The sequence below is a fragment of the Scyliorhinus canicula genome, chromosome 1 (assembly GCF_902713615.1).
Source record: "Scyliorhinus canicula chromosome 1, sScyCan1.1, whole genome shotgun sequence".
In the NCBI taxonomy this organism is placed as follows: domain Eukaryota; kingdom Metazoa; phylum Chordata; class Chondrichthyes; order Carcharhiniformes; family Scyliorhinidae; genus Scyliorhinus; species Scyliorhinus canicula.
In genome coordinates this window covers 207,175,536-207,405,548 of record NC_052146.1, presented here as the reverse complement: position 1 = coordinate 207,405,548, position 230,013 = coordinate 207,175,536, and the positions used below count along the sequence as shown (strand labels likewise).

Sequence of the window (230,013 nt, the reverse complement as noted above, 5' to 3'; positions counted from 1 at the left end):
AGCGAATGGTACTTGGCACTTATCAGTCTGGATTTTGTTTGTGCCATGCAGCACGCAGGCATGGGCTTCTTCGTTATCTGAGGGACTGTGAATGATTTACAAACAGCCCCATTTTGGACCTACTGATGGAGGCAAGGCTATTGATGAAGAAGGTTAGCCCTGGGACGCTTCCCAGAGGGACTCTTGCAGAGATATCCTGAGGTCTCCAGTAACCACAGCCATCTTCCTTTGTCACATTTGGCACCAGTGAGGGAATCTGCTTTTTGTGTGGAGGATTCTCAGGATTGCATTATATAGAGCAAACGTCTGCTGTGTTGCTGCAAACGGAAGAGTCTGGGTGGCATGGTGAACTGTGATAATCATACTTGTTGACCAAAATAATTAGCAATAGACAAAATGCTGCTTACCCATTAATTTGTGAGCATTACTAGAGTCCTTTTGTACTTTCATAAAGCAGGTCAGCATTATGGATTATTTTTCTAAGAGTGTGTTGAGAATTGTAGTAAAAATGCTCAAATACAAATGAGGATTGTAAAATTCCTCCTTGCACTCAATTTTTCAATGAAATGATAGATATGAGAAAGTTGATCCCATGGAGTGCTTCTGCAGACATCACACACTATTTTCAGTTGGTTCTGTTGTCTTTAATAATATGGATACAATTGATTGAACGTAGCTGCTTTATTCACAATGTGGTGTAATCCTCTGTTCTCCTGGAGAGACTTGCGTCACTGTTCCACACTTCAGGGTAACACACAGCAGAGGGCAGCACTGACATTCAACTGCCTGCTTAACACTGTGAGTAATATTTTCAATAAAGGCAGTTGGAATACCTTAGTTTTGCTGCATTGTGGTATTCAGATCCTTAAGTAAGATAATGGAAAAGTAAATCAGAAATGTTAACATTTAAATTGTGACATTTATTCTATTGTAGTGAGGAAAATCCTAAATTGTCCACGTTTTAATATCCTATCCTTCAGAAGCCAAGACTATATTTGTCTCTCAGAAATGCCCCCAAAAAGCATTGCACATAGAATGATTTATGGATTGGATTTTGGAACGCAGTGATTATTGTTTTGTAAACAAACACAACAGCCATTTTTGCATTCAGCAAGGTCATACAAACAAACATTAAGCGAACAACCAGTTACTCTGTATTATTGGGACTTCGTCAGGGGAAGAGAGATGGGAATAACTTTTAAAAATTCATTTATGGGATTTGGCTTCGCTGAATAGGCCAGCATTTATTGCCCATCCCTAGTTGTCCCTGAGAAACTGGTACTGAGCCCGCTTCTTGAATGATTGCAGTCCCCCAAGGTATAGGTGCACCCACCGTGCTGTTAGGAAAAAAACTCCAGGATCTTGACCCAGCGACAGTGAAGGAACAGCGATATATTTCCAAGTCTGGACAGTGAGTGTCTTGGAGGCGAACTTCCGGGTGGTGGTGTTCCCATGCATCTGTTGCCTTTTTCCTTCTAGGTATTAGTTTTTGTCAGTTTGAAAGGTGCTGCCTAAGGAACCTTGGTGAGTTTTTGCGTTGCATCTTGTAGATGGTGCACACTGCTGCTATTGTGCCTCGCTGGTGGAAGGGAGGGATGCCCTCTCTCTCTCTCAAAACATGCCCTGCACTGGCTTGTCCTTTTCCAGTGGTCTGTGCTGGTTATTGGGCACCTTTCTACTGATGTGGGGCTACTGTTGAGGCCTGAGTACCGTGGTGGGTGGGTGTTGGCTTAAGAGCTGGTGGTTTTGGAGGCTATTTGGTGCCTTTTAGCATATTACTGATTTTCGTGACTATTTTTAGCAAGTTGCTGATTCTTTTGTATTCTTGAGTTGTCAGTAGACTTAAAATATTTGAGAGGGGAATCTTTCTCTGCACTCCTGCTGCTTCTGGCTGTAACCCTGCTTCCTGACCTGGTGTGTTATTCTGTATACTGGCTGTCTTTTCAGACTTTGCAGCCTGACTACGGCAAGGAAGAATGGTGCTATGACCAGCTGGATGGAGGGGTTGTTGCTTGCAGGACAGAGAAAGGAGGGAGCTTGCCTGCCTGCAGTTGCCATGCCTGGCACTTGTACCTGTTACTGGCTGCCTTTCTGCTTATTGGCTGGGAGTGGAGCATGGGGCAGGTTTTGGTTGGCCTGCTGCCGGGCTGAAAGTGGAGGAGAACAGGCTCACTTTTGCAGCTTTAGACTGGATGGTGACCGGATGCCGAACTGTGAGAGCAGCAGGGCAGTGGCCCAATTGACTATGTAACAATAATAATCTTTATTATTGTGTACTACTTGTACTGATGTTGGTTTTGTTTTATTGTTTGGGGGATTGTATCGTTATTATTGTGTTTCTGTTGTGAATGTTTTGGTGCCTAACAGCTGGGTGCTCACCAGTTGTCACCCTCCAGCTTCTGTGCACTGGGGGTTGAGGAGTCCTCCTCAGTGCTAGTGATGGGGAGCAGTGTTCTCTTTGTCTCTCACCCGTGCATTGCCTGTCCTTTTCCCATGGACTGTGCTGCTTTTGGTGCTTCTTCACCGACGTGGGGATGTTGCTGGAGCCGGGGGAATGGTGAGGGTGGCGGTGGGGAGGAACGTGCGCTGGCTTGAGTGCTGCCGGCTTTGCCTTTTACTTAATTGTTTGGAGGGTTTCTTGTGGTTGCTCTGTATTCTGTCTTGTTTCTTTTTTATAAAGGGAGTTCTCTCTCTCTCTTCTGCCATCCCCCTATCGGTGTGGCCTTTTCTGGTGGTCTGTGCTTTTATTGTGGGTGCCTTTCCATCGATGTGAGGCTAGTGTTGCAAAGGGGAGGGGGGAAGAGGTGGCCGTATGCTGGCTTTGCAGCTGGTGGTTTGTTTACAGCAACTGTTGAACTGTGCCTCCTCTTGGGAAGGGTGTTTTTTTCTCTCTCACACCGTGCCCTGGCGTGTCCTTTTCCGGTGGTCTGTGCTGCTCATTTGGCCGCCTTCCCGCAGACGTGGGGCTACTGGTGGGACCGGGGTGGTGGTGGGAGGAGGGGGGGGGGGGGGTCAATTGTTGTGCGTGGTGCTGGGTGAGTGCTAGCTTGAGAGGTGGTTATGTTTCTTTGGTTTTCTTGTAAATTCATTTGGCATATTACTGATTTTCGGGACAGTTTTTAGCATGTTGCTGATTCTTTTGTATTCTTGAGTTGTCAATAAACGTATTTGTAGGAGGGGAATCGGATGCTATACAAGTTTCGCCCCTGTATAGGGTCTTGGCACTGCCTTCCAGATTTTGCTTCCACTTCTGACAGTGCAGCACACCTTCAGTAACTCACTGAAGTCCATGCTGCAAAAATGAAACTACTTTCCCTCGATGGTCAGGCCAATTAAAATATGAAGACTAAAGTTACCAAAGTTTAAAGACAGATTGCATTGAGATCTCAACAGTGTAAGGCTAGATCTAATTTAAATGTCAAGAGGTGATTCTGCTCCCAAAGAAGAGTGGTCTGCTGCTGTCTCATGTGGCCAATGCAGACATGCTGAATTCCTTCAGAGAGCTGGATCAGTTTGCGACTGGTAGCAAATATCACCTCTGAAACGGTGTATGTATTGCACAGAGCATAGGGCAGACTGATCTCCTTGATGAGTTTCACCTGCCTAGATGTGTCAGGGAAGAATTTCCCAGATTATATTCTCCCAAATTCACCTGGGGTTTTATATCTTTTGCCTCCTCATGGTTTCGGGCAAGGAGTGTAATTGGTATACACAAATTATTGCAATTGTGTGGGACAGGCTAGGTAGACCAGCGGTCTTAACCGTATAATGGTATATTATTCTGCTCTGATTCATTATTGAGTTATCCCCATTGGAGAAAAATGTTCCTCACCCATGAATCCTTGGCGAAATTCTATTTATTTAGGTTAAAAAAATATAACATAATAGAAGTCTATTTGATTCATTTGAAAAAGATTTTGCCAATAATACATGGGAAGACATATTTGAGTAATATTCAGCATTATTTCAATTCCTTTCATCAACATATTTGTCAATAGCAGGTTTTCCTTACAGTCACAAAGTTTTTGAAGTAAGGGATACTGTCAAAGCTGATGGAGCTGGGATCAAAGAATCCATTAGTGAGGAAACATCATTGTCCAGAGCAACTGATCCAGAGAAACTGATTCTTCATTGATCTTAGGGGCAGCACGGTAGCCTTGTGGACAGCACAATCGCTTCACAGCTCCAGGGTCCCAGGTTCGATTCCGGCTTGGGTCACTGTCTGTGCGGAGTCTGCACATCCTCCCCGTGTGTGCGTGGGTTTCCTCCGGGTGCTCCGGTTTCCTCCCACAGTCCAAAGATGTGCGGGTTAGGTGGATTGGCCAGGCTAAATTGCCCTTAGTATCCAAAATTGCCCTTAGTGTTGGGTGGGGTTACTGGGTAATGGGGATAGGGTGGAGGTGTTGACCTTGGGTAGGGTGCTCTTTCCAAGAGCCGGTGCAGACTCGATGGGCCGAATGGCCTCCTTCTGCACTGTAAATTCTATGTAAAAAAAACATCACGGAGGCAAGTTCACAGCTTGCTGCTTCATAGACACGAAGACCCATATCTGTTTCTCAGTCCTCTTCAGTAAAGGTACCTCAAAGCTCAGAATATTCTGCACCATAAAACAAGAAGATATGTCAGAGTACGGTTTGTGTCAATTTGAACTATATGGGCCCGCTTTTAACTCATTCAACACCCATCCACTCGCACAGTTAAAATTGGGCCCATGGACTCTGTGGGGAGGCGATGGAGAGGAAATGGACTTAGGCAGAAATAGAAGAGATTTTGTTTGCTAGTCTAAATAAAGCACAGCTGAAGGTACAAAAGATGTATGCAATTATCTCTTTTTTTCTTGCATTTTGCTTGTTTTCTTCTCTTTTCTATGTACCAGCAGATGACGAGGTAAGGAAATTGCCAGGTCTGAATGAATAAGTGCGATATTTAGCAGTTGCAAAGGTTATTCTAGATCAAACTTCATATTTGCCTGATTTCCATAGATTTAGTTTAGAACCAACTTAATTCTCGGCAAAGTGAATCTAGCTGGTCTTTTTTGCTTGTTTACTCAGTCAATGGGCAGAAGTTCCCTTGCATTCTCCATCAAAGCCACAGCAGTGCCGAGCTGGTAAATACAGAAAATCCCCATCAGTGTCTTTCTGGTCTAATTTTCTCCAGATGCTGGAACGACTTACTCATATTTATATGAAGCCGTAATTATGCTGCATTTTCCTTCAGCACTGTCCCAGCAAATGTTTGTAGAGAACGTGAGCACAAAACAAAATTTAAAAGGACACTACGTGCATATTGATCAACCCCAGGGCCATCTATTTGCATCTCACCTGGTTTCCATACCAATTTCTCTGCAGAAGTTGGGGCTTTGTGTGAGGATACCTGGCTTTCTCTAACCCCTACATTATGCCAGCATTGAGCTCCCAGATGTTGAATGGAAACTCTGTTAAGAGCCAAGTGAAATGATGCCAATTGACGTGATCGGGACAATTCGACACAACAATGCCAACGACGATGGGAAGGTGGAAAGCTGAATGTGAGCAGTGATTCCGCGGGAGAGGGAAGTCCATACGGTCTGGCTCTCAAATAAATTTCTGTCGTCTTGCTCAACTACATTCTAAGTGCACCATCTAAATCAAACAATGAGAAAGAGGTCAGCCTGTGATCAGGGAGCCAATGTAGCAATATTCAACATGTTCCCATGATGATAGCTTGCGTGTATTGCATTAGGAATAAAGAGACAGGAGAAGGCCACACAGAGCCTTGAGTCTGTTCTGCAATTGGTAAAGAGTGTGGCCAAGTTTCATCTTCTGTCCATCTGCCAAACATGGTACCTAACCCTTAATACCCTTGCTTAACACAACTCCAATGCCAGTTTTAAATGTTTCAATTGATCCCCAGCCTCAACAGTATTTTTTGGAGGGAGTTCCAAATTTACCATTGTCCATTAGGTGAAGAAGTCCTTTTTAACATCATCCCCAAATGGCCTAAATACTAATTTTAAGTTTATGAACCCTCATTCTGGCTGTGGGTAAATACACAAGTATAAGAATGAGGAGGAGGAATAGGCCAGGCAGACTTGCAAGATTGTTCTTTCAATAATATCATGACTGATCTGTATTCTCACTCCATCCACCCACCTTGGCTTTTACATCTTGGTCTAGCAAATAAATCTCTTGATCTCAGATTTAAAATGATTACTTGAGTTATCGTCTACTGCTTTTTCCACCCTTCGCCCAACCTTGTATTGAAGAAGCATTTTCTAACTTCCTTCTTGAATGGTCTGGCTCTGATTTTAAGATCCCCTCATCCTAGACTGCATTCTTTACTAGAAAATGTCTCAAATGTGGGAAAGTAGATACTCATTATTCCAAATGTTTAATTTACACTCTTGGATAGCCCATGGGCTGTGGCTCACAGTAAGTCGAAGGCTGCATTCTTTATTTCACCTGTTTCTATCCCTTCTTTTCTGATCTCTCTCGTTTCCCTTCTTTGTTTCTTTTTCTTTACCATCCAGTGTGCCTTCATCAACTTTCCTCTTTTCTCTGTGAGGGTGAGAGGTGGCTGGGGATAGGTTAAAGAAAACAGGACTTTGTGATGGGGTGGGAATGGGGTGGCGGAGGGGGTGCAGGGTGGTCAGGGATGTCACATTATGGAGCTGATTGGCTGATGTGCAAACTGGTATGTTGAGGATGGGTAGGGAGACACTTCATGTGCCAAGGCTGCAAGTGGAAAGAGAGCAAGTGAAAGATGAGGACTGGGTGTAAAAGCAATGTATTTGGTTAGAGGTGGTATGAGGGGAGATAAAGTTCACAGGGCAAGAAGGAACTGATGCTTGATGGAAGGTGGGAAAGGGAACATTTAAAAAAAAAAAATTTAGATTAGCCAATTATTTTTTCCAATTAAGGGGCAATTTAGCGTGGCCAATCCACCTACTCTGCACATTTTTGGGTTGTGGGGGCGAAACCCACGCAGACACGGGGAGAATGTGCAAACTCCACACGGACAGTGACCCAGAGCCGGGATCAAACCTGGGACCTCAGCGCCGTGAGGCGGTTGTGCTAACCACTAGGCCACCATGCTGCCCGGGAAAGGGAACATTAGATTTACCATGCAGTTGCAGATTTGAGGCAGGTCCAGTATATACTCTTCTATAGTTTAAATGGGGTAAACACTTAGAAAAATTCCACTTGTAATTCAAGAACTGATTCATTGCCTTCATTTGTGCAGTGGCTTTTGAACAAAGTAGTATGATGACCGGAATTTTCTAAATGCACCACATCATTGGATTTTATGAAATATTGTGAGAGAACCTTCAAGGAATCTTTAAAATGCTGCTGTGGCCCAATGGAAACTAGGCCCAGGAAAAGTCAGGACACCTGGAAAAATGGTGGATTGAACGGTGGGAGAAAGGGCTCTTGACACGACCATCAATTCACTCGAGACAAGAGTAGAGGTAAACCGTGGCTTTAATCAACTTAGAAGAGTGCCTGTCGCGACTGAACCAATACTGAGAACCGTCTACAGGTCGACTGCTCTTTATACCTCCCTTCAAGGGGAAGATTCATGGGCGGAGCCCATACATGCTCCAACATGTTCCCCTCTGGATAATGACATACAATGGCCCACAGGAGAAGCCCACAAGGGCAACAGCATAGCACAGATACAAATACAAGGGCAACAGCACAGATACAAATACACTGGTGGATTATGGTATAATACATTCACCACAGCTCTGGAAGGCAACATTAGTGCTCAGGGCTGGACAGGGAAATTGCCAGGCCCATCAGATGTGTGAAGGGTCAGGCAGAGGCAGCAAGGGTCAGGAAAGCAATGGATCAGGCTGAGAGAGAGAGTAGGCCTGAGAATGTAAGAGAAATTCACAGGCTGCAGTAATAGATGGATAATCGAGAAAAGAGGAATAGGGGACTATCAAAGGTTGAAAGCGTAAAACAAAAGACTGGATGGAATTTTTAAAATGTTAGTAAGGTGAAAAAGATTTAATCAAAAAACATCACGCTTATCTGAAAGGCAAAATGTGAACAAAGATTTCAAGGACTAATCCACAGCACCACCTAGTGCGAACACTGTGGAACTACAGTGTGACATGTTGAGAAAATATTCACATCTTTGACGGGCATTTCCTATTACATATACTTACATTGGGATTTTCAATGTTAATTGTTGACATACAATATTTGACTCAAAATCATAACACCAGGAAGCAAGTTTTGTGGATAGGAAGAATGGGTCACAGAATTAGAATTCGGGAATCGCAGAATTGTTACAGCCCAGAAGCAGGCCATTCAAACTGTTGTGTCTAAGCTGGCCCTCCGAATGAGCAGCGCGCCTAGTGCCATTCCTCTGTCTACTCCCGTAACCCTGCACATTCTTCCTTTTCAGACAACAATACAATTGCCCCTCGAATGTCTCAATTAATAATAATCTTTGTCACAAGTAGGCTTACATTAACACTGCAATGAAGTTACTATGAAAAGCCCCTAGTCGCCACATTCTGGTGCTTGTTCGGGTACACAGAGGGAGAATTCAGAATGTCAAAATTACCTAATAGCACGTCTTTCGGGATTTGTGGGAGGAAACCAGAGCACCCGGAGGAAACCCACGCAGACACAGAGAGAATGTGCAAACTCTGCACAGTGACCCAAGCTGGGAATCGAACCTGTGCTGTGAAGCAACATGCTAATTGAGCCTGCCTCCACCGCACTCTCAGGCATTCCCGATTATAACCATAAGGTCAGACGTAGGATTTTTTTTTTACATGTAATGGATAGATAGTGCAATTTTTGTTGAAGAAGCCAACCTCTCCCAGCAGGTTAATGACAAAATTGGGGTAGATTAAAATAAACTAAAGCAGGGCAGTTAGGACACTGATCTGAAATACCAGTTTCAGGCCTGGGCACCAAGTTGAATATCAAGCAGAGAAAAGTCCAAAAAGCAAAATAAGAATAGTGAAAGATATATCTTGAAGGTCATTCCAAAACATGGCTTTGAAAATAGAAACCAAAATTAAACCAAAAATAGAGATGGCTCTTCAGGCAGCAAAAACTCCAAATTTACTTATAAAACACCACTGTTAAAATGACATAAGAAAAAAATCAGCGAAATGCCCAAATCTATTATATAGTGCCTTCCACAACGGTTGAACAATAAGGGCTTCAGGCACATGGGAGCATCACCACTTTAAAATTCTCCTCTTAAGTTACGCACCGTCCTGACTTGGAACTATTTCGCCTTTCATTCACTGTCGCTGGGTCAAAATCCCAGACTGCACTGTGGAAGCACCTTCATCACGTGGACTGCAACGGTCCAAGAATGCAGCTCACCACCACCTTCTCAAATGGAATTAGGGATGGGCAATACACGTTGTCCTCGCCTGCGACACCCACATCCTGTGAACAACTGGAACAAAATTAGCCATCGAGCAAACGAAAGAGCAGCAAGAAAGGAAGCCAATTGACACATTATTTCAACTAAAAGGAAACTTGCATCTTCATGAAAGAGAAGCTGCAAATTATGCACAAGCTCAGTGACTATTTGACATATGCACAGTAGCTTGTGGTTGAGGAGTTAGTTAATCCATGGAGGCTTGTTTCCAAAATAATAAAGAAACCTGGGTGTTGAACTGTAGCTCAAACTCATTAGGACAAACCTCTATATTCTTATGGGATAAATTAGCTGCTCAAATCCCTGGCGGTGTAGTTTCTGCTGCACGTTTTCTTCAGCCCAGATTCCAAATGAGATTGAAGCTGTTACTAGCTTTAATATCTGACACGGGACCTACGGGGTGGTGGGAATGCTTGTCTTCCCCATGCTCTTTGCGGTGTACAAGCTCCCTCGCTAAGGGCGGGGTATCTCAATTAACCAATGTACAAAAGGTCGGCCAATAAGGCACCAGCCAGAGAGGAACCCTGTAGGGATCCACCGGGCAGTGTCCATATCGTTTGTGTAAATAAAACTTTGTTTCTTATTTTACTCTTATTTTACTCGATGAAGAATCCTTGTGTCCTTATTAAAATCGGAATCAAACCCGGGTCCCCGGCGTTGTGAGACAATAGTGCCAAGCACTGTGCCATCGTGTTAGCTGAAACTTTTAATGCCAGATTTTTATTCAATCAAATTGCGCCATTTGCCATGGTGGGATTTGAACCCAGCCCCCTCAAAGATTGTCCTGTTGCTTTGGATTGTTAAGCTAGTGACATGACTGAATTTTATTTTCTTCATTTTACAGGATATGGGTTTTGCTGCCTCTGGCAGCACTCATTCCCCATCCTTTATTTCCCCTTCAGAAGGTGGTGGTGAGCTGCCTTCTTGAACTGCTGCAGTCCACAAGATGTAGGTACACCACAGTGCAGTTAGGGAGGGAATTCCAGAATTTTGACCTAGCGACAGTGAAGGAACAACAGTATATTTCCAAGTCAAGATGATGAGTGACAGGGGATGCACCGTGGCGCACTGCTGCCTCATGGCGCCAAGGGCCCGGGTTCGATCCCGGCTCCGGGTCACTGTCCATGTGGAGTTTGCACATTCTCCCCGTGTCTGCGTGGGTCTCACCCCCCACAAATCCAAAGATGTGCAGGGTAAGTGGATTGGCCACGCTAAATTGCCCCTTAATTGGGAAAAAAAGAATTGGGTACTCTAAATTAATCAAAAAAAAGGATGATGAGTGACTTGAAGAGGAGCCTCCAGGTGGTGGTGTTCCCAGGTATCTGTTGCTCATCCTTCTAGTTGGTAGCAGTTATGGGTAAGAACTAACAAACCCATTTATTTCCATTGCTTTAAGAAAACAGCATTTTCTCATAACTTTTTTAAATTTGCACTTCAGAATGCTTGAATGATTTAAGATGTTTTGATGAGGGAATACCAGATCCACATGATCGAACAGCTCTTAGATATAAGAGAATGATTGCACCGTTGTTGTGGGATTTCAAGTGATGAATTGTACCCACATAAGGTTCAATGATTCAGATTTTCACACACACAAAAAATTTAGATGGAAATTTCTTACCTCTTGGGTGTCTGAATGGAAAGCTCAGTTTGGCTCATCTCCCTTTTCAGTAAGAGCCTCAGAGGCTGTCGAGGATCCATGGCAGCAGCGATGGACTAAAATCTTTGGTGTCCTCTCACTGCCATGCCAGTGGAAAGAATTCTAAATACAATAGTCAGTATTGTCTTATTTATATCAATCCAAATCAGGCTCAGCGTGCAAAATTGAGCTTGCATAGCCTATGGTCAATCAGACATGCTTGGTCATCTCAACAACATTAGCATGCTCAGTCAGGATTCCGAGCTGGTGTATCAGTTCCCGCATAGCCTGCAAACAACTTGGTCATGCAATATTGCATCCATAACATTCACTTGGTCAACCAGGAGTCTGAACTGGTGAATTGTGTCTTGGCCAGAGCCACAATTCATCAAAGGACAGCAGTGGAACTGATCTTCCCTTCAAATGGCTTCAGTGCCACTCCCCTTCAAATGGCTTCAGTGCCTCTTCCCTTCAAATGGCTTCAGCGCCCACCCCCACCCTTCTTTTGTTTTTGTTGTTGTTTCCACTTCTGTAAAATAAATCGCTAAAACTCTGCACAAATTCATCTGCAATCACCCACAGTTTGATACTCAACTTAAGCACAAGTCAATAGAAGTGAACATGAGGGAATTAGAGAGAAGAAACTAATTGCAGGGAGCTAGGACAAATTGGACAGCTCGTTCCATAAACCTGCACATACCCAAATGGCCAAATTATCTTTCTAGATGGAACAAAGAGAATGGATGTTCATTTTGGACATACTTATTATGTTTATAGTTATTCAGGGATTTTATTTTTTAATAATGAAGGTTTAGTAATGCTATCTTTCTTGTTCTGCTTGGTTGATTCTTACACAAATGACCTAACACAGAAAATTAAATAAGCACATTATTAGTCTTCAATATTGTTTGAAAGTGTAATCTTCATGTTTATTACCTGAGGTTGTTTCTTTGGTCATTTATGCAACTTATATTTCCCTCAGGGCATTATTTCCCACAATATGGGCAATGGATAGCTCATCAGCCAGTAATGGTGCTAATGGACGTACTTTAATATATTGAGCGATTCAGCAGACTGAAGTTAATGTCCACTCTTGGGCCTGTTTAGCATTGCCGCGAAACATCCCACTATCCACCAGCACTTTGCCATTTTTGTTGGCCTCGGGGAGTTTCTCCACACCAAGGTTGCACTGAGAGAGATTTCCTACTGGCGAACCAGCAGGCCCAATGTACCCCCCCTCTCAGGCCCCCCCTAGCTTTCCTGAGCCGGTCCCTCACCCCCCCCAGCCTTTGGGACGCCCCGGGAACACCCAATACCTCCCCTCCATTTCGTAAGGCCCCCCCTCCGGCCTGACCCCTGGCACTGCCACCCAGGCACCCTGGCAGGCTGCTGTGCCATGATGCCCAGTTCCAAGGGAGGACCAGCGCACCACCCCGCCCTTTCCCTGACCACATGGGGATCTTGACCCCCCCCCCCCAGGTGCTGTTACTCCTGCTCTACATTTGTATGCACCAGTACTAAACAGCACCTGGCGAGGTCTACCAGGCATGGCCGGTGACCCCTGAGTGCTGGGTGAATCCAGCGTCTGGGTACTTAGCTCATTAAAATATTCAGATCTGGACCTCACCCAGCAAGGAAGGGATCAGATCACGTTGGACAGAGCGAGTCAGCAGACTCGCGATCGGACCGGCACCGAGTCCGATTTGGAGCTCGGGCGCGGTTCACCTGTTGCACCCGGATCCATGGCAGGCATAACGGGGGTGCTGAATTGCACCTTTGTTTAAAGGCAAAAAGTTTAACATTCCTATTTATACTCGAGTATTTATCGAAAGCCTAATTTTTCTTTAGAGTACAGAATTGGGTCTATTTTCAAATATTCAATAAACAGTTTTCTTACCTTAAATGTTTCCTTTGTCTGCTCAGGTTTGGCTCTGTGCGCCTCAGCTGTATATTTGCAATCGTATTTGGGATAGCTCTGCAATGGTTATTCCTTCAGATATTTCTATTCCCCTCCCACTCCCAGCTAATCTGGCCCTATCCTTAATCTACCATAATTAACATCCGTCAATGATCAGATCTCCCTGACCCATTGTAGTCAGCGTACACTGCCCCATGAGCAATTTCAATCACTCAGACTTGTCGAGTGAGGTACGAGTGGTTTTATTTTGTTCACTGTTGGACAGATTGTTGTGACAGTTTGTGTTATTTTAACTACTGTTCCTTGTTTTGTGCTCTGTACCCTTTATTCTAAATTCTTATTAATTAAAACATTTCCTTTGTTGCTTTACAGCCAGTATTGCTAATTATTCGCCTACATGGCACCACCAATTTATACAGTTACTTTCCACAGTCCAATTTGCAAGCTTAAGCGATTGGTCCATTCCACGTTGGTCACCCTTTATTGTCAGTCTCATGTTTTATGTTGCAGTGTTTCATTGTGTTCTTGTCTTCTTCCTGTTCTGATGACTGATCAGTTTGGGTACTCCCCAGTCATGCTGTATTAGCTTCATGCATCCAGAGCAAAGCAAGCACGTGTCTAATCGCGAGGTCTCTTCCAGTCAAGAACACAAACAATGGTATTTGGGTTGAGGCAGAAGATCCTCCCACTCACAATACCAATAGACCTCAAAGCTTCAACAGCAGAACGGATAACCCACAAACTCACAATAAATGAGGACCATAGCTTTCTGCAATGCTAGATTAGCAAGTAAGTATGATTCAGAACCAGTATTTCAATTTAGTTGATTAGTCACCTTTAACTATGCTCCCTCTCACCCTTTAAATTAACTTTCATATGAGATGGATAATCTCAGCACAACATCAGGAAGGGGAATTCTCAGAATGCTTGTTCCTTTAAGCCAAATTGTAATGTTTTCTTCAAGAATAGACGGATATTAACACTGGGAATGGGATCATTCTCCCTCTTTTTTTGCATCTAATATCATCATTGAGCCTCCTGGGTTATCTGTTTGGAAGAACTGTAAGGACAGGGTACTTCAAGAATGGGTAAGGTTTTAAAAAAAATAAACTTAGAATACCCAATTCTTTTTTTTCCCCAGTTAAGGGGCAATTTAGCGTGGCCAAACCGCCTACCCTGCACATCTTTGGGTTGTGGGGGTGAGACCCACGCAAAAATGGGGAGAATGTGTAAACTCCACATGGACAGTGACCCGGGGTCAGGATCGAACCCAGGTCCTCGGCGCCGTGAGGCAGCAGTGCTATCTCTGCCACAGTGCCGTTGGGGAGGTAAGGTTTTTCTAACTGGTCTCTCAAAATGGATATTCACTGCCTCGGTGGCCTAAATAGGAACGCCAGAAAAGAAATGATATTGTAAATGTAGCTCAGAGGACATTAACCTGCACAACCTCCACAATGAGGTTAAAAAGCTTGAGCAAGAATTTCCAAGAATTACCAAGAGCTGAGGAAATACTCAGAGGAAGGTAAAAAAGTTATGGACCGCATTGAGATTGGGCCAAAATTTGCTGACAAAATAATGGCTGGTTCAAGGGGGCTTGCCATTATTAACGTGCAAATGATCCACATGGCAAGGAAGAGGTATCCTGTGAATTATGAATCATGCAACTTGCTGGATAATTTGTGCCAGCCTGCCATCTGGTATGTGAAAACAACAACTGGCCATAAATCTTCCTGTGAGAATCAAGGAATTGCTGCATTTGAAAAGTGAGTGCTGATTAAACTCACTTAGAAGATTAAGGATGGTATAGTGCAAATACATTTTTAATCATGGGATTTCCTGCATGCCACCCAATCTCTCCAGCCCAGAAAAGAGAAACTGAAACTGTTGAATCTCATTCGAACAGGTAGCAAATTGTTGTTGGAGAGTTTAACTTATTTTTTCTGATCTTCCCTTCTTAATACAATATTTCTTTCCCTCGGTTTATTTCTCTTTCTGTATCTGAATTATGTATACTTTATAGTGATTCCATCTGCATTGTTCCATTGTTTCTCTCTCAATCCTCAAACATCACGGCCGGGATTCTCTGCCGGCGGGATTCTCCGTTATGTCAGCGCCCAGGGGTTTCCCAACAGCGTGGGGCTGCCCCACAATGGGAAACTCCATTGACTCGCTGGCGTAACGGAGAATCCCGCCGGCTGGTCGGGCCAGAAATGTGGCGCGGCGGGGCGGAGAATCCTGGCCAATGAGTTAAAGAGATGGACTACTGGTCCCCTCATTCACCAATGTTCCAGAAATCTGGTTAAATGGCTTGCATTTCCAACAATTTGTAAGGCACAGAATTTTGAGCTGAAGGGTGACGGAATCCCACAGTGCCTGAATCCAGCAAGTTCTGGGCCATTGTCCCATCAGGAGCCTACTGCCCATTCTGGTGCATAACTGTGCATGGCATCTCTTCTTGTTTCTCTTCTGTTTTTGTTGCCTTCTCATTCTTTACATATATCAAGTGAGAGCATGTGGATCCCACCCAGATGATGTAGCTCAATTTGATTTCTCCTCATATAACTAACTTGGGCCTTGGGTAACTACATGCAAGTCAACCCCGTTAAAGAGGGCTTGGGATACGTTTTTCAGAGTGTTACCCCTGCCTGTATTGTCTGCTGTTTGTATTTAGTGTAGATTTTCTCACAGTTAGTTATTCTTTATCTTCATTTTGCTTTCCCTGTCTTTTATCACAGAATAATAGAATTTACAGTGCAGAAGGAGGCCATTTGGCCCATCGAGTCTGCACCGGCCCTTGGAAAGAGCACCCTACCCAAACCCACACCCCACCCCATCCCCGTAACCCCACCTAACCCAATCTTTTTGGACACTAAGGGCAATTTAGCACAACCAATCTACCTAACCTGCACATCTTTGGACTGTGGGAGAAAACCGGAGCACCCGGAGGAAACCCACACAGACAAGGGGAGAACGTGCAGACTCCGCACAGACAGTGACCCAAGCCGGGAATCGAAACTGGGACCCTGGCGCTGTGAAGCAACTGTGCTAACCACTATGCTACCGTGCTGCCCTTTTAGAAGGTAAACAACTAAAAACATGCTTACCAAGAAAGAACTAGGTCAGCAATATAATAATTTCCCAAACAGGAGGCCATCATATTATTATCATTAACAACAAATATTAATCAATAACTTTAATGCACTGACATTGAACTAGTCTCATTTCTATATTCATCAACTGGCTATTGATTTGAAATTGGATTTTAAAAGACAACCACCAATATGTGGAGTCTGAAGCAAAATTGAAGTCTTCACTACTAGCTGCCAGCACAGTAATATCCTTACACATTTACACGAGTGTTAAATCATGACTTAACCAGAGATTTCTAAAATAATCTTTCAAGATGTTGGAAATTGGTATTTGCTGATATATGATAATTCTTTGGCAAGGAGCTCAAAGGATCTCGACGACATGTCAGATAATCTTTAAAAGAATTGGAAAATGTTCAATCACTGGATTTAATAACTAGTTTAGATCACATGGGGAGATTTCCATTGTGTGCTAAGTATAGCAAAATAGTAGACATGTCCTTTTTTAATGAGATTTCTGGTTTTGTTACATGTGATTTACAAAGGAACTCTTCTCCCCATGGGATCAAAGAGATTAAACTGTCTCAATGTGCGTCATAAATTTTCCAGAAAGTTTTCAGGGCAATAATCTAAACTGCACATAGCTTAAGGTTTGTAACTTTTAATCATTTTGCCTAACTACAAAACGTCAACCACTTCACAAACTGACAGGAGGCAGAAGGAATTCTGCATTACATGCTATAATAACATTTATCTCAACAGTTTTGTGACTTTTGTTTAGTCATTTCATTAACTACACAGTCTATCTATTTTCAGTGCATAGCTCTAAATGCATGAAGCAACAAGACACTTTACAAAACACAAAGGGTAATAACAAACAAAATACAATTTCTTTATAAAAACTACATATCTTTCATAAATATTCAGGCCTATGTACACAACTACTTTCCCCTATGAGTGCAATCTTTCCCCTGGGTATAATCACCATTACACCATTAGCAGCATCTAAGACTTGTGGATAGAATGTCTAACCACTGCCAATATGTTTTGATTCAGTATCAAGTTTTCTCAGTTTGAGCTAACCGTATACTCATTGCAGAAATGATTCATTTAGTGAAAGCTTTATCCTTAATTTACATCATGCTCACAGTTTTGTTTCTAGAACATAAAATGTGGCACTACTGTAGACTTGCAGATATAACCTAGTATCAACTGTGTCCCAATACTGAGCATGCTTTGCCAGGGCACTACTGCCATGTGAAGATCATTTTATCAGAAGGTCTCACAGTTAATATCATGCATAATTGTACGAGTACATCACCTCAGTGCAAGGATGATTACAGTTACATACACCACACTTCTTGACGTTAAGTTAGAATGGTTCTGTGAAATGAACATAAGACAAAATTTTTTTTTACTATGCATTTTACCATCACGACACCCTTAGGAACATGGCAGTAGCTTTGTGTAATGACACAGTTCACAAGGACAATACTGTACATCCTGCATTTTTTTTAAAAAACAGCTTTTGTCGCATTCCTACTTTACCAAGCAAACTTTGATAATGAAAAATAAAACGGAAAACAAGTTATCAATGTCACGAGTGAGCTAAACCCACCAATCCAACCCGATACACATCCTTTGGAAAGAGATTTAACTATAAATAAATAATTACAATTACTCTGGTTGAAAATATGACAAGCTACACAGGGCAACTTTTACACTGGGTCTGTCGTGTGCATGTGTGCAAACCTATTCAGTAAATACCACAAAAAAATCAAATTGTACGCTGCTTTCTGAAGAGTGCCAGGGAGTAGAGCACTTTCCTGCAGGGCTTAGCCACTTCCCAACATCTTTGTTGCACGTTGGTTAGCTTCATCAATCCTGGTTTTATTGGATTCGGCCTAAAATTGAAAAAGCAAATGCACACGATAATTTAACAAAGGAAAGGCAAATGAACTGCACAACACCCAGGGACAAAATACTGATATAAAGAATAATTAAGCTGCAAGCCAGTGACACAAAATACTATTAGGATACATAAGGACATAAGAAATTGGAGTTGGATTGGGCCATTTGGCCATTCAAGTCTGCTCCACCATTCAATAAGATTATAACTGACTAATCGTCTATTCAACTCCACCTTCCCACATTATCAACATATCCCTTAATTCCTTCAGTAAAATGCTTCTTAACCCCTGTCTTGAACATAATGACTGAGCATCCGCAGCTCTCCGGGGTAGAGGATTCCAAAGATTCACAATTTCAAGGGAGACCCAGCCGCCCCCCGCCTCCCTTCCTGCCCCCCCTTCCTGCCCCTGTCCCCCCCCCCCCCCCCCCCACACCCCCTCCCACCCCCACACCCCCAGTGACTGATTCCCCAGTCAGGAGAAGCAGCCATTCAGAATCTCCCCGACACTCACTATTTGTGCCCTTCCAGAATGCACTCTTCCGAGTCAGCAGAGCATGTTCATAAAAGCAAACAATTCAATTTACTCAATCTTTCCCATTGAGCCAATGCCACAGAGTATATGAAGATCAAGTCTGCACCTAAACAAATGCTTTATGCAAACACCTGATTCCCAAGTAAGTGCTGGATAGGAAATGTTCAGTTAACAGGATATAAGTGCTGCTAATGCTGATGTAAAGGTAAATCACAGAGGCACAGCAGACTGGGGCAGCCTTGTGTAGCTTAACTGAGCAGTGGCACATAGCATCTGTCCCTTTGCAATGTGTGCAGATGTTTCACTGTTCCATGCTGCAGGCCAAAAGGCAGTGAAACATCTGCACACACACGGTTGCCAATCCTCCAGGAAAATAGAGATTATTCTTCTGGACGCTGACATGAGCAATGCTGGAGAGAGTAGTTATAGGAGCATTAACAAATGGGAAGGTTCATTTATCATTCGACTAATAATCATTTGATAGCATAAAGCTTGAATATTGCTGAAAAAAGAGACATGTTGCCAAAAACTTTCACCTTGCACCCATCAGGACAAATGCAAAAATGCCAAATTTCAAATGACCATATCAATTTACACTACAGGAGAAAAGGCTGACAAAAGATTGGTTGGCAAGATTTTAAAAATTATTTTATGGGATGTGGGCATCGCTGGTTCGGCCAGCATTTATTGCCTGATTCTGATAAGTTGATTCTGATTGGCTGAGACATCGCCATGGAGAAAGCAAAGGGAAACTATAGGTTCCTCAACCTCCTGGCGAATTCAGACAAAGGCGTGAGGCTTGTATATATTCCTTTTTGTTTGCATAGATTGGGTCTTTATGTCTGAATGTATGTTGCCTTTAGCAAACGTAAATAAGTCACGTTTGCTTTACTGATTATCTTAAATTGGTTGTGTAGCTATTAGCACATCTAGAATTGATCAGCAAGTTCTGCCCAATTAAATGGGCTCATGGGGAGCATGTAGTTCCCCAATGCTTTCTCCATGACAATCCCTCAGCCAATCAGAATTAACTTGCCAACCAATCAGCAGTCTTTTCTCCTGAAGTGTAAATTGATATGATCGTTTGAAATTTGGCATTCTTGCATTTGTCCTGATGAATGCAAGATGAAAAAGTTCAGCAACATGTCTCTTGTTTCAGCAATACTGGAGATGAAAGGGAATATAGGCTGTTTGACTGGGTAAGGGCAACTTGGTCATGTAATGAAATGTCCAGGAATATATCCAACTGGACTTGACAACCTGACTTGCACAGACCCACAAGTGTGGTTTAGTCGCCCCAGTAATGTGGGGTTATTTAAGTCCTGGAGCCATGTTAATCCATTATACTAGATCAAGACACCATAGAGTAGAGAGACTACCTCCTCCAGGCAGCCGGAACGTAGGAGCAGAAACATTAACAATGATAGGAAGTTTTTCATGTGTTTGCTTGAGTTTCATTTCGCTATTCCACATGGATGAGTCTGATCAAAACAACCCATCATTGCACAGGAAACTGCCCATGGTTTAACCATTGAGTACTGTGTTCCCTTTCCCTTCAGAGATCAGTCTAAGTGTTGCCTGTTCATCAAGGATTAGTAGAAAAAATAACAAAAGTCTAGAGAAGGGGTTTACTGCGTCCTTTTCAAATAACAGGTCAGTGCAGATTTCCTGTTCTGTGCCAGCATTAAACTTTTCATGAAAGTTATCAATGGAGAGTGTTTAACTTCTCTGTTCGTCCAATGCCTATGTATTCATAAATCTTGCTTATGTAAGTATAGATGTTGAATCAGGAGGTCTAGTTATCTAGTTCTGTCAGAATTGCTATTGATGAAGAGCAAATGATGGAAATAGCACCTTTATCCCCAAGGTGGGGCACAAGTCAACTAAGTGGAAATAAAGTCCCATAGCGAGCGTATTTAGCCGCATGTTGCCCAGTGCTCGCAACTCGGAGAAACATATGGCTATACAACGCCACTCACATTAAATAAGGGACCTCAGTGGGGAATGAGCCCCTACACCAAGGGGCTCCGCTCGCCGGAACTCCTCAGTCTGGTGAGAGACCTGGGCCGGGATTCTCCCCTACCCGGCGGGGCGCGGGGGTCCCGGCAGGACGGAGTGGCGTGAACCTTTAGGGGCTAGGCCCGCGCTGGAGTGGCCACGCAAATGGCCTTTGGCTCCCTGCCAACCGGGGCCGAAAGGCCTTCGCCGGTTGGCGGAAGTCTGCGCATGCGGCGGTGCGTCAGCTGACGTCATACTGGCGTATGCGCAGCGGAGGGGGTTCTCTTCCGCCCCCGCCATGGTGAAGACCATGGTGGGGCGGAAGAAAAAGAGTGCCCCCCCGGCGCAGGCCCGCCCGCCGATCGGTGGGCCCTGATCGCGGGCCAGGCAACCGTGGGGGCACCCCCCGTTGTCAGATCGTCCCATGCCCCCCCCCCCAAGGACCCCAGAGCCCGCCCGCGCCGCCAATCCCGCCGGCACCAGAGGTGTTTTGATTCCCGCCGGCGGGATTGGCCCATCGCGGGCGGAAGAATCGCCGCGGGGGCCCACCGACCGGCGCGGGGGACCCGCTGGCCGGCACGGCGCAATTCCCACCCCTGCCAATTCCCGGGTGGCGGAGAATTCGGGCCACGGCGGGGGCGGAATTGACGCCGGCGCCGGGCAATTCTCCGACCCCCCCCCCCCCCCCCGCGGCCCCAATGCACCCTGGCATCGGCCCTGCCAGCTCGCAGTGCCACCTGGGCACCTTAGCAGTGCCAGGCTGACATCCAGGTGACACTGCCAAGGTGCCAGGCTGGTAGTGCCTGGGTGGCGCCAGCAGTGGCAGGATACAACACTGCAGCCAAGGGCATGCACCTAGGGGCCTACAATCCCTTGGGAGAAACCCACGAATGCCACTTGTGGGGACCAGTGCTGAATGGCACTTGCCTGATGACTCAGAGCCAAAGGGGATAGATCCCGATGCCTCGGATACCTCAGAGAACTCCATATTAGAGTGAAACTAGCTGTCTCCCTCGAATATGCAGATTTGCTAAAATGTGATCCCGCTGACAATGGTCGGGATTTACATTGCAACGTCACACGAGACTGCGTTGGATCTCGCAAAGCTTTGAGAGCTGGGTAGATCCCGGGCGTGGGTCCCCCGGCTTTTATCGGCCAAGCTGTGCCGGGGCAAACAGTTTTTCAGGTACAGTGTGGCCATTGGATTGCGTCCATGGTGTCATGTGTCATGATATTCCTATCTTCATTGGAGTTAGGTTATTGAAAACTGCAAATCCAGTAACTTTTATACTCTAAATACAAGAAGAGTGACCTGTTACACAATGTAGGTAGATTCCCACAGCTGAATTTCATACAAGGCACATTTTACTATGTATTGTAAATGCAAAGAAGTTCAAAACATTTTTCCTCATGTTTGGCTCCATTTTTCTTGTGAAAATTTCTTGTCCCCACAGACCTCGCTTTGAAACTTGGAGAAGGTGACAGGTTAGGGTTCTTCCTGTTTGTAGGACTTGGCAATTAACCAACAGGGATTTAAAATGAGCCAATACCCTGTCTTCTCAGCACTACCTGCCTCCAACATTGTAACATTGGGCACCATTTACTGGCTCGGTATAGAACTAATAACATGTGCCTATGGTGACTGACAACGTGACCTCAAACAGGCCCACTGAGAGGGAGGTTTATCCTGTGTATGCTGCCTCTTATTGTATTTACAGAGTTGATGTGGGACATCACACCTAAACGTTACTTACTTTTTTTAAAGAAAATATTTTATTGAAGCATTTGTAATTTTCACAGTTGACAGTTTAACACTTTAACATTCCTTAAACAACCGCGTGGGCCGACACACGCAAAAAAACTAAAAACAACATCCCCTACTATACCCACCCTATTTCATAATTATCCGTGTACTAAGTTCCCTGTCTTTGACTTACACTGCATTTACCTCCCCCCTCTCTTTCCCCCCCCGCCCTTACTGCTGATGTTCAATTTTTCTTGAAGAAGTCGGTGAACGGTTGCCACCTCCGGGCGAATCCCTGAATTGATCCTCTCAATGCGATCTTAACCTTTTCCAGGCTGAGAAACCCTGTCATGTCGCTGTCCCACGCTCCTGACATTGGGGGTTCCGAGTCTCTCCATCCCAGCAAAATCCGTCTCCAGGCCACCAGGGTTAAGGCCAGAACATAGGCCTCCCTCCCCTCCTTGGCCCCCGGATCTTCCGATACCCCAAATATTACCAACCCTGGACTCGGAGTTACCCTTCCTTCCAGGACCTCTGACATAACATCTGCAAATCCCTGCCAGAATCCCCTCAACTTCGGACACGCCCAGAACATATGTACATGATTCGCTGGGCTTCCCCCACAGCGTCTGCACTTATCCTCCACTTCCTCAAAGAACCTGCTCATCCGGGCTACCATCATGTGGGCCCTATCAACTACCTTGAACTGGATTAGGCTAAGTCTGGCACAAGACGTGGGTGAATTAACTCTCTTCAAAGCCTTTTCCCACAGTTCAATTTCCAACTCTCCTCCCAGCCCCTCTTCCTACTTCCTCTTCACCTCCCCAATAGGGACTCCTTCCCATTCCATCAACTCCTTATATATCTCCGAGACCCTCCCCAATCCCCATTTTTGACATCACCTTACCCTGCAGTCCCCTCAGGGGGAGGCGAGGAAAGCTTGGAACCTGCCTCTGGACCACACTGGCACCCCTGCCAATCTCATGTGCTGTCTCCATTGTCCCCACACCCTCAGGGCTGCCACTACCACTGGGCTTGTGGAGTACCGAGCCGGCGAGAACAGCAGGGGCGCCGTCAATAATGCCTCTAAACTCGTACCCTTACAGGATGCCGCCTCTACTCACTCCCAAACTGACCCCTTGCCCACTACCCACTTCCTGACCATCGATATGTTGGCCGCCCAGTAATAATTAATAAAACTCGGGAGGGCCAAGCCCCCCTCTCCGCGGCCTCGTTCCAGGAGTGCCTGCTTCACCCATGGGGTTTTACCAGCCCACACAAAACCCGAGATCGCTGCATTCATTTTCCTAAAAAAGGCCTTCGGGGAAAAAAATCGGGAAACATTGAAAAAAACTCAGCAATCTCGGGAGGACCGTCATCTTCACTGTCTGAACCCGCCCCGCCAGTGTCAGCGGGACTGCGGAAATCCCTTTTCATCTGATCGACCGCTTTACCCAGATTTAACTTGTGGAGCTGTCCCCAATCCTTAGCCTGGATGCCCAGATACCTAAAGCTCCTCCCCACCACCTTCAAAGGTAACTTTCTCGCTCTTTCCCATATTTAACTTGTAGCCTGAAAACCGCCCAGATTCTTCCAGTATCTCCATAATTCCAGCCATCCCCCCCCAAAAAGGTCTGTGATATAAAGCAGTAAATCATCTGCGTAGTGCTCCACCCCCCCCCCCCCCCCCCCAACCTCTCACTATCCCCTGCCAAACATTCGATGATCTAATGGCCATTGCCAAGTGCTCTATGGCCAGGGTAAACAGTAGTGGGAAGAGCTGGCACCACTGTCTTGTCCCCCTACAGAGACTAAAATATTCTGACCGAACCCGGTTGGTTCTTACATTCGCCACCGGAGCCTGGTATAGCAAGCGGACCCAATCCACAAATCCCTGCCCAAACCTGAACCTGCCTAAAATATCCCATAGGTACTTCCACTCCACCCGGTCAAAGGCCTTTTCTGCATCCATAGCTACTACCATCTCAACCTCGCGCCCCTCCGCTGGCATCATTATAACATTCAGGAGCCATCTAATCTTGGACGTCAGGTGCCTGCCCTTCACAAATCCCGTCTGGTCCTTCCCGATTAGCTCCGGGACACAATCGTCTATACGTGTGGCCAAGATCTTTGCCAGCAATTTAGCATCTATGTTCAAAAGGGAAATCGGCCTGTACGATCTACAGCTCTCCAGGTCTTTGTCCCACTTCATGTTGAGAGAGATTGATGCTTGCGATAGCGTTGGGGGAGCACTCCCAGCTCCTTAGACTCATTAAAGGCCTTAACCAGGAGCGGCCTCAGTAACTCAGAAAACATTTTGTAAAATTCCACTGGGTATCCATCAGGTCCCGGGGCCTTACCCGATTGCATCGCCCCCAATCCGTCTATCACCTCCCCGAGCCCAATTGGGCCCCCCAGGCATTCCAACAGCTCCTCATCTACCTTCGGGAACTCTAGCCTCTCCAAAAATTGTTTCGTACCCTCCTCCCGGGCTGGTGGTTTCGAATCATAGAGTCGACTATAGAATTCGCGAAACACATTATTTACCGCCCCGGGTCCACCACCACCTTCCCCCTCATATCGTTTCCATTCCCAATTTCTCTCGATGCCTCCTGTTTCCTCAGTATTTTTTGTTTTTTTTTCTTTTTTTTTCCTTTTTTTTTTCTTTTTTATAAATTTAGAGTACCCAATTCATTTTTTCCAATTAAGGGGCAATTCAGCATGGCCAATCCACCTAGCTGGCACATTTTGGGTTGTGGGGGCGAAACCCACGCAAACACGGGTAGAACGTGCAAACTCCACACGGACAGTGACCCAGAGCCGGGATCGAACCTGGGACCTCGGCGCCGTGAGGCCACAGTGCTAACCTACTGCGCCACCGCGCTGCCCTGTTTCCTCAGTTGATGTGCGAACACCCTACTGCCTTTCTCCCCATATTCGTATATTGCCCCTTTCACCCTCCTCAACTGCCCTTCTGCCTTACCTGTGGACAGGAGCCCAAATTCCATTTGGAGTCTCTGATGCTCCTTCAGGAGCTTCTCATCCGGAGACTCTGCATATCTCCTGCCCACCTGTAAGATTTCCCCAACCAGCCTGTCCAACTCCGCTCGTTCAGTCTTCTCCCTGTAGGCCCGAATCAAAATAAATTCCCCTCTGATAACCGCCTTCAATGCTTCCCAAACCACCCCTGCCACGGTCTCTCCCATGTCATTGCTCTTTATGTAGCCCCCGAATTGCGTCTCTCACCTGCTCATAAATCTAATCCTCCGCTAACAGCCCTACATCTAACCTCCACTGTGGACATTGGGTCTTTCCTGTGCTTACCCGTAGGACTATCCAGTGTGGAGCGTGGTCCGACACCACGATTGCTGCACACTCAGTGTCCTCCACCCCTGCTAACAGCATTTTGTCAAGTACGAAGAAGTCTATCCTGGAATATACCTTGTGGACATTAGAGTAGAATGAATACTCCATGCTCCTTGGCCTCCCAAATCTCCACGGTCCCACCCCCACCCCCCCCATGCGCTCCATAAACCCCCGCAGTTCTTTCCTGACCTGGAACTCGACCGGTCTAGTCTCGGATCCAACCCATATTAAAATCCCCCCCTCCTTAATCAGCCGGTGTGAGTCCAAGTCCGGAATCTGCCCAGCACCCTCCTGACAAACGCAACATCATCCCAGTTTGGGGAGTATATACTGACCAACACCACTGCCACTCCCTCCAGCTTCCCACTAAACATAACAAATCTACCCCCTGGGTTTGCCTCTATCTTTCCCACCTCGAATGCCACCTTTTTATTAACCAGGATTGCCACCCTCCTTGTTTTAAAGTCCGATCCCGAATGGAACACCTGTCCGATCCATCCCTTCTTCAGTCTAACTTTGTCTCCCAGCTTCAAGTGCGTCTCTTCCAACATGGCCATGTCCGCCTCCAGCTGTCTCAAGTGTGCGAACACACGGGCCTTTTTGACCGGCCCATTCTGTCCACGAACATTCCACGTAACCAGGCCTGGTCGGGGGGGGACGACAACGACCCTACCCCCCCCCCCCCCCCCCCCCCCCCCCCCTCTCCTCTGTCGATCAGCCATGACCTTTCTAAACGTTGCTTACAATAGGATGGTATGAGTTTTCAAATTTGAAATCTAATACAGGACAAGATGTATCAGAAAACGTTTTCATGAATAAGTCAAAGTACATTACAAACGTAACAACACCAATAGTTCAGAAATAGTCATTTCAGGTTACAAAGAATTCAATATTCACCCCAAAGAACTTTTATAAATTGATATACTAATAATCTTACCTTCTCCATAATCCTGTCAATCTGGCGGTTCTGTGTATCAATCTCATTGCCCATATCAAGGGCCATGTGGCGAAGGTTGCCAATAATACCACCAACTTGCTCTAAATTGTCATCCATCTCATTTTCTCGGGCATCATTGGTTACCCTACATCAGAAGAGAATTTCTTTAAAATACACTATTTTGTTCATATGTTTTAGGTTGGGCTATTCATCAATTCCAATTCTCTTCCCGCACCTAGTGGTCACTAAGCCAGACTTTGTCTGTTTTCATAGCTACTAATTCCTGGAACAGTTTACTAGTCTGTCATCAGGGGCCTATAGCTTGAAAGGCACCATCCCACATCTGCATGGTTGACCAGGAGTCTCTCCCGCTCTTGCTTCCCTCCATTGATGTGTTTGGAAGGATTTGCAGGTTGGCATACTCAACCCTTTTGATCACGTTATGAACACGTCTCCTGGGCTACCAAGCCCTGGGGTGGGACTCAAACCCGGAGCTTCTGGTTCAGAAGGAGGGACACTACGCATTGCATGACAAGATCACCTCACAGGTTGGACTATACAGCAGAGGAATTGTATCAAAAAGCTTACATCCTCTTTTAAAATTGGTTAGAGGCATCCGATATCTGCCTATTCGGCAAATTTTTAATGGCTTCTATTGAGGGCAGCATGGTGGTGATAGGTCAGCACTGCTGTCTCACGGCGTCGAGGGCCCGGGTTTGATCCCGGCCCCGGGTCACTGTCCGTGTGGAGTTTGCACATTCTCCCCTTGTCTGCGTGGGTCTCACCCCCAAAACACAAAGATGTGCAGGTTAGGTGGATTGACCGCACTAAGGTGCCTCTTAAAAAAAAACAATGGTTTCTATTTAATCAAACTAAATGACATTAAACTGCATGCAGCCTTTGTTTAGGCATTTTCAAGTGGTGTTTTGGGATCTGTTGCCTTCTTCATCATGGGTCTGATTGTAGTTCTGCTCGAGCTACTGACCAATCAAATTGGCTGGCAGCTCTTGAGGACAGGACTTCCGCCCACCGAAGGGCGCAAGACTCACTCTTCCCTTGTTCAGTCACCCCTGCCATGTTTATCTCAGCCAGATGGCCTTTTTTTAAATTACCAATTAAATTATCTAATGGGGGGAGGGATTGAGCAATGCACCACCCCCACCACACCACCCCCCCACAACTGCAAAATCTACCCCATGTACCACGTTCAAGATATAAAACAAGAGAATATGTTTAAAAGATCAAAATCGTAAAATAGCAGAAATATCCAGGTTTACCTGCTGTACTGATATGATTTTCCCCTTGCAGCTTTCATTGTAATCAGCCTGTACCTCTGTTAAATCTACAACATGTTAACCAACCTGGCTGTGATTTTCTCACTCTGCAGTGGCAGGTTTCCTGTGGCAGCCGCAGCAAGCCATTCAAATCTCCATTGACTTTGATGGGACCGGAGGATCCTAGCAGAAGGAGGGGCCAGAAAATACCACCCACTGTTTCTCCCTGCGTATTTTAAAAGCACTGTTATACAACTTCTAAACTGCAGTGAGAGATGTACATTATTAGATTTTGGTGATTATGTTTTATGTGTAGTTAAAGAAAATTGCTGCATGTGAGAGAGAGAGACCAGGGTTAATTGAGCAGCAGGAAGGTTACTAGAGATATGTTGCCTATGAGGCCTAAGAAATGAAAGGTTCAAGGTGGATATTCGTAAGGCGAGGGTATGGTGAGTTTGAGTTATAAATAAATAGGTTGGATCTGAAATTTGCATTGTGAGATAAGTGGGAAAATTGGCTTTTCAGCTGCTGAATTTCAAAAGGCAGTTCAGAGGTGACAAGAGACATTTGCATCTTCCAGAGGTCCCATGAGTAAACAGAGGAAGATACATTAAATTTTATTAACCCGACAGTAGAGGTAAATATAAAAAGATTTTTATATTTGGAGAGGTTGAGTTCAAAGTGTTGTTTAAGGGCAATGAAACCTGAGATGAAGGAGGGAAAAGATATGAAGGGAAAGTAGAGTTACGATGGAGAAAAGTCCTGAAGAGCAGCTCCCATGTGTGGATTGCTGGGAAGCTGTGAAATGTTTGAATCAGAGGCAGTCACTCAGAATTAAGCCAGGAGAGTCTTTGTTTTAGGAAGCAGAATGTTTTTGATCCTCCTTTTGGGATTCCACATCAGAGTGGACGTGTCGGAGAAGTCGTGAGATGTACCTTTATCAAAGTGAAAATTCCATGACTTGGTTAACATTCGTTGGATTTTTAAGGTTAAAATCTTTAAACGGTTTTTGTCATGAAGGTAGTTGAATGGTGTGCTTTTGACAAAGCATGTGTTTTACGTTTTCTTTCTGTAAGACTGGTTTAATTGTGTTACATTTACTTTGAGTGATTAAGTTTTTTTTTGTTTTAACACATCTTTTGATTTCTAAAATTCTAAAGGTGTTCCTGGAGTTCTGTGATTTTGAGGTCAGTATCTATTCCTCCTAGTTTTCACAAAAACAAAAAAGTTGATGATCAACAAGACACACTTCACTCTGGGGTCTGATTTGCTCAGTAATAGTATCAGCTATGGTCATAGTAGACTACTGGTACTGTTTTTCATATCTTTTATATGTAAGCCCAAACTGTTTTAGTGGCTATGATATCTAATTGCATTGTATTGCTTTGCTAGCGTTGTGAAAATTGCATGTATAATTTCAAGGTCTGCAACAGCACATGTCAGTAAAAAGCATCTGATAGTGTGGAAATGCGACAAGGAGATAACAGATATATCTCAACAGTGACAATGAGATTGTTTTTCTCTTGCCCCTGCTCTTCCTGATAGTTATTAATTACTGAGACCTTGGTGTATCGGAAACAATTTCTAAATCTGCAGAGGATACAAAACTAGGGGGCATATTTAACTCTGATGAGGATAGTGCAGAACTACAAAATGACAAGGACACGTTGATGGAATTGGGAGTCAAGTAACAGATGAAATTTAACGCAGTAAAGTGTGAAGTGATTTCTTTTGGTCGGAAGATTGCAGAGAGACAATATAAAATAAAGGGTATAATTCTTTTTTTTTTAAATTTAGATTACCCAATTATTTTTTCTATTAAGGGGCAATTTAGCGTGGCCAATCCACCTACTCTGCACATTTTTGGGTTGTGGGGGCGAAACCCACGCAGACACGGGGAGAATGTGCAAACTCCACACGGACAGTGACCCAGAGCCGGGATCGAACCTGGGACCTCAGCGCCGTGAGGCGGTTGTGCTAACCACTAGGCCACCGTGCTGCCCGATAAAGGGTATAATTCTAAAGGGGTGCAGGAGCAGAGGGACCTGGGTATATATATGCATAAATAATTGGAGGTGGCAGGTTGAGAGAGGGATTAATAAAGCATATGGCATCCTGGGTTTTATCAATAGTGGCATACAGTATAAACCAGAAGGTTATGTGAAATCTTTAAAAGTCACTGGTTTGACGTTTAGTCCTCTGCACCACACGTTAGGCTTTAGAGAGCGTGCAAAAAAGATTCATGAGTGCTCTTCCAGGGATGAGGAACTTCAGTTGTGTAGATAAGACCATTAAACATATGAGCAGAATTAGGTCACTCGGTCCATCGAGTCTGCTCTGGCATTCAATCATAGCTGATATTTTTCTCATCCCCATTCTCCTGCCTTCTCCCCATAACCCCTGATTGATCAAAAACCTATCTATCTCTGTCTTAAAGACACGCAGTGATTTGGCCTCCACAGCCTTCTGCGGCAAAGTGTTCCACAGATTCACCACCATTTGGCTGAAGAAATTCCTCCTGATCTCTGTTTTAAAGGATTGTCCCTTTAGTCTGAGATTGTGTCCTCTGCTTCTAGTTTTTCCTACAAGTGGAAACATCCTCTCCATGTCCACTCTGTCCAGGCCACGGCATATCCTGTAAGTTTCAATAGGTTCCCCCCTCATCCTTCTAAACTCCAACGAGTACAGACCCAGAGTCCTCAAACATTCCTCATATGACAAACTCCTCATTTCAGGGATCATGATTGTGAACCTCTGGACCCTTTCCAAGGCCAGCACATCCTTCCTTATACGGGGCCCAAAACTGCTCACAATACTCAAATTGGGGTCTGACCAGAGCCTTATATGGCCTCAGAAGTATACCTTGATCTGGTAGTATCGCCCTCTCGACATGAATGCTAACATTGCATTTACCTTCCTAACTGCCGACTGAACCTGCACATAAACCTTAAGAGAATCATGAACAAGGATTCCCAAGTTCCTTTGTGCTTCTGATTTCCGAAGCATCTTCCCATTTAGAAAATCGTCTATGCCTCCATTTCTCCTTCCAAAGTGCACAACCTCACACTTTTCCATATTATATTCCATCTGCCGCTTCTTTGCCCACTAGCCTGTCCAAGTCCTTCTGCAGCCCGCCTACTTCCTCAATACTACCTGCCCCTCTACAGAACTTTGTATCATCTGCAAACTTAGCAACAGTGCCTTCAGTTCCTTCCTCCAGATCATTAATGTATGTTGTGAAAAGCTGTGTCCCAGCACCGACCCCTGAGGTACACCACTTGTCACTGGCTGCCATACTGAAAATAACCCCTTTTTCCCCACACTCTGCCTTCTGCCAGTCAACCAATCCTCTATCCATGCCAGGATCTTACCCTTAACACCATGGGCTCTTAACTTATTTAACAGTCTCCTATGCGGCACCTTGTCAAAGGCCTTCTGGAAATCTAAATAAATCACGTCCACTGGTTCTCCTTTGTCTAACTTCCTTGTTGCTTCCTCAAAGATTTGTCAGACAAGACCTCCCCTTGACGAAGCCGTGCTGATTCAGTCCTATTTTATCATGCATTTCCAAGTACTCCGCAATCTCATCTTTAATAATGGACTCTAAAATCTTACCAATGACTGAAGTCAGGCTAACCGGTCTATAATTTCCCGTCTTCTTCCTCCCTCCCTTCTTAAACAGTGGTGTTACATTAGCCCACTTTCCAGTCCTCTGGGACCCTTCCTGCCTCCAGTAATTCCTGAAAGATCATCACTAATGCCTCCACAATCTCCTGAGCTCTTTTCGAACCCTGGGGTGTAGCCTATCCGGTCCAGGTGACTTATCCACCTTCAGCCCTTTCAGTTTCCCCAGAACCTTCTCCTTAATAATGGTCACTGCACTCACCTCTGCCCCTGGTTCTCCTGGAGCTCTGGCATCCCACTAATGTCCTCCACCGTGAAGACTAATACAAAATAATTATTCAGTTCATCTGCCATTTCTTTGTTTCCTATTATTACTTCTCCAGCCACATTTTCCAATGGTCCAATGTCTATTTTTGCCTCTCTCTTACCCTTCATATATTGAAAAAAACTCTTCCTATCTTCCTTTATATTACTAGCTAGCTTGCACTCACACTTCATCTTCTCCCCCCTTATTGCCTTTTTAGTTGTCCTCTGCTTGCTTTTAAAGGCTTCCCACTAATCCTCGCCACTTTTTATTCTTTTCTTTAGCCTTTATGCTGTCCTTGACATCCCTCGTCAGCCATGGTGCCTCGTCCTTCCCTTAGCATGTTTCCTCCTCCTTGGATGAATTTCTGTTGTGCCTCCCGAATAACCCCCCAAAACCCCTGCCATTGCTGTTCCACTGTCTTCCCTGCTAGGCTCCTTTTCCAATCAACTCTGGCCAGCTCCTCATTCATATCTTTGTAGTTACCTGCATACTGAAGTCCCCCATGATTATTGTAATATTGCCTTTTTTTACATGCCTTTTCTAACTCCTGATTTATTTTCTGTCCCACATCCTGACTACTGCTACATAACCCCCACCAGGGCCTTTTTACCTTTGCGATTCCTCAACTCTACCCACAGAGATTCTATGTCTTCTTATCCTATATCGCTCCTTGCTATCGATTTAACTTCATTCCTTACTAACAATGCAACCCGCCCCCTTTGCCCATCTGCCTGTCCTTTTGATAGGACGCATATCCTTGTACATTTAGATCCCAGCCCTGATCCCCTTACACCCACTTCTCTGTGATGCCCACAACATCGTACCGGCCAATTTAAATGTGCGCAACCTTGTTCCGTACACTGCACGCATTTAGGTACAACACCCTCAATCCTGCATTGACCTCCTCCCTTTTCACACTTTTTCACCTTTTTTGCTCTGCCCGAGGGTGATGTTGTTCTTTTATTTTGGTTCTCTATTTCCCCTTCAGTTATTACACCTTCGAAGCTCTTTTTCTGGTTCCCACCCCCTGCCATACTAGTTTAGATCCTCCCGAGTGAATCTAGCAAACCTCCCAGCCAGGATATCAGTGCCCCTCCAGTTTAGATGCAACCCGCCCTTCTTGTACAGGCTCCACCTGCCCCGGAAGAGATCCCAATGGTCCAAAAATCTGAAACCCTCCCTCCTACACCACCAGTTTAGCCACGTATTTAGCTGCATTATCCCCCCATTTCTAGCCTCAGTGGCACGTGGCACAGGGAGTAATCCTGAGATTACAACCCTAGACGTCCTGCTGTTTAGCTTACTGCCGAACTCCCTGAACTTTTTCTGCAGGACCTCATCACTCTTCCTGCCTGTGTCGTTAAGTACCTACGTGTACTACGACCTCTGGCTGTTCACCCTCCCCCTTCAGGATGTCCTGTGTTCATTCAGAGACATCTTGACTCTGGCACGAGGAAGGCAATATACCATCCTGGAGTCTCTTTCACATCCACAGAAGTGCCTACCTTTGCCCCTTATTATCGAGTCCCCTGTAACTATCGCTCTCCTGCACTTTGCCCTCCCCTGCTGAGCAACAGAGCCAGTTGTGGTGCCACTGTTCTGGTTGCTGTTGTTTTCCCCTTGCGGTATTGTATGAAGCAAATAATGGCATGATGGGAAAAGTAGTCAAGTTTTCTTGGTACAAGTGAATTTAAACTAATGTCATATAACCTAAGGCACAGAAACAGAGACAGCCTGTCTATGGGAACCGGGTGACTCTGAGAGTCTAGATAAGGCTTGGAGCTAGAAGTAGTCTTAATACATAACAAGCTGAACAACTATCTCTTCCTGTTCCTAAACAACTTCTTCCCTTACTTAAAACAAAGACAAGATAATAATATAAAACTCAAGTCCCCTGGCGGTCAGCAAGGTGCCGCCATTGTAACGATTATTACTTATGTTTTACTTTTGACCAAATTCCTGACCAAGCTGTATTCATGTTATCTTGATCCTATAATGTATAAGAATCGCCTTCTTTTTCTGTACTAGCGCAGACTTGGGACGGACTCCGCAGTTTGTAATTGACTGCCTTCCGACTTTCCAAGTTTCTGCCAATTTCTGCTAGCAGTTCTAATTAGTGAATAAAGTTCAGTTTTGCTTACCTAATGAATGCTGTTTGAATTTCTCTATTACAGTCAAGATGCGGGGAAAATATAGAATACAACACCCTGATACGCTATCCCCCTCAACAGTATCCAAAACAATATACCTGTTAGAGAGGGGGACAGCCACAGGGGATTCCTGCGCTGACTGCCTGCCCTTTCTAGTGGTCACCCATCTGTCGGCTTGCACCTTGGGTGTGACCACGTCTCTATAACTCCTATCTACGATGTTTTCTGAAACCTGCTCCAACCGAACCACGCGGTCTGTGAGGAGCTGCCATTGGTTACACTTGCTACAGATGCAGTCGACCAGAACGCTGAAAACGTCACAGATCTGCCACATCTCACAGTTGGAGCACTACACCCTGCTGAGTGACATTTAAGCACTAGTTAATTAATTTAAAATAAAAGCTTGAATTATTGTTAGATTGAGTTACAACGAACTATATGGCCCTGATGCTAGATTTTTTACCGTAAAATTAAATGCTAAATACTAATCCCTGCCCTCAAATTTAGTTACTCCTCGACCTAGTTTATTGATAAGTTTTGATAGATCAGAAATAGTTCTTAGAAGAGAAAGTTGAGACCTTCAAAATTATGAGGTCTCTGGATAGAGTAGATCTGGAGAAACTATTCCTATTGGTGGGAGAATTGAGAACCAGAGAGTGCAGATTTGTGGCATTTTTGAAAAATTCATTTTTATGGGATGTTGAGTTCGTTGGCTAGGCCAGCATTTGTTGCTCATCCCGAGATGCTCTTGAGAAGGGGATGGTGAGCTGCCTTCTTGAACCACTGCAGTCCATGTATTGTAGGTACACCCACTGTTAGGGAGGGTGTTTCAGGATTTTGTCCCAGCAACAGTGAAGGAACGGCAATATATTTCCAAGTCAAGATGGGTTAGTGACTTGAAGGGGAGCTTCCAGGTGGTGGTGTTCCCATGTATCTGCTGCCCTTGTCCTTCTAGATGATTTGGAAGGTGCTGCCTAAGGAGCCTTGGTGAGTTTCTGCAGTGCATCTTGTAGATGGTACACACTGCTGCTACCGTACATCGGTGGTGGAGGGAGTGAATGTTTGTGGAAGGGGTGCCAATCAAGTGGGTTGCTTTGTCTTGGAGTCAGTCGAGCTACTTAAGTGTTGCACTTATCCAGGTAAGCAGGGACGATTCCATCACACTTTTGGTTTGTGTCTTGTGGGTGGTGGACAGGCTTTCTGGAGTCAGAGGGCGAGTTACTCTAACCTGATCATGTAGACACAGTATTTATATGGCTAGTCCTGTTCAGTTTGTGGTCAATGGTAACCACCCAGGATGTTGATAGTGGGGGATTCAGTGATGGTAATGCCATTGAATGTCATGGAGCGATGGTTTGATTTTCTCTTGTTGGAGATGGTCATTGCCTGGCACTTGTGTGGCACAAATATTACTTGACAAAAGAATTATAGAGACACAAACAGAAAGATTTTCATGTAGCGAGTGGTTAGAATATGGAATGCGCTTCCTGCGAGTGTGGTGGCAGCAGGCTGAATTGAGGCATTCAAGAGGGAATTGGCTTGGTATCTGAATAGGAAGAATATGAAGGGCCGTTGGAATAGGCAGGGGAGAGATATTAGGTGAACTGCTCCTTTGAAGAACCAGTACAAACATGGTGGGCTGAATGGCTTCCTTCTGTGTTGTAACGTTTTTATGATTCTATGATTTAATGCAGCCTGTCATAGTGGGAAACATGGCGGCCAGGCCCAGTTAATCACAGGAGAGTCCGCATGTCAGTCTTCCCAGCAGGAAAGATTCCCATGATTAAGTTGAAGGCAGGAATGGGCCCTTGGGGGGGGGGGGGGGGGGGGGGGGGGGGGGGGAGAATTCTCCCTCGCATGGAGGGATTTCAATCAAACCTATTATTGAGTCAATTGACAGCAATTATCCCTGAGCCCACTGGAATTTAGTAGCAGCTGAGGGATTACATGCGAGTGTCATGGCCTTGAAGGTTGCCCAACAAACCCCATCAGGTTTGCTTGCAGCCAATAAGGGGGAGTCCCGATTTGAAGGCACTTAGTATCAGATCAAAATACCCAGTATTGGGAAGGTGGGTTGCCACTGAAAGCCACCTCTCATCTCTCCTGCCCTTGCCTCTGATTCCCTATCCCCACATCACCCTTCTCCATCCTCATTCACTGGGGTACAGGGATCCATAAGATGGAATGGCAGAAGTAGGCCATTTAGCTCATTGAATCTGCTCCGCCATTCAATTAGATCATGCCTGATCTGATAATCTTCAATTTCCCAGTTTTAAACCCTTGATTCCCTTACTGATTAAAAACCTGTCTATCTCTACCTTAAACATCCTTTTTTTAAAAAAAAAGTATTTTTATTGGTTTTGCATTTATAATAACATTGTTAGGAGCATCACCCAGTAATAAAGCAATATTTACAGAGTGGGTATAGGAGGCAAAAATAAAAGAAAAAATTAGGAATATAAACAAGTATGTATACAAAGGTAACAAGTGTATAGATGCGGGGCCATCACTTTGGGCCCCTGTGATCAGTTACCACAACTGTGCCATGTTAACTGGATACATGTTGCCTTCTAGTATTAAAAATACCAGGGGATAGTTTGTTGTTACCTGGGAGTACCTTGTTGCCTTTGTTGTGATCGCAACCATGAGCGTCCTTGCCCTTCCTTGGCTCCTCTGCCTTGCCCGTCCCCACGTCACCGTTGCCTAAAACATACTTAATGACCCAGCCTCCACAGCCCTCTGCAGTAAAGAATTTCACAGATTCACTGCCCTCTGAGAGAAGAAATTTCTCCTCGTCTCTGTCTTAAATGGGCGACCTCTTACTCTGAGATTATGTTGTCTGGCCCTAGATTCTCCCACAAGGTGAAGCAACCTTTCATCATCTACCCTGTCAGGCCACCTGAGAATCCTATATGTCTCAATAGGGTCGCCTCTCATTCTTCTAAACTCCAATGAGTAAAGTCCCAACCTACACAACCTCTCCTCTTAAGAAAATCCCTCCATACTTTTCTCCAGACTGTCAGTATATCCCAATATGCTCTCTGGTGATTGTGGAGCAATACCAGCAGCAGGTATTGATCCTGGTGGGCTGGCAGCTCTCGGTGGGCAGGATTCCTGCCCATGGTGTCCTGAATCCCAGGGAAGGCAGATGCTGGCTAGTTAAGTGCCTTGAAAAGCATTTAATCTGGTCGAACCACGCCCTCAGAATTAATGAGAGTCTCTCACTGGTTCTCCAATCATGCAGTGGACTGGACACAGGTAAATTATATTAAATTCCACCCACTGAGTTCTAAACTTTCTGATCACTGTGGAGAACTGTGAGCCCTTCCTATTGGCAAAATGTCACAGCCCCCTTTCATGGGTAAGTTTGCCCATTCATGACTTAGAGCTGTAGAAAAGTCTAATTAATAGCACATCATTCGACTTGCGGATTTTGGGTTTATATGGCTCATCTCACCTGCGAATAAATCCTCCACTGATAGCCATCTGCTCACGTTCATCCATCACGCGAGCAGGCTGACTGGCTACGACCCCATCTTGGTTATTTCCCCAGGCCTTCTTGTAAGCATCACTTGACTTGAGTCTGCACAGGTAGAACAGATCATCGTAAGGTAGATAGAAACTATGGCGCAAAGCAGGATATCTTACATTCACATTTCTAACTGCATCAGGCAGGTGGATATTTTAGGAAATTGATACCGATATATCATATTGTTCTGGGAAAATGTGGCCAAGTCTGCGCCAAACACATATTACATTTTTCAGTGCACAACAGTTCACATAGGAATGATTATTTCCAATATTATTCCATTGGATTTAATTAAACTTTGGACCGTTACACAGAACAAGACGTAAAACACTAACATTAGCAGACAGAAAAAAAAGACTGCCAAGTTAAGCATGGACATCACATGACAGAAATCAGACTGTCGCCTTTTGAGAATAATTTAAGATGATATAACTACGAAAATGTAACTCTGTCCTCTTTATCATTTTACAATAACGCTGGTATTTGATATCATGAACCAGGTGGCTAATAGTATCAAAATTGCTTGTCAAAGCTGTAAGATCAGAGACATGATTCTCCAGTCCCTCCATGGTTGCCACGTGGGATGTGGCAGGGCCCGCCAGACGTCCATCAACCTGCGGAGGGGCTCGGAAATCCACGTCATGATGCTGCTTGTTTATTATTTTGGACCCAATCTACCAATATTGTGTGGAAACTTTTTGAAATACTGGCTGCATTTCAGAATAATATATCGGTACTTGTCATACATTAGCCACATATCGATGCCTGATGTACACACCCTTATCAACGAACGTACAAACTGAAGACACACGTACAATAGAACAAATGCAACAGCAAAAGAAAAAGCAATCAGTGGAATATCAGGATTCAGAAGGGAAAGCACTGAATCAACCCTTGCACCTTGTTCATGCTTAGACCCTGGGCATGAAAAGGGAATACGAAGTGCATTCAGGCAGACCCGCCACCCTACTGGTTCATTTGCATAAGAAGCACCAACAGTGAGGGTACTAATGATTGGCTAAGCACACAATTAGAATGGATCTCTGATGGCCAAACAACAGTGGAAAGTTGTAAACCCAGAACCAAAGAAATTAGTCCGCAGCAAGCTGAAAAAGAAAATCATGATTCGCAAAGCTAGTGTGCATTTCATATGGATAGAAAGACCCATTCTCATGCGTGCAGCTACAGTAAGATATAAATCATGGCATTGCTGCAGTATCAGGTCTCTGAGATGTGCAGCATGTACTGTGTTAATCATGTCAGAAAGTAATTCCCTTTATTAAAGCCAACCTAACTCTTAGCCATCCAGCCCAACAGATTCTGGTAGAAAAGTTGACTATTTGTTTTTGAACACTCATGGGTTTGACCGGGCACACAAAACTGCTAGTAGGGCATCAGTTGCCTTCTATATGTACCCTCCACCCGTTATTCAGTTCCATTCATTTCATTGGGCAGGGGGATACAGGGGTGGTATTATGGACAGCAGATGAAATTCCAGTGGCTTTGCCGCCAATTTGTTCCCTGTGACTCACTCAATGGCATAGACATGTGGGTTCAAGAACATGATGCTGCCAGACAGTCACTCCCTAGTCGCTGTATGTTAATTTAAGATCTAGGAAAGGCTGTCAAGGCAAGGGGTAAAAGAAATGCTGACAACAGAGAGAAAATAATCAGCAGTCACATGGAGCAATTCCCTTGGCCCCGAAAGCATGAGTTAAAGAGCTGCTATTGGGTTTCCATGGAGCTTAAAAAAAATAGACCCCACTTTTAATTTGACAAGACAATACAGTATATTCATCATGTAATATAGTAGGCCCATTCTAAGGCTGTACTCATATTGATGCTGCAATGCATGTATGAGTGATGCAACCCCATAACAGGTAGGCACTTTCAAAAAGTGTTCACCACGGCACCATTTGATGCACTGTGAGTTTTGCTCAAAACCTCCAACTTTTGTTCTGAAACCTTCATGGATAGGGACAACTGGTTACAGTCCAACCCTATTCACCAAGGAAGTGATCAACACCTCAAATCTGTTGTCATGCACCAGGTGGTTGAGGACAGGGCACAAGACTTAATTAGTGAACGAATGTTATAATGGGAAACCAGTGGGGATAGCATTTCAGAAGAATGGACCAAAGGGCCTTCACCATTACATCCAATTCGAATAGATCCTGTGCAATTCTGTCAAAGTAGAATATAAATCAATTTGTGAATGCTGTCTTTGGATCTAAAATATGCACTTTGTGGTGAAGTTTGGTTTGGCATGAACATCGGGCAAATCTCACCCAACATTTCAGATTATCATAGATTATCGTAGAATTTACAGTGCAGAAGAAGGCCATTCGGCCCATCGAGTCTGCACCGGCTATTGGAAAGAGCACCCTACCCAAGGTCAACACCGCCACCCTATCCCCAGAACCTAGTAACCCCACCCAACACTAAGGGTGATTTTGGCAATTTATCATGGCCAATCCACCTAACCTGCACATCTTTGGACTGTGGGAGGAAACCGGAGCACCCAGAGGAAACCCACGCACACACGGGGAGGATGTGCAGACTCCACACAGACAGTGACCCAAGCCGGAATCGAACCTGGGACCCTGGAGCTGTGAAGCAATTGTGCTATCCACAATGCTACCGTGCTGCAGGTTGATGACCTTTCACCAGAATGAGAAAAAGTCGGAGCTGCAACAAGTTGAAGATTGAATACAAGTATGGAGGCTGATAAATGGTCAAACATACACTCCACAGATGCTGTCAGACCCTTTTAAAAAAATTTTAGAGTACCCAATTCATTTTTTCAAATTAAGGGGTAATTTAGCGTGGCCAATCCACCTACCCGGCACATCTTTGGGTTGTGGGGGCGAAACCCACGCAAACACGGGGAGAATGTGCAAACTCCACACGGACAGTGACCCAGAGCCGGGATCGAACCTGGGACCTCGGCGCTGTGAGGCAACAGGGCTAACCCACTACGCCACCGTGCTGCCCCGTGTCAAACCCTCTTGAGTATTTCTGACATTTTCTTTGTTTATTTTGGAATCCAGCATCTGCAGTATTTTGATTTTCTATTGACACTTGAGCTGCCGCCACTTCTCTTCGAGGGATTCCCACCTTGAAGAAGTTCTGCTCTCGGACAGGACTTTAATTTTTCTCGTTTACCTTTTACACCTTCATTGCATTCCATTTCCTGTCTCATATTTCCATGCAGTCCTGTTTTCCATCCTATTCCCGTTTTCTCCTCCCTCCCTCACTTTCCCTTTTTCCATACTTGTTTTAAGCCCGTCGTATCTCCAACTTTTCCCAGTTCTGATTAATGGTCGTCAACCTGAAAGGTCAACTGCATCACTCCCTCCACAGCTGCTGCCTGATTGCTGAATATTTCCAGATGTTGGACTGCAACCAGTTATCCCTGCCCATGAAGGTTTCAGAATAAAAGTTGCAGGTTTTTGCTCAAAAATTGAAATGTTTTGTTCAAAAAAACTACTGGTGTTAGTACAAGTGCTTTGAAAATGAGGTCCATTTTTCACCAGCACTGAAACAATGTTAAAGGGAATGGAGCCCCTGTTATACCTCCATTGTCATCACCAAGCAGAACTGGGACTGAAATGGTGCATTTTAGGTAAATTAAATTATCTGATACCATTAATTTTTGACTAAAGCGGAGGATAACTGCAACACCCGCAAACAAGGCCAAGACTCAAATATGCCTTTCTCTTATACTTCCAGGATAAACTTGTGGAAGTGGAGCCCCTCATAACCCCTGCTAACCCTCCAACATAATGGAATCGAGATCCCCTGGGTTAAGAGTTTCTAAATCTATCCACAGAAGGGAAAATGCTGGAAAATCTCAGCAAGTCTGACAGCATCTGTAGGGAGAGAAAAGAGCTAACGTTTCGAGTCCGATGACTCTTTGTCATAGCTTTGACAAAGAGTCACGGACCCGAAACGTTAGCTCGTTTCTCTCCCTACAGATGCTGCCAGACTTGCTGAGATTTTCCAGCATTTTCCCTTTCGTTTCAGATTCCAGCATCCGCAGTAATTTGCTTTTATCCACAGAAGGGACCTGGCACAGCTATGCGGAAAGATCGGACAGGCTGGGGTTGTTCACCTTGGAACAGAGGAGGCTGATGGGAGATTTGATTGAGATGTACAAAGTTGTGAGGGGCCTGGATAGAGTGGATGGGGAGGGGCCTATTTACTTTAACAGAGGGGTTAGTGACTAAGGGGTATAGATTTAAAGTGATTGGTAGAAAGATTAGAGGGAAGATGAAGAATAAAATGCTCACCCAGAGGGCTGTAGGGGTCTGAAACTCACTGTCTGAAAGAATGGTAGAGGCAGAAACACTCAACCTAAACTAATTTGTAAGATGTCTGAATATGAACCTCAAGAGCCATAACCTGCAGGCGACAAAGCAAATGCTGAAAGTGGGATTAACCGGCGTGGCTCGTTTCTTGGCCGTAGTAGACATGCTGGGGTGAGTGGCCTCATTCTGTGCCATAAACGTTCTAGAACTCTACGGTTAGACCAAGTAGACTTCCTTGACACTGGGAACAAGTGGGACCACACCGGAGTCAGCATTAGGAGAGGGGCCTGAACTCCCAAAGATCAAGTGGGGAGAAGAAAAAGCAATTTTAATCCTGGAAAACTTCAAAACAAAAAAAAACAGCTAACGTTTTCTCGCTGTTATTGCTTAAATTTCAGGATTCATTGTTTGGAAGTTACAAACTGTCCATATTTATCCACAGTTTACTGCACATGCTCAGATCCTGTATCATCATCTGTTGTTAAGTTGGTTTGCTGAAATAATAGATTATTACATCATGTACAAGAACACACTCAGGTATAAAACAAATGAGCCCAAATATACATGCTTGGGTAACAAGGTTATCCATTCACAAAATGAAGCTGAATAGAGACTACAAAAGACTAATTTATGTCCACATTGCTGGGTTTGAAATCATGTTTGGACTGTCATATTATACCCATGCATTCAAAAAAACATTATCCCCCCAAGCAATAAATATGTTTAATAGCAATAGTGAATCTGGTGGTGTTACATATTAAAATAGATCACAACATGCTGAAAATCCATTATTGCACAGTTCATTCTTTGCTACTTAGCAGAACATGTTGACATCACAAACTATTACCCACATCACTTGACACATAAAATAGGCCATTCTTGGACAGCTCCATCGACTGATAACAAGCTGAGTGTGTTCTGGTAATACTCTATTATTTATGTTTTAACATCTCCAGATTATAGTTTGATAATCTGTATAATGAGCATGCTAGGGCATTGCTTACAAAGGTGACACCGAGAGTGAAGGGATTCTATTGCAGCATGCCTGATTTTACTATGCATTAGATCGACTAGGTAGTCTACACTATGAAATGGATGCCTTTAAACTATTAGAATTTCTCTGCATGCCAATCGCTCATCCTGCCACTAATGCCAAGCGCGGATGAGCTGTGCAAGGCTTAATTTGAGCCTTGGATGCCCAGATGCTTAGGCAGGCAGGCAGGCAGACAGACACCACCTACTTGTTACATGGACAGGCACAAAGACCACAGAATTTTCCTAGATCTGTCAAATTCTTTTCTGCTTCTTTCATGTCCTTATTGATTTGGTCCATTCCTTCCTCGATGCGTTCCAGTTGTTCTGATTAAACACAAGATTTTTTTTGTTTTGTTTATACATCCCACACAATGAAGCAGATGAGAAAGAAAGGACAACAACAAAAAAAAAAGAACGACAATTCAAAAAGGAACACTTTGGACATTCACTTTGACAGCTGGACACCACACATTAGAGCCAGTGCCTAGTACCTACTTGTTACAAGGACATATGAAAAGGCCACAGCATTTCCCTAAATCTTTTAAAGTTTTCTCAGCTTCCTTCATGTCCTGGTTGATATGGTTCATGCCATCTTCCACACGATCAAGTTGTTCTGGTCAGGATAAAGGGATGATAGTAGTGGAATGAATTTTGGTTTGCATTGACCATGAATAATGACCATGTAATCTAAGTTATGAAGGTAGAGAAAGGTTCACTAATTTGATACATTGCTACTGTCGTATGCACAGTGACTGCTGGACCAAAATATTTCTTGTTGATAGACCTAGAAAGGAAAATAATTAGCTAATCTTTTAGCATTATGATAGCATTGAACAGTTGACGGTAATGTTCTAAAACCCAAACGTACTGCAGAGGAGGAAGAAAAATTCAAATCTTCACAATAGTTCACCTTTGATGAAAAACTATTGTTTCCCTCCACATCCTCTCTTCTTTTGCCAGTCATTAACCATGGATCCGTTGGTAACACTTTTGCCTCTGCATCAGATGTTTGTAGGGTACAATTCCCATTCTGGGGTCTTGAGCATAATACCTAAGCTGACACTCAGTACTGAGGGAGTGCTGCATTGCCAGAAGTGCCATCTTTAGGATAAGAAGTGAAATGAAGGCCCCATCTGCTCTCTTTGGTGGATGTGAAAGATCCCAGGTCGTATTTGGAGATAAGCGCAGATAGGAGTTAATAATTTTTATCCCTGAACCAAAAAATTAGATTATCTGGCCAATATCTCATTGCTGCCTGTCTGACCTTGCTATGTGCAAATTGGTCCTCAGGTTCCTGAATTATAACAGTGATCATATTTTAAAATTGTATTGAAAGATATAAGATTCTGATGGGGCTTGACCGGATAGATACTGAGAGGATATTTCCTCTTGTGGGGTAATGTCAATCTAGCGGCACAGTTTAAAGTTAAGGGGTATCCCATTTAAGATAGAGATAAGGAGACATTTTCTCTCTCAGGGGTCATGGTGTTTGGTATTCTCTTCCCCAGAGAGCAGTGGAGGCCGGGCCATTGAGTATATTCAAGGCAGTTATATGGATTTTTGATTGTGAAGGGAGTCAAGAGTTTTTGAGGGACAAGAAAATAAGTGGTGATAATGTCGCAATCAGATCAGCCATGATATTACTGAATGGTGGGGCAAGCTTGATGGGGTGAATGGCGTGCTCCTGCATTTATTTATTGTGATCTTATTGGCTATAAAATGCCTTGGGGCAACCTGAAGTTTCTTATAAAAATGCAAATCTTTCTTATGTTAAAACAGAAATGCCATTAAGTAGTGATTTTCAAACTTAATTTTGAAGGGGCTCCACTGCAAATGTGACCTCTGCAAAATTGACCTCTGCTGGCTTCTAAAATACAGAGTCAGATATTCAAAAGAAAACTGTGTTCTCATGACACTTTATTGTACAATAATTGAAATCATGTGCTCATAAGTCAATCAGAAATACTCCAATAAGTTTTGGACTCCATGAGATCGTTCACAAGCTTCTTACAGTTTGAAACTGTCATGTTTCTTTGTTGCTTCACACCAGCACTGACTGACGCCACCTTCAAAAGGTGGAGGCAGGACGGGGGGGGCACTGACAGTTAGGGACCTATACACGGACGACAGGATCGCAACACTGGACGAACTGACAGAGAAATTTCAGCTAGCTGGGGGGAACGAGCTACGGTACCTGCAGCTCAAAAACTTCCTACGAAAGGAGACAAGGACGTACCCACAACCGCCACGACAGACACTACTGGAAGACCTACTGGACGCAAGTATCCTAGAGAAAGGGAACTGTAGCGACATGTATGACCGACTGGTAGAAAGGGACGACACCGTACTGGACGCAACAAGAAGGAAATGGGAGGACGACCTAGGGATGGAGATAGGGTGGGGACTCTGGAGCGAAGCACTGCATAGGGTCAACTCCACCTCCACGTGCGCAAGGCTCAGCCTGACACAACTAAAAGTGGCACATAGAGCCCACTTAACGAGAAACCGTATGAGTAGGTTCTTCCCGGAGGTGGAGGACAGATGTGAACGGTGCCAAAGAGGCCCAGCCAGCCACGCCCACATGTTCTGGTCTTGCCCCAGACTTGTGGATTACTGGACAGCCTTCTTCGAGGCTACGTCCAAAGTGGTGGGGGTGAGGGTGGAGCCATGCCCGATAGTGGCGGTCTTCGGGGTTTCAGACCAGCCAGATCTATTCCTGGGGAGGAGGGCAGACGCCCTTGCCTTTGCCTCCCTGATCGCCCGCCGTAGAATTCTGTTTGGCTGGCGGTCAGCAGCACCGCCCAGAGCTGCAGACTGGCTGTCCGACCTCTCGGAATCTCTCCAAATGGAGAAAATCAAATTCGCCATCCGAGGGTCGGACGACGGCTTCCATAGAATGTGGGAGCCATTCATGCAATTGTTCCGGGACCTGTTTGTGGCCAACGTACAAGAGGAAGAATAGTCGGGTGGCCAAGAATCAGGGGAAAATGGATGGGAATCGGGGGAAGGTAGCCGGGGGGGGGGGGGGGGGGGGGGGGGTTACGGGTTTGTTATGGGGGTTTGATGGCAAGCTAAGGCCCAAAACCAAACTATAAATAAATGCCTATAAACATGTGCCTCAGCCATACTGGGGAATGTAAAATATGTATGCCGGCTAAAGGGGGCGGCTACAATTGTTGTTATGAAGATGCTTACCTGTAAATATACATGTTAAATTTTTGTGTTTTCTTTTTTTCTCTCTAATAATTTTTAATATATAAAATATGAAAACTCAATAAAAAACATTTATAAAAAAATGTTTCTTTGTTGCCAGAAAGAGAAAAGGTACAGAGGCTCCCGCACTCTGGATTCTTGTAAAGCACGATGAATGCTTTGTTAAGGGTGTTGATCATAAAATCAAGATGGTGATCTATCCACAGCCTGCTCAAATACTCTGCTAACGTCACTATACATTTCTGACACAGAATCAGTAGGAATATATTCCCAGATACATAACACCACAACACTCCTCCCTCTTTATTTCATGAGTGCATTATGATCCCAGACCAGACCCCAACAGCAGCCAGGATACAGGACCAAATAATATTTACTTTATATCTAAGACTGTGCTAAAATAATTATTCCCTCTAGGAGTGATTGCATGAAGAATAGGGCTTTGGTATTTCTAAAACAAAATTTTATTATGAATACAGTATTAACGTTTTAACTTCACACCCAAAAAGAACTTACAATTAGGCCTTAAACACTATTACTTAATTTCCCATTAAACAAGAAAGCTCCAGCTTTCAATCTATCTTACTGTGGGAGAATTGTCAGGGTCAGGAAGATCACAATTCAACTCCTTTCTCCAATGATTCTCCAAAGTTTCTCCAAAAGCTCTCTCTCTAAAGCTTTACAAAATGTCTCTTTGCCTTCCTTGGCTCCATCCAGCAATGACTTCATCTCTACAAGTCAAAAAAACAAATTACCTCCCCAGGGATTTTTCTGGTCAAACCACAGTCCATTAACCCAGACTGAAAAACATATTTCTGTGTCAATTTCACCCTCTGGCTGCTAAAGACACGCAAGCCCTGCAAAACAGAATTATTTTTAAACAAACATGACCGTTGCAGTCAAACACACCCTTAAATTGCCCAATACTTAGAATCCAATATTCCGAAAGTCTTTCAATCGTCACAAGTGCAATGATAACGATTAACATTTACACAACCGACCCCTTGATATATATATATATATATATACACACACAATTCAATAAGACAGTCTCTGTGATGGATATCTGGTCCATTTTGGTAGAATTCGACGTTCTAGAACCCAGCTACTTGGGACCTCGGAAGTGTCATCATTCCTTTCTGTGGATGGTAATTCACGAGTAGTCATTTCAGTATCTGTCAATATAAGCATTGAAACATGCTCAGAAACAGAATCTGAACTCATCACAATCTCAGGTCTCTGTTCCAAAGTATAGCTCTCTAGAGTTTCTAAAGGTAGAACCTCTTGAAAAGTTTCTGCAAACTCACTTTGTGCAGCAAGTAACTGATCAGCATGGCATCGCCAAACTCTTTCATCATCGGTGTATGTTTTGGACCTGTCTTTGCTAGGATCATAGCTGGTGCCCATTTCTAATTGGTGGTGTAACTCCCAGCTAGCACTCGCTCTCTCTGGTTGAATACTCGCTTTTTAGAGATTTTCTCCCACCTGGCAATTTGTGTGAGTTGTTGTTCTTTGACAATCTCTGAAATATCAGGTGGAGTTAAATCAAACTGTGATCATAGTTTTCTCTTCAACAATAATATTGCTGGTGAACTTTCCATGATGGTATGTGCAGTGTTCCGATAAAATATTAGAAATTTGTTTACTCTTCTTGATAATGTCCCCTGGTCCTTCAATGCTTTGATAGAATGCTTTAATGATTGCACAAAACGTTCAGCTAATCCATTTGTTGCTGGATGATATGGAGCTGAATTGATGTGGTGTATACCGATCCTTTTCAAGTTCGCAAACTCCTTTGAAGAAAACTGCACACCGTTATCACTGACAATCCGCTCCCATGTTCCAAAACTTGTGAATATTTAATTTAGTTTCTCAATGATATGCTCAGTTGTCATTTGCTTCATTAACACGACTACTGGCCATTTTGAGTGAGTATGAGGGTACAATGACGGCCATGAAGGTAATGGTGGAACCTCCCTACACTGAAAATGATGCTGAAAACTTATCTTTGTGGATGAGTGTAATTAATTTCTGTGCTAGTAAGAGGGCATGAAGCAAATGCTATTGAGTGTTCCTTTCCTGAAGGCATAATGTGCAAGACGACTGCACCAACTCCATAGGATGAGGCATCGCAAGCTAATTGCAACTTCATTTTTGGATTATAATGGACTAACTCTGACTTCAGTAAAGCTTCTTTCACTTAATTGTGTGCATTTTCACATTCCTCTGACCAGTGCCATGCCTGTTTGACATTGGCAATGTGTGTGCTTCAAACATGTTGCTAAATTTGGTGCAAATGTACCATAATAATTGATCAACCCTGAAAGCGACCTCCATTGTGTCCCATTTTGAGTGCTACTAAGGTTTCTGACATTTTCTTCACTTCTTTGTGTAAACCATCTTTGTCGATGATATGTCCAAGTAATTTATGGATGACTTGAAACGGCCACTCTTTTCCTTCTTAGCTCTCAGGCTGTGGCACTGTAATTGCTTCAGGGTAGCTTCCAAATTCTCCAAGCGTTCTTGGTCACTTCAACAGTGATGCGTATGTCATCTAAATAACATTGCACTCCATTCCACCCACTTAGAATTTGATTCATGGATCTTTGAAAAAGAACAGGCACAGATGTTATTCCAAAAGGAAATCTTCCGTAACTAAGCTGACCTTTGTGTGTCACAATGGTGAGTAGTGGCAGAGAGTCGACAGCCACATTCATCTGCAGATATGCCTGCAAAAGATCCATTTTACTGAATTTCAGTCCTCCCGAAATTCCAGCAAACAAGTCTTCAATTAGCATAATGATCTCTGCACAAAACTGGGTTAATAGTAGTTTTATAAACTCCACAAATTTTCTGAGCCATCCCAATTTAATACAGGAATGATCGGTGTTACCGAATCACTTGTAGCAATAGGTTTGATTCCTCCTGTCCTTGTAAATCTTTCTAGTTCTTCTTCAACGTTAGGCCTGATGGTGTATGGTAAGGTTCTCACGTTGAGACATTTGGGTGTGCTGTCTGGCTTGATTTCTGGGTGCAGCTCAACTCCAGTCATAGAGTCTACTGAATCTTCGAACACCTTCTCGTACTTCTTCAGAAGTTGTTGTAAGTTGCTCTTTGAATCCAATAATTGATGGATTGTTTCCCAGTTAAGCATAATCTTAGCCAACCATGCTCTGCCAAATAGAGCAGGACATTTTCCACGGAAAACGTAAAAAGGTAACTTCGCCGCCTGCCCATTTGCTTCTACTTTCATCAGAATGCATCTTTTTAATGGTACGACTTCTTCAGTATGTTTCGTTAGGATCACATTTGACGGTTTTAACGGCAGATGCTTCAGCTTTTGATGATAAATTGTTTCAGCTCTTAGCAATACTGCTGTGCCTGTATCCACCTCCATTATAATTTCATAATCTTCACATTTTGGATATGCCCAAAAACATTGTTGATCCCCCTACATTAACAAAACACCTAGTTATGGGTCTTCCTGTAGCTCGGTTTTGCTGTCTTTTGAGTGATCTTGAGCTTCATCCACTAATTTGTGGACACAACTAGATTGTATTGTTCTTCTTGCACCTTCTTGGAGTAGAAGACCCAACACACTTTGGCAATGTAGCCCTTCTTACCACAGTTCTTGCATGTATTTGATTTACTCCAGCATTCCCCGGCTGAGTGTCCAACTTTGTATAATGCGGACACAATTGCACCTTTGCAGCCCTGTTCCTTGAGGTATCCATTTTGTGGATCTTTGCTCCAGCCCTGATCTGCAAAGATTCTCCCTTTGCAAGCTCCATAGATGTAGCAACCTCCACAGCAGCTTTTAGAGTTAAATCACTTACAATAAGCAGCTTCTTCTGAATTGCTTCACTCCGTAACCCACAAACCAGCCTGTCTCGAAGAGTCTCATCAAGTGTTGTCCCAAATTCACAATTTCTAGCTAATATTATTAAAGACACTATAAACTGTAAAATACTTTCACCTTCTTCCTGACTATGGCGGTGGAACCAAAACCTTTCTGCAATCAATAACGGTTTAGGAGAAAAATGTCCCTCTAAGATTTTCATAAATTCACTGAAGGACTTGCCTCTTGCTTTTGCTGGGTGAACAAGTTTCTGTAACAGCATAAATGTTTTACGGCCAACTGAGCTGAGAAATGTTGCGACCTTTGGCCCTCAGTTATCTGATTAGCTATTAAAAACAATTGAAATCTTTCTTCATATAAATTCCATGTATCATTACCCTCATAAAACATGTCCATGTTCTTCCTGCAATATTTGGATCTGGCTCTGAGGGTTTACCCTTCCAATTGTGTTGGTAAGCGTGGGTCAAACAATATCCTGAACAAGCAAGTAGGAAACCTTTCCACAATTTTTGCCTGAGTGTTTTGACTTTCCTCCCGAGTAATGGGTATCAGAATTCAAGTTCTCTATTCTACGCAGGCAGTGTAGCTTAGCCACATGCACGGTCCCTGCAGCCCAGACCCCACTCACTTCAATGCAAGCAAGCCTTTCCTGACGGTTGGTCTTCTTACTCACAATTGCACTGGAAAATTTGTTTAAACTTTCTGCAGCGGTGGCAGTACTTTGCACGACGTCTGTATATGTGCGGGTCCAATTCAGAAAATCTTCCGTTGCTCCCAATGCCATCCCGTAATTAATCAAAGATCTTCTTTCCAGTGATTTTGCTGCCTCAATCCTCATCGCCAGTTTTCTTTCCTGTTATATTTCTTTATTGCCACAAAGAGAAAATAAATAGAGGTGCCTTCACTCTGGATTCTTGTAAAAAATAATGAAGGATTCCTTTAGAGTGTTGTTCATATAATCAAGATGGCGATCTGTCCAAATCTGATGTCACCACACATCATGTGATGCAGAACCATCAAGAATGTATTCCCAGATACATAACAGAAACCTATGATATAAGGTGATAAAACTTTACAGAGAAGTGCCACAATTTGCAAGTTATGACCAAATTAAAGACACAGGGCAAGATTTTCCAGCCCCTTCCGTGGCATGTTTTGTGGAGGTGGCGCAATTGGCTGCTGATGGGATCTTCCGGTCCCAGAGATATTTCCGTCATTTCGCTGGCTTGCCTGTCCCGCAGCCAGGGAACCGGGATTGGGGAGGTGAGGGGGGGGGGGGGTTCTCCTTCAACGGGACTGGAAGATCCCACTGGTAGTCTTTCAAATTAATAGTTTTCTTTTCAGTTGTCAAAAAAAGTCCCTCACAATACTATTCGCATGAAAAGTGAAAATAAAACAGAGATCCAAATAGCCAAATTGATCTGCAGTCAGCTCTGCATCTGATACCTCTCAATGAGTCCATTCTAACTGAGGAACCCAAAATGCAAATTAATCAAACTTAGGAGTGTTTAAAAGATTTTCAAAAGAACCTCTCTATGACTAACAACTTTAACCATCTGCAGTTCCTCAAAGCACAAGAAAGTATAATGATAAAGAACACATTGGCTACATTGATTGACCAGCCAGTGAGTGTCTTGAGTCTTTAGCTTAATGAGTCTTAACTGTGCAGGCAATCACCTGATACATGTACTTAAATGTCGTTACAGTCTGTGAGAGCTATGTGCAGAATAAGGAGATTAAATCTACTGATCCCGAGCACTATAAACCCATAAGCATCTCTTGCTTTCAAAGAAGGAAAGGACAGAGCAGAGGTTTAAATGGTGGTTGGATGGGAGCAAGATTAATCTTACAATAATAATAATCAGAACTTTACAAAACTTTTCCAAAGAGCATTATGCTATGTTTCAAACCAAATGTGTAAGCTGTAAAATGAGTCCCAGTAAATAAAAATGCATTGTACACCTACAAGATTCAAAACACAATCTAAAGGTTATTCAACATGTTTAATTTTATCATCAAACTACAGTAATGACAACTGCACCTCAACATGTGCAGTCAGTAATTTCTATCCCACGTTTGCAGTGTGGTGTCCCATGAAACTACGTATAATCAATTGTCTCTCTCCAATGGAGACTCTTAAAATGAGAGCTGTCTATGGTCCTTTGTGGACTATGGCTAATTACTGCCTTATTAATTTTTGCTGTAATTATAAAGAACATTTCAGGCTCACGCTGCGCAACTTTTACTCCCTTAACTGACAAAAATGTGATTGTCTTTGAGACTCGGATATAGAACTTCATGTGATGCTCTGTTACTCTATTCCATGAGTGGTATTTAACATTCCAGATATTATTATTGCTGCTACAACACTAACCTTAGAAATAATGGTGCATAAAACTTTCTGATTAAATCATCATGAGCAGGAAGTTTGCTGTTTGTCTTCCAGGAATGACCACCTTGTTCTGCACTTGTCTCTGACTTGTTGCATTACTAACCCCCTTTGGTGCTGGGGCGGCACAATGGTTAGTACTGCTGCCTCACAGCCTCAGGGATCCAGGCTCGATTCAGGCCTTGGGTGACTATGTGGAGTTTGTACTTTCTCCCCGTGTCTACGTGGGTTTCCTCCAGGTGAACGCTCCAGTTTACTCCCACAGTCCAAAGATATGCAGGTTAGATGGATTGACCATGATAAAATTGCCTCTTGGTGTTCGAAGGTTAGGTGGGGCTACGGGGATAGGGCAGAGGAGTGGGCCTGTGAAGGGTGCTCTTTCGGAAGGTCGGTGTAGATTGATGGGCCAAATGGCCTCCATCTGCACTGTAGGGATTCTAAGATATTCTATAATCTCTCCTCCTTTCCACCCAATCACATTTCTTCCCCTTTGCCTTTTCTTTCAAACACGCCATTTCCCTTGTTTAAAACCTGTTACACAAAAACAGCCCACATTTATGCCACACTTTTCATGACCACTGGATGTTGCAAAGCACTTTACAGCCAATGAAGTTCTTTTTTGAAGTGTAGTGCAGGAAATACAGCAGCCCATTTTCACACAGCACGCTCCCACAGACAGCAATGTGATAATGACCGGGCAACCTGTTTTTCTAATGCAGATTTCATAGAATTTACAGTGCGGAAGGAGGCCATTCGGCCCATCGTGTCTACACTTGTCTCTGAAAGAGCACCCTATCTAAGCCCACACCTCCACCCTATCCCTGTAACCCAGCAACCCCACCTAACTTTTTGGACACTACACACCAATTTAGCATGGCCAATCCTCCGAACCCGCACATCTTTGGACTGTGGGAGGAAACCGTACTACCGGAGGAAACCCACGCAGACAAGTGGAGGACGTGCAGACTCCACACAAACAGTGACCCAAGCCGGGAATCGAACAGTGCTAACCACTGTGCTGCCACGCCATGGGATAAATAATAACCAAGTCATCAGGGATAATGTCCCTGCTCTTTACAAGAGTGTCATGGGATGTTTTACACCCACAGTAGTCTCGCAGGCAGATGGGGGTCCTCAGTTTAATGTCTAATCTGAAAGTCGGCATCAAAGAGTTTAATTAACTGTGAGTCACTTTGGGATGTCCTGAGGACAAAAAGGTGTTCAGTAAAATTCGAATTGATTTATTTTCTGTTCATCTCTCTCTCTCTCTCTCTCTTTTCTTTACTGAAATGTAAATTACAATGGAAAACATGTATTTACAAGAAAAGTATGGCTCAATGTCATATCAAATTGACTTGTTAAAAAGAAAAATCAGCTCTGCTTTCAGCATTCCTAAAAAACACTTGATGCATGTTTTGTGATTAAGTATCTCCTTTGAATTCATCTCATGTCAGGAACAACTCCATGAAAATGTTTAACAGCTGTAGATTGGAGTTACTGTCTTAAATTATTCCTAGTTTGCATACTGCATGATAATTAATCTGGCACATTTTGCCTTACTGCCACAAGGCTTGCTCACTGGGTGTCAATGACACCATTGGGTTTAGAGTCCTATTTACATTGCTGATGGCGAGGTGTTGCAGCTTCATATGCACATTTGACACATGGTTTCATTGCTATGGGTGCACACACCATTACAGCCACTCGTGGATTTTCACCTGGTAACTTACAATTCACAAGTCAGCATGAGCCAAAGGCAGGAACAGCTATGAGGAGTCTGCTTTGGAGGTCAAACTCTACTCAGTTGGACATAGCTACCCTACCCCTGGGACTGTCAAGGAGAAGCATGTTCGTGGAGTCGCAGCAGGAATTGTACTGACAGGCCTTCCAAGGGTGCCTCCAGAATGTGGCAACAAGGCACATGAAGTACATCTTCAACATGCAAATGACTTGTTCAATCAGACATCTGCTGTTGGGATGCTTGGTTGGGTTTCAGATGGGTGTTATGGGCCAAGTGTGTATGATGGTAGCACAGAGGTTAGCACAGTTGCTTCACCAGGGTCCCGATTCCCGGCTCGGGTGACTGTCTGTGCGGAATCTGCATGTTCTCCCCGTGCCTGCGTGGGTTTCCTCCAGGTGCTCCGGTTTCCTCCCACCATCCAAATATGTGCAGGTTAGATGAACTGGCCATGATAAATTGCCCTTACTGTCCAAAACGGTTGGGTGGGATTACTGGGTACCGGGGATAGGGAGGATGTATGGGCTTAAGTGGGGTGCTCTTTCCAAGAGCTGGTGCAGACTCGATGGGCCGAATGGCCTCCTTCTGCACTGTAAATTCTATGGTTCTATGATCCGAATGCTCACAGCTATGCATGCAGGCCCCAAGGCATCAAGGATCTTGGATTTTTCCAGGTTGAAATCATCAAGGCCGCTTCCCAGAAATCTTGTACACATCTGCATAACGATCTTTATGTGGTTGCCTACCAACTTCATTAAAACAAAATCACATATGGAATGTGGGTGTCACTGGCTACCTCGCATTTATTGCCCATTCATAATTCCCCCTTGAGAGGTGGCGGTGAGCTACCACCTTGAACCACAGCAGTCCCTCAGGTACACCCACAGTGCTGTTAGGGAGGGGATCACAGGATTTTGGTCCAGTGACAGTGAAAGAATGGTGATGTACTTCCAAGTCGGGATGGTGAGTGGCCTGGGGGGGAACCTCCAGGCGGTGGTGTTTCCAGGTATCCGCTGCCCTTGTCCTTCTAGTGGTCATGGATTTGGAAGGTGTTGCCGAAGGAGCCTCAGTGAGTTTACGCAGTGCACTTTGCAGATGATACACACTGCTGCTACTGTGCATTGGTGATGGAGGGATTGAATGTTTGTGCCAATAGCAGGCTGCTTCTTCCTGAGTGGTGTCGAGCTTCTTCAGTGTTGGTGGAGTTGCACTCATCCAGGCAAGTGAAGATTATTTCCTTACACTCCTGACTTGTGCTTTGTAGATGGTGGACAGGTTTTGGGGAGACAGGAGGTGAGTTACTTGTCACACGATTCCTAGCCTCTGACCTGCCTACATCGATGGAGTGGAGGCTCTTGGGGTTGACAAATACTCCTGAGTGATGTGGGGCTGCTTGGATTGTGTGCAATCGACGATGCCCTGCAGCAGTGAGAAACCATCCAGATTTAACTGCACCCTAAACTCACATGCTCCTCCAGGTTAGAATTCCTACCACGTCTTTCATTAATTAGAATAGAAAATCTTGAAAAATCTGTGTAATGTTTTGAGAGGTTCTTCAGATTCTGTTAATATTTGCAGTGGATCCCCCACGTAATTAAGTTTGAAACCCAGTGCTGTAACCACCAATCATAAAGCAACCTGGGGTATGGTATTTCTTCCCTATTTAAAATTTCTTATTTATCTTGTTCAATAAAAAGTAAATACACATGTTATTGGAGGAGCTCAAAAGTGAAAAAACAATGTTGAATTGATAGTTTAGTAGCTGTTACCATCGCTGTAACTTGTTACAACTATAACTGCGAGATAGTGGGTTTGTGACATAGTAGGAGTTTCACACATCTAGTATTATCCAATTCGACTGTCTCCTGCTTGAACGAAAGTCACTTGAAACCCAAGCCTTCAGAAAAGAAATTGAGGTCTTTGAAGATTTCCTCTTTTTAACATGGCAGATTTAAAAAAGCATTCTAGGATACAGGATACAGAATACCCAGCGCAGGTCTCAGAGGGAAAAATAAGATTCATTTCGGACAAATATGCTCTGAGACACCAGTAATAACACTTTGGTTCCTGCTGCACCTGAAATTTTAAACGGACGTTTCCACCTTTTCAGTTGCACAGTCCCTTGCTGTTTTGCGAGGGGTGCAATAAATATTGATGAGAGAGGTGGTCTCTTGGTAACGATAGCTCAGGGGTGTACAAAGAAGGTTGAAAGAGGGTTAGGGACGTCTGTTGCGAGATAGAAGCAAGCATTTGCAGATGACTTCTTCCGTGATCAAGACATTTAGAATTGAGGCACCCATGGTAGAATGGAAGGTTGAGTAGGTGCCTATGAACACGGCTAAGAAAGTTTTGTTTTGATATTCTTTTATGATATGTGGGTGTCACTGACTGGGCCAGCATTTGTTGCCCATTTCTAATTGCCCCTTGAGGAGGTGAGTGTCGAGTCACTTCTCAAACGATTGTAGTCCATCTAGTGTGGGCACATCCACAGTGCTGTCGGGAAGGGAGCTTGATCCCTCAATAGGGAAGGGACGACAGTATTGTTCCAAACCATGATGGTGTGGCTCAGGGGAATGTTCGGGTGGTGCTGTTACCATGCATCTGCTGTCCTTATCCTTCTAGGCAGTAGAGGTTGTAGGTTTGGAATGTGCTGTCGAAGGAGCCTTGCTGAGTTGCTGTTGTGCATCTTATATTTGGTATGCACTGCAGCAACTGTTCGTTTGTGGTGGAGGAAGTGGTGTGGATAGGGTATCGATCAAGCGGGCTGCTTTGTCCTGGATAGGAGTTGAGTGTTGACGGAGCTGCACTCATCCAGGCAAGCATTTATATAAGGAGGTTATATGAAAAGAACAATTTAGTCAGGACATGTGAATAGTGAATTCAGTAAAGACAGCAGGGAGAGTTGAGATGGGTATCGCTACCAATAGCTGTAAGCAGGAAAGGCACTTTGATTTCCCCATTTAAAATGCAATCGAGATCTCATTGGACAGTTTAAATTCATGAGGTGCCTGCACCAGCTTTTAGGTGATTGACATCCCCTCTAACCATGAATGTTAACAATCAGATTAAAGTCTAAAATGGCATGGAGCAGCACGGTGGCGCAGTGGTTAGCATTGCTGCCTCACGGCGCCGAGGTCCCAGGTTTGATCCGGCCCTTTGCAAATTCTCCCCGTGTTTGCGTGGGTTTCACCCTCACAACTCAAAAGATCTGCAGGGTAGATGGATTGGCCATGCTAAATTGCCCCTTAATTGGAAAAAATGAATTGGGTACTCTAAAACTTTAAATTAAATTAAATAGAATGGCACAAAGGGATCAGGTAAGTATATAGCTTTTTTAATGCCCTTTTTTTAGGTAAAGTTACCATCCATTCTTTATTCTTCTGTTAATGCCCCCTCCTTCTGGATCTGTCTGTTGATGGAAGCAGTTTGCTTCTATTTACAAAAATAAATTATGGCAGATTCCGGAAATCTGAATTAAGAACAGAATATGCTGGAAATGCTCAGCATGTCTGCCATCTGTTGTGCAAAAGGTTCATGAATTGAGTTCAAAATTGACCTGAAACGTTAACTGTTTCTCTCTCCACAGATGCTGTTGGACCTGCTGAGATTTTCCAGCATTTTCTGTTTTTATCTCATGCTTCTATCTATCCTGCCCCATCTTTCTATAATGTGAAACACTCCTATGGTCTGCAATGTGTTAATCAAAACTCTGTTCAAGTCTTTTCCTGATATATTTGTGTTTCCTCATACTAGCAAATGTGAGGGTACCTTCTCTCAAGCCTCACTATCTTTCCTTTGGTCTGGGGCTCAGTAGTTTGGCATTTCCGGAAAATGACCTGGGACTGACTGATTTGAAGTGTCTCCCTCCACAGAAGTCGATTTTTAATGTTCCCATCATTAGGGTGGTTAGCACTGCTACCTCACTAGCACAGCACTAGGGATCCGGGTTCGATTCCGGCCTTAGGTGGCTGTCTGTGTGGAGTTTTCACGTTCTCCCCATGTCTGTAAGGGTTTCCCAGTGTCCAAAGGTTAGATAGGAAGTTACAGGGATAGGGCAGAGAATTGGGCCCAGGTGCTGACCCGATGAACTGCATGACCTCATTCTGCACAGTGTGATTCTATGATTCTATGATTAGAGATCTCCTTAAAAATTGACACTCACCACCTTTCGGACACATTTGGCGGGATTGTGGTTGAAATTTCTCAGATGTTCATATTGTGTTTTTCCTGTAGGTTATCTGCCAAAGTTATTTTGGACGATTTGAAGTCGTCCCTCAGTGTCAATAAATCAGCAATAAAGCATAATAATTTGTACTGTACAAAATACTCAATTGTAAAATCCACGGACACTTTGGGCCGGATTTTAACTTACTCAAAACCCTTTTACCCAAGCCGAGTTAAAATCCAGCCCTTTATTCCACAGGTTAGAATTCACAGGAATAACTTTGATTCCATGTGATTGCGCAAAACAATTCTGAATCAGCAGTCCGCTCGTAACCCCTTCTGCTTATATCTCTATCATTTGAAAACAATGTTTTACAGAGAATCAAAACATAACATTTCAAAGCACCCATTGCAGGATCTAACATCACAAATCGAAACACTTCAAACTTACCTCCTTGTTCATCCAACATGACCAAAGTTCTGATGCCAGCATCCTTACTCTATTCTCCAAATCATTGGGACAAGGTGGAGGAAAGAGCAGAAAGAGAAAAATCAGTCAGTCAACAAAGATGTTTCTGAATGCCAAACGATCAAGAGGAAATCAAGGTTAAAAAACAGAGAGTTTGGTTTAAATGCCAAAATCAATGACATTATTGTTATTGTATTGCTATTTAAGTAGTTTTGAGTCATCTTGTAGATTCTGAAAGGAATTTGTGATGCATCGCTCAATTATAAATTTATAGTTGTCTCAGCAAACTTGATGTAGAATGACGAATGACAAAATGGAACAGTTGACTTAGCCATGACAGTGACTGATAAAATACATCATAAAATCCACAAAACAAATAAGTAATCTTATAAGATGGCATTGATTCTGAAAGATATACCAAGGAAAACCAACCATTTGTAACTCACACCGTGCAGCACCAATGTATCTTTATAATCACAAATATTCTTGTTAGTTACACACTGGTGTCATATTGCTATAAGATGGTACATGGAAGATGGTAACAGGGTTCCTTCTTGTCCCAAAACCTTCATTCTGCAAATGTGCCACAAGCCTCCCCCCCCCCCCCCCCCCACTACAGACACAGTCACCAACTTTTTAAAAAAAGAGCATTTCAAGGCAGCCATTTAATTATTTGTCTAATTTTACACAGCACCTGATTTATTTGTTTACTTTGGAGCCAGAGTACAGAAAACCGTAGGGAAATGCACAATATATTGGCCCTGGCACTGGCAGAATGAAGCTGGAGCGTGAGGCACCAGTAATGATCATAAGAAATAGGATCAAGCATAGGCCTTTTTGTTCATTGAGCCTGTGCCACCATTTGATAAGATCATGGCTGGTTTGAATGTGATCTTAACTCCACATTCCTTCCTGACAAACCCCCATAAGGCTTGACTCCCCTGTCAGTCAAAAATCTGTCTAGCTCAGTCTCAAAAATATTCAGTGATCCAGCCTCCAGTGTTCTCTGTGGAAGAGAACTCCAAAGACTGACAACACTTCAATCATTTGTTTTAAATGGGTGACCCTTTATTTTTAAACTGTGCTCCCTAGTTCTAGATTGCTTCAGGAGAGGAAACATTTTCCCAGCATCTACAGTGTTTAAGCCCACTCAGAATCTTCCAAGTTTCAATAAGACCATCTCTGATTCTTCTAAACTCCAATAAGCATAGGCCAATCTGTTCAACCTTTCCCTATAAGACAACACCTTCAGCCTAAGAATCAGCCAAGTGAACCTTCTCTGAACTGCTTCTAATGGAAGTATAACCTTCCTAACTGAGGTCAAAAATGTACACAGTACTCTGAATGCGGTCTCATCAATTCCCTGTACAGTTGCAGCATGACTTCTCTACATTCATATTCCACCCCCCTTGAAATAAAAAACATCCGATATGCCTTACTGTACTTGCATGCTAACCTTTTGTGATTCATGTACAAGGACACTCAGATCCCTCGCTACTGCAGCATTCCACAGTTGCTCTACACTTAAATAATATTCTGCTTTTCTATTCTTCCGATCAAAGTGGACAACCTCACCTTTTCCCACATTATACTTCATCTGCCATTTTTCTGTCCATTTACTTAGTCTACCTACATCTCTGTGCGGAATCTTTGTATCCTCCTCACAACTTGCTTCCTGACATATTTCTGTGTCACCTGCAAAGTTGGCTACAATGCAGTCTGTCCCTTCTTCCAAATCATTATTATAGGTGGTAAATAGCTGAGGCCCCAGAACTGATCGCTGTGTCTCTCCACTAGTTTTTATTTTATTGGTTCATGGGACGTGGGCATCGCAGGCTGTGCGAACATTTATAGCCCATCCCTTATTGCCCTTGAGAGGCAGTTAAGAGTCAACCATGTTGCTGTGGGTCTGTGGTCACTTATAGGCCAGATGAGGTAAGGATGGCAAATTTCCTTCCCTAAAAGGACATTAGTGAACCAGATGGAGTTTTATGACAATCAACAATGGTTTCATGGTCATCATTACACTTTTAATTCCAGATTTTATTGAATTCAAATTTCACCATTTGCAGTGGTGGGATTTGAACCTGGGACCCCAGAGTACTCTTGGTCTCCAGATCACTAGTCCAATGACAATGCCACTATGAAACCACCTCCCTACTGTTTGCCAATCTCAACTGTTTGTTTCCTGTTAGTTAGCCAATCCTCTATCCATGCTAATATGTCACCCCCCCAACGCCATGAGCTCTTGTGCAGTAAAGTTTTACATGGCACCTTATCAAAGGTCTTTTGGAAATCCAAATACACTACATCTACTGCTTCCACTTCATCTTCTCTAGTAAATTTGTCAAACATGATTTCCCTTTCAGAAAATCCTGTTGACTTTGCCTGACTATATTATGTTTTTCTAAAATACCTTACTTTTACTTCCTTAATAATGGATTAGAGCATTTTCCAAGCAGAAGATATTAGACTAACTGGCCCAGAATTTCCTGATTTCGGTCTCTATCCTTTCTTGGTGGTTTTCCAATCAGCGAGGATCTTTCCACAATCCAGATAATTTTGGAAGATTACAACCATCACGTCCACTATCTCAGAAGCCTAGGATCCCAGGATACAGGCTATTAAGCCCAAGGGACCTGTCAGCCTTTAGTTCCATTAGTTTCCTCTTTCTTTTTCTCCAGTGATCATGATTGTTTTATGAAAATGAAATGAAATGAAATGAAAATCGCTTATTGTCACGAGTATCCTTCAATGAAGTTACTGTGAAAAGCCCCTAGTCGCCACATTCCGGCGCCTGTCCGGGGAGGCTGGTACGGGAATCGAACCATGCTGCTGGCCTGCTTGGTCTGCTTTATAAGCCAGCGATTTAGCCTTGTGAGCTAAACCAGCCCCTAAGTTCCTAATTCACGTTTGTCTCTTGATTGCACCTATTTGTGGGATGCTTTCTTGGCCTGCTACTGTTAAGACAGATACAAAATATCTGCTCAAAGTCTCAGTCATTTACTTGTTTCCCTTGATTAATTCCCCAGTCTCACCTTCCAAGGGATCAATCCTTATTTTAGCTAATCTCTTCCTTTTCATATTCTTGTGGGATTTGTCTGTTTTTACATTTATTGCTGCTTTTCTCTAGTACTCCAATTTCTCCCTCTTTTTCTTTTTTATTCCTTTACTAGCTTCTGAAATTTTCCCAATCTTCTGTGCTACCACTAACCATTGCAGCATTGCACATCTTGACTTTCAATTTCTTTAACTTCCTTAGTTAGCCTCGGACGGTGCATCTTTCTGTTGTGTCTTTCTTTCTCAATGCAATATATCTTTGTTGAGATTTTTGAACTATCTCCTTAAATGTCTGCCACTGCTTCTCTACTATCTTACCATTTCGTCTTTTCTGCCATTCCACTTTAGTCAACTCTGTCTTCACGCCCTTTTAATTACCTTCATTTAAGTTTAATACATTAGTTTCAGGCCCAAATTTCTCATCTTCAAACAAAATGTGAGATTTTACCATGTTATGATCACTCTTACCAAGTGCATTTTTACAATGAGATTGTTAATTAATCCTGTCTCATTGCACATTGCAAGAAAATAATCTGTTCCCTGTTTGGTTCCTGAGAAACTGTCTGGAATACACTATTAACTCAACCTCCAAACTAATTGACAATCTGCTTTGTTCAATCTGTATGCAAATTAAAATCTTCTGTGATTATTGCAGTACTTTCTTACAAGCCCCCATTATTTCTTGATTTGTACTCTGTCCGACAGTGTAGCTACTCTCGGAGGGCATATAATCCACTCCCACCAATGACTTCTTTCATTGGCTATGTTTTTTATCAGATTTCCACTTTCCTTTGCCGAAATACTTCCTGATTTGGGCAGCAAGGTAGCACAAGTGGTTAGCACTATGGTGTCACTGTGCCAGGGTCCCAGGTTCGATTCTCCGCTGAGTCACTGTCTGTGCGGAGTCTGCACGTTCCCCCCGTGTCTGCGAGGGTTTCCTCCGGGTGCTCCGGTTTCCTCCCACAGTCCAAGGACGTGCAGGTTAGGTGGATTAGCCACGATAAATTGACCTAAGTGACCAAAAAGGTTATGAGAGATTATTGGGTTATGGGGATAGGATGGAAGTAAGGGCTTAAGTGGGTCGGTGCAGACTCGATGGGCCGAATGGCCTCCTTCTGCACTGTATATTCTATGTTCTAATAGTTTCCAGTGGCCAATTCCTGACAGAATGTTCCCTCAAATTCCCTTAAAGTGTTTGTGCGATCATCTTTTGTGCTCTATCATGAAAACATTATTATTTTATCTTTACTTCCACATCAGATGATTTAAAATGCCAATTAATCCCTTGCGACTGTCTGTAAGGACACAAGTGTCTCTCCCCTAGCATTACCCCTGGGAATTTACAAGTGTGCCTGCAACAAAAGCTGGCAAAATTGGACTTTCTCATGTATTTATGAAATTTGATTTCTGCTGTAGTGTTTAAAATGTGCTGTAATGGAGAGGAATGCTACAGAAAATAATTCATAAACTCCCATCTCATACAGTACAATTTAAAATGTATGTATATTAGCTGTTAACACCTCATGAAGCAACTCAGCATCAAACAATGTTACCAAACAAATGGAGCCTTTTCAGCTCATCCTGACCTGTACTGACTCCTTGAAAGAACAATTCAATTAGTCCCATTTCTCTTACGCTATCTCCATAGCTCTGGAATCTTTCCCCCGTTAAGTATTTATCCAAATTCTCCTTTGAAAGCATATTGAACCTGCCAATTCAGGCAGTGTTTGGAATTTTACAACTGCTCACGTCGACAGGTGCTTCCAGTCTCGCTGATGCCGCACCCCGCTGCGGGTTTCCCAGTGACGGGGGTCGGGTGGGTGGGGGGAGGGGTTGATAATGATGGGACTGGAAGATCCCGCCATCGGTCAATGGCGGGCCGGCTCCAACCCTTAGAAACAAGCGGCAAAAGGCGCAGGAAATCCCGCCCACTGCATTTCAGACCTTAATAACTGGCTGTGTGAAAACAATTCTCCTTGTTTCACTTCTGGGTCTTTTGACAATTACTTAAAATTTGTGTCCTCTGATTATCAGCCTTTCTGCAAATGAAAACAGTTTCTCCTTCCTGAGTCTATTGAATCCCTTCGTGATTTTGAACACTTTTTTCTTAATGGCAATTAGTATTTTCAAACCCTAAATGTCATTAATTTGCCTCTTTTTTGGGACCACTGGTGAACTATATGGTTTCAAACATCGAGGGCCGAAGGGCCCGTACTGCGCTGTAATGTTCTATGTTCTATGTAAACATTTAATAAAAATAAGATTTGAGAGCACCGAAGGCTTTGACACTGGTTGCTGGCAAAAATGAAAATAAAAATGCTCCTGAATAGATTGAAATCAACAGCAGAGAATCAAATGTCGCATTAAGATGAACATGTGTTCAGTGTTCTAAAATCTTATGGGGCAATTTTCCATGGTTACCTTAGGCTCTGTAAGCCTCCATGATGCCCAAGATGAGTCTTGACCTGAGGCAGCTCAGCCCGGGTTCAATACAAAACAGCCTTGAGTTGAAGCTCAAGTTTGGAATGGCTGCCTCTTAAACTGCCTCCGAGTACTCATTAAGGAGATGCACAATATTTTGGTGGCTAACAGTTGACGTAATACCCTCTCCTAACAGCATCCAGCTGACTGCAAGTAAGCAAGTTGTTGCTGAGCATTTTGACTGCTACTGAAAGGTACAACATCTCTAAGTGGCCACTGCAAGTTTGAAGAGGATTTTGAAACACATCAGGAAACTTCCTGGAAGTCTTTGTCAAGACGTCACCAGCATTCTATCATTTTAAAATTCTCTGAAGTCATCAAGTAAAGAAAGTGTAAGGACTGCTATACTCCACTTTATTGAACATTTTATAGCAGTAACTAGGAAAAAGGGAGTTCTTGGTCATTTTTTTTTTTTTTTTTTAAATAATTTTTATTGAAATTTTTCGATACAAACATTTACCCCTATTACATTTTAAATTATAACACCACAAATCCCCCCTGGAAAAACCTCCCCACGCCCTCCCCCGCGCGCACCCCCCCACCCTCCCTCCCCCCCCCTCCGCGCTATCAGTCTAGCAACCAAACCGTTTTTCCCTTTCTGCCGATGGCCTCGGGCAGTCCTTGCCCGCGACCCCCCGCTAACGTGCTCCCTTCGTTGCTATCGCCCCCCCCCCTCCCCTCCCCCCCCCCCCCCCTTTCTCCCCGGGTTGCTGCTGTTTCGGCCTCCGGTTCCTATCTCTGATCCAAAAAGTCAAGGAAGGGCTGCCACCGCCGGAAGAACCCCTGTACCGACCCTCTCAGGGCGAATTTGATTCTTTCCAGTTGGATGAAGCTTGCCATGTCGTTTAACCAGGTGTTAACGCTTGGTGGCCTTGTGTCCCTCCACTGAATCAAGATCCTTCTCCGAGCTACCAAGGACGCAAAGGCCAATATTCCGGCCTCCCTTGCCTCCTGTACTCCTGGCTCCACCCCAACCCCAAAAATCGCTAGCCCCCACCCTGGTTTGACCCTGGTTCCCACCACTCTCGATACCGTCCCCGCCACTCCCTCCCAGAACTCTTCCAGTGCCGGACACATCCAAAACATATGTACATGGTTCGCAGGGCTTCCCGAACACCTAACACACCTGTCCTCCCCCCCGAAGAACCGACTCATCCTAGTCCCCGTCATATGGGCTCTGTGCAGCACCTTAAATTGGATGAGGCCCAACCTTGCGCACGACGACGACGAATTGACCCTCTCTAGGGCATCCGCCCATGTCCCATCTTCTATCTGCTCTCCCAGCTCCGCTTCCCACTTGTCTTTCAGCTCCTCTATCGGTACCTCCTCCACCTCCTGCATTATTTTGTAGATGTCCGAGACCTTCCCTTCTCCGACCCAGGCCCCTGACAGCACCCTATCACTCGCCCCTCCATCGGGAAGCAAGGGGAATCCTTCCACCTGTCGTCTGGCAAATGCCTTCACCTGCAGGTATCTAAACGTGTTCCCCGGGGGGAGCTCAAATTTCTCCACCAGCTCTCCCAGGCTCGCAAACCTCCCCTCTATGAACATGTCCCTCAGTTGCCTGATGCCCGCCCTGTTCCAGCTCTGGAATCCCCCGCCAGTGTTCCCCGGGACAAATCTGTGGTTCCCTCTCAGTGGCGCCGCCATCAGACCCCCCACTTCCCCCCTGTGTCGCCTCCACTGCCCCCAGATTTTAAGGGTGGCCGCCACTACCGGACTCGTGGTATACCTTGTGGGGGGGAGCGGCCATGGTGCCGTTACTAGCGCCCCCAGGCTTGTATTGCCGCAGGACGCCCTCTCCATACGTTTCCAAGCTGCCCCCTCCCCCTCCATCACCCACTTGCGCACCATCGATGCGTTCGCCGCCCAGTAGTATCCGGAAAGATTGGGTAGCGCCAATCCTCCACTGTCCCTACTCCGTTCCAAGAAAATCCTTCTCACTCTAGGGGTGCCATGCGCCCACACATAGCCCATAATGCTGCTAGTTACCTTCTTGAAGAAGGCCCTGGGGAGGAAGATGGGCAAGCACTGGAACAGAAACAAGAACCTCGGGAGGACCGTCATTTTGACTGACTGCACCCTCCCTGCTAGCGACAGCGGTACCATGTCCCACCTCTTGAACTCCTCCTCCATCTGCTCCACCAGCCTTGAAAAGTTCAGCTTGTGGAGGGTCCCCCAGTTCCTTGCCACCTGCACCCCCAAGTACCTGAAGCTCTTTACTGCTCTCCTAAAGGGGAGCCGCCCAATTCCCTCCCCCTGATCTCCCGGGTGTATCACAAAGACCTCACTTTTACCCACATTTAATTTATATCCCGAAAAGTCCCCAAACTCCGCTAGTATTTCCATTACCTCCGGCATTCCCCCTTCCGGATCCGCCACATACAACAACAAATCATCCGCATAGAGTGATACCCGATGCTCCTCCCCTCCCCTTGTCAGTCCTCTCCAACCCCCTGAACCCCTCAGTGCCATCGCCAACGGTTCGATCGCTAATGCAAATAGTAAGGGGGATAGGGGGCATCCCTGCCTGGTACCTCGATGGAGCCCAAAATACTCCGACCTCCTCCCGTTTGTAACCACACTCGCCATCGGGGCCGAATACAGCAGCTTCACCCACTTGATAAATCCCTCCCCAAACCCAAACCGTTCCAGCGTCTCCCACAGGTATTCCCACTCCACCCTATCGAATGCCTTCTCCGCATCCAGTGCTACCACTATCTCAGCCTCCCCCTCCACTGCTGGCATCATAATTACATTCAACAGCCTCCGGACATTTGTATTAAGTTGTCGTCCCTTTACGAAACCCGTCTGGTCCTCATGGATTACCCCTGGCACACAATCCTCTATTCTGGTTGCCAGGACCTTTGCCAACAGTTTGGCATCTACATTCAAGAGGGAGATAGGCCTATAGGACCCGCACTGTACAGGGTCTTTGTCCCGCTTCAGGATCAAGGAGATCAGGGCCTGTGACATTGTCGGGGGCAGAGCCCCCCCCTCTCGCGCCTCATTGAAGGCTCGCACCAGCACTGGACCCACCAAGTCCACATACTTCTTATAAAATTCCACCGGGAACCCATCCGGCCCCGGCGCCTTCCCCGCCTGCATCTGGCCTATCCCTTTAACTAGTTCCGGCAGCTCTATCGGCGCCCCCAGCCCCTCCACCCGTTCCTCCTGGACCTTTGGGAACCTCAATCTATCGAGGAAGTTCTCCATTCCCCCCCTCCTCCTGGGCGGCTCAGACCGGTACAATTCCCTGTAGAAATCCCTGAAGACCCCATTCACCTCTTGCCCCTTCTGCACTACGTTCCCTCCCTTCTCTCTCACTCCCCCAATCTCTCTGGCTGCATCTCGCTTGCGCAGCTGGTGTGCTAGCATCCTGCTCGCCTTTTCCCCGTACTCATAGACCGCACCCTGTGCCCTTCTCCATTGCGTCTCCGCCTTCCTAGTGGTCAGTAGGTCAAACTGGGCCTGTAAACTGCGCCGCTCCCTCAACAGCCCCTCCTCTGGTGTCTCCGCATATCTCCTGTCCACTTCTATAAGTTCCCCCACCAGTCTCTCCCTCTCCTGCCTCTCCTTCCTTTCTCTGTGTGCCCTTATGGAGATCAGCTCTCCTCTGATCACTGCTTTCAGGGCCTCCCATACTACCCCCACCTTCACCTCACCCGTGTCGTTCGTGCCCAGATATCTCTCAATGCCCTTCCGGACCCTTCCGCACACCTCATCGTCCGCCAGCAGCCCCACATCCAGGCGCCACAGCGGGCGCTGGTCCCGTGCTTCCCCCAGTTCTACCTCTACCCAGTGTGGTGCATGGTCCGAAATCGCAATGGCCGAGTACTCCGTGTCCTGCACTCTCGAAATCAGCCCCCTGCTCAGTACAAAAAAGTCTATTCTGGAGTACACCCTGTGGACGTGGGAGAAAAAAGAATACTCCCTCGCCCTTGGCCTGCCAAATCTCCAAGGGTCTACCCCCCCCATCTGCTCCATGAACCCCCTTAGCACCTCCGCCGCTGCCGGCCTCCTATTCGTCCTGGAACTCGATCTGTCCAGCCCAGGGTCGAGCACTGTGTTGAAGTCCCCCCCCATGATCAGGCCTCCTGCCTCCAGACCCGGAATGAGGCCCAACAGGCGCCTCATAAAACCCGCGTCATCCCAATTCGGGGCATATACATTTACCAGCACCACATTCTCTCCCTGCAGCCTACCCTTCACCATCACGTACCTACCCTCCTTATCTGCTACCACCTGCGCCGCCACGAACGACACCCTCTTTCCCACCAAAATCGCCACCCCCCGGTTCTTTGCGTCCAAGCCTGAGTGGAACACCTGTCCCACCCACCCCCTTCTCAGGCGCACCTGGTCTACTACTCTCAAGTGAGTCTCCTGCAACATTGCCACATCCGCCTGCAGTCCCTTTAGGTGTGAAAAAACCCTTGATCTCTTGACCGGTCCGTTCAGCCCCCTCACATTCCAAGTAATCAACCGGGTCGCGGAGCGACCCGTCCCTTTCCCCTGTCTGTCAGGGGCCATGTTCTGTCCCCTGTTCGCCCCGGGTCGACCCTCCCCTTCTGACCCGTTCCCCATGGCGATGGCCCCCCCCCCCCCTCTCTCCTCCCGTTCTTCCCTTCCCGTCCTCAGCCTTTCCAGCAGCAACCCGGTATCCCCCCCTAACCCCCCTTCCCCCCCTGGCTAGGACCCCTCCTAGCCGCAGTGTATCCACCATCGTACTCCCGAGAGTCAGCTGGTTTTCGCTGACCCGGCTGCCCCTGCCACACTCCGACTCCTCCCGATGTGGGGGGGGAGGGGCCTCCCCCCCCCCCCCCCCCCCCCCCCCCCCTTGCCATCCCTCTCTGACTCCGCTTCAGCGCGGGAAAAGCCGCCATTGCTGGCCACACCCCACTCTTCTCTCCTCCCCCTTCCTCCGTCCCGCGCGCGGGAAACAGGGGAGAGCCCGCGCTTTCGCCCGGCCACACCCTACCCCACCATCTTCAATTCCACCCCCGTCCCCATCCACACCGATAACAAAGCCCCCTTAAAACGAGAGGAAGAAAAAAGAGAAAACGAAAACACGCATAACCCACTTGCTCCCCCCCCGTCCCGCCTCCCCAACTTAACAATATAACAATATAAATAACAAATCGCAAATAAATACATAAATACATAACTATGCCTGCATAACTAAATAACTAAATAACTACCCAATAATAACGTACTTAACCAACAGTAACCATAACCCTTAAAGAACAGATCAAAAAACAGTAAAAAAGCCCCCCCTACAACAACAATAATTAAGGGAAGTTGGCAACGGGAAGAGACACACAAAAAGGAACAAAAAAAACCCCCATAACACAAGTTCCAAAGAAACCAAACGATCCATCAACTTTAACCAAGTTCCGACCTGGCCTAAGAAAGACATGGGCCACTTGATCAGTCAAGGGTACTCGGGCGGCCTCGACCGCCGGCGTTCCCAAGTTCTAGTTCAGGTCCAGCTTTTCCTCCCGAACAAAAGTCCATGCCTCCTCTGGGGTCTCAAAGTAATGGTGCTGGTCCTTGTAGGTGACCCACAAGCGCGCTGGCTGCAGCATTCCAAACTTGATCCTTTTTGCGTGCAGCACCGCCTTCGTTCGGTTAAACCGGGCCCGCCGCTTTGCCACCTCCGCACTCCAGTCCTGATATATCCGCACCGTCGAATTCTCCCATTTGCTGCTTTTCTCCCTCTTGGCCCACCTCAGCACTTTCTCCCGATCGCAGAAACGCTGGAACCGCACCAGCACCGCCCTCGGGGGCTCGTTTGCCCTAGGCCGCCTAGCCATGACCCGATATGCTTCTTCCAGCTCCAGGGGCGATGGACCGGCCCCCTCTCCCATCAGGGAGCTCAACATCTCCGCTACATATTTCGGGAGATCAGGCCCCTCCAGGCCTTCTGCTAGGCCCAGGATCCTCAAGTTCTTCCGCCTCATTCGCGTGTCCAGCTCCTCAAAGCGGCTCTGCCATTTCAGGTGGAGTGCCTCGTGCACCTCCACCTTTCCCACGAGGACCGTGGCTTCCTCCTCCCTCACCGCCATCTCCTGCTGCAGCTCTCTTATCGACGCCTCTTGGGTCGCCTGGGCCCCCATCAGCCTTGTGGTCGTCGCGTTCATGGACTCTAAGAGTTCCACTTTCAGCTCCGTAAAACACCGGAGGAGAGCGGCCTGCTGCTCCTCCGCCCATTTTCTCCAATCTTCTAGTGCGCCACCGGCCGCCATTTTGGTCCTCTTCCCCCGCTTTTTTTGGGGAGCTGCTGCCGCCTTTTTTGTCGCCCCTCTCCGAGTACCGACCATAAAGTTGGTCTCACTCTCCTCAGGGAGCCTTCCCCCACCGGGATTTGTCTTTACAGTACCGTCGGGGCCCTCCAATCGGCCCTTAAACACCTTTGTCGCAGGAGCTGCCAAATGTGCGACTTAGCTGGTCATAGCCGCAACCGGAAGTCCCCGAGTTCTTGGTCATGAGCATCTCGCAAGGGGTCTGCCTTGGTTAGGATGAAGAATGCAGGGACATGAGATCAGGCAGAAGAGCACCAGCTGCAGCAGGGGACAGGGACAAGAGGGTGAGGTGGACTTCTTTCTCACCACAAGGACAGGACATCCCTCCTCCAGCAGAACCTCCATTGCTTATCCAAGAACCTGTGCACTCCCTCCCTCCGTTCCCGAGACCTGCTACCCTCAGAACTCAGAACCTGCCGCCTCTTGCAATTCTGTCTGGCAGAGCTCTAACAATTGCTCTAGGTGTCCTTCCTGCATCCCATTCAATGTTTTAAATAATAAGGGTGACATCTCTTCAAAAGGAGACAATACAGACAGTGCCTTTTACAAGGTACAGAAAATATTTACCAGGATACAGAAACCGAAACAATAGTTTGACAATTTGTTCCTCATAGCTCTTTGATTTGAACCCAGCTGGTTTAGAAATATAATCCAGTATTCTATTTGTTATCTTTATTGCCACCTCAAGCTGTTTAAACATAGTGAGCAATATGTCAACTAACACCACCAAATCCTTTTCGATATATCCCTTGGCAAGTCCGAGCCCACCCAGGGAATGCAGGCGACTCCTGTGATCCCCTCTAGCCTTCCATTTGCCCATTGCAAATTTATTTGGCACTCATTGTCAAGCTCATTGTCTGATGTTAACTTCCTGTAGACAAACCCACGCCCTCAACGATCCACCTCCCAACTTGTGACTTTGATCACTTTTGCACAGAGATTGTGACTCTCCTCCCCTCCCCCTCCCCCCCCCCCCTCCCCCCCCCCCCCCCCCCCCCCTCCCCCCCCCCCCCTTCCACTCCCATTCACATCATTGTCAGAGCCGATTAAAATGCTAGTGTGGTGTGAAATCGTCAATAAGTGACAGGAATATTGATTTTCAGAGTGACAGCTGGTCTGCTCGCATGCAAACAGATGAGGCTCCTGAGAATCTGTGGAGGTGGTTCACACCCTTCAAGCAATTGTGTCACTCTTAATCAGTTTCCTTGAAGAAACATTCTGGTGAACAAATAGTCATTGCCTATCTCTTTTGCGTTTGGAAAAGATAACAAATCCTGTGCAATCCAAAAACCAAATACCTTCAAAGAAAATCTATAAAGAATTTTGTTCCCAACAGCAGGTTTTGCGTTTAATTTTAATTTGCTTCTTACTCTTGACTTGTGCAGTAATTCAATGCATTTATACAATTATCACAGTATTCCTGTTTATTTTCATGATCGTTCTTATTGGAAAATTCAATATTGAGATTATCTGTGTGATCCTAACATCAAGGGGAAATGGGTTGCCAGCTATGGAGTAGGAATTCCAGGGTCTTCAGTACTTGGAAGTGCTGTTGCTCCAGGCAGGAAACTAGGCCAGAATCTGGATATGCTGGGCTCTGGTGGGCACTGCCAGTGAGGGCCATATAAAGGGGAAGAACCTGACTGAACTGGGAATTCCTGCTTCTTCAGGCTCAGGAAGGTTCCAGCGTTACATAGAACATAGAATTTAGAACATAGAATTTACAGTGCAGAAGGAGGCCATTCGGCCCATGGAGTCTGCACCGGCTCTTGGAAAGAGCACCCTACCCCCTACCCAAGGTCAACACCTCCACCCTATCCCCATAACTCAGTAACCCCACCCAACACTAAGGGCAATTTTGGACACTAAGGGCAATTTATCATGGCCAATCCACCTAACCTGCACATCTTTGGATTGTGGGAGGAAACCGGAGCACCTGGAGGAAACCCACGCGCACACGGGGAGGATGTGCAGACTCCGCACAGACAGTGACCCAAGCCGGAATCGAACCTGGGACCCTGGAGCTGTGAAGCAATTGTGCTATCCACAATGCTACCGTGCTGCCCTGTTACGTTGTACGTTGGCACACTGAGTAAGAACAGGCTCACCAGCCTCCTGAATGATGGAGTTGGACCAATGAGAACTTTTCCTTAATATATGTATTAGAAGAGCTCAAGTCATGCGAGCTATCTGGCCTGAAGGACAATGCAGGCACCTAGCATGTGCCCCAAGTGGCATTGGTCCATGCATAGCAGTAGGAGGGCACCAGTGAGTCCTCTCTCAGTATACTTAGTGCTCATAAATCCCACCCCCCCCACCCCCCGCCCCCCAAACCCCTATGGCTTCACCCCTCTCTATCTCTATAATCTCCTCCAGCCCCTCAACCCTCTTTAGATACCTGAGCTCCTCTCCTGCATGGACCCAATCATAATCACTCCACCACTGGAAGTTGCACCTTCAGTTGCCTGGGCCTCAAGCTCTGGAATCCCCTCCCTCCACCTTGCTTTCCTCCTATGTAAATATAAATTATTGTATGTGCTGGGATTGTAGATAGAATAGATAGAACAGTACAGCACAGAACAGGCCCTTTGGCCCTCGATGTTGTGCCGAGCAATGATCACTCTACTCAAACCCACGTATCCACCCTATACCCGTAACCCAACAACCCCCCCTTACTTTTTAGGACACTACGGGCAATTTTAGCATGGCCAATCCACCTAACCCGCACATCTTTGGACTGTGGGAGGAAACCGGAGCACCCGGAGGAAACCCACGCACACACGGGGAGGACGTGCAGACTCCACACAGACAGTGACCCAGCCGGGAATCGAACCTGGGACCCTGGAGCTGTGAAGCATTTATGCTAACCACCATGCTACCGTGCTGCCCGTCTGTAGTTTTTGAAAGTTCAGGCCTATGGGGACCAGCAGGAAACAGGAAATGTTTAAAAGGATATAAGCACCAACTACATAACTGATGAATGCTGCTTAAATTATGAGTGTTACAGCCCTGAAAAAAGTATTAATTTATCTATTGCTTCCCCCGTTCCCTTTATTTAAAGAGCTTGAAGGAAAGTTTCTCTACAGGCATACACTCCGATTGAACTAATTTTCTGATACTTACTACAATCAGACTGTGTGGAGTTTGCACGTTCTCCATGTGTTCGCATGGGTTACCTCTGGGTGCTCAGTTTCCTCCCACAGTCCAAATATGTGCAGGTAGGTGGATTGACCATGCTAAATTGCCCCTTAATGTCCAGGTTAGGTTTTGGAATTACAGGGATAGGTACTTGTAAATGGGCAGAGTGCTCATTCGAAGGGTTGGTGCAGAATGGCCTCCTTCTGCACTCTAGGGATTCTATGAAAAAGAGGGCCTTGCTTTATTGCCCCGTACCAGGAAGAATCCATGAGTCCAAAGTGAAACAGGGGGACCCGATTTTGGAAGATTGGTGTATATAATTCAGCCCTAGACCAGAGTTAGTGTTTCCCAATTTGTCAGAGTGAAATTTGGTCAGATAATATTATGGGCGGCACATTGGCACAGTGGTTCGCACTGCTGCCTCACAGTTTCAGGGTCCCAGGTTCAATTCCGGCCTCAGGTGACTGTCTGTGTGGAGTTTGCACGTTCTCCCTGTGTCAGCGTGGGGTCCTCCGGGTGCTCCGGTTTCCTCCCACAGTCCAAAGATGTGCAGGTTAGGTGGATTAGCCATGCCCAATCACCCTTTCGTATCCAAAAGGTTTGGTAGGGTTAATACCAACAATCCGCTATCGAGTGCCCCAGCAACCCATAATTCACCCATACCCACCATCACAGTTTCCGAAGTCAGATCGGCCTTCCTGAAAGTGAACCCACGGAAGGCGATGGGCCCGGACGGGATCCCTGGTCGTGCACTCAGAGCCTGCGCGGACCAGCTGGCAGAGGTTTTCACAGACATCTTTAACCTATCCCTACTCCACTCCGAGGTCCCCACCTGCTTCAAGAAGACCACCATCATACCGGTACCAAGGAAGAACCAGGCGACGTGCCTCAATGACTACCGCCCGGTGGCCCTGACGTCAGTTGTAATGAAGGCTGATCATGAAGCGCATCACCTCCATACTCCCGGAACGCCTTGACCCACTTCAATTCGCATACCGTCGCAACCGGTCCACATCAGACGCCATTTCCCTGGCCCTACACTCATCCCTAGAGCATCTCGAAAACAAGGACTCCTACATCAGACTCCTATTTATTGACTACAGCTCCGCCTTCAACACCATAATCCCAGCCAAGCTCATATCAAAGCTCCAAAACCTAGGACTTGGCTCTCCACTCTGCAACTGGATCCTTGACTTTCTGACCAACAGACCACAGTCAGTAAGAATGAACACCAACACCTCCTCCACAATAGTCCTCAATACCGGTGCCCCGCAAGGCTGCATACTTAGCCCCCTACTCTACTCCCTGTACACACACGACTGCATGGCAAAACTTGGTTCCAACTCCATCTACAAGTTTGCTGATGATATGACCATAGTGGGCCGGATCTCGAATAACGACGAGTCCGAATACAGGAGGGAGATAGAGAACCTAGTGGAGTGGTGCAGCGACAACAATCTCTCCCTTAATGCCAGCAAAACTAAAGAGCTGGACATCGACTTCAGGAAGCAAAGTACTGTACACACCCCTGTCAGCATCAACGGAGCCGAGGTAGAGATGGTGAGCAGCTTCATATTCCTTGGGGTGCACATCACCAAAAATCTATCCTGGTCCACTCATGTCGACGCTATCACCAAGAAAGCACAACAGCGCCTTTACTTCCTCAGGAAACTAAGGAAATTCGGCATGTCCACATTAACCCTTACCAACTTTTACAGATGCACTATAGAGAGCATCCTATCAGGCTGCATCACAGCCTGGTATGGCAACTGCTCGGCCCAGGACCGCAAGGAACTTCAGAGAGTCGTGAATACCACCCAGTTCATCACACGAACCTGCCTCCCATCCATTGATTCCATCTACACCTCCCGCTGCCGGGGGAAAGCAGGCAGCATAATCAAGGATCCCTCCCACCCGGCTTACTCACTTTTCCAACTTCTTCCATCGGGCAGGAGATTCAGAAGTCTGAGAACACGGACGAACAGACTCAAAAACAGCTTCTTCCCCACTGTCACCAGACTCCTAAATGACCCTCTTATGGACTGACCTCATTAACACTACACCCATGTCTGCTTCATCCGATGCCAATGCTTATGTAGTACATTGTATATATTGTGTTGCCCTATTATGTATTCTCTTGTATTTTCTTGAATTCTGTTTAATTCCCTTTTCTTCCCATGTACTGAATGATCTGTTGAGCTGCTTGCAGAAAAATACTTTTCACTGTACCTCGGTACACGTGACAATAAACAAATCCAATCCAATAGATTAGGTGGAGGCATTGGCTTAAGTAGGGTGCTCTTTTCTTGGGCCGGTGCAGACTCGATGGGCCGAATGGCCTCCTTCTGCACTGTTGGTATTCTATGACAGACAATCCAGTCAGAAAATTCTCCCCAGTACATGAAGTTTAAATGGTAGCTAAAGTATATTTTGGAGCACTAAGGCATTCCTGATTTGCTCCTTGGAGGCATGAAGAAAATACATGAGAAGCTACTCTTTAAAGATCAAAACTCTTCCCACGATTTATTTTAACAACTGGATTTCTCTTTGACAATTGTAAATTAAACAAGTGACAAAGGGATTACAGACAAGGGGCGGGATTCTCCCCTACCCGGCGTGACGGAGGGTCCCGGAGTAGGGGAGTGGTACCAACCACTCAGGGGTCGGGCCTCCCCAAAGGTGGGGAATTCTCCCCACCTTTGGGGGCCAGCCCCGCGCCGGAGCGATTGGCACCAGAAGACTGGCGCAAAAAACTGGCGCCCCCGGCAGCGGGGCTGGCCGAAAGGCTTTCGCCGGTCCGCGCATGCGCCGGCAGTGACGTCAGCCGCTGACGTCACTGCCGGCGCATGCGCGATGTGGGGTTCTCTTCCGCTTCAGCCATGGTGGAAGCCCCCCGCGCCCCCCCCTCCCCCCCAGGACCCCGGGGCCCGCTCGTGCCGCTGATCCCGCCCCCCCCCCCCCCAGGACCCCGGGGCCCGCTCGCGCCGCTGATCCCGCCATTCCAGAGGTGGTTCAAACCTCGGCGGCGGGAGAGGCCTCCCAGCGGCGGGACTTCGGCCCATCCGGGCCGGAGATTCACCGCAGGGGCCTCTCCAATCGGAGTGGCGAGATTCCCGCCACCACCACTTCCCGGGTGGCGGAGAATCTCTGCCACGGCGGGTGCGGGATTTTCGGCGGCCCCAGGCGATTCTCCGACCCTGCTGGGGGTCAGAGAATTTCGCCCAAGTTCAGAATTCCGTATAAAAGGTAGTTGGAAATCTCTGAGACTGCTGCTAGTCTGACTGACATTTGCTTGGCGTGCGAACATCTGATGAGGTTTGCAATCACAATATCAAGCATCCAACTCTCTAAATTAGACATTTTAATATCTGTGTGCGAGGATGTATTCACATTAGCAGCAGTCCCCACTTCCTCATGTACACTATCATTTTTAAATCAACTTTCTGCCAGAGTTGGCACAAAGGCGATCAAGGATGTGAATGTGGAACCATTAGCTTCAATTAAGCTCTATCCAAGCAGAAGTCATTGCATGGCTAGAAGCTAATTGTCCTGTCTTGGCTCGAGCTCTGCGCAGACCTGGACTCAGCTCACCAACCCTCCAGGATTGCACTGGGGTCTCTAGGAATTAAGGATTAATCACCAGGGTATTGCTGGGAGCAATCCTGGAAAAAATCATTGGGGCGACCAAATAAATTGTGTTTTTGTTAAAACATCGCTGAATATTTTATTCAGGAAATATAAAAATATCAGACATGGAAGAAAAGGTTGAGTAGCAGTCAGGAATCGTACAACTCTGGCAATGACCCGTCTGGTTGCTTTTGTATTTTCTGGGAATGTGTAGCAAACTCCGAGCCGTTGTTTATTCTCATTAAAACTGCGGCTCTTGCGAGGTTAAGCCTCATCCAGTTTAAGGTGGTGCACAAGATCCACATGACGGTTGCGAGGATGGACCGGTTCTTTGCAGAGGTGAAAGATAGGTGTGGATGGTGTGCGGGGTGGGTGGGTGTGGGGGGGAGGGGGGGGGCACAAATCACGTCCATCTGTTCTAGGCGTGTACAGGATTGAGGGAGTTTGGAAGGGGTTCTCAGATGTCATGTCCGAGATTCTGGGCTAGGGGTGGCCCTGAGTCCAGGGGTGGTGATATTTGGCGTGTTAGAAGATCCGGGAGTCCAGGTGGGGAGAGAGGCCGATGTATTGGCCTTTGCCTCCCTGATAGCGGAGACGGATCTTCAGAGATCATAGAATTTACAGAGCAGAAGGAGGCCATTTGGCCCATCGAGTCTGCACCAGCTCTTGAAAAGAGCCCCCTACTTAAGCCCATGCCTCCACCCTATCCCCGTAACCCAGTAACCCCACCTCACCCTTTTGGACACTAAGGGGAATTTAACATGGCCAGTCCACCTAACCTGCACATCTTTGGACTTTGGGAGGAAACCAGAGCACCTCGAGGATACCCACGCAGACACGGGGAGAATGTGAAAACTCTACACAGTGACCCAAGCCGGGAATCGAAACTGGGACCCTGGAGCTGTGCAGCAACTGTGCTACCGGGCTGCCCTTTGTTGTGCTTGCAAAGGCAGAGGTATGGGTAAGCGACCTGGCAGGATTCCTGCATTTGGAGAAGGTCAGGTTCGCCTTATGGGGGGGGGGGGGGGGAAATAAGGGAATTAAGAGGGCAGGGTGAGTTGGCGGGTTTGCGTCCGGGGATGTTGTGGGGGGTGTTCCATGTTCCTGATGATGTTTGGTCTACTGGGGCGAAATTCTCCGACCCCACGCAGGGTCGGAGAATCGGCCGGTGACGGCGTTATTCCCGCTCCCGCCGGGTTTTTAATTCTCCGAGCGGCCAAAAACCAGTGTTGTTCAAATCCTGCCGGCAGCCTCTGAAAACAGCTGGCGCCGGCGGGATGTCATTGATTTTTAACAGACAGACATTCTCCGTGCCGGATGGGCCGAATTCCCGCCGACGTGGCCACGGGTCACGTCGGCGAAAAACAGAGTAGCTTTAAAATGGCGTCAACCATTGATGATGGTTGATGCCGTTCAGTGACCTAGGGCGAGTGCGGGGGTGGCGGCGTTGGAGAGGGGTGGATTGGGGGGGGGGGGGGTTGCGGCGTTGAGGGGGGGGTTGCGGCGTTGAGGGGGGGTTGCGGCGTTGGGGGGGTACCGGCGTTGAGAGAGAGGGGACGGGTATCGGCGTTGAGAGAGAGAGGGGGGGCGGCGTTGGAGGGGGTTAGGGGTGGTGGGGAGGGGGGTAGGGGTGGTGGGGAGGGGGGTAGGGGCGTTGGAGGGGGGGTATGGGTGGTGAGGGGGGTAGGGGCGTTGGAGGGGGTAGGGGTGGTGAGGGGGGTAGGGGCGTTGGAGGGGGGTAGGGGTGGTAAGGGGGTAGGGGTGGTGAGGGGGTAGGGGCGCTGGAGGGGGTAGAGGCGTTGGAGGGGGGTTGGGGTAGGGGCAGCGGCGTGCAGGGGGGGGCGACGGTGCGTTGGCCCCGGGCATCCGTCGCCCCCCTGCACACCGCTGCCCCCTACCCCAACCCCCCCCACCACCCCTACCCCCCTCCAACGCCCCTACCCCCCTCCAACGCCCCTACCCCCCTCCCCACCACCCCTACCCCCCTCCCCACCACCCCTACCCCCCTCCCCACCACTCCTACCCCCCTCCCCACCACCCCAACCCACTCCAACGCTGCCCCCCCCTGTCTCTCAACTCCGGTACCCGTCCCCTCTCTCTCAACGCCGGTACCCACCCCCCCCCCCTCAACGCCGTTACCCACACCCCCTCTCTCAATGCTGGTACCCCCCCCCCACCCTCTCTCAACGCCGGTACCCCCCCCCCCCCCTCTCTCAACGCCGGTACCCACCACCCCCCTCTCTCTCTCAACGCCGGTACCCACCCCCCCCTCTCTCTCAACGCCGGTACCCCACCCCCCCTCTCTCTCAACGCCGGTACCCCCCCCTCTCTCAACGCCGGTACCCACCCCCCCCTCTCTCTCACCGCCGGTACCCACCCCCCCCTCTCTCAACGCCGGCACCCACCCCCCTCTCTCTCTCAACGCCGGTACCCAACCCCCTAACAACGCCGGTACCCACCCCCCCCTCTCTCAACGCCGGTACCCCCCCCCCCCTCTCTCAACGCCGGTACCCACCCCCCCCCTAACAACGCCGGTACCCCCCCCCCCCCTCTCTCAACGCCGGTACCCCCCCCCCCCTCTCTCAACGCCGGTACCCACCCCCCCCCTCTCTCAACGGCGGTACCCACCACCCCCCCTCTCCTCCCAACGCCGGTACCCGTCCCCTCTTTCTCTCTCTCAACGCGCCACTTCCGCAGCGGGTGAAACTGACGCGTATCGCGTCAGTCCGCTGCTGGCCCTTTTGGGAACGGAGATTAACGGCTTAAAAGAAGGCCCCAACGCCGGAGTCATCCACACCGCTTTTGCCCGCCGGAAATGGGCGTCACGCAGGTCTTCAGAGAATTTCGCCCCTGATATGCAAAATGCTTTTAATAAAAATATTTTTTACAAAAACTGCAGTTCTGTTTCCTTGGGGCAAGTTTTTGGGGTGGCAATTCTCACCACCCCCCTCCCCCCCTCACCCCTCCACACCCAGGTGGCAGGACAGCTGACCCAGCCAGTTCTGCAGCCAGGGCCCTTTCCCAGTGGTGGGCTGCAATGCGGATTAGTTGCCCGGCCCCTCGGAGTGAGCAGCTGATTTGCCTAATTAGGGGCAGCACGGTAGCATTGTGGATAGCACAATCGCTTCACAGCTCCAGGGTCCCAGGTTCGATTCTGGCTTGAGTCACTGTCTGTGTGGAGTCTGCACATCCTCCCCGTGTGTGCGTGGGTTTCCTCCGGGTGCTCCGGTTTCCTCCCACAGTCACAAAGATGTGCAGGTTAGGTGGATTGGCCATGATAAATTGCCCTTAGTGTTGGGTGGGGTTACTGGGTTATGGGGATAGGGTGGAGGTGTTGACCTTGGGTAGGGTGCTCTTTCCAAGAGCCGGTGCAGACTCTATGGGCCGAATGGCCTCCTTCTGCACTGTAAATTCTATGTAAAGGCCACTGACATCATTGCCGAGAGTGGGGTAGGCCCCCCCCCCCCCCCTCCAGCCTCGCCATGTGGGGAAGCCGCCTGCTTATTGGAGATATGGCGGGGTGGTGAAATGGGCATCGGAGCCAGAGGTCCATCCGCAATGAGGGAAAGCAGCCCCATTGGCCCGAATAATCAGCAAAGCCACCTGCCTCCTGAGGTATTCCCCCTCCCGCCCTCACATCCTTTAACAAAAACCCTCACTCTGAGCTCCCAGGTTCTCCTCCCTGCCTCAGCGGCACCCACTTTTCCCAGTGGCGCTGCCCACTCTTCAGAGATACCAGCCCTCTGATCAGGCTGATCGAATCCGTGGACAGCTCCCCATCATTAATTGGACATTGGGCCCATCGGTGGCCAATTAGAAGGCCCAGCTGCTGGTAAACGCAGGCTCTGGATCCACTTTTCATCTGTATGTTGGGGCCCTGAAGCTGGGGGTAAAATTCAGGTCTCTGCGTACGGTTAAGTTACAAGTCCCTCACCCCTCTTTCTCCAAATACCATGTAGGATTAGATCCATGAGAAGGATTTGAACTGAAACAAGCATTATTCCAGCCAGAAAACTGTGTTCACTCCCGGTAATGCTTTTTTTCTTATTTAGTTCTGGCAGAATTTAATCTGGCTGCTCAAATCCCTTCACAAGGTACTTAATGTAATTCCCGTAGCTATATCTAATCGAGAGATAGGGGCCGCGATTCTCCGAGGCCGCGCCGGTTGGGAGAATCGCTGGCCATGCCATTTTATTGCGCGACGACGGTCCGATGCCGTCCTGCCATTCTTGCAACCAGCGAGAGCGGCCCCGTCTAGTTCTGCGCCGTGCCAGCTGGAGAATTGCCCGAGACACCCACAACGGCGATTCTCCGGTACCCCTGCCATTCTCCGACCTGGCGCTGTTTGCTGCCGGCGGGAACTGTGCAGAAACGCTGGGGGGATGGCCTGTGGGGGGGGGGGGGGGGGGGTGTTTCCTACACTGGGGGGAGCCTCCGATGAGGTCTGGCCCATGATCGGGACCCACCAATCGGCGGGCTGACCTCTTTGAAGGAGGACCTCCTTTCCTCCGCTGCCCCGCAAGATCCATCTGCCACCTTCTTGTGGGGCGGCCTCGGGGAGGACGGCAACCGCGCATGCGCGGGTGACTTCATTTACGCGGCGCCACTTTGGCATCAAGGCCCAGCACGCGTAAAATACGCGACGCCGCTCCTAGCCCCCAGGGGCAGGAGAATAGGGAGCTGGGAGCGGGCTCCGACGCTGGAGTGAAACACTCCGGTTTTCACTCCGGCGTCGGGACTTTGTCTCCATTTCGGAGAATTGCGCCCAGGAGGTTCATCAAGGTTTGCTTCCATTTTCTTTGGTGGCTGTTTGTAATCAAGCAACAGAAGCACAGAAATCTGCATGTTAATATTAAATGCAGGGGAGATCTTGCAGTAAAACGTTTGGAGCCATTAGGTACAAGCAGAGGCTCTTTTCAGAAACGGGAGAAATGAACTTTCTCTTGAGAAAAGCAAGCCTGTTTCTTTATTGTGGAGCTGAGGAAAGAGAGCGATTCTTCGGCCTCATTGTGCCCTTGCTCGAGCAAAGCGAGATCGGTAAATAGAGGGAGAGGTAAAAAAACGAGAACCTCGCCAGGCGCCAAACAGTTTGTGATGCAACCGACCCACTCCCGTAGGTGAAATCGGGATCTCGCAATAGCGTGGCAAGAAACCAATTATCACCACTACCACTTAAGCCCTATTTCCATACAATTAATGGGAGCCACCCTTATCCAGCGGCCTCCCGTGATTCATCAGCCTCCCCAGTAAGTGCTCACGCTGGCGACGATTATAATAATCTTAATTGTCAAAAGTAGGCTTACATTAACACTGAAATGAAGTTACTGTGACAATCCCGTAGTTGCCACACTCTGCACCTTTTCTGGGGACATGAAGGGAGAATTCAGAATATCCAATTCACCTAACAGCACGTCTTATGGGGAAACCCACGCAGACACAGGGAGCACGTGCAAACTCCGCACAGCCAGTGACCCAAGCTGGGAATGGAACCTGGGACCCTGGAGCTGTGAAATACCAGTGCTAACCACTGTGTTACCGTGCCACCCTCCTTTTTAAAAATTAGTACTCCTTTTTAAAAACGGGAACCTGGCGGAAGGGCTTCTATGGGGAGCTGAGGAAGTGAGTAGCCATCTTCGCTCACAGGCAAAGAGCCCGGCTTTCCACCCTAGTGCCCGGTGGGGACCCTCCGCAGGTGTTGCCACATGGGAGGGTGGAGGGAGGCGCTCGGGGGCAACTGCATGCGGTACCCATGTCAACCCCTGAATCGTGTGTATCAGTTCCGGGGGAAACCCTTGCCTATCTGCCCCACCGACCAACCATAACCTCCACGACTGCCAAGGTCTCTGGCCATGGGGCTGAGGCTATTGCTAATAGGGAATTGGACATCATGCTTAATTGAGCACTTCACACAACACCACCATATTCTCGTGAGTGGGTGGGCCATGTAGCATGTGGGAGTCATTGCCTCGCATCCCAATCAGACCGTGATAAGACCATAAGACAATAAGACATAGGAGCAGATATCTTTCTCATCCCCATTGTCCTGCCATCTCCCCATAACCCCTGATCCCCTTATTAATCAAGAACCTATCTATCGCTGTCTTAAAGACACTCAGTGATTTGGCCTCCACAGCCTTGTGCAGCAAAGAGTCCCGCAGATTCACCACCCTCTGGCTGAAGAAATTCCACTGCGGGAGGCAACACCACACACGCAGCAGCCATCATCCGAACACCCAGGGGTTGGGACATAGCTCCGGGGACATGTCCACGGCCGGAAGGTGGGTGAGTGCCATGGGGAGAGAACCAGCGCCCGTCCAGGTGACATTATGAGCAGATGTCGGGGGTACAGGGTCTGGGGTCTAGTGAGGGCGAGCTGCTGCGGCCAGGAGTGCGTGGGCAGGGCATTTTGGGTCGGGGGTGGGATCAATGAGGGAATGGAGGGTCCCAGGGTGGGAGCCACCGCTGTTTGTCAGTCTAACACCTTCTCCCAATGCCTTACAGATATTGAACACTATGGCAGGGATTTTGGACCCAGAACTTGCCCAAGTGGTGCTGCTGCTAGGCCGGGCAGCCAGACGCCGGAGGCAGCGGCAGCAGCAGCAGTATCTGCAGATGCTCGAGGCAGTGGCCCATAGGCCAGACCCCGCTGCACACCCGAGGACCCGGCCTCCCATCAGGCCAGGGAGGGACCCAGCGGGGGAGTCCTGCGACAGCCCAGGTGGACAGGCGGCGCTGGTCATTTGAACAGATGACAGACAGCGCGTGCTGCAATGGACTCCACCTCAACCAGGAGACGCTGTGGCATCTGTGCCACATCCTCACGGACTTGGCACCACATGGAGGAGGAGGACATCCGCTCCCGATGGCTGCCAAGGTCACTGCAGATCTGAAGCTTTACGCCTTGGGGTCAGTCCAGGGCTCGAACGGCATCCTGTGTGGCATCTCATAGGCCACAGCTCACACGTCCATCCGACAGGACATGGATGCCTATTTGCCCGGGCGGAAAATTACATCAGCTTTGACAGGAACCAAGCCCAGCAAGATGCTCAGGCAGAAGGTTTCTTCGCCATCGCCGGGACGTCCCAGGTCCAGGGGGTAGTAAATGGCCCTGCGCTGATCTGGGAGTGACCTACGTTAACAGAAATGAGTTCCACTCCCTGAACATACAATACATGTGCGACCCCACCAGATGACGATAATGCACGTGTGTGCATACTTCTCGGGGAGCATCCACGGCAGCTGCATCCTGAGGCAGTCGGTCATCCCAAGCCTCCTGGAGGACCACCCCAGGATGAGCAGCTGGCTTTTCGAGGCTAAGGGGTACCCGCTGAGGACATGGCTAATGATGCCAGTATGGAGGACGGAGACTGAAGCGGAGACCCGGTACAACAAGGTCCTTACAGCCACCTGGGCTGTCATTGAGCGGAGCATTGGACTCGTCAATGCATGGTTCTCTCCCACCACCTATTATATCATAGCAGTGGTGGGATGACACCTTTAATTGGGCATGAAATGCACACCCGAGGGTCTCATGGGCGGGTGGCTCACTGGACAACTTTACCCATAAAATCCAGCTTTGAGGGAGCAACAGGCTCAAGGTAAGACAGAGAGAGTGCTACTGTTGAGATTCTCTCTCTCTCTGACATTTAAAAAATTAAAAACAATAAGTGGAATCAGCAGCCTGGTCACCGTTATGAAACCAGGTTAAAGTCCAACAGGTTTGTTTCAAACACGAGCTTTCGGAGCGCAGCTCCTTCCTCGGGTGAATCAGATGCGCTCCGAAAGCTCGCGTTTGAAACAAACCTGTTGGACTTTAACCTGGTGTTGTTAGACTTCTTACTGTGTTCACCCCAGTCCAATGCCGGCATCTCCACATCATGGCTACCATTATGAAAGGGTGTGTGGAGGAGAAGGGGGTGAGGGGGCGGGGGGAAAGCCCACTTTGTAAAGTCTGTCCCCGTGGCTTGAGCCAGGCAAACAGTTAGTGTCTCTAAACATATCTGCAGCATTGGTCCCCTGCGTTTACTGCCAGGAGGTTGCCTGCAGGTAGGCCATTCAGCCCCTTGAGCCTGCTCCCCATTCAATAAAATCATTCTCTTTTCTACAGCTAGTGTTATGCCCTTCCCCATGCTAACTCATCTGAGACAAACACAACTCGTAACCAAAAAGCCATTTATAATCCCTACAGTGAAGAAGAAGGCCATTCATCCGATCGGGTCTGCACCGAACCTTCGAATGAGCACTCTACCCATGTCCACTACCCTGTCCGCCCCACCCTACCCTTGTAACCCCACCTCACCTGCACATCTCTGGACACGAGGGAGCAATTTAGCCTGGCCAATCCACCTAACCTACATATCTTTGGACTGTGGGAGGAATCGGGAACATTCGGAGGAAACCCACGCAGACACAGGGAGAAAGTGCACACATACATAACTCAAGGTCGTAATCGAACCCAGGTCCCTGGCGCTGTGAGGCAGCAGTGCTAACCACTGTGCCACCATGCCGCACCATGTATTAAAACTCTCAAACAGCACTATGTATGTACCTACACCACATGGACTGCGACAGTCTCTGGGAGGCAGCTCACCAACACCTTTTCAAGGGCAATTAGGGATGGGCAGCAAACGTTGAGCTTGACCACAACCCATAAAATAATTTTTAAATAGTTATAAAGGAGAATATTTTAATGAGGACATGGGGAGTCCACATCGAGTAAAATAAAAAGTTTTAATTTCCAGCACATTATATACATTGCCCGGTAGCTCCCCACCGAGTTCCTTTCTGGTCGGCGCCTTACTGGCCGACCTTTTATATACAGAGGTCAACAGTGATCCCTCACCCCTGGGGGGGGCTCCTTATCCGTAAGGGACACGGGGAAGATAATAATTCCAGTCTGGTGCGAACTATTGCATTCCTTTCCCCCTCCCTTACCAAAGTCCAAAGAACCCCCCCCTCAACGCCCAATTGAGGCGGAGAAGGAGGAGCAGGCGGAGGATGTCGGATTCTTTTTAGCCCCAGTAATTCAACGTGGAGCTGATGCGCCGGATCGTTTGGCGTACACCATTCTGGTGATCGTTGTCTGCGGCAGGAACGTCATGGCGGACGATTGGTAGGAGGCGGCTGATCGGCATCCGAGACCGCAGAGGTCTGCGTCTCCATTTCAGGGTCGGAAGATACGTGAGGCATGTCGATGTTGAGAGAGAAACTGGAGGCGTTACAGCAGGCTGGTTCAGCCAGCGGATCCAGAACAGCTTTCCTTCAAGTAGCCTCACAAGGGAGTAACCTCTGTGAGCAATCTGATCCAAATGCCGTTGCATCAGTTCCCCCTGGTCCCAAACTTGGTAAGAGACTTATCCCGATGAACGACAACCCAGAGGGCCATCACGAGCAGCATTGTGAAGTTACCAACGAACACTGTGTCGTCAGCTGCGGAAGTGTCAAAGAAGTCAACATCGAACTGGGCATCGCCCTTGAAAATCATGGTTACGGCGCACCTTTGTGCCAATGTGCGGGATAATCAAACTCCGTCGTGTACGAAGCCTACGACCCATTTACATCTCAGCGAGGTGCCACCCCACATACTGTGTGTGGCCTGGTCCTGTGTGAGAATAGAAATCTTGTCAGCCTGGCGTCCATCAAGCCTGAGGTCTGTTTCTTGAGACCCTGGTTAACCGTTTGCGCAGCCCTCTCTGCCAAGCCATTCAATGCCAAATGGAATGGAGCAGTGCAGACATGGCAAATTCAATTGCTTTTCATAAAAGCGGCAGACTCTTCACTCGTGAAAGAGGTGCCATCATCTGTCACGAGCACATCAGGGATTCGGTGGGTGGAAAAAGAAATGCACAATCGCTTGATGGTCGCCCGGGAGGTGATCGTCGCCATCCTGTGAACCTTCAGCCACTTTGAGTGGGTATCCACAAGGGGGATTTACGGAATCCGTCTGTAGGGGAAGATGGCTCAACACATCAGCATGCGCAATCTGGGTTCCTGGGCAGTGCTCGAATGAGTATTCATAAGCAGCCAATAATATTTTTTTTTACAAATGTAGACTACTAAATTAATTTTTTCCACTTAAGGGGCAATTTGGCATGGCCAATCCACCAACCCTGCACATCTTTGGGTTGTGGGGGCGAAACCCACACAAACACGGGGAGAATATGCAAACTCCACACGGACAATGACCCAGAGCTGGGATCGAACGGGGGACGTCGGTGCCGCGAGGCAACAGTGCTAGCCACTGCGCCACTGTGCTGCCACAAAGCAGCCAATAATAAGGCCCAGCACTGAGTCCTCACAGATGCAATTGGCAGGATCGCCTTGTTTTCACGGACGAGAAACAGCAGCAGCTTGTGATCCATGATGATAAAGAAATGGTGGCCATAGAGGTACTGATGAAATCACTTTGCACCAAGTATGACCGCCAAGTCTTCTTTTTCTATTTAGGCATAGTCTCTCTCAGCCACAGCCAGTGTCTGTGAGGCAAAGACAATTGGATGTTCACGGCCATTGCTCATGCCCCAAGCATCGTATGTGACGTACAATGGTTTTGAAGGATGGAAATGTGGTAACACCAACAAGAGGATAACTGCCGTTTCACCTTCTTAAATGCCTCCACTCCCAAAGCTGATGCTTATTGAAGAATGAGTGAAGGGGATCAGACTGGTTGTCAGATTTGGAATAAATCGGCCATAATAATTTACTAGCCCAAGAAAAGAGTGAAGGCTGGTGACATCTCACCGAGCTGGGGCCATCATGATGACTCTCTTTCACGGTGACCAAATGTCGGCCTTCCCGATCCACCCGATACCCCACCCGATACCCCAAATATACCACTTCCTTTGCATGAAACAAGCACGTCGTGTTTCGCAGGCAGACTCCATACTCTGAAAAACACCTTCTTGAGGTTCTGCAAATGTTCTTGGCCAATGGTCCCTGCGAACAGCACGTCACCTCAGTAAACTGTAACGTGCGGAAATCCACGCAGGATGTTCTCCATACGCATGCCAAGGATACTCCGAACGGGAGCCGGGAGCCAGGTGTACCCCTTGTGCATATTGATTGTGACGTACTTCCATGATGATTTATCGAGCTCCAGTTGTAGATAAGCGTTGCAATTTCGTGAATGTACGGCCACCCATCCAATGTTGCGTACAGAGCCTCAATGCGTGGTAAAGGATAATCGTCCAACCTCAAAGCCATGTTCACCATCAATTTATAGTCTCCGCAGAGGTGGGCTATCTTAACTGGCTTCACTGCAGGGACAACTGACCCCGCCCAATCGGCAAAGGGCACAGGCCTGATGATGCCCAAAGTTCAGTCTCGACATTCTCCACTAAAGCATAGGAAACCAGATGGACACAAAAATATCAGGGTTGGGCTTCCAGGTACAGCTTGATCTTGGCCACGGTCCCTTTAATGGTGCACAAGCCAGCTGGAAAACCTCGGTGCTTGCTCAGTATCGCACACAGACCACCAGATTCCACTTGAAAGATATGTTGCCAATCCAACTACAGATGGTGTAGCCATTCAAGTCCCAACAGTCTAGGGCCACTTCCTTGAACAACAATGAGGGGAAGGCGAACTGATTGGCCCCCATAAACTACTAGAGCAAGAGCGGACCCCACAATATTCAGTCGCTCCCCTGTATAAGTGGCCAAAAGAGATGCCGTGTCAGCCAAGGTCAAAGTCTGCAAACCTTGTTTTATATGACCACGGGTGCTCTGTGCCACCACAGAAATGGCAGATCCCATATCCAATCCAGACATTAGATGTCTCGGCAGCCGACTCTTTGCCCAGAGGCCAGAGCCAGTCCAGGTCGTGAGGATACCACATGAGGTGCCCCACAATGTTCCCCTCCATCCTTTGTATCTCTTGGACACCACGTTCCACACTTTCCTGGGTCAAGGAGATCTGCAGTGCTTGCTGAAAGGTCAGGGAGATTTCGTACAAAGGCTTTTTCTGTTTTTTCATGTTATTTATTCCGCAGACCAAACAATTGCAGAGCATATCAGATAAAGTAGTTCCATACTCTCAAAACTCAGCTATCTTCCATAGCCGTGATACAAACTCGGTGACGGACTCTCCGGGGGACCTCTCCACCGCATAAAGCCAATTATCTTTGAACGATTACTGACAGGGTCGGGTTAAATTTTTGCCCCACAAATGCCATGAGTTGGTTGAATGATTGCGTATCTGATGCCACCGGACACGTGAGACTCCAGATCACCCTGAACATGCGCGCTCTGCAGTCGTCAACAGTATGACCATCTGGCACTTGTCGACCATGATGTTGTTAGCCCAGAAGAAGCAATGCATCCTCTCTGTGTATGGTTCCAGTCTTCAATACCGGTGTCAAATGCAGGCATGGCGAATCAAGAAAACCTGGATCCAGGAAATCAGGGAGGTGGCTCAGCCTAGTAGGTCACAGCGTCAACAGCAAGCCAGTTTACTCCTCATCGCCAGTTTAATAAGGACACTGAGTCCACACCGAGGAAAATAAAGAAGCAAAAGTTTTATTTAGAACATGATTATATACATTGCTGGGTAAATATCTACCAGGTTCCTGTTCTGGTGCCTTACTGGCTGACCTTTTTTACAGAGGATACTAGAGAGCCCCTAGTGCGAGAGCTCGTACTCCTCAAGGACCACGGGTAATGTCATCATTCCCACCCTGTGGGCCCATGCGCCCTATTACACTACAAATGGCGGACCTCCTGAAAATGAAGATGCATCTCTGGGAGCACTCCAAGGCTGGAACATGGATCCCCTCCAGGACACTGGAAGGTCTGCCAGTAGATGCTGCCCCTAACCATTGCTGTGGTGTTCTGGGCTCCAAGGCTGCCATGGGCATCTATCCTGAACTCCGGAGACAGCCCTAGGTGTTGTTCAGATGAATCCCGGCATCTGCACGCAATGGTATTCTAGACGTGATTTCCACTGGCATGTTTCCCACTGGCACCGAGGAGATTCGAGCATGGGTGGTCAGACCTTCATTTGCATGCCATTAGCGGGATGCAAATCTGTTTCACGCCAGCCTCCAGCTGATTTTCCAATCCGTCATGGCGGGCACCAGCGGATGATCCTGCTGTAAATTGACACGGCCATGAAAACAATTTCTGGGAGTCCTGCCAAATATCTCCCCTGCTCCTGCATGCCATTAAACCCACAGTTGGGGCTTGGGAGAATTCTGCCCTGTGTTTTAACTTTGGCTGCTCTCTGTAAAAGAAGTGAATTTGTGCGTGTGCAAAGGCTTTTAGCAAGTATTGCTCTTAAAGGGACATTTATCAAATTTTTCACAGGAGCATTTTTTTGGTTGCAGCCATTGACTTTTAAGTTTTGTGAGCTCTCTAGGTGCCTGCTTTGGCTTCATTACATTTATTTTTCTGGATTGTTAAGATGGATAGTGGGTCCAATTAATTGAAATATGGCCATTTTTCACAATCGCTCTTTATTTCTGTTTTACCAGGTGTAAGAGGAAGATCCACATCCATGTCTGCAGGTAAACCTGGAATAAAATCTTCACTTCACCAGTAAGGCAATGATGGAAATCTGCCATCTGCCGAAAACGGCCTCTCCTGCAGGAATGGCAATGCCAGTTTGACTCAATGCAAGCTGGCACTGGGTAAAGGAACCCACGCCAATCTGCACTGCACTGAGGCATCAAGTAGATCACTGACATGCTGTTCTTATGGGAAATACCCTTCACTTTCCCCATGGAAAAACCAGCAACCGAACATGCTGACACTACTTTGCAGAATCCCCCAAAGCCCACGTATTAAATTAACGTAAGAAATTGTGGAGACAGTGATGTAGTGGCTATGTCATTGGACTAATGCTCTGGGGACACAGGTTCAAATCCCACCACATCAGCTGATGTAATTTATATTCAAATAATAGAACTAGAATTATAAAGCTCGTCTCAGTAGTGGTGGCCATAACAACCGTGATTGATTTGTTGTAAAAACCCATCTGGTTCACTAATGTCCTTTCTGGGGAAGGAAATCCGCTGTCCTTACCCAGCCTGGTCTATGTCTGACTCCAGACCCCACAGCAATGTGACTGAACCTTAACTGTCCTCTGAAGTGGTCGAGCAAGCCATTCAGTTCATGAAAGAACACTGAAAATAAACATTTTCCACCAGTCGACAAATCATAGCTGATTTGACTGACTTCAGTCCATTTTATGGCTTTCTACTCAGTACCCTTGACAATCAAACTAATGTCTAACTCGGTCTTTAATGTAATCAAAGCCTCAGCTGCCTGGTGGGGGATGGAGGGGGGTAGAGAATTCCTCCTCATTCCCAACTTAAACTTTTACTCTGAAACTGTTTCCTTCTAGACTTCCCCACGAGGGGAAGCATCCTCTCAGCATCTACCCTGTCAAACCCAATCAGCACAATGGCTAGCTTTGCTGCCTCACAGCGTCAGAGACCCAAATTCAATTCTGGCCTCGGGTTACTGTCTGTGTGGAGTTTTCACATTCTCCCCCTGTCTGTGTGGGTTTCCACCGGGTGCTCTGGTTTCCTCCCACAGTCCAAAGATGTACAGGTTAGGTGGGGATACGGGAATACGGTGGGGGAATGAGTCTGGATGGGGGAGGCTCCTTGAGAGCATCAGTGCAGAATCGATGGGCTGAATGGTATCCTCTCTACTGCAGGAATTCTATGATTCTAAGATTATCACTCATTCATTTAAACTCCAATGGGTATAATCCGAAGTTGCTCAACCTTTCCTCCTAAGACAAGCCCTTCATCTCAGGAATCTAATGATGGCCACCTGGGCCTCCAAACAATGCCATGCCCTTCATGGTGCTCTATTCCACCCATGTGCAATGATTAGTAGCATAGGATAATGGAGGTGAACATTCGCCCCTTGGGCAGCTTTACCTGCACTTTCATTTTGCGACCGTTTTATGAAGGTGCGGGTGATCTTTATCTTCCAAACCTTTCCATCCTTCAATTGTAAAGTTGCTGTCACTTGCTATGGGCAATAGGTTCTCTGGCACTTAAGTTGGCAGATGTTTGTATAATGCAAGGCAGATATACTGGCACAGTCCTTGAAGAATGTTATCACAATGTCAGGCCACAGTTAGCAGGTCTATTTTCAGAGTTTCCTCAAAGCTAGTGATGAACTTAACTGAAGTGATTCAGTATCACTGCTGACTTGTGCCTGCTGGCCTTCCATCACAAGTAAAATCAGGAGACAGCAATGATCATTAAACTCTGTAAGGTCAGCTCGCATTGCACATCACTGCTAATGGTAAGCATGTAAGATGCTTCCCTAACAACTAGTTTGCTGCATTCTAAGAATATGTACTCTTTGCATAAAGCAAGGGAATTAATTGTCCAAAACTATATATACTCTGGGATTATTCAGATAGGAACAGCTGGCTTATTATTGTCCTGATGAATTTAATTACTTGAGACTGCCTGCAACTCTAAAAATGTGCAATCTTATCTTAACTACCTAAAACAAACTGCTGTGCAATTCAAGGTTTACTTTTAAAATGATAAACATGAATGTTTTTCTTTAAAGATACCTATGCATCATCATAGACAGATTATAGTTTCAATGGGGTTGAGTTCATTTTCATATTACATGTTTTCATATTAATGTCACCCAGAGTGATTCTAGCAAGCTCAGTTGCATGGTAGCCATCAATACTCCCACAATATGCACTGAGTTTTGGAACTGAACCAGTTTTTATGTCAATTCTACTTGGCTGTCTCCTTCAATAAGGAGCAACAGCAGCTCTGTGGAGTGTCTAGCCTTTCTATACTTGGACGTCTGCATCCTTGTTTTTGAGACCATTCGGCAATGGAGCATTTGGTACCTTGTAAAAGGTTGGCCAAAATTATTTCAGCACACCACGAGTCCCAGTGATGGAAACACGGCAGCGGTTTTACCAGTGGTGGCTGTAAAGAGGCTATTGCTAGGACCCTCTGGCCCATTAACGATGGCAGCCAGCCTCTCCAAGCTGCTTGTTCAAACAGTGCTCAGCTGCCAAAAGTTGCAAAGGTGAAACAGTTTGTGTATCCATATTGAGGTGCCCTCAAAGGGCTGGCATCAAAAAAAGTTAACGTGGCAGCCAAGGTCTGATGATTTGATGCCATGAACCATCCATTGGTGTTGTCAGGACTGTGGGTCATGGATCCCCTGGAATGGCTGAAAGAGTGCCTGCCCAAAGCCCCTCCTCCCCAGGGAAGCTAGTGATCTCACCAAGAAGCGGGGGTGAGAATCCTGATGCATGTCAAATCCAGTCAAATGGATGTGGGCTGCTATAGTGGCTATCAATAGGCCAATAGCTGGTCACCCTCCTCCAGTCATGGACAATCAATCAACTGTCATTTCTATTGATTTCCTGGCAGCGGGAGCACGTCTAGCTGCCCTCCTGCCTCCCAGTCCATTTCCTAAAGGCTGCTAAGGTCCTGGTCTATCCATCCAAGCTTTATTCAGGACACCTTTCTGGTGTAACGTATTTGCCATGTTTGCTCAACTATCGTCTTGACCGCATGTTGCAAAGTTCAAGGATAGAGAAGAAAACAGAGAGAAAATGGCATCCCCAATATTTGAAAAGCAACGCTGACTTTCAACCATAGGTAACAGAAGTGTGCTTCATCGCGAGACAGTTCTCTGCCAAGCAGGAAATTCCTTCCCATTTCCTCACCCTGAATTCCTTAAGAAATACATCCATGCCGAGCAAGGAGCTGTCCATGGTCCTGAACAGTTCCACATCTCCCAGATGAAGGGAACTCCATGAAAGCAGGAGAAATTGTGGGTGAAAAGAAAGGGGAATTTTGATTTCCTTTATAAATTGTGCTAGTTTTATCGATTGTTTTTTTGTTAGAAAAGAGTAAAGAAGGATATGGGGCAAAGGTAGGTGGGTGGAGTTAAGATACAGATCAGCCATGATCTCACTTGTAAATTATGTTAATCATTGTTAAGATACACAGGACAAGGGCATTGTGTAATTACCCACTTGGAACACTTATAAAAAGGGACAGTGCCCTTCAAGAGACTGTGACCCCTCTTTAATTTGTTTACTTTATTGATCATTTGTTCATTTAAAAAGAGCATAAAGAGGGTGTTGGGACACTGGGTTAGTGGGAGGGGAGATGGAATGCAAATAAACTTATTGTCAAGAAAAGTATTAGTGTCTAGTTTCATACTTCCAATTTACTGAGGGTCAACTTAATGCCACAGGGATCAGCACAGTGACTTGTATGAAGGGGCTGACTGTATTGTAAGCAATTTTTCTGATTATAAAAAAATAGGTAGGAAAGCAAGGTATGAGGAGGAGACAAAGAGTCCGCAAAGTGATATAAATAGGTTAAGTGACAAAAGAAAATTATAAAGAGAGACTGCTGGGTCACTGTGTTAGTAGTTAGGAGGTAAGCATATGTAAATGTGTTTTACTTGGTTATAGATTGATTATAAAAAGAATCCCCCTTCTCTTTGATTTTCAAAGAATAACCATCGTAAAAGGATTGCATCTAGTTTCATATTTCACCATCTGGATTGAGATCCACTAAGTACCAGAAACATCGAGACGGGCTGAACCTTCTCTTCTTCTGCTCCTAATATCTACTGTGAACGAGTACTGTAGTGTTAATCAAAAGAAGATGAAGTAGGGCAGCATGGTGGCGCAGTGGTTAGCCCTTCAGCCTCACGGCGCTGAGGTCCCAGGTTTGATCCCGGCTCTGGGTCACTGTCCATGTGGAGTTTTCACATTCTCCCCGTGTTTGCATGGGTTTCGCCCCCACAACCCAAATATGTGCAGGGTAGATGGATTGGCCACGCTAAATTGCCCCTTAATTGGAAAATATTAATTGGGTAATCTAAATTTTAAAATAATAGGTGAAAAAAAAGGTAGAATTTACAAGATTAGTCTCAGTCCTTTAGCATTGAGTTTGATTAGAGCCTAACAAGTGATGCTTACTGCCAGAGTCTCCTGATCAAAAGTATAACTCGACTAGAACTAGGGGGACACAGTTTAAAAAGAGGGGGGTCTCCCATTTAAGACTGAGATGAGGCAAATGTCTTTCTCAGAGGGTGGTGAATCTTTGGAGCCCTCTTCCCCAGAGGGCAGTGCAGGCAGGGTCTATGTAAATTTTTACGGCAGAGGTAGATGAAGGATCGGCGGAATGTGAAGCTGAGGCCACAATCCGGTCAGCTTATTAATGGCAGAGCAGGCATCAGGGGCCAAGTAGACTACTCCTGCTCCCGATTTGTGTGTTCCTCTCAAAATGATTTGTAAGGGCTTCGAATGGAAAATCAAAGAGAAGGGGGATTCTTTTTATAATCAATCTATAACCAAGTAAAACACATTTAAATGCTTCACATAAAATTAAAGAATATAGTTCACGTCTCAACATAAAGTCCTTACCTCTTCAACCAGCTGGAGCATCCGACGGGTACTTTCCAATGACTATAAACAGAAAGGAAGATAGAAAATACATGAAAGTAAAGCAAAAGCAAAAACTAAACAGCTTAACCATTTTTGTGAAGTACATAAAGAATCATAGACTAGAATGACAATAATACAGAATAAAAATGGTCATTTGGCCCATGGTGTCTGTGCTAACCTGTTAAAAGAGCTTTGCAATTAGTGCCACTCCTCTGTCCCTTTTTCCATAGCCTTGCAAATTTTTCCCTCCAGTATTTATCCCAGTTCCACCTGAAAGTTATTATTGAATTCCACTACATTTCCAAGTTTTGAGGCGGCAGTAGCATACTAGTTGTTTTACTAGACTAGTAATCATAGTATAGAATTACTACGGTGCAGAAAGGAATCATAGAATCACTACAGTGCAAGAGGAGGCCATTTGGCCCATCGAGTCTGCACTGACCCTCTGAAAGGATAGCCTACCTAGGGTCAGGCCTCCACCCTATCCCCTTAACACAGTAACCTCACCTAACCTTTTGGACACTAAGGCTCAATTGATCATGGCCGATTCACCTAACCTGCACATCTTTGGACTGTGGGAGGAAAACGGAGCACCATGAGGAAACCAAAGCAGACATATGGAAAAAGTGCAAACTCCACACAGGCAGTCAGTCACCTGAGGCCAGAATTGAACCTAGGTCCCTGGAGCTGTGAGGCAGCAGTGCTAACCGCTGTGCCACCATGCCATCAGCAATTCGAGTAGTCTGGAATCGTGGGTTCAAACCTCATCAGAGCAGTTGGGGAATTTTAATTGACTTAATGGACTAATTTTGGAATGTAAAAAAAAATCTGGGCGGGGATTCTCCCCTACCGGTGGGGTAGGGGGGTCCCGGCGTAGCGGAGTGGCGCCAACCATTCCGGCGTAAGGCCTCCCCAAAGGTGCGGAATTCTCTGCACCTTTAGGGGTTAGGCCTGCGCCGGAGTGGTTTCCACTACGCCGACTGGCGCCAAAACCAGCGCCAACGGCCTTTGCCGCCCGCCGGCCAGCGTTGGGTCTGGGCAAAAGGCCTTCGCCGGTCCGGCATGCACCGGTGCATCAGCAGCCGCTGCCGTCACCACCGGTGCATGCGCGGTGGGGGGGGTCTCTTCTGCCTCCGCCATGGTGGAGGTTGTGGCGGCGGCGGAAGAAAAAGAGTGCCCCCACGGTGCTGGCCCGCCCGCCGATCGGTGGGCCCTGATCGCGGGCCAGGCCACCGTGGGGGCACCACCGGGGTCCGATCGCCCCGCACCCCCCCCCCCCCCCCCCCAGGACCCTGGGGGCCCGCTCACGCCGCCAATCCTGCCGGCACAGAGGTGGTTTAAACCACATCGGCGGGATTGGCCGGAGAATTGCCGCAGGGGGCACGCCAATCGGCGCGGGGGGGGCGTGATTCCCGCTCCCGCCGATTCCCGGGTGTTGGAGAATTCTGGCCACGGCGGGGGCGGGATTTACGTTGGCCCCGGGCGATTCCCTGACCATGCGGGGGGCCGGAGAATTTCGCCCCTAGTGTCAGTAATGGTCACGAAGGTCAATTAGGCCGCCATGTTTTTTTTAAAAAGCCCTTCTGGTTCACTAATGTTTCTTAGGGAAAGAAATTCTGCTGTCCTTACCTAGTCTGGTCCTTACTTGACTACAGACCCACAGCACTGTGGTTGACTCTTAAGTGCGCATAGAATGGGCCTAGCAAGCCACTCAGTTGCGTCAAAACCATTGTTAAACACCTTGATGGGGAGTGTTAGCTTTGATTCATTGACATTTTAATGAGGTTATTGTTTCTATGACGTGTTTTCTTTTAAGTCTGTCTGTTTATTTGGACAAGAGTGAGAGGTATGAAATTAGGAAAATCTTCTGTTATTGAAATGATGAATGCCACTGCTTGATTGACACTTGTTTGTAGGACCAGCAGTTAGCTTTCCTAAGGAGATTTTGAATGGGTGTTTTTTTTTCTTGAGCATCTCAAAGAAATGCCGCTGTTATTATATGGTTCATTGGGACCGCACGGTGATGCAGGGGTTAGCACTGCTGCCTCACGGCGCCGAGGTCCCAGGTTCGATCCTGGCCCCGGGTCACTGTCTGTGTGGAGTTTGCACATTCTCCCCGTGTCAGCCTGGGTTTCACCCCCACAACCCAAAGATGTGGAGGGTAGGTGGATTAGCCACGCTAAATTGCCCCTTAATTGGAAAACAAATTTGTGTACTCTAAATTTATATTTAAAAAATTATATGGTTCATTGATTCTGTAAATGGTACATATTGGATGGGTGGGCATAAAGGATGCAGGGGAGCATGGAAAGGGCATAGAGATGTGAGGGAGTATAGAGGGTGGGTGGGAGCATGAAGGGGACATAGGGAAATGAAGGAGCATAGAGGGTGGGTGGTGGGATGGAGAGGGTGTAGGGACATGCAAGAGTATAGAGGGAGGGTGGGAGCATGGAAAGGGCGGACGAATATGAGGGGGTATCAAGGGTGGGTGGGAGCATGGAAAGGGTGGAGGGATATGAGGGGGTATCGAGGGTGGTGGGAGCATGTTGAGGGGATAGGGATATGAGGGGGTATCGAGGGTGGGTGGGAGCATGGAAAGGGTGGAGGGATATGAGAGGGTATCGAGGGTGGGTGGGAGCATGGAAAGGGCGGAGGGATATGAGGGGGTATCGAGGGTGGGTGGGTGGGAGCATGGAAAGGGCGGACGAATATGAGGGGGTATCAAGGGTGGGTGGGAGTATGGAAAGGCGGACGAATATGAGGGGGTATCAAGGGTGGGTGGGAGCATGTTGAGGGGATAGGGATATGAGGGGATATCGAGGGTGGGTGGGAGCATGGAAAGGGCGGAGGGATATGAGGGGGTATCGAGGGTGGGTGGGAGCATGGAAAGGGTGGAGGGATATGAGGGGGTATCGAGGGTGGGTGGGAGCATGGAAAGGGTGGAGGGATATGAGGGGATATCGAGGGTGGGTGGGCGCATGGAAAGGGCAGAGGGATATGAGGGGGTATCAAGGGTGGGTGGGAGCATGTTGAGGGGATAGGGATATGAGGGGGTATCGCGGGTGAGTGGAAAGGGCGGAGGGATATGGGGGGATATCAAGGGTGGTGGGAGCATGAAAAGGGCGGAGGGATATGAGGGGATATCGAAGGTGGGTGGGAGCGTGGAAAGGGCGGAGGGATATGAGGGTGTATCGAGGGTGGGTGGGAGCATGAGGCAGTGTGAGGATTAGAGGGCCCAATAATGTTTAATTCAACTTGGCTGGAGTCCCAGAGAATGGAGGCGGGCCTTCTAACCGCATGTATGCTAATTGTACTTAGCTCCAACTCCTCAGTTCCTTCTGCCACTGCTTACTTTTTGGCATCATTGTATCACTGAAGCAGCACCACTGCAGTGAACCAATAGGAAATCGGGGGTGGGGGGGGGGGGGGATGGGATTACAAGGTGATGGGCTTCAGTGCTCTTGCACAATCTGACTCACCTCATCAGCCACCTGGTCAGCACGCTGCTGCATATTCTCCAGCTCATTGCGCATATCTGCGTCATCGGCCATTATGGATTAGTGCCAATAGAATCTGTGACCCCAGAAAATAACAGCACCAAATAAGTCTGGAAGAAAAAGAAAGATGGGCGAATTAAAGTGAAGTATTTCAGCACAAAGATAAAACATTTTTCTTTCCTGTGCTTTTCTCTGGAGAAAAATATGATTATTTATTGTTCAAATTAAATCTGTTTTACTGATACTACAGTGAGGCAATTCTGATTAAAGGTCATTAACTCTGATTTCTCCCTCCACAGACGCTGCCAGCCCTGCTGAGTATTTCCAGCACTTTCTGTTTTTATTACAGATTTCCAGCATCTACAATATTTTGCTTTTGATCAACAACCTGCCAAAGGACTCACATTACAGTGCATTCTCGCATTGGCTGACTTACCACATCAAAAAACCGAGCGTCCCTATTCAATGATGGGACCTCGCTGAACTGAGCAACAGCCAAACGCAAAGGTTTGGTTTGAGGCCCAGGTGTCAAAATAAAACCTTGTGCTGCAAAAGTTTTTCAAATCATGATAATGTGTTTCTGAGTCATAGATTTATATCATGCGAAACAAAAAAGAAAATGATGCATAACATCGGTTACGGGCAGCATAGATCATCAGTTTTGAAAAGAGCTGTTTACCTATTCAGTCTTTGTGAATGCTATAACCCATGTCATGCTACATGTATAATCATCAGCTTTATTTCCTTTCTCTGATAAGCTACACCTCCTCTATTTAATCAGAATGCTTTAGAAAGTAGCAACACAAACCGAAAATGTTGTAAAATAAAATGATAACGAGTAGTCGGCAGTGAATTTAAAACTTTAATTCAATTGACTGATCTTCGTAAACCATGCATCTTCATTCTCAGAGTCTAATTTATATTAATTTTAATGAAAGGATCTTGCTCTAATAAGGTCTGGCAGGAAATCAGTGTGGAGTGTCTCAGTTATCTGTTATCAGCTTGAACACAGCTGGCTTGTTTCAAGACTGACTGAGATTGTTTTTAACCCAGCCCTGACTCTGCTGCTACATTGCATTAGTCGAACAATCATAAAACAGTACAACACAGAAAGCAGAAAGAGGCCATTCTGCCCATCAAGTCTGTGCCGGCTATTTCGTGAAGTAATCCAGCTAGTCCATATTCCCCCTGTTCGTTCCACATATCTCCCCGCCCTTTTCACCTCCAGGAAAGTTCCTCTTATAAAACTCCCTTTTGGAATCCGCTATTGACTCAGTATCCACCACGCTCATCAGGCAGTGTATTCCAAATCCAAAACCTAGTTTGAAAAAAAGAATTTCCTCATGTAGCAACTGGTTCTTTTGCCACACATCTTAATCCTTTTCCTCTAGTTGTCGATACTTGGACGTGTCTCTTTATTTTTAACATCTCTTAGCCTGTTCTGGAGAGATGACACGCAAAAACTATTTCCGGGCTGGGTCCTGCAACAGGTGTCAATTTCAAGGGACCAATGCTTATTTTACATTACCACCAGGGACGCCTCGATAACGCCTTAACCGGTATTGCATTGGGCATGTTTCCACCATTTATGGAGGTTTGTAGTGGATGTAATGTATTTGGATTCTCAGAAAGCGTTTGATAAAGCACCAAACTACAGGTAATTACACAACTTTAGGACTCTTGAAATGAGGGGTGACATAAGCTTTGTTTGAGGATCAGTAAATGGAAGAGAACACAGCGTGTCGAAACAAAAAGGTAGGTTTTAGGTTGTGACTCGTGGGGTATCATAAGGATCAGTACTTTGGCCTCAGCTACTTACAATCTAGACCATTGACATTGGCCACTATTTTACGGCATTGCTCACGGCTGTGGGAATGGGAAATTTGGAGAGACAGCCATAAGCGTTTTGACTTTTGGTGGCAGTGGATGGGGCCGGAAAATCCCAGCTTTGGATGAAGACGCCAAGTGTACTGCAGTCAAGTTTGCTGATGACACAAAGCTAGGTGGGAAGGTAAACTGTGAGGATGACGCAGAGAGGTTGAAAATTAATATAGGCCGGTCAAGTGAGTGGGCAATGAATATATTGTGGGAAATTGTGAGGTGATACAGTTTGCAAAGGAAAAATAGAAAAGCAGTTTATTTTTTAAATAGTGAGAGACAGAGAATTGTTCGCAGTTGGAGGGACCTGGGTGTTCTTGTGCTCAAATCACAGAAAGTTAACATTCCGGTACAGCAAGTAACCAGGAAAGCAAATGGTATGTCAGTCATAATTACAAAGGGATTGAAGTGTAAGAGTGAGGAAATTTCCACACCCAGGTGGCAGGACAGCTGACCCAGGCAGTTCTGCAGTCAAGGCCCTTTCCCAGTGGTGGGCTGCAATGCGGATTAGCTGCCCGTCCCCTTAGTTACAGGGGTTTGAGAATCCAGGGGGGGGGCGGTGCGAATCCCGCACAGTCACCCCAACGCCGGCTGCCGTATTCTCCGGCGCCAGTTTTCAGACGGGGGCGGGGTTCATGCCACGCAGGTCGGGGCCGTTGCCAGCGGCCCCCCGGCAATTCTCCGGGCCTCGATGGGCCGAGCGGCCACCCGTTTCTGGCCAGTCCTTCCGGCGTGGATTAGACATGGTCCCACACGGAGGGACCTGGCAGGTAAGTCGGCTGGTGCAGTCCCCGGGGGGGGGGAGGGGGGGGGCACGGGGGGATCCAACCCCGGAGGGGCCCCCACAGTGTCCTGGCCCACGATTGGGGCCCACCGATCTGCGGGCGGGCCTGTGCTATGGGGGCACTACTTCCTTCCACGCCGGCCCCTGTAAGGCTTCGCCATGGCCGTCGCGGAGAAGACAACCCCCTGCGTATGCGGCAGAATACGCCGGCCAGTCTATGCATGCCCGGCCCTTCAGCGCAAGCGCTAACTCGCGCAGTCTCTTCGGCGCCAGCTGCCACGGCGCCAACCACTCCAGCGTCTACCTAGCCCCCGGATGTTCGGAGAATTCACCACTTTCGGGGGCTGTTGATGCCAGAGTGGTTCACGCCGGTTTTCCCGCCAGCGTGGGGACTTAGTCCCGCAAGAGGAGAATTCCGCCCATGATCTCATTGAAACAATGTTCATAAGGGGCTTGACAGGGTAAATGCTGAGAGGCTGGTTCCCCTGGCTGAGGAATATAAAATGCTGGGTCACAGTCTCAAAATAAGGGGTTGGCCAATTACGACTGAGATGAGGAGAAATTTCTTCACTTGATGAATAATGGATCTTTTGAATTCTCTACCCTGGAGAGCTGTAAATGCTCAGTTGAGTACATTCAGGACTAGATTGATAGACTATTGAGCACTAATGGGATGGGCCGGTAGCATCAAATGGCAAATTTGAGGCGGTAGATCAGCTGTGATTTTATTGAACGCAGAGGAGGCTCGAAAAGCCAAATGGCCTACTCCTGCTCTAAAAGAACGTCTGCTCTTATGATTGCTGCGACTATTATAACAATAAACCTTGAATCTGTTCTTCCACCAACAGAGGCTTCCCACTGAATGTGCACAGCTGGAATATGATCCCTACAGTTTGGATATAGAATGACAAAATACCGTTTTACTTTTATAAACAGTAACAAAACTCACACCAGCTGCATTCATTACATACAGTTGTTACTTGTAGATTAGCTTAATGTTTTAATTCATTGGCGTGATACTATAATTTTGCAACCCAGCAATTATTTAATACTGAGCAGAACTGCAGGGGTGGCAATAGAATTTGTAACACTTCCAAGAAAGAGAGTCACAGTAAGTCAAACCAGTCTTAGCCCCCAGTTCTGAGCTAGCAACTGTGCAAATTTTACATGGAGAAGCCATGGTTACACCATCCTGTTCCCTTGTCCCCATTAGCAGAAGAAAGCTAAAGGTTTCAAATTATTGCTGTGGTGCCCTTACCATTCCTATTAGTCTTTAACATGGATGCTGTTGCCACATATGCTCCTATGCTTGGTTTATTTAGTCATTCTCGGGATGTGGGCACTGGGCATTGCTGGTAATACCAGCATTATTGCCCATTTAAAAAAATAAATTTAGAGTACCCAATTATTTTTGTCCAACGGACAGTGAGCTGGGACCGGGATTGAACCCGGGTCCTCAACGCTGTAGGCAGCAGTGCTAACCACTGCGTCACCATGCCGTCCAATTATTGCCCATTTCTAATAGCCTTTGTCATAACTGAACACCTTGCTATGCTTCTTCAGAAAGCAGTAAAGTGTCAATCACATTACCGTAGGACTGGAGTCACATGTAGACCAGGGTGGGACAAGCGCAGCAGCTTTCCTTCACTCAAGTGAATCAGTTGTATTTTTGATGACCACCTGACAGCCAAATTGACACCTGGGGCTGGATTCTCCGCCCCGCCGCGCCACATTTCTGCCCCGATCCTCCGGCGGGATTCTCCATTACTCCATTAATGGGGTTTCCCATTGACTGGCTGGCAGCCCCACGCTGTTGGGAAACCCCTGGGGCACCGGCAAAATGGAGAATCAAGCCGGCGGAGAATCCCGCCCCATTTATATTCCCACGTTCTACATAAAATTCTAAAATTGGTTTGATTTTATACTCGCATTACTAGTCCAGGCCTCTAGAATACCAGCCCAGTAACGTAGCCAGTATGTTAACCTACCCTTAGGGAGAGGCAAACGACAGAATGAGATGAGATAATAAAGGAAAGTCATCATAGCCCCTGACGACCATAGAGCTGACTAGCGTCGCTGGCAAGGCTAGCATTTGTTGCCCATCCCCAATTTCCCTTAAACCGAATGGCTTGTGAGGCTATTTCAAAGTCAACCACATTGCTGTGGGTTTGGAGTCACATGTAGGCTAGACCAGGACTTTCCCTAAAGGGTATTAATGAATCAGATGGGTTTTTAACAATAATCGATCATAGTTTAAGCATCAGCCTTCATATTACAGAGGCAGAATTTTCCCAAAATTGCAGAGTGCTGGATCAGTTGAAAACAGCTGGGTAAAACTCATTGGCTTCACAGCTGGCTTTTGTGGCTAGATCCTCTGAAACTTCAAAGTGCTGGCGAGGATTACACAGTCAGCTGGAGGTGGGCGAGGGGCCTTGAGGGAGAGGAGCCTGAGGGATGTGGGAGGAGCCTACGCCCACCGGCAAAGGGCGCTCTGATTTCAAAGTAAAATAAAATAACACCTCCCCACACACAAATCGGGAGCCCGGGCAGACAAGGGAACACTCCCCCCCCCCCACCTCGAACACAGAGGCCGACCTCCTCCCATCAACATTCCATCGTCGCGTCATCCCATACACCATACAGGAATCAGGGTGACCCACAGACCCCCCCTCCAGCATCTTTGATGGCATCAGGGCACCCGCCCAATTCTCAATTACTGCACCCCCACCAAATATAATGGGGGCGCGCCCCCCCTCCAATGGGGTTTTCTAGAGGCCCCACCCTCTGGCCCTGGTCCCGCCCACTGTCTCTGCCAACCTGGTACTGCCCCTGGCAAGTTTCACCGCTGCCAATTCTTTTTAAACCAGCAGTGATTTCAGCCGGCGTGATGTCATGCCAGAGGGTGGAGCATTCAACGCTCACGGAAGCAATGGTGTTAAACTGTATAATAATATTTAAATATAGTCAATTTCATGTTAATCAGATTCATGCCCTTCTGGACGTCAGCCGATTACGTCACCAACAAAGCTGAGGGGGTGGTGGTGAGGGCAGGGAAGATCTCAAACAGATCTCGCCATTGAAAATCCCGTTTTGGCTCTCTCACAAGAATTAGCGAACAATAACAGGATTTGCGCCTGAGGCGAACGGGCCCTGAGAATCACGCTCCGAATTTTTATTAATTCAATTCAAATTCCACCAACTGTTATCATAAGTTTTGAACCCATGTCCGAGCTCATTAGGATCTGGATTACTAGTCCAATGACAATACCATTTTGTCACCTATGACAACAGCAAGCATGTAAAAGAGGTCGTGATTAGAGAGGAGGATAGCTGAAGGAGAGAGGAGCAATCAATAGGAGGTTGGACCAACAAAGTCAGGACGGAACTGAAGACAGAGTGACATGGTTTCATAGATATCCAGACAATGGCAGGTTTAACATAGTGGAAACATGATAAAGTAGCACCAGCGAACCAAGGGATGATGAATTAACGTTTAGGGAAAGGAGGCTTGTGGGACATGAGGAGAAACCCTAGTTAATTTTGGAGAAATGGGTGACCATGGTGACCATCAAACCCCAAAAAGCTGCAGAGGAAGATGAAGTAACATGAATGGAGATTCAATCAAAAAAGCCTAATTAGAAAGAATATAATTTTTAAAATTCCTTTACAAATGGAACTTTCTTCATTCTTTAAAGTTTTATTTAAAGACAAAATCTCTAAAGACAGAGAGGGGACAGAGTGATTCTATACCCTATTAGACTATTTTCCCTGAGGTGTTTTTTTTTCCAAGAAAATAAATAAATTAAACTTTATTTCTCCCACTAATAGCATAATTGCTGTTATTGGGCAAAAGAAGTTTCAAGATGTTAAGACAATTCATTCTCCAAGAGCTGTAATAAAATGTAACAAATGTGAAAATCCAATGACCATGTTCATTATAGGTTGAACATGCTGGGATAAACACAAGATAAAATGTCCTTAAATCAAAATTTCCTTGAGGAGATGTTTCCCCCACCCTTTCCAACGCTTGTTTCTGACAAGGTAAATGACAGAATGAGGTAGATTTTGTTGGAAATAAAACCTTGTTTTAACGATGCGCGTTGTGCTTAATGCACAAACCTGCCAGCAATTTCAGAGGATTAAGAGATATTCTGTAAATGGCGAATCTCCAGAACCTTGGATGTTGATTTACTAAATAGTGGGGTCTTTCAGAAATAGCTCACTAAATGTGCCAGAAATGGGACTCTGTTTTTTGTCCCATTAAATCGTGCCTGTCATATCATCCTTAGCCTCCCTGATACTCCTAGGAACATGCTGCAGCAGGTTAGGGCTCATAATTAACAGCACAGTAGAAGAACATAGAACATATAGTGTAGAAGGAGGCCATTCGGCCCATCGAGTCTCCACCGACCCACTTAAGCCCTCACTTCCACCCTATCCCTATACTCTTTTTAGTAACTTGATAATGCATTCAAATTATTCCTCCAGCTCTGAAATAAAACAATTTAATTTGTTACTTTCTGAGAAGTAGGCAATTTTTGTTAAGAGATTTAATTTTTAAAATGTCAAACAGTGTACTTTTAATTTTTGTCTCACTTTTCTGCCTGTGTTTTCTCTTTCTTTTTTTAAATTTTAGAGTACCAATTCATTTTTTCCAATTAAGGGACAATTTAAGCGAGGCAAATCCACCGACTCTGCACATCTTTGAGTTATGGGGGCGAAACAAGCAAACACAGGGAGAAAAAGATAAAGATGCATGGCATTAAGGGTAAAGTAGTAGCATGGATAGAGGATTGGTTAATTAATAAAAAGCAAAGAGTAGGGATTCATGGGTGTTTCTCTGGTTGGCAATCAGTAACTAGTGGTGCCCCTCAGGGATCAGTGTTCGGCCCACAATTGTTCACCATTTGCATAGATGATTTGGAGTTGGTGACCAAGTGCAATGTATCCAAGTTTGCAGATGACACTGAGATGAGTGGTAAAGCAAATAGTGAGAGGATACTGGAAATCTGCAGAAGGATTTGGATAGTTTAAGTGAATGGGCTAAGGTCTGGCCGATGGAACACAATGTTGACAAATGTGAGGTTATCCATTTTGGTAGGAATAACAGCAAAAGGAATTATTATTTAATTGCTAAAATAATAAGACATGCTGCTGTGCATAGGGACCTGGGTGTCCTAGTGCGTGAGTCGCAAAAAGTTGGTTTGCAGATGCAATAGGTGATAAAGAAGGCAAATGGAGTTTTGTCCTTTATTGCTAGACGGATGGAGTTTAAGACTAGGGAGGTTATGCTGCAACTGTATACGGTGTTAGTGAGGCCACACCTGGAGTATTGTGTTCAGTTTTGGTCTCTGCACGCTGGAGGGTGTGCAGAGGAGATTCACTAGGTTAATCCCAGTGTTGCGAGGGTTGGATTACGAGGAGAGGTTGAGTAGACTGGGATTGTACTCGTTGGAATTGAGAAGGATGCGGGGATCCTATAGAAACATATAAAATTATGAAGGGAATAGATAGGGTAGATGCGGGGAGGTTTTTTCCACTGGCGGGTGAAAGCAGAACTAGGGCATAGCTTCAAAATAAGGGAAGTAGATTTAGGGCGGAGCTTAGGAACAACTTCGTCACCCAAATGGTTGTGATTCTATGGAATTCCTGCCCAGTGAAGCAGTTGAGGCTCCTTCGTTAAATGTTTTCAAGATAAAGATAGATAGTTTTTTGAAGAATAAAGGAAAAAAGAGTTGTGGTGTTTGGGCGGGAAAGTGGAGCTGCATCCACAAAAGATCAGCCATGATCTCATTGAATGGCAGAGCAGGCTCAAAGGATCAGATGGCCTACTCCTGCTCCTAGTTCTTACCTTCTTATGTTATGTGCAAACTCCACATGGACAGAGCCGGGATTGAACCTGGGACCTCGTTGCCATGAGGCAGCAATGCTAACCACTGTGCCACCGTACTGCCTGTGTTTTCTTTCTTAATTCAATCTTTATTTGTCTGTTTAGTTCTCTTTTGGTACTGTACCTGATTTGTCTCTAATTCCCCCTCACTCTCAATCCTCAAATTTCATTGGTTTAGGAGATCCATGTTGGTCTCGCTTTTCACAGAATTCCCAGCTATCCCATTTCCCTCACCTTGCCATATCAGCTCACACTTCCAACCAGTTAGGGTGTAGGTTATATTCAGGCTGAAGGATACAGGAAAAAGACTAATTAACACAATACATTCAATTGGTTCCCCAATTCACTGAGGCCTGGTCCGATGCTTTGTATGCCAATAACTTTAGGTGGTACAGTGGTTAGCACTGCTGCCTCACAATGCCAGGGACCCGGGTTCAATTCCGGCCTTGGATGACTGTCTGTATGGAGTTTGCATATTCACCTCGTGTCTGTGCGGCTTCCTCTGAGTGCTCCAGTTTCCTCCCACAGTCCAAAGATGTGCAGGCTAGGTGGATTGGCCATGCTACATTGCCCCTTAGTGTCCAAAGATTAGGTAGGGTCATTGAGTTACGGGGATAGTTGGGGGAGCGGGCCTAGGTAGGGCGCTCTTTCAGACAGTTGGTGCAGACTTGATGGGCTGAATGGCCTCCTTCTGCACTGTAAGGATTCTATGATTCTATGAACTTACATGACAAGCGTATTCAGTGTAATAATTTTTCACATTGGGGGATTTTATTAAGGGCATCTCATTGGAGTTATGTCAAATTCTTCTGAGACTGTCAGACAAAGTCACCAGGCTAGAATGATTTTTTAATTTATTCTTTCATGGGATGTGGACATAGTTGGCAAGATCAGCATTTGCTGCCCATCCCTCATTGCCCTTGAACAGAGTGGCTTGTTAGGCCATTTCAGAAGGCAGTTAAGAGTCGACCACATTATTGCAGATCTGGGGTCACATGTAGGCCAGACCGGGCAAGGATGGCATGAGTGAGCAAGATGGGTTTTTAAAGCAATCCATGATAGTTTCATGCTCTCCAGTACAGAGACTAGCTTTCAATCCCAGATTTTATTAATTGAATTTTAAATTCCACCAGCTGCCGTGGTGGGATTTGAATCCGTGTCGCCAGACCATTAGCCTGGGCCTCTGGATTACTCATCCACCAATATTACCTGCGCACCATCTTCCTCCTCCCACCCCAGCACGCCGCCCCTGCACTTATGGCAGGTTATGGATGTACAAAGGCTGCAATGAGCCCCAAATTTGGAAAAGACATCCCAAGACCTTAAGTCCCATACCTGAAAGCCATTGGACCCAGCATTGTGTTGGCCAATATTTCAAGTGTCCCTGGCAGCTGATTAAAATTGTCATTAGGTCCTAACACATGGGGCATGATTCAGCGATCTCGTCATGCCTGACTTGGTGTTGGGACGAGGCCGTTGAATCTTGTGAGAGGCCTCTCTCAAGATTCGTGACACTTGAAACATCTCTCGAGATTCAACAGCATGTCATGAGATGTCGCGATCTGCATATTTAAATGACGTGTATGGCTCATTTAAGTATACGTCCGCCAGATTCAACCGGGGCCACGGTCTCAATGGCCATGCTTGAGAGACCTCACCAGGGCGCCGTCCACACGAGCATGAACCAGTCATAAAGGCATCTGGGGAGGTGCTACAGGCCATTGCGACTCCCAGGTGGTTGGGGACAGGGTAGGGTCACACACACACACACAATTTTCAGTGCAGAAGGAGGCCATTCGGCCCATGGAGTCTGCACCGGCTCTTGGAACGAGCACCCTACCCAAGCCCACACCTCCACCCTATCCCCATACCCCAGTAACTCCACCCAACACTAAGGGCAATTTTGGACACTAAGGGCAATTTATCATGGCCAATCCACCTAACCTGCACATCTTTGGACTGTGGGAAGAAACCGGAGCACCCGGAGGAAACCCACGCACACACGGGGAGGATGTGCAGACTCCGCACAGACAGCGACCCAAGCCGGAATCGAACCTGTGACCCTGGAGCTGTGAAGCATTTGTGCTATCCACAATGCTACCGTGCTGCCCATGTCGCATCCTGGCAGTGCCACTTGGGCAACAGGGAAATGTCAGCCAGGGTGCCTGGGTAGCACTGCCATGCTTTCAGGGGCACTGCCAGTGTGCCAGTCACTAGGTGCCATGTTGGCACTGCCAAGGATTGTGGGGGGCCTTACTAGGTAGAGGGAGGTTGATGGGGTGCTCCCGGGGGCCTCACCAAGACATTGGGGTGGTGGGGGTCAAAATGGGGGGGCCTGAAAGGGGGGGAAAGACTGGGGAAGCCTTCCAAAATGGTGCCCTAATCTGCAAAAGCCCTCCAAGTGTGGCCTCGGTGGAGAAGATTTTCCCGAGACCAAAACAAATGGCAAGGTGCCATTGAATAGCGAGGTAGTGCCGAGAAACACCCCTCTAAATGCGCCATAACTCCACCTTAACTCAAGTCTGCTGAATCGTGCCATGGAAATGAAAGGCATGATGCCTGTTTTGGATTTCCTTGCTGATCGTCGAAGTTGCAAAGGAGCTTAGCTTGCTCCACTGAGAAATCCTAAGTGGTGGCAAAGCAACCCCAGTAAGGGCACAGAAAAGGAGACAATAGTCACGACGTTGGAACCAGGAGTAGCAATGCAGGAATGCTTTCTGACTGTATAGTATGCAGATCATTTCCCAGTTTTTGCTCCGCAGAACCCCTATCCAAATCCATCCCACTCACCTGCCAGGATTTAAAAAAAAATTGATTTACGTGATAGGGGGTTGCTGGCTACGCCAGAATATATTGCCTATCTCTAGTTGTCCTTCAGAAGATGGTGCTGAATTGTCTTCTTGAACCACTGCACTCCTTCAGGTGTAGGTACACCCACTGTGCTGTTAGGGAAGGAGTTTCAAGATGTTGCCTTAGTGACAGTGAAGGGACAGCGATATATTTCGAAGTCAGGGTGGTGAGTGATTTGGAGAGGAACCTCTAGGGATGCCTTCAGTGGTGGGGCTCCCAGGTATCTGCTGCTCTTGTCCTTCTAGATGGTAGTGGCCGTGGTTTTGGAAGGTGTTGTCTGAGGAACCTTGGTGAGTTACTGCAGTGCATCTTGTAGATGGTACACACAGCTGCCACTGTTCTCGGTGGAAGAGGGTTTGAATGTTTGTGGAAGGGGGAGCAATCAATCGGGCTGCTTTGTCCTGGATGGTGTCGAGCTTCTTGAGTATTGTTGGAGCTGCACCCATCCAGGCAAGTGGAGAATATGCCATTGCACTCCGGACTTGTGCCTTGTAGATGGTAGACAGGCTTTTGTGGGGGGGTCAGGAGGTTGTCTTGTTATGCACTTGGCATAGCATAAGCTGCTTCCTTGATGTTCACTCTGACAAAGGAAGGTTCAGATGTGGAGATAACTTCAACACGTTTATTAAACTATTTACAATTCTCCTACTCGGATTCACCTCTACTGTTAATTCTTCTATAGCTACTCAGACTGACGAACCAGTCTGCTACAATCCACATGGTGGGTGTGATGTTGAATCACCCCTGTGTCTGTACTCACTGAGTGTCTCCACTGGAAAGAGGATCATCATGTGTGCTGTGTCCTTTATATATGGGTTGGTGTAATGTCCCCCCTGTGGTAGTGTCGCCTCTGTGTGTATCGTGAATGCCCATTGGTCGTGTCCTATCTTACTGACCTATTAGTTGAGTGTCTGCGTGTCATGTCTCTGGTGCTCCCTCTAGTGTCTAGCTAGCCTACATGTATTTACATTAACCCTTTGTGTATCTACAGTGATGCATATCACCACATCCCCCTTTTTTCGTGTTACATATTTTCTGTACACTTAAAGAAAATTGAACAACAAAACAGGTAGATAAGCGATGCTCTGTACAAGTTATGATAACAGTCATTAAACAATAAGTCTAACTCATATGTATGAGTCCAAAACCCATCAATTATTCATGGTCGAATGTCTTTCTTGTTGGGTTGGTGAGTTGGTGATTTTGATGGTGGCATGTCCTTGTGAACGCCATCAGTGTCCCTATGCATAAGGAACCAAGAAGTGGTCAAATCACTTTGTTGTCTGATTTGGAATCTTTTTTTCTTCCGATGCCTGTGAGAGCGATGTTGGATGGCATCTGTCCTGAAAGCCAGGTGGCCTGTTGGTAGTGCAGCACACGTGAATTGGGAAGATGCATCCTCCTGCCATGGTATGTCAGTGTACTGAGCTGAGCAGTAACAGTCCAGTTCAGTTTCTGATCAATGGTAACCCCCCACTATGTAGATTCTGGGGGATTCAGTGATGGTAATGCCATTGAATGTCAAAGGGTGGTGATTAGATCCTCTCTCGTAGGAGATGGTCATTGTCTGGCACTTGTTTGGCGCGAACGTAAGGTGTCACTTGTCAGCCCAAGCCTGGATATTGTCCAGGTCTTGCTGCATTTGGACATGGATTGCTTCATTATCTGAGGAGATGCAAATATATCTCAGGGCTGCTGTTAGAGGGGAGGTTTGGCAGCTCCGTACCATTGCCAATTCTTACCTTCAGCCATTTAAGTAAAGTATAAAGTGTGCCACATTTTTGGTGAGATGGCAAGCCACACAGCTGCCGGGTGAGGTAGAGAATCCCACTTCAGCTTTGTACAGCCATTTAAGGAATTAAACCTTATTCAAGGCTGCAATTGCTTCCATATGATTTGTGGGTTGTCCTGTTACCTGTTTACGTAATCACAATCTGTGATCCTCTGCACACAGCATTCTCTGGTTATCTGAAATACATTAACACCTATCATCCAGTTTAATCTTTTTTCTGTTGCTCTGAAGTTATAATCTACAATTTGAACCATTGAAATTCTCTCTTTTCATATGTGCAGACCACTGTGACATAATGACAATTCAATTTTGATCTAAGGGATAAGAACAGAGGAGTGTAAGAAATGGGAGCAGGAAATGGCCATTTGGCCCCTCGTGCCTGCCCTGCCATTCAATAAGATCATGGACGATCTTTAGCTGCACCTTCAACATCCCTCCCTATCACAATAACCCTCCAATTCACTTTGTGTCCAGGAGCCTACCGATGCCCGGCTTGAATACACAGAAGGATTGAGCATCTGCACCTCTCTGACATAACGAATGCCTAAGGTTCACAAAACCTCTGAGTGAAGTGATTCTCCTCCTTCTCCCAGTCCTAAATGATGTGGACACCTCATCCTGAGAATGTGACCTCTTGTTTTAGACTCTCTAGCCAGGGGAAATAGCCCCTTAGCATAAACCCTGTTAAACTCTAACAAATTGAGTGTTTCAGTAATATTACCTCTTATTCTCCCAAACTCCAGAGAATTAGTAAAGGACTAAACGACCAATGACGACTCATGTACAATTTTCCAAAAAGGAGTAAATTAGTAACAGTTGAAACAAATAATAGGTATCAAGGTAGGAGCAATATTTTTTATACAAAATTCAAGCAGATATATCACTGTAGCTAAATGATTAGTTTGATCTATATAACAGCCTCACAACATTATACTGTAGCTTCATTCTCAATCTGTTTTTGAAGAAAATAACATTCTGCAGGTCCTGCTGTGATATTACATGAATAATACATCTGACTGTGTAGTTGCACTGTCACAACTCTGCCAATGTAAACCAGGAAGTCACTGATCTGACTTGTGACTGCACTAAATCCAAGTAGTGTGAGCTCACCCCAGAAAGCCACTTCTCACTACTCGGCCTTCACACCAGTTACAGCATAGCTCCAATCTGATGCAACAGCAAATTTAGATACTCCACTAGATTGTCCAGAAACCTTCTGTACTGCACAATGAATCTCTTTTTTAAGAGCAGGAGAGAGCTCCTGCTCTCTAACTGTTCCACACGTCCAGCACTCAACTCGAACGTTTGAGCCCATGTGCAGAGCTGCCTTGTTTCTGGGAAAATAAAACAAGAGTTGGCAGCACAAGATGACTCAGTTGGTTGAACATCTGATGCTGCAGATGCCAGTATGAGACTGGTGCTTTCAGTAAAATGATGGTCTCAGTTGGATAGACTGCTCTGATTTTGTTAATGCTTCAGCATTTCCCAAAGAATGTGACAATGAATGCAGATTGAAATTTACAGGGAGTTAGGATGAATGGGATAGATTTATAACATAATAGGCATGATGGAAGTAAGATGATGAGGTGGTTACTTCTGCAAACAGTCTTGGTTGTTTCTGCAAACAGTCATTGATTCCTTCGAAGGACCATCAAAATCTACAGTTGCAAAGTTGGCCTGGCATACTTGTCATGCAATGCGACTGTTCGGCCATTGACTATGACCAACAGGCTTCTGCTACTACACGTTGCAGAACAATTTTCACTCAGAATGGCAGTAAGGGAGGTGCGGGGTGGGGTTTGTGCCACCCCCATCGAGAGCAGCCATAAGACCATAAGACATAGGAGCGGAAGTAAGGCCATTCGACCCATCGAGTCCACTCCACCATTCAATCATGGTTGATTTCAACTCCATTTACCCGCTCTCTCCCCATAGCCCTTAATTCCTCGAGAAATCAAGAATTTATCAATTTCTGTCTTAAAGACACTCAATGTCCCGGCCTCCACCGCCCTCTGTGGCAATGAATTCCACAGACCTACCACTCTCTGGCTGAAGAAATTTCTCCTCATCTCTGTTCTAAAGTGACTCCCTTTTATTCTAAGGCTGTGCCCCCGCGTCCTAGTCTCCCCTGCCAATGGAAACAACTTCCCTACGTCCATCCTATCCAAGCCCTTCATTATCTTGTAAGTTTCTATTAGATCTCCCCTCAACCTCCTAAACTCCAATGAATATAATCCCACGATCCTCAGACGTTCATCGTATGTTAGGCCTACCATTCCTGGGATCATCCATGTGAATCTCCGCTGGACCCGCTCCAGTGCCAGTATGTCCTTCCTGAGGTGTGGGGCCCAAAATTGCTCACAGTATTCTAAATGGGGCCTAACTAGTGTTTTATAAAGCCTCAGAAGTACATCCCTGCTTTTATATTCCAAGCCTCTTGAGATAAATGACAACATTACATTTGCTTTCTTAATTACGGACTCAACCTGCAAGTTTACCTTGAGAGAATCCTGGACTAGGACTCCCAAGTCCCTTTGCACTTTAGCATTATGAATTTTGTCACCGTTTAGAAAATAGTCCATGCCTCTATTCTTTTTTCCAAAGTGCAAGACCTCGCACTTGCCCACGTTGAATTTCATCAGCCACTTCTTGGACCATTCTCCTAAACTGTCTAAATCTTTCTGCAGCCTCCCCACCTCCTCAATACTACCTGCCCCTCCACCTGTCTTTGTATCATCGGCAAACTTGGCCAGAATGCCCCCAGTCCCGTCATCTAGATCGTTAATATATAAAGAGAACAGCTGTGGCCCCAACACTGAACCCTGCGGGACACCACTTGTCACCGGTTGCCATTCCGAAAAAGAACCTTTTATCCCAACTCTCTGCCTTCTGTCTGACAGCCAATCGTCAATCCATGTTAGTACCTTGCCTCGAATACCATGGGCCCTTATTTTACTCAGCAGTCTCCCGTGAGGCACCTTGTCAAAGGCCTTTTGGAAGTCAAGATAGATAACATCCATTGGCTCTCCTTGGTCTAACCTATTTGTTATCTCTTCAAAGAACTCTAACAGGTTTGTCAGGCACGACCTCCCCTTACTAAATCCATGCTGACTTGTCCTAATCCGACCCTGCACTTCCAAGAATTTAGAAATCTCATCCTTAACGATGGATTCTAGAATTTTGCCAACAACCGAGGTTAGGCTAATTGGCCTATAATTTTCCATCTTTTTTCTTGTTCCCTTCTTGAACAGGGGGGTTACAACAGCGATTTTCCAATCCTCTGGGACTTTCCCTGATTCCAGTGACTTTTGAAAGATCATAACTAACGCCTCCACTATTTCTTCAGCTATCTCCTTTAGAACTCTAGGATGTAGCCCATCTGGGCCCGGAGATTTATCAATTTTCAGACCTTTTAGTTTCTCTAGCACCTTCTCCTTTGTGATGGCAACCATATTCAACTCTGCCCCCTGACTTTCCTGAATTGTTGGGATATTACTCATGTCTTCTACTGTGAAGACTGACGCAAAGTACTTATTAAGTTCCTCAGCTATTTCCTTGTCTCCCATCACTAGATTACCAGCGTCATTTTGGAGCAGCCCAATGTCTACTTTTGCCTCCCGTTTGTTTTTAATGTATTTAAAGAAACTTTTACTATCATTCCTAATGTTACTGGCTAGCCTACCTTCATATTTGATCCTCTCCTTCCTTATTTCTCTCTTTGTTATGCTCTGTTTGTTTTTGTAGCCTTCCCAATCTTCTGACTTCCCACTACTCTTTGCCACATTATAGGCTCTCTCTTTTGCCTTGATGCATTCCCTGACTTCCTTTGTCAGCCATGGCTGCCTAATCCTCCCTCTGATAACCTTTCTTTTCTTTGGGATGAACCTCTGCACTGTGTCCTCAATTACTCCCAGAAACTCCTGCCATTGCTGTTCTACTGTCTTTCCCACTAGGCTCTGCTTCCAGTCGATTTTCGTCAGTTCCTCCCTCATGCGCCTGTAATTACCTTTATTTAACTGTAAAACCTTTACATCTGATTCTACCTTCCTTCTTTCAAATTGCAGACTGAATTCTACCATATTATGATCACTGCTTCCTAAGTGTTCCCTTACTTTAAGATCTTTTATCAATTCTGGCTCATTACATAACACTAAGTCCAGAATAGCCTGTTCCCTCGTGGGCTCCATCACAAGCTGTTCCAAAAAGCCATCCTGTAAACATTCAATGAATTCCCTTTCTTTGGGTCCACTGGCAACATTATTTACCCAGTCCACCTGCATATTGAAGTCCCCCATGATCACTGTGACCTTGCCTTTCTGACATGCCCTTTCTATTTCGTGGTGCATTTTGTGCCCCTGGTCCTGACCACTGTCAGAAGGCCTGTACATAACTCCCATTATGGTTTTTTTGCCTTTGTGGTTCCTCAACTCTACCCACACAGACTCCACATCGTCTGACCCTATGTCGTTTAGTGCTATTGATTTAATTTCATTTCTAATTAACAAGGCAACCCCGCCCCCTCTACCCACCTCTCTGTCTTTTCGATAGGTTGTAAATCCCTGGATGTTTAACTGCCAGTCCTGAACCCCCTGCAACCATGTCTCTGTGATGCCTACCACATCATACCTGCCAGTCACAATCTGGGCCACAAGCTCATCTACCTTGTTCCGTACACTGCGGGCATTTAAATATAGCACCTTTAATTCCCTATTGACTGTCCCTTTTTGTTTTCTTAGTGTGGTGGACCTTGGTTTACTGAGCCTTTCCATACACTGTGTCATATTTTGTGAGCCAGTGGAAGACACAATCCATTTTGGTGAAGGGTCCTCGTTGGAAGGCGGCCACAGCAAGATGCCAGAGCAAATCGCACTTCCCAATAAATAGCTCATCGACATATAGGTGGGATTTCCAGTTTCAACCTGTGACAGGCATCCCACCCATACTGCTGGCGGGACTGGACAATCCCACCCACAGAGATGGAAAATTGTGTTGTGGGGTGGTCTGCTGAAGATCCTTGAAAAGTGAAGGGGTAGATACATCAAAAGTGAAAGGAAGCAGCATTTTAGAGCAGTGGACAAAATGGTTTTAGCAGCCACAGCATCAAAAATGTTTAATGCGGAAGTATCTGAAGCTCAAACCCATTTTTTGCCTTCAGTAAAAATGTGAACTAAACCTGCACTCAGCTTTCCTTGACTGCAACTGAGAAACCCTTTAATGAGCATGGAAAATGGTTGGGTTTTGCTTTGGCCCACACACGTATTACAAAGGTTTATGTGTTTCAGGACTGTGCCTTTAATTCAGGATAAAATGAAGGGGCTCATGTGGCCTGTTCTGAAGTCTGCCTGACAATAGACCTGGGTGACATAATTGTTAAAGATTAAAGGGAGGCCGGGGTTGTTTGCTGGTAAGAACATTTTCACACTGGGAGACAATGGCAGCAGCATTTGTGTTTACAGTAGTTTGACTGCTGGATCTCCAAAGTTTCAGGAAGGTGTTGGGAATGTCAAGCTGTGAACAGTTATGCTTCAACTGCTAATTTACTTACAAAATAAAAGAGAGTTTGGGTCTCAATGATAACTAATCAGCATTTCTACATGGGTACAAGGCCCATGTGATTCATGTTGCCATGAATATGGGCTTTGAGAGGGGAAGGATTTCTAAGGTACACAGAAAGCTCACAGAAACAGGCAATTTGCCAGTATCCAGGAGAGAGAGCAGCTGGAGGCCACAAGCCTCTATTGTTCACCGTGCAGGAATGTGGTGGGAACTCACACTCAGATTGAAAAGACCAAATTTGTGACGGTTTGAAATGAGGCTGGAAGGTTCATCTAGTTTGTGCTGGAGGGAGGATCTCCAGGAAAATCCCTCACCATGAAAGATAGTTCTGGGGGTTATAGGTAACCAGGTTGAATCACTTTGGACTGGCTCTCTGAGAATTGAATGTCTTTTTAATAAGGACATGAGGAGTCCACACAGAGAAAAGTATATATACACTTCCCGGTTCTTAGTCGGTGCCTTACTGGACGACCCTATACACACTGGGTAATTGAGATACTCTGCCCCTAGTGGGGGAGTAAAATATATCTGTGATGTGGCTTTTCTTTTACGTTAAAGTAAAAAGGGAAAGTTCTGTCGAAAGCATAAATTGCCTCCAAAAATAGCATTTAGTCAATAGTGCTTTGAGTCAGTTTGTTACAGTAAAAATTTTAAAACATGAAATCTTGTCATGTCAATCTTCCAGCTATCGATTTGAAGTTTTAATTTCTTTTGTTAAAGTTTGTCAGTCCCGACCGGGATTGTAACACATGCTTGATGGTTGGGAATCATCCAGGGAGATGTTAACATGGGCTTTGAGACCATGCATTTATGAAAAACCCATCTGTTTCCAGCCTTGTCAATTGGCTTTTTGGAAACCAAGAGAATCAAGGGATATTGGGATAGGGCAGGAAAGTTGAGTTGAGGTAGAAGATCAGCTAAGATCTCATTGAATGGCAGAGCAGGCTCAAAAGGCTATATGGTCTACTCCTGCTTCTATTTCTTATGTTATAAAGATTCACACAAAAGTTGAGGGGTTAGTAAGTCGAACTATTTTTTTTAATCTTGCACCATTTTTAAGCAAGAAAACAGTGGAAGATTCTCCCAAAGGAACTCAAAAGCATTAACAGGTCTTTGACAGATGCGATGTCTCATAGCCTAAAAAGAAGCTATAATGTCGGCCAAGGCAGTGCCTTGCGATATAGACATCAATAGAAGGTTGACATCAATTACCCAGAACCCAAAATCAGCCTGCTCCAAATGAGACCGAGCAGGGGCCAGTTTTTACGTTAAGTGCATTTGGGCTTTGAATGTGGCGTTTTGTTGGCTTTGAATGTGATGTTATGTTTACAGATATGCTGAACTTTAGTTGTTGACGTTATCAGCTGGAAAATGCCTCTTAATAATTACTTTCACTCCTGTGTTGTCAGCTCTAAACAACACGCTATTCGCCCCCACTTATTTGTGTGCAATCTGTCATTTAAGTTAGCACTGAGCATTCTTAATTGATAGCTCACGTGGATCACTGTGTCACTATTCATATCATTGTGCCAGTCTGTGTAAAGATCTGATAAACCATCCTGATGACAATGCCTTTTTAAAACATTACAGTTCATTGAAAAGTCTGGAACTTGTAGGCATCTACATAAGTGGGACTGAAGGAGAAAGGCCCCAGAAGTCACAAATAAAGACTGAATAAAGCAGTTTGTAACCGCTACTGTTAAGTAGCGCCCAATGTTACATTTTACAAGTCAATTTAATGATTATAACAATCTCTTAAAAGAATTGATATATTTTGAAAGCATAACAGCTCTGGCAATAGAAAATAGGTCCCGTAGTGCAAGTAAAAATCTGCAATACTTCAGAGACTGCTCTGCAGTCACTTAACATGTCAACTGCTGTAATTTGTGTGTTCGGCTCCTCTTGCAGTAACTATTAGACTCTGCTGTGATCAGTACAATGCTTTAATCTCCATTTTTGTGAAAGTCAAACAGTAAAGTTCAGCCATGTAAATTTCACGTCTATTGAGGATAAGTGCTTAGAATAAGAGTGCTTGTGAAGCGTTGCCGAATGTATTATTCATATTTCTGTCTTTAAATTTTATATCTGCCCATTTCTGGCTGTGGTACTAAATTAAAAGCTTTTGCTACTTAGCCTACAATGTAACATGTTAATGGGCACCCTATAGTTTATTGGGTTAGAATTTCTGTAGGGCTGGGGGTTGGCGGGGGGAAGGGGTTGTGATTTTGTTCTCTATCACCCAACTTAATTTCAGCAGAAGGCTGACGAAGCCCTGGAGAGAAAATAAAAAGCACCTTTGAAGAATTCCCAGCGTATTAAAAAAATTAAAGACTTGCATTTATACAGCACATTTCAAGGCATCCGAAAGCACTTTGCCGTGTTTTAATGCTGTCATAATGAAGGAAACACAAGCAGCCAATGAAGAACAGGGAACAGGGCTTACAACAAAACACACTGTGCCCACACACAGGACCACGATCAATGTGTGTGGGGGGGGGGGGGGGGGGCGGCTGATGTTTGTGGATACCAATCAGAGCCTGAATTGGTGAGCCAGCCAGTCAGGACTCAGAAGCAAGCTGTTGTCAACGAAGCAGGGGCAACTTGACCCTCAAGCCAGGGCTGAGGAGGGCTGGGCAGGCCACAGCCAGGCAGCCAACAGCGAGGTTGTCGAGGTGAGGTGAGAGGCATCGCCGGGGCCAGGCAAATTGGTGAAAAAAGCCACGAGGGAATGAGGGAGGGAGGTGATGAGCAAGAAAATCTTAGAAATCTGTCCATCTTCATATTCTCTTGTTTAAATTCTGTCTTTCAAAATGGACCATTGCTGGTCTGATATAATGACTGCACTGGTCACATGCTGATAGTTCTAATCACCATCGCTCTCAAGATTGGCCTTCAGAAAGTCTCTTCAGAGCAAAGAATGGAATCCTGCAGACAAAGCCACTGATATTGGAATTGGACTCACTGGACACTCCACTCATGCGAATTTGCAATAATAACTTCTTTAGTTTTGTGAGACGAAGTTAGGAAGTTAACTTTTGAGACTGAATGAGATTCTGTGAAATGTAGCTCCCACAAGCAGCAATGTGATCACGGCCAGGTCATTTGTTTATGTGACGTTGATTGAGGGATAAATGTTGGCCAGGCCATTGGGGAATAATTTCCCCTGCTCTTCTTTCAAATAGAATCAAGAACAAGGAGGTTCTACTGAAATTATATAAGACTCTAATTAAACCTCAGATGGAATATTGAGTACAGCTCTGACACTACATCATAAGAAGAATATGAACACATTGCAGAGAATGGACAAGAGGTTTGCAAGAATGACCAGGGATGAGAAACTTCAGTTATGAGGAAAGACTGGAGAGGTTGGGACTGTTCCCCTTTGAGAGAAGAAGGCTAAGAGGAGATTTGATAGAGATGTCCAAAATCATGAGGGGGCTGGACAGTGTAGATGTCAAACTGTACCCGCTCGTAAAAGAGAACAAGAGAGCCCAGATTTAAAGTGATTTTCAAAAGAAGCAAATGTGATGTGAGAAAAACTTTTTCACTCAATGAGTGGTTCAAGTCTGGAATGCACTATTTGGAAGTATGGTGGAGGCAGGTTCAATTGAGGCATTCAGGAGGGCATTAGATGATTATTTGAATAGAAACAATATGCAGGGGTACGGAGAAAGGCAGGAGAACGTCACTAAATTGTGATGCTCATTTGGGGAGCCGGTCCAGTCAAAATGGGCTGAATGGCCTCCTTCTATGCCGTAGCAATCATGTGATTGTTTACATCAGTTGAGAAGGCCGACAGGGCCAGCAACCCATTTGAATGGTAGCACCCCCAACATTGCAACGCTGATTCAGTATTAGGCTGAGCATCAGTCCAGATTGTTGCACTGAAGTAATGGAATTGAACAAAACAAGTAGACAAGATTGCTGGTAACTGAGCCACCACTGGCACACAAGTGAAACACTGAGGCAAAAAGCTTGGTTCAGGAGATATCTTTGCCAAAGCCCTTCTTCCAGACCTTGGCTCTGATAATCTACAGCTAGTCTTGCATACTCCTGCTGTGATACTGGCAGGAGTCCACCATTATAAATAGAAAATAGACTGAGAACCAGATATATACCTGTTTGTATGCGTCTTGACAGCTAAGGTGCACTGAAATAATGCTGATTAAATTAGTGGTGTTACCTAGTTATACTCAACTGTGTGATTGACACTCCAAATTTCCTTCTGAATTATGTTGGGGTGTAATTTGGCAAGATATTACTTTACATAAAGATAGTCCTATAGAATTCCACCCTCCCAGAACGAAAGAAATTCCTAGGACAGGATTCTATGGTCTCTCAGCCACAGGCTTCTTGGCAGCGGGAGGCGGCTCATTGTTCACTGGCCATGTGAATTTCTGTTCTCCTGGTCGTCAATGGGAATTCTCATTAAAACCGCCCCATGCCGCCGGGAAACACGCAGGTGGAGGTGAGCTGCTGGCAGGACCAGAGAATACCACCGCCAGCAACGGCCAGAAAATTCCAGTCCAGAGGCCTTCACAGAAGCATAAATCAGACATTAATGGATGCTGAACCAAAGAAACAGATAGTAGGAGAGGTTGCCAAAAGATTGGTCAAAGAAGTACATTTTAGGAAGGGTCCTAAAGGGAGCGAGATTGAGAGAGGGAAGGGCTAGTAAGTGTGAATTCTAAATGACTGAAGGGGTAGCTGACAATGCTGGGCAAAGAGAGATCAAGGTAGCATGTGCTGGATGCACAAGAGGCCTTCTGTCAGGCCGAACGAGACTAGAACATCCTATTTGTCACCAATGCAGCAACTCAGCCTGTTCTCTATTCTAATGTACAATCCCTCTGCCAATTCCGAGTCAATGATATGTTCTTTCTAATGCTTTGAGTTGGAAAATTGGGAAGCCTGTAGCAATATCAGCATCTGTCAGACTTATTTTTGCTTGACATTTAACCTTCATTTTGGGAATTCCTAACCGTGTTTGAGCCACAGACTTTGGAATTGTTTCCTGTTCTCTGCTTCTAGCTTACTGAGAGCAGTTCAACAGCTTTGACTAACCATTTCCTTTCAGCTTGCGTAGGTTTCTGACATGGTGTCATGCTTGGAGATTTGCATGGCACATGTTTTAGCCTGAAGTTATCTGTGGTTTTATTACACGGAAAGCCAATCAATCATTCAGCTGAGTGGGAAACCGGGTAAATTAGAATTAAATCAGATGCAGAAAGAGAGACAAACAGAGGGAAAGAAAGACTAAATTAAGAGAGAGATAATAATGAAGCAGAAAGGAACAGCAAGGACAAAATATAAACATTTTTCAAAAATTAGTTTGAAAAATCTCGAAGAGCAATTTAGTAGCTGAAGGAACGAGGCTACATGGTTTTAATTGTATCCTTTTTCTGAGCCAGAGAGAGTGAATGGCCTTGATCAGGGGTTATGGAGAAACCAGGGGATGAGAAACCTTTCAGCCATGATTGAATGGCGGCGCAGACTCGAAGGGCAGAATGGCCTAATTCTGCTCCTACGTCTTATGGTCTTGCTGGAAAATAAATCTCAGTCATTTAAAGGGTCCTTGCACCATTAAATACCAGCCCAACTTTCTGCAATTTCAGCAGTGTGAATACAGAAATATTTGTGACGCTTACAGGGAGGGTGAGAATAGAATGCTATTTTCACAAAACTAAAGGAGTAACAATGCAAATTGTCTGGTAATTTATAGGAATTCATTGGGTATTTCTACCCCACTGCATGTTTCCAGACCGTTTGGGTATTTATAATGGCATGTACCATTAACCTCACCATTGATTTACCAGCAAACTCCAGGCCAATATATTATGAGAGATTCTAACCTGGACAACTTGCCTTTTAGATCCCACATGTTGAAGTTTAAAGTCTGCTATTTGAATGCTTTATGAAATGTAGTATTCTATCTGAGACAGAACTCTAATTATATAATGCAGAAGTGCCGTTGACAAATAGTGATTATCCCTTTGCATCTTTCCTGTTTTTGCTCTCAGCTGACAGTATTATTGGGAGATATCTTGGGGGCAGTGCTACGGAGTTAAATTAATATAAACATTCAAAATGACAGGATCATTGAAGCATCCTAAGTTAATGGTTTATCTCCACAGATGTCAATTCGGCTTCCTTACATCCTTAGGCACAGCAACTCCTCTGAACTCATTCTTTCAGTGATATAATCAGTACTCACCATTCAGGATAAAAAACAAAAAGACAAAGAAGGTGCGATGTCAAAGTGAATTATAATTCTTCGTAATAATTGGACTTTTAAAAAGGGGCAACTGACGTTGACACTCGGTGTGAAACAGAAAGCACCAAGACAATGGGAGGTGGATATTCCCAAAGGAAAGATTTGTATGGTTATGGGGAAAGAGCTGGGAAATGGGACAAATTGGACAACCCAAAGAGCTGGCAGAGGCTCAATGGGCCAAATAGTCTGATTCTGTGCAGGCTGATTCTGAGAATCCCTAGGGAGAATCGCACAAACAATTTTGAAAAGTACTGTGGGCGGAACCTTTTAGAACTGCGCCACCTTTGCCCATGTGAACACAGGATCAAAATATACAGGGCAAAATCATTATTTAAGTGGACTAACTGCATTTGGAAAGTGAAGATAATTGTGTGACAAAGCACAAGGAAAGGATTTCTGTGCTGAGTGATTCGATGGTAATCTGCCAGTCTTGCAATGAGGCAAAATATTGGTTGTTTTCTGCAGTGCATCCTGCAGCAAGTACACACTATAGCCACAGTAAATCAGTGGATGAGTTGCCAGTCAAACAGAGGGATTTGGCCTGGGTGATATTGAGTTTAGAATCATAGAATCCCTACAGTGCAGAAGAAGGCCATTCGGCTCATTGAGTCTGCACCGACCCTTTGAATGAGCACTCTAGCCTTGCCCACTCCCCCTATCCCCGAAACCCCATAACCTAACCTGCACATCCCGAGACACTAATTTATCATGGCCAATCTACCATACACATACATCTTTGGACTGTGGGAGGAAATGAAGCACATGGAGGAAACTCACGCAGACACAGTGAGAAGTTACAAACTCCACACAGACAGTTACCCAAGGCCAGAATTGAACCCAGGTCCCGAGCGCTGTGAGGCAGCAGTGTTAACTATTATATTATATTGCTACTCCTGGTAGCATGTTATATTACTGGGTTTAAGTAGTATATGTCATTACTAACTGTAGATGATGTTGAAGGACACTCGAGTCTTCAAAGTAAACAGAAAGAATTTATTAAGTAACAATAAATGTATTTATTGTTGACAAATGAGTTTGACACTCCAATGAACTAACTCTAGCAATAAAGTAAGGATAACTAACTGTACAAATTGTATCTAAGCTATACGTGGTCACTAGACTGAGATCCTCTCTACTGCACTGCAGTTCTCTGGTAACTCCTCCTGGAAAGAGAGTTGAAAGAGAGCTAGAGCTTCTGGGAACTCAGTTATATAGTGGAACTAGTAATGCCCTCTAGTGGTAGTGTTACAACTAAGTGTTGCGATTAACCCTTTAGTTACATTTCTGTCTACATATCATGACATCCTTTTTTTTACATTCCTTGCTTGGGAACAAGGAAAAATGGATAACAAGATTAAAAGTAAGAACATGATATGTATGACTTATATAAACATGACATTTAAGAAACAAAATGTTCATAAGTTCAGTCTTTTATGTTGCCTTCTTGTTCTCGATGATCTTCTTAGAAGTTGTGGTGGAGACATCGATGTTTTAATAGTTGTGTGTGTTTCATGACTAGTCGGTTATTAGTCATTGTTTCTTTGTCTGGCCTAGACGTTTTCTTGTGCTTGTGGTATTGATTCTGCATGTGTTGCTTCTTTGTCTTGGAGCCAGTATGAATTCGTGAAAATCACTGGCATGACATTTGTTATGTGTGAACAATATCCATGATATGTTTGTACTCTTGCCATTGTTTTGGACTGTTCTGTAACATTGTCCTGTAGTTGTAGAGTTGTACCACGTTGCACAGGTTGTTGTTTCGTTATTGTTGTTTCTGTTGTCATTGTTATTGTGCTCAATGACTGTTCCTTGCAGATAATTTGAGTCATTCTCAAACATTTCAGTATCAGTGTCCTTTGTGAGGCGGCATTGTCCCCTACCCGGCGTGACGGAGGGTGCTGGAGTAGGGGAGTGGCACCAACCACTCAGGGGTCGCGCCTCCCCAAAGGTGGGGAATTCTCCCCACCTTTGGGGGCCAGCCCCGCGCCGAAACGGTTTACACCAGAAGACTGGCGCAAACACCTGGCGCCCCCGGCCGCAGGGCTGGCCGAAAGGCTTTCGGCGGTCGGCGCATGTGCCGGCAGTGACATCAGCGGCAGCTGGCCGCTGACGTCACTGTCGGCGCATGCGCGATGTGGTGTTCCCTTCCGCCTCCGCCATGGTGGAGGCCGTGGCGGTCGCGGAGGAACATAGTGGACCCAGGGCATTGGCCTGGCCCCTGATCGGGGAGCCCCGATCGTGGGCCAGGCCACCGTGGGGGCACCCCCCGGGGTCCGATCGCCCCCCCCGCCCCCCCCCAGGACCCCGGGGGCCTGCTCGCGCCACTGTGCCCGCCGTTCCAGAGGTGGTTTAAACCTCGGTGGCGGGAGAGGCCTCCCAGCGGCGGGACCTCGGCCCATCCGGGCCGGAGAATAGCCGCAGGGGCCTCTCCGATCGGCGGGGTGAGACTCCTGCCCCCGCCACTTCCCGGGTGGCGGAGAATCTCTGCCACGGCGGGGGCGGGATTTTAGGTGCCCCCAAGCGATTCTCCGACCCTGCTGGGAGTCGGAGAATTTCGCCCGTGGTATCTGATGTTTCATTGAGTTTTATGGTTTGAAGTTTGTGTGAATGATCGGATGTTGCACTGATCTTGCTGACAACAGTTATTTCTGGTAGATTTGATTCATTTTTGATTCCTTGGTGCTCCTCTTCTGGAGTCAATTCTAGTTGATTTGCTTCATCTTTGTTCTCCTAGTGCTCCTCTTCTGGAGTCAACGTCGTCAAGCTTTCAGTTTCTTGGTGGTTGTCAAGAGCAGATGAGGTTTTAATTAATGCGGTCTCAGTGGATGTTGTCTCACTGGACTCATGAGTAGTTTTACTTTGATTGTTAAGTGCTTCTGTATAGTCAAACTGAGATCTGTCAGTCTCGCTGTGATCTTTTCATCTTGTATGCGAATTGTGATTTCTTCGTCACTTGTCTCACATACGGTGGGTAGACTTTTATTGCTTTCTTGTTGTTCATTAAATGAGCTGGGTAGAGTTTCATAGGGCGCGATTCTCCACTGCCCACGACGGGTCAGAGAATAGCGGGAGGGCCTTCCCGACAATTTTCACGGCCTCCCGCTATTCTCCCCCCCTCCGACCGCCCCCCCGACCCGAATCGCTGCTCGCCGTTTTTTACGGCGAACAGCGATTCTCCGCAGGCCGATGGGCCGAATACCGCGGAGTTTACGGCCGCGATCACACCTGCTTTCAGCGTTCGTGAAAATGGCCGCAAAGTGCCTGTCCCGGACAACCATGGCACCGATTGGCACGGCCGCACCACGGCCATGCCAAGGGTGGCATGGGCCTGCGATCGGTGGGCACTGATCGCGGGTCCGATACCCACGCACTATTTGTTCTTCCGCCGCCCCGCAGGATCAGTCCGCGGGGCAGCTGAGGGGCATGACGGTCCACGCATGCGCAGGTTTGACGCGTCTGCGTGATGACGTCATCCACGCATGTGCGGGTTGGAGCCGTCCAACCCACGCACGTGCGGCTGACGTCATCGTGCGCGTCAGCCGCTGTGACTCTTGGTGGGCGGAGTTAGTGACATTCGCTAACTCCGCGTCGCTGTGATTCCCCCGGCCCCGCTGCTAGCCCCGCCCGGGGGGGGGGGAGAATCAGGTCCCGGGAGGGGGCGCGGAGGCTGCCATGAAACACGGCCAGTTTCACGGCAGCCTTTACGACTCGCCGCATTTGTGGAGAATCGCGCCGATAGTCTTCTAGTTGCTCAGATAAGGTGGACAGACCTTCATAGTCTTCTTCATGCATGGTTGTCGCTCTGGAGTCATTACTTGCTTCCATTCTGGCGTTTGTCAACGATCTCTCTGTGGAGGCTTCTATCGCTTTCTGTGTGGAGTCTTTCATTGCTCTCTGTGTGGAGTCGTGCAGTGTTCTCTCTGTGGAGTCGATCAGTGCTCTCTCAACGGAGTCGGTCAGTACTCTCTGTGTGACGTTTTCGTCTTGGCTATTTGACAGGTTGCTGTCATCCAATCTATCAACGTACTGCCATTGCATCATGGCATTGGATTCATCTACCATGAGTAGAGTCGTATTGAGCTATTCCGTGTTGCTGATGCTATGATCATCATATCCGAATATCTCAGCCATGTCTGAGTAGTATTCTTCAATAAACAAATCATCTTCTTTGGTTTCGGATTTGTTATTGAGCTCTTCACTTTAATTAACAAATCATCTTCAGTTTTGGATTTGTTAATGTGCTCTTCAGTTTTTATGCTGCAAATTGCTTGTTCCGTGGTTCTGTGAAAGTTATGTTCAACTGTTTGTTGAAGTTCAAGCATTGTTCTGCCTTTCGAGGTAAATAATTTGTGTTTTGTAGCTTTAAAACTCTTATTTTTAACTTTCGGGCAGTTTCCCTTTAAATGGGTGTGTTCTGAGTCTTCTGCCATCATGACGCTCATGATGTAAAGTGTAGGAATCGATTGCACATGCCCAAATCGATTTTCAGCCAGAGAGCGCTCTTTTTTCAACTACACATGCGCAGAATGGTATTTTGCTGGTTTGCATCTTTTTAGGACGTGTGCATGTGCGTACTGCTCTGAGTGCGCGTGCGCAAGATGGCTGCCGCTCAGAACGTCCACCTTCTCCACTTTCAACACTGCCTCTGCCTCATGGTGAGTATTCGCGCCATTTTCATGATTTTATATTCTAGCTAATAATTCTTTGATTGTTCATGAGCAAGGCATTTTTGTATAGCGATTTCTAATGTTATATCCTGTTCACTCAGTAATTTTTTTCTGAGGTGCGCATCATTTATGCCTTAAACAATTTGGTCACGAATCTTAGAATAATGCAGCATTAAAAAGTTGCAGGATTGTGCTCGCAGCTGAAGGTCTGTTGCAAAGCTGTTGAAAGATTCCTCTTTCCCTTGCAATCTCTTTGCAAAGATGTAGCACTCAAATATTTCATTTGACTGTCTTTTACAGTGGTTATCACATTTTTTAACGATTGTTTCATACTTTGTCTCGTCTTGACCTTCAGTGTAGTTGAAAGAGTTGTACATTTCTATTGCGTTTGGACCAGCCATGGTCAGTAAAAGAGCTATTTTTCGAGCATCTGTCACGTTCATTAAGTCAGGTGCTTCTAAATGCAGTTGAAATTGTTATCTAAACAACCGCCAGTTAACATTAAGGTTATCAGTGATCCTGAGATGACGAGAAGCTTTTGTTCTGTTCTGACCATCGTGCCGGGAATCATCAGGTTTTGTTCTGAAGGCGATGCTTCTGTTGCCGAATGGCTGTCTATTCTTCTCTCTGTACTCACTAAATTAAACTAGGTAGATTCACTAGTCACTCCTGTACCATGTTATATTATATTGCTACTCCTGGTAACATGTTATATTACTGGGTTTAAGTAATGTATGTCGTTACTAACTGTAGATGATGTTGAAGAACACTCGAGTCTTCAAAGTAAACTGAAAGAATTTATTAAGTAACGATAAAACTAATAAAACTAATAAAACTACTGAACTAACTCTAGCAATAAAGTAAGGATAACTAACTGTACAAACTGTATCTATGCTGCACGTGGTGTCTAAGCTGAGATAATCTCTTCTATTACACTGCTGTTCTCTGGTAACTCCTGCTAGAAAGAGAGCTGGAGCTTATGGGAACTCAGTTATATAGTGGATCTAGTAATGCCTCTAGTGGTAGTGTTAGAGCTAAGTGTTGTGATTAACCCTTTAGTTACCTGCCTGTCTACATATCATTACACTAACCACTGTGCCACCATGCCACCCCCTTCTTGACTGGTGTTGTTGATCGCCTCCACTCCAACCTCCAATATTGTGGTGGCACGGTAACACAGTAGCTAGCACTGTTGTTTCACCGCGCCAGGGACCTGGGTTCGATTCCGAGCTTGGGTCACTGTCTGTGCGGAGTCTGCAAATTCTCCATGTGTCTGTGTGGGTTTCCTCCGGGTTCTCTGGTTTTCCTCCCACAAGTCCCGAAAGACATGCTTGTTAGGTGAATTGGATATTCTGAATCCTCCCTCAGTGTACCCGAACAGGCACCAGAGTGTGGCGACCAGGGGATTTTCACAGTAACCTCATTGCAGTGTAAATGTAAGCCTACTTGTGACAATAATAAAGATTATTATTATTATCATCAACCTTGGATCCCACAGGAGCTAGCAGATGGTGGAGTGGCTTTGTCGAGTCTGAGGTAAGCCACTTGCATGTGATCTGCTCCAGGCATGGATATTAAAGAATGGATAATCAATATGTTTCTCTGAAATTCCTCTCCCTGCTATTTTAGTAGAAACACACCATCTTATTTAAAAAGCTTGACACCACTGAAATAGCAGAAAGAAGAATTTCAAATTGCTATTTGAAGGATTTGTATGTGATAATCCCATAGCATAATTTCAGGGCTATTACATTGAATCAGGAGTTTATTACGTGCTACTGCTGAAACGTATGTTATTTGTCCCTTATACCACAATACGATGTATTGAACATTTATCATCTGATCTGGTGCTACGCTAGCTTAGCTACGTTGCCATTGGTAACCGCATCTATGCTAAATTAACCCCATGATAAAAACAGTCCCAAGATTCCTGACTCGACTGGCAGTAATCATGGTGTTTCTCAATATATAGTTCTCCCCCCTCCACCCCCAACCCATCAGAGAAATATCACCTAATAATGCCCGCTCTTTTGTGTGACTACATTGCCATGTCACTTCAGCACCGTAATGGCTGAGGAATGTACAATTTAAAATTGCCACTAAGACACATCAATTTAAACCCGTCACTAAGAGTGAGGAAAGCAGTTTGAAAGAAATGTCTTTGTTCAACGAGTTGAGGAAGCATGTGGTGATAGCTTGGCCGCGGGCAATTGTTGAGAAAGTATGTTGCATCCCTCATGAGATTGCAGAATAAATACTTGCAGCGGATTTACACACAGAGCCATAGTGGGTCAGCAGAGAAATGAGATTAGGGTTTAATCCTCCGGCACAGAGTCAAGCATAGCCACGACGGGCTGAATGGCCTCCTCTCTATCGTAACATACAATAGCACTGTGTTAGGATTCGAACAACCACTGACACAGCACGGCTGAATAAAAGGCACTTCTTGTGTTAATAAATTATGAATCTCCAACATAGCTGCTGAAAATTGTGTCAATTAAGCCATGACCAAAACAATGAGATATATTATTGTCAAAAACAGGCCGCATGGTTGCTCAGTAGTTAGCATTGCTGCCTACGGCGCTGAGGACCCGGGTTCGAATCCCGGCCCTGGGTCTGTCTGTGTAGAGTTTGCACGTTCTCCCCGTGCCTGCGTGGGTTTCACCCCCACAACCCAAAAGATGTGCAGGATAGGTGGATTGGCCACGCTAAATTGCCCCTTAATTGGAAAAAAATAATTGGGTACTCTAAATTTATAAGAAAAAAAAATATTATTGTCAGAAATTTCAGACATGGGGAAAATAGCCAAAATATTTATTTTAAAACAATAGGCTGAAAAATTGCTATCAGTTCAATTAATATTCAAGCTTCTGGTAAATACGAATTTAGTGTTATACATTATTATGTTTTAAAAATTTAATAAGCCACTCATGTAGAAGGCACAAAATCTCCTGACGTTGTATTCCCGACTTTAAAATCTCGACCTTAAATGTCAGGAAAGAACTCGGACGATTGAGAAGAGCTTGTGATTTTAAAATAACGTGGGAAGGAATTCTAGGACAGTGGAGAGGAAGAATGTAAAGTACCTCCTCGCTGACAAAGTGGAGGGTAGGAATAGCCTAATGCCTCGCTGTGCTCAGTCATCCCAACTCATTATAATTAGTTTCTGCTCTGGATGAGAGTTAGCTCAGGGAATCCTCGCCTCTCTCCAAATCACATTTCAGTCATCAGATTTAATTTAAACCTTTGCAGTTCTATGCTGTTGGCCCAGTCAAGCCGCTCTATATGAAAGATTAAAGAGATCCACAAAAGAGGATTTACTTTTCGTGCGACTATAGAAAGCCAAACCTGTTCTATTTATTTCTAGCTAGTCAACTAATCCCAATCTATTGTGGTCCTCAAGAGATTTCATGCCGAGGAACAATACCAAAAATGTCACCATCTGCAAAAAAAAAACACAACAGCACTCAACCCTATTCAGTTAGCGCCAGTATTTGCACGTTCTGTCTTCATTAAAATGTTATTTTTCCACAAGCATGGTGCATTCAACAAAGTAATGACTGCCGTTATTAACCTAGCATTTCAGCAAAAGATTAGTGCTCTGACTCAACATGTCACATGGGCATCATTTTAAAAAGAAGTGCAATCAAATTTCTCACAACCCCACAAAATTTACAATCTTTTACACAAAATGTAAGGGCATTTTGTCTTTTATTTCACTGTCAAACTGGAATTTCAAATTCTTTTCAGTGGTCATATTCATAATTTACGTGCAGCAATTTGAGATAGCAAAATGCATGCAAGCAAACTGTGAGAACACTGGTAATCAAGGCAATACATAAATTATTCTGAAGGTGGAAATCACTACAATATACTGAAAATATCACCAGCACTGTCAAATCCTTTGAGGCCTTTCAAGGCATTCTTCCTGACATGTAGCTTTGTTGTAAAAATATGTTTCCATTCCTTTGTTTCCATTCCTGAGTGGGGTGAGGACAGGAAGGAAGGGGGGAGGGAGGGACAGGGGAAGGGGAGAGAGGAGACCAGTATGAGGGAAAGGAGAGAGTAGAGAAAGGGGAGGGACAAGGCGAACGGGAAAGGAAAGGGAATGGGAGAGGATAAGAGTTGGCGGGAAGAGGAGAGGGAAGAGGGGGAAAGGAGAGGGGAGGGAAGGGGGTGAGAGGAGTGGTAGAGGAGAGGAATGGCAAGGGAAGGGGGTTGACAGGAGATGAGGTGTTGAGGGAGAGGGGAGATGAGGGAAGGGACTAGAGAGAAGGGTGAGGGAGTGGAGAGGAAGAAGAGGGAGGAGGGGATCAGAGCGGATGAGGATGGGTAGAGAGGTATGGGATAAAATGATAACAGAAGATGGACGATGTGATGCGGAAGTTAGAAGGATAGAGGCAGCTGGGTAATTATGTTAGGATGAAGGATGTGTTAACAAGAAAACCTAAGCCTATAACAAGGAAACAACTCATAAGATGCCACATTTGATCCAGTTTCCCTTCTACCTCCGAAACCGGGACAATAACTAAAGGTCTGTGGAAGAAAATCAGGACCTTTAAAATATGGATATTAAGACCTGGCTGAAAACTCCAGATACAGACCATAAGATAAATGAAGAGATATTTGAAATAGAAAGAGCGAGCAGAACTCTAAAAAGTGACATTCAGAAAGGGAAATATTAGTATAACAGCCGTTAAATCAGATCAGATATAGAGATTGGTTTGAGAAGGCAGCAGAAAGAGGGATCAACCTCGGCGGACTTGGATGATGAACATTACAGCGGTTGCAGATAAATTATGGTGGATGTGAGAGGATGCTGCAGGACAGACAAGCCTGGCACATCATGCAAGCAGGGTATTGCTAAACAATTGCCATTTGATTGCGTAATTGATGACTCCTTTCATCACTTTATTGATGATCGAGAGTTGACTGACAGGGCAGTACTTGGTTGAATTAGATTTATCTCGTTTTTTGTGTACAGGACATACCTGGACAATTTTACATTGTCGGGTAGATGCCAGTGTTGTAGCTGTACTGGAACAGCTAGGCTAGAGGCGCAGCAAGTTCTGGAGCACAAGTCTTCAGTACTATTGCCGGAATATAGTCTGGGCTTTTGCAGCATCCAGTGCCTTCAGCCGTTTCTTGGTGTCACATGGAATGAATCAATTTGGTTGAAGACTGACATCTGTGATGCTGGGGACCTCCGGAGGACGCTAAGATGGATTGACTTTGCACTTCTGGGGATATTTGTGGAGCTTCCTCCCCCAGTGAGTCGTTTCATTGTCCACCGGCATTCATGGCCGGATGTGGCAGGGCTTCAAAGTTTAGGTCTGATCCGTTGGTTGTGGGATCGCTGGGCTCTATCTATCAATTGCTGCTTATGGTGTTTGGTATGCAGGTAGTCCTGTGTTGTAGCTTCATCATGTTGGCATTTCATTTTTACGTAAGCCTGGTGCTGCCCCTGCCCTCCTGCCCTCTCTATTGAACCAGGATTGATCCCCTGGCTTGGTGGTAGTGGATCATGAAGTTACTGATGTGGTTGAGTACAATTCTGCTGCTGATGGCCCACAGCACGGATGCCCAGTTTTGAGTTGCTGTATTTGTTTGAAATTTATCCCATTTAACATAGTGGTCATGTCAAGATGGAGGGTTTCTGCGATGTGAAGACAGGACTTTGTTTCCACAAGGACTGTGTGGTGGTTACTCCTACCAATACTATCATGGACAGATGCATCTGCGGCAGGCAGGTTGGTGAAGATGAGGTCAAGTCTATTTTTCCAACGATCCCTCATCACGTGCCGTAGTCCCAGTCTGCCAGCAATGTCCTTTAGAACTCAACCAGCTCAGTCTGTGGTGGTGGTACGGAGTCAGTCAGTACATTCTGCACCATTGCCATCCTCCAAGTGATGTCGGGCAGCATGGTGGCACAGTTGCCTCACAGTTCCAGGGACCCTGGTTCAATTCCGGCCTCAGGTGACTATCTGTGTGGAGATGGCATTTCTCTCCGTGTCTGCGTGGGTTTCCTCCGGGTGCTCCGGTTTCTTCCCACAGTCCAAAGTTGTACAGATTAGGTGGACTGGCCATGATAAATTGTCCTTAGTGTCCAAAAGAATAGGTGGTGTTCCTGGGTTATGGGGATAGGGCGGAGGCGTGAGCTTAAGTAGGGTGCCCTTTCCAAGGGCTGGTGCAGACGTGATGGGTTGAATGGCCTTCTGCACTGTAAATTGTACGAAGTCTATGACTATGTTCAACATGGAGAAGTACTGATTGTTCAGCTGAGGGGTGATAGTATGTGGTAATCAGCAAGTGGTTTCTTTGCCGGTGTTTGACTTGATTCCATGAGGCTTCATGGTGATCGGAGTCAATTTTGAGGACTCGCAGGGGAACTCCCTCCTGATTGTATACCACTGTGCTGGTGGGACAGGACATGTAGATGGTGATGGTTGGTGCCTGGGACATTGTCTCGAAGGTATGATTCTTTAAGTATGACCATGTCAGGCTGTTGCTTGGCTAGTCAGTGAGACAGCTCTTCCAAATCTGACACAAGCCTTCCTATATTCGTACAGTGGACTTAATAATAATCTTTATTAGTGTCACAGGTAGGCTTACATTAACACTGAAATGAGGTTACTGTGAAAATCCCTAGTCGCCACACTCTGGCGCCTGGTCGGGTACACAGAGGGAGAATTCAGAATGTCAAATTCACCTCACAAGCATGTCTTTTCAGAACTTGTGGGAGGAAACCGGAGCACTCAGAGGAAACCCACGCGGACCTGGGAGAATGTGCAGATTCCGCATAGACAGTGACCCAAACCGGGAACCGAACCGGGTCGCTGACGCTGTGAAGCAACAATGCTAACCACTATGCTACCGAGCCACCCACTTGGCGGGGTTGGTTTTGTCATTGTCGTTTCCGGTGCCCAGGTCGATGCCAGGTGGCCTGCCCAGTTTCATTCTCTTTTGTAGACTTCATAGTGGTTGGATACAATGAATGGCTCACTAGGTAATTTCAGAGGGCATTTAAGAGTCAATCACACTGCTGTGAATTTGTCATCACATGTATGCCAGACATGGTAAGGGTGGCAGGTTTCCTTCATTAGTGTGTTAGTGAACCAGATGGGCATTGAATCGAGTCATTAGACTTTTAATTTCAGATTTGTTTCTTCCTGAATTTAAACTTGCACATGCAGGAGATGGTAAAATCATGGGATTCAAACCTGGATCCCCAGAGTATTAGCTTGGGTCTCTGAATTACTACCTCAGCAACAATATCACTATGCCACAGTCTCCCCTTACATGTACATATTGTCACTCTTCTATGGGCCTCTTGTAAACACATGGGTACTATTGCACATCATCTTTAGAGTTAAAACCTCCCATCTCTGCTCTGTAGACAAAGACCATCCATAACAGAGTAGAATCCTCAAACATTTGGCTTCCAATATCGCATGAGGATGAAGTCCCAGAAGCTTTAAGCAGGAAGATCACTGAGGACTTGCTGGAGATGGTGAAGTGGAGTCATGATAACCTTTTCATCCCATTCTGTCTTTCAGCAAAGCCAATACTCAATCCCTCCACTGGGGATCATTGAGTGCAATAAATGCTGCTCAGAACGACCCCACTGTTGACCCTTCTTCCTCAACTCGTGTCTCTTGCGTATGCCACCGAGTTAGCCGAACCACACAAATAATTCTGGTTCACCCCAATCTCTCACTCTTATAAAATTAAATTGGTTAGAATTACATTCATTGGCGTTTAGAAGAGTGAGAGGGGATCTCATAGAAACTTACAAAATTCTAACAGGATTACACAGGGTAGATTCAGAAAGAATGTTCCCGATGGTGGGGTGTCCAGAACTAGGGGTCATAGTTTGAGGATAAGGGGTTAACCTTTTAGGGCTGAGGTGAGGAGAAATATCTTCACCCAGAGAGTGGTGAATCTGTGGATTTCACTACCACAAAAAGTATTTGCTGCCAAAACATTGTGTAATTTCCAGAATGAATTAGATATAGCTCCTGGGGCTAAATGGATAAAGGGATGTGGGGGGGAAGGTGGGATCAGGGTATTGAACTTGATGATCAGCCATGATCATAATGAATGGTGGAGCAGGGTCAAAGGGCCGAATGGCCTCCTCCTGCTTCTATTTTCTATGTTTCTATGTTTATCTCGTACAATTAAGCCCCCAGCTCAGAAATATTACTCAAAAGAGATTGAGGGAGTCAACCTCTGCAGAGTACACTGGTTGTCACACTCAGCACACGTGAACATTGTTTGCACGCATGCACTGAACAACCTGTAAACACCTGGACCTTTGGGAACACTACTTGTCACGGTGTTGTCTGTTGCCTGTGGGAAAGGTGATGCAATTGGTTGCTTGAGCAAACAGGGCATTGGCTGCTTGTTTTATACTTCTGTGTACAGCTGATTCACTTTCTGTTGTTAATGCTTTCAGTGGAAGCCTGAAATGATCTAGAAGCACAAACGTGAAGGATATCACTAGTGAAGTGTTCAACTTATAATAAATAGTGACATTTCTCAACTTGATGAGTAAGAAATATTTTAAAATGACATTTTAATGAGCAGCAAATGTCAGTGAAAAAGCTGAACACAGTTGCCTTCATTCCAAAACATTTTTAAAATTAACTGACATATTTGTTTGGTCTGCAATAAAACCTTAAAAATGTCTTGTTTCACAATGTTGTTCCTTTTGCATAGGTTAATTGTTAATGGATGAATACTTCGTTTGGGTGTAGTGAAATTGTACAAATGGTATGTGTATGTAAAAATGTTGGCAGTACATTAACACCAAGCCCAGGAATTCAGTCTCTGTTGACATTGAAAATCTTCCTTTACACATTTTTGCAGCAGGATTATACGTTTTGCACAGCTTTATTAGACAAAATGTTATCACACTTTAGTTACAATCCTAAGGATGTATCAGCCCTCCCCACTCTGACTGCTGATGTCAATTCACTCAGTTCATAAACTTTAAGTCAGTGACACCTCACATATGGGTTGTAATACAGAACAAGTTCACTGTTTCCTTGAAATGACTGATGGGGAATTTGACAATATGTTCAAATTTCTTGCTTTGTTTGGGGAAGGCACAGTGGCACAGTGAACATAGAACATAGAACATTACAGCGCAGTACAGGCCCTTCGGCCCTCGATGTTGCACCGACCTGTGAAACCCCTCTAAAGCCCATCTACACTATTCCCTTATCGTCCATATGTCTATCCAATGACGATTTGAATGCCCTTAGTGTTGGCGAGTCCACTACTGTTGCAGGCAGGGCATTCCACGCCCCTACTACTCTCTGAGTAAAGAACCTACCTCTGACATCTGTCCTATATCTATCTCCCCTCAATTTAAAGCTATGTCTCCTCGTGCTGGACATCACCATCCGAGGAAAAAGGCTCTCACTGTCCACCCTATCTTATCCTCTGATCATCTTGTATGCCTCAATTAAGTCACCTCTTAACCTTCTTCTCTCTAATGAAAACAGCCTTAAGACCCTCAGCCTTTCCTCATAAGATCTTCCCTCCATACCAGGCAACATCCTGTTAAATCTCCTCTGCACCCTTTCCAATGCTTCCACATCCTTTCTATAATGCGGCGACCAGAACTGCACGCAATACTCCAAAGGCGGCCGCACCAGAGTTTTGTACAACTGCAACATGACCTCATGGCTCCGAAACTCAATCCCTCTACCAATAAAAGCTAACATCCCGTACGCCTTCTTAACAACCCTCTCAACCTGGGTGGCAACTTTCAGGGATGTATGTACATGGACACCAAGATCTCTCTGCTCATCCACACTACCAAGAATCTTACCATTAGCCCAGTACTCTGTCTTCCTGTTATTCCTTCCAAAATGAATCACCTCACACTTTTCTGCATTAAACTCCATTTGCCACCTGTCAGCCCAGCTCTGCAGCTTATCTAAGTCCCTATGTAACTTGTAACATCCTTCCGCACTGTCCGCAACTCCACCAACTTTAGTGTCATCTGCAAATTTACTCACCCATCCTTCTACGCCCTCCTCCAGGTTATTTATAAAAATGACAAACAGCAGTGGCCCCAAAACAGATCCTTGTGGTACACCACTAGTAACTGGACTCCAGTCTGAACATTTCCCATCAACCACCACCTCTCTATCTTCTTCCAGCTAGCCAATTTCTGATCCAAACTGCTAAATCACCCTGAATCCCATGCCTCCGTATTTTCTGCAATAGCCGACGGTGGGGAACCTTATCAAACGCTTTACTAAAATCCATATACACCACATCACCTGCTTTACCCTCATCCACCTGTTTGGTCACCTTCTCAAAGAACTCAATATGGTTTATGAGGCACGACCTACCCTTCACAAAACCATGTTGACTATCTCTAATCAAATTATTCCTTTCCAGATGATTATACATCCTATCTCTTATAAACCTTTCCAATACTTTGCCCACAACAGAATTAAGGCTCACTGGTCTATAGTTACCGGGGTTTTCTCTACTCCCCTTCTTGAACAAGGGGACAACATTTGCTATCCTCCAGTCTTCTGGCACTATTCCTGTAGACAAAGATGACTTAAAGATCAAAGCCAAAGGCTCAGCAATCTCCTCCCTAGCTTCCCAGAGAATCCTAGGATAAGTCCCATCCGGCCCAGGGGACTTACCTATTTTCAAACTTTCCAGAATCGCTAACACCTCCTCCTTATGAACCTCAAGCCCTTCTAGTCTAGTATTCTCCTCGACAACATTTTCTTTCTCTTGTGTGAATACTGACGAAAAATGTTCATTTAGCACCTCTCCTATCTCCTCGGACTCCATGCACAACTTCTCACTACTGTACTTGACTGGCCCTACTCTTACCCTAGTCATTCTTTTATTCCTGACATATCTATAGAAAGCTTTAGCGTTATCCTTGATCCTACCTGCCAAAGACTTCTCATGTCCCCTGCTGGCTCTTCTTAGCTCTCTCTTTAGATCCTTCCTAGCTAACTTGTAATTCTCGAGCGCCCTAACTGAACCTTCACGTCTCATCTTTGCATAAGCCTCCTTCTTCCTCTTGACAAGTGTTTCAACTGCTTTAGTTCCCTCGCTCGACCACTTCCTCCCTGCCTGACAGGTACATACTTATCAAGGCCACGCAGTAGCTGCTCCTTGAACATGCTCCACATTTCCATTGTGCCCATCCCCTGCAGTTTTCCATCCGATGCATCCTAAGTCTTGCCTCATCGCATCATAATTGCCTTTCCCACAGATTTCACTCTTGCCCTGCGGTATATACCTATCCCTTTCCATCACTAAAGTAAACGTAATCGAATTGTGGTCACTATCACCAAAATGCTCACCTACCTTCAAATCTAACACCTGTCCTGGTTCATTACCCAGTACCAAATCCAATACGGCCTCGCCTCTTGTTGGCCTAGCTACATACCGTGTCAGGAAATCCTGCTGCACACAATGGACAAAAATGGACCCATCTAAAGTGCTCGAACTATAGTGTTTCTAGTCAATATTTGGAAAGTTAAAGTCCCCCATAACAACTACCCTGTTATTTTCGCTCCTATCCAGAATCATCTTTGCAATCCTTTCCTCTACATCTCTGGAACTTTGCGGAGGCCTATAGAAAACCCCTAACAGGGTGACCTCTCCTTTCCTGTTTCTAACCTCAGCCCATATTACCTCAGTAGATGAGTCCTCATCAAACGTCCTTTCTGCCACCGAAATACTGTCCTTGACTAACAATGCCACCCCTCCCCCTCTTTTACCACCTTCCCTGAGCTTACTGAAATATCGAAACCCTGGCATCTGCAACAACCATTCCTGTCCCTGCTCTATCCATGTCTCCGAAATTGTTAGCACTGCTGGTTAGCACTGCTGTCTCACAGCGCTATGGACCTGGGTTCAATTCCGGCCTTGGGTGACTGTGTGGATGTTGCAATTTCTCCCCGTGACTGTGTGGGTTTCCTCCAGGTGCTCCGATTTCCTCCCACAGTCCAATGAAGTGAAGGTTAGATGGATCGGCCATGATAAATTGTCCCTTGGTATCCAAAGATGTTGTTAGATGTGGGTACGAGGATAGGGCCGGGCAGTGGGCCTAGGTAGGGTGCTCTTTCAGAGTGTCGGTGCAAACTCAATGGACATAATGGCCTCCTCTGCACTGGAGGAATTCTACAGTTCTAAAAGAACTAATACAAACTCCAAGAAGGACCCAGGAAGAGCAGTGCACTTTTGAACCCATTATTGGCCATCTCCAGCAAGGATCATTGTCTTCCATGAGTCCATGGATGGCTGTCGAGATCAGTTTGGGAGCTTCAGACTTTATGGCACATAAGACATTTGTTGCCATGTGTGATTCTGCACGTGTGTTATCGGTTCAGGTCATGGCATATTCTTTAAGCTATTCTCATTTTTCCTCTTAATTTTGTCGTTGTTACATCTCAAAATACTGGGATCCCATCAGCAGACTCTGCCACCATCTCCTCCAGTCCAAGGTGATGGTCTGCCAGGTGTTAATGTCAATGTTTCATTTCTTCCTGCTTCAACACGTTCTTGAAGAGCCTTTTCTGTCCTCCTCTGGTGTGCCTGTCCTGACGGAGCTGGGAGAAGAGGACCTGCTTTTGGAGCTGGTATCGGACATCCAAACTATGTGACCAACCCATCAAAGCTGATGGCGGATGATCAGAGCCTCAGTACTTGTGGTGCCTTCTTGTGAGAGGACATTGATGTTGGTTCGTCTGTTCTCCCATGTAATATGCAAGATCTTCCACAGGCTGTATTGATGGTATGATTGCAATGCCTTGAGGTGCCTCCTATACATTGCTCATGTTTGAGCTCTGTACAGTGACGAAGGGATCACAACCACATGATAAACCATAAGTTTAGTTTCAGTTTTGATGTCACGATCTTCAAACACTCACTTCCTCAGGTGGCCAAAGGCTGCACCAGCAGATTTCAGGTGTTGCTGGATTCCTTTGTCAATGTCGGCCTTCTGTGAAAGATAATGTCCAAGCTACTGGAGGTGTTCCACATTTTCCAGGCACCCATCATCAATCCCAATCAATGGGGCTGGGCGTGTGCATTTGGATATTGTTGATGGAGACTTTGCTCTTCTGAATGTTGAGTGTAAGTCCCATCCTCTTTATACCTCTGTAAATACGTTGACGATTCTCTGGGGAATAATTTCTGGAGCATCTACTGCAGCATCATCAACATATTGGAGCTCAATGACTGAGGTCGGGGTGGTCTTTGATTGTCCAACCTTTCCTCATAAGACAACCTTCTCATTCCAGGTATTAGTCTGGTAAACCTTCTCTGAACAGCTAAGGAGACCAATACTGTGCACAGTACTCCAGATGTGGTCTCTCCAATGCTCTGTATAACTGAAGCATAACCTCCCTACTTTAGTATTCAATTCCCCTCACAATAAACAATAACATTCTATTAGTTTTCCTAATTACTTGCTGAACCTGTACGCAAACCTTTTATGATTCAGGCACTTGGTCACCCAAACCCTCTGCATCTCACAGCTCTGTGTGGGTTTCACCCCCACAACCCAAAGATGTGCTGGTTAGAGGGATTGGCCACGCTAAATTGCTCCTTAATTGGAAAAAATTAATTGCGTACTGTAAATTTTTAAAAAAAAGAAGATAGGCAGTGAGAAAGAAGCAGCTCTTACTGCACTGCTAGAAGGAGTTGTTTTAGAAGGCTAAAGAGGGAACATCTCTCTCAGTCTTGCTGGAAGAAAAGCCACATAATGGAGTGATGGTTAAGAAAACATGCTGGAAATCTAAAGTTCAGCTAGTGAAGAAAACTAGAGAAATTAAGAGAAGTTTCCAAGAAGTCTAGAGTTAACGGAACTGAAGAAACTGGGAACCAGGATGATTACTGTTCGATAAAGTCACAGAGAGTCGAAAGATCTTGAGAGACCAGAAAGATATCTACAGTAGTGCTAAAGTTTGTGAGAAATTACTACAATTTGGGAGATATTACTTGAAATAATTGTGGCAATTGGTTGCTGGACCTCAGAGTTTGTGTAAAAGCGTTCAAGACAAAGGAAACCTGAAAGGTTTAAAATCTGAAAGTGAAACCTTGATGGAAAAAGAGGAGGGAAAGCATAATTTAAATAAAGATTTGAGAGTGTAACTTTTGAAAGTGAAATTTGAAATCACTCGTGTGGAAGCTGGAGTTCAGTGAGACAAGGTGGCTCACGGTATAAGAATCATCTGGGGGTTTTTTTTAAAAAGAGAAATCTGCAGATATTCACTTGGATTCAGAGAGGAGTGTGTCTTACCACAGTCATCTTGTGTGCTTAAAAGGGACTTTGTGTATTAATGAATCCATTGTAGTTTAGAATGTATTTTGTAATCCATGTTAGTCTTAAAATGTTAAGCTAGCGGGAGTAAAGGAGTTTGAATAATAATCCAACATTATGGGCTCGATCCAATAGCCACACTGCGCCTGAAAAGCAGCTCGCCGCAGTGCAACGTGGCCAATAAGAGCCAGGAGACCCCAATCCCAAGACCTACCTGGTTTGCAATGCCTCGCGAAATCCAACACAATCTTGTGAGGCGTTGCGTTGTAAATTAGAGCAAGACAGCTAGTCTCACTGTAATGTACAGATTCCCGAGGCCCTTGAGGTGTTGGGATTCATCCCCTTTGCCTTGGAGAACTTGGATGAGCGCCATTCGGAACCAAATGGAGGCCAGATGGAACGGCACTCGTGGGTGTGTCCGAAGGGATAGGAGGCCCCCAGCTGCATGCCCTTTGGGCAGTGTAGTACCCTGGCACTGCTGGTGCCATCTAGGCACCCTGTCAGTGCCAGCCTGGCACTGTGGCAGTGCCATATTGGTGCCAGCCTGGCACTGCCAAGGTGCCCAGGTGGCACTGGCATGGGCATTGCCAGGTTGGCATTACCACAGTGCCAAGCTGGAATTTTTTGCACGTGTGCAATTGGACAAGGGTGCTCTCCCATACTGCATTTGGGTTGGGGGGTATCTGGGAGCCGCTTCAGGGATCTCGGAGATTGGGGGAGTTCCGGCGTGCTGAGCTCCTGTGTACAAAATGGGGCTATATGCAACCTCGGACGTGCGTTCCCCGCTGACGCCCCTTATACAGTGTGAGTCACATTCTATAGCCATGTGTTTATCACCGCTACAAGCTACGAGACTTTGCACCCAATTAGTTGAATCACACACTATGGGCACGATTCTCCGCCCCCCACGCCAGGTCGGAGAATAACGGGAGGGTCTCCCGACATTTTTCATGCCTTCCCGCTATTCTCCCCCCCATGCCCGACCCACGCCACAAATCGCCGCTCGCTGTTTTTTACGGCGAGTGCCGATTCTCCGAGGCTGATGGGCCGAGCAGCCGGGCCTTCACGCCCGTTTCAACACTGCTGCAAACACACCTGCTCGCTGCTGTCGTGAAACGGGTGCCAGATGCACATTTGGGGCATCTGGGGGCCCGATTGGCACGGCAGTACCACGGCCGTGGCAAGGGGGGCATAGGCCCGCGATCGGTGCCCACCGATCGTGGGCCGTGCGTCCATAACGGACGCACTCTTTTCCCTCTGCCGCCCCACAAGATCAAGCCGCCACGCAAGGCCCCCGAACAGTGTCAGCACACATGAGCGATGCCGTCGGGGAGTTAGCCCATCGGTGACGTCCTGAGGCCGCCACAACAGCGTGGGTCGTACTCTTCGAGTATGCCATTTTGAGGGGTGGAGCATCGCAAAAACGGGCCCCCCCCCCCCCCCCCCCCCCCCGATTCCAGCATAAAAGTAGATTCTACAGGCGATCGCCGAACGCGATTTCGGCATCGACGATCGGAGAATTCCATCCATGGTTTTTGAGCCGCGCTTCCATTCTTGGATCCTCCCATCCAGTTCTAATGTCAACTGGAATCGTAAAAACTTACTTAACCTATCTATGTCCCTTTGTATCCTCCTTATGTCATCTTCACAACTCACTTTCCTACCTTTCTTAGTGCCATCAGCAAACTTAGCAATCATACATTCAGTTCCCTCATCCAAGTCAGCTTTATAAATTATAAAGAGCTGAGGCTCCAGTAGTGATCCCTGTGCACACCATTCATTACGTATTGCCAACCAGAAAATTACCCATTTATGTCAATGGTCAGTTTTCTGTTGGCTAGCCATTCCTCTATCCATGCCAATATGTTACACCCAGACCATGAGCTTTTATTTTCCGCAATAACCTTTGATATGACACCTTATCAAATACCTTCTAGAAATCTATGTACAGTACATCTACTGATTCCCTTTTATCCACATCACTTGTTACTTCAAAGAACTCCAACAAATTGGTTCAACATTATTTCCCTTTCACAAAACAATTTTGGTTCTGCCTGATTACCCTGAATGTTTCCAAGTTCCCTACTGTAACATCTTTCGTAATAACTTCTAAAAAAATTTCTAAGACAGATGTTAAACTAAGCAGCTTACAGTTTCTTGTTTTTGTCTCCCTCTCTTTTTAAATAAAGGAGTTACGTTGACGATTTTTCAATCTAAATGGAATCTTACCCAAATCTAGGGAATTTTGGAAAATTAAGACCAATGAATCAACTATCTCACTAGCCACTTCTTTTAAGGCTCTCGGTTGAAGTCCACCCGACCCGGGGATTTGTCAGCCCGCAGCTCCAACAATTTGTACAGTACCACTTCCCTGATAGATGTACTTTTCCTGAGTTCCTCCCTCCCTTCCACCTCCTGATTTACTTCTATTTCTGGCAGGTTGCTTGTGTCCTCTGTAGTGAAGACCGATGCAAAATATCTGTTTAATTCATCTGCCATCTCCTTATTTCCCATTATTAATTCCCCAGACTCACTTTCTATAGAAGCAAATGTCAAGTATCAAGAAGTCATTGCACTCAACTGATAACCAGGAAGACCATATCGAGTGTGGTCACCTTATAGGCCAAAATTGTCTATCCTCATTTGCAGGCAAATGCTTGCAAATGTCATCTACAGATGAATCAGCTCGATGGCGCTGGGTATGAGGAACTGGCCATTGGTCCCGTTAGCAGTAAGGTGTGTCCCATCTTGTGTCACCCTCCCTTTCTGCATTCATCTCAGCAACACACAACGCTCGCAGTGACTCTATTGGCCACCCTTCACTTTGGGTGCTCTGATTCTGCAGCCTCAGACTGCCCACTGTCACTAATTGGGTGGACACCCAGAGTGGGATTCTTAATTAGCCCTCCTCTGGGAACATTGCATCCAATTTCCTGCCACATGCATGCCCTGCAAAATCAGCCCAAAATTCAGTTCATGACACGAACGGGAAAATTCAGCCTTGCTAACAGGATTGTGAGATTGAGCAGCTCCGAAGCCCGATTTCATCAGCCACTAAGATGAAAACAGACATTTCCGTTTCTTTTGATAAAAGAGATAAAAGATGAACATGCGACAACCCACAGCACTAAGATTGTTTGAAAGTACTTCAGCGAAAATAATTCTGCATTGAATCACACCAGGTTTATGGTGGAATATTATCCAAAAGCGTCAAGCCATGCTTCTAGTGGGCATCTCTGTATGCATCCCCCGCTACGTATTTATAAATTCATGGGCAGAGCACCAAGCAGTCCAGTTAAATCTTAGATAATCTACATTGCCGTATGTCAAAAATTATGTTAGGTTCAATTGACTTATTGCCATTAACTTAATGAATAATTTCACTGCAGGTAATGCCATACCGTAACATTAATTCAATGAGTAATATCAGAGTGCATAATGATACAAAGTACCGTTAATTAAATGAATAATATCACTGTGCATAATGATAGACAGTCCCATTAATTCAATGAATAATATCATAGGAACAAGAGGAGACCAATTAGCCTTCCGTTTTTGCTCCGCCATTCAATGACATTGTGGATGATCTATGACCCGACTCCAAATATTTGCCTTTAAATATATTTGTCACATCCCTTAATGCCTTTGGTTAACAAAAATCTATCAATCACAGATTTAAAATTAACAATTGATCTGGCATTAATCGCCATTTGCGGAAGGGAGTTCCAAACTTCTACCAGCCTTTGTGTCTAGGATGTTTCACTCCAGAAAGGTCTTGCTCTCATTTTTAGGCTGTCTCCTCGCCCTCGACTCCCCAACCCAAGGAAATAGTTTCTCTCTAATATGTGTTCCCAAGATCTAACCAAGGTGAGGAGCCTTGGAGAACTCGGGCCAGCGAGGGGGGGTGGGGGTGGGGGTGGGGGGGGGGGGGGGGTGGGGGTGGGGGGGGGGTGGGGGGGGTGGGGGGGGGGAGGGGTGGGGGTGGGGGGGGGGAGGGGGGTGGGGGGGGAGGGGGGTGGGGGGGGAGGTGGGGGGGTGGGGTGGGGGGGTGGGGGGGGGGGGGCGAATGGCCGTTTGATAGTGTAGTGTTTCTCGGCACTCCAAGCGCCAGGAAACACCCGGCTAGTCGGGCACGCCATGGGACTCTGTTCCCATTCACGTAGTTTGCGTCCATTATCTGTAAGGCATGATTCTGTGAGTATGACTATGTCAGGCTGTTTCTTAACTTGTCTGTGAGACAGCTCTCCCAATTTTAGCACAAGCACCCAGATGTTCATAAAGAGACCTTTGCAGGGTCAACAGGGCTGGTTTTGCAGTGAACCAGATGGGTTTTTATGACAATCGACAATAGTTTCATCGTCATCATTAGACATTTAATTCCAGGTTTCAAAGGAGTTAAATTCCACCATTTGCCTTGGTGGGATTCAAACCCAGGTCCCAGGGGACTATCCTCACCACCTTGCCAAAGAGTAACTTTAATAATACTCAAAATAAAACTGACACTGGGTTGGTTTGGGCTGTCACTGGCTTAGAAAATATGTTTTCAGTTAAAATTAAATTGGGTAAGTGGATGATGGTGTCGAGATATCAAAAAATCCAAGTTTAATTAAGGCCAAAAATAATGGTAAAACAATTGCTAATAAGAAATGACAAAGGAAGCAATGGAGATAGATGCATGTAAGCCCTTGATTATATTGTGCCAGTCGATTAGAGCATGGCTGACCTGAACTTTGACTCCATTAATGTGATGTGAGAAAAAACTTTCTCACACAAGTGGTTGTGGTCTGGAATGCACGGCACACATGATTGAGATGTGTAAAATTCTGAGGGGTATAGATGGAGTAGACAGGAAGAAACCTTTCCCCTTGGTGGAGGGATCAATGACCAGGGGGCACAGATTTCAGGTAAGGGGCAGAGGGTTAGAGGGGATGTGAGGACAAACGTTTCTACCCAGAGGGTGGTGGGAGTCTGGAACTCACTGCCTGAAAGGGTGGTGGAGGCAGAGACCCTCATAACATTTAAGAAGTACTTAAATGTGCACTTGTGATGCTAAGGCATACAAGGCTATGGGCCAATTGCTGGAAAGTGGGATATGAATACTTAGGTGTTTTTTTTGACCAGCGGTGACACGATGGGCCGAAAGGCCTTTTCTATGCTGTAAACCTCTATGATTCTATAATTCTATGAAATAGGACACTGAGTCACTGACTTGAAGAGATGCCTTTGCAGGCAGCATCACTATAAATGGAGAAAGAAAAACAGAGCATGACCTTGTCCCCATTATTGGGCTGAAAGGACCTGACTGAACTGATAAGCTCATAAATACAAGCAAAAGAAGAGAAACTGGGGACTTAAGTAACTTTAACGGTGACAAGAAATGCACCATTATTTCAATGTATTGGTCAGAGAATACCCAGATCAACAATGAAATGTCTGTAGATACAGATTTTTAATATTGTATAGAACCCAGTGTCAAGACTTTGCAGTGAGTTTGATGAAGTTCTGTTTACAAAAGTTCCTTATTGAGATCCATGGCTTTTAATACTAAGCCAAGTGATTCTGCGGCAATTCAGAAGAGTGTATAGATTGAGAAAGAAAAATGCCTGTTTCCTTCTGCCCAGGTGTCATTATCTTGAGTGATATTGCACTCTTTGCTCCTGCAAGCAATTTGACTATTTTCAGAGTGCCAGAGTGGTCCATTGATTATGGTTTACAATCACCATTGGCGGAGAATCTTCAGCATGTTAAGCATGGCGACCCTGGCGACCTACTGTTTCTCGGACCTGGACTACCTGACTATGAAGTGCTGCCTGTACTACCTTCCACAGGAGTTCACTTCAGCCATTATCACAGTGGTCTACATCCCATCCCAGGCGGAAATGAAGAACGCGCTTGACGAATTGTCCACAGCTGTAAATAACATTGAAACAGAACACTAGGAGGCCTTGTTTATCATCGCTCGGGACTTCAACCAGGCCAATCTCAAGAGTGTCCTGCCAAACTTTCACCAACACATCTCCTGTCCCACCAGGGGCGTCAATAATCTCGACAACTGCTACACAAAAATCACAATATGAATACTTAGGTGCCTATCGATCCATTCCCAGACCGCACTTCGGAAAATCGGATCATAAGATTGTGTTCCTTCTTCCGGCATACAAGTGGAAACCTAAGCAGGAGAATCTGGTTTAGAAGGTTGTGCAATGCTGGTCCGAGGCAACAGAAGAACTTCTACGTGACTGCTTGGAGTCAGTAGACTGGTCCATATTTAAGAACTCAGCGACCAACCTAAATGAGTATGCCATCAACTTCACAGACCTTGTCAGCAAATGTGTAGAAGAATGCGTGCCAAAGAAAGTAGTACGTAAGTTCCCCAACTGGAAACCATGGCTTAATCGGGGGATTGACTCCCTACTGAAGGCCAGGTCTGAGGCGTTTAAGTCAGGTGACTCTGACCTATACAATAAATCCAGATACTGCCTCTGAAAAGTCATCAGGGATGCCAAGAGAAAATATCAGACCAAGCTAGAGTCACAGACTAACGTCACAGATTCTCAGCAGTTGTGGCAAGGCTTAAACAACATAACGGGCTACAAAGTGAAGCCGAGTAGAATCTCTGGCAGAAGAGCAACCCTCCCCGATGGACTCAATGCATTCTATGCTCGGTTCGAGCAGGAAACCATCAAACCACTGTCAACTGCCCCAGCAGCACCGGACACATCCATGCTCACCGTCACAGCTTCAAAAGCCAGATCGGCCTTCTTGAATGTGAACCCTCAGAAAGCGAAGGGTCCTGACGGGGTCCCTGATCGTGCACTCAGATCCTGTGCGGACCAGCTGGCAGATGTGTTTGCGGACATCTTCAACCTCTCCCTACTCCATTCTGAGGTCCAGGATCACCATCACACCTGTGCCAAAGAAGAACCAAGCAACGTGCCTCAACAACTATCGTCCGGGGACCTTGACATCGATCGAAATGAAGTGCTTCGAGAAGTTAGTCATGAGGCCCATCAACTCCGTACTCACAGAATGCATAGATCCACTGCAATTCGCATACCGCTACAACTGGTCCATAGCAGACGCCATCTCCCTGGCTCTACACTCATCCCTAGAGCATCCCGACAACAAGAACTCGTACATGACATTCCTATTTATTGACTACAGCTCCGCCTTCATCACCATAAGCCCCTCGCGCCCGGCTTATTCACTCTTCGAACTTCTTCCATCGGGCAGGAGGTACAAAAATCTGAGAACATGCACTAACTGATACAAAAACAAGGGCTGGATTCTCCAATCCCCCACCGGGTCGGAGAATCGGCGGGGGCCAGCGTGAATCCCGCCCCCACTGTCTCCCGAAGTCTCCGGCACCAGAGATTCGGCGGGGGCCCCAGCGATTCTCCGGCCCGCGATGAGTCGAAGTCCCGCTGCTGCAAAGCCGGTCCCGCCAGCGTGAATCAAACCACCTCCCTTACCGGCGGGACTGGCGGTGCGGGCGGGCTCCGGGGTCCTGGAGGGGGCGCGGGGCGATCTGGCCCCAGGGGGTGCCCCCACGGTGGCCTGGTCCGCGATCGGGGCCCACCGATCCGCGGAAGGGCCTGTGCTGTGACGGCACTCTTTTCCTTCCGCGTCGGCCATAGATTACGCGATGGCCGATGCGGAAGTGACCCCTCCCCTGCGCATGCGTAGGGATGACGTCAGCAGCCGCAGACGCTCCGGCGCATGCGGGAACTTCTGTTGGCCGGTGAAGTCCCTTTGGCCCTAGCTGGCGTGGCGCCAAAGGCCTTCCACTCCAGCCGTCGGGACGGGAACCACTCCGGCGCGGGCCTAGCCCCTCAAGGTGAGGGCTTGGCCCCTAAAGGTGCGGAGAAATCTGCACCTTTAGGGCGGCCCAATGCCGGAGTGGTTCACGCCACTACATCCTGCTGGGACCCCACGCCCCGCCGGGTAGGGGAGAATCCAGCCCCAGCTTCTTCCCAGCTGTTACCAGACTCCTAAACGACCCTCTTATGGACTGATCTGATCTCTTCACACATCTTCTCTACTGAGTGGTACTACACTCCTGTATGCTTCACCCGGCCTGTGTCTATGGGCGAGATTCTCCGCAAATGCGGAGAGTCGTAAAGGCTGCCGTGAAACCGGCCGTGTTTCACAGCAGCCTTCACGCCCGTTCCCGGGACCCGATTCTCCCCCCCATCGGGGCTAGGAGCGGGAACCCGGGAATCACGGCGTCGCGGCCTTAACGACCGTCGTTAATGCCACGCGCCAAGATGACGCGCGGCCGGCTCCAACCCGCGCATGCACGGGTGACGTCATCACGCCATTGATGGAACCCAAGCATGCGCGGTTCCGGATTTCTCCACCGCCGCCCGACAAGATGTGGCGGCTTGATCTTGCCGGGCGGCGGAGGGGAAATAGTGTGTCCCTTTTGGACGCAGGCCCGACGATCGGTGGGCACCGATCGCGGGCCTGTCCCCTCCCGACCACAACGGTGGTGCTCCCGCCCCAAACGGGCCTCTGGATGCCCCAAACGGGCATCCAGCGCCCGTTTGTACGACAGCAGCGAGCAGGTATGTTTGCTGCCGTGAAAAAACTGGCGTAAAGGCCCGGCTGCTCGGCCCATCGGCCGCGGAGAATCGGCGCTCACCGTAAAAAAAGGCGAGCGTCGATTCGTGACGTGGGTCGGGCGAGGGGGGGGCGGGAGAATAGCGGGAGGGCGTGAAAAATGTCGGGAAGCCCTCCCACTATTCTCCCAACCGGCGTGGGGGGTGGAGAATCGCGCCCTATGTATTTACATTGTGTATTTTATGTTTGCCCTATGTATTTTCTTTTCATGTAGGAATGATCTGCCTGAACTGCACGCTGAACAATACGTTTCACTGTACCTCAGTATACGTGACAATAAACAAATCCAATCCAATCCAAAGTAAGAAGTAGCTCAATAACTGGATGCAGCTAGCATTTCTACTGAACATAATCCCCAAGTTAACAATTAAAAGGAGATGTCCAAGTCTGCAAATCACTAAATGCTGGTGCACCAACCAGAGGTACAGATGGAACGTTGGCCTTATCGTAAGGCGTTCCTGATGCAAGATCAATCACTACTGAAGCGAGATTGTAGTCCAATTGAAGGCTTTAATGATCAAGTAGTTACCCCAGCAGCTACAGAATGACTGCTGTGGGTGAAACACAGACTCTTATGCTCCGCCTGCTGGGCGGAACCAGCAGGCAGGTTCTACCACTCATACTACAGTATAAGGTACATCCCACCTAGGTACCGCAATACCCCTAATACCCCTAATATAGCCTACCACAGTTCCAAAGTGATAAAGTTACGCTATAGCTATCCATGACTTTGTTTGGACCCTATCTGGAATACTGCATTTTGTTTTGGGCACTGAACCTAAAGAAGGATGTGTTGATCTTAAAATACGAAAAACACAGATTCAGCAGAATCAGTAGGTAAGTTTATGAGCAGGGGTTCACAGAATCACAGAATTGTTACAGTGCAGAGGAGTCCATTCAGCCCATCATATCTGCATCTGCTCTCCAAACGTGCATCATGGCTCAGTGCCATTCCTCTGCCTTTTCCCCATACCCCTGCACATTGTTTTGATTCAGATAATAATCCAATGCCCTCTTGAATGCCTCGGTTGAACCTGCCTCCGCCACACTCCCTGGCCATGCATTCCAGACCCAAACCGCTCGTTATGTGAAAAGGTTTTTTCTCGTGCAAATCACTTTAAATCTGTGCCCTCTCATTCTCAATTCTTTTACAAGCGGGAATGGTTCCTCCCTTGTGATTTTGCACGTCTCTATCAAATCTCCTCTTAGTCTTTTTCTGCCCAAGGGGAACAGTCCCAACCTCTCCAATCTATCTTCATAACTGAAGTTTCTCATCCCTGAAAGCATTCTTGTAAACCTTTTCTGCATTGTCTCCAATGCATTCACATTCTTCCTATAGTGTGCCGACCAGATCTATATGCAATACTCTAGCTGAGGTCTAACTAGTGTCCTGATAAGTTCAGAATGACCTCCTTGTTCTTGTACTCCATGCCATTATCAATAAAGCCAAGAATACTTTATGCTTTAGTAACTGCTCTCTCCAGCTGTCCTGCTCCATTTTTATTCTTCTTCAGAGTCATATGAAGTTGAAATATTAACTCTGTTTCTCGCTCCACAGTTTCTGCCAGACCTGCTGAGGTTTCCCAGCATTTTTCTGTTTTTATTTCAGATTTCCAGCATCTGCAGCATTTTGCTTTTATGTATATATCTGGCTTGTCTCTATTTATATACATTACCCCTTTTCAGTGAGTGATCTGAATGGATATTAGCAAATTTGTAAGAACCTATTCTTGTTCAGCCGAAGGACAAACTGACAGGGATATTTTGGAATACCTCAGTCACACACATGCCAAAATATTGAAGGAAACCAATCAATCAATAGTTTTTTGTGAATTAATGACTCTTACTATTTTCTCCTTGGGCTATAGTAATACATAATAATTTCATAGCATATGCAGTCCGCTGACTTTTGTGAGATTTTAATTCTTTTATATCAAGCACAGATTTTACCGCACCTTTTTTTTTGGGGGGGGGGTCATGTGATGTGATTGCGGGAGCGGTTCTGTTTTCACTGGCTCTGGCTTTGCTCATCTCTTAATTTTTTTTTAATCGTTCATGGAACATGGGCATCGCTGACTGGGCCAGAATTTATTGTTCATCCCTAATTTCCCTTGAGGGATCAGTTAAGAGTCAACCACATTTCTGTGGGTCTGGAGTCACATGTAGGGCAGACCAAATAAGAATGGCAGATTTCCTTCCCTAAAGGACATTAGTGAACCAGATGGGTTTTTACGACACATGACAATAGTTTTACAGTCATCATTAGATTTTTAATTCCAGATTTTTTATTGACGTCAAAATTCACCATCTGCAGTGGCGGGTTGTGAACCCAGCTCCCCAGAGCATTACCCTGGGTTTCTGGGTTCAGTGACAATACCACTATGTCAGCACCTCCCCTGAGGCGGTGGCATACGGACAAACAAGGATCCTAGCATTTCTGCTCTTTCTTGCAAGAACATTGACCAAATACTTCTCGAGACATGGGACAAGCCATGGACCCCAAAGGAAAACAGACTCAAACCACAGAATTCCTACAGTGCAGAATGAGGCCATTTGGCACATCGGGTCTGCACTGACCCTCTAAAGGAGCACCCTATCTAGACCCACTCCCCTGCCCTATCCCTGGAACCCCACCTAACCTGGATGCGATGGGGCAATTTAGTATGGCAAATCCACCTAACCAGCACATCTCTGGACTGCAGGAGGAGACTGGAGCATCCGAAGGAAATTCACACAGACACAGAGAAAGTGCAAACTCCACACAGTCACCCAAGGCCAGAATTGAACCCGGGTCCCTGGCGCTGAGAGGCAGCTGTGCTAACCACTGTGCCACCATGCTGCTCTGAATGACCCTGGAGAGTTCTCGTCGATCCTGGACATGTTGCCGACGCTCATCTCTTCATTATTTTTTGGTTCTATAATGGAAATTAATCCTGTTCCGAGCCTGGTTGGGATTAGATTACATTTTGGGGACGCATGTAACTTCCCCTTAGAGTGGAGGTTTTCACAGAATTTCTTTGGTTGCTTGAACTGCTGGGTATGACGTATCCAGTCTTGGCTTCTGCATGGGTGCAGTGGGTCTGACTTCCAAGAGAGATAGCTGGACTGGGTTGCTGATCCGGAGCCAAGGGATTTGTGTGTGGTGTGCAATCGATCTGGCTGCGCACTGTCCTGACATGCCTTGATTTTCTCACTTTGCCCTATTTCTCCCTTGGTCTCTGGTGGGGTCACGCGAATATTCGGTTTTACCCAGTAATTGTACCGAGCCACGTGTTCTGTCATTCTCCTCTTTCATTTTGTGCCCGCGATTGTTAAGCCTTTTTCTTATCTGCTGTCCTTATGTATGGTAGTATTTTATAATTTTGTTACGTAAGTTTCTAAAATACAAAATTGCAATAAATATACTTTTGGAAAAATCATCCTTGCATGTGAGCATCCCAAATGATGTACTGCTGATAAACAGTAGCTCCAGCACTGGCAGCTCAACTGTTCCAAATATGAAGTTTTACGGTTGTTATGGTTTGGGACTGTCTCTTTATTTTGAGATTAAATGTAGGAATGAAGGATCTGCCTGAATCCTTTCCAACACCAAGCTTGGGTCTCTTGTTGCTAAAGGTTAAAGGGGGTCCCAGGTTGTCTTACTGGGGTGGAAGGTGATAGATTTTTGCACGTGTAAACAATGACCAGGTTAGCTAATCTGATGCGGCACGGTGGCACAGTGGTTAGCACTGCTGCCTCACCGTTCCAGGGACCCGGGTTCAATTCCGGTCTTGGGTAACTGTGTGGATGTGGAGTTTGCACTTTATACCCACGTCTGCGTGAGTTTCCTCTGGGTGCTCCGGTTTCCTCTCGCAGTCCAGATGTGCAGGTCAGGTGGATTGGCCATGATTAATTGCCCCTTAGTTTCCAAAAGGTTAGGTGGGGTTACTGGGTTAAGGGGATGGGAAGGGCCCTGACCGTAGATAGGGTACCCTTTCAGAGGGTTGGTGCAGACCCGATGGGCCGAATGGCATCCTTCTGCACTGTCGTGATTCGATTCTATTCTATGATAGATAGACTGACAGGTCAAAATGCTGGAACTCCCTCCCTGACAACACTGTGGGCGTACCTACACTTCAGGGACTGGAACAGTTCAAGAAGGAAACTGACCATCACCCTCTGAACGAAAACTGGAGATGGGCACTGGCTTAATCAAAGATGCCCACATCCTGTAAATGGATTTTTGAAAAGCTACCACATCACAGAGAGGTATTAGGGATGTCAAGTTTTTGACTTGTCTATTTAATTCGAAGATAGAATGGAGTTGGGTTCTAGAATGTAGCTAATCAGCAGTTCCACCTGGATACAAGGCTCACGTGATTCACATTGGCATGGAGATGGGCTTTGAAAGGGGAAAGGTCCATAGCAAGCTATTTTAGTATCAGGCTACAGGGGCAGTACGGTAGCATGGTAGCATAGTGGTTAGCACAATTGCTTCACAGCTCCAGGGTCCCAGGTTCGATTCCCGGCTTGAGTCACGGTCTGTGCGGAGTCTGCACATTCTCCCCGTGTCTGCGTGGGTTTCCTCTGATGTGCAAGTTAGGTGGATTGGCCGTGATAAATTGCCCTTAGTCTCCAAAATGATTAGGTTGGGCTACTGGATTGCGGGGATAGGGTGGCGGTGTAGGCTTGGGTAGGGTGCTCTTTCCAAGGGACAGTGCAGACTCGATGGGCCGAATGGCCTCTTTCTGCACTGTAAATTCTATGATGCAGGGTTTATCATAAGATATCCCTGATTGCTTCACAGCGCCAGGTACCCGGGTTCAATTCCCAGCTTGGGTCACTGTCGATACGGAGTCTGCACATTCTCCCCATGTCTGCGTGGGTTTTCTCCGGATGCTCTGGTTTCCTCCCACAAGACCCAAAAGACATTCTTGTTAGTGAATTGGATATCCTGAATTCCCCCTCATTGTACCTGAGCAGGCATCGGGAGTGTGGAAACTAGGAGATTTTCACAGTAACTTCATTGCAGTGTTAATGTAAGCCTACTTGCGACAATAATGATTATTATCACATAGAAGGATCACAGAGAAGTCAGTCTGCAAGAATCAGAGGGAGGGAGAGAAAGAGAACGTCTGTTCATTTGCCCAGCTTTGGCTGGACAGAGGGATCTCGAATTCATGGGCCACCATGAATGTCAGTTTGGGGGGCAGAAGTTATTTGGCTGGAAAAGGAAAAACGAGCTGGGAAGATTTGGACTGGTTCCTGGAGAATGAAGTGTCCGCTTAAGGGGCAGAGTATAACCATGGCAGGAGGAGTTTAGATCATTATAAAAGTTAAAGGGTCGAATTTTGTCTGTAGTTCGGAGTGTAAAGTTACCTCCTGAAATAGTGTTTAGTCGCTGTTGCTTTTGGTTTGTTTGTTACAGTCTTCAACCTTAAAATCTTGGCACGTGATAATTTCAGTCAGTCACTGGAAGTTCAAATTTTCTATGTAAAAATTATCAATCTTTGCGGGGATTGTAACACTGCTTAATTAATCAGGCCATCGCTTCTCAGCATTTTGGCTCAGATGAGCGTGAGGTCAGGTGTAATGCCTGGATCTGGTATGTCTCTCTTGTGGGGACCATGAATTGGATTCAATTTGAATTGGTTTTTGGAGCAGGCAAGGAGTTGGATTAGGGATTGTCCCTGTCTACACTCTGAGCTCTGGCTTTGTAATTCTGCTAAAATAATAAAAGTAAAAAAATTAAAAATAATTAGCCAGGCCTCCCACTGACAGCATCAGGCAGACACAACATGTAAAGCCAAATGCAAAAATTAATCTTCCATTTTGAAGTACTAAAATTATCAAAGCTCTGGCAGATATTACAAACACCCACCTCTGTCTGTCTGTTCTTCTGCACCTTTAATTCAATACTTGTTGGTTAATTTAATAAAACTGACTACAAGTTCCTACTTAGAAAAAAAACAAGACAATTGAATTCTGATACAAAATGATTTGCAAGACAAGGATTGTTCTACCATAAGAAAGCAACACTTGCATTGATGTTGTCTTTGTATCCTCAAGACTCTCCAGACGCACTTTCTAGCTAATGAACTGCTTTTGAAGTGTAGTCACTAATGTAGTCTGTTAGCACAAACTAAGCTCCCATAATCAGCAATTTAATGCCCAGAGTGCTTGTCACGTGCTTAGGACGCCAGAGTCCTAACTGTCAAAGCAAATCTTCGCCCAGCCCAAGGAAGGCTCCCAAACAAGAGGAGGACAAAGGAAGTATTTCAAAGACACCCTGAAGGCCTACCTCAAGAAATACAACCTAGGCGTCAATGCCCTGGAGATCCTTGTTCAGAAGAGACCTACTTGGAGGAACCTACTGATTGAAGGGACACAAGTCTTCAAGAACACCTGGCTGCAAGAGGAGATCTGAAAAAGGAACCAGAAAAAGGAATACCAGCGATCTCAAGTCCATTGACCAATCCCACCTCCTGGAAACACCTGCCAAGTGTGCGGTCGGAGATGCGGCGCGAGGATTGGGCCAATCAGCCACGCAAGGACCCACAGAACCCATAACCTGTGACTCAGTTTCTTAGTTGGACAATCATAATCATTAGCAAGTGATTGCCAAAGAAAACGAAGAAGAATCTGTAAGCTGGATGCTCACGTCCCTTCCGCCGCAAGAACGCCACGGGAGAGCTGCGTAGAATGAAGAACTCCATTGACCTCGGACGGGATTATCCGATCGCCGAGAAAACATGGCCGGAGAACCCCACCCTGTACCTTTGTAATGTTGACTGAGTAATAAGTATCGGACAGGAAATTGGGTAAACATCCCCTGCCCTTCAAACTAGCGTCATGCAATCTCTTACACCCACCTGAAAGGACAGAGCGTCTCAGTTTAAGGATGTCCCTCCCCCCAACGCTCCCACAGCAGAATATCAGCCAAAGGTTTTTGTGCTCAAATCTCTGGAGTGGGGCTAGAACCTAAAACCTTCTGACTCAGAAGCAAAGGCAAAATGAGTCACAGCTGACACCTAAATTTACTTCTGATTTAGATTTGTGCCCAGTGCACTGGCCTAGGATTCACACTCAGGATTCTCCTAATGTAAAACCCAAGCTTAAGCCACAAAGACATTTCTGAGCTGAGAATCAGACATGAATTTAACTGCTTGACCTTGAAATAAGAAGAGCCACTCCAGACCATTGCCAGACCATATCCTTGTTTGAAACGCAATTATTTTTTTCCAAAGCTGTCTGCCTTCAGCATGCCCTAGAAAGATTTACATGAATATGCAACATTCATTGGTGCGCACGCTTCTCTTAGTCTACAGTGCTCTCGCATTGACCCCATTTCTAGTTTTAGAATAATTCAGCTGCAGGAGATTCCTGAGGATTAAGCACAGCAAAGGTACTTTGTAAAGCCGAGTGTTTGTGTAGGTGGGTAGCTATTGTCAACGGTTAACAGTGCTCTAACAAGCTATGAAATTAGGAATTGTACGCATTAAAAGAAAAGGCGTTTTATCTCTGATGTATTCATGGCAATTAGATGAAAATAAAATTTAGGTTTTAATCAAATCTACTGTTGTTTTTGAAGTCGATTCCAACAGGCTTGGCGATTGCCAAGGCCAATATCAGTGATTGGCTCAGCAGGGAACTTGGACAAAATGTTGGATTTTATCAGGTGAAAGGAAGCTCACATGATTATAAATCCTGAAGCAGACACGGTCCAAACAGGTATTGGATATTATGTGCTCTTTTGCTTTTTGAATATTTGGCTTTACCCAGTCGATTTCCTTTGGCATTGTTCACATGTTTTTAAAGCTGAGATTTAAGGGGCGGGATTCCCTCACCCCGGGGATGGAACGGAGAATCGGCGGCACCGGCGCGAATCGCGCCACGCCGTCCCGGCGCCGGTCCGCCGATTCTCCGGAGAGTGGAGAGCCGGCGCAATTCGCGCCGGCGTGGCGCCGGTCGGGTGCCGCTCTATGGCCCCCCACCCCCGGCAATTCTCGGTCTGGGATGGGCCGAGCAGCCACGCTAAAAAAGCCGAGTACCGCCGGCGCCGGCCACATCTGCTCTTAGCCGGCGGGACTTGGCGTGGATGTATCTGGGGAAGGCCTGGTGGGGGTGGGGGGGGGGGGTCCGACCTCGGGGGGGCCTCTGCAGTAGCTTGGTCCGCGATCGGCAGGCCGGCCTCTCGAGCTGGGGGCCTCTTTTGTTCCGTGCCGGCCCCTGTAGCCGTACGTCATGTTGTGTCGGGGCCGGCGCGGAGAAGGAGACACCGCGCATGTGCGACAATCGCGCCGGTCCCACTGTGCATGCGCGCGTTTGGGGCCGGAGCCACTATGCATGTGCAGACCCCGCGGCGCCCATCTGACGCCGAGATCAGCAACTGGAGCAGCGCTCCAGTGCCGTGCTGGCCCCCTGTAGGGGTCAGAATTTCTGCTACTGAGGCCATGTTGACACCGTCGCGAAACGCAACGGCGTTTATGACGGCGTCAACACTTAGCCTCAGGATCAGAGAATCCCGCCCAAGGTACTCATATCACATGATACTTTCGGCTATTTGCTTCATTCCTCAATCTCTTCAGATCCCAATGGGTCTTGTTGAACCTGAGCAAATAACTCACCCTTGGCCTTGAGGCATGATAGAAAAATAAGTCTAACTTAATACATTAAAATAACAGCAATTTAAAAAATATCTGTGGATTTTTTTCGCAAGTTTCTAATTAGAATGGATAGCTGCAATTACTGCACCCTTTGAGAATTTCAGGGTGCTTCATGTGTCTCAGGGGCCCATGTGCATGTTCCAGCTGCTCCAGCTTGAAGTTGAAGCTTCTGAGCTTGATGCGTGGCTAGATTTGCTACAGTGTAAAGGGTGGCTGAATGTTTCCTGGATCACTGTGGGAGGAGCGGGAGGATGTGGTCACTCTCCCACAGCCAGACAGGATTCAGGATAGTAGGAAGCCACATGAAAGAGGTGTGGCACTCTCAAATCAATATTAAGCTATAAATACCAGTGACAGTGATGACACCTGGAAGGAGTCCAGTCCCCATCCCGAGCCTGGGTTAACATTCAGGGGAGCAGGTAGGCAGTTCTGCTGCTTCTGATATTGTCCCCTAAATTCCAGCATAAGGGCAGAATGGAAAGGTGCAGAACATTCTGCCAGATGAAGTGTTAGAGCCAGAAATTATGGTCGATTTCAGAGCCAACAAGATTGGGAATATGGCGATTGAGGTCCTGGAGTTTAAGGAACTAGAGTGGAGTTAAATTAACAGGACCTCAAAAAGTAGTCATCTCTGGATTTCCCTTAGGGTTACACCCAAGTGAGAGTAGAAATAGGAAGATATGGCCGGTCAATACATGGCTAAAGACTTGGCTGGGATTTTCCATGCAACCCACCGTGTGTTTGTGGCAATGGAGGCACAGTCCCACTGCTGGTGACAGAGTTTCCTATTGAATACACCCCTCAATGCTGAGAAACACCTGGTGGGGATGCTCTGTTGGTGGGACCAGAAGATTCCACTGGTGTAAATGGTCGGAAAATTCTGGCCAATATGTAGGATGGAGGGATTCAGATTCCTGGGACAGTGGGACTGGTTCAAGGTGGACAGATTGCACCTGACCAGAATGGGGTCCAATATCCTTGCAGCCAGGTTAACCAGTGCTGTGAGGGATGGTTAGAATTAGAATGAGCCGGAAGTTGTGCAGCAAGATGTGGTATTAAAAGGGTATTAAAAAGTAGAAAAAAGGTGACCAGGCCAATGCAAGAACTATAGAGTAGTTTTTTTTATGTTTCCAATTAAGGGGCAATTTAGCTTGGCCAATCCACCTACCCTGGACATCTTTTTGGATTGTGGGGGTGAAACCCACGCAGACACGGGAGAATGTACAAACTCCACACAGACAGTGACCCAGGGCCAGGATCGAACCCGGGTCCTGGGCACCATGAGACAGCAGTGCTAACCACTGCGCCATTATGCTGCCCTGACTATAGAGTAGTGATAATGAGAGATTTTAATTCCCCCATTATTGAATGGGGCAGTGACTGCTGAAGGGAAGAGGAGGGAATATCTGAATTGTGTTCTGGGGAATTTTCTTGCTGAACAGGTTTCCTGCTCATTGAGAAAGAAGACATTGAAGGATCCAATCCCCAGGCTTGAAGTGAGTCAAATGGTAAATGCCATAGGAGGGGAGCATCTCAGGAATAGCGATCATAGTATCAGATAGTATCAGAAGAACAAGGAGCTTTCTAGAATAAAGATTCTTAACTGTCAGAAGCCTAATATCAGAGAATTGATGAGTGATTAGTCCTGGATAAACTGGAGTCAAAAAATGATCAGCACAAATATAACGGAGTAGTGGGTGGAAATAGGCGGTCTTATTGCTGACTCACAAACATGATCAGAAGCTGGTCTCAAGATCGAATAGGCAACAAGACCGCAAACAGACTGGTTCAGCCTCAGACCTTCACTATGGGAGGGCTGGAGTTGATGACCAGGGAACAGAGCTTGTCGTGGGGACTGAATGCAGTGGCCTTGCTCTTTTGCTGAGCCTGCACTGGAGGATGATGTAGGCAGGCTGCTGAAATGGGTTGACTCCTGGTCGATGAAATTGACCACAAATGTGAGGTGATACAAATTGGTAGGCAGCATGGAGAGAGACCATGCATGATGCAATTTTAAAGGGGATGCAGGAATAGAGAAATCTGGAGGTATTATTGTACAAATCTTTGATGGTGGTAGGACAGGCTAACAAATCATTTGCTGAAGTATATGGGATCCAGAGTTTTATCAATAGAGTTATACAATAACAGGACGGTGTGCTGAACCTGAATAAAATGCCAGTTTAGCCCCAGCTGGAGCATTGCATATAAACCTTGCAACCATACTTTAGGAAGGACATGAAGGTTTTGGAAAGGGCTCAGAAGAGATTTACTCAAAAGGCTCCAAAGAGGAGGAATTACAGGTACCTGGATAGACTGGAGAAACTGGGACTGTTCTCCTTTGAGACAAGAAGGCTGAGAGGAGATTTGATTGTCGTGTTTAAAATCATTAAGGGTTTAGATAGGGTAAATAAGGAGACTTTTTGTCCAGTGGCTAAAGGGTCACTGAGCAAAGGGCACAGATTGAAGGTGATTGGTTGAAGAACCAGGCGATTCATGTGGGAACTTGCTTTCATGCTACCAATGGTTAGGATTTGGATTGCACTGCCTGGATTAGATGACGGATACAGATTCAACAGTGTACCCTCGAAGTGGAATTGGATATATACTTGAAGAAGAATTTATTTTAAAACAGGACTGTGGGAAAACAGTAGGAGAGGGGAACCAACTGGATTGCCCTTCGAAAGCATCAGTGCAGACTTGATGGGCTGAATGGCTTACTTCTGTGCAGTAATATGCTATTATTCTTTGACACAGCTTTAGATCTCCTGTCCTGATATTGCTTTACTCTTTGATTAATACTTCTGCCATGCTGGGCGGGATTCTCCGTTGCCCGGCGCCGATATCGTAATCGGCAATCGGGCGGAGAATCCCTGTTTATGACCGAATTGGGAGCGGCGCCTGTTTTCGGATGCCCCGCCCCCTCCAAAACAGCACCATTGAGGAGTACACCGCATGCCATTGGGACTGCCTCAGGATGTTACCTGAAAGCCCTCGCCTGGTGCTCTGCCCCCGACGGGCCGAGTTCCCAACGGCACGGGACACGTGTCCTCTCAGTTTATGTGAACCCGACATGGCTGCTGCGGGCTGTGTCCAGCGCCGCCACAGTTGGGGCGGGGGAGGGGGGGTTCGGCGAGGGCTGGGGGACTGGTGGGGAGTGGCCCGGGGGGGGGCAAGGGGGTGTTCAGGGCGGCACTATCTGACAGGTCGGGCTGGGAACGACCGTTGATGTTCGTCGCCATGCGCATGCGTAGCCACGGCAATTCTCCAGGCATTTATATCGGGAAGGCTGTGTGTTTTACGTGGCGCGGTTGCCAGCCCCTCACCGGTTGGAGGATCGGTGCTGGGGCCTCGCCAATTTTTTCCGGCGTAAAACTAGACACTTCCTCCGGACATAGACTCAAAATCGGAGAATCCAACCCTGGATGTTTGAAAGGTGCTCTATAAAAATGCAGTTTGTGTTGTTGTAGCTACATAGGAGATCATTATGTGCCCATAATATAGTCAGGGATTCATGAGTGTGGATAGGTATTGCATTTCTGCAGGATTAACAGCTTGGTTTTTAAATGCGCATTTCTGATTTTAAAGGTTAAATTAAAGCATGCTTACGGTACATGTAATTGTTTTTCCAGAGCTTTGGGACTAGCAGGCGGCAGCTGTGTGTTTATGAGCATCGATGTCCCAGTTATTTTACATAATAGGAAACAACACGCTGAAAAGTAACAACTTTGGGAAAAAGGGGAAATAAAAGAAACTCCAAAAGGAATGTTGCAAAAATGAACATTTCAATAAGTCCCTGTCAGCTCTCTTCACGATGTCCCTTCACCATTGGGCAGTTTTAATCGCAGGGTTTTATGAAAAGTAAATGAAATTCACAACCAGTGATGCCTTTGAGGTTGGTGTTGTCTTACCTGCAATGGTTGACTTTTGCCAACAAATAACACTCGTAAACATCCCAGTACCATCTGGTGCCAGTAATCAAATTCTGCACCGTGTCAAGACAAAGCTATTTAACATGACTGAAGCACTGAAGAAACAGGACCGCCACCAGGCAAGGGCTGATATTCCAGAGCTCAGGAATAGAGGACAGAGTAACAACTCCTCCTCAAAATTTACCCAATTCAGAGATTATTCGGCATGCTGGTGCAATTACAACAACAACTCCGGGCTGGGTCACTGTCTGTGCGGAGTCTGCACGTCCTCCCTGTGTGTGCGTGGGTTTCCTCCGGGTGCTCCGGTTTCCTCCCACAGTCCAAAGATGTGCGGGTTAGGTGGATTGGCCATGCTAAATTGCCCGTAGTGTAAGGTTAATGGGGGGATTGTTGGGATACGGGTTACGTGGGTTTAAGTGGGGTGATCATTGCTCGGCACAACATCGAGGGCCGAAGGGCCTGTTCTGTGCTGTACTGTTCTATGAACTTGCATTTATATGACACCCATAACATTGTAAAACATCGGCAGACACTTCACAGTCGTGTGCACCAGACAAAACCTGACCTATATCACGGATACATTAGGACAGTTGGCTTCATCAAAATGGTAGGTTTTAACAACTGTCTTAGAGGAGGAGAGAGAGTTAGACGGGTGGAAATGTTAAGAGATGAAATTCCAGAGCTTAAGTTTCAGGCAGCTGAAGACTGGATTCTCCGCAGCCCCGCGCTGAAATCGCGTTTGGCGTGGGGGGGACAGGGGAGAATCCAATTTCACGCCAAAATCAGGCCCGGCATTAGTCGGGCGATTCTCCGGGATCCAAGAATCGGCGTGGTCGCAGAGCACTCCGTGCAACTGGGGGGCCATTGCCAGAGACCCGCCCAGCGATCTTCCGCTCCCGACCAGCCAAGTTCCTGACAGCGTGGTTCTAACCACCTATTGCCGTTCGGGAAGCTCACGGCTCAGTCCGCGGGCGCCCTGGTGGGGGGCAGGGTGATTGGACACGGGGGGGGTGGGGGCCTTATGGGCGGCCGGGGGACAGATCGGGCCGGTCGGATCTTCGGGTGCGCGGCCGATCGGGGGGGGGGGCCTACATTTTTTAGCTGCCTTCGCAGTCCGAATCCGCCATGGTGCTCGGAGCGGCAACTGGTGACCACCGGCGTGCGCATACGCAGACTCTAAACAGGAAGTGCGGGGGCCCGTATCCGCAGCTAAAGCTGCGTGAATCACGCTGGGTCCCTGCTGGCTCCCCTGCAGGTGGGTGAGCGGCTTATCTTTTTTATAGGAATCTCCGGAGTGAAACACCAGCGTTTTTATGCCGGCTTGGGGACATAGTCCCATTTTGGGAGAATCCAGCTCATGGATGTCAATGTTGGAGCAAAGAAAATCGGGATGCTCAAATGGCCGGAATTTGATTAACATTACCCTTCCAAACCATATCCTGAGAAAGCATAGCAATGTTGTCTGCATGGGAATATTTTAGTGAGCTCCATATGACCTTCCCTGGAGATCTGGCCAAAGTCCCATTTTTTGTTTCTCACAGGATTCACGTATTCAGTAGGTTTACTTCTAGCTTTTGTAATCCTTAAGCTTTCCTTTATCAATAAATGAGGTTAAAAAACCTATTGCAGGCTGAAGAATCATTCTTCCCCAGCCCATATTTCACGTTCTACCTTTTACTTTTAGTCACTTGGTAGGACAGAACTTGAATATTGCTGAAAAGAGGGACATGTTGCACTCATAGGGACAGTCACAAAAATGCCAAATTTCAAACACTCACAACAATTTATATTACAGGAGAAAAGGGTGCTGATTGATTGGCATTTAGGACTTTGATTGACCTGCAGCAGCTACAGTTAGGTGTGACTATGTGATTGGGCAGCACCTGCTGAACAATCCTGAGTGTGCTAACAGCTGCACTAATAACCAATTTAAGATAATCAGTTAAGCTCATAATGTGACTCACTTGCTGGAGGTGACATGCATTCATACACTAGAACTCACCCCCTGCAAACAAAAGGAACATGTTCAAGCCTTACACCTTTTCTTTCATTTACCTGTAAGCACGGGGAGCCTACAATTCCCCTTGCAGAAAATAAGCAATATTTTACTTTTATCTCTGCTCTCACTGTGATATAGAAGTGAAACTCACGCATTCGACCAGATAGCTCGTTGATTGCCGAAAGGGACACAATGGGCCAAATGGCTTTTTTTAGTGCCATAAATCTTTCTATGTTTCTAAAGAAGCAATCAATGTCAGCTTGGATTCTCCGGAGACCAAATGCTGCCGACATGGAGAATGGTGATAAATCTTTCTTACAACCCACCCTGTACGAAGCCCCAACACGTATTGTCCTTTGGCCAGGAGCCTTGCACACACATGCCACCAGCTACAATCCCCCCCATAAATCCTGTGTCCAAGTGTCTCACTATGTCCTTTCTGTGTCCCCAAGTATAAAGCGGGGCATAATTGCCGGGAGCACCAGAAGATGGGAGGGGGCATCCCAGATATTTGCCTCAGCACCCCCTCTGAGGAAATGGCCCTGTAATTTGCATGTGACCGAGGAGAGGACAGCTCAGCATGTGACAAACAAGTGAGAGCCCAATGCAACGCAAATGTCCTGACAGCAAGTGAGTAACAGCTCTCTCGCAGACCAGTCCTTCACAAGATCTCACTCCATGTTGTCTTGCAGGATTATCATCAGATGAGGCAGGGCCATCCGGGGTCGCTGTCCACCATCCAGACCCCAAGAACACCCTGGAGCATCACTCCGGGGAAGACATTGATATCTCACCACTGCACCATCCACCATTGCAGTGACTATCACCTCGGTGGGTAATGTTAACAATCAGGCTCCGGGGTCACTCTCTGGTGAGCGCCACACACATGCTGCAGCACATCCGATGGAGGCAGGGACTCCGAGGGGGCAGATGGTCAGAGGGCTGCTGATCCCAGGAAACAGCTGTCATCAAGACAGATGTAGCGCTCTAATTCTGCATCAGTGATGGGATCATCTTTTCCGGAGCACTACTGCCTCACATTGCCAGGGATCTGGGATCAATTCCAGCCTTGGGTGACAATCTGTGTAGAGTTTTCACTTTCTCCCTTTATCTCCGTGGGTTTCCTCCGGGTGCTCAGGTTTCCTCCCATAAGCCAAAGATGTGTTGGTTAGGTGGATTGGCCATGCTAAATTGCCCCTTAGTATCCAGGAATGTACAAGTTAAGTTACAGGGATAGGGTGGGGGATTGGGCCCAGATAGAGTGCTCTTTCAGAGGGTCGGTACAGACCTGATGAGCCGAATGATCTTCTTCTGGACTGAAGGGATTCTCTGAACCAGTAGCCCTCAGAGCATTTTGTATGGTTTTGTGGGCAGACAACAGTTGCAACAGCCAGGAGCCAGTAAATTGCAGCTGGAGGGTGGGTTTAAATGAATTTATGCAGCAATGGAGGTCTCAACCAGGGCACCCTGATCCCAAGGGGGACACGGGGGACACTGAGAGTCCCCGCACCTGCTGCAAAGGCATTCCCCCTATTCCCTGAGGTTGAGGCTTACACCCACCCAGCAAGCCCAAAACATTTCAATGGTTTGCTTACCTCATTGTTCCCCCTCAATGGCCATGGCACCTGCGCCCGGCTGAGCCTGAGCCATCCCGGCTGCGATGGTGGAGCATACCCAGCATGGGGCGCGGGAGATGGCCGGGGGGGGGGGGGGGGGGGGGGGGGGGGGGGGGGCAATCGGACTTCTGGTTTTGCATGGTGCAGTCGGTAGCTCGCTGCCACCACCAGCAGGGAATCGTAGCATCGCGGTGGGTCTGGCACTTGGCCCAATCCCGTTTTTCAGGCAATGCCACCTGACCGGGAATCCCCCTACACGACGCCTGGAAATGGACAATCCACCCATCATCCCTCTCACTTCACTAAACTACTGGTGCAGCTGTATTTGTGAGGCGAGTGCAGCTATAACAGATTATAAATAGTCTTTGGGTTATTACTGCAAAACCCCACATCTTACGTGTCTTCTGCATTAACAGATGTAAACTGAAAAAAAAAAGATGGAAACTGGGCGTTGTTAGATATGCCAGCAGGAATTAGACATTTTAAATGATAAAACGATCGCACTTTGAATGCAATCTGATTCCAAAGCAGAGACATTGGGGCCTAAGTTTACTGATACATGGGTGACAGGCTGGGAGATGGAAGGGGAGTGGTGCTAAAATTGTGGGGTGCCACATCGGGACTGACCCACAGTTGTGCCTTTTATCCAACAGCGGGACTGGGTAAAGAGCAGCTGCCTGTTGCCAGGGAGCAGGCAGTTGATAAGCAAATTATAGGGGCTGCCATAATTTTGCTCAGGACAGCACGATCCCGATTCACCGCTGGGAAGACTGGTAAGCTAAATGGAGATGGCCTGTGGCAGGCCCAGTGGAGAGAAGCCACGGAACGAAGAGCAACCTTCTGAACTCCCGAAGGGGTTCCCCTGGCCCCGGCTTGTGGCACCCTGCATCTTTCCTGCTCATGCTCATGAGCTCTCCTGAATACCTCAGCAGCAACCACCTCTCCCAGTGTCGTTACTGAGGTTCCAGCCATTATCAGGAGCCTTCTCCCCACCTTTAGTCAGATAGCAGGAATGGTGGCGACCAAATGGGAGAAGTCAAATTGCAAGTTAAGCTCAGGACCCGCTTGCAACACAGATTCAGGTCACTGAATGACAACAGCAACACAAAATGAAACTAATGTGCATGGAACTTCTCAGTCAAACAAATTTAATAGAACTCATCCATTCAAAAGATTATTGTTGCTATTAATCTTTGTGAAATCCCCTGATGGGATTAATCAACTGTTTGAACCTCAGAACTAGCACATACTTGAATTAGTTTTCAGGGCGATGGTGGCAGAGTGATAATGTTACTAGACTAGTAATGTGAAGGCCCTTACTAATGCCTACAGAATCCCTGCAGTGCAGAAGGAGGCTATTCAGCCCATCGAGTCTGCACCCTACTGCAGACTGAAAGGGCACCATACCCAGGCCCACTCCCCGCCCTATCCCCATAACCCCACCTGACCTCAACAACCTTGGACACTAAGTGGAAATTTTATTACGGCCAATCCACGTAACCTGCACATCTTTGGACTGCGGGACTTCTGGTGACAGCCATGAAGTGAGTGGTCGCACATTTGGTGGCTCACACTCAAGGCAGATTTCTTTGGTCTTTCCTCTGCCTGAAGGGCAAAGTATTTGAGGGCAAACATTACAGGAGTGCCTGGGGAAGGTAATACTTCTCTGGTGTGGCTGGTGCATGGATCAGCGAAGCGCCACGAGAAAGAAAGTGCTGTTGGATCTGGAGGGTTTTCGTGGTGCGCCACAGCGAAAGATGGCGGAGGTAAAGGGGCTGAATTGCCTGCCCAGTAGTCGACAGAGCAGTTGGTGGAGTTCCTGAATGATAAGTTTCAGCAGCTGAGGAAAGAGGCCCTGGAAGACCTAGCCAAAGTGGTGGAACCATTGAGATCTGGTATAAAGCAGGTTGAGCAGACGCTGGAGTCCCAGAGCCTGGCGGTCGAGGAAGTGGAGGAGGCAGTGGGGGAACACGAGGAGCAGTTGGCCTCGTTGGTGGCTAGGATGGGTTTGATGCGAGAGAGTGAGAAAAAGCTGAGGGAGAAGGTGGCAGACTTGGAGAATTGCTCCAGAAGGATTGTCAGGATGCCTGAAGATATTGAAGGAGTGGAGACCGCGGTGTATGTGGCAAGGATGCTGGAGAAATGGATGGGGGAGGGGGCCTTTGATCAGCCCCTGAAGGGTCCAGTGGAGGTTCACAAGAATGATACCTGGAATGAAGAGCTTGTCGTGTGAGGAATGGCTGAGGACTTTGAAATGAAATCGATAATTTATCTGTCGCTGTGTTTCTTGCACAATTGCTTCTGCAGTATTTTTTTTGTATCTCTGTGTATGCTTCCATGACACTTCTCACCATGCCATTTCTGGCTCTCTTTACGAAGGGACACTGTTTATCTGGCTGTGGAGTCTCGAGATAATCAGTCAGCCATTCTGACTGAGATTGAGGTAAAATATCTTCACTCACGGGGTGGTGAATCTTTGGACTTCTCTGCCCCAGAGAGCTGTGTATGCTCAGTCTCTGAGCATATTCAAACCTGAGATTGAGAGATTTTCTTTTGGCTATAAGTCAACCAAAGGATATGGAGATTGGACAGGAAAGCAGAGTTGAGATCAAAAATCAGCCATTGTAAAGTAGTTTAAAAGGACCATGAGGCACAATCCTGTTCCTATTTCTTAAATTTTTAGGATTTCTTTTCTGTCTGCTCTCTGCTTAATTTTACTAACTTTGAGTATCCTCAGACCATAAGACATAGGAGTAGAATTAGGCCACTCAGCCAATCGAGTCTGCTCCGTTATTCAATCATGGCTGATATTTTTCTCATCCCCATTCTCCTGCCTTCTCCCCATAACCCCTGATCCCCTTATTAATCAAGAACCTATCTATCTCTGTCTTAAAGACACTCAGTGATTTGGCCTCCACAGCCTTCTTCAGCAAAGAGTTCAACATATTCACCACTCTTTTGCTGAAGAAATACCTCCTCATCGCCATTTTAAAGGATCATCCCTTTAGTCTGAGGTTGTGCCCTCTGCGTCTAGTTTTTCCTACAAATTGAAACATCCTCTCCACGTCCACTGTATCCAGGCCTCGCAGTATACTGTAAGTTTCAATAAGATGCCTTGTTATCCTTCCAAACTCCGAGTACAGACCCAAAGTCCTCAACCATTCCTCATCCGACAAGCTCTTCATTCCAGGGATCATTCTTGTGAACCTCCACTGGACCCTTGCCAAAGCCAGCACAGCCTTCCTTAAATACAGGGCCCAGAACTGCTCATAATACTACAAATGGGTATGACCAGAGCCTTATACAGCCTTAGATTACACCCCTGCTCTTGTATATTAGCCCTCTTGACATGAATGCTAACATTGCATTTGCCTTCTTAACTGCTGACTGACCCTGCACGTTAACCTTAAGAGAATCTTGAACAAGGACTCCTAAGTCCCTTGTGCTTCTGATTTCCTAAACATTTCCACATTTAGAAAATAGTCCATGCCTCCATTCCTCCTTCCAAAGTACATGACCTCACAGTTTTCCACATTGTACACTGTTCTACACTGCCTATCCATCCATTTATCTCTAGCTCTCCTTCTGTCTGAACATCATTCTTTCTCTCTTTCCATGCACAGGGTTGGACAAAACGGTCTGAGAACATTCCTCAGTGTGCCGCGTGGGAGATGTTAGGAACTTGGATCTAAGATGTCGGGGTTAACAGTCTGAGAGTAAAACTGCTGGCACTAAATCAGAGGTATACACCCACACGTGGCCTGAGTTGCATTGTTCCATTCCGACTTAAACTCATTACTGGGAATAAACAGGTTGTTCAGCCATGTGATTCACTCAAGATCCATTGTCCTCCTGAACACTCTTGTGTGACCATCCACTAGCCCATGACAGAGTCTGATGGCCTCTTTTATCCATAAATTGGAGGTGAGTTGTATATGCATAGCATGACCCTGTTCTTTTGTGTAAAAGGGAGTGGATAATCAAACGTCCAGGTGGTGATGATGAGTTAAAAGTCTGGACACGCCTGGACAGAACCATCTCTGAGGGACTGGGTGGAGCTGAGAGAGATAAAAGAATCCTGTCCGAACAGGCGAGAGCAGAGGATTTGGAGAGTGATCGTGAGGCCATGAAGAAACTGCCACAGTGACAGACTTTCAGAAAGGATCTGAAGGAAACTCACTAACAGAAGGAATAAGTTCTGTAAATGGAAGTATGAATTCTTGCCTTCTGGTGTAAGTGGAGTTGAGAGCTGTACGTTCATTGTACATCGGGCGGCACAGTAGCAGAAGTGGATAGCACTGCGGCTTCACAGCGCCAGGGTCCCAGGTTCGATTCCCCGCTGGGTCACTGTCTGTGCGGAGTCTGCACTTTCTCCCGTGTCTGCATGGGTTTCCTCCGGTTGGTCCGGTTTCCTCCCACAGTCCAAAGACGTGCAGGTTAGGTGGATTGGCCATGATAAATTGCCCTTAGTGACCAAAAAGGTTAGGAGGGGTTATTGGTTACGGGGATAGGGTGGAAGTGAGGGCTTAAGTGGGTCGGTGCAGACTCGATGGTCGAATGGCCTCCTTCTGCACTGTATGTTCTATGGTCCATGCGGTTTCATGGGAAATCTTGTGTTAGGGTTAAGAAATACAAGTAAGCTGTTCTTGTGAGATTTGAAGTTTAAAAGGTTAAATATTGTTTTATTTGTAAAAAATAACCAAGCTCTATTTCTCATGCAATCACTCCTGTAGCGAATTGATCTTTCTGCACAGTTTTAAAAATGCAAAGAAAGACGTGGTTCTGGTCCAGTATCTTAGCTACTGTTGGGATCTGGCCAGGCATCCGTAACACTCAGGCACATTTTTTTCCGGGAACAGGCATAGCAGAAAAGCAAAGAGAATAAAGTTTGAGAATTATGAGTTATCAATTCACCTGTCCTTTCTTGAATTGGACATTCATTTGTTTGTCAGTTGGGCAGGCTGAATCATGAAGTATTGCAGTTTGCCCAGTGTAAGGGGCTGTTCTTGCAGCCTCTAGAGTAAATAACAGAATAATACTGTGCAGAAGAGGCCCTTCTGCCCATTGAGTTGCATGATGCTTGAAAAACACCTGGCCTGTTTACCTAATCCCATTTACCAGCACTTGGGTCATAGCCTTGAATGTTAAGGTGTGCCAAGTGCTCATCCAGGTATTTTTAACACACCTCTACCACCTTCACAGACAATGCATTCCAGACCGTCACCACCCTCCTGGGTAACAAAGGTTTTCCTCAAATACCCCATGAACCTCTTGCCCCTCACATTGAACATGCATCCCTTTGTAAGTTGCATCCCCTCGTATGCTTGAAATAAATCAATTTTAGGCATTTTTGCTGAATATCAATGAAAATCCTCCTTGGTTACTCCATTCTAGAATCTTCTTTTTGCAAAACAATGAAACACAAGCTTGTGACAATTTAGCTGGGCAGAAAATTAGTGAATTGATGTTGGGAGAGTTGGAGGGGTTGAAACTGGGTAAAAAATACTCTGTGCAATATGGCTACATCAATAAGTAGAATAAAACGACTTGAGGGAAAAAAGCCCCAAGACTTCACCATTGAATGAAGAAAAGCAAAATTGACAGAGATGCCCATCACTCTGTAGACTTGATTCAATTAATAAATCTTGTCTCAGTGATTGTAAACATGAAGCTATTATTGAATGTTGTAGAGACCTATCTGGTTCACTCATGTCCTTTAGAGAAGGAAATTTGCCGTCCTTACCTGGTAGATGCAGAAACATTTATAAAGGTCCCTTATTAAAATAAATCCAGAGAGTTCTAAATGATAAAGTGAAAGATCTATTGTAATTTGTCCTCCACCTGAATATTTTTTGGAGAATGGGATAGCTAATATTTTTACCTTTGCATTTTTATTCATCAGTTTTGTGACTTATTGCGTTCTTTAAGTTTTTTATTTATACCAGGATGCGGTTCCATGGGTAAGCATTGGGCACCTATGATAACTTATTTAAGTTACTGTTGTACATATGCGTGCCAAGACAAAGGCCGGTATTTAAATCAATTCATTTACGGATTGTGGGCGTTGCAAATTAGGCCAACATTTATTGCCCATCCCTAGTTGCCCTTCAGAAGGTGGTGGTGAGTTGCCTTCTTGAACTGCTGCAGACCTTGACTGCACCCACTGTGCTGTTAGGGAGGCAGTTCCAAGGTGTTGCCCCAGCAACAATGAAGGAACGGCGATATACTTCCAAGTCAGGGTGGTGAGTGACTTGGAGGGAAACTTCCAGGTAGTGGGGTTCCCACATATCTGCTGCTCTTGTCCTTCTAGATGGCAGTGGTCATGGGTTTGGAAGGTGCTGTCTAAGGAACCTTGGTGAGTTACTGCGGTGCATCTTGTAGATGGTACACATGGCTGCCACTATTCGTCGATGGTGGAGGGTTTGAATGTTTATGGAAAGGGGAGCAATAAGGGGGCTGCTTTGTCCTGGATGGTGTTAGTTTCCTGAGTGTTGTTGGAGTTGCACTCATCCAGACAAGTGGAGAGTATTCCATTACACTCTTGACTTGTGCCTTGTAGATGGTGGACAGGTTTTGGGGGGTCAGGTAGTGAGTTACTTGCCATAGGTTTCCTAGCCTTTGACCTGCCCTGGTAGCCACAGTATTAATGTGGCTAGTCCAGGTCAGTTTCTGGTCAATGGTAATACCCAGGATGGGGATTCAGCCATTGTTATGCCAATGAATGTCAAGGGGCAGTGGTAAGATACTCTCTTGTTAGAAATGGTCTTTGCCTGGCACTTGTGTGGCATGAATGTAACTTGCCACTTGTCAGCCCAAGTCTGGATATTGTCCAGGTTTTGCTGCATTTGGATATGGACTGCTTCATTATCTGAGGAGTCGTGAATGATGCTGAACATTGTGCAGTCATCTGCAAACATCCCCACTTCTGACCTTATGCTGGAAGGGAGGCCATTGATGAAGCAGCTGAAGATGATTGGGCCACGACAATGATAACCTCTGAGATACCCTGAGAAACACCTGCAATGATGTGCTGGAGCTGAGATTATTGACCTCCAACCACCACAACATTTTTCCTTTGTGCCAGGTATGATTCCAACCAGCAGAGAGTTTTACCCGATTCCCATTGACTCCAGTTTAGCTAGAGCTCCTTAATGCCATACTTGGTCAAATGCTGCCTTGATGTAAAGAGCAGTCATTCTCACCTCATCTCTGGAATTCAGCTCTTTTGTCCATGTTTGAACCAAGGCTGTAATGAGGACAGGAGCTGAGTGACCCTGGGAGAACCCAAACTGAGCGTCTGTGAGCAGTTGTTGCTGAGTAAGTGCTGCTTGGTAGCACTGTTGGTGACTCATTCCAGCACTTTGCTGATGATGGAGAGTAGGCTGACAGGGCAGTAATTGGTTGGGTTGGAGTTGTTCTGTTTCTTGTGTACTGGACACACTTGGGCAATTTGTAGCTGGACTGGAACAGCCTTGGCTAGGGGTGCGGCAAGTTCTGGAGCACAAGTCTTCAGTACTATTGCCGAGATATTGCCAGGACACATAGCCTTTCCAGTATCCAGTGCCTTCAGCTGTTTCTTGATATCACGTGGAGTGAATCGTATTGGCTGAAGACTGACATCTGTGATACTGGGGATCTCTGGAGGAGACCGAAATGGATCATCCATTTGGCACTTCAGGCTGAAGATTGTTGCGAATTCTTCAGCCTTGTCTTTTGCACATATGTGCTGGGCTCATCCATCATTGAGGATGGAGATATTTGCGGCGCCTCCTCCTCCAGTGAGTTGTTTAATTGTCCACCGCCATTCACAGCTGGATGTGGCAGGACTACAGAGCTTAGATATGATGTGCTCATTGTGTAATCACTTAGCTCTGTCTAATAATTGCTACTTATGCTGTTTGGCACATAAGCAGTACTGTGTTGTAGCTTCACCAGGTTGACACTTCATTTCTATGTATGCCAGATGTTGCTCCTGCACTCTTCATTGAACCAGGGTTGATCCCCTGGCTGGGTGATAATGGTTGAAGGGGAAGATGCCAGGCCATGAGGTTGCAGATTGTGGTTGAATAAAATTCTGCTGCTGCTGATGGTCCACAGCGCCTCATGAATGCCCAGTCATGAGTTAGAACATAGAACATAGAACGATACAGCGCAGTACAGGCCCTTCGGCCCTCGATGTTGCACCGACATGGAAAAAATCTAAAGGCCATCTAACCTACACTATGCCCTTATCATCCATATGCTTATCCAATAAATTTTTAAATGCCCTCAATGTTGGCATGTTCACTACTGTTGCAGGTAGGGCATTCCACGGCCTCACCACTCTTTGCGTAAAAAACCCACCTCTGACCTCTGTCCTATATCTATTACCCTTCAATTTAAGGCTATGTCCCCTGGTGCTACCCACCTCCATCCGCGGGAGAAGGCTCTCTCTGTCCACCCTATCTAACCCTCTGATCATTTTGTATGCCTCTATTAAGTCACCTCTTAACCTTCTTCTCTCTAACGAAAACAACCTCAAGTCCATCAGCCTTTCCTCATAAGATTTTCCCTCCATACCAGGCAACATCCTGGTAAATCTCCTCTGCACCCATTCCAAAGCTTCCACGTCCTTCCTATAATGAGGCGACCAGAACTGTACGCAATACTCCAAATGCGGCCGTACTAGAGTTTTGTACAACTGCAACATGACCTCATGGCTCCGGAACTCAATCCCTCTACCAATAAAGGCCAACACACCATAGGCCTTCTTCACAACCCTATCAACCTGGGTGGCAACTTTCAGGGATCTATGTACATGGACACCGAGATCCCTCTGCTCATCCACACTACCAAGAATTTTACCATTAGCCAAATATTCCGCATTTCTGTTATTCTTTCCAAAGTGAATCACCTCACACTTCTCCACATTAAACTCCATTTGCCACCTCTCAGCCCAGCTCTGCAGCCTATCTATGTCCCTCTGTAACCTGCAACATCCTTCCGCACTGTCTACAACTCCACCGACTTTAGTGTCGTCTGCAAATTTACTCACCCATCCTTCTGCGCCCTCCTCTAGGTCATTTATAAAAATGACAAACAGCAACGGCCCCAGAACAGATCCTTGTGGTACGCCACTCGTAACTGAACTCCATTCTGAACATTTCCCATCAACTACCACTCTCTGTCTTCTTTCAACTAGCCAATTTCTGATCCACATCTCTAAATCACCCTCAATCCCCAGCCTCCGTATTTTCTGCAATAGACGACCGTGGGGAACCTTATCAAACGCTAGAGTTGCTAGATCTGTGCTAAGTCTATCCCATTTAACACAGTAGTCGTGCCACACAACACAATGGAGGGCATCCTCAATGTGAAGATGGGACTTTGTCTCCACAAGGACTGTGCGGTGGTCACTTCGACTGATACAGTCATGGACAGATGCATCTGCAGCAGGCAGATTGGTGAGGATGAGGTCAAATATATTTTTCCCTCCTGTTGGTTCTCTCACCACCTGCTGCAGTCCCAGTTTGCAGCTATGTCCTACATAGCCAGGTCGGTCTGCAGTGGTACTACCAGGCCACTCTAGGTGATGGACATTGAAGTCCCCCACCCAGAGTACATTCTGCACCCTTGCCACCCTCAGTGCTTCCTCCAAGTGGTATTCAACATGGAGGAGTACTGATTCATCAGCTGAAGGAGGTTTCCTTGTCCATGTTTAACCTGAAGCCATGAGACTTTATGGGGTCCAGAGTCGATGTTAAGGATTCCCAGGTCAAATCCCTCCCGACTGTATACCACTGTGCCCTCATCTCTGCTGAGTTTGTCCTGCCAGTGAGACAGAACATACCCAGGAATAGTAACAATGTCTGGGACATTGTCTGTAAGGTATGATTCTGTGAGTATGACTATGTCAGGCTGTCGCTTAACTAGTCTGTGAGACAGCTCTCCCATCTTTAGCACAAGCCCCCAGATGTTAGTAAGGAGGACTTTGCAGGGTCGGCAGGGCTGGGTTTGCCATTGTTATTTCTGGTGCTGGCTCGATGCCGGGTGGTCCATTCGGTTTCATTCCTTTTTTGTGTTTTTATAGTGGTTGAATACAATTGAGTGGCTTGCTAGGCCATTTCAGAGGTCATTTAAGAGTCAACTACATTGCTGTGGGTTTGGAGTCACATTTAGGCCAGACCTGGTAAGGATGGCAGATTTCCTTCCCTAAAGGTCATTAATGAACCAAATGGTTTGTTGCGACAATCGACAATGGTTTCATGGTCATCATTAGACTTTTATTGAGTTTATTGAGTTTAAATTCCATCACCTGCCGTACTGAGATTAAAACCCAAGTCTCCAGATCATTATCCTGGGTCTCTGGATTACTAGTCCAGTGACAATACCACTATGCCACAACCTCCCGACAGGGTATTTTCCAGTCCCGCCCACCGCTAAGACCTTCCGGTCCCACCGAAGTCGATGAACGTTTGACTGGCCTGCCACATTCTCCATGTCAAGTTTCGCCACAGCGGGGCCAGAAAACCCCAGCCAAAGAAAGTTGGTAGGCTATTTTACTGTGGGGGCATCAAGTCCAAACGCAATCATGTTCTCAAATCGTTGTGCAACAGCATCGATTCACCAGATCAACTTGCTAAGTTTCATTATACACTTAAAAATAACTATTCAAAAATGCCTCTGGTGTGTATCTGACAGGATAATGCTGGAACTCCCGAAGGAATGGTGTGAACACCTAGGCATTGACAATTACACCATTTCTGAAGAGATTCCACTAATATTTCACCAAAGTTATGTCAGGTATTTTGAGAGTGAATCACCAACACCTTCTGCTTTCTACCAAGCTATTACAGAAAATGTAATGCAAAGAAAATGATTTACGATGTGATTATCAACAAACTGGTTGAATCAATGCATTATATTCAACATGCCTTCCTGAGCTGAAAGCTAATATGCAAATAGCATCTTTGTCAGACAAACATTATCGGATGTGGGTGACAAATCAGAATTCATATCCTCACACATCCAGTACCCAAGGGTTGGTAAACAGTGAGTGCCAATCATCAGAACACAAAACATATACAGCTGAGGTGCAGAGATTTGTGCCAACTGTAAAATAACACAACAAGTATGTACAAGGCTTTCTCATAAATCCTTCTGAAGAAGAACCTGGAAGGTTAAATACATTGTGGTGCTTTTGCACTGCGATAAACCTCTCCATTGTTATGCTATGAAGAATGTGACTGACAAGGAAAAGCTCCAAGTTGTTCATTAGGATCTCAAGGGCAGCATGGTGGCCTAGTGGTTAGCACAACCGCCTCACGGCGCTGAGGTCCCAGGTTCGATCCCGGCTCTGGGTCACTGTCCGTGTGGAGTTTGCACATTCTCCCCGTTTTTGCGTGGGTTTCACCCCCACAACCCAAAGATGTGCAGAGTAGGTGGATTGGCCACACTAAATTGCCCCTTAATTGGAAAAAATAATTGAATAATCTAAATTTTTAAAAAAAATTAGGATCTCAAGTAACATCGTGAACCATACGTAAATCGGCATTTCTGGTTCGTGTTCACACAGCCTGAGAATTTCCAATACACGCAGGGTAATGGACGACATGGTAGCACAGTGGTTAGCACTGTTGCTTCACAGCGCTAAGGACCCGGGTTCATTCCCAGCTTGGGTCACTATCTGTGAGGAGTCTGCACGTTCTCCCCGTGTTTGCGTGGGTTTCCTCCGGGTGCTCCGATTTCCCCTCACAAGTCCCGAAAGACGTGCTTGATGGGTGAATTGAACATTCTGAATTCTTCCTCTGTGTACCCGATCAGGCGCCGGAATGTGGCGACGGGGCATTTCACAGTAACTTCATTGCAGTGTTAATGTAAGCCTACTTGTGACACTAATAAAGATTATTATTAATGTCAGCAGTATAATGTTCTCAATTACAAAACAACTAAGGAGCAATGAAACAAACGGGCAGCCAGCCTTTAACTTTCGTCCCTGTATTAAAGCTGGACTGCTCAGTTAGAATATGCGAGCATTAAAAGCTTACAATGAACCGGGCAGCCCAAGTAAATAAATACCCAATTCACAAATTGAAGATCCTAATGCGAAGTTTGCAAGGGGCCTCACGTACACCAGACTTGACCTCAGTCATGACTATTTGCAGTTAGACCTGGATGAAGATTCCATAAAGTCTGTGACAATTAACCACACAAAGGCCTGTTTCAATACACTAGATTATCCTTTGGCAGCTCCTTTGGCCCGTGCAAAATTCCAGCACACAAGGGAGAACCTTCTTCAGGGCAAACCAAAGGTTGTGCTCTACCTGGATCATGTTCTAGTAACAGGAACACCACAGGAGGAGCACTTGGCAAGCCCGGAAGAGGTGCTGAGAAGATTCAGAGATGTGGGAATCCAACTGAAACATTAAAAGTGCACTTTCCAAGTTGGTGAGGTCACTTATCTAGGGTTCAAAGTGGACTCAAAGGGGCAACATCCACCCAAAGACAAGGTGAGAGCCATTAGAGAAGCCCTGGTACCTAAGAACGTGGCAGCATTAAAGTCCTTCTTAGGGATAGTAAACTCCTATGGTTGTTGTATACCCAATCTAGCAATGGCATTGGCGCCATTAAACTTTCTCTTAAGAAAACACCAGCATTAGAAGAAACCACAGGAACAGGCATTCCAGCACGTCTAGTAGGCCTTACAGTATCTAGTCTATTCATGCACTTTGACCTGGGAAAGCCTATCACCTTGACTTGCGATGCATCACCCTCTGGGATTGGGGAGGTCCTATCCCATAAAATTAAAGATTGCTCAGAGAGGCCGATTGCCTCCGCCTGAGTACAACAATGGGCCTTGCTGGTGGCAGCCTACAATTACATCTTTCAGGATAGGTCAGGCACACAAATTTCAAATTCCAATGCGCTGAATTGGCTCCCAGTTCTAAAGAACCTGGCACCCACACTGGTGCCTCAAGGAACCGTCTTGGTTACTGAACTTTCTTGATATTTTGGCAGTATCGTCAGGTCACTTAAAGAACTGGACAAACGCGACCCAGTCCTGTCCAAACTGAAACATGATCTTAGCAGGGTGGCACCATGATAAATCTGACCAGTTAAGACCTTACTTCACTTGTAAGGATGAACTCTGTTGCAAGTCTGGAGTCATACTCTGGGGTTGCCAAATGGTAGTGCCTTCCCCAACCAGGAATTGCACAGTTCCCATCTGGGCCAAGTAAAGATGCTAATTTGGTGGCATGGCATAGTTAAGTGTATTGAACACATGGTGCGCTAGTGGGACACCTACCAGACAAAGCAGATGTTGCCACCCACAGCCAACCTCCACCCTTGGGAGTGGCCTGGTTCCCCATGGACGAGGGTACATGTGGACTTCACTGGTCATTTCTTCAGCAAAATGTTCCTAATCTTGGTCGATGCGCACTCAAAGTGGTTGGAGGTTCAAGAGATGGGAACAACAATCTCGGTGGCCACAGTAGAAGCCTTGCGGCGAATGTTTGCTACCCATGGCCTCCCCAAAGTAATAGTGTCTGACAATGGCACTTCATTCACTGGAGAAGAGTTTCTGCACTTTGTCCGAACAAATGGCTGCCGGAGCATACGAAAGCAAACCTCTATCACCCTGTCGCAACCGGGTTAGTGGAGAAAACTGTGCAAACGTTCAAGACAGTCACGATGCAGTCCAGCAGACCACTACATCTTAGATTAGCCAACTTTATTCTATCTTATAATAATGCCCTCCCCCATAAACATCTCAACTGCAAGAATATAAACATATCAGATGACTTCACCTCTTTTTTCCCCCAAAATTTGGACTTTGGGTGGCAGCATGTAGGAGGAAGTCGCACGTTGGGTGGCTGCTGTTTGAGGCTCTAGTCTTTGGTGTTTAATGCCAAGTTCAAGGGGCAGTTGTTGGATAGGCTGGTGCAGGAAGACATAAGGAAGGAGGGGATTGTCGAAGACACAGAAAAAAGCCACTGGGAAGAAGGGGACGAGCGAAAGTTCGCCGTTGAGTGAACAGGTCAGTCCGGCAGCAGCAAAGATGGCGGAGGCACGATCACTGGGTGGCGCCACGCCCTTCACAATGGAAACTCTGGCCGAGGTGATGGCTGGAGAGTTTGGGAGGCAGTTCACCAAACACATGGAGGTGATGCGTAGGAAATGATGGCAGCGATTAAGATGTTGGTGGAGGAGGCGGTGGCCCCTGTGAAAGCAGCAATGTTGAAGACATCGGACGAGGTACGGGAGCAAGCAGAGACGTTGAAGGTGGTGGAGGAAGCTCTGTCGCTGTAACGTGACTAGTTTGCCTCGATGGGTAAGGAGCTATGGAGGGTGGCGGAGACCAACAAAGGACTCAGAGCCAAGGTGGAGTAACTGGAGAACAGGTCGAGGCGGCAGAATGTGAGAATTGTGGGCTTGCCCGAGGGGGTGGAGCACTCGAGGCCGAGTAATTTGTGAGGATGTTGGCAGGGTTGTTTGGGAAGGCAGAATAACCTTCCTGGTACAAACTGGACAGGGATCATTGGTCGCTCAGGACCAAGTTGAAGACAAACGGGCTGACAAGGGCGGTCATAATTTGGTTCCACAAATTCCAAGTCAAGGAGAAGGTCCTGAGTTGGGCGAAACAAAGGCGTGAAGTGCAGTGAGAAGGAGCTGGAATTTGTATATATACAGCTGTGGAGCTGGCGTGAAGGCGGGTGGCCTTTGGTCGGGTGAAGGCGGCACTCTACAGTAATGATGTGAGGCTCGGGTGGTCGACCTGGCGAAGCTAAGGGTGACCTATAATTCGAGGTACTTCTACTTTGAGACGGTGGAGGCGGCGGAGGCGTTTGTGAAGGCTGGAGGGCTGGGGTTAAAATGAGAGATGGGACTGGGGTTTGGTTCGGGACTGAAGGAAGGAGGGGTGAAATGCTGTATACAGCCTCGTTTCTTGCTTTTTGTTTCAGGATGATTATTTGTTCTGTGGAGGGAACAGTTGGGGGTTTGGTATTTGGGTTGGTTGATGGGGAAGGGTAGTGTACCCTCTGCTATGAGTTACAGTGGGTAGGAGAATATTGAACTTTGGGGTTATGGTGGTTTTCTGGGGCATGGCTTTTTGCACTGGTTTGCGTGTCCTTGTTTTCAGGGATTGCATCATAGGGGAGGGGATTGGGAGGAGGGTGGCCTGGGCAGGGGCCTCCACACTAGCAAGCGAAGATTGGGGTGAGGGGAGGGGCCACGGTCATTGGAACCTGATTGAACAGGTGGTGCGGTGATTGGGGTGGGCTTCAACAGTATAATTTCACTCGTTTGGTGGGGAGAGTTAAGGCTGATTTGGCAAGGTGGGACAACCTCCCTCTGTTGTTGCCAGGTCGGGTACAGGCAATTAAAATGAATGTGTTACAGCGATTCTTGTTCCTATTTCAGTGCCTGCCGGTCTTTTTATTTGTCCACCTCTTCAAGGGAGTCCCGATGGGTTAATATAGAGGAGGGCTCGTGTAGGGGGTCGGGGTTTTGGGCGCTGGCAACTGGCCGAGTTCCCGCCGGTGTGGTTCATTCATTGTGAAAGCTGAAGGACTGGGACTCAAATGAGTTTTGCTTTTGGTTGGGTTAATCTGTTTTCTTTTTTTCTCTTCTCTTTTTTTCTTCTTTCTTTTTCTTTCTCTCGGCAGGTTGTGTTTGGGAAGGGATGGTTTGGGGATTTGTTTTGTTCGGGTTTGTGGAATTACTGTGTTGGGGATTTGGAAGACTTGGGTGTGGGTGGATTTGCGTTGTGTTTTTCTATGTGGGAGAGGGGGCTCTGGAAGGGGATCTCGCTAACAAACGTAAATTGGCTTGTGAACAAGAGCGCCCCGGGGGGGGGGGGGTCATTGGAACCAGTACGGACAGGTTTTGATGGGCCTCCGATGCGTGAATGTTGGGGGGTGGGGATGTGACTGCGCAAGGTAGTTTCGAGAGGAAGTGGCTTGGGGGGTTTCTGGGAAGGGGGGAGGGGTAGGTGGCTGACGGTGATGAGGGGTAGGGCTAGGTCCTACCTGTTGAGCAGGGCCGGGAGTACCGTTTATTACTGATAAGGGCGTGGGGGTGAGAAATCCCCAGTCTGGGTGGTGACGTGAAATGTGCGAGAACTGGGGAGACCGGTGAAGCGAACGAGAGCCTTCTCGTATTTGAAGAGCTTGAAAGCAGAGAGAAAGCAAGAGACCCACCTGGTGAATCAGGTGTTCCACTCGGTCTTTAATAGCAGGACTTGGGGGTTAGTGAGGGTGAGGTTCCAGTTGGAGAAGGTGTTGGCTGACTAGGGGGGGGCAGGTACATAATAATAACGTGTGCTTTGGAGGGCAGGTTGGTGTTGAGGGTTCGCGCATATGTCCTGAATTGGGAGGATGTAGGATTTATTTTATTTTTAAAAATAAATTTAGAGTACCCAATTTTTTTTTCTACTTCAGGGATAATTTAATGTAACCAGTCCACTCACCTTGCACATCTTTTTGGGTTGTGGGACTGAGGCCCATGCTGACACGGGGAGTATATGCAAATACCACACAGACAGTGACCTGGGGCCGGGATCGAACCGAGTGCTAACCATTGCGCCTTTGGATGCAGAATTTATGAAGAAGATGTTGTCTGCCTTTCCAAATTTGGATACACACCAGTTAACATGGCCGGCGGGGGGGGGGGGGGGGGGGGGGGTGGCAGGCAGGGGACAGCACCTCAATGTAGTGCTGAATCCAAAGGTGGATAGGTCCAAGCCACCCTCCTGGGGCGGAGCAGTCTGCACCAGCGCTTGGAAAGATCACCCTACTTAAGCACACGCCTCCACCCTATCCTGTAACCCGGCAACCCCACCTAACCTAAGGGCAATTTAGCATGGCCAATCCATCTAACCTGCACATCTTTGGACTGTGGGAGGAAACCGGAGCACCCGGAGGAAACCCACGCAGACACAGGCAGAACGTGCAGACTCCGCACAGACAGTGGCCCAAGCCAAATCAAACCTGGGACCCTGGAGCTGTGAAGCAACTGTGCTAACGACTGTGGTGTCTTCTCCAGGGGCGGGAGTCAGGCTGGGAGAGTTAGGTGGCAATAACCCACTTTAGGTATCTGGGAGTGCAGGTGGCTTGGGCCCTGCTCTGTAAGTTGAACTTTACAAGTCTGGTGGGCAGGGTTAAGGCGGCCTTATTGAACTGGGATAGCCTTCCCCAACTGTTGTCAGGCCGGGTGCAGGCAGTTAAGATGAACATCTTGCCGCGGTTTTGCTTCTCTTTCAGTGCCCACCGGTGTTTTTGCTGAAATCTTTTTTGATCGGGGTGGATAGGTTAGCTTTGTCATTTGTGTGGGCAGGTAAGATGGCAAGGATTAGGATGACGGTGCTTCAGAGAGGGCAGCAGTCGGGAGGCTTAGCCCTTGTGAACCTGTTATACTATTATTCGGTGATGAATGCTGTGAGGGTGCGACTTGGAGTAGGGAGACGGAGGCTTTGTGGGTGAGGATGGACGCAGGTTCTTGTAAGAGGTCGAGTTTGTGGGCGCTGACAACGGCACCCCTCCCGTTTGCCCCAGGGAAATATCCAGGGAAATATTCAGGGAGTCTAGTGGTGGTGGCCACGCTGAAAAAACAGAGGCAATTCCGGCAGCACCATAGTCTGGGGGCGGAGTCAAAGTTGATGCCTATTCAAGGGAACCGTGGGTTTGAGCCAAGGAGGATGGATACGAGGTTCCGGGGATGGAATAAGCGAGGGGTGATGGAAATGAAGGACTTATTTTTAGAAGGACGGTTTGTGAGTATGGAGGAGCTGGGCGAGAAGTTTGGGATCCCACGACGGGATGCTTTTAGGTACATGCAGGTGCGGGATTTCGCGAAAAAGGTTTTTCTAACTTTACCGGTGCACAGCCCTCCTCGAGGGGCTGTTGCCGGTGATGGGTTTGGAGGAGGGGGGTCATCTCGGCGATCTATGGGAGGATTTTGGAGGAGGATAAGGCATCTCAGGATGTGGTTAAAGCCAAGTGGGAGGAGGAGCTGGGGATGGCGCTGAAGAAGGGAGGGGTTGTGGTGTGAGGTGCTGCGGAGGGTGAATGCATCAACTTCATGTGCGAGACAGGGGTTGATACAGCTAAACCCAGTACACAGAGTACACCTGATGAAGTTGAAGATGAGCTAGTTGTTTGAGGAGACGGAGAATATTGGTGAGCGGTGTGGAAGGGGCCCAGCCAATCACGTACATATGTTCACATACATATATACATAGGTTGGAGACATTTTGGAGATCGTTCTTCAGCACTATGTCGCCGATATTGTGTGTGGATTTAGAGTCCAGCCCCCTGGGGCCATATTCAGGGTGTCAGGCTTGCTGGAGTTGCAGACAGGAGCGGGGCCAAATGTTTTAGCCTTCGCCTCCTTAGTCACTTGCAGGCGGGTCCTGTTGGGGTTGAGGTCAGCCTCTCTGACTGTGCCTCGGTGTGGCTGGGGGATTCAATGGAGTTCTTAAACTTGGAAAAGGAGAAATATACTTTGGGGAGGGGGGGGGGGGTTCCATAGAGCTGGGGTTTGTTTATACTGAATTTCAAGGAGCTGGTTACCACCTACTATGGTGGGGTGATGTGAGGTGTTGAGGTTGGTTAGGATGTTGGAGGGGCGCAGGCTTGGTGTTACTTTGTAATGTTATGTATTTTAAATGTTAAAAATTTGAATTAAAATGCTTTTTTAAATAAAAGTGTCACATGATATACCGATCAGTCCTTGTTTAATGATGAAGTCCCTCTCACTCACAACACTGAGACTCAGTACTGTCCCTGGGTTAGTCCCTGGGATATGCGGACACCCATTTGTCCTAAACCTTTGTTCTCCCATCTTGAATGCAGTTCAAACTAATTCTCTTAGCTGGTTGTCAAAAACAAAATCCTAAATAAAATACATTTGGGAATGTTCATCTCCCTTCCGAGTGGACATGCTCATTCCCAAAACTCCGCCATGAAATAGCCTCAAGGATCCTTGTCCCTCATTGAATGGCGGATTGGGCTCAGAGGGCTGAATGTCCTATGCCTGGTTCTATTTTTTATAATGTCCTTATATTTCTTACGTTATGAGAAATGAAAACATTCATGCTAACATACAAGTCCCCTTCCTAAATTAAGGTCAATTTGGTGAGTTCAATAGACATGGGTTTGCTCTGCACCTGACCTGGGAACATCTGATATCGACATCAAGCATTCAAAGTAGAAAACTGTTCACTTTCCTCATCACTAATATTCCTCACGTTGAAAAAAAAAAGATCCTTGCGACATCTGCTGCTCACCCAAGAATGGACTAGCCCAAGGCCCAGTGCCCCCTTGGATGGACATGCCAAGAAACATCAAATTGGGGCTCTAAGGCGTACAAGGCAAATAATATTTCTTCCTGTCAGGCTGACAAGAATAACTAAATCTAAATTCAATATGCAGCAATTATGCACTGAGCCAAGCATTTTCTTCAGCACATTTTAAAGAGCATGTTCCTCAATGGTAGAGCTGATTTCTGTTATGTGAATATTGGAAATATAATTGGTGTGAAATTGATAACTATTCAAAAAAAACATCACAACAACTGGTGTGAAATGGAATATTCACAATTTTGGAATATGGATTGTCTGAGGTTCAGCTTCAAGCACTTAGGACAGAGTAGAGAAAGCTTTACTCTGCTCTTACTGCATTTGGTACTGATGCTGTGTGTAAGAGAAGTGTTTCATTTCCCAATATAGATTCCTTGGATGACGGTAAAAAATGTAAGGGAGATAAAGGAGAGTTGACATCCATGGCCAATACAGGTTCATGTGCAAAGTTATCATTATTATGAACACTTCATTTTACCCGGTGTGTTCGCCATCTATCTTTTCTCTCAAATGTTTTCTTAGGATTTGTGAACTTTAATGACCATGCAGTAACTTATGTCCAATTTGCAGCTTCTCATTCTAAATATACTGGGAGGAACCATATGCCAGTGACTGTGTGGGTTTGGGTGCGTGGGGGATGGGGTTACAGGTTTAAGCGCTGGAAAATGCAGTGGCTTTAAGGAAGCTAATTGCAACCCACCAACGTATGCATTTCACTCCACTGCACTAAATTGCATGCTTCCTTTGGAGAGGTGAATTGACAATTGCGCAATTACAGCAATAGTAACTAGGTTTTGGCTTTTTAACTTTGGGTCCACAGGTCACCCAGGCTTTCTGGTGATAGGGAAATATGACAATAAGAGCTGCAACCTCACAGCTGCTTTCTTACCTGATAGTGTGAAAAGCTTTGTTCACTGTGCTAGGGCTTAGAGGTCACTTTCAACATTTGGAGCAACCTGCTACACTTTGGAGGTTTTGTGCCTGATCTCAAATCTGAAGCTCATCTATCAGGGGGCGTGGCACGGTATCACAGTGGTTAGCACAGTTGCTTCACAGCTCCAGGGTCCCAGGTTCGATTCCCGGCTTGGGCCACTATCTGTGTGGAGTCTGCACTTTCTCCCCGTGACTGCCTGGGTTACCTCCGGGTGCTCTGATTTCCTCCCACAGTCCAAAGATGTGCAGGTTAGGAGGAGTGACCATGGTAAATTGTCTTTGGGTTAGGTGGGGTTGCTGGGTTACAGGGATAGGGTGGAGGTGTGGGCTGAAACAGGGTGATCTTTCCAAGAACTGGTTCAGACTCAATGGGCCGAATGGCGTCCTTCTACACTGTAAATTCTATGATCCTATGATGTTATGGGTCAGGTTTTAGAGAACCCTAAAGTATATCATGGAGTTCACCTGACCCACAACTTTTAATACATTGTGGTATGGGGAGCACACAGCCCACTCTACAAGTGTGGTCCTTCATAAATTGACATGTATTTGTTAAAACAAAACAATGTTTATTCTATGAACGCAAGTTAACTTTTTTTTAAACAAACAGTGAATATCTAAGCAACCATTAATTCAAATACAACCCCAAAGATTACAACCCTAAGTAACCCTGTAAGCTGTCCTTTTAACATCCAAAAGACTTAACAAACCTTCAAACAGGAGCAGATTAGGTTTACATTCAATACTGAAACCTTTTACAATTCTGGATTCACCAAATGATCCATAGATAGTCTTTGGATGGCAGAGATCAACAGTACAGCCATTTGTTTTAACTCCAGATGCAGCTCACTGAAAAAACAGACACACCCAGGCTTTTTCTCAAACTGAAACTAAAAAGCAGAAGTAGACCTCAGCTCCACCCACACTCTGACATCACTCCAGTAACATGAGCAGCTTCATTTCTTAAAGGTACATTTCTTAAACACCCATTTCTTAAAGGTATTCTCATATGACAATGATCAGGATGGGGGACAGGTGTGCTGATTTACTTTGGATCCTAGGTTAGGACCGAGATGATCATCAGAAGCAGCAGGAGTGGCAGCAGTTGGCTGCGCGGAGGCCTGCAGCTCGCCAGGAATAAAAGAGTTCAGCAGAGATGTAGAACTCACAAGAGTTGGTCTCAACCACACAGAGTCTACAGGCAGAGGATGAGCTTCCTCGACATGTGCGGACACCCGTGTCTCAGGGTGCTCAGGGTCTTGTGTCACATTTGCAATCTGCTGGTACAATGTCTGCTTCCAAGTTGGTCTGATGACCACACACTTTACAAGTATCCACACTCTTTACGAGTGTCAGGGACACCGCTATCCTCACATTGTTTTGTCTCTGGATTATTCCAGGGCTCCTCCAAAACCATTTGCAGGATATCACGGTCAGTGGCATACAAATACCTAAGATATGTAACTGATGGCCACTGGTGATTAGGTACACTTTTCCTGTCTTTATGCCAGTCAGAATGAGTGGGGACTCAGATTTGCAGTTCTGGCTGACTTCCCATGGGTACAGGGCCGCACATTGACTGCACAAGTGCGGCAATCTAAGCAGCCCCAGACAATCCAGAAGTATTGATCAACCACAGGGGTCTCCACTGCATCAACATTTACCACAAAAAGCTGCTCATGAAGGATTGTAAAAGTTTCCCAGGCAGCTGCTGTGATACTTTTGTCCTGCAGCAGCCCACACCAGGTAGTTTTTTTGCACCTTGAAACAGACTTAGTGTCTGCTGCTCAGAGACATGGATACCCAGTGAAATCATAGCCAATAATATGTATGACAAACCCAACCATTGAGGCACAAAAGTGATACAATGAAAGCCATACAACAACCAGATGTGATATTGAGCAATCCATCAACATGCTGAAGATGCACTTCAGGTGCCTGCACAGATCTGGAGGCTCCACTTCTGAATTCCCCAGTCACTGGACTAATAATCTAAAGGGTCAGGCTAACATGTCGGGGACGTGGGTTCAAATCCCAAAGCAGCAACTGGTAGAATTTAAATTCAGTCAAAAAATTTGTATTTTAAGCAAATCTCAGTAATGATGATATGAAACTAATAATAGTCATTAAAAAAATCTGGTTCACTAATGCCCTCTAGGGAAGGAAATCTGCCATCATTACCTGGTCTGACCTACATGTGACTCCAGAACCCCAGCACTGTTGTAGACTCAGAAATGGCCTAGCAAGCCACTCAATTCATGGGAAATTAGGGATGGGCAACAAATGCTGGCCCAGCCAGTGATGTCCATATCCCATTAAACATTATCGGCGGAATTCTTTGTTCCTGAGAGTAAGGCCGGGATTCTCCCTCCTGGGGACTATGTCCCTACACTGGCGGGAAAACCGGCGCCAACCACTCTGGCGTCAACAGTGAGGAATTCTCCGAACTTTCGGGGGCTAGGTGGACGCCGGAGGGGTTGGCGCCGTTCCAGCCAGCAGCGAAGGGACGGCCCAAGTTTGCGCATGAGCGAAACGACCAGCATGATCTCATGCATGCGGGAACCGGCCGGCTTATATCCGCGCATGCGCGAACCGGCCGGCTTATATCCGCGCATGAGCGGGGGTTCTCTTCTCTGCGCCGGCCCCCACGCAATATTGCGAAGCCCGACAGGGGCTTGGCTAGGAGGAAAGAAGTCCCCCTACGGAACAAGCCCGCCCACAGATCGGTAGGCCCCAATCGCGGGCCAGGCTACCCACCCCCCCCCCCCCCCCCCCGCGCACCCCGAGGACCGACCCCATATACTCACCTGCCAGGTCCCGCCGTGCGTGAGGTGAGTAATTCATGCCGGTGCAACTGTCCAAAACTGGACGGCCGCTCGGCCCATTGGGGCCTCGAGAATCGCCGGGGGGGGGAAGTGTTGTCAATGGCCCCCAACCGGCGTGGCGGGGATCCCACTGCCGCCCAAAAAATGGCGCCAGAGAATAGGGCAGTTGCCACCGGGGCGGCGGGGTGGAACTCCCACCACCACCCGAAAAACGGCACCGGAGAATAGGGCAGCCGCCATCGTGGCGGAATACGCGCCTCCTCTCGAGGATTCTCCCACCCGGCGGGGGGGGGGGGAAGTGGTCGGAGAATCCCGGCCTAAGTGTTGATGCCAGGACAGGATTTATGGATTTCCACGACAGCAAAACCGATACCGCACCAGGACCGATCCAGCGTCCGGTGAGGGGCTAGCACCAGCGCCACATGGAACACAATTGATTCCAATGAGAAATGGTGCGGGATTCACCGGGACCGTGATTGACACTCAGATGGCTGACAAGCTGCAGCTGCATATACACATTACAATCCCCAGATACACTCATCCCAGTCAACAAGCTGGCACTGGTTGTGCTGGATCTCGCCCATACAGCTGATGGGTCAGCTGGGGCCAGAGGGCACCTAGGGGTGTGGACTGGGGGGACACCCATATAACCTATGGCCCTAAGTTCACAGTGGGCAGTCAGTGGCATGCGCAACTGTATGGCTGCCTTTCCGGCTGCGGCAATGGTGTTCTGTGCCTGCCACTCCGACCTCACAGCCCACTTCCTGGCCATCTCCGCCACTCCCCTGGCAGAAGACCCCCCCCCCCCCCCCCCCCCCCCCCCGGCCTGCAGCACAATTGTCAGCAAACTATGCCGATGTTGGACACTTTACATACCCCCTCTCTCTCCTTCAGCAGCCATGGGGCCTGTTTCACGATTTTTAGGAGCAGAAGTGAACCTCGCCGTTGGGAATTTGCCCTGGTGGAGGCGGAGAATCCCGAAGGCCCCGGAGAATACCGGGTCGGGCCCGCTAATGATATGCAAATGGTGTTTACTGTACATGCGAGTGCAATGGATTGACAGCGCTGTCGAGGTACCTGAGAATTGCGATTTGACATGAAACCGTCGCCCGCCACGATTTCGGCGTCAAAACCGATTCTCTGCCCAGTTGCGTTTCCCGTTCCCATCGTCAGCCGACAGGGAATCCCGCCTTATATGTTTTGTAAAACAAAATAACAACATTGACTCTCATTGCCTCACAGGATACCTGGAATGCCCTCATTATTGTCAGGTTCACTTAGGCTCCAACATTCCATCCATCAGACAAACGGACGCAAAAGCCACTTTTGCCTCCTCCCCCCTGCAACTCATCCAATGGTCTAACACAAAGTCGTCCTACAAAGAACCAAGCATTCCTTTCACAGACCCTCACTGCTCAACATCAATGGGTGAAAAAGCTATTTGCCAGGCTGCAGTCAAAAATGGCATAGTGGTGGGAAGAAATAATAATTAGGGAGCTTAAATTGAAACAGAAGCTTACCAATCTGACACAGTGAAACACATTCACAGCAAACCTTTATGTGAATATAAATCTTTGTTCTTTCTCTTCCAGCATGTCTACATGATATAATTCATGTGGCTTTAGCAGAGATAGACGCAGGATGCTCTTTCCCCTGCTCTGACTGCTGAAATGCTTTTTGGTTGACAGCCACTGGGCTTTGGAGCCCATGAGGATTCCACCAATGTTTGCTTCACCTGTACAAGCTGATGCGCGATCAATAACTACTGATACGAGGATGTAGTCCGAATTGAAGGCTTTAATCAACAAGATGTTTCCACAGCAGCTCGAGTACAGAAAGAGGCCGGCTGCTGGGAAACACGGGTTCTTATACCCTGCCTCACTGGGCGGAGCTACCTTACATTCCGATCAATGAAATGCAAACACTTGGACCAATGAGCAGCGAGCCTTCTCCACCAATGGTAGCTCACACTCCCAGGTACCATAGTACCTCTAGTCATACTACCACACAAGTGCAGTCTCGGCCGTCCAGACAGGAGGCAATGTTTGAGGCATGGACAGGATATGGACAATGGGTGAGAGATGGAAGTGCCACATCTATGTCTATTTTCACCACCATTCTCTGAGCCCAGCCATACTTCTGTGCTGGCAATGATCTGGAGAATATTTTCCTGTAATGGAACATTAAATGGCCAATGAGAGCGTGGCATGGTGGCATAGTCGTTAGCACTGTTGCCTCGCAGAGCCAGGGACCCAGATTCAATTCCGACTCTGAGTGACAGTTTGTGTGGAGTTTGCACTTTCTCCCAGTGTCTATGTGGGTTTCCTCTCAGTGCTCAGGTTTCCTCCCACAATCCAATGATGTGCAGATGCACAAGACACAATGCAGTAACTGGCCAAGGTTCCTTAGCAGCACCTTGCAAACCCATGACCACTATCACCGAGAAGGACAAGAGCAGCAGATACCTGGGAACATCACCACCTTTAGGTTCCCCTCCAAGTCACTCACCACCCTGACTTGGAAATATATCGCCATTCCTTCACTGACGCTGGGGCAAAATCCTGGAAATCCCTCCCTTACAGCACAGTGGATGTACACACAGCTCAGGGACTTCAGCGGTTCAAGAAGGCAACTCACTACCATTTGAAGAGCAATCAGGGATCGGCAATAAATGCTGGCCTAACCAGCGACGCCAACATGTCATAAATGAATTTTAAAAAAAGATTAGGTGGATTGGCCATGCTAAAGTGCCCATTAATTGGGCAGCGCGGTGGCACAGTGGTTGGCACTGCTGCCTCACGGCGCCGAGGATCCGGGTTCGATCCCAGCCCCAGGTCACTGTCTGTGTGGAGTTTGCACATTCTCCCCATGTATGCATGGGTCTCACCCCCACAACCCAAAAAGATGTGCAGGATAGGTGGATTGGCCATGCCAAATTGCCCCTTAATTGGAAAAAAATTATTAATTTTTTACAAATTTAAAAGATTATAAATTGCCCATTAATGTCCAATAAAGGTTAAGTGGAGTTGCGCGGGGTGGGGAGGTGGGTGGTGGGTCTGGGTAGGGTGCTCTCCCAAGGGTTGGTGCAGACCTGATAGGCTGAATGGCCTCCTTCTGCACTGTAGGGATTCTGTAATTCTGTGAGGCTGTTGGTCATCCTATTTAACATAACATTGTGCGACTCATACTCGACGCAGACTCTTCCAATATCTGCATAGCTCAGTGTATTGCATGTTCTTTGTTGCTCCTGTAGGATTATCCTGTTCATCGAGGTGAGCAGAGCTGGAGGCATCATACACCCTCTGGCCAGGCTGCTCCACTGGTGTCCCTGTCTCCCATTATCTGCTCTTCCTCACGTGAATTGAAAACAGGTGAAAAGCAACTATCTCCCTGATGAGTTCCAGTGAGATTTTGAACTGGTACACGGTCCGCATGTGTTGAGTGATGATGCACCCTCAGGGAGAAGTGACCCCTCCCACCCTCGATGCCACCCCACTCCTCCCACAAAGAGCTGTCATCACCTTCATGAACCACCTCCTGTGAGACACTGAAAAGTCCTGTAAGAGATTGAAGTCATTAATTTGAACTATCAATGTAACAATATGTTAAGTCACCACTGTGCATATGATCATTCACTCAATGCTGATATCAAGTTAACATGAGTGATCATTGTAGGCCACAAAGCCGTCTGGTATTTAATTCTGTCCCCATCTCCAATAACCAAGCACAGCAAGACTTCACTGATGTCCAGCATCTCCTAATTTGCAAGATGGCTGAAGGGCCATCTCTGATTCTCTGTTGATCCCTCATGATCTGTACACGCTTCTCCTGTAAGAAGGAAAAGGAGAGACCAATGATTGAGAGTGATGGCAAGTATTGAATAGATGGAGAACACATGTCGTTGATGAGTAAGAGGCATGCCATTGCACGAGATGAGGGTGAGCGTTATGGTGGATGTACAGATGTAGATGGGAGGAGGTTCTGACACCAGAGAGGGATGGATGTACCTGGAAGGTAAATGGATGAGCCGGGTCGGCTTGAGAATGCAGAATGAGTGGATTGGGGTGATACGCACATCAGGGTGTTGTTGAATGTGCCACTGTGTCACCTTTCTTGCTCTGCTTGGATCATTAACTTTTGACATTAAACCCACGAGTGTGGCATCTCATCCCTGCTGCTGATCTCATGCACAACCAGCTGCCCAACTTCTTTTTGCTTTGTAGTTTTTTTCCTCCTACCGGGGAAGAGTATCTCCCTGCACACCCTTACAAAATGCCAGCCACACACCCAGACAAGCATCACTGAAATGAGGTGCAGCCTTTGATTGTCTGACTCCATTCCGCTCATTCCTTGTCTTGTGCCCCCCAACTCCAAACAACATCAAATTGCCCGATTGTAGTCTGTCTTCAAATACTGGAGTGGGAGTGGGTTTTCATCATGCCTTTTCACACCAATAGGTCAGGAATCCTGGGAATGATATGTAATGCAGTCTTTGGACTAAAAAGCCAGTGACAGAAACAATACACTTACTTGCTTCTAGTGGGTCGCAAGCTTATTATTCATTTGATTGTTGCAATCATACCTGTGACCCTATATTGTAAAGTCCTTTATCAGATAAGCAAGAACGATAACTTAGGGCAGCACAGCGGCACAGTGGTTAGCATTACAGATTCAGGTGCTGACGTCCCAGGTTCGATCCCGGCTCTGGGTCACTGTCTGTGTGGAGTTTGCACATTCTCCCCGTGTTCGCGTGGGTTTCGCCCCCACAACCCAAGATGTGCAGGCTAGGTGATTGGCCACGTTAAATTACCCCTTAATTGGAAAAAATGAATTGGGTGCGCTAAATTTTTTTTTAAAGCAAAAACGATAACTCAATCATATCGTGAAGGTGTATTTTTTCTCATTTAATTTTCTGGCAATTTTCCATCAAAAAGTGCTGAAACAAAGCCATTAATTACACTGATATAATTTAATCAATTAAAATTACTCAATTTCTATTAACAAACTCATAAATATACCAACGGTAACCTTTTAACAGTATATTTAAAAATATTCAACACAGACATCTTGGGCTGGATTCTCCAATCCCCTAGCCGTGTGTTTCTCAGTGGCAAGCCGCACGCTGGCAGCGGGATTCTCGGTTCCCACCGCTTGTCAATGGGATTTCCCTTGTAGCCCCCCCATTGGCGGGGATATGCTGCCGGTGGGAACTGAGAATCCTGACGATGGAGAATTCCAGTGCTTATCTTTCACTGTTATGTGTGTTCATCAGCCACTCTATCCCATTCTCTCCAGCCTAGCGTCTTGATAGGAGCTAATGTTCTATGTTGTAATCAGGATATCACCACTGATGTTATCAATGTTATCTCATTTCACAGCTGACCTTTCAAGAAGGGTCTTCATTCAGGTGCATCGTGCCATCAAAGCTCAGTTACAACAGGAAACTTGAGTATGGAAGTCACTCAGACACACCCAGCTTCCAGCACTTGGAATAATTTCTTTTTTGTAAAATATTTTTTATTCTCCTTTTTCACATTTTCTTCAAAGTTTACACCCACCAACAAACAGTAAACGGAAACAAATACAATGTCAAACCCCTCATTAACAACAATCCCATCTTCCCACCAGCCCCCAAACAACAGCCCTCATCACAACATAAACATCAAATAAAAAACCAAAAAGGAATCAGGAATCGCCTATAGTCAACATTAATAAATATAGTCCACCTCCCCAACCACCCCCCCCCCCGCTAATTTTCAAGGCAATCCAATCCCTGAAAGTGTATAATGAATGGCACCCATGAATTGTAGAACCCCAGCCCCCACCCCCCTCCCAGACTCCTCTCCTCCACTTCCTCTCGAAAACCATTGACCCAGTATCGATCCCCTCCCCCAACTTATCACCCCTCCTAGGCTCATTGAAACTTCTTCTACCAGGCGCTGATGGCCGCAGCCCCTCCCCCCAGCACACTCCCGTTCACTGGCCAGCTTAAATTAGCCAGTGTGGAGGCACCTGCCCAGGCCTCACTCCCCTCCAATCCCCTCCCCACTGCCCGGTCCCAGGTAAACAAAGAAACCCCCTTTAACACACAACCCCAGTGTAAACACACAAACCCCAAAGAACCATCATTACAAAGGAAAATCCCAACTCTTACCTTGTCCAAATAGACAACGTCGATTCATGAAGCACATATACTGACATGCAGTGAAATAAATAAAGCTACATACACTCCTACAAACCCCCTACCCTCAGTACGAGACCAATCCTCAGTCCCATATCTCAATTCTGCCCCAGTCCTTCTGCCTTCACAAACACCTCCGCCGCTTCCACGGTCTCAAAATAAAAGTCTTTGGATTTGTAGGTCACCCTCAATTTAGCTGGGTACACTATGCCAGACCGCACCCTGTTGTTATACAGTGCCGTCTTCACTCGGCCAAAGGCCACCCGCCTCCTTGCCAACTCCACATAAAGTCCTGGTATATACGTATACTAGCTCCAGCCCACTGCACCTCCTGCTTCTGCTTTGCCCAACACAGAGCCTTCCCCTTCACGCAATAACGGAAACAAGTAGTCACTGCTCTTGGCGGCTCATTTGCCTTTAGTATAGGCTTCCACGTCCTATGAGCCCGATCCAGTTTGTACTGAGAGGGATCTTCCCCCTCCCCCAACAGCTCCGCCAACATCTTGGCAAAATATTCCGTAGGCCTCGGGCCCTCCACCCCTTCAGGCAGACCCACGATCCTCAGATTTTGCCGCCTAGATCTGTTTTCTAAGTCCTCCATTTTGACTTGCATTCCCTTGTTGGCCTCCACCACCCTCCGCAGCTCCTTACCCATTGAGGTGAGTTGATCTATGTTGCGACAATGTCTCTTCCACTTCCTTCAGTGTCTCACCCTGCTCCCGCACCTCGGCCGATGATCTCGATACTGCCGCCCTCACCAGGGCAATCGCCTCCTCCACCAGCACCTTCAATACTGCCACCATTTCCTTCCACATCACCTCCATGTGCTTTGTGAACTGGTTTTCAAATTCCACGACCATCACCTCGGTCATCTTTTCTGCCCTGGGCAGTGTGGCCTCACCTGGCGACCCAGCCTCCACCTTCCTTCCAGTTCCTGAGCCGACCCTTCCACTCGACGGTGAACCTTCATTCAGCCCCCTTCTTCACGGCCGTTTTCCTTTGGGTTTTGGACATCTTTCTTCCTTATGTCTTCCTGCACTTATTTAACCAAAGATTGCCCTGGGCACCGGGCATTAAATTCTAAAAAATCAAGCCTCGAGCAGGAGCCATCCAATGTGCAACCTCCTCCTGCACGCCGCCATCGGAAGTCTCCAGTGCTCGGAATTATAATCACAAAGTCACCTCTTCATTATCCCCCCACTAACATCAAGCAGCCAATTTGGATTATGAAATGTTATATATAAGAGAGAATTCTAACACCCCTCTCCAAATACATTTGTGTGTTTGGGTCCGATAGAATGTTAGAAAATTAAAAATCAAAATACCTGCCCACTTCCAGTTTTAGCAGAGGTACGAGTGGCGGTGGGAAGGCAATCGAAGCAACCCAATCCTGGGAGATGGACTGGCAATTGAAATATTATGAAACTGCATGGTTTGTATTTTAAATTTACCTCTTAACTGGTCAAGCTTTCTGCACCTCTGAAAACCCAAAGGCTAATGGGAGGTAAAAGTTTTAGAATCCAGTTTTCCTGCTTCATCACCACGCAATCAGATACTGCCTGATTAGCCCTTCCCCCACTATCGCCTCCCTGCACCTAATCCTTCCATTCTTTTCCACAAGAAGCCGGAATCTTCCCAACTCTGGCCTCTAATGTTGCCTTGACTCCACATCTTGGGCTCGACTTATGCATTGCGTTTAATCGAGGGTGCGACAAGGCCGTTGCACTCATGGGAGAGACCAAAAATGAGAACCGCGTCGGGCGCCGATCGGTTTGCGATCTAACCGGCCCACTCCCTTTGGCGAAATCAGGAACCCGCTGTAGCGCGGCGAGAAATCAATAATCACCACGTAACGACAATCTCCGACACATAACTGCGTGAGAGCATTTCTTTCTTTGTCATCCCAGGATGGGCACAGTATAACTCTTGCGATAATAGCTGTCCAGTGGGAGTCCCTTGCTCTCCATAATAATACGCCGTCTTCACAACTTGCCTTTCTGATCTGAAAGTGTGGTAACTGCTCAGGCCTGTTATCATGATGCCAGCCATGGAAGACCATGTGTTTGACTAGAGATAAGATGGAGACTTTTTGGGTCCAAAACCTGACCCGTCGTGCAGACTGGCAACATATTGAGAAAGTTTAAAGTAAGAACGATTTTCTGTGTTACTGGTGGAGGTTTGTATACTTTCGGGTAGGGGAAAGGGGGCTTAAAGCATCCGTATTTGAAATGTGTGTGTCTAGCCTATGTTGAAATTCATAATCATAGGCTGTCAACAATAGAGCCTAGCGTTGGAGCCTCGCTGAAGCCATGGTGGGAATGACCTTCTGCTCCCTAAATAAGCCCAACAGGCGTTTGTAGTCAGTAACGACTATGAAACCTCATGCATAGATGTATTGATGGAACTTTTTCACTCCACAGATTATGGCTGGTCCCTCTTTTTCGATTTGCGAGTAAACTTGTTCAGCATTGGTCAGAGTCCTCGAGGTGTAGGCAATAAGCCTTCCCGCACCATCTCCAATCTTGTGTGCTATTCCACTCCGATTCTATAGAGAAAGGCGTCACATATAAGAATGATCTCTTCCGAAAAAGGATTTCAATTCTGACATATTTTTGGGGCCAGTACTACTTCTTTCATTGTTTTTATCGGCTCCTCCATAGTGTGCAGCCCTAAAGCCTAAGTACGTTATTTTTATGGGTGGCATGGTAGCATAGTGGCTAGCACTGTGGCTTCACAGCACCAGGGTCCCAAGTTCGATTCCCTGCTGGGTCACTGTCTGTGTGGAGTCTGCACGTTCTCCCCGTGTCTGCATGGTTTTCTCCGGGTGCTCCGGTTTTCTCCCACAGTCCAAAGATATGCAGGTTAGGTGGATTGGCTACGCTAAATTGTCCTTAGTGTCCAAAAAACGGTTAGATGGGGTTATTGGGTTCGGGGAATATGGTGGAAGTGAGGGCTTAAGTGGGTCGGTGCAGACTCGATGGGCCAAATGGCCTCCTTCTGCACTGTATGTTCTATGCTCATGAGCTTGGAAAGTACATTTTACTCTTTTCAACCTTATTCCGGCCTTCTTAAATCTTTTTAAAACATCTTTGAGATTTGCTGCAGAGGAAAGGGTTCCGCAAGAGATCTGCTCTCCCGATTTCTGCAGCAGGAGGAAGGCACTTCGATTCACGCACATTGTCAAATGTTGTATTTGAAAGACTGGCGACCACCAATTAGATTATCAAATAAGCGGTTTATTGAGGCAAATAATTATTTACAGAGATTGACATAAAGGCTACCGTACTCCACAACTCTAATCTCCTAACGGTAAAACCCACACTCAGCCCCAGGATCCGCACCCTCCAGCCCGATTGGCCCTCTGGGTCACATGGCCCTCCGCGACCTCACCCCCTTACAGGGGCACGCTACCACAAGGGCTAATCTTCCTGCCAGCCAGCTGGCCAACCTTTCAATCTGAGGTTTAGAAATAGCAACATAAATGGGCATCAGCAGCAGCAGGACCTGCAGGAAAAGAGTTCCTTTCACATACCTGGGTTACAAAGCCCACGCTGCCCTCTATCCACCTGCTGCCTCTCAGCCTAAGAGTTAATGTCCAGCCCACAGAAATCAAAACTCACTCCATTGAGCCACCGAACATTAACAGTATAAAACTACAATCATAGAATCCCGACAGTGCAAAAGGAAACCATTCGGCCCATCACGCCCGCACCGATCTTGTGAAAAAGCACCCTATACCCCCACCCAACCAGCCCTATCCTCTGTAACTTAAGCTGCACATCTCGGGATACTAAGGGGCAATTTAGCATGGCCAATCCATCTAATCTGCCCATCTTTAGACTGTGGGAGGAAACTGGAGCACCCGGAGGAAACCCACATAGACTCGGGGAGAACGTGCAAACTCCACACAGTCATCCAAGGTAGGAATTGAACCCGAGTCCCTGACGCTGTCAAGCAGCAGTGCTACCCACTGTGCCACCGTGGCACCCATTGTGATAGTTGAGGCAGCAAAGTCCAGTGGGAAAATGCTGGCGTGATCATTGAGAATTGAAAATGCTGTCACCAAGAACACTGTGACAATGGCTTGAGGTTTGTGTGTCACATAACATTTTTAAACACACAGACATTCTTAGTTCTGAATGGAGGTTCTGGGATCCATCCAGTTAAATATCTTTTATTTCCGAGCTCCCTTTCATCAACGTTTGTCTCCGAGACCTTAAAACTTGTTTTCAGTCATTTAAAAGAGTGAAACCTCTTGCTTTGCCCCAAGAGTCTATTTCTTTCCAACAACCATTCTTTAATGGTAACGTTACCATTCCACTCATAGAATGCCTACAGTGCAGAAGGAGGCCATTCAACCCATCGAGTCTGAACCAACACTCTAAAAGAGACCCCATGCCCCTCACCCTATCCCCATAACCCCAGTATCCCTACCTAACCTTTTGGACACTAGGGGCAATTTAGCATGGCCAATGCATCTAATCTGCACATCTTTGGACTGTGGGAGGAAACCAGAGCAACGGAGAAAACCCACGCAGACACGGGAAGAATGTGCAAACTCCACACAGTCACCCAATGTCAGAATCAAACCTGGGTCCCTGGCGCTGTGAGGCAACTGTGCTAACCACTGTGCCACCTTGCTGCCCACCCTACATGTCACCAACAGTATTTTCCTGGTTGACCCTGGCATTTGGGACATACAAGATTCCTCCGTCAATGTTCCAGCTCCAAATTCCTGAGTCTAGAACTTTGATTTGTAACTGAGTCCTCCCCAGACATTTCTGGAGGATAACAAACACAGGCGAGGCAGCAGTGCATGAAAAAAAATAACGCACCAATGTAGAAAAACACGATGAAAACAAAAATATAGGAAAACATCCAACACAATAACCAATAACCTCTTCCTTTACACTTAGATCAAGCCATGTCGATACCCCCCCCCCCCCCCTCGCCCCCCAGCCACGTGGAAGGATTTCATTGACGTAATTCCGTGATGATCAGTACGTGGATACTCATGGAAGTTTTACAATTATCAAATAAAAAGCTAAATAGCTCAGAATAACACATCAGACGCTAAAGCAGGGCAGAGCGACAATGGGAAACGCCTTGAACGTGTTGCATTGCTTACAACATGGAGAAATAAACCCCGCAATCTTCAACGCAATTGAACTGGATAAACACTGGGTAATTGAACAGACTCCAGTTATGGAAATGATCACAACGTGTTCCAAACTGGCAACTGATTTACTGCCTGCCCTTCGTTGGAAAATCTCCCAGTTCCTTCCCTTGCAAAGTAGACCTTGGGCGTGTCTTTAGTAAACTAACAAGCTCCAAGGAACGGGGTTTCTTAGTAATACAGTGGGTACACGTTGCTGGAAAGGGCTGGATTGTGAGCGCTCAGTACAGAGCAGCGCTGTCCAGGGTGCTGAAACCTCCCGGCGGTGGCAACTGCCCTCGGGGGAGATTAAACCCCACATAACAACCCAGGGAAGGACTCGGTGAACTCGCCAGAAGTCCCCTTGTACACGACACGTGCAAATAAGAAAACTGTAGAATTTAAGTAGCTGGAAATTTAGCTAAAACATAGCCAAACGCACACACACACACCCACACACCTGCCAGGCGCTTGCTGGCCAGGGACTTTCTGTGGAACTACTGCACAGTTTCAATATTCTCACCTGGTCTTGAAGACGGAAGAATAAAACAAAAGGTGTGGACGGCAACTCCCAACTTCTGCCTGCTTGGCTGGGTGTGTGAGAACTGCAGGAGAGAGAGGGTATCCGCTGCCGCTGCTTTGCTGGCGATGTCTCTTTGCTGAGTGTGTGGCTGTAACAAGTGCTCGCCTCACCTCCCTCCCTCCTCTCTCTCTCTCTCTTTCTTCAATGGCAACAGCTCTGGTCCACATCGAGCATGTCCGCCTTTGACGTCAGCGCCTTATATAGACCTCGCTGAGGGACCAATATCAGACACTGGCTTTGAGTCATCAACAGCTGCTCCCAGGGTTTCTGTCTCTCTCCCCTTTGCACAGTTGTTCCAGAGTGCCCGTTGGCACGGCTGTGTCAGTCCCTCGCGGGGACGGGAGCACCTTCACTTTTTAGGGCTGCTCCCCAATTTCTTCAGGTCAACAAGGAATGGGCAATAAACCCTAACCCTAGACAGCCACGCCCATTTATCCATGCAAATAAAAAACTGAAATGCATCTTTGAAATGCGTTTTCATATTCCTTGTTGAGCGTGTGATATCAATGCAGTTTGCCTAATCTACTGAGACAATATAGTCGAGTTCGCCCAAATGCATTCAACTTCTTATCAAGTTAGTGTAGAGGAATCCGGCAACATTACTCACCATCAGAATGGACTCGATGGGAATACCCCTACCGCCATCTACTTAACTGGAAAAAAAACATTTGGACCTTACGAATAGATTGCATTTAATTCAGCCAATGTGCCCAGAATTTCGGGTATATTGCTGCAACGCACGGATTATTGACTGCACATTATTTTAACACTTTTTTTGAAGTGTTAGTTTTGCTTTCCTGTCCCGCTTTTGTTTTGGTGGTGGGGGGGGGGGGGGGGGAATTCTGTGTTTATGGGAATGCAATTGAAATACAGTTTGCAAACTTACCAGCAATGCTGGCGGCAACAGTCAAGGAAGGGCTTTAATATCCCAGGCAATGCTCCAAACACAAATACAGAATCAATTAGAAAATAAATACAAAACATGCTGGAAATGCTCAGCGGGTCAGGTGGCATCTGTGAAGCGAGAGAGGGAACATTCCAAGTCGGTGACCTTTCACAAACATGGCATGTTAACTCTGTTTCTCTCTCCACAGATGCCCTGCATTCTCTCCCCTTTTGAAAAAAAACTAAAATCACATTTTCAGCAGCCGCTGTGTTTTGCTTCCACACGCTAATCTTTTCGACCATCTGCTCCAAAACGATTTGAATGTATCAGGGACCTGATGGGTATCTACATGGTTAATAACAGGATGTGGGGGGGGGGGGGGAGAATCCGCCCTCCTTCACTACACATTTAACAATCCCAACAGGCAGAATGGGATATGAGGTTACCTAACAACAAAACCAAATCAAATGGGTTTATTCTGCGTGTTATTGCCGCTTTATTAAATGGAATGTTGTAATTGGGGATTGTGAAATCCCCTTTGATGTTGAGCGCTCCTGGCCAGGTAAACCCGACCTCATGCATAGTTGAGGGCTCACCAGTAAGGATAGTGCGAGCCCCGTTAGGAACTGGTGTCCTCCACACACTTCTCAGGAAATGACGCAGATGCTCCATTTGTGGGACTGAACACGCCTTGGACAGATCGGCAGTTTTTCCATTCTGAGCATTTCGAAATTTAAAAAACAGAGAGAGCGAGCCCTGGTTTTACCTCCTGTCCACCACCCTTCATACACAACAGCATAGCGTCTCTGTCAAAACCCATTTCCTCTCTGCAAGCGAGACTTGCTGGAAATCCCCCATTTTCAGCATCATCTGCGTTTGCACATCAATGGGGTTGCACTGTGAAAAGTATAATTATGCAAACATGGGCATAAAGAAGAAACAATTTGGAAATGATTATTCACAGGGCTGGTGGACAGATACTGCTAAGGCAACTGACTTCAAATTAAAGGCAGACTTGTATTAAATATTCCAGCTTCTGAAACGAGCACTTTGAAAGATACCAGCTCACACACCATGTTGGAAGGAGCTTTATTGTATAGTATTGTTATTATGTTCAATACCAGAAATAAATGTGCAAATACTGCAGTAACCTTCAGCTTACTGGCATTCTAAGCAATGCCTTTACACAATTAAATCTAAAAACAATTCTTAATAAAAACTATCTACTTTCCTACTTTCCATTTTGTTTTTCCATCTTCCCCGTTCTCTTCACCTCTGAATTTCTTTTTTTAACGTTTATTTGTAACTTTCCTTTTTTTATCCTTGAAATTCAACCACAATTTCATTCTCGGCTGCCCCGATCCCACAGTCAGTTCAAATAATTGTTTTGACTATTAGAATTGACCTTGTGAATTAATCTGACAGAGAGATTGCATTTGGAAATAAGCATTTAGAAATGCTGAAATTATTAAAAGATTAGTTGAAAAATACTGGAAAGTTATTTAAAATGTTGTATGGTTGCTGAGGTGGATGGAGCAGGAGTGACCAGCAATTACTATAAAAGCACTGTATATATCAGCTTACCTGGATACTTACCTGAATCTGAGAGAAGGAAGATAACTGCCAAACAGTAACAACCCCTGTTCCTGTACTGGTTTAAACAAATTAAACTGGTTTTATTATTTTAAAAGTTCATTCATTCATTGGTTTATGGTGTTGGCAAGGCATAGGTACACAGCTACAGACATAGGAATAGCTTCTTCCCCACAGCTACAAGACTCCTCAATGACTCCCCCTCGGACTGATCTGTTCCCTGTAAGGACACTATTCACGATGTTCTATGCTGCTCTTGCTCATGTATTTGCTTTGTTTGGCTCCTTGTTCCGCACTGTAACCGATCACTGTTTGTAGGTGTATAATTTGTCAATGCTCTCTATTGATTATTCTTTTTGTCTACTATGTATGTACTGTCCACTTCTGATCTTTTGGTGAAGGGAATGTCATTGATGAAGCAATTGAAGATGGTTGGGTCTAGGACATTGCCTTGAGGGACTCCTGCAGCGATGTTCTGGAGTTGAGATAATTGGCCAGCCACAATCACCTTCAATTGTGCTAGGTATGACTGTGAAACACCATTGACCTGAAATGTTAACTCTGTTTCTCTCCCCATGGATACTGAGAATATCTAACACTTTCTATTTTTATTTCAGATTTCCAGCATCTGCAGTATTTTGCTTATGATCTAAGAAGCAAATTAAACTATTGTCTGAAGCACCACCTGGTGGCCAGAGCTTGAAACTGTTTTTGGACTTACGTTCTCTGAAGATTTTCAGTAACACCGATCAATGTGTCACTTTCCCAGCACCATTTACGGCACTGGCCATCTTGGGGGAGGCACGGGGCCCAGGGTGGGCAGACAATTGGGCTCATTAAGAGCCATGTTAACAATAAGTAAGGGGATGACTGTGATTTTCCAGTTGGCCTCCAGTTTCCCTCCGGGACAGGGGTAGGGGTGGAGGGTTTGGGCATTGCAGATAAATGTCTAAGCCGGGCAGCTGGCAGCAGGCCAGGATTTCAGCACTCCAGATAGGCATACAGCCACCCCCCCCCCCCCCTCCCCCACCCCCTCTTTACTGCAACCAGTTCTTGTCCTCTCAAGCTGGAAGGCCTCTGATTGGCCCTTCAGCTTTGAGGAATCACCCACCCCCTTGCCTGGACAGTCAGTTTTTGTGCAATTAAGGGACTTCCCAGTCAAAGTCGCAACATGACTATTTCCCCCTAATGGGGAGCTTTGGACCTGGAGTCAGTCCTTTTTAAAATAAATTTAGAGTACCCAGTTATTTTTTAAGGAGCAATTTAGTGTCGTCAATCCACCTACCCTGCACATCCTTTTGGGTTGTGTGGATGAAACCCACACAGTCACTGGGAGAATGTGCAAACCCCACATGGAGTGACCCGGGACCAGGATCAAACCCGGGTCTTCAGTGCAGACCTGGAGCCAGTCCTGACTCCTGTTTCCAGCTCCCAAAGCTAAAATTCAGACCCGGGGCTAATGTCTCATTAAGATTGGGAAATCCTATTGAAATAGTCCAGCTTTTAAAAAAAAAATAGATGACACACAAACATGACATGTAGATGTGACACACACTGCTTTTCAAAATATTAATTTATGAGTCGTGGGCGTTGCTGGCTAGGACAGAATTTATTGCACATCCATAATTACACTTGGGAAGGCGGTGGTGACCCATCTCCTTGAACTGCTGCAGTCCATGTGGTTAGCGACACCCACAGCGCTGTTAGGGAGGGAGTTCCAGGTTTTTGACCCAGCCACAGTGAAGAAAGGGTGATATATTTCCAAGTCAGGATGCTGTGTGGGTGGGAGTGGAACTTGCAACTGGTGGTGTTTCCATGCTCCTGCTGCTTCTAGCTGGTCGAGGTTGCAGGTTTGGAAGGTGTTGACAAAGCAATCTTGGCAAGTTGCTGCTGTGTGTCTTGTAATTGATACACACTGCAGCCACAGCGCACCACCATTGTTTGAGGAAGTGAACATTTACGGTGTTGAACGAGGTGTTGAACAAGCAAGTTTCTTTGTCCTGGAAGCTGTTGAGTTTCTTGAGTATCATTGTGCTGCAATCATCCAGGCAAATGAGGAGTATTCCATAACACTGTGCCTTTCAGATGAACAGGTTTGGGAGGGACAAGAGGTGAGTTGCTCGCTGCAGAATTCCCAGCCTCGAATGCACTCTTATATCCACAGCATTCATATGATTGATTGAGTTAGATTTCTGGTCAATGGTAACTCCCCGGATGTTGATAGTAGGGAATTCTGCTATGCTAATGCCATTGAATGTTAAGAGGAGATGGTTAGACTCCCTCTTAATGGAAATGGTCATTGCCTAGCACTTGTGGGACATGACTGTAACTTACCACTTCTCAGCACATGCCTGAAAGTTGTCCAGGTCTTGCTGCATATTGGCACAGGCTTCTTCAGTATCTGTTGAGTTGTGAATGCTACTGAACACTGTGTAATCATCAGTGAACTTCCTTCTTCTAACCTTATGATAAAAGCAAGGTTATTGCTGAAGCAGCTGAAGGTGGTTGGGCCTTGGACATTATTCTGAAGAACTTCGGTAGCAATGTCCTTCCTGGAGTGGGATAATTTGCCTCCAATAACCATGATTATCTTCCTTGGTGCTAGGTATGAATCCAGTCAGTGAGGAGCATTCCCTGATTCCCGTTGACTTTAATTTTACTGGGGACTTTGATGCCACACTCAATCAAATGCAGCCTTGATGTCAAGCTCAATCGCCTCTTGAGCTCAGCTGTTTTGTCCATGGTTACACCAAGGCTGCACCACTTTGTCATTCATCGAGAGTAACAGTAATTAAGCTTTTGTGGACAAGACACATTTGGACAATTTTTTACTGTATCAGGGTAATAGCAGTGTTGTAGCTACACTGGAACGGCTTGGCTAGAACAGGTTCCAGAGTGCATGTCCTCAGTAATACAGCCAGAATATTGTCAGGGTGCGTATCCATTGCACTCAACTATTTCTTCATATCACGTGGAGCGACTCAAATTGACTAAGGACTGGCATTTGTTTTATTTATTTATTTATTTATTTTCTATAAATTTTGAGTACCCAATTCATCTTTCCAAATTAAAGAGCAATTTAACGTGGCCAATCCACCTACCCGGCACATCTTTGGGTTGTGGGGGCAAAACCTACGCAAACACAGGGAGAATGTGCAAACTCCACATGGACAATGACCCAGAGCCGGGATCGAACCTGGGACCTTGGCACCATGAGGCTGCAGTGCTACCCCCTGCACCACCGTGCTGCCCCTAGGACTGGCATTTGTGATAGTGAGGACATTAGGAGAGGACTGTGATGGAGCATCTACTCGGCATTTCTGGATTAAGATGGTTGCTGTGACGAATGTAGGAATTTCAGATATATTGTATTATATGTATTTGGTGCAGTAAGGGTTACAAATCTGTGTTAGTATGTGCATGTGACTGCTGCAGCAATGCTTTAAATATTCCTTGTTTGAAAGACAGACAGGCCATTAGGCTACAGCAGTGAAATTAAAGCATCATAATAATTGAAATCATCATTCATTCCAATCACGCATATTGTTTACCTGAAGTTGGGCCAATGGAATTTTGTTTATATAAAGAAGGCTCCGTGGGGAGTAGGTAATTAGTGGCATTGTGTTTAGCCACACTATAATGATGTAATTAATGGGAGGGGCCAGGGGTCGAAGCAATCGGGTACTGAGTTTCTGAAAAAAGCAGTTTAGATTGGGGATGTGAACAGACAAGCAGCTTTATGCCAAATGCTGAGAAGTTAAACGGCAGTTTGACACAGGCAAAATCTGTAAGGTGGTTCCTGAAGGACCTTTCTTTCTCAAAGCTGTTTACCAAAGCATCTCAATAAAGCAAGTATTCTTGGGTCTGCTACCTGCATTTAAAAACATATTTTGACCTGAGATGTGTTTGGCTTGAGTGGATATAAAAGATAGCAGTTAGGATTTGGTGTTTCATTTTATTGTTAAGAATTGTTTAACGGGTAATTGTAAGCTATTTTCTTGTATGGTGTTAAAGTTATTTTAATCCTGTGTTAGTAATAACATTTGTTTTAATATACCATATCCTTTTTTGTGCGTGGAATCACTCCTGGAGTGAAATATCCTTTCCTCGCAGTCTTGCAAAACTAAATAAATTATTGGGGTTTCTGCCTGATATCCTAGAAATTGTTGAGGTCTAGTCCAGGATTGTAATAGTTGAAAACACCAGCCCCATGCTAGATGTCTAGCATGCGTGTGGCCCTGTATCATATCTTCACCAGGTTTACACTTCATTTTTAGGAAAGGCCGGTGCATCTCATGGCATGCCCTTGAAATAGGCCTGTTTCCCCTGATTTGATAGCAATGGTAGAGTGATGACTACAGCAGGCCATGAAGTTATAGCTTGTTTTGCAATGTAATTCTGCTGCTACTGAACACCCACAGTACTTCATGAATGCCCAGCTTTCAGTTACCAGATCTGTTATGAAGCTAAAAGAAAATGCTGGAAAATGTCAGCAGGTCTGGCAGCATCTGGAGGAAGAGAAAAGAGTTAATGTTTCGAGTCCAGATGACCCTTTGTCAAAGCTGGTCATCTGGACTCGAAACGTTAGCTCTTTTCTCTCCCTACAGATGCTGCCAGACCTGCTGAGATTTTCCAGCATTTTCTCTTTGGTTTCAGATTCCAGCATCCGCTGTAATTTGCTTTTATCCACTGTTCTGAATCTATCCCATTTAGCACAATGGTTATGTTGCACAACATTCTGAAGGGTGCCCTCAGAATGAAGATGGGACTTTATCTCCACTCGGACTGTGTGGTGGTTGCTCCTACCAATTCTGTCTTAGACAGATGCAGCTGTGACAGGTAAACTGGTGATAGGGTCAAAGGTTTTGTTTCCCACTTGTTGGTTCTCTTACCAACCAGCGGCAGGCCCCGTTTGACAAATCTTTACTTCAGAAACTGGCCAGCCCGGTCACCAGTGGTGTTACAAAGTGACCCTTGGTGATGGGCATTGAAGCCTCCCACCATGAGTATATTCTGTGCCCCATCACCATCAGTGCCTCTTCTAAACATGGGTGGAGCACTGATTCATTAGCTAAAAGAAGGCAGTGCTGTTAAACAGCAGGAGATTCCCTTACTCATAAGACCATAATACATTGGAGCAGAATTAGGCCACTTGGCCCATCGTGTCTGTTCCGCCATTCAATCGTGGCTGATATTTTTCTCATCCCCATTCACCTGCCTTCTCCCCGTAACACCTGATCCCCTTATTAATCAAACCCATGTTTGACCCATGCCATGAGACTTCATGGATTGGACTTTAAGCTGCCCTGACGATGTGTTTGAAGGTGGGGTTTGGATGGAGTTCATTTTTTTTTTTTTTAAATAATTTTTATTGAAAGAGTTTTTCCATACAGACATTTACCCCTACTAATTTTTAAATTATTTACAACACAATCCCTCTAGGCAAATGTCCCTCCCTCGCCCGCCCTCTCGCGCGCACCAGTCCTCCCCCCCCCCCCCCCCCCCCCCCCCCGGCAACCTTAACAACCAAGGCAGCCTACAGTTTCAGACATGAGCAGCGAGCAGGCTTGCCCGCGTTACAGTCGTGCGTGTCCCCCCACGACCCTTGCTGCCCCCCCCTCCCCTCCCCTCCCCCCCCCTCCCTCCCCCCCCCCTCCCCCCCTCCCCCCCCCTCCCCCCCTCCCCCCCCTCCCCCCCTCCCCCCCCTCCCCCCCTCCCCCCCCTCCCCCCCTACCCCCCCTCCCCCCCTCCCCCCCCCCCCCCGGGTTGCTGCTGCCACGACCCCGAACGTCTATCTCTGATCTAAAAAGTCAAGGAAAGGTTGCCACCGCCTGGAGAATCCCTGTACCGACCCTCTCAGGGCAAATTTGATCCTTTCTAGCTGAATATAGCTAGCCATATCGTTAATCCAAGTTTCAACGCTTGGAGGCCTCGCGTCCTTCCATTGAATTAATATCCTTCGTCGAGCCACTAGGGACGCAAAGGCCAGTATTCCGGCCTCCCTAGCCTCCTGTACCCCCGGTTCTACCCCGACCCCAAAGATCGCAAGCCCCCATCCTGGTTTGACCCTGGACCCCACCACCTTCGACACCGTCCTTGCCACCCCCTTCCAGAACCCTTCCAGCACCGGACATGCCCAGAACATATGCACGTGGTTCGCTGGGCTTCCCAGACATCTGACACACCTGTCCTCACCCCCAAAGAACCGGCTCATCCTTGTCCCCGTCATGTGAGCTCTATGCAGCACCTTAAATTGAATGAGGCTCAGTCTCGCACACGAGGAGGAAGAGTTGACCTTCTCCAGTGCATCCGCCCACGTCCCGTCTTCTATCTGCTCTCCCAGCTCCCCTTCCCACTTGGCTTTCAGCTCCTCCCCCGATGCTGCTTCCGCCTCCTGCATTATCTTGTAGATGTCTGATATCTTCCCCCCTCCGACCCAGACCCCCGAGAGCACCCTATCACTCGCCCCCTTACTGGGGAGCAGGGGGAACCCCTCCACCTGCCGCCTAGCAAATGCCTTCACTTGTAAATATCTGAACATGTTTCCCGGGGGGAGCTCAAACTTCTCCTCCAGCCCTCCCAGGCTCGCAAACCTCCCCTCTATAAACAGGTCCTTCAGCTGCCGTATGCCCACCCTGTACCAGCTCTGAAATCCCCCGTCGATGTTCCCCGGGATGAATCTATGGTTCCCTCTTATTGGCGCCGCCAACAGACCTCCCATTTCACCCCTATGTCGCCTCCACTGCCCCCATATCTTGAGGGTGGCCGCCACCACCGGGCTCGTGGTGTACCTCGTGGGGGGGAGCGGCCATGGTGCCGTTACTAGGGCCCCCAGGCTTGTGTTGCCACAGGACGCCCTCTCCATTCGTTTCCAAGCTGCCCCCTCCCCTTCCATCATCCACTTGCGCACCATTGACACATTTGCCGCCCAGTAGTACCCCGAGAGATTGGGCAGTGCCAGCCCTCCACTGTCCCTACTCCGCTCCAAAAAGACCCTCCTCACCCTTGGGGTGCCATGCGCCCACACGTAGCTCATGATGCTACTCGTCACCTTTTTGAAGAAGGCCCTAGGGAGGAAGATGGGCAAGCACTGAAATAAAAACAAGAACCTTGGGAGGACCGTCATTTTGATTGACTGCACCCTCCCCGCCAGCGACAACGGTACCATGTCCCACCTCTTAAACTCCTCCTCCATCTGTTCCACCAGCCTGGAAAAGTTCAACTTGTGGAGGGTCCCCCAGTTCCTTGCCACCTGCACCCCTAAGTACCTAAAGCTCTTTCCTGCTCGCTTGAAGGGGAGTCTCCCAATACCCTCTCCCTGGTCCCCCGGGTGTATCACAAAAAACCTCGCTTTTGCCCAAATTTAATTTGTACCCCGAAAAGTCCCCAAACTCTGCTAATAGTTCCATTATCTCCGGCATTCCCCCTTCTGGGTCTGCCACGTACAGCAGTAAATCATCCGCATACAGCGATACTCGATGTTCCTCCCCTCCCCTAGTCAGTCCTCTCCACCCCCCTGAACCCCTCAGTGCCATCGCCAACGGTTCAATCGCCAGTGCGAAAAGTAGGGGGGATAGGGGACATCCCTGCCTGGTCCCTCGGTGGAGCCCGAAATACTCCGACCTCCTCCCGTTTGTCACTACACTCGCCGTCGGGGCCGAGTAGAGCAACTTCACCCACTTAATAAACCCTTCCCCAAACCCAAACCGTTTCAAACGTCTCCCACAGGTACTCCCACTCCACCCTATCGAATGCCTTCTCCGCGTCCAGCGCTACCACTATCTCAGCCTCCCCCTCCACTGCCGGCATCATAATTACATTCAGCAATCTCCGCACGTTCGTGTTGAGCTGCCGCCCCTTCACGAACCCCGTCTGGTCCTCATGGATTACCCCTGGCACACAATCCTCTATTCTAGCTGCCAGGATCTTTGCCAGCAACTTGGCATCCACGTTCAGAAGCGAGATAGGCCTGTAGGACCCGCACTGCACGGGGTCTTTATCCCGCTTCAATATCAGGGAGATCAGAGCCTGCGACATTGTCGGGGGCAGAACCCCCCCCTCTCGCGCCTCATTAAAGGCTCGTACCAGTACCGGTCCCACCAAGTCCACATTTTTCTTATAGAATTCCACCGGGAACCCATCTGGCCCCGGCGCCTTCCCCGCTTGCATCTGACCTATTCCCTTGACTAGCTCCTCTAGCCCTATTGGCGCCCCCAGCCCTTCTACCAGCCCCTCCTGGACCCTTGGGAACCTCAATTTGTTTAGGAAGTCCTCCATTCCCCCTCTCCTTGTCGGCGGCTCAGACCGATACAACTCCTTGTAAAAATCCCTGAAGACCCCGTTCACTTCTTGCCCCTTCTGCACTACCTTCCCGCCCCTCTCCTTCACTCCCCCAATCTCCCTAGCCGCATCTCGTTTGCGAAGCTGGTGTGCCAGCATCCTGCTCGCCTTTTCCCCATACTCATAGACCGCGCCCTGTGCCCTTCTCCACTGCGTCTCTGCCTTCCTGGTGGTCAGCAGGTCGAACTTGACCTGCAGGCTGCGCCGTTCTTCCAGCAGCCCCTCCTCTGGTGCCTCCGCATATCTCCTATCCACTTCCAATAGCTCCCCCACCAGCCTCTCCCTCTCCTGCCTCTCCTTTCTTTCTCTATGCGCCCTTATGGAGATCAGCTCTCCCCTGATCACTGCCTTCAGGGCCTCCCAGACCATCCCCACCTGCACCTCACCCGTGTCATTCAAGTCCAGATAGCTCTCAATGCTCTTCCGGACCCTTTTACACACCTCGTCGTCCGCTAACAGCCCCACATCCAGCCGCCACAGCGGGCGCTGGTCCCGCGCCTCCCCCATTTCCACATCCACCCAATGCGGTGCATGATCAGAGATCGCAATGGCCGAGTACTCAGCTTCCCGTACCCTCGGGATCAGCCCCCTGCTCAACACGAAGAAATCGATTCTGGAGTACACTCTATGGACGTGGGAGAAAAAGGAATACCCCCTCGCCCTCGGCCTACCAAACCTCCATGGGTCTACTCCTCCCATCTGCTCCATGTACCCCCTCAGCACTTCTGCCGCTGCCGGCCTCCTATTGGTCCTTGCGCTCGATCTGTCTAGCCCGGGGTCCAGCACTGTGTTAAAGTCCCCCCCCATGATCAAGCCCCCTGCCTCCAGTCCCGGAATGAGGCCCAATAGGCGCCTCATAAAACCCGCGTCATCCCAGTTCGGGGCATATACGTTGACCATCACACCACTTTCTCCCCCTGCAGCTTACCCTTCACCATCACATACCTACCCTCCTTATCCGCCACCACCTCCTCCGCCACGAACGACACCCTCTTTCCCACCAGAATCGCCACCCCCCGGTTCTTTGCGTCCAATCCAGAGTGGAACACCTGTCCCACCCACCCCCTTCTCAGGCGAACCTGGTCCACTACCTTCAAATGGGTCTCCTGTAACATTGCTACATCAGCCTTCAGTCCCTTCAGGTGTGAGAATACCCTTGATCTCTTGACCGGCCCATTCAACCCCCTCACGTTCCAAGTGATCAGCCGGGTCGCGGGACGACCCGCCCCCTTCCCCTGCCGATTAGCCATGTCCTGTTCCCTGCTCGCCCCGGGTCGACCCTCCCCTTCTGACCCGCTCCCCATGGCGATGTCCCCCTCCCCCCACCTCTCCAGTCCTCCACTTCCCGCTTCTGGTCTTTTCAGCAGCAACCCGGTGTCCCTCCCTAACCCCCCTCCCCCCCCCCCCAGGCTAGGACCCCTCCTAGCCGCGATGTACCCTCCATCGTACTCCCGTAAGTCAGCTGGTTCACGCTGACCCGGCTGCTCCTGCCCCACTCCGACTCCCCCCGGCTCGGGGGGGGCCTCCCCCCCCCTTGCCACTCCTCCCTGGCCCCGCTCCAGCGCGGGAAAGGTCGCCATTGCTAGCCACGCCCCGCACTCCTCCCCTCCCCCCTCCTCTGCCCCGCGCGCGGGAAAACAGAGGAAAGCCCGCGCTTTCGCCCTGCCACACCCCACCCCGCCATCCTCAGTTCCACCCCCGTCCCCGTCCATGCCTGTAAAAGAACCCCCCCTAGGAGCCCATATCCCCGATCTGCTCTCCCCCCCGTCCCACCTCCCCAACTTAACATTATAAATAACAGATAAATAACAAATAACAATGTACTTAACAGTCGCCCTCTACCAAACAGCATAAATAACCATAAATAACCCTGAATAACCGCAATAACAATAACTAAGGGAAGTTGGCAAAGGGGGAAAAAACATCAGAAGAAAAACCACAGCAAGAGTTCAAAATCCAAACAAAGAATTCAGCTGAAAGTACCCGAGCGGCTACGGCCGCCAAATATCCCCTGGGTCTAATTCGAGTCCAGTTTCTCTTCCTGTACAAAGGCCCACGCCTCCTCTGGGGACTCAAAATAGTGGTGTTGGTTCCTGTAGGTGACCCACAAGCGCGCTGGCTGTAGCATTCCGAACCTGATCCGTTTTGCATGTAGCACCGCCTTCGTCCGGTTGTACCGGGCCCGCCGCTTTGCCACCTCCGCACTCCAGTCCTGGTAGACCCTCACCGTCGAATTCTCCCACTTGCTGCTCCTTTCCCTCTTGGCCCACTCCAGCACTCTCTCACGGTCGCTGAGTCGCTGGAACCGCACCAGCACCGCCCTCGGGGGCTCATTTGCTCTTGGCCTCCTAGCCATGACCCTGTAGGCCTCTTCCAGCTCCAGGGGCGAAGGGACGGCCCCTGCCCCCATCAGGGAGCTCAGCATTTCTGCTACATATCCCGGGAGGTCTGACCCCTCCAGGCCTTCTGCCAGGCCCAAGATCCTCAGGTTCTTCCGCCTCATTCGGGTATCCAGCTCCTCAAAACGGCTCTGCCATTTCAGGTGGAGTGCCTCGTGCACCTCTACCTTTCCCACGAGGACCGTGGCCTCCTCCTCCCTCACAGTCATCTCCTGTTGCAGCTCCCGAATCGACGCCTCTTGGGTCGCCTGGGCTCCCATCAGCCTGGTGGTCGTCGCATTCATTGACTCCAAGAGCTCCATTTTCAGCTCCGTAAAGAAGCGCAGGAGAGCGGCCTGCTGCTCCTCCGCCCATTTCCTCCATTCCTCGGGTGCTCCACCGGCCGCCATTTTGGTCTTCTTCCCCCGCTTTTTTTTGGGAGCTGCTGTTGCTTTCTTTACCACCCCACTCCGGGTACCGACCATAAAGTTGGTCTGGTTCTCTTCAGGGAGCCTTCCCCCACCGGGATTTGTCCTTACAGCACTGTTGGGGCCCTCCAATCGGCCCGAAAACACCTTTGTAGCAGGAGCAGCCAAACGTGCGACTTAGCTGGTCATAGCCGCAACCGGAAGCCTGGATGGAGTTCATAAAATGCAGCATGAGGCCTGCCTGCTGCCCTCCTACCAGCCCCCAACCTGTCTCCAATTTTACTGGGGCACTGGCAGTGTCAGGTTGCCCACCCTTGAGCCCATTAAGGCCCTCAAGTGGCCACATAATTGTCTCATCCTGCCCCCGCCACTATCTTATCCATGGCAGGGGATGGTCCATGCCGCATGGGAAGACCAATAGCTTTTATTGGGCAAGCTGGTGTCGTGAAAGGGTAGGACCTTCTTTGCAGGGCCTGCGGTGTCCATCAGTGGAACCTCTCCAAAGTTATCACACTTTAACCCTCAGCCCTAACCTCTCAAACCTGGCTCTCCATCCCTCTCACTCCCCTCACTGGGTCTGCCAGCCAGTCCCAGCCATGCTCCAGATTTACCATCAGTCAGCCTTTTGTAACCTCCTTTTAGAACCATAAAATTCCTACAGTGCAGAAGGAAGCCATTCAGCCCATTGAGTCTGTACCAACCCTCTGAAAGAGCACCCCACCTCCACTTCCCCACCCTATCCATGTAGCCCCACCTAGCCTGCTCATCCCTGAACACTAAGGGCGATTTATCATGGCCAATCACCTAACCTGCACATCTTTGGAATGTGGTAGGAAACCAGAGCACCCGGAGGAAACCCACGCAGACACGGAGAGAAAGTTCAAACTCCACGCAGTCATCCAGGACCGGAATTGAATCCGTGTCCCTGATGCTGTGAGGCAGCAGTGCTAACCACTGTGCCACTGTGCTCCTTGAACTCTTCAAATTCTGCCTGTAGTCCCAGCAGTGACCACCACATGAACATGGTGCTGCTGGCACTACAGTGCTGACAGCCAGTCGGATTGGTGGGCAGCTTTCTAAGGGAGATCTTCCTCCCCAAATGGCGATGCAAGTCTCATTCTGAGCTACGTAATGCCCATAAGGCGTACAATGGTTGCAGGGTAGCTGACATTTTGTGGGTAGAGCTGAGAGAGAGATGGCTGGTAATATGGCGCCCCTGTAAAACCCAACCCCAGTAAAGATTATGACTGCCTGACAGAAAACATGCACTTTGATTTCCAGTTAGCGAATGAGGCAACTTTTCATAACTGCACTTGCATTTGATGATGCCATTAAATCTGCTGCTGATGTGCTCAATAAGCAAAAGTGTTTTTGTTGTGTTTCTGTTTTGATTTGTTGGAATTTTGAGGGATCAGGGACTGCAGTCAGATGGAGAGACTAGAGAAACCTGGGGCGAAATTCTCCGACCCTACGCAGGGTCGGAGAATCGGCCGGCGGCGGCGTTATTCCCGCTCCCGCCGGGTTTTTAAATCTCCGACCGGCCAAAAACCGGCGTTGTGCAAATCCCGCCGGCAGCCTCTGAGAACAGCTGGCGCCGGCGGGATTTCATTATATTTTTACTTTCACTAAATCTCCGGCCCGGATGGGCCGAAGTCCCGCCGACGTGGCCACGGGTCACGTCGGCGGAAAACAGAGTAGCTTTAAAATGGCGTCAACCATTGATGATGGTTGATGCCGTTCAGTGACCGAGGGCGAGTGGGGGGGGGGGGGGGGGAGGAGGAGAGAGTCCCGGCGTTTGTGTGGGGGGCGTTTGGGGGGGTGGGGGGGGGAGAGAGAGAGGGAGTGTCCCGGCGTTTGGGGGGGGGGGGGGGGGGGGAGAGAGTGTCCCGGCGTTTTGGGGGGGGGGCGCGGTTGCGGCGTTGAGGGGGGGGGGTTGTGGCGTTGAGGGGGGGTTGTGGCGTTGAGGGGGGGTTGCGGCGTTGAGAGAGGGGGGGTACCGGCGTTGAGAGAGATGGGGGGCGGCGTTGGAGGGGGGTAGGGGTGGTGGTGAGGGGGGTAGGGGTGGTAGTGAGGGGGGTAGGGGTGGTGGTGAGGGGGTAGGGGTGGTGGGGAGGGGTAGGGGTGGTGGGGAGGGGGGTAGGGATAGGGGTGGGGGTGGGTAGGGGTGGGGGGTAGGGGTGGAGGGGTAGGGATAGGGGTTGGGGTTGGGGCAGCGGCGCCCCCCCTCTGCCCCCACCCCACCACCCCTACCCCCCTCACCACCACCCCTAACCCCTCACCACCACCCCTACCCCCCTCACCACCACCCCTACCCCCCCTCCAACGCCGCCCCCCTCTCTCTCAACGTCGGCACACACACACCCCCCTCCCCCTCCCCCTCCCTCTGTAGGCCGGTACACACACCCCCCTCCCCCTCCCCCTCCCTCTGAAGGCCGGTACACACACACCCCCCTCCCCCTCCCTCTGAAGGCCGGTACCCACACCCCCCGCCCCCTCCCTCTGAAGGCCGGTACCCACAACCCCCGCCCCCTCCCTCTGAAGGCCGGTACCTACACCCCCCTCCCCCTCCCTCTGAAGGCCGGTACCCACACACACACCCACCCCTCTCCTCCTCTCCCCCCTCTCTCCTCCTCTCCCCCCTCTCTCCTCCTCTTTCCCCCCCTCTCCTCCTCTTCCCCCCTCTCCTCCTCTTCCCCCTCTCTTCTCCTCTCCCCCTCTCTCCTCCTCTCCCCCCCTCTCTCCTCCTCTTCCCCCTCTCCTCCTCTCCCCCCTCTCTCCTCCTCTTCCCCCCTCTCTCCTCCTCTTCCCCCCTCCTCCTCTTTCCCCCTCCCTCCCTCTCCTCCCTCCCTCCCTCCCTCTCCTCCCTCCCCTCCCTCCCTCTCCTCCCTCCCCTCCCTCTCCTCCCTCCCCTCCCTCCCTCTCCTCCCTCCCCCCTCTCCTCCTCCCCCTCCCCCTCTCCTCCCTCCCCCCTCGCTCCTCCTCTTCCCCCCTCCTCCTCTCCCCCCTCTCTCCTCCTCTTCCCCCTCTCTCCTCCTCTTCCCCCCCTCCCTCCCTCCCCTCCCCTCCCTCCCTCTCCTCCCCCTCCCTCCCTCTCCTCCCCCTCCCTCCCTCTCCTCCTCCCCCCTCCTCCCCCTCCCTCCCTCTCCTCCCTCTCCTCCCTCCCTCTCCTCCCTCTCCTCCCTCCCCTCCCTCCCTCTCCTCCCTCCCCTCCCTCCCTCTCCTCCCTCCCTCCCCCTCTCCTCCCTCCCCTCCCTCTCCTCCCTCCCCTCCCTCCCTCTCCTCCCTCCCCCCCTCTCCTCCCTTCCCTCCCTCCCCTCCCTCTCCTCCCTCCCTCCCTCTCCTCCCTCCCTCCCTCCCTCCCTCTCCTCCCTCCCTCCCTCTCCTCCCTCTCTCCCTCCCTCTCCTCCCTCCCTCTCTCCCTCTCCTCCCTCCCTCTCCTCCTCTCCCCACGCCGGTACCCGTCCTCTCTCTCTCAACGCGCCACTTCTGCAGCGCATTAAAATGACGCGTATCGCGTCGGTCCTATGCTGGCCCCTCCGGGAACGGAGATTAGCGCCTAAAAGAAGGCCCCGACGCCGGAGTCATCTGCACCACTTTTGCTCGCCGGAAATGGGCGTCACGTCGGTCCGCGGAGAATTTCGCCCCTGGATTGTTCTCCTTAGAGCAAAGAAGGGTAAAAGGAGATTTGATCGAGGTGTTCAAAATCATGAGTGGTTTAAGTAGAGAAGCTGTTTCCAATCAATGAAGGGTCAACAACCAGAGGGCACAGATTTAAAGTGACTGGCAAAACAACTGAAGGTGACATGAGAAAAATATTTTTTTAATGAAATAAATTATTAGGATTTGGACCGATCCTTCAAAATGGAATTGGATAAATGCTCAATGGAGACAAAAGTGCAGGGATATAAGAAAGACCAAGATAATGGAACCAACTGGCTTGCTCTACGGAAGTGCAGGCACAGATTCAATGGGCCGAATGTACTCATTCTGTGCTGCAGTATTCTACGGAACACCCTTGGAAGACTCACACAGAGCATTCCAGTAAGACATGCCAATTTTCAAACTCACTTCCTTCTTGCTTAATAGTCAGGATATTATTCCCTTTAAAAATAATTTACACTGTGTGAGATGCCTTTAGTAAGCAAAGGAATAATTCTGTCAATCATTGCCAACTTCAAGCGTTTCAGTCAGGTATAATGTGTGTTGACTGTAAATATGCTTCAGAAATGCACCTTAATATCAGAGTCAAAAAGCACCCGATTCCATCAGTGGGGCATTTTTTATTTTTCGGTACAGTTATGCTCATGGCCTTTCTGAATAAAACTGCCAACCTGCAGCTGAATTATAGAAGTTATGCACGGTGTTCAATAACAACTAAATTGAGGCAGTGCAAACGCCTTTCACCTTTGGAGATTTACTGCTGACAGGTTAAGCGTTTCCCTCTTTCAGCCTCAGCGACAGTCAGAAGAAGATTGCAGAGGTGAAAGGAAGCTTCCAGCCACTTTGTGACATGTGTCTACATGACTAATTATAGTTGCTTTCCATTGCCCCGTGACTGCCAAGGTGTATGAATACATTGGCTGAAAGAGAATGTACTTGCGGTGATTTAGTGCAGATTACAGAATGTTAATTCTTTGTTGACTCTGGACCATAATTACAACACAACAATAACTAACATACTGAAAGATTTGACAGATGCTGGTGGGTGGGAGTCAAAACCACACTGCCATGGACTACATGGCAAAGCAAAAGTATCTAACAGGGTTACACTTCAATAATGAATGTTTGGCAGATCACTCCAATACTATGCAATACAATAAAGTGTGATTTTGATTTTTCACTTTTCAGCTCTAACCTATAAAGATTGAAATTGTGTTATCTGTCAAGTTTGTGAAGGATCAGACGTAACGTGGAATATGTAGAGAAGTGTTTTGCATCTAAATGAGTATTCTATCACCTCTAAAATTAGACATACAATTCAGTGTGATCATTAGAAGAATGTATATTTTGGGGCCCAAAAACATTGAGGGAGCTGAACTCCCTTTGGCAGGAATTCTCACAAACCCAGGCTTTCCAAGACCTGCCAGTGCATTTAATATTGCAGAGGGGGCAGCTTTGATGTTTCTGTGATTGAGCAGAAGACATGGAACTCCTCCAGCTCACCAATCTTCAGTTACATTCCATGGTCTTCTCAGCATGGTGAGCACTGTAGAAATATCAATCATGGCACAGGCGACTGCCATTTACAGGATAGTTCATGTGTTTGCCTCGATAACAGCAAATCACACCTATTCAAAGCAAATTACTGCATATGAAGTGCTTTGGGATTTTTTTGAAAGATGTACAAATATAAATGAATATAAATGAATGGCTTTCTTCAATTCCTTCTAACAGTAGCAGAAGGTCTTGACAAACTTCAATGTTGTCTCACTGCTGTCTTCCAAGTACTTATTTTCGAGGAATCAGCTAGTTTAATGTGTACTGTTCAAAGAAAATCATCATGGAAGCTGTGTTTTGTCATTGACTCATCTGTCAACTTCCTTTAGGTTCACAGCATTATTGACATCTGCAGGTAACCACTCGCATACCTAACACCAAGACAAGACCTGCAAAAATAGGAAAGGCTATTATTCCATTTTATGTGAGTGGAATGAGGCCATCAACAAAAAACAGTTCAGGTCAATACAATAGTTCCAGGGGTCAAATGTGATGACATACTGCAGGAATCAAATTTGCTGCAGTACTTTTTTTTTTCTTCTTAAATTTAGAGTACCCAATTATTTTTTTCCAATTAAGGGGCAATTTAGCATGGCCAATCTATCTATCTTGCACATCTTTTGGGTTGTGGGGGGGTGAAACCCACGCAGACACGGGAAGAATGTGCAAACTCCACACGGACAGTGACCCAGGGCCGGGATTTGAACCCGGGTCCTCAGCGCCGTAGGCAGCAATGCTAACCACTGTGCCACCGTGCTGCGTTCTGCTGTAGTACTTTGAGCAAACAGGAATGATACACAGCTGATTACCCAAACGTAGGGGTTCCAAATATTATCAGACTAACAATTTTGTCCATAATGATATATATTTAAGAATTAGATACTTGACTAAGCAGACATTTTGGATACTAAATTTCCGATTGGGCAAGTCAGGGGAGGCCATACTATATTTAGGAAAATTTACAAAATATATTTTCATTGACAGAAGCTTTACTGTGGTCTTCAATGCGTGGAAGCATCAGAGAGAGAAGTATTTCAATCCCAAACCTCCACAGCAGCAGTTAGAGAGCATTGATAAAAGTGCATATTATGGATATAGCTGCAGCCACAGATTTCTCTCATATGATCATCTTCTCACTAAGATGCAGTAGCACACACCACCATTCCTTTATTATATCGTAGCACAGTTAGTAGCACACTCATCCTTAAGTCTGAAGGTTGAGAGTTTAAGTCTCAATCCATGGTTTTGACACATTGATTGAGGCTGGAGAAATGCTGCCCTGCCACTGGTGTGGCCTTTTGAATGAGACATTAATCTGAGGCCATGTCTTCCCACGTGGGTGGATACATGAGATCCCAAGAGCCAGTATTTCAAAGAAGAGCAAAGGAGTTATCCCACTGTCTTGATCTATTTTTACTTCTCAATCAACATCACAAACAGAAAGACAACCTGGTCATTATCAATATTGCTGTTTGTAGGAACTTACTGGGAGCAAATTGGTTGCCATGTTTCCTACATTACAACAGAGACCACAATTCAAAAGTACTTCAGCGGTAATAAAGTACTTTGGGACTTCCTGAGGTTGTAAAAGTTGCCACATAAATTAAAATGTTTCTTTAATTCATATGGGCACTGGCGTCAGATATTCTGCTGGTGTCAGATATTCTGCTGGTGTATTCATTCAGGTTAGGCAGACCAGTGTTATCTCCTAAGATCCTAGCTGCCTTTTCAATGCGGTGCCAGTCTTTCAAAGCAGGCCTGGTTTATATGGTTTATAAGGGGCTAATTTAGCACAGCGGGCTAAACAGCTGGCTTCTAATGCAGAACAATGCCAGCAGTGCGGGTTCAATTCCTGTACCAGCCTCCCCAAACAGGTGCTGGAATGTGGTGACTAGGGGCTTTTCACAGTAACTTCAATGAAGCCTACTTGTGACAATAAGCTATTATTATTATTATTATTATCCACAGGCAACCCAAGAGGAACATTAAGCTGATTTCTTATCAGTTTCTACCTCTTCAGCATGAAGGCTCAGCATCTCACCCTCCTGTGCCTCTACCACTACATCACTAACTCATTCTTGCACAGTGTTGATAACTGTGTTGCAGTAAGGGCATGGGGTATAGCAGTTGGTTCTCTGCTGAGTGTTGCTTTCCAGTTTCTGGTGGAGTGTGACTTTGTTCATCTTGCTCTGACGAGAGAACAGATGGTGCGTTATGAGTAAATAAAACTCCTTTCATATGGGTACCGCACTGCCTGCTCTAGCATGTGTCTCAATCTCTGTGGGTGGAATATGTAACTTAAAAGGGCAAAAATTAGGAAGCTGCACTCCTGGTGCAGAACCTTGCTAGATGTGAACATATCAGAAATGAGGCTACAATATTGTCCTATGCGTGTACTAAAAGCAGAGCCTGTGCTACTTTTCAAAATATGACCTTTACCCTCCTATTCTGTGCCAGTTTTGCCATTAAAGATATTGCGGTGTGAGGCAGAGGGCTGGCCTTCAAAATTGCATTTGTTCTCCTGGCATGGTATGTGTAATATATTTTGTGTAACTAACAATTTTTATCTCTTGATGTCCAGATTTTTTGTTTCAGTAGTTTCTCATTTTCACCTCACATGCTTATAGAGTGAATTCACAATCCCGCAGGTTCGAAGCTATGCATGTCCGGCAAACACAAATGTGCTCCAGATGTGAATCATGCATTTTGTGAAGATAAAGAATGGCATGATGCTGACCATAGAGGCAACTGTACCTCGTCACATAACCTGTCAGAACCTGGACTGCTCGTTAACTCCAATACTGGCTTCACTCCCAAAAAGGAAAACATGGTGCTTAATCCCCAATAAAGAACTGCAATGAGGCGAGGAACACCCAATACTGTGTCAACACAAATAGGGAGCTCTGAAAACAATAGGTTAGTGAAGCTGTGCTAGATGGCAAGATTGGAGGAAGACTGGCAACAGAAGACTTGTAAATGCAGGCTCATCAAGTAATGTCAACTTGCTATGTTTATAAAGCATGGCTGCTATTTCTTCAAGGTTGAGTGTCTTTGTGCATGCATCTCTGCAAGCTCTACTGTGTTTTTACTCCATGGACACTCCTTGGATAAAGAAGCTAGAAGATCAATGACCTCCTGGGCACCTCCAGAGTATTGGCCCAGCCACACACATATCTGCGATTCCTGTAATTCCATCACCAGTGCTGTCATGACACCTTGGGCAGCATTTTCCCACGGCCTTGGAACAAATGGGAATCCTGACACACACTGGCCAGCAGCAAAGCTCGTATTACAATCTTCCAGGAAACAGCCTCCTCATTGGTTGCCTCTGAACCTGCTGACCAATTAGAGTGCTGCAAACTCTTGAGCTTTAGTAGCCTCAAAGGAGAGGTGAGCGTTACTGATGCAGCTAATTACACTGTATGTTAAAATATATATATAGACTTCTGGTGGCGACTATGGAGTGAAAGGTCACACATTTGGCAGCTCCTGCTCCTGGTGGTCTTTTTGTGGCTTTTAAGCTGCATTTCTACAGGAATTTTTCAAAATAAAGGTGTAAAAGCAAGAAGAGAAGGAAGTGACCCCTAGTTTATGGAGCTGCGCCCAGGGAAAAATCGAAAAAGGAGGAATCAAACGTTGGTTGGAAGTGAGGACCAGAGTTCGAGGGAGGCAAAGGCAGGGACGCAGGGTCTGACCTCACCAGCTCAATCGTCGACAGGCCAGTTGGTGAGCTTCTTGACTGAGAAGTTCACTCAACATCGCAGGGAGTGTGCGGAGAACCTGGCCCGGGCAGTGGACTCGATCAGGGCTGTGGTCGACCGTGTGGAGGAGAGATTGACGACCCAGGGACAGGTGATCCAGAAGCTGGAGGAGTTGGCAGCGGAACGAGAGGAGCAGTCCACCGCGATGGCAGCGGAGATCGGGATGTTACAGGACCAACAGAAACGACTGCTAGAGAAAGTGGAGGACCTGGAGAACCATTCTCAGAGGCAGAATATCCAGATCGCTGGTCTGCCAGAGGGGAAGAAAGGAGTGGATGCTGGTGCATATGTGGGGAACATGGTGGAGAAGCTGATGGGGGAGGGTTCGTTCCCCAAGTCGTTGGAGGTGGACCGAGCCCACAGGGCACTTATGCATAAGCCCCAGGGGGCGTGAGCCCCCGAGGGCGATGGTGGTATGGCTGCATTGGTTCCTAGACAAGGAACACATCATGAGGTGGGCCAGGCAGACAAAACGGTGCATCCGGAAAGGTGCTGAGATCTGGGTGTATCAGGACTTAGGAGCAGAACTCGCAAAGAGGAGGGCGAGTTTTAATAAAATCAAGGCGTCCCTGTATGAGAAGAAAATAAAGTTTGGACTGCTTTACCCGGCTTGTCTATGGGTGACCTATGAGGGTTGGGAGCTGTACTTTGGTTCGCCGGAGGACGTGGCGGACTTTATGAAGGACAATAATTTGATGGGAAAATAAGGACCTTGAACCTTGACTGCGGAGAACTGAGCTAGGAGTGATGTTTTGCTTTGTAAAAACCTTAGACTTTTAACTTTTAATTTAATTTGCGATGTTCGAAAAGATGTTTGAGATTCTGCATGTATAATTCTTTTTCTTTTTTCTGGTCTTTTTCATTTGGTTCTGTTTGAAGGTGTTTGACTAGGTAAGATTTAGTTAAGGTAGGAGGGGTGGGCTTTTGTGCTCAGACCTTGGGAGGGAATGCTTGTTTGTTTATTTGCTCTTTGCCATTGTTTTGGGAACTTATACTAAGAGTGGAGGGGAGGGGAACCAGCAGGGGGTAGGATGCTAGGCGCCAGGGGCAGGAGCTGCCAGGCTAGCTGGGTGGGCTAGTCCATGGAAGCAAAGTGGGGGGTGAGCTGAAGATCAATGTAATGGGGTGGGGACGGGTGGTGGAGAAGGGGGGGCGGGATGGGGGTAGACTGCTGACGAGGAGGGGACTTTCAAGGTGTTGGAGGAAGAGAGTGGATGATGGTAGCTGCCATTGGTGGGCCAGGTGAGGTACGGGGCATGGGTCAAGGGCTGGCCCAGGAAAGATCATGGCTGATTGACAGTGGAGGGGGGTAGAGTGCCCCCTGACCAGGTTGGTCACCTGGAATTTACGTGGGCTGAATGGGCCGGTATAAAGGGCTTGTGTGTTCGCACACTTGAGGCAGCTGAAGGCAGACGTGGCCATGTTGCAAGAGACACGTTTGAAGCTGGGAGACCAAGTTAGATTGAAGAAGGGATGGATCGGGCAGGTGTTTCTATTGGGATCGGACTTTAAAACAAGGGGGGGGGGGCAATTCTAGTTCACAAAAAGGTGGCATTCAAGGTGGGAAAGATAGAGGCAGACCCAGGGGGTAAATTTATTATGGTTAGTGGGAAGCTGGAGGGAATGGCTGTGGTGTTGATGAATATATACGCCCCAAACTGGGATGATGTCACGTTTGTCAGGAGGGTGCTGGGGAAGGTTCCGGACCTTGGACTCGCACCGACTGATTATGGGGGGAGATTTGAACACGGTTCACGATCCGAGACTAGACCAGTCGTGGTCCAGGTCGGGAAAGGTGTCAGCAATGGCGAAAGAGCTGTGGGATGGGAGGGGTGGATCCGTGGATTTTCGGGAGGACAAGGAGCATTTTACTCCCATGTGCACAAGGTGTATTCCAGGATAGACTTTTTCGTACTGGACAAAACGCTGTTAGGTGGGGAGGCGGGCATTGAATATTCAGCAATTGTGGTGTCGGATCACGCCCCACACTGGATTGTCGCACAGGAAAGACATTTGACGGGATTCCCCGACCCCCGGCTGGGTCGGAAAATCCCCGGTTGGCGGCGTGAATCCTGCCCCGCCGCTCCGAAGCCGGCTGCCGTATTCTCCGGCGCAGTTTTCAGGCGGAGATGGGGATCACGCCGCACCAGTCGGGAGCCGTTGGCAGCGGCGCCCCCGGCAATTCTCCGGGCCCCGATAGGCCAAGCGGCCGTCGTTTTCTGGCCAGTCCCGCCGGCGTGGATTGGACATGGTCCCACACAGCAGGACCTGGCTGGTAGGCCGGCTAGTATGGTCGTCGGGGGTGGGGCACGGGGGGGCATCCGACCCGGGGGGGCCCCCACGGTGGCCTGGCCCGCGATTGGCACCCACCAATCTGCGGGCAGGCCAGTGCCAGGGGGGCACGCCTGCCTTGCGCCGGCATCTATAGTGCTTCACCATGGCCGGCGCGGAGAAGACACCCCCTTAGCATGCGCTAGAATACGCTGGCCGCTCGGCGCATCGCGGAACCACGCCAGCGGTTCTGCGCATGCGCTAACCCGTGCTGGCGTTTCACTGCCAGTTGGCATGGCGCCAACCTCTCCAGCGCCAGCCTTGCCCCCGGAAGTGCAGAGGATTCCGCAACTTCCAGTGGGCCTGACGTGGGAGTGTTTCACGCCACTTTTCACGCAATGGAGGTTAGACGTAGGGCTGTAAGCGGAGGGTGAGATCTGTGAGTGGGTGAGGGAGACCATCTGAGGTCACATAAAGAGCAACGGCACAGGTGAGACAGTGGTACGGGTGTGAAGCAGTGAAGGCGGTTATCCGAGGGGAATTCATCGCGATTCGGGCCCATAGGGAGAAGACTGAACAGGCGGAGTTGGACAGGCTGGTAGGGGAAATCTTACAGGTGGACAGGAGATATGCGGAGTCTCCAGATGAGGAGCTCCTGAAGGAGCGTCAGAGACGCCATATGGAATTTGGGCTCCTTTCCACAGGCGAGGCAGAGGGGCAGCTGAGGAGGGTAAAAGGGGCAGTGTACGAATATGGGGAGAAAACTAGTCGGACGTTAGCACATCAGCTGAGGAAACAGGAGGTGGCAAGGGAAATTGGGAAGGTAAAGGATATGAGGGGTGAAGTGTTGGCTAGTGTAGACTTGAGAGATGAACGGACACTTCCAACACTAATGAAGGTTCAATTCAATTTTATTAACTACTTCTAACTAACTAACACACAATGACTGTGGGTCTAAATGATGCTAACTTAAACTAGAGACCTAAGCCTTTTCCGAACCAGTTGATTGTCTCAGCACGTGGTGTGAGTCTGTGCTGGGCTAGATGAGTTCTTGTTACACTGAGAGGCAGCACCCAGAATGAGTGGGAACCGTGGTGCCCTCTGCCTTTATAGTGTGTATTCTAACTGGAGATTGGCTGCGGTGTTTGTGCATGTTGATTGGTCCCTGTGTGTGTCCATCAGTATGTGCCTGCACCATGATATACTGGTGTATATTATGACATCCCTCCTTTTATAAAAAAACGTTGATATAGGCATGTGATAATAAATAGTGTGGGTGTGTGGAGAATGTACCTAGCTACGTGTGAGGTGCGAAGACATATGTACAAAGCTATATACAGGGAACAAGACTATTTACAGAGGAAGGTGCCTGGTGCAGGTGACTACCATGAATGGAACAACCAATGAATCTATTTACAAATCACTGGAAAACGAATGCAACAATAAAGGATATAGGAAAAAGAACATTTCAGAGAGTCCACATGTGTACAGAGTTCATAAGTTCAGTCTCTGAGGTGGGCGACGAACTCTGGTTGACCGCCTCAAGGGTGGGGCAATGGCCGGCGCCTCAGGAGCCGGGAGGACTGCAGCACTGTCAGGGGCAGGCAGACTGACCGGAAGCGCCACACAGTCCACGGCAGGATCAGTAGAAGAACTGGTTGGAGGATCCCGTGACGACCCTGGAACCAGGCGAAGAGCACGCCTGTTGCGGCGCCGAATGGATCCATCCGGTAAGCGGACCAGGAAGGAGCGGGGGGCCACCTGCCTTAGAACGACAGCAGGCGTAGACCAGCCACCATCCAGGGGGTGGGTGCGAACCTTGTCGCGTGGATGGATGTCGGGAAGGTCAGCAGCCCGTAAGTCCTAGGAAGTTTTCTGCTGCAGTTGAGACATGTGCATGCGGTGGAGCACGGGGACATAATCGAGGTTGGGAGCAAGAATTGATGGCACTGTCGTTCTGAGGGTGCGGTTTGTTGCTCATTCTGGGTGAGTGTGCTTTACACTCAATTTGGCTCTGTTTTATTCCTTAGCTCTAGAGTCGCCAGGTATCGTTAAGATACCGCCACAAGTTTCAAGTTCAAGTTCAGACCAATAACTCGATACACCAGTTAGTAAGTTCAAACAAGACACGTTTATTATAATACAGTTATCTACTACTTATGCATATAAAACTACAAGCCTAGGCTAATCCTACAACTA

At 47.0% G+C, this 230,013-nt stretch overlaps 1 protein-coding gene across 2 annotated transcripts; it reads right to left on the bottom strand.

Moving 5' to 3' along the window:
* Nucleotides 1-16,687: 16,687 nt before the first annotated feature.
* On the bottom strand, nt 16,688-203,125 carry snap25a (synaptosome associated protein 25a). Of its 2 annotated transcripts, none has more exons than XM_038806670.1 (8): nt 202,881-203,125; nt 99,088-99,215; nt 95,588-95,629; nt 58,575-58,623; nt 43,256-43,373; nt 37,344-37,469; nt 26,532-26,676; nt 16,688-17,946 (listed from the first exon to the last, which is right to left on the bottom strand). In XM_038806670.1, the coding sequence occupies exons 2-8, from the start codon at nt 99,157-99,159 to the stop codon at nt 17,878-17,880; spliced, it is 621 nt and encodes a 206-aa protein (XP_038662598.1). In that variant the 5' UTR covers nt 99,160-99,215; nt 202,881-203,125; the 3' UTR covers nt 16,688-17,877. The 2 variants fall into 2 exon arrangements, with proteins under 2 accessions (XP_038662598.1, XP_038662590.1); XM_038806662.1 differs by lacking the exon at nt 43,256-43,373 and adding an exon at nt 42,967-43,084 and having other exon boundaries at nt 202,881-203,117.
* Between the last annotated feature and the right edge of the window lie 26,888 nt (nt 203,126-230,013).

What these genes read in the sequence shown, in the direction of transcription:
- snap25a (XM_038806670.1), bottom strand. Translation starts at nt 99,159, where the DNA reads ATGGCCGATGACGCAGATATGCGCAATGAGCTGGAGAATATGCAGCAG. An exon ending in CTGACCAGGTGGCTGATGAG is followed by an intron (nt 95,630 to 99,087) that starts GTGAGTCAGATT and finishes TTCTGTTTATAG; the next exon opens with TCATTGGAAAGTACCCGTCG. An exon ending in TTCATATGTCCTTGTAACAA is followed by an intron (nt 37,470 to 43,255) that starts GTAGGTACTAGG and finishes CTACCTGTGCAG; the next exon opens with ACTCAAGTCAAGTGATGCTT.